Source organism: Phyllostomus hastatus, unplaced genomic scaffold (genome assembly GCF_019186645.2).
Source record: "Phyllostomus hastatus isolate PE091 unplaced genomic scaffold, TTU_PhHast_1.1 phas_scaffold_93, whole genome shotgun sequence".
Classification (NCBI taxonomy): Eukaryota; Metazoa; Chordata; class Mammalia; order Chiroptera; family Phyllostomidae; genus Phyllostomus; species Phyllostomus hastatus.
Window position 1 is genome coordinate 32,273,279 of NW_025334042.1, and position 288,358 is coordinate 32,561,636.

General features: G+C 41.1%; 3 protein-coding genes and 2 pseudogenes across 8 annotated transcripts; 3 read left to right on the forward strand and 2 right to left on the reverse strand.

The window, feature by feature from the left end:
* Positions 1-6,864: 6,864 nt before the first annotated feature.
* Positions 6,865-7,798, forward strand: LOC123812930 (transcription factor Spi-C-like). Its single transcript, XM_045829864.1, is given in 3 exon segments — positions 6,865-7,330; positions 7,332-7,385; positions 7,387-7,798. Coding segments are annotated over 3 exon segments (759 nt in total). The 5' UTR covers positions 6,865-6,880; the 3' UTR covers positions 7,642-7,798.
* Positions 7,799-12,548: 4,750 nt separating this feature from the next.
* Positions 12,549-180,148, forward strand: DENND5B (DENN domain containing 5B). 3 transcript variants are annotated; one of them, XM_045829098.1, is made up of 23 exons: positions 12,549-13,231; positions 83,756-83,821; positions 86,675-86,784; positions 95,879-96,545; positions 117,675-117,862; positions 122,733-123,269; positions 125,884-126,115; positions 129,950-130,100; positions 137,403-137,496; positions 138,298-138,408; positions 141,823-141,954; positions 143,187-143,339; positions 144,249-144,327; positions 153,348-153,429; positions 161,830-161,958; positions 162,542-162,663; positions 165,605-165,750; positions 167,237-167,355; positions 168,257-168,444; positions 171,393-171,475; positions 171,686-171,812; positions 173,687-173,861; positions 175,343-180,148. In XM_045829098.1, exons 1-23 carry the CDS (start codon positions 13,105-13,107, stop codon positions 175,524-175,526), a joined length of 4,002 nt encoding a protein of 1,333 aa, XP_045685054.1. In that variant the 5' UTR covers positions 12,549-13,104; the 3' UTR covers positions 175,527-180,148. The 3 variants fall into 3 exon arrangements, with proteins under 3 accessions (XP_045685054.1, XP_045685052.1, XP_045685053.1); XM_045829096.1 differs by lacking the exon at positions 138,298-138,408 and having other exon boundaries at positions 12,550-13,231; XM_045829097.1 differs by lacking the exons at positions 83,756-83,821; positions 138,298-138,408 and having other exon boundaries at positions 12,551-13,231.
* On the reverse strand, positions 35,415-35,679 carry LOC123812525 (annotated as a pseudogene).
* LOC123812526 lies at positions 104,801-105,750 on the reverse strand (annotated as a pseudogene).
* A 47,775-nt stretch (positions 180,149-227,923) lies between the features above and the next one.
* On the forward strand, positions 227,924-254,995 carry SINHCAF (SIN3-HDAC complex associated factor). 4 transcript variants are annotated; one of them, XM_045829973.1, is made up of 7 exons: positions 228,881-229,061; positions 239,848-239,904; positions 240,594-240,741; positions 241,987-242,086; positions 243,773-243,899; positions 249,096-249,246; positions 252,920-254,995. In XM_045829973.1, exons 3-7 carry the CDS (start codon positions 240,614-240,616, stop codon positions 253,077-253,079), a joined length of 666 nt encoding a protein of 221 aa, XP_045685929.1. In that variant the 5' UTR covers positions 228,881-229,061; positions 239,848-239,904; positions 240,594-240,613; the 3' UTR covers positions 253,080-254,995. The 4 variants fall into 4 exon arrangements, with proteins under 4 accessions (XP_045685928.1, XP_045685929.1, XP_045685930.1 ...); XM_045829974.1 differs by having other exon boundaries at positions 228,889-229,035; XM_045829972.1 differs by lacking the exons at positions 228,881-229,061; positions 239,848-239,904 and adding an exon at positions 227,924-228,110.
* The last annotated feature ends 33,363 nt before the right edge of the window (positions 254,996-288,358 follow it).

Below are 288,358 nucleotides of genomic sequence, written 5' to 3' on the forward strand. Positions count from 1 at the left end.
GGCGGGCTTCTTGTGAGACTTGATCCAGAGTCTATGATATAATCTGCTTTTTAGAGTTTTTCTTGGCTCGGCCCTGTTCCGCATATTGGCTTCATTCTTGACCTGGCTTTCCTGGTAGGGCTAAGGACAAGGATGTGTCCTTCCTCATTTACATCCAGTGTGGGAACGGGGCATTTCTTTCCCCCACTGTCACTCACAAGTCCCCGACCTCACACTAACCAACCATTTAGAGCAATTGTCCACCCTCACATCAGTAACTCTTACAAGGGACAAAGGTTCACAAAGCCGCACCCTGGAGCTAAGAGTAAGGCCAATGTCAAACAACTTGAATGCTTCACAATGAAGAAGGGGAACTGATTCTGTGTAAACCCCCACCTTTGGGGGAGGAACTTCCTATCTTCTTGCCTCAAGCTTCCACGTGGAGGGACTTCCATTGGTCTCGCACCCTGGACTCCTCCTTCACCTCCTGCGTACCTCTGCCTGATTGGCGGATAGCAAAGTCTGCCGTGCACGGTCCTCATTTTCTCACTGATGAAGCTAATCCCATTAAAGGTTACAAGCAGGGGAGATTCATCCGTCTTCTTTCAATGTGGAGCTTCTGTGGAACAGCGACACCAGGATAAATGTGAATGCTCTGCAGCCTGACATACATATTCCCCTCTGTGTGCTGCGCCAGGGCCTGATAGAAGAGGAGGTTGGAGGGACGTGGAGTATTACGGCAAATCATTTTTCCCCCAGAAATAATGTATTAGTAGAGTCTGTATTTTCTTCCTCATCTCTTGGTGCCCTATGTCTTCTGAACCCGTTCTCATCTTGGAATAGAGCGAAGTCATTTTTTAGTGGTCTTTTAAAACCCAATGCTGCACTGTTTCAGGTTCTGGCCTCTTTAGGGCTTTTCTTTCCCAGAGGTGGAAACACCTGCATATAATTTTTTGGGCCTCCCCTTACCCCATTTTCTGCTTCAAGTCTAGATCTTCTGTCAAATCTAGTCCCTGTGTTTTCTCCTTAGAATTTGTCATTGTGATTAGGTTATCAAAACTGGGTCCTATTTTACGTGCAAACATTACTCTCCTTTGATGAGCCCCGAGTCCCACGCATGGATCCAACTTTGGTAATCTACCTAGGCCTCCAGTTCCTTTTTCAGATTGGGCCCTTGGCCGTTCCCCTCTGTGTCAGTTTCCTAGAGCTAAGGCAACGTATTAACAGAAACTTGGTGGCTTAAGAAACCAAAAATTTATTTTCTCAGTTCTGGAGGCCAGAAGGTCAAAATCAAAGTGTCCCCAGGGTTGGTTCCTTGTGGAGCTGTGAGGGAGAGTCCATTCTATGGCTCTCTCCTAGTTTCTGGTGTCTGCAGGTGACTCTTGGCATTCCTTGGCTTGTAGGAGCATCACTCCAGTCTCCGCCTCTGTCCTCACATGACCTCCCCCTCTGTGTGTCTCAGCATTTCAGATCTTCCTTTCTCTTATCAGGACACCAGGATCGGATTTCGGGCCCCTCCTAAATCCAGAGGACCTCATCTTGAAATCTTTAACTTCATTATATCAGCAAAGACCCTATTTCCAAATAAGGTTACATTCACAAGTGCCAGGGATTAGGTCTTGGACAAATCTTTTTCGAGGACACAGTTCAATCAACTAACTTCACCTCTTAATCCAAAAGGACTACCATGTGACTCCTATGACCTCCTGAGGCTGACTGCTTGCCCAGACTTCTGAAGGTTACCTGCATTAGATCCTCTCTTCTGCCACCTTTTGCAAGAAATAAGTCTTATGACCCCTTTAGCTGACTGTCTAGATACCATCTAGATATCATGGCCTTCCTTGGATGCCAAATTTGGCTGTCAAAGCCATTGCATCCTCTGCCATTGGCACCAGGACAAATTCTGGGTTATTCCCAGCCCCACTCCCCAGTGTTTATCATGTTTTCTTGAGCCAGTTTGGGGCCAGGGTCAGATACCCTCACTTACCCTGTCTGATTATAACTGACCATGTCCTGCTGTGTTCTGAGGTGCTATCCAAGCAACACTAGACCTCTTGGAATTTTAAAAAATTGATTCCAGAGCTAGAGAGACACTGACACTGATTTGCTGTTCCGCTTATTCATGCATTCATTAGTTGCTTCTCGTACGTGCCCTGACTGGACATCAAACCTGCAACCTTGTTGTGTTGGGACGACATTCCAACCAAATGAGCTACCCAGCTGGGTGGATCTCTTGGAATTTTGATGAAGAACTTAAAATATTTATAGTAATACCCAAGCACTGGTTTTCCAATCCCATAACTTCTGCTAAAAGTCAAATCAAGAGATATTGTACGTTAAGCTATGTAGCTCAATGCTTGACTCATAAAAACAATACCTCACATGTACTCGAGGCTTTCTGTGTACCAGGCACTATGCTAACCATATATGTTTTATCTCCTCTAAACTTCACAATGACCCTTTTTTGGTCCCGACTGTACGAACAAGGAACGTAAAGCTTAGTAACATTAAGCAGGTTGTCTTAGAGGTGAGAAGTGAGGTTTGAAGCCTGGCCATGTGACCCTGAAGGCCATCCTCCTCACCAGCAGACCAAATGGCCTCAAAACAAGCCAGCTGACCAAATGAACATTGGACAAGATTTTTGTAAGAATTTGAATCAAGTCTTGTCAATCAACAAAGATGAGTAGTAGACTTTTAGAAACTGTAAAGTTTTGAAACATAAGATGCCATTAAAAATGGACATAATTTGCCCTGGCTAGTGTGGCTCAGCAGGTTGAGCACTGGCCTGCAAACCAAAAGGTCGCCAGTTTGATTCTCACTCAGGGCATGTACCTGGGTCATGGGCCAGATCAGGGCTTGCGATAAGCAACAGATCAATGTTTCTGTCACTCATAGATGTTTTTCTCCCTCTCTTTCTCCCTCCCTTTCTTTCTCTCTAAAAAATAAATTTAATTAAAAAATTTTAATGGACTTTTTTTTCTATTTTAAAAAATATTTTATTTATTTTTAGAGACAGAGGAAGGGAGGGAGGCAGAGAGAGAGAAAAACATCAATGTGTAGTCACCTCTTGCATGTCCCCTACTAGGGACCTGGCCTGCAACTCAGGCATGTGCCCTGACTGGAAATCAAACTGGTGACCCTTTGGTTCACAGGCTGACACTCAATCCAGGGCTGTTTTGTGTGAACACTTTGGTTTGCAGGGCTGTTTTTTTCTTTTTCAATACATTTCATTGAGGTATAATTTACATATATTTTAATGCATGCATTCTAAGAGCACAATTCAAAGCTTTTTGACAAATATATATATCTGTGAAATCACTACCACAATCAAGACATCCAATTTTTTTTATACTCTAGAAAGTTCACTTGTGCACTTTTGTAGTCAATTCTCTACACCTTGACCCCCACCCCGGCCCCAGGATGCCACTGATCTGCTTTCTGTCCTGGAACTTCTCATAAATAACACACTATGGACTTTTTTGCACCTAATATCTTCCTGCTCAGCATAATTTTTGACAGTCATCACCTGGTTGCATGTATCAGAAGTTCATTCTTTTTTAAAAAATTACTTTATTGTTGTTCAGTTACAGTTGTCTGCATTTTCTCCCTACCACTCCCTGCCACCCCAGCCAAACCCACCTCCCTCCCTTGCTTCCACCTTCCCCCTTGGTTTTGTCCATGTGTCCTTTATAGTAGTTCCTGAAAACCCTTCTCCCCACTGTCTCCTCCCCCCTCCCCTCTGGCTATTGTTAGATTGTTCTTAATTTTAATGTCTCTGGTTATTTCTTTTTTCTTTTTGTTGATTATGTTCCAGTTAAAGGTCAGATCATATGGTATTTGTCCCTCACCACCTGGCTTATTTCACTTAGCATAATTCTCTGTAGTTCCATCCATGCTATCGCAAAGGGTAAGAGCTCCTTTCTCTCTGCTGCATAGAATTCCATTGTGTAAATGTACCATAGTTTTTTGATCCATTCATTTACTGATGGGCACCTAGGTTGCTTCCAGCGCTTGGCTATTGTAAATTGTGCTGCTATGAACTTTGGGGTGCATAGGTTCTTTTGGATTGGTGTTTCAGGGCTCTTAGGGTATAATCCTGAGTCAAAAGGCAGTTCCATTTTTAGTTTTCTGACAAGTTCATTCTTCTTTACTGCTGAGTAGTATTCCAGGGTACATGTATGCCAATTTATTTATCCATTTACCTGGGGATGGACACCTAGGTTATATATCAGTCAGGAGACAGAAACCATTCACTTGAACAGGAAAATTTAATATACTTAGTAGCAAGTAAAAGGTGGTTAATGACATAAAAGAGTAAGTGAGGGTTTGGAAGTAGCAAGTGGGCTGAGGGAGAATGAGCTTTGAAGGATTCAAACACTTGGGAGAGTGTCCCCCGCCCCTCACAGACTTTGGCTCAGACTTCTTTGAAGGTGGCGACCACTGGAATGCATGATGTCCTTGTCTGTGATGAAGGAACTCACCAAAGGACACAAGCTAGAGCTGGCCCATAGGTGGCCTGCAGCCTCCAGACAGTTCAGGCAATTTGGAGCTGGCCTCCACTGGCAGCCTGAGGGTGGGAAGAACAAGGCCTGAGACTGGTTGGAACTGGCCAGAGAGGGCTGCAGAGGTGAGTGCTACCAGGTGTTAGTACCTGTGCTGGATAAAAACACGGGAGAAGGACCAGAACCCAGAAGGGCAATGCCTTCCTGCTGATACCACCTTGTAGTGTCCCACCAGTGCCCTCACTTTGACAAAGCCTGACATTGTGCCAGTAGGCAGGAGAGAAATGCTCGCAGGCTCCAGCTCCACTATCACAAAGCAGGGCAGGGAAGGTGGGTTCAAGTCTGAGAGACAATAAATCAATACCTGGCATAGGTTATTTCTACTTTGGGGTTGCTATGAACAAAGTGGCTATGAACATTTGTGGGAACAAATCTTTTGTGGTCATATGTCTCAATTTTTTTCATCCCCTGCCCCCATGAGCCTCATATGTTTCAATTTCTCTTGGGAGACATATACAAGTGGAATTTGCCTGGACATATGGTGGGCATATGCTTAACTTTACAAGAAGCTACCAAATTGTTTTTCAAATTGTGTCATTTTGCATTCCCACCAGCAATATATACATCTTCCCCAACACTTGGTATTGTCAGACTTTTAATTTTTAGCCAATGTAGAGCCTAGGAAGTGCTATCTGCTAGTGATTTAGTCATCCCTGATCTTTTCCATCTATTTCTTGAAACAGTGATGTTAGGTATCTTTTCCTATACTGCTTGGCCATTCATATATTTTCATGTGTGAAGTGTTTGTTCAGATATTTTGTCTATTTAAAAATGGGGTTGTCTAACTGAGTTGTAAGAGTTCTTTAGCCCTGACCAGGTGGCTCAGTTGAATGGAGTGTCATTCTCATACAGCAAAAGGGTTGTGGGTTTGATTCCTGGTCAAGCACATACCTGGTTGCAGGTTCAATCCCTTGTTGGGGTGTGTATGGGAGGCAACCCATTCATGTTTCTCTCTACTCTTCCTTCCTCTCTCTCGAAAATCAATAAAAACATGTCCTTGGGCCCTGACTGGTGTGGCTCAGTGGATTGGGTGTCATCCTGTCAACCAAAAGGTCACCAGTTTGATTCCCAGTCAGGGCACATGCCTGGGTTGCAGGCCAGGTCCATGATTTGGGGAGAAGCAACTGACCAATGTTTCTCTCCCTCTCCCTCCCTTTCCCTTTCTCTAAAAATAAAAATAAATAAAATTGTTTTAAAAAATACCCTCAGTCAAGAATTTTAAATATTCTATATAAAAGTCTTTTGTCAGATACATGTATTGCAAACAATGTAACATTAAGATTTTTGAACACAAAGTACAATCTACCAATAGGAGAAAAAAACTCCATTATATTTTTAATATAGGTTTGCTATTGTCTCAATAAGTAGAAAGATAAGTAAAGTTAGTTTTTACAGGTTTATGTATTTATTTATAACTATAGAGAGATCTTGAAAACATACACAGGATTACAACTTCTCTTTTAAGTTTTGAATGTGGTAGCAGGTAAGTGTTCAGAGTGGTCTTTATACCTTTAAGTCAGGGGAGTCCGCAGGTTTTCCCAATCTTCCTACTGCTATGCCCCGGGCCAAACTGCATTTACCAATCACACTTTGGTTGCAAGTGCCAGAACCCCAGTTTAAATTAGTTTAGGAACAAAAGTAAAATTCATGATAACAATGGAGAATGGTTGCTCCAATTGTCCTGTCTGTTCTGCGGCGTGTCAGCCTTATTCTCCTCTCTTTCCTCATATGGTAGAAAGGTGGACACTGATATTTCCTGGGCTTTTCAGCTAACAGAGCTGTCCACCTGCAGAGAGACCACCTGAACTCTTCGAGACCTAAGTCCAAGATCAATGGGAAATTGTTCACTGGCCCATCCTGGGCCATTAGCCTTCTTTTAGACCAGTCAACTGTGGTGTGTATGTATATGTGTGTGTGTGTGTGTGTGTGTGTGTGTGTGAAGTTGCAGCATATCATTGTAGCTCCTGAGAGAACAATTTGGGTGGGATGAAAGGAAGTGGGTTTTGGAAAGATGGAGGCAGTACTGAGAAAACCATGACATGCATGAATCTACTATAGATTATTGGAAAAAAGAGTGTGAAAGAATAGGGCTAGATGATGAATAGGAACTAATGTTGGACAGTTTATGTGCAGTAAAGAGAAAAGAGAGTCTGGAGATTTCATTGAGACAGTAAAAAAAATTCATGTGAAACTTTAGATAAGACAGAGGCATATTAAAATGTTGACAAATGTGAAGGGTAGTGCACACTTGGTTACGGAGGAGGAGGCCATTCCCACCTGGTCCCTGTGGAGGCTAGGTCGGACTCTAGTGAACAGGATTGTCAATTCATTAATGAAGTATGGCTTGTGTTGAACAAGATAAGCTGGGTCAAGCGTTTGAAGATGCTTTTGAGGTACTGAGGCAACATTCAGCTGGAGATCTGCAATACCCCACAGATTACAAAAATTACTTGAGTCTCATCAACCACTGTCCCCACGCCCATGCCAGAGGAAATTCCAGCTACTACAGTATGCTGCCTACAGAGGAACCTGTCTACAGCTGGAGAACAGTAATAAACAGTGCTTCGGACCTCTATTTTGAAGGAAATACCCATCAGTCTCTGCAGAACATCCCTGAAAACCAGCTGGTACAACCTCCTGTTCTCCAGCAAAAAGGAGTGAAAGGCAGGAAGAAGCTCCGACTGTTCGAATACCTTTACGAATCCCTGTGTAATCCCAAGATGGCATGTTGTATTCAGTGGGTAGATAAAAGTAAAGGCATCTTTCAGTTTATATCAAAAAACAAAGAAAAAACTCGCCCAACTTTGGGGGAAAAGAAAAGGCAACCGGAAGACCATGACGTACTCAGAAAATGGCCAGAGCACTGAGGAATTATGGAAGAACTGGGGAAATCACCAAAATCCGAAGAAAACTAACTTACCAGTTCAATGAGGCCATTCTCCAAAGACTCTCTCCACCTCATCTGTTGGAAAAAGAGATCTTTTACTCACAGTATGTTCAACCTGACCAAGAATATCTAAGTTTAAGTAACTGGAATGCAAATTATAATTATGCATATGCCAGTTATCATGAGCTAAGTTACCCTAATTGTGAAATGTAGTCTTACATATTATGACTTCCTGACATCAGAAATGCCTGAACAGGCAATACAGATGATGCATGATAGAATTGTACACTTGAAACCTAAATAATTTTATTATTCAATGTCATCTGAATAAAGTCAATAAAAGTAAAATTAAATTAAAAAGAAAAAAAAATGTTGACAAATGTTATGCCTTACTTATTTTCCAATACTTTAGTAAAAAACAAATAGGTGAAATGAAAATGGCAAGAGGTTGATATTAAAATTAGGTGATGTGTATATAGGCATTTATTATTTTAGTCTTTCTGTATATTTAAATTTTTTTCATTATAAAAAGAAAAAATAATCAAATTCTAAAGTGGATCTATGAAAAGAAGTTATAAGTAGCATATGGGGGAAAGGTTACTAAACTCAAGTAAAGAGATTTCGTAGGTTTATAGACATTAGAATTGAAAGGGACTTTAAGATATCCTATAATCTAGTCTTTTATGCTTTGCTTCTAGTTCACTAACAATGTATGTGTCTCAAAAATTCTGTAAGACTTAGATATTTATTTGATCTCAAATATTCTATGTTAAGCTCAAAGCTAGCTAAGACTAGCTTTCAGGTACCAGCAAGGTAGGTATAATAGTAAAAGAAAGTGCGTCAACCCTACTTGCCTGGCATTCAAGGCTGTTAATACTGGGGCTCCAACTGAACTGCTGTCTTCTACGCACCTTCCATACCCCACTTATTTCTTCTGTGCCTGGAATGTCTGCCTTCCCATCCGTACCTGATAAAATCTTATTCCTCTTATAAGGCCCTTTTCAAATATTAGCACTTTTGTAGTATCTAACTGGATTTCTTAACAAGATTTGATATCTCTGCTCACTAAATCCCATTATCACTTTCTGAACTTGCCACGTGGAATATACTACATTTTATTTTTATCATCTCTTTTTGGAATTTTAATTATATTTTTAAATATTTAATGTGAAAGATACTGGCCAGCAGTATCCATCTTGGCTGCGGATGGTCGTCGAAACATGCTAAAAACATACACAGAGATAACCAGGTCCTGTGGGGGAATAGGAACAGAAGGACCACTCCTCACGTGGGGAGCGCCTTTGGCCACCCTCTCTCTGATGGGGAGAGTGCCTCGTTCCCCCTCCGGAGAGACTTTTTATTGGTTTTGTTTGAATAAGAATTCAGGTAAAAGCTCATTACTCATTGCTAGGAAGTAAGGGTCAAACAATAGATAACAAGGAAATCTGAGGGCCTATTTTAGTCCTGTAAAACTTTAAGGAACAAACTTACTTCTTCCTTAGACCCTTATCATTCAACTGAGAGCATTCTAAACAAAGCAGGTTTCACAGGATTTTACATATTCTTTCTTAGGCCTGATCACCCGGGGAACCCGCCCTTTTCAGCACAGGGCTGTACCACCCTGTCATTGTTTCAGGCTTAGGTGGAGCAAGGGAAGTAAGGCAGCCAAGAGATACGGAGATTTTCTCACAGACGATGAGGACTCAGGCTATATCACAGCCGAGGAGCGAGGGTCCATTACCCCCTTTTGCTATAGCCCCCAAAGTCCTTTCTTGGGGGCTCCCACGTGTTTGTGCCTGTTTTAGGTCGTTCCCCCCTTGGGGAATCTTACCCGTCATTGGCTAACCGACCAAGCATTGGGGTTCAGTTATGAATGAAGCAGCAGAAGCAGTGTTCCTGCCAGGGAGATAAGCTTTTGTCTCCTAGCTGGCGTATGGTCCAAGGCCACTTCCTCAGCCTTAGCCTTGGCCGGGGTTACAGCTTCTGATACCAGGCAGGGCGGTCCCCAACAATTTAATTTATTTTTAGATAGAGGGGAAGGGAGAGGGAGAAGCATCAATGTGTGGTTGTCTCTTGCGCACCCCTCACTGGGAACCTGGCTCACAACCCAGGCATGTGCCCTGACTGGGAATCAAACTGGCAAACCTTTGGTTCGCAGACCAGCACTCAATCCACTGAGCCACACCAGCCAGGGCTATTTTAATTATATTTGAAAGATAGTTTCCTTCCTACTAGATTATACACTCCTGAAGAAGAGGGATCATGTCTTTTAGTTTCATGTGCTCAAAGCACAGCACAATGACTTATACAAAGGAGGTTTTAGGGGGATAATATGAGACTTATTGTGTAAGGCAGAAACAGATTTATGCAAAATTGTGAGTCATCTGTTTTGTACCAAATGCTTACTGGCATAAATTGACCCTTTCTCTGAAACTATAAGGGAGTATGATTATTGATTTTTCCAAATAACCTTTTGCTGCAGTAAGATTTTTCCGGAAACCTAAAACCCTGGCAGAAGAAAATGTCACTCAAGATTTCCTTTTTTCGGAATTGTGATTATTTGTCATGTTTTGTGCTATCTAGGAGTTAAAATTGGGATTAATGTCTCCACTCCAGTAAATTCTCCATTCAATTTTGGGCAGCAAATGCACAAGGAACAACAGCAGAATGGAAGACAATGCTCCAAGTATCTGAGTAGCTACCTGCTACCTTTGACAGACTGTGGTAAAACCTTAACCCAAGGGCGTGACTTAGAGTAGCTGAGCCCAGCCAGTGCTGCTGCCTGTGGGAGGCAGGGAGTGGAAATTGATAGCACTGCTAAGCTGGTGGCACGCAGTGAATGACCATGAGGAAAACGTGGCCCTCTCAATGTCTGGAGCTCTGAATAGCCATGCTTCTCTCTGGTTTGTGTGCACGTGTGGATGGCATGAGAGAGGTGAAGCATTTTTTTTTTTAAATTTATTGTTGCTCAATTACAGTTGTCCCCATTTTTCTCCTAAAGAACGGGTTTTGACAAAGGTTATATTTTAGCATGAGATGAGGATATGATCTCTTTCCTCCTCATCACAATTTAAATATTTTGAAAATTTATTTCACCTTATTCGTGGTCACTAAGCTAATTTATTTCTGTCTCTATGCAGGAGAAAGACATGTATGTAATGATGTATAGGTAATTCTTGATTATCTTTTCAACTGTTACATTGCAGCTTAATGCAGAATATATCTACACTGTCATTCTGAAGTGATAATTAGAAACATACCCTGATACTTTCAAATAACTGTGTAATCTTGTAATGTGTGACTCTTTTCTTGAAATCTTTAGGAAAGATTTTAGAGATTTTTGTCAATTTTAAAGAGATTTATATGTCATAATTCAATACATTCTGTTTGGGCTTTATTCTGTTTCACCACATTAAAAATATTAATGTGGAACTTTCAAGCTCATGAATCAGTTACTTTCAAATGAACGAAAAATGACATATCTCTTGGTTAGTGCAAACAGTAAATTAATTTCTTATTGTGCATTGTTTGATTAGTCTAGAATCTAACAAACATTCTGTAAGAAGCTACCAACAAAAATAGGAGAAACACATATATATCCAGTCACTCCCTCCCCTTTTTATTAGTGAAATTGTTTTACACATTTCAGTACCCTCTATATGAGGAAATGCAATAATTGAGTAAGAACAAATTAGCATATATTCATGTTACATATATCAAACTTTGTATATTTTCCCAGTAGCATGACAGCTTGTTACTACCTAGATAACCATCTTCTTTTATTCAGTCAATAAATATAAGTTGATCCCTGACTGGTGTGGCTAAGTGGGTTGGGGGTTATCCTGCAAACCGAAAGTTCGTCATTTGGATTCCCGCTCAGGGCACATGCCTGGGTTTTGGGGAAGGTCCTTGTTGGAGGAGTGCCAGAGGCAACTGTTGGATGTTTCTCTGCTTCTTTTCCTCCCTTCCTTCCCCTCTCTCTAAAGATAAATAAATAAAATCTTTAAAAAACATATAAGTTGAGGAGCAACGTGGGACCAGGGTTCTGCTGGATATTAGAGATATGATGAAGCACAGAGCATGACTCCTTAAACAAAACAAGTGATTTCGACTCACTAATACAGCTGAAGAAGACAGACACAGGAAAAGTCACTATAAGTGTTTTGAAGGAAAGGGGCAGAGTGCAGTAGAAGCTAAAGATCAATTATCCGGGCTGTGGCTCATCCCGATTTCTTGATTTTTCTTACATTTGAAAATTGAAGAGAGAGAAAGGAGGATAGAAACTACAGTAAATGATGGTATGCACGAATACATATCTTCCGGGAAGAACATTATTTGGTCAAAGAATTGAGGTTCGTTCTCTTCACTTCCCTGTAAGGTTTGCTTGTGTGTGTCTACAGTGGTGTTCATGACGCCCCCCATCCCAACCCATCCCATCTTATACCAAGATCCTGAAAGAAGAGAGGAGGGAGTGGTGTGGAAGAGACAACAATGTGGAGATGTAATGCATTCAGTTTTTCACCTTTCGAAGGACTAAGAATTTGGTGAGCTCCTTCTGAAGAATGGATAGAGGAAATAGCAGGTAAGAAAGCCTTGGCCTTCTGAGGAGCAGAGTTCAGGGTCTAATTCCTTTTGCCTTATCAGTCTCTGATCGAGAGCTGATAATATCAAACTAGTACAGAGCCAGGGAACTGGAGCGCCTAGGCTATTTTACACTGACCTGGAAAATGTCAGGATAAATTACGGAATTGGCGGGGGGTAGGGTAGCGGGGGAGTGAGGAGGAGAAGCTGGGTATGGTAGTCCTTTTAGAAGTCTCAATGCTTTGAGGATTTTGAGTTGTCCTCCCTCCCCCTCCCAGGTCCTCCTCTGAGTTGTCACCAATTCACTGAGAGGGATTGCTGGTGAATGGGACTGAAGGCCAGGGTAAGGAGTCAAGGACTAGGATCTTAAAATGAGACTGACAACTGCTCATGTCACAGTTTGAAAGATGTTGATGGTCCAGACCGTTGTGGGAAATAATCTCAGAGTGGCTGTTAACCGTGCCCAAAACTGAATAGGCAGCATCTATTTAGAAGATAGAATCCCGCTCTGCGGCTAATCCTTTAATTGGCCGGCACAGCGCAGGAGGCGACTGCGTGTGTGCCCGTGGCCAGCCCTAGCGCCGCAACCCGGTCTGACGGGCACGCATCCCGACCGCGCCTGGCGCTTCCCGCGAGCCCGCTGGGCGCGTGCGCGCACGGCCGAAACGCGTGCTGCTCGCGCGCGCCGCCTCCCCGGCGTCTCCGTTCTCCCGCCCCACGGCCGGTCTCGGGCGCCCCCTCCCTCCCTGCGCTCCCACAGCCCGAGCGCCGCTCAGCTGACCGGCGGGCGCCAGACGCCGGGCTCACGGCTCGCTGGCGCAGCTGCGGCGGGCGTGAGCCTCTTCCGCCGACACTCCCCCTCCGCGCCCTTCCCCCACCGGGACCTGGAGCCGGACTGACCCGGAGCGAGCTCGCGGCCGCTTCCCCGGCGCCGCGCGAGGAGCGAGGCTGCGGTGACGAGCGGCGGCAGTACGGCCATGGGCGCGCCGGTGTCGCCCTAGGACGGGCGCGCGGAGACCGCAGCCTGAGCGGCAGCCGCGGCACTGAGCCTTCCCGGGCGGCGGCGGCGGCAGCGGCAGGAGCAGCGGAGCCGGGATGAGCGGGAGCGGCGCGGCCCCCGGCCCGGGCTCGGGCTCCTCCCAGGCCGCCTGCCGCTTCGCGCACTACTTCGTGCTGTGCGGGATCGACGCGGACAGCGGGCTGGAGCCCGACGAGCTGGCTGGTAAGGCCGGGCTGCGGCGGCGCGGGGGTCCCCGCGGGGACGCGCGGGAGGCGGGGTGCAGGCTCCAGACAAAGTCAGCTCTCGGTGGCGCCCGCTCCTCGGCCGGATCGGCGCTAGGGCGCCTATTTAATGACATTGTTATTTATTCCTCGTGCTGGGTGCGCTTCCAAGCCGCGGATGCCGCGCCGTGCAGGACGCCCGCCGGGGGCTTTGCCTCCAGGCTCAGTGTTGTTAATAATGGGCGCGGGGGCAGGGACAGAAGTGGCCCTGAGGGCATGGCCCTGACCGGCACAGCAGCCCCTTTCCCGGTAGCTGCAGGGGGAGGCGGCTAGTGAGTCACTGGGCACGCTAACTCCTGGGCCTTGCTGCGACCCCGCGTATCCCACCCCCCACCCACCCTCAGCGCACCGGCCGCGAAGTTTCAGCCCCGGCACGTGACGCGACGCTCTGGTCCTCTTGGGGGAGGGGGCGTCGGAGACCGCCTGGCTGTGGGGGGAGCGCGGGGCGGAACGCTAGTCGGACTTCATCCCTGGCAGTTCCTAGCTTCTGCGATGATAGTCGAGTCGCCTTTTGGAATCCTATCGATTTGGCAGTGTCACGGAGCTAGCGAGGACCTTTGAACGCCTGGGACCGGCACCACACTTTGTTGATACTGTCTACTGTTCCCGAGTTTTAGTAGTTGGATATTTTCCTCTGTGTTGGGCGCTCCGTGTGTCACTGCCTGGGTTTTCCTGGAGGGGCTCTGGTCACTCATCTGGATTCATTTGATGGCGCAGTGCAGGGCTGAGCTGGGGAACCGACGCTAGGAAAAGGGACGTTAAAGGATTTGGGGGACTGGGGGGCGATTGCGCAGTGTTGAGGCAGAAACAACTGATTCATTTTCACGCCTGTTTCTTTCTGCTTGCCTTCTTGAATCTGAATCTTGATTTTTTTTTTTATGGATGAGACAAGTGACATCTACCGCCCGAACTTTATCTGTGTCAGTGTTAAACACTTAGGTCATAGCCTTTCAGAACAGCTTCCTTTGGACAGAGCATTCCTTACTGATTGCACCAATGTGTGTGTTTTGTTTTTTTTTTCCTTTTGGTTGGGTGGTTGGGGGCTGGGAATAATATATTAAGTAATAAAAAATAGTAAGCAAAACTGTTCAGCCTGAAGATATGGTACCCATCAACCCACGCCTTAGATGAGTATCTTTTCATTTAAGTCAGTTTCACAGCAAAACATTTCCACAAAAACTCTTTAAGTGTAGTATCAATTAATTTTTTTTGAAAAAGGATGAGTTGAGTACCCATTTTTCTGTATGTATAATTTTGTATCGTGTTTCTTCAACCTCGATTTCACTTACCTGTTAAGAAGGCCTTTGTTAAGGGATGTAAAGTTAGGAAAACAAATGTCTGCAGAGGCATTTGGAGAGATTCCTCTTTGGGGACTGTTAAAAGGATTATTTTATTTTCTAAAATCACTTTTCCCCTAAACATCCTAAACATTTGTGGCACCAGGTCCCTTGGAGGTCTTCTGTCAGTGGTGACTGATGAGAGGAAAAGCCTGTATTTTTTTTCCTCCCCCTTCATTTCAGGTCTATATTCCTAGTAAAGCTAAAACAAAAACCTGTAGGTATGGCTTGGGACTCCTTAGGCATAGTCCTAAGGCTTCAACAAAATTAAACAGTAAAGAATGAATTTAAATGCCTTTTTTAGGGCATGAACTGACTTTTCTGTGGGCAATACTATGTGTGAGTGTGGGCGATTGAGATTTCTGTTCCTCATAATACTTGGTGTTTTGAAGTAACAATTTTGCCTGGTAATATTTCAGTATCAACAAATAGTTGAATGAAAGGTTTCTGAAAGCCTTTAGGTGCTGATTTTTTTTTCTAGGTGTGTTCTAGGCACTGGGGACAGCTGTGAACAAAGCAGTCAAGAATCCCTGCCATTTTAGTGTTGACATTCTCGTGTAACCAAATAATGAAAATATGTGGTTTGCCAGATGTTAATGCTTGCTATGAGGAAAAATAAAGCAGGGAAATGAGACTAGGCCAGGTGCCAACAGAATAGGGGGGAGGTGGTTGGTTGCAATTTAAAATAAGATGGTAGGGAAGGCCTTGGGGATAAGTTGGCATTTGAACAGAGCTCTGAAGGATTTAAGGCAGCAAGCCACATGGACTGTCTTGGGGAACAGTGTTACAGGCAGAGTAAGAAGCACCTGCAAAGACCTGAGTTGCGATAGTGCCTAGTTTATGCAGGCAACAGCAAGGATGCCAGTGTGGTTGGAGCTGAGTGAGGGGGTTGGATAGTAGTGGATACGACCACAGAGAAAGAGTGGGAGAGATTGTGTAGGGCATCATAGACAATTCTTAGGGAAACCCCTGGAAGGTTTTGAGTAGTGTCATGAGATCTCAGTGTAAAAGGACCTCTGTGGCTTCTGTGTTGATTAGACTGTGTCAGGGGCAAGGATAGAGACAGACCAGGTAGGAGGCTCTTTTTCACTATTTGAGGTGAGAGGTGTTGATGGCTTGGAACAAGGCAGTAGCAATGAAATGGTGGTGAGCTGGGTATATTTTGAAGGTAGAGCCAGCAGGACTTGCTGATGAGCTGGGTATTGTGTTCATATTAAAAGAAAGTAATCAAAGATGACTCCAAGAGTTTCAGCCTAAATTATAAGCATCTCTATTTACAGAAATAGGAAGACAGATGGAGAAGCAGGCTAGGGAAGATTAGTTCAGTTTTGGACATATTAATTTGAGGTGCCCATTAGACATTTAGATGGAGATATCTGGTAGGCAGGACTTCTTACATGGGGTCTCAATTTTTGTTTAGTTGTAAGTCGAAAGTCATGAAATTGGGTAATATCACCCAGGGAATCAGTGTAGATAGACAGTAAAGAGAACAGGTTCAAGGATTCAGTCCTGGAGACATTCCAACATTCAGAGGTAGGGAGGATGAAGAGGAGACATTACTAAGGAGATTAACAAGTGTGGCCACCTGCCCTGGCTGAGTAGCTCAGTTGGTTAGAACATTGTCCCTATATACCAAGGTTGTAGGTTTTATCCTGGGTCAGGACACATATAAGAAGCAACCAGGGAATGCATAAATAAGTGGAACAGCAAATCAACATATGTCTGCTGTCCATCTCTTAGCTCCTGTCTGACCTTCTCCCCCACCCCCATTCTTCTTTCTCTCTCTAAAATCAATTAAGGACAAAAAAGTGTGGCCAGTGAGATGAGAGGAAAACAGGAGGACGTAGTATCATGTTCCCCATCAGCAATTTTTTGACTGTTCCACAGAGCTACATGTGGGGATGAAGAAAGAAGGCTAGTGAGGTAGACAAATTAGTCAGAAGGTTGTTTCTGTTTTGCTGCATTAATTTCAAAGGTAATGGCAGTTTCTATTTTACTTCTCTGGAACGGACCTATTTTTATCATACTGTATCTTAGCAAGTTGTCACCCTGCCTATAGAAGGTCTTAATTGACTGTTATCAAACAAATTCTACCAGTTGCTTTGTGGGCTTTTTCTTAATGTATGCATGTTCCTAGAATTTATACTCTGCAAGTGGTGGGACACTGAAATAAAATTAAGGACACAAACCATATGATGAAGTAATAAATAGACTAAGACCTTATGTTAAAGTTATCAGGACTTTAAGTTGTTATTCAGACATTACTCACAATAAAGCCCAGCATTACCAACAATGGAAAAGATTTCTTTCATCTCAAATAGATCTTTTAACAGCTAACAATAATTTGAATATGTAAGTAAAAATATTTTTTTATGGAGGACCTAGGAATTACTGGGAGAGACCCACAATAGACACATGTGTGTATGCATGTGTGTACACATACAGATACACTGGTGCTACCCATTGTTGTTTCTCTGGCACATCTTAGCTGTTGTGCTTCTTTTATTCATGGTATATTTTCAAGATACACTTAACCATAAACAAAAATGTCCTTTAAATGTTGATGCAGACATGTTTAAATTTCCTTAAAATGTTAAAGATACAAAAAAGTTTCAAACTGATTCTTTATTGCATAAAAAAGAGGAATAAATAGAAGTAAGTGGCTGGAATTAGTTGACGTGAAGGAAGGCAGACATCATTTTGAAATTTTCTTTTATGGCTCATTTCCTCCAAGGCCTAACTATAGGAATTTATGTGGCTTGATGTACAGCAAATCTTTTAGGCAATGGAAAAATGAAGGACATAAGTAGACCTTTAAGTAATATAAATATGCCGATCCCCATGAGGGGATTTGTCTTTGTCTGTCACAGTGTCTTATACCTAGCGTTTAATAAAGTGAATGAATGTAAAGTTTACATATGAGTCAACAAATTGTGTTGTGACCAGGAAATTCTTAAAGCATTCCCTTGGGAGTCTGGATTTGGCCTTAATAATACGAGTCGGATGGGTGGGATTCCTGCCACAGGCTTTTGTTTAGTTCTCTTCCTTGGTGCCTCTAGCTATTTATTTTTAGCTTTGGTTATCTTGGGTGTGGTTTCCAGAATTGCTCAGAGGCAGTGGAGACCAGGGTCTAAATTCAGATACAAAATTTGAGACTGACAGTATCATCATGCATGGAAGAAAGCAAGGCTGAGAGGGTAAGGACCCTCTCAGCTCATTGACTAGCAGCAGGCACTAGACTAGAGTCTGGGTTGTTCTAGTACACTAGGCTTTATAGGTGTTTTTTTTCCTCCAATTTTTATTGATTTTAGAGAGAGAGAAGTGGTGGGGGGAGACAGAGAGAGAAACATCAGTTGGTTGTACCAGTTATTTATGCACTCTTTGGTTGCTTCTTGTATATACCCTGACTAGAGACCAAACGCCACAACCTTGGCTTAATCAGGACAGCATTTTACCCATGTGATCTATCCGGCCAGGGCCATAGTTATTTTATTTCAGCTCAGGAAAAAGATGAGTTTGACTTGAGTTCAGCAAGCATTTCAGGCTTACTCTTGTTCCAGACTGAGTGTCATGGTCAAGACTTGTTTTTTAAAAGTAATGGCCAGGTGTACAGGCGTGGGTGCGGTGGGAGTGGCCCTGACCTGACTGCCGTTGGTATCGCCTCAGTTGTTAGCTTCATTGACATCTTTGGCCCCGAAAAGATTGTGTTTGAGAGCTTGGAAGGCCTGGCCTGGCAGCTGGGGCTGGGGAAGGAGTAATGCAAAGATCAGCCTCCATTCTAATGAGGCCAAAGAAAATTCAAGGTCTGGTTGCTGTGGCATAGTGATAACTTGATTTTTAACATCCACTGGGGCTACAGCTCCTTCCCCTGAAATTGGCCCTGTAGTGAGTGTAGTTACACCCCCTGCGAAAGCCTCGGGGCCCAGGCGCCTGCCCCACTTGTTAGCGAGCTAGCGGGAGGATGATGAGAAGAGAGGAAGGGGAAGTATGGGACGGGGGGAGGGGGGCATGCAGTGTTTTTGGAGGAGGAGAAAATAGAGATGGGAAAGAAAGGGGACAGGGAGAGATAAAGGAGGCTGGGTGAGTATAAGTAATACCTGCTGCTAAGGTGCAGTGACTAATTTCTGAGTGTATCCTGCTGCTTGTATTTCCACTGCTGGTCACAGACACTCTTGGAGCAATAAAAATAAATGTCTAGAATACAATCATTGTTAGTTATTTCTACGAAGCTTCATTCAGGCGAAAACATTTTCTTCTTTTGTAATTTGCTGGAGACAGTTCCTACTTGAGGTACTTGAGGAATCAAGTACCACACTTTCAGATCCTGAACATTTTTGATTGATAATGACCTACATTTTGTTTTGGTAAAGCCATAACTAACCCTTACACTTTGGACTATTTATTCAATATAAAATGTTTGAGCCACCATTCTGTAAGAATCTTCAATGAAATAGCAATAATAAAATGACTAACATTCAGTGCTTTCTACATGCTGGCAACTGTGATAAATGCATCATAGTTATTACCTCGTTTAATCCTGAAAACAATGGTAGGAGGTGGCACTATTTTCTTTGTTTTACAGAAGAGGAAACCAAGGCTAGGGAGTTTAACCCAGGCTCATACAATTAGTGAGAAACCTAGACTGCAGGGTCTGTCTGACGGGATCCATCCATGCCCGTAACCACTGCCTCTGCTGCCCCTGTACTGATGTCCATTGCGTTACGCAGGCTGTAAAGTCTGCCAATATGGGACCTGTGTGTGGATGACTTTGTAATCAAGCGAGGTTGTCTTTTAACTCCTCTGTATGGGAGAGAGAACTAAGAGGGAGACTGTGGCTTGACCTCACTTGTCTCGTCTTAGGGCCACACTTCATTTATTCATCAGAAAACTACTTTTGTTTTTATGAGTATTTATGAAAGTTAGATGTTACTATATAAATATAAGGCATTTATTACATTAACTACAAATACCACTTTAAATTTTTTTAACCTCTTTGCTTTCCTTACAGGGTTTTATCTTAAATTGTTACTCTCCTTAGATAAGCTTACAGTCTTTAAGGGGAATACATGATTGCTTGTGGAACCAGGGCTGGCAGGGCAGTGAGTTCAGCAGGTAGAGCGCACACGCAGTCCTGGCTCGTCCCTTAGGACAGCCGTGGGCCTCGGTGTTTCCATCTGTCCCGAAGGGGTTAAGTGAGATGGCTGAATTCCAGACATACCAGCCCTCCCCTCCACCGGCCTGACATCGTCTTTGAATAAATAAGTGAAATGTATCAGTTAAAAAAATTAATCCTAAATGACATAAAATATGAGGACTAATATACTCCACATATACTACATAAGGATGAATCTAGTGATTATAATTTCTGCCACAATGAAAGGAAAAAGAAATCATTTAGTTTGTGCAGTTCCCCTTACAGGAAAGGTATACCTTTTAATAAGCTTTTAAAAATATTAATATCAGTTCATGGACTCTCAATTATTACCTACATGCACTTTTAGGGACCCAGGGTCCCCTCTTTGGAATTACCACATTAGATAATCTCTAAATATTCCAGCAGTTCTCCACAAAATAGATGATGAGATCTTAGAATAATTTTTTTCTGTTTTAAATTTTTCGTTAACTTCTTTCATATTTGGATTAAGATTCAAGCTTTACCCTGTATCTTAGTTTGTTTGAGCTGCCTGCCACCCATAGACCCATGGCTTATAAACAACAGAAATTTATTTCTCACAGTACTGGAGGCTGGAAAGTTCAAGGTCAAGGTCCCTGCAAATCTGGTGTCTGGAGAGGCCCCTTTCCTGGTTCACAGATGGCCTTCTTCTGTGGAAGGAGTGAGGGTGTTCTCTGGAGTCTCTTTTATAAGGGCACAGATCCCATTCAGGAGGCCTATACCCTGAGCACCTTCTTCCCAAAGGCCCCTCCTCCCAATACCACCACCACCACACTGGGGATTAAATTCCAACATATGAATTGGGGGTGGGCACAAATATTTAGTCTGTGGTTTACAAAGCTCTTCATGGTCTCGCCTGCCTTTCCAACCTTTTCTGACCAGGTCACTTTTTCCAGCTATATTGGATTCTTTACAGGTTTATAAACACATCTGCCTCCTGCCTGGCTCATGGCCTGTGCATCTTCCATTCTCTCCCTGGAATCCTGTTTTTCTGGACCAGCATCATCCATAAAATATAAAGTGTGAGACAAATCTGTTACTTAACATTTTCTTGTAGCCACATTTAAAAAGGTAAAAAGAAACAGACATTGCTTTTAGTGATATGCTTTATTTATGCATCTAGGATATTTTAACATATCATCAACATAAAAAATATTACTATTTTTAAAGATTTTATTTATTTACTTTAGAGAGAGGTGAAGGGAGGGAGAAAGAAATGGAGAGAAACGTGATGTGAGAGAGAAACTTTCATTGGTTGCCTCTTTTACTGGGTCCAACCGGGGACCAAATCTGCAACCCAGGCACCTGCCCTGACATGGAATTGAACCCATGACCTTGCACTTAGCAGGACAACGCCCAACTAACTGAGGCACACTAGTCAGGGTTTTACTTTCCCTTTTTAATGCCAATCTTCCCCAGTAGATTGTTGGGTCCCGGAGGGCAGGACCTTTGTGATTGTGTACTCAGTGCCCGAAGTAGTGCCTGGCCCATGCTAGGGACTCAAATAGTACAGATTGACTAAGCGAATGAGATAATTGAAAATGGGCAAAAATATAACATTTCTTTTTGTTACTGACTGTAAAAGTTAATATGTTTATGTGTGGGTTTTTAAACTCCAAAACGGAAGCTAGAGAGGTTTTTTTGTTTTTTTTTTTAAATGAGAAGCTTATGAAATTGATGAAAAAGCAAAAGTGTGGATGAATGATTAATTTTTTAAATAAGTATTTTTCAGTTTTGTGGCGAGCTACTAAAATTTATTCTGTTTATAATATTTATTGACCTGTACTTTCCCTCTTGAAATAAGCTGTGATTAAATAAACTTAACAAACTTTTTTTTCTTTACCAACTTTATGCAAGCAGGCATGTAGGTATCAGCAAGGCTTTGATTTTTTTTTTAAATATATTGACTTTTAGAGAGAGGAAGGGAGAGAGATAGAAAGAAACATTGAGGTATTGTTACACTGATGTATGCAGTCATTGGTTGATTCTTGTGTGTGCCCTGACTGGGATCAAACTCGGCCAGGCCTCAGGCTTTGATTTTTTGAAAGCAAATGACATGTCTTATTTATTTATAAACTAGTGCCAAGTGATGAGCGCATAAATGGTGGGAAGTATTTATGGAATTTCAGAAAGTGGTTGTGTTAAAGAGCCCTTGTAGCTGCATTTGTGGTTTGGTAGGAGTATCTCAGGAAATTGCATTCAGTTTCCTTGTTCGTGGGCATCTATATCAGTTGGACGCATGGTCAGCCAGGATAGTTTTCTTTGTTTCTATAAAGTTTATTAACATGTTTTTCCATTTATGTTTTGTCTTTATTGTACCATACATAATGTTCTATTCCACCTAAGGCTTGGCTTTTTAAGATGGTATCAACTAATGACCTTTTAGCCAGAGATTCCAAAAGTTTTTAGTAGGAGACTGTCTTTTGCACATTACTTTTCTAACAGAATGCAGAAATGGTTGGCTGAGTATGAGGAGGTACGAAGTGAGAATTCTAGGAATAAACGTGGAAGGTTTGTATTTTATATGCTACTGGGACAGCACATCCTGAGGATAAAAAACATGGAACAGTTGCTTTCTAGACATTCCTGCATCTTTCCCAAGAATCCATGACATTTATTTACTGTTCTAAATTGATATTATAACTGTTTCTTGTGTAAACTTGTCTACATCACTGGTACAGAAATCCATTTTTGAAATAATGCTCCATGTAAATGACTTTCAAACTTACGTATTGGCACCGCTAAGTTAGAGGTAGCTCCAGGAAATGGCCCTCAAGCACATGGTGAACTGTGAAGGCAGCAAACACATGTTGGGGCAAGAATTGTGGTTGGCGACTTACAAATATCATCTTTAATCCTCAGAATAACTGGAAGGCAGTATTTTCTTCATTTTACAGACGAGGAGGCTCAGGTTCCATGGGGTGTTGCCCTAACTCACACAGACAGTAAAGGCCCAAGCTGGGACTGCGTCCCGCACTGACTCCAAAGTGGTCCTTAGCCGCTCCTTGTCCTTCAGGCCAGCTGTCCTCAGCTGCTGGGTGGTGGCACGTGAGTGGGCCTGCCATTTGTGAACGTGGTCACCGGTTAATTATTAACACTAGTCGAATACTGAGGTTGTAAATGATAAACATTTCCAAAATTTATTTACTGATTTGAGAGAGAAAAGCATTGACTTGTTTTTCCACTTATTATTTTTTTTAAGTTTATTGGTATTTTTTTAAAGATTTTATTTATTTATTTTTAGAGAGGGAAGGGAGGGAGATAGAGAGAGAGAGAAACATCAATGTGTGGTTGCTGGGGGTTATGGCCTGCAACCCAGGCATGTACCCTGGCTGGGAATCGAACCTGGGACACTTTGGTTCCCAGCCCGCGCTCAGTCCACTGAGCTACGCCAGACAGGTGTTTTTCCACTTATTTATGTATGCATTGGTTCTTATATGTGCCCCGACTAGCCTCAAACCCACAACCGTGGTGTATTGGGACAATGCTCCAAGCAGCCGAGTTACCTGGCCAGGGTTAAATGATACACATTTTTAAAATAAGTAGATTGGGTTCAAGATCTTCCCAAATGATGTCAGTCTCACTCAGTTCCATTCCTGTGTGCTTTTGTTGGCTGTAAGTGAAAAGGGTGGTGGCATTATATGCACCACACCAGCAATTGTGGAAAGCCCATACATGATGGGAAATTTATCTTGTTAAGGCTACTGTTGTGCTACTGTTACTGATGACCTATAAAATAGTTTTCACATGTTCGTGTTCTATTAGGAATACTCCTGCCTACAAAAGTAGTCTATATGCTCCCTTACCCTGTATGTTTTTTTAAAAAAAATATGTTCATAATTTGAGGATGTACATGGGAGTATGTTTTTCAGCACTAATGCTGATCTAGACTGTTCCTAGATACTTTTCCCAAGTGTAAAATGTGATGGTGTCTTGGAAAGAGCTGGTAAACTAGAGAGTGCCATAGAACTATGAGGTAGAATTTTGGTGATAGAACCTTTTAAGCTCAACCCTTCTGTGAGAACTAGCATGCCGAAACTTAGGTGCAGTGTGGACCTCTAGGTTTTAAACTGTGAAGCCCAGTTTAAAGATATTTTTAAGTAGTCTGTCTTCTAGATCCCAGAAGCCTTGTGTTGTAAATCTACTTGTTTTGCATAATTCTATTGTGCCCATGCCTGGAGGATCCCAGGTTTCTGCTTTGAAGACTGTGGGGCTTTTTTTGCCCCGCCCGGCTTCCTCTTTTCTAGTACAACACACTCTTACTGACATTTATGTCACACAGGGAATTATTCTATAGTTTGGAGAAACATTATTGTGGAAGTGATATGTAAATTAAGTTTCCAATTGTCTTCATTCCTCAGTATGGTTTGGCACAAGTTTGCTTAGACCAGGCTTTTGTACTTTTTTTCTCCTTATTTCTTTTTCAAAAATCACTCCTATTTTTTACCTTAGTCTCCATGAAGCCACCTCCCATTTGCCCTTTTGATTGTCTCTTTTCTCTATAAACTGTGGAAGAAGAAATAGTTTTTTGGCCAAAATTTCCAGTGCTGTTAAAACCTCATAGTGAAGAAATTGTAATGTCTAATTGAATCCTCTAGTTACTTTCATCCCCAGCAGAAACTGGGAAGAGTTTCTTATTGCCCATAGCTTTTCAGGTTTTATACTTTCTGTTTCTAATGTCCCTTCAGTTTCCTTCCTTATCTTTCCCTGATAGTCCTTTGAGAAAACAGGGGCATTCTGCTACATCAACAATATTCTTCCAGTATATTAAATTTATATCACTTCTTTTTCTTTTTTTTTCTGTAGATCAGGACTAAAATAGCAAGAAGGGATTGTCCCCTCTAGGCAGATGAGACATGAGTCGTTTTGAGGGGGAGTGAGCATCTCGTACTGAACGGCCTCCCTGTTATGAGAATCAGCTCCAGCAAATGCACTGGATTTCTGTAAGGATGAGATACGGACTTTCATAAGAATAGTGTGAGCAGTAGGAATTTAGAACAGATTATAGCTTCAGAGCTTATGGATGGTGCACTTTCAGGACCCCAGTGTTTTGTTTGATTTTCTAGCTTAATTTCTCTTCAGTTTAAGGAAATATAAATGGCTGGGGTAGAAAGATAACAGACTATTTAAAAACGTTTCCCATCTACTGTCTCAAGTGTATTCTTTTTTTTAAGCAAATAAACTTTTGTCTGGATTTCAAAATATTCTGGCTCAGCTCCAGGGAAGTGAGCTTTCGTACTTGACTTCATTGCTTTGTGCCATTGTTCATGAGAACAATGACTGTGATTTCACAGTTTATTAAAACACAAGCGTTGGTACCACTGAGGTGACTTTGCTAGAATAGGTTATTTTGTTTAGTTGTTCTCACTCCTGTCTGGCAGTGCTTATTTTTCCATTGGCAGCCCTAGTTACGGTCTGATTTTAAGTAAACACACAGAACCTGTGTGTACTTGAAGGTAAAACCTTGTGTCTTCCTCACAGTGAAGGACTGAGAGGTCTCATTTGCTAGGAACCACTTGTAAACCTCTCGTCCCTGGTGGAAGAGGCTGGTGGGGACAGCATTCAAGTGTGGCTGCACAGTGGGTGGAAGGTGGTGAAAAACAAAACATTAAAGCCGTACTGGTTACTCAGAAACCTCGTTTCCGATCTGTCCATCTCTCTCTCACCCTCTCTCTGCTTGGAAAACAACTCTTTGTGGTCAGAGTCGGAGAAATGGTACGGATAGCCAGACCAGTGCCCTAGACCCTGGAGTCCCTATGTGTTAAATTGCGTTCTAGAAGAGTCATCGTGGAGTCCTCTGCACAAATGTTGTACCTTCAGAGAGTTTATCAAATCGTGTTCACTCTTCCCTGAAATGAAATTTCTAAGCAGGAGTAAAAATTTAGCTTTTTAAAAAATGTGGCCATCAGGCCAAGAAGTAGACATAATTTGTCAAATCAGTAGGGGGCAGAGGCCTTGCTGTGAAATGTGTGTGGACACGTATGCGCACTTAGTGTTTATTTCTGTGCCCCTCTGAACTCCGCTGACCGGGTCGGTCCATTTTGTTGGAAGGCGGTCTTTGAGGAACAGCTGAAACATGGGTCTCTGAGCGAGAGACAGGGAGGTCAGTTTTTTGTTGTTTTGTTTTCAAATGTAAGGGAAAGAAAGAAGTAACTTCTTAAATACTTACTCTTAAAAAAAAGAAATTCTTATGTAAAATTGATGTTAGCCTTGGGACATAAGGGAGAGTGTAAGTGGTTATATTATTTTAGTAAACACAACTGAATAGTTTTTGAACGTCTACTGAAATAATGAGATATAGTCTCCTCTCAAGTGTGGGAACTATTTTGTACCCTGTTCCCTGACCTGTACCTTTTGACCCTGGTGCTTTGTGATGAGATTATAGGCCTTTGAGTTTTTCTCCAGTCTATCCAGGTTTCCTTACGCAGCAACATAAAGGTTTAATCTTCCTTAAAAGATGTTCTTAGAATTGAGGAGAACATTCAGATTTAATTGTGGGCATGAGTTTTGTAAATTTTTTTCTTTACATTGTTCTGTTTTTCTTAATACTGTCTAAAGTATCTATATTTTATAATAGGAACTTTCAAGTTTTGTGGGTGTGTGTATGATTAAGTATGTTTTTCCTTTGGAGTCAGACATTGTAAAGTCATGTTGCTCATTTAGGGAGAGGCTGAAAATTAGAGCTTTCCAGGATAAGGGAACTTAAGAGAGACCCAACTGTTTATTCCCCATTGTTGCCCCTTTAGGTATGAGAAGTTAAAATCTGGATTCAGAGTGTGTCATGGAAGAGCAACAAATGAAATATTTTCAGAGAGAATTAATACTTTAACTTGCTTATTTTATAACAGTCACTTTTTTAGACACCTTATCAGATGCCTGAAATGTAGTTGGAAAAGAACCAGGGACAGACAAGAGGAGATGAACTCATTTACTTTTGCTACTTGTTAGTAGTTCCTGTAAGAGTGGGGTTTTTTTGTTTTATTTTTGGGGTTTTGGTGTAATTTTTTTTGGAAACAGGTAGTATCAAAATAAGGGTTTGGGGATTATGTGATTGATTGATTGATTGATTGATTGATTTAGCATGCTGTCCTCAAGTTTACCTAGAAAACTAAGCATTTGTGTTGTTTCAGACATTTTAGTAGGATTCATTCATTAATTCATTCATTGATTCATTCATTCGGTCCTCACCAGAAGATACATTTATTGATTTTAGAGGTGGGGGGAGAGGGAGAGAGAACGAGTGCGTAGAAGAGAGAAACATCGATTTGAGAGAAGAAACATCCATTTGTTCCCTCCTGTACGCACCTCCACTGGCAGTTGGACTGGGGAACGAACTGCAACCTAGGTGTGTGCCCTGACCAGGAATCTAACCCACAACCTTTTGGTGCACAGGATGATGCTCCAGCCAACCAATAGGACTTTCTGAAGAATGTCTGTTTATGCACTGTTGGAGGATTTATAGTAATGAACCTTTAGGACTTTGGTTTCCATGGTACTTTCCTGCTACTGAATTTTCTGCCAGGAGTGAGGATAGATAAAATTTAAAAACTGTTTTTTGAAAAAATTGTGTTTAAATTAAAAAACTAATAATATACGGTTAGTTTAAAAAACTGGACAGTGCAGGATTGCAAAGAAAACAACAATCACCTATTATGCCAAAGGGAGGAATTTAAGTTTCAATTTTTGGTCACTGATCAGAAGCCAGGGTGACCATTTATCTTACTGAGGCATTGTGGTTAAATGAGCTGAGCAACAGCTCAGGAAACACAATAAGACTTTTTTGCAGGGGGTCCAAATCTTTGCCATGATTTAGTTAGTATACGACATCTGTAAAGACCTCTGTAATTGTTGACTGAAAGGCTGAATGAATAAAATAGAGTTGTCTACCTCATGTGTTTATTTTGAGGGATACAAATTAAATCCTTGGTACTTGGAACTTATTTTTTTAAACCAAAATCCTCTATACTATCAGTATTTAAAGTGAAATGGAAGAGAAAGAGTAGCTTTGAATCTCAGGAGTTTAAAGCTGAAATAACCTCTTAACATTTCTTTTTTCATTATGGAAAAGAAAGGGGAAAGCACTGGTGCCAAATGAGATGGGGAGGCAGAAAAGAGGTCGTAAGCAAAAGAGGCAGGCAGTTCAGTGACAAACACGAGAACCCTTGATGTTCGTCTTACTGGGAATCTGATTGGTTCATCTTCAGTAGCAGAAGGGAAATATGTTGAGGTGGTTTAAGAAACCTCTGATGGAAGATCTGGTTGTCTTCTTTCAGATTGCTGGGAGAGCATAATACTGGAGGGAGGCTGAATCTAGAAGCCAGAGCAGATCTGATGCTTGTCCCTCAAGGCTCCCTTCCTGTCTCCCTTGTAAGGGCTGTGTAAACATTTCATGGTGAGGGCTGGCACTGGCTGCAGAGAATGCAGAGAATGCCTGAAGTTTCCCTTTTCATGTAGCCGAATAATAGAACAGGCACAGTCTTTTAATTGTCTTGCACATTTTGGCTGTTGGTGCCTTTGGAATTCTTCTGTAAATTACTTTTCTCCTAAAACACGCTTATCATGAGCTTCATGTTTAAACCACCCAGCCAAAATAAAGACCTTAAGATGCCAAAGAAGGGATATTTGTCACAGTAATTGGAAAAACTATACAAGGACAGATGCGCTTCTCTCATTTTCTTTAAACCTATTAATGTACAAATAAGAATATGACTTTTGTGATGACAGTGCATTCTAAATTTTTTTGAGTAAACAAAGCAAAACTCGAGTTAATTCTTACCTGGAGAGGTATAATTTGCATTTTTGTTTCTGTTTGTTTATTTTTTAGTTGCTCTGGGCACTGTGAGTGGCACTGATTCTATAAAAAGTTGTTGGAGAACCTAGTCACAAAAAAGGTTGAGGGGCAAATCATTCATTATCTGTGTCCAGATCTCTGCTTCCACCCTTTTTGTTTTGGGGACCAGGTGCATATGTTACACATTTAAAAGAGAAAAGTAGACTCTCCTGCTTTAAGCATTTCATGGAGTGGGAGAGGAGTTGGGAAGCGAGGTTGAATTCAGCTTTACAAGGATTTTTTTGTCAGAATGCTTGTTACAGGTCAAAGAGGACCGAAGAAATAAAGGAATTGGGCTGGTTCCCATAGCAGGTGCTTTGGGGGGTGGAGGGCCATTGAGTTGCAACTGGAACAGACCTCGAGCTCCATTTCACTGCAGTTCTGTGTTTGTGCTCTGTCTGTCTCGTGTTGACTTCCTCTCGGGCCGCTTCCTTCACGGTGGTACAGGGGTAGCAGTAGCTGAGGCTTCCCATTTGCATAACACACCTTCCCCAGCAGAGATTTAACTCCTCATCCACTCCCCACTCAGGGCATGAAACAGAAATCTGGGTCATTGTTATGATTAGACCACTTTAGGGTCACCCTTCCCTGGGGCCCCATCCTCCAGCCATTAGTATGGCAAGGAAGATGGGATTAAAGCGACTGTTTAGAGACCAGTTTGTGATAAAAACTACAGGGCTGCTTCACAGTGGAAAAGGGAAGTGGCTACTGGGAAGGCTAGACTATGAAGAGGGCCCTTTGAAAGACAGAAAAGAGCCTCTCAAGGTTTTGAAAAGGGAATGGCATGCTCCCAGCTGTGGTTTAGGAATATCCCTCTGGATGAGGGGTATAGAATGGGGTTAAACTGGGAAGAGACTAGAAGCAGGGGAAACCAGTTAGGATATTCTGTAAAACAAACTAGAGAGAGGGCCTGAATTAGGGTAGTGTCAGAGGGAGTAAAGAAGAGGAGAGGGGGTGGATCTAAGAGAAGGATAGACATTAGATGAGTGGAACTTGATGGCCTTACTGTATGTGAAATTAAAGGGGAGATAGAGCACACAGGACTGAGATTATGGGCCCAGGCGACAGGCATCTGGTAGTGGCATTCATAGAAGGAAGCAACTCAGGAGCAAACAAGTGCCAGAAGATGGGTGGTTAGGTTAATCTTGAGTTTGTGGTAGTGATGGTGCTGGTGTGGCTTTATTTTCCATTATAGCAGGGAGGACTAAAACCATTTCTTCCATATCTTGTCATGACAGTAGTGATTAACTGTGTTACAGGATGCGTGTGCAAGCTAGCAGTGGAGCTGGAACTTGAATTCAAGGCTTCAGATGCACAGTTCTGTATTCTTTCCATAATATCACACTTACCTCTGGTTATAGACATAATTCATGTGTTCTTTCTCTTTGCTTTCCCCCTCCCTCCCTCTCTTCCTTTTTTAAAGGGTCCAAGAATATGTACATACTAGTTTATTCTTTGTGCCTATGAATTTAAATCTATTTTTTAGACATGATGTATAAAAATACCATAATTAAGAAAAATATAGAAACTGCCCAGGATACAAGCTGAGACTTATTTTTGAGTTATGATAATTTGTTGGGAATTAATCAGAAAGTAATTTTACCTTTTACTATGGTGCTTCAATTTGTGGTTAAAACACACAGTTGTTTTTGTGGCAGGCTTTACCAGTGCATTTAGAGTACATCTCTGTTCTTCAGCCAGGAGGCAGTGAACCATATGCTCTTTAGCATTTGGGAGTTTGTACAGCAGACAACTCTGACCAGTTTGTGCTGGTGCTTGCACTGGGTTCTAGGCATTCCTACCTAGAATGTTCAGGTCACCTGGTACCACTCTACAACTCTGTATTTGAGCTGGCTGATGGTAATATATCACAGCGCTGATAGTGGTGTTTCGGCCAGTAACCTGGCTACTAGCAGTGCACGGTAGTGCTTACTGTAGAGCCTGGCGGGATGTAATTGCTCAGTAAACATCAGCTACATGCTTGTTAAACACAGTTGATTTGATTCAGTCTCAGGCACTTTGATGGCATGTAATGTGTTGCTGTAAATCTCCTTTAGATACTCAAAGACAATCCTCTGGGGTTGGGGCCTTTTTAAAATTTTTTTCCTTTAACTGAAGGCTAATTCTGTCCATTATTTTTTAAATAGGTAATGCATTCATGTGGTATCATTTTCAGAAGATACAAAAATTTTTAAAAATATATTTTATTGATTATGCTATTACAGTTGTCCCATTACCCCCTTCATTCCCCTCTACCCTGCACACCCTCTCCCCCCCACATTCCCCCCCTTTAGGTCATGTCCTTGTGTCATAAGTTCTTTAGCTTCTACATTTCCCATAATACTCTTCCCCTCCCCCTGTCTATTTTCTACCTACCATCTATGCTACTTACTCTCTGTACCTTTCCCCCCTCTCCCCTCCTCCTACTCCCCTGTTGCTAACTCTCCAAGTGTTGTCCATTTCTGTGGGTCTGTTCCTGTTCTAGTTGTTTGCTTAGTTTGCTTTTGTTTTTGTTTTAGGTGTGGTTGTTAATATGTGTGAGTTTGCTGTCATTTTACTGTACGTGTTTTTTTATCTTCTTTTTCTTAGATAAGTCCCTTTAACATTTCAGTAAGGGCTTAAATAAAGGGTTAAATAAAATAAGGGCTTGGTGATGATGAACTCCTTTAACTTGACCTTATCTGAGAAGCACTTTATCTGCCCTTCCATTCTAAATGAAAGCTTGGCTGGATAGAGCAATCTTGGATGTAGGTCCTTGCCTTTCGTGACTTGGAATAGTTCTTTCCAGCCCCTTCTTGCCTGTAAGGTCTCTTTTGAGAAATCAGCTGACAGTCTGATGGGAACTCCTTTTTAGGTTACTGTCTCCTTATCTCTTGCTGCTTTTAGGATTCTCTCCTTCATTTTTACCTTGGCTAATGTAATTATGATGTGCCTTGGTGTATTCTTTCTTGGGTCCAACTTCTTTGGGACTCTCTGAGCTTCCTGGACTTCCTGGAAGTCTATTTCCTTTGCCAGAATGGAGAAGTTCTCCTTCATTATTTGTTCAAATAAGTTTTCCACTTGTTGCTCTTCCTCTTCTCCTTCTGGTACTCCTATAATTCGGATGTTGGAACATTTAAAGATGTCCTGGAGGTTCCTAAGCTTCTCCTCATTTTTTAAAATTCTTATTTCTTTATTCTTTTCTGTTTGGTTGTTTCTTTTTTCCTTCTGGTCCGCTCTATTGTTTTGAGTCCCAGTTTCCTTCCCATCACTGTTGGTTCCCTGTGCATTTTCCTTCATTTCTCTTATTGTAGCCTGCATTTGTTCATCTAATTTGCAACCAAAATGAACCAATTCTGTAAGCATCCTGATCACCAGTGCTTTGAACTGTGCATCTGATAGGTTGGCTATCTCTCAGTCTTGGTTGCTTAAAAGTACTGGTTCTGGGACTTTCAATTCTGTTTGAGCCATCTTTTTTTCCTCTCCTTTGGTCTGGTCACGCCTGTTGTGTATGAGGGGCGGAGCCTTAGGTGTTCACCAGGGCGGGGCACCCCAGTACCCACAACCTGGGTTGTGACACTGTATGTGGGGATAGGGTCTGAGGGGGAATAATGGGGTTTGCTCCGTTCTCATGGGACCTCAGTCCCTTCCACAGCTTCCCCCAGAGCAAACTGGGGCCCTCTGGTGCCGACTCTGTGTGGGTGGGCTTGTGCACCCTGTGGGACTTTACAAAGACCTCTCCTGTGAGGCTAGCAGTCTCCCCCTGCACCCCCACAGGTGTTTTCAATCAATGTCCTGAGGCTCTGTTTCCCAGCGCTGTGATCCTGGCTTGCTCACATTGCCTTGCTTCACAATTCCCGCCTCGCTGGTTTGCTGTTTGCCACCTCTCGGCCGGGGTCTGCCAGCTGCGGTCTTTTGCACCCTGGATGCCTTACTTGCCTGGTTCCAACTCTCTGCTCTTCTTACTCTCTGCTCTCCACGCAGGGACCTGCGCCTGGCTGCCCGACTCTGCCCCTCCTACCGGTTTGGATGAACGTGTCTATTTTAACTCCTTGGTTGTTTGACTTCCATGCAGTTCAATTTTCTGTCAGTTCTGGTTGTTATTCTGTTTCTGAATCGTTGTTGTCCCTATCTTGGTTGTGCGAGGAGGCACAGTGTGTCTACCTATGCCTCCATCTTGGCCAGAAGTCCTCAATACAAAAAAATTTTTAAAAATGTGCCTCATCTCTGTCCCCAGCCATCTAGTTCCTTTCCCCAGACAGAACCATAGTTGCCACTTTCTTGCTCAGACTTCCACAGACATTCTCTGTGTTCCACGGCATGTTTCTTATTACTCTTAGAGTACACTCTTACCTTTGAGCTTTGCTGTATTCCTTTATCCATGTTATTGCCTTTTCACTTTATTAACAGTAATTAAGGTATTCACATTATATTTCTTGTTTGTAGCAGGTCAGATACAACATCTAGTTTGCAGTTGACTGTCAGGTTCAAAGATGTAAATGAGTTGCTTCAGCTGGTAGAGTCAGAATTAGAACCAGAAGGAGAGTTCTTTGGGGTCCAGATCCAGGCCCCTTTCACTACAGAGGAATTAAATTGTTGTCATATGTAAAACAGCTCACCTCTTTGATGTGAAACAGGGCACTTATACTTTAAAAGAACAATAATAAACCCATTATACGTTAACCTAAATCACATTTTGAATGAAAATAGGACCAACTTTGGGCTTTTGTACACATTAGAATTACAGATTTTGTTGGTTGCCCAACTGTTTCAGAAATAGATTACCTGCCCTGGCTAATGTAGCTCAGTGGATTGAGCACGGGCCTGGGACCAAAGGGTCTCCAGTTCAATTCCCAGTCAAGGCATATGCCTGGGTTGCGGGCTGGCTCCCCAGTCAGTGGCACATGGGAGGCAACCACATGTTGATGCTTCTCCTCCTCTCTTTGTCACTCCCTTCCACTCTGTCTAGAAATAAAGAAAATCTTTTTTTTTTTTAAGAAAATTAAGAACAGATTAAAAAGAAAAAAAAGAAATAGATTACCTACGTGTAGTTAAACAAAGGCACTCGAGTAAGACATTAGGAGTTGTTCAAGAGGGCTCACCAACATTAATGTAAAAGGACTCAATAGATACAATCTTTTCTTTTAATAGCTGAAAATCAGCCACAAGGGCAACTACACATGTTACATTAATAGAAGTTTTACTTTAACAGAAATGGAGATCATGTGGAGGGTTAGCAACAGGGCAATGGGGTGGGGGGAAGGTACAGAGAATAAGTAGCATAGATGGTAGGTAGAAAATAGACAGGGGGAGGGGGAGAGTAGCATGGGAAATGTAGAAGCTAAAGAACTTATGACACAAGGACATGAACTAAAGGGGGGGAATGTGGGTTGGAGGGGGCAGGGTGGAGGGGAATGAAGGGGGGTAATGGGACAACTGTAATAGCATAATCAATGAAATATATTTAAAAAACAAGGTTTACTTTAAAAAAATGCTCTATTGGCCCTGGCCAGGTAGCTCAATTGGTAAGAGCATTGTCCCAATATGCCAAGGTTGTGGGTTTAATCCTCAGTCAGGGCACATACAAGAAGCGACCAATGAATGTACAAGTGGAACAACAAATCAGTCTCTCTCTCTCTCTCTCTCTCTCTCTCTATCTATCTATCTATCTATCTATCAAAAGAATGCTTTATTATCTAAAGAAATACAAAATATATGATTGGGTTTAATTAACTTTTTTCTTTGGGAAGGTACATTTTTATAAATTACGTGACATGACCTTGACTTTATGGAGTCTTGGTATGCTGAGTGGAAGTTTGGATGCAGTATAGTGGGACAGTAGGAAATTATCCAGTGTAGAGTATGTTTTGTTTTGTCTGCTTAGAAATTGAAGCAAAAAAACCCTTTCAGATGTGGAAAATTTCACACGTACACTAGAGAGAATAATATAGTGAACCCTCATGTGCCCATCAACTGATTTGCACTCACCGCCAATTCTCCTTACTCCATCCTCATGCCCACCTACCACAAAAGAATTATTATGAGACAAATTCCAGATTTCTTGTAATTTTATTCATAATGTTTTAGAATGTCTCTCTAAAAATAAGGGTTCTTTTATGTATGCTTTTTAAAAAATGAGTTTTGATTTTCTATTTAATCTTCAGATCCCTGTGGTAATCAGTTTATGTATTAATAAATAATATGACCATCTTAGTCTCTCATTAACCAAATGCAGTCATTAAATCAAAAGGTAGATCTTATGTGTGCTTTGTTTTTTAATTTTTAAAAATTTTTACTGATTTTTTTTAAAGAGAGAGAAACATTAGTTTGTTATTCTACTCACCTCTGCATCCGTTGGTTTATTCTTTTATGTGTCTTGACCGGGAGTCAAATTCCAACCTTGGTGGATCAGGATGATGCTCTAACCAACAAAGCTACCTGGCCAAGGCCTTATGTGTGCTTTTAACATTTTCAGAGTTATATCAACATAGATTTTGAGAAAGTAAGTAATTACTAAAAGCATGAATGTTAGTCCAACTTGGAAATTTAGAAATCTTAGAAGCCTTCCCCTCCCTCCCTCCCTCCCTCCCTCCCTTCCTTCCTTCCTTCTTTCCTTCCTTCCTTCCTTCCTTCCTTCCATTTTTTTAAGTAAAAACAATCCCACAGCCTTTATTGTCATCTGGTAACAACATAAGGGTAATCAAAGCAATATGAGTAAATATTTAATAACTACACTCTGAACAAAGGATACCTAAAAAGTACAAATTGTGTTCTTTTCAACAGTTTTTCACTTCATTACATATTTCTAGTTGGAGACACTTTGGAGCAGAGTAATATTATCTCCTTTTAGCATGATCTGACCTAGTTGTTTTCTTGGCTTTGTTTTAGAATGACTCTCTTCTGCACCACTGAATACAAGGTTCATATATTCACCAAACCCAGTAATACAGCCCTCTATCTGCATATGCACTTGCTCATAAAGCCACACCTGAATCTGAGGCCTGTTTTGCACAGATGAGGTTGATGAGCTGCACCCTCACCCTCCACACTTTTTGGCCATGGGACACCATAGTAGATGCTGACAAAGACCTCACTAAGCCTTGCTACTTCTAGAATCAGAAGGCTCTCTCTTTTAACACCATTAAACAGGCCTGCTTGATTGTATTAGTTTACTACTTCTGTGGAACAAATTATCTTAAAATACAGCACTCAAAACAAGCGTTTATCTTGCATACTTTCTGAGTGACAGGAATCCAGGAGCAGCTTAGCTGAGCAGTTCTGGCTCAGTCTCACTCTCATAAGGTTGCAGTTACCTGAGGGCCTGGCCCAACTGTGGCTGAAGAATCCACTTCCCAGCTCACTTGTGTGTTTGCTAATAGGCCTGTGTTCCTTAGCATTTGGGGCTCCTCATAAGTCACCCGTATGCCCTAATGACATAGCTGCTGGCTTCCCTCAGAGCAAGTGATTATGGTGGAGGTGTGGGTAGAGGAGGCACATAATGGAAACTGTATTTTTTTTAAATAACCTAATCTCAGAAGTGGCACACTGCCATATCTGCTTTATGCTAGTGGTTGGTTACATAGACCCGGGGCTGGTACACTGGGAGACGGAACCGCACAAGGCCGTGAGTACCAGGAGGCAGGGATCACTGAGGGCCATCTTGGAGGCTGGCTGCTACCCTGATTTTGGCATTGTTAAATGAAAGCTTCTAAACTTGTGATTTCACACTTAAAATCTTCAGCAAGGATTTGAAATAGAGTGTACCAAAACTGTAGTAGTGTGCAGGGTTTTGATGCAACCTGTCCTGGAATAAATAATACAGATCTGTTTTAGGGAGGCAGTGTTACAGAGTTTGTGTGCAGGCTCTGAAGCCAGATTGCTTTGGGCAGGTTACTTAAATTCTGTTTACCTAATAATAATAATAGTACTCTATCTCCTCTTGGGTTTTGCAGGTCAAATGCTTAGACCAGTGCCACATAGTAGGTAGTCGAGTGTTACGTGATGACAATGATGATGGTGATTATTTAAAGGTTTTATTTATTTATTTTTAGAGAGAGAGGAAGGGAGGGAGACAGGGAGAGAAACATGAATGTGTGGTTGCCTCTCATGCACCCTCCACTGGGGTTCTGGCCTACAACCCAGGCAGGTACCCTGACTGGGAATCGAACCAGTGACCCTTTGTTTGGTTCACAGGCCAGCACTCAATCCACTGAGCCACGCCAGCCAGGACTGTTATTTTTATTGTTAAAAGAACTTAAGAATACAAGTAAACTTAGCTGCTTTTGTATCTGGAATATAGGGTAGGATGTTGGCAGGTAGTAGAGAGGTGGGCAGAGACCTGTGTACTGTGGTAAGGATGAGTAGAGTTGATTTGTATTTATGCTGCTAACCTTTGGCAATTAGTGTTTATTTTAAACTACTTTGTTAAAAAAAAATGGTTAGGCATTTGTAGCACTGCCTTTCTCCATTTTTGCTTCAGTAATAACACCTTGATTCATGCTTCAGACTCAGCAATATGGGGCACACAGGTGTTCTTTTCTAAATTTTTTTTTATAAAAGTCCCTCTTTGAAAGAGAAGTTATGGTGGTATTGCTCTTTTAAAAAGGAAAATGAATAAAAGAATATTGAAAAGGGTGGTAGTGGAAGGAACTGAAAAGTGCTTCATAAATTATGTAAGGAAGCATTTGGCTTTGGTCAGAAATTTAGTTGTTAGCCAGCTGCAAGCGAACCCATCTGGCACACTTTTTCATTATTCTTCTGAAATATTCATGGGCTCCAACAGTCCCTGCCTTGTTTCCATTAGATCCTCACATATTTTCGTCTTCCGGTAGCTGATCTGGAGTTGCACTGGGTTGCCCCTTGTTTTTTGTTTCCTTGTTTCTGTGGATGTAATCAATAAAGAAAAGGCAGACAAGGAAAAGTTTGTGTATGTTCAAAAATTCTCTTGTAAAATAAGGTGTGGGGCAAATCAGTGTAGGATTTGAGAGCAATGAGTAAAAGTAATCCACTAAAGTTTATGCTTTAAAGTAGCTGTAATACTTTAGACATCTCTGAATTATGAATCTCCTCTGATCATTAAGCAGTACCCTTAATTTCCATTAAAGAAATTTTATTTTTGGTTTAGAGAGATAAGATTAGTAAACTTAAACATTTTTATTAATAAAAGGCATTTGCTAAGTTTCTTATTAATTTCTCAGAGGTTTCTTGAAATCATTTGGTATGTAGATCATAGGAAATCATAAGTAATCCTTTTATGTTTTAAAATTAACTTCTTTATTTCAGATTACTGATATTAGGATTATTATTTAGCACTCAGAACCAAGAGTTTTGAAAATTGATCTTATAAATTTCTCTTAGAGCTTGTGCTTTTTTACTGAATAGTAATTTGACATTCACCTAGTTATTTCTACTTTAGTTTTAAGAAGAAACTTCGCACTTTTAGTAATATCTTCAACATTCATATCTGATTTTCTTTCATTAGTTCCCTGTTTTACATGAGAAGAGAACCCTCCTATTTTTCTTTCTTAAAGGAGGTTGGCAGTGTGTGTTTATACCAACTACTGAGATTGTACCTTGTTGAGTGATAGATTAAGATTTCAAACACTGAGTGGGGTCAGTCTTTTCATTTTTGTAGGTTTACATTGTGACAGTAGTGTTGAACAATAGGGGCTGTTTGTGCCGTGGATTTTTATGATATGGGTTTTGGTTTTTTAAGCTTCTATTGAATCTATTGGGGTGACATTGGTTAATAAAATTATAAAGATTTCAGGTGTACCATTCCATAATACTTTATCTGTATATTGCATTGTGTGTTCACCACCCCAAGCCTGTGATGCGGATTTTAGTGTTGGAGTGTAATCTTCCTTTGGTTTCTCCTCTTTTAGCTTTGCCTCCTTTGTCTGCTCTGGTTTTACAAGATGAAGAAACAGAATGGCTTTATTGGGGTCAATGCTTCCAGGAAACCTGGCTGACTTTATTTGCCACCTTTTAAACAAAGGATTTGCAGGCTATGCAGGCTGCCCATCTGTCTTAGGAAGCTTTGTGTGGCTTAATGTGCAAAAAGTTGTTTTACTTGGAGATAGAAAGAAGCCTTTTCTACATACATATTCAGAAAACAGTTTCTAGGTAAACACTTGAAATGCTATTTAGTTTCGTGCTGTACTGAAAGTCACCTGACTGTCTCCATGTGTTAGGAAGTGAATGAACTAAACAGAAGTAGAAGTCTTGTCACTGAGGTAAGTAAACTGAAGGTATTACAGAGCAGCTTTTTTTAGAGTAGAAAGAAAGAAGCTGGGAATTGGTCAGTTAGTGGCTTTTATCTATTATTTTCATTTTCTTACAAAATTGCTATCATTAACTAAAGCACATACAACTACAGACCAGTTATTTATTTAAAATTAAATTTGTCCTTTAGGGAGTAATTCTGTAGTATAAAATGTTTGCACTTTTGCCCTGGCTGGAGAGGCTCAGTGGATTGAACACTAACCTGCAAACTGAAGGGTTTCTGGTTCAATTCCCAGTCAGGGCATATGCCTGGGTTGGGGGTCAGGGGTCAGGTCAGGTCCCCAGTAGAGGGTGTGTGAGAGGCAAGCACACATTGATGTTTCTCTCCCTTTCTCTCCCTTCTCCCCTGTCTAAAATAAGTAAAATCTTTTTAAAAATGTGTGTACTTTTTACCTGTAGGTACTTAATTTGCCATTTTTATTTATCAGGTAGACTTTTGGGCACTAAAGATGTGGGGCTGGCTGGCCATGTGTATTAACATTATTTCTAAGCCCCTCTTTCTGCTCTATAGACTTGAAGCTGCTTGAGAGAAACCATAATTTAATTTTAGACAGGGAAGGGAGGGAGAAAGAGTGGGAGAGAAACATCAGTGTGTGGCTGCCTCTTGTGAGTTCCCTACTGGGAACCTGACCTGCAACCCAGGCATATGCCCTGGCTAGGAATCGAACCAGTGACCCTTTGGTTTGCAGGCCAGTTACTCAGTCCACTGACCTGCATCAGCCAGGGCTCATTCCCATTTTAAATGACAAGTTTTTCTGTTTGTCTCTGTAGGTTTTCCTAAACATATTGGAGTTTTAGGTATCCTTTTAAAAAACTGAAACTATAAATTTAGGAAGTAGATGTTGGCTAATCAGATTTCAAAATGATGAGTTTTTCGTTCTTGTTTTTAAAGCTGAACATCAAATCTCAGGTAAGCCTCTTAGAGACAAACTGGCACAGGTATACGGAGCAGAAATTATTATTTATTTACATATACTTAGAATTGGCATATATTTCCTTGCTGTTTCTCTTTTGCTGTGCATGGGTAAGGAAATACTTTGCTATGCTTTAAATTTTGTCCTTTCCTCTGAGACTCTTACATAATGTGTAACAACTGTATATTTGTTACTCAAATAGGGCCTCTGAATATAGGTCCTTTTGGGTAACTGATCTCTTTTCTTTATCCTTTGCATATTGAGGTCTCTTTTCAAGTCCCTAAACATGACTGGGGTCTTAACAAAAGTTTTCAGCTAATCTCCTATTTCGTTTTCTCATGGGAATATATTTCCTCTAGTTCTACTACTTTCTTCCACAGTTTTTGCTAGGTGAGGTAAATTCACCAAAGGTAAACTCCTTTTTATTTTTTAAGTGGGGAAGGGGCTGGTTGCTATACTAAATAGGGTGGACAGAGAAAGTGACCTTTGAACAAAGGTTTAAAGGAAGTTAGAGAGTTAGGCAAGTAGATATTTGGGGTAAGTGCCTTCCAGGCTAAGAGAACGAACGAACGAACGGGCTGGGCAAAAGCCCTCAGTGGGGCCTCAGTAGTTGTCTGATGACTTAACCCTGAGGAGCCTAGGGGAGTGAACAGGGGAAAGATGGTGGGGGGGGGGGGGCGGGAAGAATATCTCAAGAGGCCAGAACATAAAAGGGCCCCATTGCACTGAAAGGGCTTTGGTTCTAACTCCAAAGGAGATGAGGAGCCATTTCAGGGTTTGAAGAGAGGTAAGACCTCTGACTTAGCTTTAAAGGATCATCTGGCAGCTGTGCGAAGATGAAACTGTAAGGGTACAAGGACAGAACCAGGGAAATCCATTAGGAAGCTTGCCGTAATCTAGGTCAGAGATCGTGGTAGCTCAGAATGGATGGTGAGATATGATCAGCGTCTGGATATACTGTATGTGGAAAATTGAAGCAATAGGATTTCATTACCAAATACGGAATGTAGAATAAAAGGGAGAAATTGAGCACGACTCCCAAAGTTTTGACTTGAGCAACCTGAAAAATGGAGTTGCCGTCAGTTTCTGTGGGGAAGACTGGGGGGTGCATGGGTTGGAGGTGGGGGTAGTGCAGAATTCATTTTTGGACATGCTGAGTTTGGGGTGCCTATTAGGTATCATAGTCAAGAAAGTGATTAGATGTATGACTTTGGGGTTAGGAGAAAAGATAGAGCTGGAATTATAAATTACTCATAGTTTAAATTCTTCAGGCTGGATAAGATCACCAAGGGGAGAGGATGTAGAGGGGGAACAGGAAAAGGGCCAAATATATAGCTCATAAACACTCTGACAGTAAGACTGGTCAATAGGACATTAAAACATTCTAGGGAAAACATTATGAGTACTTTGTAAAGAATAGGATAGTAAAGAAGGAAGGCAGCAGCATTCAGAATATCTCTTTTCTTCCCCCTTTCCTTCCTTTGTACAGTTCTTAAATTTTTTCATTTGGTAGTAAGCTCAAGGTCAGAGTGAACACATAGCTGACCCTTTTCGTGGTGGATTGACATCTTTGGATTTTGTTCTTTCACTATTTTATTGAAGTTTGTAAATCCCTCATTAAACCTCACGTGTCTGTTTGCTAAACAAATATTAATAAATGCTGTCAGGTTCTTACATTTCTGTTCTCTTTTTATTAACCTCAACATTGAAACAAAAATATAGGCAGAAAATATCCTTACTGCTAACAATATATTATTATAAATTTTGAAAATGACTAGATGTTGGACATACTAGGCTTTTAATTTTTTTCTTGTGTTTTGTCTCCTTACCTGAGATAATTTCAAAATATTTGTGTTTCAGCAACTTTATGTGCTTAAGCAGTGCATCATAGTGAATTGCAGAAGGTAGCTGATCTGGCTGATGGAAAACTCTTGTTGGTACTTTCAATTAGGTTAATGGAACTGATACTGAACTATAATGTGGCTTAGGAAACTGTGTCCTGCTTTCTTCTCTCTTTTTCCATGTTGTGTTCCCAATTCCTAGATTTGTCTTTAAAGTTGATATGTTGAGGGGAAGTAATTTACGGTGAGTAGCTTGATTTGCCATCACTTCATTTCCTCTACTAATGGAAGGGTTTGCTTAAAATAGGTTGGAGACTGATTCCCCCCCTTCCTTTAGTAATAAGGATTATCAGTATTGGGATGGTAGAAAGGTTGCTTTTTATTTTTTGCCTGTGGTTAAAACTTTTGTTTCAAGTGCCATATTTACCATTGCATTAAGGTGCATTTGGTGATTGAATGACTGATATTTGAAGGGACACTTTTTCTCTCCATACAGGTAATACTTCAATAATGCTGAGTAAATTGGCAGTCAGAAGAGTCTTAAATCATTCCTAATGAGGGATGAAATCGTGTTAGTTGCATTTGTTAGTAAAAAAGAAAAATCAATATCAGACTGTATTCATGAGGTGTCTGGTTTGAAGAACCACAGTTTTAAATACTAAAATAAACTTCCAGTTGCTAAGTGGATGCATAGTCAATTCCTAGTCCTTAGATTGATTTGTGTTTGGGTTTTACTGCTGTAATTAAACCAATTCTTCAGGGACAGAGAGTTGATTTAGAGTATTGTGCAAAATGTGTTTTCTCCATCAGTAAGTACAAGTATTTTTCTTGTTTTATTGATAGAATAATGGATTCAGAGAAATTTTAATGAAATCTCCAATTCTGTTTGTAAGGTCACAGTAAACCTTATAAAAAAAGTTGTGACACTTAGGCACAAACGAAAAGACTAGGAAAGGAAGTTTTTTGGGGGTCTCACATCTAAATTTTAGGAGATCCAGGGAAAATTTTCTTTAGACCCTGGAGGTCTGTCTTTTTAAAAAAATTATTTTATTGTTCAAGTTCAGTTGTCAGTATAGATCAGAAAGCTGGGGTTCAGTTTTCTTTTTGTGTTGTTCTTTCAGTTTCACTGCAGTAATCTTTGATGGGAAAATTGAGAGCTCACGTTACTGCGAAGTGTCACCCATGCAGTTGCCTTCTGCTCCAACCCTGGGGCGGGGGGAGAGGGGGGGAAGAGGCAGGGAAGCGCTGTCGATATTGGTGTATCGCATATAAGGAAATTTAGAACAGTCCTGTATGAGGAGTTACTGAAAAGAACAATAAAATGTTGTGGGCTGTGATATGCTTCAATATTACTTTAAGACGGGCTGTGTCTGAGTGTGGCTAGAGCTAGATGGTTATGACAGTGACTGCTCCTGAGTCCAGACTGTGTGGTTTGGCCTGGTTTGAGGGTTGGTAGACTTGGGATCAGCTTCCCCCTGCACTGCTTTTGATGTGGCAAAAGTGGGGAGCATCTCTCCAGTTACTGTCTGTCTGTTCTTTATTATATAACCAATGTCTCTGGTTATATTTTGCTTGCTTGTTTTGTTGATTAGGTTCCACTTATAGGTGAGATCGTATGGTATTTGTCTTTCACCACCTGCCTTGCTTCACTTAGCATAATGCTCTCCAGATCCATCCATGCTGTTGTGAAGGGTAGGAGTTCCTTCTTTGTTTCTGCTGCATAGTATTCCATTGTGTAAATGTACCACAGTTTTTTTGATTTACTCATTTACTGATGGGCACGTAGGCTGTTTCCAGCACTTGGCTATTGTAAAATAATGCTGCTGTGAACATTGGGGTGCATAGGTTCTTTTGAATTGGTGTTTCAGGATTCTTAGGATATAATCCCAGCAGTGAAATTGTGGGACAAAAGGCAGTATTTTCAGTGTTGTGTAGTTTTCTGAGTACAGGTCTTTTACCTCCTTTGTAAGGTTTATTCCTAGGTACTTTATTTTTCTTGTTGCTATAGCAAATGGAATTTTTTTCCTGATTTCTGATTCTGATATTTCATTGTTGGTATAAAAAAATGCCTTTGATTTCTGAATATTGACTTTGAATCCTGCTGTTTTGCCAGATTCACTTATTAGGTCGAGTAGTTTTTTGGTAGAGTCTGTAGGATTTTATATATACACTATCATGTCATCTGCAAACAGTGACAGTTTTACTTCCTCTTTTCCAATTTAGATGCCTTTTAATTTCTTTTTGTGTGTGTGTGTGTCTGATTGCTGTGACCAGGACTTCCAATACTACGTTGAATAGAAGTGGTGAAAGTGGACATCTTTGTCTTGTTCCTGATCATAGTGGGAAGGTTTTTAGTTTGTGCCTGTTGAGTATGCTGTTGGCTGTAGGTATCTCATATATGGCCTTTATTATGTTGAGGTATGCTCCCTCTACTCCTACTTTGCTGAGAGTTTTTTTTTGAAATAAATGGGTGCTATATATTAATTTTTTAGTACAACACCATGTACTTTATGGTATACCCTTATTTACATATTGTCTCCCTGTAGGATCTTAGGTTGTTTTGAAATTTTTATTGTAAACAGTATTGCACAGAACTTTCAACTAGGAAAGTCTTTGCTCACATGTGAAGTGATTTCTTTTCTTAGGTGACATTCCTAAGGGGGAACTACAGAGTCAAGCAGCATGCCTACTTTATTTTTAATGCATATTGCCAAACTTCCCTCCACAAAGGCTGTGCTGGTTTGTTTTTCTACCAGTATTCTTGAAGGAATATTACTGGTTTTGACATGTTTTTTTTTTAACCCTCCAGTGTGTATTTTGTTAAGAAAAGACACCCCACTGAAAGATTTAGAATCTCTTTATTCTGTAAACAATAGGTTTCTTACTAGTGTTCTGCAAAGTTTCTGGAATTCCCATATGTCATAGAGCTCTCTTCTGAAAATTAAGAATGGCCCTCTTATGGACTTCCATATGACCAAAGACATTCATTTTCTTAAAAAATAAGTATATATCATAAAATATTTTGTCTCTTAAAAGAAGTTTAATAATCTTAGGTTTCATATACGATTTTCCTTAAAAAATCATAGTTCTCTTCTTGAAATTAAGAAAAAAGGCAGTGCCTTTTTAATGTGACAGGGGGACGTGGTTTTCATTGCTGATAGGAGTGGACAGTATGTTTTAAATCATTTCTGAACTTTCTTAGTGAAGCCACAATTAGAAAATGAGCTTGGCTTTCAGGACAGTATTTATTGATTCTATGCTAAAAGGCCCAAGTTTTCAGCTGCACCCAATAATATATTCCATCCATATGGAGACTATCAAACTGACCTTTGAAAAAAATACATAGCATTTAATTAATTAAATTGGTCCTCTTGAAGGTACTCTTGCTGAAAAGGTCTATCCTTTTATACAAAGAAGGAAGGGGTTTGATTAATTTACGGGTCTGCCGAAGCATATAATATAGTATTTGGGAAAATGTCAGGCTCTCATGAATTAAAAAAAGTTATATGGGGAATTCACTTACCTTGTTAATTGAATTAGTTTCCAGAAAGATGTGGATGCCTAAGAGGGTCTTGTGATTGGAATCAGGTTTGTAGAGAGGCAGTGTATTATGTAAGGGAAAACCTGTTCTCAGAAGCAGATATTTGGGGTTTTACTGCTACTGAGAGAGCTGCTTAATCTTTCTAGGCTTCAGTTTTCTCAGCTTTGTTTTGCAGACTTTGATGAACATGCCCTGGCCTGGGTATCTTGTTAAAATGCAGAGTCTGCTTCAGTAGATCTGGGCTGGGCCTGAAATTCTGCATTTCTAACAGGCTCTTGGGTAGTGCCAGTGCTGTTGGCTGGGGTGTCACAATTAGAATCGCAAGGAAGTGTAGGTATCTGTGTTTCCTTCTAGTTCTAAAAGTCTATTCTGTGTTAAGCTATTCTAGACATTAAGTTTTAAATACTTTAACATTTAAAAATATTTTTTAAAAGTTTGCTAGTGAGAATTTTTTTGTCTGATAATGTCTAAGATTGGTCTTAAAATATTCCAGCACATCCTAACCATTGTGGCTCAGTTGGTTGGGTGTCATCCCACGAAGTGAAAGGTCAGTAGTTCAATTCCCAGTCAGGGCTCATGCCTGGGTTACAGGTCGGTCAGGGTATGTACAAGAGGCAGCCAATTGATGTTTTTTTCTCACATCGATGTTTCTCTCCTTCTCTTTCTCCTTCCCTTTCCCTCTCTCTAAAAATAAATAAATAAGATCATTATAAAAAAATAAATATTCCAGCATTCACTGTTTCCCTTTAAAAAATTGGGAGGGGAGTAGATAAAATGAGAATAACAAAGTATTGGTAGTTGTTGAAGCAGAGTGATGGGTACAGAAGGGTTCATTATACTTTTCCCTTATTTTCTATCTTTAAGTGTGTGTTTGAAAATGTATTTTAGAAAACTGAAACACACAAGACAAATAAATGTGAATCTGCCAGGGTCACAGACTGAGCTATTTATATATATGTATGTTTATTCCCCCTCTTCATCTCCCTCTCTCTGCTTCAGACACCGGTTTTTCAATGCTGACTTGTCAAATAGGGTGCAAGGTGGCAGTGACCTGGGAGAAACTCTTTGAAGGAAAAAAGCATGATGTCTAATGAAGCACATTTTGCTGCAAAGAGAGAAACTCAGCTGCCATTCTGTATGTGCGAGACTTCGGCTGTTTGTTTCTGTTAAACATTGCAGATGTGTCTATGCCAACTAAACTCAAATGTGTTAGTGATATTTTTGGAAATTCACTTTGCAAACTGTAACCTCAGAATAGATCGTGGTTGCTGTGTTGAATATATCAATCAAATATTACCATTTTTTTGAATAGGATGAAGCTACTTAAAATAGGGGACAGGAAGTGCATCTGTCACAAATATTTCCTGCTACTACAGGAGATTTTAGATGTGGGTTGTAGCGATGCTTTTAAATCCAGAGTGGTTTTACAGTCTATGAAACAAAAATTTGACTCTAACTAAATATGTATTTTTCAGGAAGGAATTGAAAACATGTAAAATGGAGAAAGTAGCGCAGAAAGCTTTGTTTTGGGAAGAATTTGGGAAAATGTTCAAAACAGTTATAGAATGACACTGTTCAGGAAATAGCATTTTTAAAAAGATTTTATTTATTTATTTTTAGAGAGAGGGGAAGGGAAGGGGGAGAAAGAGAGAAGTGAAACATCGACGTGAGACGGAAACATTGCCCATCGCACACATTGCCCACTGGGGGTGAACCCTCCACACAGGAGTGTGCCCTGATGGGGAATCAAACCTGAGACCTTCTGCTTTGCAGCGCAGTGTGCAGCTAAGCCACCCCAGTCAGGGCAGGAAATAATATTTTGATATGGGATAAATAAATACACTCTAACAAAAAGCTAACCTATGTAGATTAGCTATATCCAATTTACATATAGTTTATAGTTTGAGAATAATATTTTAAAAGCACAAATTAATGTCTGGTTATCAAAACTAGAAAATAAAGACAAAAGTAAAATATTTCAGAAGCATTATTCTCACCCACAACCATTATTATCATTTCACTATTTTTCCTTTCAGTGTTTAATGTGCTTTGATATACTTTTTCTTCTACCTTATATATCCTTTTAACCTGTTTATTCACTGAACATTATAAAATACTACTTTTCATTATTATACATTGTTTTGTAAATATTACCCAAGTAAAACAATTCCTTGTCAGGTCTAAGTGAAGATCTTCAGAGTCCCCAGATAGGGAGTCTAGAAGTAGTGTCCAACTTTGACGTTACTTTTAGGCCAGATCCAGGTTGTCTGTTACGGTGAGTAGAATGGAGATAGGGAGTCATTTTGAGCTGGGGAGACCAAGACGGCTGCAGGGTCCATCCAGTATTTGAGTACGTTTTGAGCTGAATAAGATTCTTGTATTTGCCCTGGAAAGAATGCAATCCGAGGTCGAACAGAGCCTCATACGACCTTTAGTCCAGACCTGCGTTAGCTCTGATGCCAGGACTCAGATCCTGGAAGGCTCTTGTGGAAGTCATACATCTGAATCAAACCCCAAAGTGAAATTTTGGGGAGAATGGGAGTATGATACTGGTAATTCTTGCCAGTCCAGGGAGTTTAAATCTCACAAAAATCACAGTACTTAAAGACAAGTTTAGGGTGGGTAGACGGGTATGGGAGTAAAGGACAGAAAACTGTACTTGAACAATGATTAAAACAAAATTAGAAACAAAACCCCCACAGTTCCCATTAAAAAAAGAGAGACAAGTTTACTATAGTCCTTAAGGACAAAACCAAACCGAAAATATGTATACACACACACACACAGGGATTAAGTGAACTAATGCAAATGAAGTGAGAAGAACAGTTCTTACCACATAATGATAATATTAGTGGCACTGTGGTGTAGAACTGAAGACTTTTGGGCAGCTTTTATGTCTGCTTTTAAATGTATCAGGATTTTTTTTTAATTCAGGAAAGCATGAATTTCTTTGAATACCAAATAAACTGAACCAAATAGAAAATAAGGATTAAACCTGCCTCTGCCTCTCCTTCCCTTTTGTGTCTTACCCATTGAACCAAGGACCTTTCTCAGTTTTACCCATTTTTAAAAATTTAAAAGCCTTAAAAAATGCCTGGAGTAAAATAGATGAATTTTGGCTGATTATTAGAAGCAGAAGGAATTAGTGAATAACCTCGTTGGTAACTGACAGTAGCAACTTAGATTTAAGGTCTGAGGCTTCTATTGCTCTAAGGTTTAAAGCTGTCAGAAGTAAATATACTTACTCTGTTTAGAGAATTCTTTTGAAGTATGTTCTCATTAAAGGCTTTTATCGTGTCTGGACTTAAAGCTTGAACCTGACCAATTTCCTCTCTTATCACCAATGTAATTGCTTTTAAAGGTGTGAACATGTATTCTGTTGCTTAAAAATTCATTTTTTCTCAAGTCTGACATAGTTTGTGGTTTGACTTTCAGATCTCTAGCAATGTTAATTTTTAAACTTGAAAGTTTCAACTATGTTGAAATCATAGATCCCGTTCAGAATGTAATAAAATGTTTGAACCTTCTTTAGAAAGAAAAATGTATGTGCATTCAAGATGGTGTGTACAATTTCAGACTTTTCACAAATATCCTGAAACTTACCCATTTATTGTTTGTAAGAACTGTTGCTTCTCCTTAGATATATTATTAGTCTATTTCCATTCAGGATAATGTGTCCCATTGTGTTCAGTTTCATTGAAATTGAACTGCAGTGCTATAGTGCTTTATTTGCATAACACCAAAGTTCTAGAGCCTCTGTTTGGAAGAAATAATAAAACAGGAGGGATAGTTATGCTAAGTGAATTTTTGAAGAAAAGAATTCAAAGCAATAGCTACTGATATGGCAAATATAGCTAGCTATACTTGTTTTTATTATTTTGTCTTTTTAAAATGTAACATGAGAGATTCTTTTTAAAAACTTCATAGTTTTTTGTTGGGCCTTTTTAAAAGTATATTTTCTTGAGTGATGGTTGTTTAATTCTTTTTGTGGGTCTTAAATGCTGTTGTGGAATGCTTAAGTGGAATCTTGGTCCAAAGCCACCCATTGCAGGGATTCTGGATCTGCCTTTGACTGGCTGTGTATATTTTAAAATGTGGGGGAACCAGAAAATCTTTGAAGACCTTTAAGTAGTCTGGGCCTCTTTAGGGGATGCAATGTTTTTAAATAAATGCTAGGTCCATTCATCCTTAGGATGACTGAGGTTATCAGGTTTTCTCTAGTTCTTCTCGGTCCTGATATCCATCACCTTGTGATTTCATACGTTGCTGACACCATCTTCTCTTGTGATCTACTCCGCTGCCCTGACGTTGATGTGCCCCACTAGCAACACTCCCCTGCTGAGTGCTAAGTTTCTATCTCTAGGCCGGACCTTTCTCCTGGAATTCAGACTTCATTATGTAACTAATTTCTTTGCATCTCCATTTTGAATTAGTGTCTCAAAATCAGTATGTTTAAAACTGGATTCCTATTATTTCTCCCTAGAAGTAATCTTCCCCTTTTTAGTTGATTGTCCATCTCTCAAAAGCCTTGGTGTTATTCCTGATTCCTTTCTTTCTGTCAGATTCCACATTTAGTCTATTAGTAATTGTTGCCTCAACCTTTTAAATATATCCAGAATCCAACTACATCTCACTAACTCCACTGCTTCTGTTACCAGCATTGGGGTTCTTGGGTTCCCCGAGATAGAAATCCAGAGGGAACCCCAGAGAAATCTCCAGACAGATTTTGTTAAGCTTATGCTCAAGCACCAGGGAGGCAGCACAGAGGATAGGAAGGTCTTCTGTACTGGTTTGGAGCTTGGCTGCTTTTGTAAGCTGGGGACGAAGTGGGCTGGCTTTCAGGGGCGAGCTTTTTGAAAAAGGTAGGCTGGCAGAATTTTCTGTTTCAGGGTTTGTTGACTTGCTTCTCCAGCTGCCGTGCCTGGTGACTGTGTGCCCACCTCCATGGTGGGGGCAAGATGGCAGACTGCTCATTACTGCCTCCCAAGCAAGGTCCTGTGGCGGTCAAACCTTGATCAACAGCACATGCCCGTCAGTAATTTAGGCAAGCAGTTAGAAGGGGGATAAAAGCAGCAACCTCTGCGTTTTGGAGTAGGGAGTGGAGGAGTGATGATGCTTTTGTGTTCTTTCTAGTCACCTGGTCTTCACTTGCCTTCCTGGGCACTTGATATTTTTCAGTTCCTGGGCCCAGGTTCCTGTACCCACCCTAGTCAGGGTCACTGTGATCTCTTGCCTAGATTGCAGCTTCCACCACTTTCTGCTTCTGCCTTTGCCCTGCTCCACTCCCTCAGTACATAGTTTTTTTAAATTGTTTTTTTTTTCCCCTTACAAATTCTTACTTTGAAAAACATCAAATCCACAGAAAAGTTGAAGGAGTGGTTAATAAACACCCGTAAACCACCCTGGCTGGTGTATGGCTCAGTGCATTGGGTGCTGGCCTGCGGACTAAAGGGTTTCCTGTTCAATTCCCAGTCAGGGCACATGCCTGGGTTGTGGGCTAGGTCCCCAGTTGGGGGCGTGTGAGAGGCAGCCCCACATTGATGTTTCTCTCCCTCTATTTCTCTTTCTTTCCCTCTTTCTCTAAATATAAATAAATAAAATCTTTTTAAAAACCCTGTAAACCCTTCCTGCTAGATTCACCTGTTGATAACATTTTGCAACATTAGAGTCTCTGCTTAAAAAAGAAAAAAAGCACTTTATTTAGAAATAACTTCAGATTTGCAGAAAAATTCCAAAGACAGTACAGAGTTCTTGTATACCCTTCACCCAGCTCTCCAGATGTTAACACTCCACGTATCTGGGGTACCTTTATCGAAACTAAGGAACTAATATTATTGGAATAATACTGCTGACTAAACTATACACTGTATTTGGATTTAACTGATTTTCTCACATCCATCCTTTTTCTGTGTCACTGGCCTCTCCAGGGTACCACATTACATTTGATTATGTCTCGTTAGTGTCCTGTAATCTGTGAAGAGACTGATTATTAAAAGACTAAATATTTCCTAAGAATACCAGCTTGTGTAAACACTTGTAACTTGTGCATTATTTAAGCAAGAGACTATTTCTGAAGGAAAGAAAGATAGTAAAACTCTGTAGCACTAGTATGTAGCCATAGGGCATGTGTTTGTTACTGGACCATGGGTCTGTTTGTCTGCGTGCAGCTAAGCCCAGTAAGACATGAATAGGATCTTCCAGCAAAGAAAGTAAGGGTTTATTTTCGGGAAGTGGCCCATGCCTGGAGTCACAGGTGAGCTAATGCTCAAAGACCTGGCTCCCTGATGGCTTTCACGGGACAGGTCATATGGAGGAAAAGCCATTAATCGTGGTGATCAAGGGAGTGAGGGTCATGGTCATCGTTGTAGTTTCTGCTGATTGGTCAGTGCTAGGGTGGGGGTAGTTATCAGTGCAGCTGGCCCTGATGTCAGCCCGTGGCAGCGCTTTGTCTGGTTTCCCTGCTTTTCTCGGCCTGGTGCTCAAACACAGCTGAGGCCTAGATGTTAGGTCTAGTTTGACCAAAACTCTGTCTCTGTGGTCAGTAGACCAGAGGCTTTGTTTCTTTGGTTATTTGATGCCAACCAGAACCTCATTGTCCTGAGGGCTTAATGATTGAGGGAGAGGTCACATAAGGGAGAATGGGGGCAGGTGAGTCAGGGTGCTGGATGAGGCCAGTTTGAATCAGAAGGAAAGAAGGAGAAAAGGTCATATTAGAGAAATGAAGTTTCTGCACGGTTACACATGGTTGAACTTTAGACAAGATTGTTATAGGATTTGACATATTTTCTGGGTTAGATGCTGAGTATGTCTAGTCCATTCTCTTCTGCCATCAGAACTTCCTGACCCTCTCCATGTTATCATTCAAAGAGGTGAATCCTAGAATAACTCTTAACTATTTGTATCTTTTTTCATAGGTAGATTTTACAAAATGAATTTGATTTCATTCATGTTACCTGTGTACATCAGTCTTTGAGGGTAACTAATTTTGTGTTACAGTACAGATATTTGAGTACCTACTGTGAGTATGCACTGTTAGGTCATGGCAATGTGGATGCAAATAAGAATAAGAGGTTTTTTATGGTTTAGTGGAGTGGGTTCTAATACAGATAATATGTAACTAACAGAGCATAGTACAATGGGCTTGATAGCATAGAGAGTATTTGTTTTGACTGGGGGAGGTGAGAAATGGGGGAGGATCATATTTGAACTTGCCCTTAAAGTATGTGCAGAACTTTTTAAAAACAGCTTAATTGATGCTCTGGCTGGTGTGGCTCAATGGATTGAGTAATGGCCTGCAAACTAAAGGTCACTGGTTCGATTCCCAGTCAGGGCACATGCCTGGGTTGCAGGACAGGTCCTCAGTTGGGGGTGTGTGAGAGGCAACCAATAGACGTTTCTCTTCCTCTCTTTCTCTCTCCCATCCCTTTTCTCTAAAAACAAATAAAAGCTTAATTGAGATACAGTACACATATCAAATGTACCATTTAAAGTGAACAAATTCAGTGGCTTTTAGTATATTTTCAGAGTGTATATTCACAATTTTGAAACCACCATAATCAACTTCAGAACACTTTCATCATCCCTCAGACGAAACCCTATACCTATGTTGACTCCCTATTCTCTCCTCCCCTCAGTCCTGGGCAACTGCAGCTCTGCTTTCTATCTCTATAGATTTGCCTCTTCTGGACATTCCATATAAATGGAATCATAAGCCCTGGCCAGGTGGCTCAGTTGATTGGAGCATCTTCCATATACCAAGAGGTTGTGGGTTCAATTCCTGGTCAAGGCACATACCTAGATTGTGGGTTTGATCCTCAGTCAGGGTGCGTGACTTGTGGGGAGCAGCCGACCCATGTTTCTTTCTCACATCAATGTTTTCTCTCTCCGTTTGTCTCTCCTTCCCTTCCTCTCTCGGTAGGATCAATGAATACATCCTCAGGTGAGATTAAAAAGAAATGGAATCATACAATAAGTGCCTGACTTCTTTCACTCAGCATGATATTTTAAAAGTTCATGCATGTTGTAGTACATACCATTCTTCATTCCATTTTATTGACAAATATAATTCCATTGTATGAAAATACTACATTTTGTTTTTCCGTTCATTACTTGATGGACATATGGGTGTTTCCAGTTTTTGGCTATTGGGAGTAATGCTACTGTGAATATTCATGTACAAGTTTTTGTCTGGACGTATTTTCAGTACTCTTGGGTTGAGGAGTTGTCTGACTATTTTCCAGGGCAGCTGTACCATTTGACATCCTCACCAGCAATGAATGTATGAGGGTTCCAGTTTCTTCACATACTACTAGTCAACATGATGAGTTACTGGGGTTTTTTTCCTTTCAGTTTAGTCTAATCCTAGTGAGCGTGAAGTGGCATCTCATTGTGGTTTCCATTCTCATTTCCCTGGTGACTAATGATGATAAGCATCTTTTCATGTGCTTGTTATCCATTTATATACCTTCTTTAGAGGCATAGAATTTTAATAGACAAAGAAAGGGAAAGGGAAGGGAGCACTGTGTCCTAAGAGAACAGGGACAGAGGCCTGAGAAGGATGAGACAGTAAAAGGAGAGAGTAGGGTCCCTAGAGGAAGGGCGTGAGAGAGAGGACCCTGGAAAACTGTTCGGGTCTCTAAGTTTATTTTTTGATGGGTCAACTCACACTGTCTTCTGCTTATCTTAGGCTTACATTGCTCAAATTTCAAGGATATTTCTTCTTTTGTAAATGTCAGATAGTGTTGTGGTTAGCTCATTTGATAGACTCATTCAACCTTACGTAAGAATTACTGAGGGCTTACTTCATTCCAGGCCTTCTAGGCCCCATTAGTGAGAGGAGTGGACCAGTGAGCAAAAACAGACAAGCTCCCTGCTTTTCATGGAGCTTATCTATTAGTGGGGATTATTTTGTACCAGTAAAAAAGTCTTGTTAGAGACTGTCTTTATCCCAGCATTTTAGGGGTCAGTAAACAAATCAGATCTACTTTGTTCGTGCTGTTGCTGATTTTATTGGCTTGGGTCATAGCCCCTTTCAGCTTTCACCTTTTCCAACTTAAATTTTAATCCTCAGTCTCCCTTAACACAGCAGCAGCCTGAAATCCTTCTTGGCCTCCTTGTTTCTCTTTTTAGGACTATTGTAGGTAAAGTTATTTTTTTCCATTGTAGTTGGTACCAGTTAATCAAAGTCTGATAAACTATAAAGAAAAGTTGCATGCATATTAGAAACATTTTCTCTGAAAACATACATACACACCTTTGTTTCATAAATCTTTTGTTTTAGCACCAAGACTTTTCCTTTGAATAGGGATCTGCTGACTGTAATTTTTTTGTGATGTTTCTTATGTAAACCCCACAGGTAATGAATCATCTATGATTTTTAGTTTCCATTTCTTTACAGTGGAGTGAGAATTTAAAGACATTTCAAAGGTATCTGATTGTAAAGTCCTTTGAGATTTTTATGATTTTTCTACCCTGATGTTTACTCTTTCTATATCTAATTGGACAGCTGTTTTATTTATTTATTTATTTATTTATTTATTTATTTATTTTAGCAACATGCCTATATATTGGGTTGACCAAAAAGCTGTTAGGTTTTTTTTCATATGATGACTCTAGTAGTGCTTAGTTGTCTTTAACTTCATTCAAAACAATTTTGTTAGATTACATTGTGACAGCTGTATTATCAGTATGCATTAAAAAAAACTTGGCAAAATTGGTGAATTTTTGTGCAGCCATTTTAGTTATGAAGATGGAAGAAAAGATGTGACATTTTAGCATATTATGCTTTATTATTTCAAGAAAGGTAAAAATGGAAGTGAAATGCAAAAAAAAGATTTGTGCAGTGTATGGAGAAGGTGCTATGACTGATTGAATGTGTCAAAAATGGTTTGTGAAGCTTCTTGGTACTATGATATTTTGACCAAATAATTCTTTGCTGTGGGGCTGCGTTATGCATTGGAAGATGCTTAGCAGCACCTCTGGCCTCTACCCACTAGAAGCCGATAGCAAGAGATAGCTGACATACTCAAAATATGCAAATCAATTAAGTTATTGGTGAAAAATGCAAAATGTATCTTTTACGGAAAAAAATGTAATGGACTTTTTGGCCAACCCAATCCATATTCAACTTCGTTTTCATAGAAATTATAGTTCTTTTCATAATTGTATTTCCTGGGTTTACCTAATAAATTAAATTATGAATTCAGCATCATGTACAACTGCATAATCAGATTGGGAATAGGTCTGTGGCAGGCAAATTCAGGTAGTGGAAGCAGAAGAGCTACTGGCCATCAGCATTTCCAGCCAACCGCAGATACCAGCCTTTGTGTTTTACAGGGGAAACAGGAAGGATTAGGTCATTTCAGGTTAGTAGTTAAAGAGATTGGTTAGGAAAGCTTCAACTGTATATGCCAAGTTAAGTACTCTTCCACTGTGTTCTTCAAGCACTAGGTAGATGCCTCTTTTATGACAGCTCACTGCTATGTAATTATCTACTCATTAGTCTTCCTTTTGGGGTCTTATACTCTTTGAGGTCAACACTATACTCCCTTGTTGTTATGCATAGTTCCTAGTATATACTTGGCATATAATTACATATTCCCTATAAAAAATGAATTGACTGCAAGGTAGGTTTTAAGATACACAACGATTAACTGTAGAACATCCCCTAAATGTTAATTCTGTGAGACAGAGACTATGTCTCACAGAACTTCTGTCTTTCATTCACTGCTGCCTCTCTAGTGCTTGTAATAAAGAATATTAATGCCAGACAGACAGTCGGTGATTGTTGCATTTTTAAAATTACTGAATCCAGGGAATATGGAATAAAATGGTGAAGGTTCTTTCCTGTTTCTTGAGAAATGTTAAAATGAACAGAGTATGCATCCTTAGAAGAAATTATGGAATATATTAGCCAATTTTGAAAATTTGAGGCCTGGTCATATAGAACAGAATGTGGACTTCTGTAGTTCTGGAGAGTTGAACTGGGACTAGACAGTATGTTATAGGAAAGTAGATTGCATCTTAAATTTTTTTAAATTATTAATACCATTTTAAAAATACAATGTATAATTTCATGAGTCACTGGAACAAAAGTTTAATGACTTATTTTAGGGATGTAAAAGTATAAAATTTTGTATGAGGTATGAGATCAGTCTGTTTAGACAAACTCTAAAATTAATCCTAATCCAGGTCCTGTGAATAGTAACCTCTTACTTCAGTCTTCCAGAGCATTAATATTCTTTATCAGTCATTTGTCATATAAGTTACGTAGGTATTATGACCTTAAGGAAAAATAAAAATTTCTTAATTCCCCATACAATTTTTAAGTTTGGTGGGAAACATATTTTATCTTATTATGGTAAAAAAAATTTTAATAGTATTCTGGTAGTCCAGAAATTTTGATGGACTGGTGTTTGATAAATCATAAAGATTTGAAAAGTTCTAATTGTCTGCTTCATTCACTAGTTGTACAGATGGTTGTGTGAATTAATCTGGCATCAGATTACTGATAGTACAGTAATGTTTGTTGAATTTGCCGAGTGAAGATGTCATTATACTCCTGCATATGATATGTAATCCATATTTATATTATAATAAATGAGTTCTGTGAGATATAACTAGGAGATAGTCCTATAGAAATATGGATTTTTGGGTCTTGACTGCTTCATATCTTCCATAGCACTTAGCAGGTATCTTATTTACATAAGCTGTTCAATAAATATTTGTTAAAGGGTGGAAAACCTCTTGAGTCCTTACAAAGCCAAGAACCTACTTGAGGAATTGTTTTTTGTTTTATAAAAATTTCATAAAACAAAAGTATTTCAGTTCAGATACCATGGTTATTAAACTACCTTATTAATTTATTATGTCACTAGGGCTTAATTAATGATGTTCTATTTATTTATCCTAAACCTATGATACATACCTATAAAAATAGTTTATCTCTTTGCCTAACTTCCAAAAAGCTTAGTTGCTCATGTACCTCTTCTGCTTTCTTCAGGTGGATTTCTTCCAGTTTTGCCATGGTAACATTTGTGGATATTCTTTTTTATGTGTATTTTATTGATTATGTTTTATTGATTATTTTTTTCTCCCCTTTATTCCCTTCCACCCTGCACCCTGCTCTCTCACCAGTATCTCCAACCCCCCTTAGTTCACATCTGTGGGTCATACATATAATTTCTTTGGCTTCTCCATTTCCTATACTATTCTTAACCTCCCCCTATCTGTTCTGTACCTACCATTTATGCTTCTTACTTACTGTATCTTTTCCCTCATTCTCCCTCCACCATGCTGATAACCCTCCATGTCATCTCCATTTCTGTGATTTTGTTCCTGTTCTAGTTGTTTGCTTAGTTTGTTTTTGTTTTTTAGGTTCAGTTGTTGATAGTTGTGAGTTTGTTGTCATTTTACTGTTCATATTTGATCATCTTCTTTTTCTTAAATAAGTCTCTTTAACATTTCATGTAATAAGGGCTTGGTGATGATGAACTCCTTTAACTTGACCTTATCTGGGGAGTACTTTGTCTGCCCTTCCATTCTAAATGATAGCTTTGCTGGATAGAGTAATCTTGGATGTAGGTTCTTGCCTTTCATGACTTTGAATACTTCTTGCCTGCAAGGTATCTTTTGAGAAATCAGCTGATAGTCTTATGGGAACTCCTTTGTAGGTAACTTGTGTCCTTTTCTCTTGCTGCTTTTAAGAGTTTCTCTTTGTCTTTAATCTTGGGTAATGCAATTATGTGCCTTGGTGTGTTCCTCCTTGAGTCCAACTTCTTTGGGACTCTCTGAGCTTCCTGGACTTCCTGGAAGTCTTATTTCCTTTGCCAAATTAGGGCAGTTCTCCTTCATTTTTTTTTCAAATAAGTTTTCCATTTCTTGCTCTTCCTCTTCTCTTTCTGGCGCCCCTAAGACTTGGATGTTGGAACGTTTAAAGTTGTCCTGGAGGTTCCTAAGCCTCCTCATTTTTTTGAATTCTGATTTCTTTATTCTGTTCTGGTTGAATGTTTATTTCTTCCTTCTGCCCCAAATCATTGATTTGGGGCCCGATTTCCTTCCATTTACTATTGGTTCCCTGTATATTTTTCTTTATTTCACTTTTCATAGCCTTCACTTTTTCCTCCATTTTGCAACCAGACTCAACAATTTCTGTGAGCATCCTAATTACCAGTGTTTTGAACTGTGCATCTGATAGGTTGGCTATCTCTTCATCGTGTAGTTCTGTTTTTGGAGTTTTGATCTGTTCTTTCATTTGACCCATATTTCTTTGTCTGGGTGTACCTGTTACATTGTAAGAAGCAGAGTCTTAGGTATTCACTAGGGTGGGGCAGCTGCACTGTGGTGCTGTATGTGGGGGAGGGGTCAGAGTGGGAACAGTGCCACTGCTCAGCTCTCTACTGGCTTTTGTCACTTCCTCTGCTACCCACAAACAAATTGGGCTCTTCTGGTGTCCATTCCCAGGTGAGTAGGTTTGTGTACATTCTAGGATCCTGTGGGCCTCTCCAATAGACTCACTTGTGAGGCTGAGAGTTTCTCCGTCTGCTGCAACTCCCACAGGTTTTTACAGCCAGAGATTTTTTGAGGCTTTAGTTTCCTGCACTGGAGCCCTGGGTTGTGCAGTCTGTCCCACTCCCCAGTTTTTCCTCCCGATTTATCTCCATGCAAATGTGGGACCACCTGGTCTGCCAGCTGCTGCCCTGCTATGTGTCCTCTCCACCCTGGCTGCTTGCCTCTGCTCTGCTACCTGTCTCTACCCCTCCTAGCAGTCTGAATGAATATTTCTTCTTTAATTCTTTGGTTGTTGGACTTCCATACAGCTCAATTTTTTGGCAGTTTTGGTTGGTTAATTTTTGTTTTTAAATTTGTTGTTTTCCTTCTTTAGGTTGTGTGAGGAGGCAAAGTATGTCTACCTATGCCTCCATATTGGCCAGAAGTTCATTTGTGGGATATTCTTTTTCAACACTACCCATTCCCTTGATGTCTATAATATCACCTTTTTTATAGATTCACACGTATGTGGCCAAAGGAACAACCCCATGTTTTCTAAAAGGCCTAGAGAGCACGGGTACCTCTCATGTTTCCCTGTGTTTGTCATACTGACAAATTACTGGGAGATGGTGGCTCCACCTGAAAGAACCATAGATTTGTTCTTGAACTTTATATGGAATCTTTTGTTTGCTCTTTTACTCAACAAAATGTTACTACAGTTCATCCATGTAGTTGTGTGCATCAGTAGTTTATTGCTTTGTATTACTCAGTTGTATTCCATTAAGTGAATGTACCACAATTTGTATATCCTTTTGCCTTTTGACAAATATTATTTGAGTTTCCAGTTTTTTTTTGCAGTCATGTGCAAAGCTGCCTTTCTTGTACAAATAGTTTTATGACTATGCTTTCTAAGGAAAATCGTAGGTGTTACTAGTTAGATATATGTTTAATTTTATAAGAAACTGCCTGACACTTGTCTAAATTGGTATTACCATTTTATACTCCTACCAGCGAAGTTTGAGAGTTTAGTTGGTCCAGAAGCTCACCAACACTTGTTATTGGAATCGTAAGCTTTCTTTTTAATTTTAATTCTTACCCAAGAATATGTTTACTGATTTTTTTTTAGAGAGAATGAGAAACATTGATGTGAGAGAAAAACATCAATCAGTTGCCTCCTGTACATGCCCCAACTGGGGATTGAACCTATAACCTAGGTATGTGCCCTGCCTGGGGATCAAACCTGCAACCTTTTGGTGATGGGACGATGCTCCAACCAACTGAGCACCTGGCCAGGGGGTTATTGTAAGCCTTTTTAAATTTTCATCAATCTAGTGGGTGCAAAGTGGTGTCTCAGGTGATTTTAATTTGTATTTTATCTGATGACTCAGGATGTTAAGTACTCTTTCATTTGCTTATTGGCTATTTGTATGTATCTTCTTTATTCTCTTGTTCAGATCTTTTAATCATTAAAATATGGGTTGTTTGCCATGGCCTAGTAGCTCAGTTGGTTAAAGCATTGTCACAATGCACCAAGGTTTCAGGTTTGATTCCCAGTCAGGGCACATACAAAAGTGAACCAACAGATGCATAAATGAGTAGAACCACAAATCAGCATTTCTCTCTCTCTTTCTGTGTCTCAAAATCAATAAAAAAAAAATGGGTTGTCTTTCTTGTTACTGATTTATAGGAATTCTTTATTCTGGTTACAAACTTTGTCAGATAAGGACTTTTGGTTTTGACAGTAAGAAAATACTCAATTTAGAGGTTTCAAGATCTTGGGGGTATCAGAGTGATGAGTCAATTTATTATTGACTAAAATTTAATTCCAATTTTAAATCTAGGGTTCTAGAAGAATATCAGTTAAGGGTTATGTGGGATTTATCAGTGACCACTGCTGTGTAACAAACTACTTCATGGTGGCTTAAGTCACCAGTGATTTATTATTTCTTGTAGTTCTCTGGGTGAGCCAGGCAGTTACTCTGCTTCACATAGTGTTCACGGCGGGGGTGGGGGTGGGGGGCAGCATGTCACCAGTGTGGCCCAATGTCCAGGATGGCTTCTCTCACTCGACTTGGGTGGCTGTCATGACCAGGGACAGGCTGGACTCTTCTTCTTTTCCATGTCATCTCATTGTTATTCAGTAGTTTAGCCCAAGCTTCTTTAAATGGTGATTATATTTTAAGAGAGAGAGAGAGAAAAAAAAAAAAAAAACAGGAGTTGCCCAGGCTCTTAAGGACTAAGCCTAGAACTGGCACAGTGACACTCCTGTCACACTCTACCAGCTAAAGCACAGTAGACTGGGCCAGCTCAGATTCAGGGCAGGAAAACAGACCCCTCCTCTTGGTGGAGGGGCGGCATGCCCACAGAGGGAAGGGAAGACATTTTGGTGGCCATTTCTTCTTGTAACATTTTACCACAGGGGAATAGATGCTTAGAATTTTCTAATAAAAGATAATTTCATTAAAAAATGTGTAATTTAAAAGTCAGTCTTTTGTGTATTGCTAAGCTTCTTTCCAATTCTTTTTTTATTCCATGCATTTGTTTATTCCTTACCTCATATATTCTGCCAGCAGTATTTCTAAGAAACAATACAAAATTGGAGATTTAAAAACTCACAGTAGTTTTCACTTAAAAGATAGCAAGAAGGCTTACTGAGTTATTACAGATGTTAATTAGGATTAATTTCTTTTAATATGCCAGAAAGAATGTTGTGATGCCACTTTAGTGACGAACAAGATGAGCTTCATCACACCCCAGGAGCTCAGTGCACGGACATGACGTGCTCTTCTCTCAGCCCATCTCAGCAGTCTGAGGGCTCCAGATCCAATCCTGGGCAGCACTGGGGGACCACGAGAGTCATGTGCTCACAGGGAAGGAAACTGTAATGGCCTTAGTGACCCTGTAGTATTTTTATTTATTTGTTTTTTAAATTGAGTTGCAAAAATTCACATAACAAAGGTAACCACAGACCATTTTAAAGTATACAATTTAGTGACATTACTACATTCACAATTTGCACAACTCTTCATACTTTTTGAAGGAAGAATTTACTTTCACAGGAATGAAGAGCAATAAAATTATTGCAAAGCAGACTAATAAGATGTCCAAGCATTATCTCAGAAGCAACGTACCTTTGGTGGAATGATGCTCTGGGGCCAGTTCATTCCCACTGAATTGCCAGTGCCCGGTCAGCAGCAGGATGGCCTAAGCTAAGAAGCCTCCTTCTTGCCTCCTGCCAGCTTCCTAAGTTCTCCAGAATTGCAGTAGATCACTTGTGGCTTACCTTCCCTCTTCTAGAGATGGTAAGCGTCCTCAGGGAATCCACCGTGTTGGTCCCCAAACCCCAAGTCCTAGGACTTCCACATACCCATTGCAGACCTGAGGACAGCCCTTTCCCTGGAAGTGGAGACTGTGGCCATCCATCAGCCTCTGCTGGTCCTTTTCCACATGTGCAGAGTGACTGATGCACAAGTTGTCCTAAGGGCTGAGGTCACCCTTACAAACTGGGTGTTGCAGGCTGCATGCAGCCCCTGCTCCCTTCTCCCTAAAAATGGGAAGGTGTTTGGGTATTTTTGTCACTGGTGCTTTACTGGGATCAAGTAAGAACTGGCCAGATAGAGTAAGTTTTTAGAGACTTAAAGAGGCTTTAAATTTTTTTTCTATATTCTCCCTCATGCACCTACAACAGTCTCAAGAATTAACTACCATTTCCCTTGACCTAAAAAGTGGTGGAGGGATGGGGGAGGAAGGAAAAAGAAACAGTCTGTCTAGAAGAATAGATCATTCCAGCACTATCTCAATGATAAGAATGAGAGAATGGAAACAAGAAGATTTAAGAGAAAAATAATCTCCCCCCCCCCTTTTAAACCTGATGTTGGAAAAGGAGTCCTGATGATAATGAGATACACTAAGGAAAATGTTAGCAACCTTACTGATTAAAATTTCATATAGTCATAACTTCATTGACATTTTCCTCATCTCTGAGGCGGTTATCTGCCCGATTCCCAGAGGAAGATGCATTTAGGACTGCAGAGTCAGCAGATTTTAGTTCCCAAGATGGCCTTGCTTTCCCAAGGCATTCCAAAGGGAATTGGCTGGTTTTAGCCTGACACGGTCACATTGGAGCCAAATCTGCATAAAAACTGACTCCTCTGCACAATGTCACAGGTGCTGTCAAAGGGAATTTGGAGGAATGCATCTAGCTTTCTTTTCTCTGGTGGGAAATAGGGAAACTTTCACAAACAATGTTAATACTGAAGTAGGAGTATATGTTTGTTAAATTGTCGAGGGTTGAAGGGAGGATGTCTTAAACTCTGAGAAAACACTTGTAAAGGCAGAAAGGGGTAAAAATATGACTGCAAGTAACTTAGTGAGGCCAACATGGGGGAGAAGAGGAAAAGTAGGATGTAGAACTGGAAAGGTAGTCACAGGCCAAATACAAGTTTTATGTTAAAAGCTAAGGAATTTGGATTTTTATTCAGCCATAAAGAACCAGTGAGGGATTTTATGCAGGGGAGTGTAATGACCATACTAGCACCTTAGCATATTACGAAAAGATGATTTGGGCGGCAGTAGTATAGAGGTTGGATTGGTAAGGAGACTGGTTAGGGGCCAGTGGAATACTCTGGGCAAGAGATGATGAGTACCTAACCTAAGGACATTCGTTATGATGCATTGAAAAAGAACCTTCAGTAATCTGAGACTGTCTCGCTTGATGTCACAGCCACTTAGCCACATGTGGCTGTTGAGCACTTGAAACTTGACCATTCCAGAATGCATTGTGCTGTAGGTGTAAAACACCACATTTTGAAAACTTGGTATCTCAGTACAATTTTTGTATATTGATGATACAAGGTGAAGCAATGTTTTGGATACGTTGAGTTAAATACAGTATATCATTACAATTAATTTTCCAGTTTCTTTTTACTATTTTAAAAATGTGTCTACTAGAAAATCTTAAATTACATATATAGCTCACATTGTAGTTCCCTGTTTTTCATTGCAGACTAAATTCATTTCAGTCACCTGCCTGCAAATGTAGTCACCTGCCTTTTATGCTACCCATTTGACTACACAGTGTTTCAGTTTCATTTATAATAGGTGTCTGCAATAATGCAAAATTGTTTTCATATCTTTGGGAAATGAGGTTGAACAGTTTGATGTAATCTTACAGCTAATTTTATTAATAAGAGCCTCAGTACAGAATATCTGCCAGAAAGTGGCTTTTGCAGATGAGGTCAAATATGCTTTGAAACCTGTAACTTGAATAGTGTTTATTCACTCTTCTGCAAATAAATTATTTTTGCAATGCAAGTTCCCAAGCTGCTTCATGGATAAGATTGAAAAACAGTTTTTGAGACTTTGTAGGCATAGTCTGAACACTCTATTTTGTGTGTGTGTGTGTGTGTGTGTTGTTCCAGTTGACAGAGGCCAAGAAATGCCTGTACAGGTAACAAAAAACTCCTAGCAAATAGAGGTGGCTTGCTGTATCAAAAGTTCTGTCTACTAGTGAGTACAGGGTTTCTTTTGGGGGATGAAATGTTCTGTAATTGGACAGAGGTGATGGCTGCACACTGAATATATGAAAAAGCACTGAGTTGTGTACTTTAAAAGGGTGAATGTTAGTTAGATAGAGATATGAACTCTATCTTAAGCTATTATATAAAGCTCAGTCTCTACATGTACATCTGTTATAGTTACTGACTTGCTAGTTATTTAATGAGAATTACGTGAGCAGATTCACAGAAAGCAGCCATATAGTCAAGAATTACTGTGATCAAAGTGGACTGCCCTTTTTTTGGCTTTCAGACCACCCCCACAGATCTGGCAGGGTTTAGGGAAGCCGAGTGGCCTTCTTTGGGGTGGACACTTGTGAAGTTATTAAACAGTGTTTATTTAGCTAACAGGATTGAAAGATGGAGTACACTTCAGTCTCATTCAAGTTCTATACAAAACAAATGGGACACACTAAAAATGTAGACTGAAACCAGCAGGTCAGTTCGACAAACAAACCCCTCTATTATTTGATGTTAAATAATTCATTCTTTAACAAAGTTTTTAGACAGGGTTAGAGTTGTTTATATCTACTCTGGGTCTTATTAAGCATATCTCCCATTTCTTGTACCTCAGGTTCATCCTGTAGGAAATCATGCCATTTAACTCAGTAGATACCCCAGGGAAAGCCATAGTTTTCAGCTACAGAGAGTGGCCAAGGATGCATTGATTTCTTTCCCATTTTGCTACCATCTGAAGTAAGTTTTTCTGGCTAGTCACCAAGCACCCATCATCTCAGTAGCAAATTTGGTGCATTTCTTTTCTTCCCAGTCCTCGTTCCAAGTCATTTCTAGAGAAGTGCCAAGGCCCAGAGGAGAAGCAGCACCCAGCTTCCAGGGCCTCACGAGCGCAGCGCCTCAGTTGGGGCGCAGCTGCTGCGTTTGTCCCAGTCCCTCTCCGGAACAGCCTTGCTGCCCGGCCTTGCTCTGTGCCTGCTCTCAGCAACCTTTCTGACACAGGTTTAATGCTTATTAGTCCCCAAACGATTCTAGGTTAGGGCTGCCTGCCAGGATAAAGAGTGCACGGAATTGGTTTGCCTGCAGAGCAGCTGCAGTTGCTGCAGCTAGGGTCTGTCAGATGCGGACCATTTTCTTGTTTATCAAGACAAGGTTAAATAAGCAAAGCACAGAGCAAAGCAGATAAAAAGAGAGAAATAGAAAACTAGCTCTGCTAGTTGAGTATGATGCTGTGAGTATGTAATTTGGGTGATTTTAAGTTAGTTTGAGAAGGGAAAGTAGTGTACTGTACTAAAAGCTCGATTAAAAGCCCCTTGAAAGATCTGCTTGTGGTAAGTGGGGAAGGAGGATGAATGGACTGCATAATCTTTTAAAGATTATTTGAGTCTAGTGTATTGTGAATTACTCATTAATGCAGGGTCATTTTCTAAAATATTTGAATCAGATTTTATGTGTTTATAGAGTCATCTCTGGTAGAGGGACCTCCAGTCTAGAATAGGAGGTAAGATAAATTATGTAATGGGGGAACCTGGAGCCTAAGACGTGTGACTCCCCAAGCTTCAGTAGCCAGCCTCCCTTTCCCTGCTCTCTTCTCAGTACTGCTCCCATGGCAGAGCCTGCCCACAGGTTCTCTTGGGAACCCAGGCTTCTCATCCCAACAGTGCAGGCAGAGCTGGATTGAGGGAAGGAGCTCTGCCCTTCCCTCCCCATGGCTCCCACAGCTCCACCAGCCTGCACAGGCAGAGTAAATTGCTGAGGCTAAGCAGGAGAGGTAGGGAAGAAAAAGGGGAAAGAAAAGCAAACACAGAGGAGACAGCCTAAGACAGAAAGGCACAGTGAAGGATGAGTTCCACAAGAAACAAAGAAAACTAAAATAATATACAAGTTGATAGCCAGCTCTTGAGTAGGCAGATATTAATGGCAATTGGTTATTTTACCAGACTCTCATTGAACACACAAATAGTATATTTTTTTGCAACCAAGGAACTGAAAAGTGACTCATCATCCATATGAAAGATCAAATTAATGAAGAAGTGGACAAAATAAAAAAGGCCAAAGCTTCTTCATGGCTTGTGCTGAACATCTTTTTTTAAAGATTTTGTGTATTTAATATATCTTATTGATTATGCTATTACAGTTGTACCATTACCCCCTTCATTCCCCTCTACCCTGCACACCCTCTCCCACCCACAACCCCCCCTTTAGGTCATGTCCTTGTGTCATAAGTTCTTTAGCTTCTACATTTCCCATAATACTCTTCCCCTCCCCCTGTCTATTTTCTACCTACCATCTGTGCTACTTATTCTCTGTACCTTTCCCCCCTCTCCCCTCCTCCTACTCCCCTGTTGCTAACTCTCCAAGTGTTGTCCATTTCTGTGGGTCTGTTCCTGTTCTAGTTGTTTGCTTAGTTTGCTTTTGTTTTTGTTTTAGGTGTGGTTGTTAATATGTGTGAGTTTGCTGTCATTTTACTGTACGTGTTTTTTTATCTTCTTTTTTCTTAGATAAGTCCCTTTAACATTTCAGTAAGGGCTTAAATAAAGGGTTAAATAAAATAAGGGCTTGGTGATGATGAACTCCTTTAACTTGACCTTATCTGAGAAGCACTTTATCTGCCCTTCCATTCTAAATGAAAGCTTGGCTGGATAGAGCAATCTTGGATGTAGGTCCTTGCCTTTCGTGACTTGGAATAGTTCTTTCCAGCCCCTTCTTGCCTGTAAGGTCTCTTTTGAGAAATCAGCTGACAGTCTGATGAGAACTCCTTTGTAGGTGACTGTCCCCTTATCTCTTGCTGCTTCTAGGATTCTCTCCTTCATTTCTACCTTGGCTAATGTAATTATGATGTGCCTTGGTGTATTCCTTCTTGGGTCCAACTTCTTTGGGACTCTCTGAGCTTCCTGGATTTCCTGAAAATCTATTTCCTTTGCCAGAATGGAGAAGTTCTCCTTCATTATTTGTTCAAATAAGTTTTCCACTTGTTGTTCTACCTCTTCTCCTTCTGGTACCCCTATAATTCGGATGTTGGAATGTTTAAAGGTGTCCTGGAGGTTCCTAAGCTTTTCCTCATTTTTTTGAATTCTTATTTCTCCATTCTTTTCTGTTTGGTTTTTCTTTCTTCCTTCTGGTCCACTCTATTGTTTTGAGTCCCAGTTTCCTTCCCATCACTATTGGTTCCCTGTGCATTTTCCTTCATTTCTCTTATCGTAGCCTGCATATTTGTTCATCTAATTTGTGGCCAAAATCAACCAATTCTGTGAGCATCCTGATCACCAGTGCTTTGAACTGTGTATCTGATAGGTTGGCTATCTCTCGGTCACTTGAAACTGCTGATTGAGGGGCTTTCAATTCTGTTTGAGCCATCCTCTCTCCCCCCCCCTTTGGTCTGGTCGCACCTGTTACGTATGAGGGATGGAGCCTTAGGTGTTCACCAGGGTGGGGCACTCCAGTTGCTGGGTTGTGACGCTGTATGTGGGGGCGGGGTCTAAGAGGGAACAATGGCATTTGCTCTACTCTCCATTAGACCTCAGTCCCTTCCGCTGCTCCCCCCAGAGCAAACTGGGCCCCTCTGGTGCCAATTCCCATGTGGGTGGGCTTGTGCACCCCGTGGATCTTTCCAGGGACCTCTCATGTGAGGCTGGGAGTCCCCCCTGCGCCTCAACCCCCACAGGTGTTTTCAGTCAGTATCCTGAGGCTCTACTCCCCAGCGCTGGGATCCTGGGTTGTGCACAGTGCCTTGCTTCACAATTCCCGCCTCACTGGGTCTGCTGCTTGCCACCCCTCAGCCTGAGTCTGCCAGCTGCTGCTTGCGAGCTCTGGGTCCACCCACTGCGGTCTTTCGTCCCCTGAATGCCTTATGTGCCCAGTCCCAACGCTCTCTGCTCTCCATGCCGGGCTGCCCGACTCTGCCCCTCGTACCGGTTTGGATGAACAGGTCTATTTTAACTTCTTGGTTGTCCAACTTCTGTACAGTTAAATTTTCTGTCAGTTCTGGTTGTTATTCTGTTTCTAAATTGTTGTTGTCCTTATCTTGGTTGTGCGAGGAGGCACAGTGTGTCTACACTATGCTTCCATCTTGGCTGGAAGTCCCTGTGTTTTTATTTTTAGAGAGAGGGGAAAGGGAGAAAAAGAGGGAGAAAAACATCGATGTATGAGAGATACATTGGATGGGCTGCTTCTCCCACGCCCTCAAATGGGGACCTGACCTGCAACCCAGGCATGTGCCCTGACTGGGAATCAAACCAGTGACTTTTTCGTTCGCAGGCTGGCACTCAATCCACTGAGCCACACCAGCCAGGGTCCTACATCTTTTAGATATGAGAAATACACAGAAATTGAAATTATGTTGTACATCATTAAAGGAAATGAATATAAATAAATGACGTATTTTAGTCACTTATCAAAAGACGTGAGTTGAGGAATACTGCACAATAAATAAGGCTAACTAACCTGTAAACATAGTTTTCACACTATTGTTTCTATGTGAAAAATAAGCATAATCTGTCCCGACCCAGTGGTTTGGTTGGTTGGAGGGTCATCCTTTACAGTGAAAGGTTGCAGGTTTGATCCCCAGTCAGGGCACATACCAAGGTTGCAGGTTTGATCCCCAGTCAGAGCACATACCAAGGTTGCAAGTTTGATCCCTGGTCAGAGCATATATGGGAGGCTACCAATTGAAGTTTCTCACATCAATATTTCTCTCTTCCCCACCCCCACTTTATACCTCCCCCTTCCTCTCTCTCTAAAATCAATGAATAGAGAAAAACATATCCTCAGGTGAAGATTAAAAAAAAAAGCATAAGCCTTGTTTTTCTGAAAGAGTGGCTTTAATACATATATTTAAATTCTTCAAAAAAAAATGTACTGTATGGCTTCTCTTTTGTGGTAAAATTGTTTCTGTTTGCCAGCTTGAATTATTACCTTCCCAAGAATTTTGTCTATAACCAGTGAGGGAAGACCATTACTAATAATTTTTCTATATTTCAAATATGCTTAAGCTCATAAAAAGAACTGATTGTATTTGTTTGTTAAGAATATAGAATTTTGAACAGTCTGTTCACTACCAGTAATATTCTGTTTTAGTGAATACATAAGTTTAATCTTAGTGCAAAAAGTATTTCTATGTAACATAGTCTTGTAGATCACAGTTTACTGCTTTTAAATATAATTGAACAAAGTCTGAATTTGTTGGATTTTTCTTCACTCATTTATACAAAATGGAAAAGCCTTTTAAACTCATCCTAAAAGCATCTCACACCCATTAACTAGGATGACTACTATTAATAGAATAGAAAACAACAGATGTTGATGAGAATGTGGGAAAATTGGAACCCCTGTGCACTGTTGGTTAGAATGTAAAATAGTGCAGCCACTGTGGAAAGCAGTCTGGAGTCCTCAAAAAATTAAAAGTAGAATTACCACATGACCCAGCAGTTCCAGTTCTGGGTATGTACCAAGAAAAACTGAGAGCAGAATCTTGAAGAGATACGTGTGTACCAGTGTTCACAGCAGCATTTCTCGTGATAGCTATAACACGGAAGCAACTCAGGTGTCCAGTAATGGGAGAATGGACAAGCAGAGGGTGGTTTATCCATACAGTGGGATATTATTCAGCTTTAAAAGAAATGACATTTTTCAGCATGCTGCGACATGAATAAGCTTTGAGAACATTATGCTAAGTGAAATAAACCCAGTCACAAAGAGACACTGTATTATGATTCTCCTATGAGGTACTCAAAATTAGAAAGACAGTAGAACAGTGGCTGCCAGAGGTTAGGGAGAGGAGGGAATGGGGAGTAACTGTTAGTGGGTGTGGGGTTTCAGTCTTACAAGATGAAAGTTATGGAGGTGGATGGTGATGATAGTTGCACATTATGAATGTGTATACTTTTACTGATTGTATACAGTAAGGTAGTAAAGGTAGTTAAGATGGTAAATTTTACGTTACATGTATTTTACCACAATAAAAATTTTGAAAAGTACTTATTCTAAAAGAATTTGAATCCTTGTATTTTCTCACAGAAGTACAGTTTAACATTTATTTTTAAAAGTATATTTTATTGATTGTGCTATTACAGTTGTCCCAATTTTTTCTCCTTTTTATCCCCCTCGTCCCTGCACCCTCCCACCCTCTAGCATTCCCCCTGTCCCTCGCCTTAGTTTCTGTCCATGGGTCGTACATATAAGTTCTTTGGCTTCTCTATTTCCTATACTATTCTTAACTTCCCCCTATTTTGTGCCTACCAATTATGCTTCTTATTCCCTGTACCTTTTCCCCCCATTTTCCCTCTCCCCCTCCCCACTGATATCCCTCCATATGATCTCCATTTCTGTGATTCTGTTCCCATTCTAGTTGTGTGCTTGGTTTTTTTTGTTTCTTTGTTTTTTAGGTTCAGTTGTTGATAGTTGTGAGTTCGTTGTCATTTTACTGTTCATAGTTTTAATCTTCTATTTCTTAGATAAGTCCCTTTAACATTTCATATAATAAGGACTTGGTGATGATGAACTCCTTTAACTTGACCTTACCTGGGGAGCACTTTGTCTGCCCTTCCATTCTACATGACTGCTTTGCTGGATAGAGTAATCTTGGATGTAGGTCCTTGCTTTTCATGACTTTGAATACTTCTTGCCTGTAAGGTATCTTTTGAGAAATCAGCTCATAGTCTTATGGGAACTCCTTTGTAGGTAACTGTGTCCTTTTCTCTTGTTGCTTTTAAGAGTCTCTCTTTATCTGTAATCTTGGGTAATGTAATTATGATTGGTGTGTTCCCCCTTGGGTCCAATTTCTTTGGGACTCTCTGAGCTTCCTGGAGTTCCTGAAAGTCTATTTCCTTTGCCAGATTGGGGAAGTTCTCTTTCATTATTTTTTCAAGTAAGTTTTCCATTTCTTGCTCTTCCTCTTCTCATTCTGGCACCCCTATGATTGTGATGTTAGAGTGCTTAAAATTGTCCCAGAGATTCCTAAGCCTCTCCTCATTTTTTTGGAATTCTTGTTTCTTCATTTCATTCCAGTTGGATGTTTATTTCTTCCTCTTGCTCCAAATCATTGATTTGAGTCCCAGTTTCCTTCCCTTCACTGTTGGTTCCCTGTACACTTTCCTTTATTTTGCTTTGTGTACCCTTCATTCTTCTTTCATTTTGTGACTGAACCCAGTCATTTCTGTGAGCATATTGATTACCAGTGTTTTGAATTCTCTATCTGATAGGTTGGCTATCTTTTTGTTGCTTAGTTCTTTTTCTGGAGCTTTGATCTGTTCTTTCATTTGGGCCATATTTCTCTGTCTCAGTGTACCTGTTACATGTAAGGGGCAGAGCCTTAGGTATTCACCAGGCCAGGAAACCCTCTTGGCTGTGTTGTGGCACTATCTGTGGGGGAGGGGTCAGAGAGGGAACATTGCTGCTTGTTTGGCTCTCGCCCCACTTTCTGTCACTTCCCTGGCTTCCCACAAGTGGATTGTGACCTTTCAGGTGCTGATTCCCAGGTGGGTGGGTTTGTGTATGTTCTAGGACCCTATGGGCCTCTCCAATGGACTGTCCTATGAGACTGGGGGTTTCTGCCACCTCACAGGTTTTTATAGCCGGAGGTTTTGAGTCTTCATTTTCCTGTCCTGAAACCCTGGATTGTGTGATCTCTCTCACTCCCCTGTTGTTCTTCCCGACTTATCTGTGTGGGAATGTTGGACCCTCTGGCCAGCCAGCTTACCCACATTACCCACCTTACCCCACCTTACCCACGTGGTCCACTGCCTTGCCATGTGTCCTCTCTGCCCCTGGTCTCTGCCCTCCTACCACTCTGGATGAATGTTTCTTTAACTCCTAGGTTGTTGGATGCAGTTTGATTTTCTGGCAGTTCTAGTTCATTTTCTTGTTTTTAACAACTAGAACCTTCTTTTGGTTGTGCAAGGAAACCAAGCGTTTCTACCTATGCCTCTGTCTTGGCCTGAAGTCTTTAACAAACATTTATTAAAATGTTATTTATTTATTTATAAGATCGATCCACTGTGTAAGTATATCTGCAGAATTACTGTAAGTATCTGGAATGGTCTTGCAGGAGAACAAAATCCATAATGCATCTTCCATTTTTATTTCTCAGCTATTTCTATATGATATTGTAAAAGAAACATTTTTACAATAATAGTAATGGTTATTTTAATTTAGAATTTTATTGTAATTATAATTGGAAATCATAAATGCTTATTAACTGACCTTCATACCACTATAGAAGTATTATCCTAGAATTTGTACACGCAAGATAAAAGTCTTTACACAGTCGGTAGTAATCCCGTGTTCATACTTATCTAGTTAATTAGTAAGTGGTTTCTGTGTAGGCTCTGGGGTTCATTGGTGAACAAGATGCCACTCTGACTCTCATAGAGCAGCAGACTTTTCCAGCAGAAATTCCTATAAACTTAGATTTGAAGGATGGCCAAGAATTTGCAGGTGGGATGGGGGGTGGTGTGGCAATGCTAGAAGAAATATTTATGGCAGAAAGAACAGCATATGTAAAAGTCAGCCAATTTGAGAGAGCATAGTACATATGGTGAACAGCTAGTGATTTCTGCATGGCTGGAGTGCAGAATACACAGGATATGGAAAATTCTACAAGAAGGGCTAAAGCATACGCTGTTAGATTGTGAAAAATTTTGAAGCTTTGTTAAGGAATTTGAGATTTGTCCTTAGAATACTGAGGCAGTGTGGAAGGGTTTTGAAGTGGAGTAACATCAGATTTGTATTTAGAAAGATTTCTTGGCTGCTTTATGGAGTAGAAATTGGCAGGAGTAAGCCTGGAGGCAGTTAAAAGGTGATGACATTTGTCATAATTCAGATGGGAGATGACATTGGACTAGACTAGCGCAGTGGCAGCAGGTATGGAGACAGTCGGATAGATTTAAGAAAAATACGGGTTTCAGTCAGTAGGATGAAGGTAGTGACTACATGTGGGGAGTAAAAAGGAAAGAGTGGTCAAGGATGACTCCAGCTACTTCACCTGAGCTGCTGGGTGAATGGTTGCACTACTCATTGAGCTAGACAGGTTACCAGGTGGGGTGTTGGAAGTGATTCCTTTTTGGTCTCTGAGAATTCTTCCTATTGTGAGTCCAAGAATTTGTGGTTCTTGATTGAGAAAACTCACTCTGACCCTGGCCTAGTAGCTCAGTTGATTAGAGCACCATTCCGATATGCAAGGGTTGCTGGTTCGATCCCCAGCCTGGGAACATACAAGAATCAACCAGTGAATACAAAAATGAGTGGAACAACAAATCAGTGTTTCTCTTTCTCTTAAAATCAATAAATAATATTTTAAAAAAGAAAACTCATTCTGTATCCTACAGATAAGACCATTTTTACTGCTATGTAGGTGAATATATAAATATTCATTCCTGAGATGTCTGTATCCCTGATTACTCAGACTTCAAAATAATAGTTAAGATTCATTGTTAGGACTCATTGAATATTTGTAAAAGTAGAGAGACCATTCTGCAGGCCTGCATGAGGTATATGTAGCCTCTGATAGTCAATATAGTCATGTGTTAGATGACTCAAATCACTGTAACGACGACAGCCACCGGTGTCGAAGCTGACAACATAGATATAATATCTGAGTAAATTAATAGTCATTAAAAGTAAACACTTAAGAACTCTCATTTATTGCCAGTGGGAAAGCAAAATGGTGCAGTGACTCTGGAAGACAGTGTGACAATTTCTTACAAAACTAAACATATTTCACCATACAGTCCATCAGTTGCTCTCCTTGATATTATCCAGAGGAGCTGAAACTTCTTTTTATCCTCACTTGACGATATGTTTATGGATCTTAGAGATTGAGGGAGGGGAGGAGAGAGAAAGAAAAGAGAGACAGACAGACATCGATATGAGGGAGAAACGTCATTTGGTTGCCTCTGGTATGCATCCATCTGAGACTCAAACCTGCAGCCCAGGCACGTGCCCTGGCTGGCTCAAACTTGCAACATTGTGGTGTACGGAACGAGGTTCCAACCCACTGAGCCACCTGGCTAGGGCCAGAGGAGTTGAAAACTTATATCCACACAAATACCTACACAGGGATGTTTCTAGCAGCTTTATTCATAACTGTCAAAATTTGGAAGCAACCAAGGCAACCTTCAGTAGGTGAATGGATAAACTGTGGTACATCTAGACAATGCAGTATTATTCAGTGCTAAACAGAAATGAGCTGTAAGCCATAAAGAGACATAGAGGAAGCCTAAATGCATATAACTAAATAAAAGAAGCCAACCTGAAAAGACTATACTGTATGATTCCAACCACATGCCTTTCTGGGGAAGGCAAAACTATGGAGACATTAAAAAGATAAGTGGTTGCCAGGGGTTAGAGAGGAAGGAGAGATGAATAGGCAGAGCACACACTATTTTTAGGTCAGCAAAACTATTCTGTACCGTACTACAGTGCAATTACACATTTGTCAACACCGTTAGCCTCTACATCACCGAGCACGAACCCTATTGTAACTGTGGACTTGGGGTGGTGATGATGTGTGGATCATCGTTTATTTAGGATCATCTTCTACTCAGACACACACCCACACATGTGCACAAATACTTTCTTCTGGCTTTTACAATATTTGTTGGAAATACCACTTCTGTTGACTTACATTGGTAGCAATAGGGTATTTCTTCCAACTACAAGTGAGTACCTAAAAATAGATTCGTGTTTCTGAATAGTTTGGTGGATGTTTTTTTAATGAAAAATTGATACAAGCAAATGGTGAACTGACCGTGAGTCAGGAATGCTGTTAAACATACTCGCTGTCATGCTCACTTTTCCTAACATTTGGAGGAGGATTTTGAAAAAGCCTTTCTAATATTTATGACATAAGTTTATGCATCATTGCCACTTCTCTTTCTGGAAAACACAGAAAGGTGTAGCTTACCCAAAGTCACTTATGACTTAGTCATACTGTATTAATGCTCCAGCAACAGAGAAGCTAAGGTTCATTCTCCACATTATGAGAATACTGAATCCTCCTTATTACAGAAAACACTTGGTGTGCTCGAAGGGATTTCTTTCATTCCATTTGACTTTCCTCAGTCTTTTTCAAGGGAAGGGTGAGTAAATTCCAGGTTTGGAGTTGGGTGGGTCTTCGTATTATTAATGGGCACAAGAAACAGAGGAAGAAGAGGTAGCCTGAGAGACATATAAGGAGTTTAGTTTAGGATACTCTGATTTTAACAGCATGTGGTAAAGATTTCCAGTAGGCACTTGGAAATGTTGATCTGGAGAGATGAGTGATCAGCCTAACGTGTATATTTGGAAGTCATTGATATAGGTGGTAGTGTAAGCTGCTGGAGAGTGCAGAGTAAGAGCCAATGAGCAGCCAGAGCCCAATGGCAGACAAGTATGTAGGAAACAGTAGAAAAAGAGAAACTCTCGGAGGTGAGTGCCAGCCAGCCCCCTTAATAACTGCTCAGTCCATAAGAATTAGTAGAAAAGAGAAAATACCAACTTGGATATGGGCAGCTGAACTTCCCAACTCCAAATCTTGTTCCCCCTTGGGGGTCTCAACAGTCATTGCTGCTACCACTGTACTGGTATTTCTGGTTTGGGGGAATGCATCTCTCTCTCGACTGTGCTGGCTCTTGTTTCTTACTGAGCTGAGAGTGTGAGACTACAGAATTTTGTAAAGGATACAAAGAATAACAAAAGGAAAGCATAAATGGAAAGTAGCATAACCAGTTTAGGAAAATATGTGTGTGGCTGCTTTTGTTGCTCATAGAATCAGATGGTCCTTTAGGGCCCTGTGCAGAGCCATGGTCTTTCCCAGGGGGAGGATTGCCTCCTTGCTGACACCAGGATCTGCCTCCACATGGCAGAGACTCTCTTCCTCCCACTGGCGAGGAGCGCCATCAGCCTCTCTGGGCTGCTGGGAGTGTGGGCTCAAGGGAGTCAGGTCTAGAGAGAGGAAAGACCACCTTCCTATTGGTCTAAGTTCCATCTTCCATATTTTCTTTTCATGTCATAAGATATATTTTCTCAAGGTGATTAACAATGGGAATGTCTGCTTTCTTCAAGAGAGACAGTACCCTTTACCCTCTAGGGTATGACCTTACTCATGGGTAACCATCTCAGAATACCTTCGTCTGACAGAGGAATAAGATAAACACTTACTATAGCAGAGACTCTTGCAGTGATCACTGAGGTACAAGAACTTGGAAAGACTGGTTTCACAGAACCACAAAGGAACCAGGAGATTGCAGTGTTAAGTGTTACAGAAAGGCCAAGTAGAGTGAAAACTGGAAAAAAAAATTTTTTTTTTTTTTTAAAGAAAGAAGCTCTTCTACTTTTATTATACAGGGTCTGGCAGAAGTAACACTTACGTGAGTGTGGTTGGTAGGGTAATAATATGGGTATAATCATTTATAGTTTTAATTCAAACATTTCACCTAAAATGTCACATGGTGTGCTTGAGTGTGATACTGTTATATTACAGAAGTACATGCATATGATTTGTAATAAAAAGGGGGGGGGCGCTTTATTTATGCTGGACCTGGTGCATGTCGGTTCTTAGCTTTATGCTTTCAAGCTATTTTTACTTTGAATTAGACCCTCCACTGCTCAGTGCTGGTGCTCCTGGAGAGGCTAATCCAGTTCTGGGAGTGGATGCGGAGGTGCCTGAGAGTTTGCCCTCACTCCTGCCAGTGGGAGAGGTTCCCCTGTGGCTGCTGTGCTGCGTCCTGTGGGCAGGTCCCCCGGGTGAGGAGACGGGGCTCCCAGGCGACTGGTCCTGGCTTCCTCACAGTTCTGCTGTTTCCCAGTGGCGAGGCTTTGGGGGAATTCCTCAGCCTCTCTTGAGTTTCATTCTCTCCGTCTGGACTTGGAATGGACTTGGAAGGCGTTGACCCCGACTTGGCAGGGTTGTGGGAGCTTGCGCAGACTGCAGTTCCCCTTGAGTGATAAGTCTTAAAGCCCTTACTTTTCTTTAGATTTTTACATTAAAATTAAAAGTCACACAAATGCAGAGAGACTTAGAGGCTGTTTTTGTCCTCTTTTGCTTGTGTTAGAATAACTACATAGACCATGAGGTAGGAGCGTTAGTGAAATAGATGTACCCCCTTCCCTACCTTGTAATTTATATCTTACTTTTAGAGAACTTTGTTGATTTCTGATGTTAGATTTTTTTTTTTTGAGAAGGGTAAGAAGAAACATACACAAGGAAGTGGTTTTCTTAAGTACATTAATTGGTATCCCTATGTAAACTCAACTGAATTGCTTGTGTTTCTGACTCCCTATATGCATATGTATATATATTTATAAATTTGGTGAGGGTATTGTCAGCAAAAAGTAATGAATGGAAATGGAGGAAAAGGTCTTTTATAGCAAATAACTGCTTCCTTGAGTTATGCAGCAAAAAAGTCTCAGTTTGAATCATCTTAGAACTCTAGCTCTATAGTACTCTAGCTCTTGTCAAATATAAATATTTTATTGGTAGGTGACTTTCTTTTGCTCCTGAAGGCAACAGATGGCTTAGCAGAGAATGAATTCTTTAGCAATAGGATATTTGTTTTATGTGTGATAAAAATACAGTATCAATAATAACATTAATATACTCTACTATAAGTAATTGGATAAATGAATGTCATAAAAGATAGATATCTAATAATATTACTAATACTTTTACTACTACTGTTATTACTTTATTACAGTAATAAAATAACTCATGTTATATATGCAGGAACCTTTGCTTAGAAGAAATTGTGATTTGTCCCAGGTTATTAGACCCCCAGGCCTTTCAGCCAGACCTAGAACCTTGTTTTCTTGGCTATAACTATTTTTTGAAAATTACTTATATATTCTTCAGAGTAATAAAAATCATTTTGTAAGCACCGATGAACACATGGTATTTATTTGATCATTAACCTAAAAAACTATGGAACCTTTCCTCTTAGAGAGAATTTTATGATACCAGTTATAATACTTCAATGACTTTTTAAAGTTTTTTTCTTGTTTCATGTTTTTACAAAAGGGATAGTATGACAAGCATGGATTAGGAGCAACATGCTTTGTTTATTTCTCATAATCAGAGGACTGTAGATGCTGGATTCATTATAAGGTAATATTTGCAAGTAAATAATCTGCTGTTGTGTTCTACCCTTGGTGGTAGGATGCACAGTGCCTAGTTAGAATTTGACTGGTCTTTGTCCTGAGTTCCTGGAAATTTACTTGGATCAGTCAGTATCTCCTATCTTTAAAAAAAACACACCCCCAACTCTTCCCTCCACTCCATATTTTTCTCCAGTATTATTCATTTCTCATCTTTCCAGAAAAACCTTTCAGAAGAGCTATTTACGCTCTCTGCCTCTCCTTCCTCTCTTGCATTCTGTCTTGGAACAGCCCCACACAGGTTTTCACCCCCGACATTCCACGGAAACCTCTTTGTCAAGGTCTCAGTGTTTTCCGTGCTATCCGCTCCCTCCTTGTTAAACTGTTTTCTTCACTTGCCTTCCATGATGGCCATGCTTCTGTTTTTTCCCTTCCTGGCTGCTCTTTCTCATTTACCGTTGTGCCAGCTCCGCATCCTCTTCTCAACCTCTTACTGTTATGTGAGTCTCCTTAGGACTCCGACCGGCCTTCCTGTCTTCATCTGTGTTCATTAACTAGGTGATCTTATCCCACCCTGTGATGTTAAATACCATCTACGTGATATTCACCCCTGAATTTCTGACTTTACCCCCGAATTTTAAACATCTTATTTATTTTTAGGGGGGGGAAGGACTGAAGAATGAGAGGGAGAAAAACATTCATGTGAGAAACATCAAATGTTTGCCTCTCATTTGTGCCCCGACTGGGAATCAGACCCATGACTTTTTGCTTTGAAGGACAATGCCCAACCAACTGAGCCGTACTGGTTAGGGCCCCTCTAAATTTTAAATTCATGTATCTAAATGCTTACTCAAAAATTTTACTCGGAGCCCTGGCTGGTGTAGCTCAGTGGATGGAGTGTGGGCTGTGAACCAAAGGGTTGCCGGTTCATTCTAGGTCAGGGCACAGGCCTGGGTTGTGGGTCACATCCCCAGTAGGGGCAATGTGAGAGGCAACCACACACTTATATTTCTCTCCCTCTCTTTAAAAAATTATTTTTTCACTTGGATATCTAATAGGCATCTCAGACTTAACATATTCAAAACTGAATTCCTATTCCAGCCCCTGACCTCCCACCCCTAAACCCCCTCCTCTTCCATTGTTCCTCTTTTCAGTGAATAGTTACACCGTTTATCCAATGCTCACACCAAAATTACATCCTTCTTGACAGCTTCTTTCTCTACACCTAAACTGTCAGCAAATCATCTCTTTTATGCCTTCAAAATGATTTAGAATCTTATTACTTCTCACCACCCTAACTCTGTTTCCCTAATCCATACTGCCATCATCTCTTGCCTAGATTATTGCAGAGGCTTCCTCATTGGTTTCTTTGATTTCACTCTTACCCACTACAGTCTGTTCTGTTTAAAATGCTCCAGTTACTTCCCATGACAACTTAGCATAAAGTCGAAAGTTCTTACCATTGCGTACAAGGCGACCTGTTTTATCTGGCCCCTGGTTACCTCTCCAGCCTCATCTTCTGCCACCTCACCCAGATACAGCAGTGTGCTGGCCTCCTTGCTGAATCTCAGCTGTGACAGGCTCTTTTCTGCCTCAGGGATTCTGCACTTGCTACTTCCTCTGCCTGAAATACTCTTTCCTGAGATAACCTCATACATAGAATTACGAGCACAAACTCTGGAATCAGGCTGCTTAGGTTTGAGTTTTCTAGTTGTCTAACCTTGGACAAGGTAGTTAACCTTATTGTGGTTCAGTTTCCATGTCCAAGAATAATAATAGTACCTAGTTCTAGAGTGATTATGAGGATGAAATGGGTTGATATATGTAAAGCACTCAGACTAACACCGCCGTATAGTAATTTCTGTGTGTTAGCTGTGATGATAATTATTACTTCGTCAGTTCTCTACTTATATGCCACCTGCTCAGAGATGATTTAAGTAGTGGTGGAGTCATCAGAATAAATGATAACTGTGCCTCTTAGGGGGATGTGCTTTGAAGAGGACAGCTCACTGTGATGGAAACACAGTCCCTGTGCACAGGCGAACATCACAGCCGTGCCCCTCCTTTTAGTTTCTAACCTATAGCTACACCCCCGGCCCACCGCTCTCTCTTTCCCTGTTCAGCCTGTTTTACAGGGCTGCCTGCTGCCCAGTAGTAGTTCCTCTCCCAGCTGCAGCTCCTGCCAGTTCAGGCTGAGTCTTTGGAGACAGAAACCTGTGGGGATGGACTTGGGAGAGAGAGGAGTTACTTCACCACCATGTGCATCCTTCCTTTTCCTTTTCCTCAGCGAGGACTTCATGGGCAACATCCAGAGTTCTCCATTTCCTCCCCTCACCTTTATCAAAGTGCTGAGGAAGACTTTTTTTCTCTGAATACTGTGTCCATTTAGTACCTGTGTGTGTGTGTGTGTGTGTGTGTGTGTGTGTGGTGTTGTATTGCGTGTTTTAACTTTCCTTTTAGAGAGAAAAGGAACAAAACGTAAAAGGGACAGAGCAGAAGAGATTAATTACCTTTTAAAACTTTCCATCTGTTTTCATTGTTCCTATCAGCAAACTTTCTTTAAAACACCTAGACTTCGGTGGTGTCTGTCAGCCACAGGAGATGGGGAAATACTGTGGACTTGGCTTGTTTTGCAGAGAAACACCCTGGTCAGAAGTAGTCTGTGGTGGAAGTGGATAGTGAGGGAGAGAACTCAGGTGGGTCCCTGGAGTGAAGAGGCTCAGAGAGGAGATCAGTGAAGAAATATTTAACAGGGCCTCCTAGGCTGAGAAATTGCTCCAAGGCTCACAAATCTCACCAATTCCCCTCTACCCGAAACCTCATGCACAGGCTGTAGAGATCCTTAACAGTGGCTTGGAGCTGGGGTGGGGTCCTTAGTCCCAGTGCCAATTGAGAGGAAGCATGGAGGAGGCACGAGGCCAGATCTCATGCTCCCAGCCACCGTGACCAGAGCTGTGTTCCCTGTGTTTTAGCACCATTGCTTATGTACAGTTCTCTGTGTAACTGGTCGGAGTAAATTGACCTGGAGTGACTTACATTTGCTTTCTTCTCTGATGAAATCAGAAACAAACACTCTTCGAAGTACTTGGAACTGTACTGGTAAATATTCCTAGGAATACCCTGAACACAGCCAAGAGTGTTCACCTTCGTCAGGACAGGGCAGACTTTAGATAAGAGCTCAGCAGAATTGTTAGACCAGTTAGTGGATTAGTTTCCCTACTTGTGTCTCATTTTTGTGAGAGTGATATTTAGCATCATTTGTAAAGTTGGTGCTTGCTTTTCCAGATGGGGACATTTCGGAGTCATGTTCTAATACTACTCCACTCTGCTGCTACTCTAGTGAGTAGTTGTTACTCATGCAAACTAGAAAGCGGAAATACTGTACTGTATATTTAATGAGTGTGGTCTCCTTCTTGAATTCTTTCATGCTAGTGCAAACTGTAACGATTGTTTGCCTCCCTGAAGTGTGCAGTGTCCTGGAGGTGCGTACTGACTCGTGTGCCCACTGGGGCAGCCCTAGCCAGGGACATTACACACTGCACGTGTGGGAGGCTGTTCAGAGGTCTGCTTTGGGCCTCTGTCTCTGATGATGGCCGTCAGTTCACAGTCCTGGCTGTCCCTAAAAATCCAAATAACTTACTTGGTGATTTCAAGGTGCTTTTAGTCATTTATAATGAATCAGTTTCTTTATTCCATCAGTTTAAGAGTTCTATAGGCAACTTTCCTTGGCCATTAGGACCCTGTATTATGGCTATTTGATTCTTTAAAGGAGACTCTGACATCTCACTCTCTCTCTCTCTCTCTGTTTTTGAAATATTTTTAAATTTGTTTTTAGAGAGAGGGGAAGGGAGTAAGGAAGAGAGGGAGAGAAACATGCAAGAGATACATCGATCAGTTGTTTCTCATACACCCCCAGCTGGGGTCGTGGCCTGCAGCCCAGGCATGTGCCCTGACTGGGAATGCAGTCAGCAAGCCTTTGATGTGCAGGCCAGCACTCTGTCCACTGAGCCACACTAGCCACGGCTGACATCTCTTTAAAGATGTGTGAAAGTTGTAGATATTTAGGAAACCCATAAAAGACATCCAGAAGTTTTAACACTAATCAGTGCCGCTAAGCTACAGAGCTCTTGTGTGAATTTTTTAGTAGCCTGGTCTTCACTATAATAAACTTTCCTCCAAACGCTGGCACTTGTTAGCTGACAATGCTTAAGTTGTTAGCCCTGGATGGTGTGTCTCAATGGGTTGAGCACCAGCCTGTGAACGAAAAGGTCACTGGTTCAATTCCCAGTCAGGACGCATGCCTGGGTTATAAATCAGGCTCCCAGTTGGGGACAGGCAAGAGGCAACCAACTTCTCTCCCACTTGTTCTCCCTCCCTTCCCCTCTCTCTAAAAAATTTTTAAAACATAATAATGCTTGAGGATAGTTGATTAAGTAGAGTCTTGATGTAGAGCAAACTTCAGCTTGTGCTTGCACAGTAATTTACAAAAGGTAGACTATTTATAATATTGGAATGTAATTTTTAGAGCAGTCTTAGATGAACAGAAACATGGAGAAGATAATACAGTGTTCCCATGATCACCCAGCACCATCCACACATATAGTTTTCCTTATCCATTAACATCTTCCAGCAGCCTGATACGTATTACAATTAATGGATGATTTTTGATACATTTTTGTTAACTAAAGTCTGTACTCTATTCAGATGTCCTTCATGGTTGCTTTATGTTCTTTCTCTGCTTATTTTATGTCCTTTGCTGATTGGAGGATCCCATCTGATACACCACTTACATGCGTTCGGTTGTCACGTCTCCTTTGGCTCCTCTTGGCTGTGACAGTTTCCCAGACTCCCCTTGTTGTTGATGACCATGACAATTTCGACAAGTATTCATGAGGTGCATTGTAGATTCCTCCTCTTGGAATCTGTCTGATGTTTTTCTCCAGATTGTACTGGGGCTGTAAAAATCATATGATGAGACTATGTTTAGCCTTGTAAGAAATTGCCAAACTGTCTTCCAAAGTGTTTATACCATTTTGCATTTCCACCAGCAATTGATGAGAGTTCTGTCACTTGCATACTTACCAGGGAGTTGGTTTTTCTGGACTTCAGACATTCTGATAGGTTGGGATATAATTGTTTAATTTAGTCTTACTATCATTGTGTTATATCCGACTATAGAAACTTTAGCTTTCTCCTGATATTTCTCTTCAAATTAGCATTAAGAATGTGTGTGCTTTGCCCCCATTAAATAACTGTTGCAATATTTGAATAACATTTCACTTACTACAGTAAAATACGTAACCCATTCTCTTGGCTTTCTTATTGCTCATAGCTTGTAAGCTGCCTGCTATTGGTGTTACATTCCAGTGATGGTAATGTCTCATGTTTAATTGCTTTTGTTTAACTTTTTATTCTCATTTTCCATTCTTCAAAGTCAATTTTTTGCTTTTTTGTTTGTTTATTTGTTCATAAAGCTTTTTTGTTTCTGTTACATTATGTAGTTTTGTACCAATGGCTAGAAGCAGATCGTCATGGCAAGAGCCAAGGTGCTGCAAATACGACCTCAGGTAACAACAAAAAGTCGAGGTGTTAGAAATCATTATTCTAATTCACCCACGCCCATCATAATTGTTTCTTTATTCAGCTTTGCTCAGGCAAAATATAGGTATTGTTTTGTGTTTCTGTTCTCTCATGTGCATTTTAATTTTCCTAAAGACAGCATTTGCTTCAAGCCTTGAAAAAAATTATTCATGAGCCTTTCTTTAAGCTCTCTTGGCAGATATGTCCTATTTTCTTAAAAGGCAAGACTTCATTGCAGCTTAGATTTAGTGGGAGGTTACTTGACAGTATTACTTGAAATTAACTCTAGTGTAGTTGTAGTGGGGGATATTAATATTTGCACAAATTTATAATCCTTGTTCTTTTCAGGATAGTGTTTGAAAGATGAATTTTAAGTTAAGTAAAGGATGCTTATATATAATTTCCAATTCCTGGGAATCCAGATTCTTAAACTGATTTAAATCACCTGCTAAGTCCTAGTCTGAGTGAGAGGTTTATGAAACATGGGCTCAAAATGAGAAAATAAGGTTGTTTGCCCATCTCGCATCTCCAGTTCTCTGGCATGTACCAGTCGGAGTAGCTGCATCCACTCATTTTTAAATCCCTAACAGTGTTACTGCAATCTCTACATGGTTGTTTCTTCCCCTAATTTCCTTCAAAATAATATTTGCCAAGACAGCTGTGTGTATAGCAATGATCTTTCCTGTTGCGGCTCGCCCTCTGCCCCCTTTTCAGCAGTCTAATCAGAAGCGGTGGTGGTTCTGTTTTCCTTTTGTTAGATTTGTGTTTCTGTGTCATGGGCTTTTTCGGGTGCTGTTTTTGTGAAATTTTTTTCTCTCTGAAGGTGGTTTTCTTTCTCTTCTGGTGACTAATTGGGCCTCAAGAGGGTGTGGTATTCCTTAGTTAAGAGAACAATTATATTGAAAATGGCACTGTCATGAATTTTCTGATTTATCTCCTGTCCCATTAATAACTTGATGTATGAATGAAGATACTGTTACTATTTTAACCGAACTCAGGCAGGAGTTCATTAAAAGGTAAGTGTATCCAGGAGTTTTATATCCTGTGTATGTGCTGTTTCTTCTGCCCCATGGTGTTTCATATTTTATTTACATTTCTGGATAATAAACGCACGCATTTTGGGTGTTTGAGGGTGGGTGAAGGGGTTTCTTGACGGCTGTGTGTTTTCTGAGGATGTCCTGTTGCCGTGTCCATAAAGGACAGCAGATGGACCTTTAGAACCAGGAGGGAGGTTTTTAAAATTTTTTTTCCTCTGGCTTGTAGTGAAGTAAAAAGTAAACATTTTCTTTTTAATGAAGATGTGACCAATCTAAAAATCTTAGTGTTTGCATGAGAACCCAGTATGAGCCTAAAGATGTCATTCACCCTTCTTGAAATGAACCATTCTGAACCCCAACTCTTTTCTTCAGACACATTAATTCACGGTCAGCTTCACGTTTTTCCACTGACTTTTTGATGTTTACACACCCTGGAAGCATTGTGCAAAAAGTGATGAACATTCTCTAGGGATGCCTTTGGCATTTTTCTTCTAGAAGTGAAAGCTCCCCATCTCTCAGAAGATGGAAGTCTGGGGTAGAAAGGTACAGAGATGAAATGCTTGCCGAAACAAGTAAGAGGAACCCAAAGGAAAGTGATCCTTAGCCAAGGGTTTAAATTAGAAACAGTAGGTTACTTACAGCAAATCTATTTAAATAATGTCCCTTTATTCAAAAAAGTTCCTGTGTATTTTATATTGCAGTCTCCAGCAAGACTTTAGAGTATGATTTTTTCCCTCCTTCTGTGATTTGTTAAGTTTTGTACTTAAAAGATGTTTTAATATTCATCTTTTTGTATTTTTACCAAAAAAATGGAAACTGAGTCTGACTATATGTCCAAATGTGACTCATAAATTGCTTTAAGATATTTTTACTTGTACAAATAAATACTGGTAAATGGCAGATATATCTTTTGATATAATAGGTCATGTTTGCCACTTAAAAAGTAAGCTTAAAAAATACAAAAAACACAGTAGACAGAATAATTTTGCTCCAAGGTCTTCTAATTCCTTAACCTCAACTTTCTGGCATTGAGAATTTAAGATCCATCCACATTAAAATATTTTATGAAACTAAAGCTTTTGTAGGTAACAGGTCTCATGACGGTTAATTTGGTCAAGGAGATAAAGAGCTGAGCTGACAGCTATTATTAAAATTTTCTTATATATAATAAAGTGTAGCCTACTCTCCTTTCCACATTTTGACAAGTTATGAATTTGGCTTGGAATACATGGTTTCTTTTCAGAGTTTCGTGTGTTTAATGTGTTTTGTTTACTAAACCAGACAGCTCAGTCATGATGTTTCCAATTCTGTTAATTCTGTTACTGGTAAAAGCTTGGAGGTGCAGTCACATTTATCAGGGAGTTCTGTGAAAATTTAAGCCCATTGCCTCCTTTGAGCATGGTACCATGTACAAAATTTTGGGATCACAAGAGGTGTGATCAGCTTAATTCAGGATGCTTCTTTAATGAAATAAATGTTCCCAAGTAGATATTTTTATCACCACATATCGGAGTGAGGACAATAAAATTAGGTTACAGCAAGGATTATTTTATCATATCTGATTTTTAGTATTGGTTCTCTTAGCCAGGTAAAGTTCAAATTCTAAATTCTTAAATGCAGACCTCTTAATAAACAGTTCTTTTTCTGTTGTCTGTTGAAAATTTTACAGTGTAGACTGTTAGAGGTAGAAGTCGAATTAGATTTCAACATTATCAACTAATGTAGCTACAAAATAAAAATAAAACTATGATGTGCTTTCGAAAAAAATCCAGATATTAACTAACTGTTAATTATTTGTTATAGGTGAAAACTTTGACCAGAGTCCTTTGAGAAGAACATTCAAATCCAAGGTTCTGGCCCACTATCCTCAGAATATAGAATGGAACCCTTTTGATCAAGATGCAGTGAACATGGTATGTGTTTTTCTTTTCCTCCTTAGTCTTCTTTCTATTTTCTTAAGATGATGATAATAGTGACTATTTTGAGTTTCCTGCATTATTTCATTTAATTTAATCCTTTATAGTTTTATACGAGTGTATCCTCATTTACAGATGTAAAAGCTGAAACTCAGAAAGTTTTAGTGACTTGCCTATGGCCCGCATGGCAAATAAGCATATACAACAGGCCCTCTAAGCTCATTTCTTTTCCTACTATTAAGCTGTGTTGTGAGTTTGTATTAATTAATACACAGATGGCTTTGATAAACAGTGATATTACTTTGTTTTCCTGGAAAGAATCCTGGTGGAAGGAGTATGATTATAGTTTTCATATTTCAAGGAATGTTGTATGATGGGTCTGTAATTTATCATAGTCACAAATAGGAAAAGGAAGTCAAGTATAGCATTTAGGCAGTAGGGATTTATTTATAAGAAATTTGAATTAATGTAATGAATTACCAGTAGTGATTGTAAGTCCTTTAGAGATTCTTGGGCATAAGTAGGTCATGTTTTCAGATCATTTAGGGAGGGTCCTGTTTAGAAGCCTGAATAATATTTTGGACCTAATGAACTCCATCATTATAAAAATAAGGGGCCCCAAAGTGAGCAAATTAGAGATCAGGAATGATCGGTACAGAAACAATTAAAGTTGGACTAAGACTGATCAGTATGGATGCCTGCTAGATACCTCATGGCTGTTCCATTCACATACATGCTCACATGTACCCAGTGAGTACTCTTAACTCATTTTATAGAGGGTAAGTTGCTTGTGCAGAGTTGTGCAGGGAGTCTCAGAGGTTAGATTCAGACCATTTTCCCCTCTAGCTCACTTTTTGGCCTACCGGCATGCTATCTCCCCCAAAGAAAAGTTTTGACTTGCACCAAAATGGTATGGATAACATTGTACCTTTTTGGTATTTCTTTTTTAAAAAATACATTTAATTGATTATGCTATTATAGTTGTCCCAATTTTTCCCCTTTTGCCCCCTCTCCACCCAGTACCCCCCTTCCCTCCAGCACTCCCCTCCATTAGTTCATATCTGTGGATCACGCATGTAAACTCTTTGGCTTCTCCATTTCTTGCACTGTTCTTAACATCCCCCTGCCTATTCTGTAACTACCCATTTGTACTTCTTAGTCCCCTGTACCTTTCCACCCATTCTCCCCTTCCCCCTCCCAACTGATAACCCTGCAAATGATCTCCATATCTATGATTCTGTTTCTCTTCTGCTTATTTGCTTAGTTTTTTAGATTCAATTGTTGATAATTATGAATTTATTGCCATTTTAATGCTCACCGTTTTGATCTTCTTTTTCTAAAGTAAATCCCTTTAACATTTCATATAATAAGGGCTTTGTGATGATGAACTCCTTTAGCTTTACCTTGTCTGGGAAGCACTTTACCTGTCCTTCCATTCCAAATGATAGCTTTGTTGGATACTGTAATCCAGGTTGTAGGTCCTTGTTTTTCATCTCTTTGAATACTCTTTGCCAGTCCCTTGTAGCCTGCAAAGTTTCTCTAGAGAAATCAGCTGACAGCCTTATGGGAACTCCTTTGTAGGTAACTCTGCTTTTCTCTTGCTGCTTTTAAGATTCTCTCTTTATCTTAACCTTTGGCATTTTAATTATGATGTGTCTTGGAATGGTCCTCTTTGTGTCTGTCTTATTTGGGACTCTGTGCTTCCTGGACTTGTATGTCTATTTCCTTCACCAAGATGGGGGTGTTTTCTGTCATTATTTTTTCAAATAGATTTCCAATCTCTTGGGCTTTCTCTTCTTCTGGCACCCCTATGATTAGAATGTTGATACATTTGAAGTTGGCCCAGAGGCTCCTTTGTCTGTCTTCTTTCTCTCTCTTTTGGATTTTTTTTTTCTTCTTGCTGTTCTGATTGAATGTTTTTTTCCTCCCTGTGTTCCAAATCATTGATTTGATTCTTGGCTTCATCCAGTTTACTGTTGATTCCCTTTGAATTTTTCTTTATTTCACTCAGTGTAACCTTCATTTCTGCCTGGGTCTTTTTATGCCATTGAATTAGTGAGTTCCTGGAGCATCCTAATAACCAGTATTTTGAACTCTGTGTCTAATAGACTCCTTATCTCTATTTTGGTTAGTTCTTTTTCTGGAGTTTTATTTGGGCCATATTTCTTTGTCTCCTCATTTTGGCAGCTTCCCTGTGTTTGTTTCTATGTGTTAGGTAGAGCAGCTTTGACTCCCTGTCTTAGTAGCATGGCCTATTGCAAAAAAGCACACCCCTTACTTGGATAGGGCAGAGCCTTAGATAATTCCTTAGGTGGGGCAACCTGTGTGAACCAGGTTGATGGAATCTCAGATATGGTGTTGCCATTCTGTGGCTCTGTGTCAGAGAGGGCTCAGAAAAGGGACAATGGCCGCTGCCTGGCTGCTGGAGTTTTGTCTGGGAGGAAGCTGTCCCCCAGCACTTGCCCTGGTGCCAGACACTTCAGTTTCTCCCCATGTGTCACTGGTGCCCTTCCAGCTACTGCACGGGTGCTAGATCCCCAAAGGAATTAGTCTGCAGAAGTCTTAAGTCCATTGTGGGCCCTTTAAGAGGAGACACCTAAGAATCCTGCATTTTCTTCTGCTGCCCCAACCACCACTGAATTTTACAGCCAGGAATTATGGGGACTTATCTTCCTGGCACTGGAACCCTGGGCTGGATCCCTTGCTCTCGAGGTGCCCCTCGTGATTTTTATCCACCACATGTGGGTGAGGGAGCACTCATTATGACTCCATGTCTCTGCCCTTCCTGCCCATCTTGATGAGTGTGAGTACTTTAATTCCTTGGTTGTTGGACTTCCATACAGATCGATTTCCTGATTATTGTGGGTGATAGTTGTTTTGTAGTTTAGCTGTAATTTTTGCTGTGGTTGTGCGAGCAGGTGAGCCATGTTTACCTACGCCTCCATCTTGATCCACTGGTATTCCTATACCACAGTAAACCTGTGCACCAGCGAGGAAATAGTGTGTTAACTTTTCTAAGGGGAGATGCCTAAGCCACTTGGCACCTTGACTTTGATCCAGTGCAGAGCACAGGGTAGTTACTTCTCTGAACCGCCTCCCAACACCAAAGTGATCAGAGATGCCGTTTTGCTGGAAGTTAATACTGTGGAGCCCCGCCTCACCTTCGAAGACAAAACCACAGGTAGTAAGTAGAACACAACTGTTATATTCATGAGATTTAGAGAAACACAGACAAGTTTCTGACTAAAATAGTCAACACACAGCAGTGATAAAAAAATAATTTATCAGCTGCTTAACACAGCAAATTAAAGGAAAACTATTAAAGAAAATAGTGTCAAAATGAAGCAGTGGGAAAATGGATGGGAATGCAAGTAGATTTTAACACTTAATCCTCTTAAATTAGTAAGATATTTTGAAGTATAAATCATTCTGTGAGGAATCAGAATGGTGTCCAAAATGAGGGTCTGAACAATAATGTGAACCCACTGACATTTGGAACCAAGTACCACACTCCATGTGTTTTCTTTCTTTTAACCATTTGAATGGCTTTAAAAAGTATGATATTTATGATAGCTTGTGCCTCCATCTGCAGAACATTCCTTTTTAAAGTTAGTTTCCATTTTCTTGCTCTGTCTTTGATATTTTCTTTACCCCTTGCCTCACATAGGCATGTGTTTTGATGGTGAAGCACGGCACAGCATTTCGTTTATTGCTGCAAATCTAAAAGGATTTTCTGGCAGTCCTTGAAAAATCTCTAAAAAGCATCCCATCAAATTAGTCTGCATTTGGGTCATAGATTTACTGCCCTTAATTTCCTCTTTGATTTATTGTAAGTGCATTTGTATGAAGCTATAATTTATTCCCACCTAAAGGTATAAAGCTTTGTTCTTGCTGTTAGCAAAACCCCATTCCAACAAGTCACCACCTTCTGTAATACCAGTCATTCCTCTAAAAAGCAACAGTGGGACTTTGAAATAAAAGTCATTAATTTCACACAGAAACAGTACCCCAAAGCAGTGAACTTTATGAAATAAAAAAATTCCATGTGTATGAGTGCAATGCAAATATAATAGAAAATAGATAAAAGTGACAGGTGAAATTATTTGTGAATTAATTGCTTTTTATATCTCTTGGTTACTGATTCAGAGTTTTTTATGGGAAAAAATCGTATTATAAAACAGAGAATAATACAACAAACAATCTTATACCCACCTAGAACTAACATATGTCACCATTGACAAATTGCTTCAGATCCATACCTTTCCTCTTAAAGGAAACAAAATATTGCAAATAGAGCTGAAGTTTCCCTGCTTTCGGCTCCATTTCAGATCTCTTTGAGAATGTACCTTGGCATCCACGGCTGTTTATGTAACGCTCTGATAGATAATCTTATTCTTAGGAATGTAGTAAACTTGGGAGTTGGCAGGAAGAAAATATGGCCACTACCTTTTAAGCAAGGTTTGTTTTGTATGTCTGTCCTAAATGAAATACCTGATATGTGGTGTTTCCAGGAATTAAAAGAGCAATAACTATTATACAGCTCTTTACAATCTATAAAGCTGTAAGTTTACAATTTACTTTTTACTTTGATCATGAAGAAGGGTGGAATGGAATGATAAGCAAAGAGTAAAGGGTAAAGCATTGGCTGGAGAATGCCTATTCAGAGGCCCATCTTGTAAGATTCAAAGGAAAAAGGTGCTATATGTACTTCACACATGGCAGGAATTTGAAATATTACATTCCTTAGTTACATTAATAGGCTTGACATTGAAATGAGAGTAAGCACTGATTTTTGACCCAAGTTTATGTCTCACTATAAAATCATAGGAATGGGATTCTAATCCAGTCATTACTGGGGAAGCCCACTTGTTTTCTGAACATTACAGCTAGACTATCACATTGGCATCTCAAACTCAGCATGTCCAAGCTGAGTTCACAATCTTTCCACCGACCGTGGTCAGTATAACCATCTTATGTGGTTGCCTGAGTCAGAACTGTAGTGTCTTCTATGAAAGCTCTCACTTTCTCACCCTTCCCTGACACAGTTAGTTATCTGTCTACTTCTCTCCCTTTCCACACACCCATCATAGTCCAGACACCATGCTCTCTCACCCGGGCTCTTGTACAGAAACTGTCCGGCTGGCCTCCTGCTCCTGTCCTTCCCACTCCTTACACTGCAGCTTCTGCCTGTGCTGTTGCTTCTCTTGGGAGGCTCTTCTTCACATAGTGAATTCTTCTTTCTGATCCTTCAGATTTCATTTTAAACATGCTTTCCTCAAAAAAGCCATTCCTGACTACCACCTTCTACCACCCTTTCAACGTTCAGTCAGGTTCCTTTAGGTTCTCTTACCACCTCGCACCTTTTGTAGCATTTATCACAAATGTAGTTAGTTAATTATGTATTTAGTTGTCCACTCTGTCTCTCCTACTATAATGTAGGCACCACCAGGGCAGGAGCTCACGGCTATGTCCCTGACTTTGCATATAGTAGAGGTTCAAATCATTGAATATGTGAAGGATCGTTTACCTGTTTGCAAGACCGCAGTGCTTTCCTTCCCCATCCTTGTCTAGTTAGGTGTTGCCTCCACTGCAAAGCCGTCTCTCCAGCAGCAGGTAGATGCTCTCTCTTCCCTATTTCTACAACGTCTTAAACACCCCGTAGCAGCATTGATCACATCATTCTGTCACCATTGGTTTTTACAGGGTGGGGCAAAAGCAGATTTACAGTTGTGAGTACATGAAACAGTTTATTCTTGTATTATTACTTATTGATTACTGTATTATTTTCCATACAGACAACTGTAAACCTACTTTTGTCCCACCCTGTATGTCTGTCTTTCCTATTAGACTGTGAGCTCTCTGAAGTAAGGATTATTTTCATATTTGTCTTTGCATTACCAAGATCTAATGCAATATGTGGTCTAAAACAAATGTCGATTAAAGGAAGAAAGGAGGGAAGAGAAGGAAGGAAGGCACACTGATCAACTCCTTGAGAGTTTTCTGAGTAATTTCTCTTTTATTTGTGTGATGAAAGGAGGGCATAGGAGTCATAGAATACTAGAAAAGTGGAAAAAGGAATTATTAAACTTCTGGTCAGGCTTCCTGAAAGAGTCCAGAGAGGCAGTAAAGGACATTTGCTCCCTCAGACCAGAAGACGTACGTCCACAGCATTCTGAGCCTCTTTGTCTGAAGTCACCTGCTTACCAGTGGCGACCTGGTCCACATTGATAACTCCTGAGTTTTCAGTTGTTTTGTTGTGAGAGAGAGGTGTGGGGAGGCGGGGGTGGGTGTTGTTAGTGAATGGCAGTAGTAGGGGCCACAAGAGATTGTTGAATGCCGTAGGTTTTCTAAAAAGTAAACCTGGCGATTAATTGAACAATTCTTACTTCTGAAAATGACAAAGCAATCTTCCAGTCCATGGTTCTCAGATTAGAAATACAAGTTTTACTATTTTTGACTGGTAGGAAGAGAATTTAAGAATTCTTATATCTGCTGTCTGTAGTCTAGAAAGTCATTCTTTACTTCGAACACAACTTTTGGCAAGACTTCCCTGTAAATGTTTGAGTGCATGCTCAAGAAAGCTACAAACCCTTAAGGGACTATTTGGCAGCTGTTCAAAAAGAGTTCAAGTTGTTATCTTGTGGTCTGTGGTGTCAGGAAAGCCTATCGATTAAATTTAATCTTTATGTTGACTTTGGAGTCATCGTTTCTTTATTGCCCACTGGATGTGAAAAGATAACTACAGGCTGAATCAAGAGATGAATTTAGTCTGCTCCTGTAACCCCCAGCTTTTATTTTTGTTTGTTTTCTTGTTCGTTCATTCGTTCATTCATTCATTCATTCATTCATTCAACAAATAGTATGTGTCGTGCACTATGCTCAACAAGTCTGAGTTTAGCGTAGAGCAAGAGTGATTTCAGCTTTTAGGGAGATGAGAGGCCATTGGAGGGTTTTGAGAAGGTGACAAGATCTATCTTATATTTTTTAAGGGTCCCTTTGGTACACAGGGGGACTAGATTAGGGGGAACAAAGGCAAAAGCAGGAGACTGGCTATCACGCTAGAGAGGAGTATGACTTAGATTAGAGAGGTAAGAATGAAGGTAGAATGAAGTCATTTGTTTCTGAATATACCTTTGAAGGTAGAACTGATGGGTTAGATAATGGGATGAGGGAGAAAAAGAGAAGCCAAAGCATTGGCTGGCGTAGCTCAGTGGATTGAGCGCAGGCTGTGAACCAAAGCATTGCAGGTTCGATTCCCAGTCAGGGCACATGCCTGGGTTGCAGGCCACGGCCCCCAGTAACCTCACATTGATGTTTCTCTCTCTCTCTCTCCCTCTCTCTCTCTTTCTCCCTCCCTTCCCTCTCTAAAATAAATAAATAAATAAAATATTAAAAAAGAGAGAGAGAAGTCAAAGAGGACTCCAAGGCCCTGAGGCATTTGTGATGCCTCCTTGGGACCCCTTCGAAGACCACTGTCCTTCAGTGCAGGAAGGTTGATAAAGCTGAATGGCGTGCCTGGTTCTGTCCCTCTCCTGCCAGAAACCCTCCCGAGGCTTCCCACCGTCCTCCTCTTTAGACTTCTGACATGACTCATCAAGGCCCTATGTGACCAAGCCCCTAATTATTTCTCCTGCATTCTCTCTCCCCTCCCTCCACCTTACATCCTGTTCCCCACCCGCGATGAGTTGCTCTTCCTCCGGCCCTCGTGTTCTGTCTCCTGGGCTTTGCACATGTCCTCTCTGCCTCTCCTCATCTAAGACCTGCACTTCTGCTCAGCTTGCTGCTTGGATTTTCTTCATTTTTTTTCCTGGTAGCTCGCCTTCTCTCATGAATGTTTTTACGCTATGTTTTTCTTATAACAGCCTGTATTTACCCTATTATAGTATTTCCAATATTTTATAGTTTATAATTTTTAATCATCTGTCATTCTTACTGGACTGGAAGCTCCAAAGGATCCAGGACCACGTCTGTCTGTCTCAGCTGCGTCGCCATCAAGGGCCTAGCTCATAAAAGCAATTAGTGTACAGTTTGATTAAAGTGTGTGTAACTTTTAAGGTAAATTGTAAAGTGTTTTCTTGGTAATGTGGGGATGGATTTGGGAGAACCTCTTAGTTTTACACCAGATCAGTGATCAACTCTGGGGGCGGGGGTGGGGGGGTGTAATGTAATAATGCATGGTAAAATTGTTACTGTGCAGAAAGCATATTGTAATATAAAATTAAAAAGGAATATATAAAAATAATGATCATGTTAGGGTAGTTGAATTATAAATTTTGTTTCTGTTAGTATATTTCAAATTTTCTGGAATTTGTTTTCTTTTAAACTATTTTTATAAAAGTCTCAAAGAATCAATTCTAATTTTTAATGCATTTTAAGTGTCTTAAATATAACATCTTTAACTCCTCAAGTAATTTTATTCCCAAACTTGACTGAATCCTAGCCAGTTCCCCAGATCTTGTGTGGGTGTCCAGCCTGCGGCCTGCAGGCCACGTGCAGCTCAGGATGGCAATGGATGCAGCCCAACGCAAAATCGTAAATTTACTTAAACCATTGAAATTTTTTTTGTGATTACTTGTCGCAGTGTTTTTAATGTGTGGCCCAAGATGACTCTTCTTTCCATGTAGCCCAGAGATGCCAAAAGGTTGAGCACCCCTGAGTCTACTGAAAATAATCTAAAATGTCTGGTTTCTACTCTTCTGCTTCAGTAAATCAAAAATCATTCCACTTTTGGTTTATTTTTCAAGGATGAAGAAGTATCATATTGCCCAAAATAGAGAAAATAACATATTATTTTGTATTTAACTTTTTTCTATTTATCAAATAAGCCCTTACCTATTTCCCTATTCTTTTGAAACATCACATAACTCCAAAAATAGTACTTAAATATTAAATATTTGTCAAGTGCCCTTGCATATGTTGTCGTCAAGTCACTGATGTAGCAAATACTGGAGATGAAGAAACTGGGGCTCAGAGAAGTTAGGTGACTTGCTGAAGATCACAAGCTTGGATAGAGGTTCACAAGCATTTTTTCTGGTTTGAAGTTATTCGTGGTAGACTGCATTCTGATGCTTTTCCCCCTCTTCCTCCACAGCTGTGCATGCCGAAAGGGCTGTCTTTCAGAACACAAACTGACAGTAGAGACCCTCAGTTCCACTCATTTATAATTACTCGGGAAGATGGTTCTCGTACCTACGGTTTTGTTCTCACTTTTTATGAAGAAGTTACAAGTAAGCAGATCTGCACGGCCATGCAGACGCTCTACCAGATGCACAATGCAGAGCATTACAGCAGCGTCTGTGCCTCCTCCTCCTGCAGCATGGACTCACTGGCGAGCAGCATCGACGAGGGAGACACAACTTCCCTTTTGAAACTCCAGCGATACAACTCCTATGACATCAGCAGGGATACCCTGTATGTTTCCAAAAGTATATGTTTGATCACACCACTGCCCTTCATGCAGGCCTGCAAGAAATTCCTTATCCAGCTTTACAAGGCAGTTACCTCACAGCAGCCACCGCCCTTGCCACTGGAGAGCTACATCCATAATATTCTCTATGAAGTGCCCCTTCCACCTCCAGGGAGATCACTGAAATTTTATGGTGTTTACGAACCCATCATCTGCCAGAGGCCTGGGCCCAGTGAACTCCCCCTCTCCGATTATCCTCTTCGAGAGGCCTTCGAGCTCCTGGGATTGGAGAACCTGGTGCAGGTGTTCACCTGTGTTCTTTTAGAGATGCAGATCCTTCTCTACTCACAAGGTAGGTCTGCCCTAGATTTTTAAGTCTCCTAGAAACAAGGACTTAAGCTCTACTGCTCTGTTTCCATGGGGTGTATTAGAGGTAAATTATTCATGGTCAGAAGTCTTTTCTGGTTTGGGTGAAAGGAGCAGGTGTAGGTGGGACCAGAGGCTGACACACTCCATCTCTCTAGGGTGGCGGTGACGGCAGAGAAAAACAGGAAAGAATACAGAAGCAGTAACTTGGCTTACTTGAGTCTATTTATTTTTAGTGGAAAAATCCCTCCCTTTCCTGATAATCCGTAATTACCCTAAAAGAAATGTTTGTTTTCATAATGAGAGTAAAGAGAATCCTGTTGCTACCAGGAACCTGTAGACTTCCCTTTTTTTACAGATTAGAAAAGGTTCACATCAAAATTCAGCTGACATCGAAAGGGAGAAGCGAAATTGTTAGAACCCTGCAGCTTCCTAAGGCAGTGATTTTCAACCCTTTTCACCTCATGGCACACACAAACTAATTCCTAAAATTCTGTGGCACACCAAAACATACGTATTTTTTGCTGATCTGACAAAACAAATAGGTATAATTTTGATTATTCACACCACATGGCTCCTTTTGTGTTGGCCTCCATCATCTTTTTATTTGACAGTCCAAGGGAAGCGGTCAGTGCCCTGACTAAATAGTCAGGAGTTGCGTCTTTTAGTCTTGTGACGCACCATTGAAGATCGCTGGCTGTCCTAGGGCACTCGACTCTGAGCCTTTGCCTGTGGGTGAGAGGAGGGATATAGCCATGACACAAATACAACTCCGCTAGTCTTAACAGTGCCACCAGGTTTGTGTGGGGTTTTTTCCCTTTTGTTTTTAACCCCAGAAGGAAGTTATCTTGATGTTATTTTTCATTTAGAGTTCTCCCGACACGTACTTAAGAAATTAACAAAACTTGGGTTTTATTTTACCAGTATGAATATGACTCTGCAGAGGAAATAAATGTTGTTTCTTAATGGATAATGAATTGAAGGAAAGTATAAAACAGTACCTGTGCATTGATGAGTCCTCCGAGAAATGAGGCACAAATATTTGGGTTAGCATTTTGCTAACTTAATTCAGGCTGGCAGAATCGTAGTGTGATCTCCTGACTGCTGCTCTTGGGCTTATTTTACCACTTTTCATTTTTTCTTTTCTATTTTAAGCTATAAGTGAGACTGAGCCAAGTAGGCTATATTTGTACTTACCCATCTTGTGTGTATGTTGACACTATTTGTGTGTTGACAGCCCTTCACGAGGCTGTATTTTCTTTGGTTTATCCTCCATAATGTTCTCGGATAATGAGTTCCAGTGTTTCAATGCTTATTGTCAGGAAATTCTTCTCTAATGGCCAGTCTAAGTTCTTTCCTTTCCTTGAGCTCTCACTTTCTTAGAGCTCATCATTATTTGCAGGTCACCCCTTTGTATCTGAAAGATTTAACTCTTCCCTCCTTTCTATTTCTTCCTTTCTTGCTTTATTCTCTGAAGCGAGTGGGTAGGCCTGGAGAGTTGCTGAAAGGGGCAGGGGCTTGGAGCTTAATACCCACAGCTGTATTCACCCACTAGGAAAGAATTTTAGATCCTAGATACACAAGGCATCTGTAGGGTCATTTAGTTCAGTGTCCTGATGTTCTGCCTGGAAAGAATATTGGTTTTTGAAGTCATAACAATTCTGGATTCAGATCTCTGCTCTGTCATTTACTGACCAGAACCATGGACAAGTTACATAATCTTCAGTTCATGTCTGTAGGGATAACAGGGTTTGTTTTTTTTTTAATTCCTCCTCATCATCACTGACTGTGAAGACTAAGAAAACATGTGCAGAAACATGCAGAAAACATGTACTTTGGGCATAATTGGCTGACTATAACATGATATCCAGTGTCATTGCAATTATTAGTTTTACTAGTCCTACCTAATCATCTATGAATTACGATATTTTGAATTATGAGGGTCAAATATATTACTGTGTTTAAAGTATAACTTTAACCCTTATTCAAGATTGAGATCCTAATAAGTGTTCTCTTTTACTGAATGTCATGTTTGTTTGTTTGTTTTTTAAGAAAAAACCTTCCATTATGGCATTTTCTGTTTTAAATAGTACTCACTGTATGTCTTATTGCTTGTGGTCTGTCCTGAGCACTCATCTTTCTGCTCTGTTTAATTACCTTGTCACATCTGGCTAATGGGAGCCTGTTGAAAGTTCATAGCTGATTAATATATATCTGTTTATTTCAGTTTCAAGTGAAAAATTATTTATGAGCATGTTTTTGTACTCAATTTCTTTTTTTTGGTAACATGTCAAGAACAACAGTGATTCCTGAGATAGAAATATATATGGGTGTGTGTGCATATTTGTGTTATACAAAAAAGTCTCAGAATAATTTTTTAATTATTTACTGTAATCACTCTATGTTAGGAATCATACTATAAAAATGCCTTGTATGCTTTGGTTATTTATCCCTACCTCTAATCCTCTCAACAGTGAGTTAGTGCTGGTATCAGTGTTTTATCCAGGAGGAAATTGAGGCTCAGGGAAGCTTAGTAATCTGTCCAAGATCACACAGCTATTACATAATGTGGTGGAGCTAAATATAGGACGCGGGTGAGTGTTTCCGCAGAGCACCTACCTGCTGTTTTAACTGTCTTGGGCACTGCACTTAACCTTTCCGTATCTGTCTCAATATTTTTATAAACTCACTCTGCACATCTATTGTAAAGGTACCATGCTAAGTAATTATAGAGTAAAAAAATGAAAGCTCTGTAAATGCAGGTTTTAACATTGACAGTGTCTCTCCCATTAGAGAAAGACATTTCATTTAAATGAATGAAATAAAAAAATCATTATGTTGATTTGTACTCTGGTGCCCTTCTTCATTCTCCCTGACTGTGTTAGGGGGTTTTAATAACATCTGATACTTCATTTCTTGTTCACTGATAAAGCTATGCCATAAAATTTTGAAATACTGCAGATGCTAAAAAATTACCGTGAAATCTGAAAGTGAATCAAGGTAGATGGATTTCAGTGAAGAAATTGTCTTTCTAGAGTGATTTGAAATTCTAGTCACAGCCCATTTAAACAGATTCAGTCTGTTATTTAGAGAGCATATACATCACAATCACTTTGCTGTGTTAACTAGCTAGAAATTTTAGCTAGAGAATGCACCCAGGAGGTAAAAGCTTTTTTTCTGGTACCCCAAATCAGAAAAGAGCACTTTCTTCTGCAGCCTGGAAATACCTGGACCACATGACAGGGAAGATTGGAGTGTGATCCTCTTTTCAAAGGAATAGTGGAGGAAAAAGAAGTAGGAGAATTTCAACACCAGTGTCTAACTTTTGATACCAATAATTAAAGTCTCAGGAACATCTCCGGTTGACTCTTCACTATGGAAATGAGCAGCTACCCACAGCTGGCACTGCACTGCCCGCCTCTGCCTTCCCCAGCCCTCCTCTCCCTTCCCCTCCCTCTGTGAGTTGTGTGTGGAATATAACCTTGCCAGAAAGTAGAAGCTGCTTGAGATTTTTTCTTCAAAAAGTTGGGAGTCTTCTGTTCACAAGTTGCTGATCATGCTCAACTGAACGTCATAGCTTATTGGTTGTGGAGTTTATAAATCGTAAAAGCATACTTGATATTTTGATGGCAGAAAGTAGGTTCCCATGATCTGTATCTTAAACACGGGAGAATATGATCAGCTTTGGCCAATATTTTTATGCTGTTAGCTTTATTTTGTGATAATGGAATCTCACTATTACGACATTTTCTAGATGATTTTTTTGTTATGTATTCAAGAAACTAATCCTTTGTCAGTTTATGTGTAACGTTTTTTCGAGTTTGTGGCTCTTTATTTTCTCTCAGGGATCATTTCATGGATTAAAATATTGTTAATATTCATGAATTTCAGTTTATCAGTTTTTAAAATTTGTGATTTTAACCTCATTTTATTTAAGAAATACTTCTCTATTCTGAGATCATAAAAATATTCTACATTTTTTCTAAATCTTTTAAAATTACCTTTAGTATTTAATGCCTTAATTTATACATCAGAAATTGATTTTTGTTTATGTTGTGAGGAAGAGATCAAATTTAATGTTTTAGAAGTATCTATAACTAGTTTTGTGAGTGCTAGTTAGTGAGTAGACCATCCTTCCTCCCTCTGATCTGCAGTGTCCCTTCGGGCTATGTTTAGGTTCCCGTATGTGAGGGCGTCTTTCTGTCTCAGCACTAAATCACACTGTGTTAATTACTGTAGCTTTACAGTAGGTCTTGGTATCTGATAGGACAATTCTCTTCACCATCATTTTATTGAATTCAATTTGGGGACAATTAACACTTAAAATATTGAGTCTCCTCTTCCATGAAAATAATATATGCCTCCATTTCTAAGGATCTCCTTTAATGTCTGTCAGTAAAGTTTTATCATAGTAAAGTAGATAATAATGTGCAAATAATGACAGTTTTGTTGCTTCTGTTCCAATCTTTGTCACATTTATTTCTCTGTCTTGCTTTGTAATGCTGGGCTCTGCAGTACAGTATAGAGTGAGATTCACAGTAGCAGACATTCTTGTCTTTTTCCTGACCTTAACAAGAATGCTTTTAGTGTTTCTGGGAAGTAGCCTCATACCAGGTTAAAGAAGTTCCTTTTATTTCTAGTTTCTTCAGAGTCTTAAAAAATCGTGTCTCTGTGTTGTATTTTATTGAATGCTCTGTGTATAAAGTAAGATGATCATATTTTTCTCTTTTTAATCATTTAGTAAGGTGAAAAATCCACATTTTATCCTTATAGTCATGCAATAATGTATTATTACCATATCAATATATGCTTGATTTCTAATATTTTTAATAGAATTTTTGCATCTGTGTTTTTTAATGATTCGGCTTGTAATTTTCATTGCTTGTAGTATCTTGTCTGGTTTTTGGTATTGAGGTCATTCTCGAGTCACAGAAAGAGTTAGAAGGTGCCCCGTTTTCCTCTGGAAGATAACATGGGGAACAGTGTGTTGAAGGTCGGACTGCTTTGTTCCGTGACTACATGAGAAAACCTGACTGGAAACGGGTCTGTGGGAAGATGTTGGTGACAGTTCAGGGTCCTTAATGGTTTGTTTGATTTTTCTATTTCTCTTCCTTCTCCATTCGTTTTCCATCACCACCACCATCATCATCGACTGAGGACAAAGACCAAATGTTTTTTATTATACCACAGGCTACCCCCTGGTCTTTGACTAGGGATCCTTGTAGCAAAAGAATCCTAACAGTTACAAGATGCTGGCATGTTACTAGTCTTATTCGGTCATTAATAATTAGTTCATTTCATCATCCTGTTGTATGAAAATGTCTTCCAGGGCGAGGCCCCTGAGGTTTGCAGGTTTCATTTTGACCTTGTCAGGTTCCAAGAGCAGGAATGGTCTCAGCAATATATGGCTTTGCCCTTTCAAGGCATCTGGTATATTGAGCTAAGAGTGTCATTTCTTGCTCTGAGCCTCTTTCAAGGTGTTAATGCAATGTGGGATTTACCTTATTATATAATACATTTGTTCATTCCTTTACCCTCAGCTACTGTCCTACCTTCTTTCCCTGTATACCCAAACAAACATTTTTACCTTTGGAAGGGTTATTAGGTTAGCCAGTTGGTTTAGATTGGAGGCAGCAATATTGGTCTAGCAAGTACCACACCTTCATTTCATCACCATTCATGTAGGGTGAGGTTACATGGGTACAGGACTAGTGGGCTGTTTTTACCACTTAGCAGTACAACTGCATTCACTGCTAAGTCCAATTTTGCCAGACAGGGTGAAGGCAGGTCAGCCAGGCCCTTAGGAATTCGGATGTAAAGGTTTAAAAGTAGAGTTGCCATTTCTTGCTTAGGAATCATCTCTGCTTTCTGGCAGTTGTAGTCCTGGTCCTGCATCAGGGTGGAAGAGAAGGTCGAGGTAGTACAGGGAGGAAAATAAAGACTCTGGTTGTCATACCAGCATCCGTCTCTACGCTGTCTCCCCAGATGCACCGGAAGAACAAAGGAATCTGTCTAGTGGGGAGCCGTCCTTAAGCACCTCCATGTTGACTTGTGAACATCACTCATGAAAGCATGTGGGTCAGCCCTTCATGCGTTTATCTCCACCCATTTTAGAGAGCAGATATTTCAACTGGCTGTTCAGTTCTCTGTTAAACCATTACTCTGAGGATGATGAGCAACATGATATGTCTACTTGGTGTGATACCTCTTTGCCCACTGTTGGATACTGTGTGCTGTGAAGTGCACAGTGCATCCCTTCCTCTGAAGAAATGTAAATCGCCTGCCCAGATTGGTAGAGTGTCTTCTGTTTCAGTCCCCTCATAGTATTTTGAGCAGTTGCATCTACCACCAAAGATGCACAGCTAAATGCAGAGTGAGTGTCTATTCCTGTTAGGACTCATTTATAGTGCCCCCTGCCCCCAGGGCTGCTGGCATTGATCCAGTATAAGACACTTGCCTGCTGAGGGTGGGGTGCTTTCCCCAGGGAATCTTCTTCACAACTCTCTGCAGCCTCTGTCTTTCTTGTTGGCAGACAAAAGAGTTGTTGGCATTTTGTGCCTAAGAGGATATAAGAGGAGTCTATCTGGACTACACTCATCTCTGCATGCTGCACATCCCCATGTCCCCTCATTTCATGGACCCAGGTGGCCCCTCCAACAGGTGCACTTGGACGTTGCACTCACCTCCAGAACCTGGAAGGGGGTTCTTGTGGTGGACAACAGCATGCCCTACTTCACTGTGCCCTGTACATTCCCAGAGTGCTTTCCATAGGGCTGAGCCTCCCTTATAAGGCTTCCTTTTAGAAGTCCAGTTTTCCATTGCCCGTGAGTCAGTAAAAAAAAACAAACATGTGCTTTTAACATTGTTCAGTTCTTCCATCACTGCTAGGAAAGCAGCCTGCTAATCAGCCCACAGAGCTGCTCTGTTTTGACCTTCCTTGATCAAGTGTGGACTGTCCAACCAGGATATTGTCCTTTTACCTCGGAACTGCCCTTCATAAACCAAACAGCTCTTTGTTGGCCATTTGAGAAGTGTGTATGGGGCACGGTCCAAGTGATGCTAGACTCTAGCAGCCCGTCACTCAGTTCCAGAGTCAGTCCTGTGGGAAAAGAGGCCCCTGGTTGTATCTCCTTGCACTCTCCTTGCAACAGGTTTCCAGTGTAAACCATTTCCATTAATTACATGACTCTTCTGAGCACTACCTTCTCTCATTAGAGTGTTTTTCTGATGTCATCCAAGACATCATGGGTATTTCAGGTTTCAAGATTATTTTATATCTTTCAGGCATAGGGGCAGTTTAGATTGAACATTTTCAATTGAACATTTGCGATTGCAAGCTAGTAATTGCCTCTCAAAGGGCAAATCTCTAGTTTAACACCCCAAAAATTATCACTGAGAGGCACTCACAGGCTTTTGCCATAAGCCCCAGACAGTGCTACCCATGGGGCTACTGAACAAAGTTAGTTTGGCTTCTTTTCTATACTGTGAGCCCAGGAGGTCTTATTTCCATGCAGCAAGTCCAGTTAATACTGCTTGAAGGGTGATGGACATGCCTTGTGTTTTACTTCTGGGGGAGGTGTTTCCCAATCCATTCCCATAACACATTCACACACAGTCTATTTAAACATACCAGTTTTCACCCAAACTTTCACCCTAATCCTACCAACCTTGACGATTTTCTATTCTGTCAATCTAATTGTAGCCTGCATTAAGACTTCACCCAAGGGTTTGGGGCACTGCAGTGTGTGAGGCTCCGTGATCAAGGGGTCCAGCATCTGTACCCCTGACTATTTTACCCACTTATGTGCATAAGGTTTTGGGTCCCCTGCAGGGGGTTGAGCCAAGAGACCCTGGCCCTTTTGTCTTTGAGTACTCTGCCAAGGCAACCCCAGGTAGTATTTCTCATTGTACTCTTTGCCTTGCCCATGTTTTAAATTTCTCCAAACTGGAGTAAATGGACCAAATTTGTTTAGGGACCTTTTACAGTACGGGGACCATCAGTGTCCCCTTTGGTTTACCTAATCTTACACAGAAGTGCTAGGTTAAGACCTTTGTTTCAACCACATTACTGTTTGTTTTATTCATCCCATTTCTTAATAACCATCTAAAGATACCCTGCTGGATCCAATATCTTGGCACTTACCTTTTCTTTTCCTATCAATATTTGGTTTATTCACCTGATTTCTTTTTTATTTATTTATTTTTAGGGAGGGGGAAGGGAGGGAGAAAGAGAGAGAAACATCAATGTGCAAGAGATACATCAACCCGTTCGTTGCATCTCCCACGCCCCCAGCTGGGGACCTGGCCCGAAACCCAGGACACCAGTCCTGCAGATGTCTGTACTTTGGAGAGCAGATCCAACTCTGTAGCACTCACCTTAACTAGGTTCTGAATTTCCTTGAATTTTGGATGGTGTTTATCAGCCCTCAGCTGTAGCAGAACAACCTTGCTAGTAGTCACTGTGATCCCGGTTTGAGCAAGATGCCGGAGAGCAAACGCCTTGTCTTGTCCACAGTGCTTCTGGATGAGGTGGATGGCAGCAACAGTATGAACCTCAATACCTTGGACTGCTAGCTCCAGAGTGTTTGTTGGGTGTTTCTCTTTCAAATAACACAACACCCCTGACTCAGGAATCTCTGCTAATGCCACTGCTACTTCTGGTAATACCACTGAAAATTTGGTCTTTGTTAGTACCAGTTTTACACCTGTCAAAACAATTTCTTGAATGGTGCTTCCAAGACCTTTAGGATACTGTTCCGTTACAATCACTGGAATTCCTAAAATCTGAGCCCCTTGTAACAATCTTTGTTTCACAATAATAATTTCCCCCGAATACTCGATGGTTGGTCTGAACCTTTCCTGCATGTCACAGCAGAGAAACACAGTGCTTGAAGATGTAAGATTTCCCAGGGGAGTGAGCCGGATCTGCAGCAGCAAGGTGCGCCTTGCCCTGCTTGCTCACTGTGAAACCCTTGGGCAGGCCCAAAGACTTGCCCCACTTTTCAGCAAGAGAGTAGCTGCCCCACGAATTTTCGGGCAGGTTGGCTGGTCCCCGTACAGGCCGAGGAACTTCTGGGTGAGCAGCTCCTAGCAGGTGCTGTGGGGCACCGACGAGGGCTGCAGGACAGGACGACCGGGAGAAGCTGAAGAGCACAGGGCTCTTAACTTACCTGTGGCTGTAGCTGCCGCATAGCACAGGGACTGGGACCCCACGCTGCCCTGTTCCCCCCAGCACCTGACAGCTCTGGGGCTGCCAAAGTGCAGACTTGTTTTATAAGTTTTAATTTATTTTTACTGAGGTATAATTGACATATAACATATTAGTGTCAGGTGTATAGCCTAAGATAATTTTATGCACTGCAAAATGATCGCAATAAGTTCCCCCCACACACCATATATAGGAACTTAAACTTTCAGTTTATTGACATAAAGTTTTAATATATCCTGATCTTCTTAATCTCTGCTATGTCTGTAGTTTAATCCCCCTTTTCATTCCTAATACTGCTTATTACTGCTTTCTTTTCCCCTTGATTTTTCTTACCTAAAGGGTGTCAGCCATGTTCTCTTTTTAAATAACTTTTACCTTTGATGGTACTTTCTATTGTACCTTTGTTTTCTGTTTATTAATTTCTGGTTTCGTTTCCTACTTCCTTTGGGCATATTACTTTACACATACACTGCCTAAACTTAGCATCTTAGTCATTTGAGTTTTTTGTTAGCTTCACTCCACAAGTCTTAGTACCTGATTTTCCACTACTCAGTTATAAAATTTTAATTTTGATTTATTTTAACTGTTTGTCCTGCTTTTCTCCTTTTTTCGTTTTCCTGTCTTTGAGATAATTGAAATGCTTTTTTTTTTTATCATTGCAGCTTTTAGTTAGTGTAGATGTTATGTGCTCAGTTTCTTTTCTTAGTGGTAAATTTTGAGATATTAACATATCATCTCATGTTAGTCTTATATTAACCAGAATCTGTAAAATACAGATACTATAGAAAGCTTATGTTCAGGATTTTGATAATCCCTCAACTTAGACATTTTATTTTATATACTTCATTTTGTTAAAATTCACCCATCATTGTAATTATTGGATAATTAACATTTCATATTGTAGGTATTTCTTCTGCGATCAGTCTTCTTTCTAAAGTTTATTCTTAGAAGTTCTTAAGTGAGATGGCATTCTCTATTAGATTTTGTTCATCTGAAATTGTGTTTATTTTGTCCGTATTTTTTAATTTTTTTAAAGATTTTATTTATTTTCAGAGAGGGGAAGGGAGGGAGAAAGAGAGAGAGAGAGAGAAATATCAATGTGTGGTTGCCTCTCATGTGCCTCCAGCTGGGTACCTGGCCCATGCAATCCAGGCATGTGCCCTGTCTGGGAATCGAACTGGCAGCCCTTTGGTTCTCAGGCCAGCACTTAGTCCACTGAGCCTACCAGCTGGGGCTCTGTCCTTATTTTTGAAAGATGGTTTTATTGTGTATTAAATTCTAGGTTAGTTTTTTCTCCTAGCACTTGGAGAATAATATTCTACAATCTTCCAGTTTTCAGTTTCGCTGCTGAGAAATCATCTATCACAATAACTCTATCTGTCATTCCTTAGCCAAATATTTGTCTTTTCACTCTGGTTGTATATATGATTTTCTGTTTGTCTTTGGTGTCCTGTATTTTGACTGTGATTTATCTAGACGAGGATTTCTTTATTTGTCCTGCTTGTGAGTCATTGCATTTTTAAAAATCTAACTCCTTTTACCAGTTTTGGAAAATACCCAACCATTTTTTTAAAATACTACTTCTATTCTTCTTTTTAAAAAAATCTTTCTGAAAGAGAAATTAAGCGTGTAAATCTTACTCAGTCTCCTGCTTCTCTCAGCCTGTTCTTCCGTCCCTGTCTCTGTGCTGCGTTTGGGGAGATTTCTCCGTATCTGTCTCCCATTCTCTTTGTTACCTGTGTCTAATTTGTAGCTAACCCTTCCTTCAACATTTTAATTTCAGTGGCCCTGTTAACAGTTTTGCTCCTTAATTTTTCCTTTAATTTCCTTAAACATAAAACATACATATTTTATATTCTGTCTCGGGTAATTTTCAGTATCTGGTTGGCTGTGTCTCAGGGATCTGTTCCGCCGTGAAGGCTTTATGTTTTCTTTCCCCAGGCAGCTGAGTTCACCGGCGACACGGCGTCACTTGAAGTCAGAATACTCGACTCAATGTTTCCTTGGGCCACACAGGTAGCATGAGTTTGGGCTCCAGACTTACTTGAAAGATAGCTGACCAAGGAATGACAGATCAAATCCCAGGAAACAGGAATTCTCAGAGAGGCTTTTTTTCCCTTTTCTTCCCACAGTTAGAGCAGGACAGACAGCTTTCCTTGGTGGTAAAGTTCTTTTTTTCCTTTCTTGATCTCTTTTCCTTGAGATTTTTACCCTCTTTGGGTTCTAGCTTTATACAAGAAGATCTCTATCTGTGGTGAAAGAAAAATAAGCCCTATGTATCAGCCTTTCAGTGTTGCAGTGTCTAGTAGGAGAAGGAAAAATTGACTTTTACTTCCCATGTGTAGGTTTTCCCTTGTCAAAGCAAGCAAATAGCCCAGGGTGCTAGTTTCCATTATTTAAGAATTTGTGTTTTCTATGAGATTGAATATTTTTTCCATCAACTGTAAATACGGTAGCTAAGCTGTTACAGGTTTGATCTGACTCTTAAAACCCTCTGCCTTTCAGCCTAGGTCCAGTCAGGAGACAGACTAAACTACACAATAATTTAAACAACGGAGTGTAGTATGAAGAGTTACTAAGCTACACTAGGAAAGTAATTGTAAAGACATGAAGGAAACTCTAAAGGATACCCTAGGAAGGACGAAGTTGGAGTGGGGGCCCCACTTCCCAAGACTGAGGGTCATTCCTCACTGAAGGAGGTGTGACTGCAGGTCACTGGATGGTGGAGACGGTCGGTGGGTTGCTGGGGCCTGAGCTAGTCCTCAGTCGCCAGGCCAGTAGAAGACAGACCTCGAAGGCACAGGGGAGCTGTGGGTGGTGAATAGATAGGCATACAGAAGTTGTCAGGGCACCAGTGTGAGTGTGAGAGCTGAGTGTGCAACAGTACCTGTGTTAGGAGAGTCATGTGAAGATGACCACTGGCCCATCACTGAGACTGCTTACCCCAGGCATGTGGCTGGGAAAGTGTACCACCAGATGTCTTCACATATCCGCACTACTGATCAACCGTGCAACACGAGCAAGAACAAACAAAGCACTGCACACCTGAAGTGAGAAGCCCATTCCTCCTGCACTCTCTCTCCAGTGCTCTCTACTGCTGAAGCTTGATGTTGTGCTCCCTGCAGAAGTGCTTATAGTCCAGTCCATTGTCCCACATCGTGTGCTGAGTATATTTGGAGCTGAGAGGCAATGAATAGATCACTGGCACAGGAGCTGACTGCTTCAAACCCCAAGCCTTTCACCTGTGTCTGACTTATAATCGAGAAAGAAATAAAAAAAAGCAGCCCCTGACAACCAGGAGCTGATTTAGCTCTCACAGCTACATCTCACTGTTACTGCAAACCGGTCACATGACAGCTACAGAATATAAACAGTCCCTCAAGCACATCCACTTCAAGCGTGGTTGGTCACTGTGCAGCACACAAAATACCAGACATCCTCCTCTCTCGCTAAGTTAGTAACTGCTGCTTCCCTTCCTTACCAGTCACAACTTTACCCCACTTCAGTCTGCCCTTCCTGCAGATAACCTTTATTGAGATACCCAGTGATAGAATTGCCTGGGTTTCTGACAGCATCCAGTTCAAAGCAGGTCTCTACTTCCTTATGCCTGGCCAAAATTATCCAACAAAGCCCAAATCCTGTAATAGAGTCTCTCTAAACCCTCTTACTAAGACATCTCATACTTCCTCAGGCTGTGCATTCTTCCTCTCTGCAATGAGTGATAAACCCAGCTATTCAAATACAGGTGTGTTCTTGGGATTTTTGACTGAAGAGCATTGACAGAATGAATGATTACTAAGTTTATCTTATTTTAAGTCATTTTTTATTTTTCAATTAGTTAACATACAATATTATATCAGTTTCAGAGGTACACCCATTGATGAAACATTATATAACTTACTAAGTGATCATCCCAATAAATCCTGCACCCATCTGACACCATACATAGTTATTAGAATGTTATTGATTATATTCCCTATGGTGTACTTTACACCCCCATAACTGTTCTGTTTTTATCAGTTTGTACTTCTTAATTCCGTCATCTTGTTCACCCATCCCTCCAAGCCCCCTCCCACCTGGCAACTGTCACCATGTTCTCTGTATCTATGAGACTGTTTATGTTCTGCTTGTTCATTTATTTCATTTTTCGGATTCAATTGTTGATAGATTTCTACTTGCCATTATTCATATTTTTTATTTTTTCTTTCTTTTCCTTAAATAAGACCCTTTAACATTTCATGTAATACTGGTTTGGTGTTGAACTACTTTAGCTTTTTCTTGTCTGGGACTCTCTTTATCTGTCCTTCAATTCTAAATGATACCTTTGCTGGGTATAGTAATCTAGGTTGTAGATCCTTGTGGGGGGAGCTCTGCGGGCACCACGAATGAGAATAAGTCCACTAAGACATGCTCTGCTTGGGAAGGAAAGGTGGCCGATCTCTCAAAGGAGAAGGGCCAGGAGCCTGTTCCTCATTGGGCTTTTATTGGGTTTAATTTGCATAGGAATACAAGTAAAGCTCATCAATCATTGTCAGGCAGTAAGGATCAAACAATAGATAACATTCAAAGAACTCTGAGGGCTTATTCTGAGTCAGGGTCCGATAGCTAAAGGGCCATAAAACTTTGGGGAAATAAACTCATTCTGTGCTTGCACCCTTATCATTTAAATTGAGGGTATTCTTAGCAAAATAGGTTTCAGAGGATTTTATGCATTCATTGTTAGGCCTGATGGCCCTGGGGAACCCACCCTTTCCAGCACAGGGCCACACCCACCTCCAGCATTGTTTCAGGCTTAAGTCAGGCAGGGGAAGAAAGGCAGCCAAGAGATTAGGAGACTTCTTACAGACAGAATGAGGACTCAAGCTTTGTCAAAGCTGAGGGGTGAGGGTCCACCACCTCCTTTTTCTATAGCCCCCCAAGTCCTTCCCTGAGGGCCCCTTCATGACCGTGCCTGTCTTAGGTCATCCATCCTTTTAGGAATCTTACCCATCATTGGCTAACCAGTCATCCACCCAGGGCCAAGCAGGGTGAAGTAAAATGGGGTAGGGGCCATGCCCCTGCCAGAGAGATAAGCTTTGTCTCCTTAGTGGCTTATGGTCCCAAGGTCCTTTTATTCAGCCTTACACAAGGGGTTACAGCTTCTGAAACCAGGGCAGTTCCCAACAGATACTTGCTCTTCATCTCTTCGACTGTCTTGCCAATCTCTTCTGGCCTGCAAAGTTTCTGTTGAAAGATCAGCTGATAGTCTTATTGGAACTCCCCTGTAGGTAACTACTTTTCTTTTGCTGCTTTTAAGATTCTCTCTTTGTAGCCCTGGCTGGCGTAGCTCAGTGGATTGAGCATGGGCTGCGAACGAAAGTGTTGCAGGTTTGATTCCCAGCCAGGGTACATGCCTGGGTTGCAGGCCATAACCCCCAGCAACCGCACATTGATGTTTCTCTCTCTCTATCTCCCTCCCTTCCCTCTCTAAAAATAAATAAATAAAACCTTTAAAAAAAAGATTCTCTCTTTGTCTTCAACCTTTTGAATTTTAATTGTGATGTGTCTTGGTGTGGGCCTCTTTGGGTTCATCTCATTTGGGACTCTGCATTTCCTGGATTCGTATGTCTGATTTCTTCACCAGGTTGGGGAAGTTTTCTGTAATTACTTTTTAAAATAGGTTTTCAGTTTCTTGCTTTCTTTCTTTTCTTCCCAGTACCCCCAAGGTGTTTGTATGTTTGTATACAAACATTTGTATGCAAATTTTTTGTTTGAAGTTGTCCCAGAGGCTTCTTGCATCATCCTCATATTTCTGGATTCTTTTTACTATTTTGATTGGGTGTTTCTTTTCCTTATCTTCCAAGTCACTGATTTGAGTCTAGGCTTCATCTTCACTGCTGTTGATTTCCTATAAATTACTCTTCATTTTAGGTAGTGTATCTTTCATTTCTGAATGATTCTTTTTTATAGTTTTCATATCTGCTTTAGTGCTCTTGAAATTCTAAGTTCTTGAGCGTCCTTATAACCATTGTTTTGAACTCTGTATCTCTTAATTTGTTTACCTTCATTTCATTTAGTTATTTTTCTTCTTTCACTGGAGACCTGTTCTCTCTTAATTTTTGCTTTTACCCTATGTGGTTTCTGTGTATTAGGTACCGTGGTTGTGTGACCCGGGCTTGGTAGAGTGGCCTACTGTAGTAGGTGTCCTATAGGGTCTGTTGGCACAGCCTCCCCATTTACCCAAACTGGGCAATCCAAGTGCAAACCAGCATCCACTCCGTGTGGACTGTGTACCTCCTCCTGTTGTAGTTGAGCTTTGATTGCTGTCAGCATGTCAATGGGAGTGATTTAACCCCCGTTCCATGGGCTTCAAGGACTGGGATCACTGTGGAGGATTGGCAGTGTAGGGGCTCACCAATGGAGGAGGACACTTCAGCAGGGCTCTGGTGCATGCTGAGCCTGCCCCTTGAGCATGTTGCTTGTGACGATGGTTGGGTGGTGCTTCAGTGTGGTCTGAAGCTGTCTGCCAGGTGCGCTGGCTCTGGGGAGTCCCAGGAGGTGTAGGCCAAGGTTATCCACTGCCTGTGTTTTGCTTGGGACTTCCAGACATGAGCTACAAAACAATCTGCAGGTGGCTGCTATGTGTGCTGAGCTTACAGGTGCCCAGGAGAGGCCAAGCTGTGAATCAAGGCCAGCTGCCACTAGTGCCAGGCTTGGGGCCACTTAGCAGGAGATATGGGGCAGACTGAACCAGATGCTGCTTATTTAAGAGATTTTAGGAAAGTCCGCAGCTTGAGCCAAGACAGGCCATTCATATGGAAAAGCCACTGGGAACAGCCTCGGTGGGCCTGAAAGTTGCGTAGGGTGGGGTCTTGGGGAATCAACAGGGCAGAACCTTGGCTAGATTGGTAGAGACTCAGATACTGTGCCCTCCTGCTGGCTCTGTGGGGCAAGGGCTCGGCAAAGGAACACTGGCCTCTGCCAGCAGTTCTTTCTGGGAGAAAGCTGCCCCTACAGCTCTTGCCCTGGGGTCAAACAATTCACTTACTCCCCAAATGTCCCTGGTGCTTTTCAAGCTGCTGCCCCAGCACTGGAGCTCAGAAAGAATGAGTCTGTAAGTCCGTGGATAGGCCTTTTATGAGGAACTGCCTGGGATTCCATGAGCCCTCCTTGCTCAGCTACAATCCCTGCTAGTTTTTACAACCAGAAGTTAGTTATAGGGACTTGGTGGCACTGGAATCTTGGGCTGGAAGGTGTAATGTGGGGCTTGGAACCCTCAGTCACCAGAGGGGACTTTCTGCAGCTGAGATATCCCTGCCGATTTTTATCCTCCACACATGGGTTTGGGACCATCCCATTCTGCATCTCCACCCCTTCTATCAGTCTCAGTGTGACTTCTTTAAATCCCTAGTTGGAGGACTTCCGTTCAGCCAGATTTCAGGCAGTTCTGAATGATGGTTATTCTGTAGCTTAGTTGTAATTTCGATGTGACTGTGAGAAAATGCAAGTACCGTATTTACCTGTGCTGCCATCTTGACCAGAAAACTAAGTATATCTTAACTAAATGAATATTCTCACTCCTTTTCCTTAAAAAAAAAAAAAAAAGGTATTTAGAAGTTTGAGATAGGTAAGGTAGAATATGACTGTTCCTCTACTTTAAATTACTTAAGGATTGTTAAGTAGTTTGTTCCTCCCATTTATTATTGTAAAAAATACAATTCTTTTACAAAACCTCGATTTTAGGTTTGTTTGTTTTTTAAGAAGCTAGCTGAGTCACACACACTAACCTTTTATTAAGGAAGTGATTGTCATAGAATACTAATTTTTAATTAACAGTACCTCCCAAAAAACTGATAATAGTTTATTTCTATAACTATGTTTATGACAACAAAACTCCGTAGAAGCCCAGAGTAATACTACTAATAATTTTTAAAAGTTAGCAAGTATAGATAAGAATGGTCAAGTTATTTTTATGGTAGTCCATCTATATAAGGACATACTGTACTTGCTGAATGCAGTCAACTCATAAAATACTTACATGGAGTGAATACAGTTACGTTTTCCTTTCTCTCACTCTCCAGTGAGTCTGTTCTCACACTTCAGGAGGGACACGTGAACTGCGTCTCCCTGATGGGGAGACAGTTGCGTTTTCATCCTCTCGTCACTTCCAAAAAGCTGTGGAAGCTTCCTGAGAGCCTTTCCCACTCTCTTCAGAGGCCTTAGGAAGCCTGCATTGTGTTTCACCTTTAAAATCTTTACAGTTTTAATATGCAGGAAGAAAAATGTTAAAATGTGTTCATTGTTTCTAAACAATAGTCCTGATCCCTATAAAATCTCCTTATACATAGTTAGAATGAATCACTTAGTAACAGTTCTCTGTATAATACACAGTATCTGCAGCTTAGTAAATGAATGTTTGAATTTCCTTTATATTGTGCCTGGGCCTGCACATAATTAACTGAATATATGAATATTCAGGAAAGGTGAATTTTGAGTGTATAGCCTCTTGTCTGAGGAGCTACCGTTTTCTCCTACTGAGAAATTAGTGCTTCTTTAATCTCATGTGGACAAAATCTAATCAAGTGTATTTGAGTTGTGTATTATCAAAAATACACAGTCTTAAGTGAATAAATAAGCCTATTTATTCAAAAATATTTTTGAGCATCTGTTATATGCCAGATAATAGTACACTGAGTGCTATGGTTACAAGGACTCCTGTCCTTGCCTAAAGTGGACATACACAGAGAGAATCCTAAGGACATTTCCCCAGATTTGGCCTTTTTATAGTTACTTATCTGTATACCTTTCTACTCGTGTGTGTGTGTGTGTGTGTGTGTGTGTGTGTGTGTGTGTGTGTGTTTTGTTAGGTCTCTCTTTTTGGGGGAGGGGAGAAAAATGTTACATTCAGAAATGTCAGTAAATTTTCATCAGCTGTAGCTGTGAACTAGGCTCTGTGCTTTGTGGGCAAAACAAGATTTAAAAAGTCCACTCTGCAAAATGCAAATCAACACTGCAGTGAGCTACCACCTCACACTTGTCAGAGTGGCCATAACAAAAAGTCAGCAAACAGTGTGGGCAAGCATGTGGAGAGAGGGAGCCCTCCTGCGCTGCTGGTGGGAACGTACACTGATTGGTGCAGCCACTGTGGAAAACAATGTGGAGATTCCTCAAAAAATTTACAAAACTACCATATCCAGCAGTCTCACTTCTGGATATTTATCTGAAGAAATTTGAAAATTTATATGCATCCCTATGTTTATTGCAGTTTTATTTACAATAGCCAAGATATGGAAGCAGCCCAAGTGTCCATCATTAGACAATTGGTAAAGAAGAAATGGTGTGTGTGTGTGTGTGTGTGTGTAATAGAATGTTTTTCAGCCATAAAAAATAATGAAGTCTTAACAATTTGTGACATCATGATGGACCTAGAGGGTATTATGCTAAGGAAATAAGTCAGACAGAATAAGACAATTAGCATATGATTTCACTTACCTGTGGAATGTAAAAAACAGAAACGAACAGACAAAACAAACCCATAGATACAGAAGTCAGACTGGGAAGGGGGTTGGGGAGGCTGGGTGGAAAGGGAAAGGGATTAAGAGGTACAAATTGACAGCTACAAAATAGTCACGAGATGTAAAGTACAGCACAGGAAATGTAGTAAATACTATTGTAATAACGGTGTGTGATGTCAGGTGGGTACTAGGCTTATTGAGGGGATCACTTCTTATGTTGTAGATGTGTCTAACCACTTTGCTGTACACCTGAAACTAATAGAATTTTGAATGTCAACTGGAACGGGAAAGGAACTTTTTAAAAAAGATTTTGTTTATTTATTTTTAGACAGAGGGGAAGGGAGGGAGAAAGAGAAGGAGAGAAACATCAATGTGTGGTTGTCTCTTGTGCTCCCCACACTGGGGAACCTGGCCTGCAACCCAGGCATGTGCCTTGACTGTAAATTGAACCAGCAACCCTCTGCTTTGTAGTCCAGCGCTCGTCTACTGAGCCACACCAGCCAGGGCAGAAAAGTAATTTTTAAAAAGTTTTTAGAAGATACTGTTCTGCCCATAGGGAGCCCACAGTGGAGGAGAGAGCCCGTGGGATGAGTGCCAAAAGGGACCTGCAGTTAGTTCTGACTACCACAGTTTCTAAACCTAGAACATTAAACAGCTTTCAGAGGTTTCACGCCAGCCCCCCAACCTTAACCCCACACCTGTGATGTAAAGCCCTTGTCTCCTAAGCTCAGACATCAGCCTAATTACTAGGAGGGTGATAGGTAGCTAATTGTCTGATTTCCTTTGACCACCCTTCTAACACCCCAGCTTCACAGGGTAGCGTGTCCATCTTTCTGTGTCTGTCTGTCTGTGTGTCTTTCTGCCTCCTGTGTTCCCGCATCACCACTTCAGGCAAGCGGGTCAGCTTCATGAGTTCACGTGACTGACCCACACCTCAGGCCATCTGATACTTGATTTTTAGAAGTATTCCTATAAACAGATTTTCATTTAAGATTTGTCTTAATAATGAGTCAAATAAGGAAGTGATCAGTAGCAAAATTGCAGCACATTTTTAACGGGAGAAGTATGAAGAGCAATTGTATTACTTCTTGCTTCCTGCACATTTAAAGGGAATGTAAATTCACATACCAGTGATTTCAGAAGCAGAGTATAATGATGTTTCCCACCTATCCACACCCTCTTAAAAGCATTCAAATGAACGCTTAACCTTTTTAAGAAGACTCTCCAAAGTGTTACTCCCCCAGATTTACTGTTTTTGTACACAATAAATTCCATGAGAGACTACTACAACTACAATATCCTGTCTCTTCAATTCTCAAATACAAAAAAAAAAAAAAAGCCTGAAAACCAAACATTCTTTTTTGTAACTCATGTATTGGCAAAACCACACCTGAACCAAAGTAAACCTATTTATTCTTCGGTTACCTGCCCTACTTGGGACACTCATGGTTTGCTGCAGAAATATTAATGTGTTAGATTGCACGGTGCTGCCCTAGATTCATGTGCATGCTATATGCACAATATGACCTTTCTAAATTAAAACCAGAAACGGTCTGAATTCTGTAACACGTCTCCCTCTAAGGAATTACAGACATATGTTTGTATAAGGCATCTGTGGTGGAGAGGTTTAAGAGGATAGTTCATTTGTAATTAGGTGAGGTGATAGATATTAACTAAACCTATTGGGGTAATCATTTTGCAATGTATACATGCACACATAAATCTAATCGTCATGTACACATAAAACTAATACAGTGTTACATTATCAACTGTATCTCAAAACTGAGGGGAAGGGTACTTTAATATTGTAGACAGTTTCTAGTTTTGATAAATCAGTTCATGTAAATAAAACAATAAAAAAAAACCCAACCTTTGTCTGGTAACTTTCACCTTGTCCCCAGGTTTGATAGTTCTGTAGTTGGGGGTTAATATAGAAAGAAAATGGGACTCTGAAAGCATGTATCTGCTGGTTTCTTACACCCGTAAAATGAAGGCTAACACAGATGTAATCAGGATAATCATATATACAGGGGGAAAAAAAGCCCCTGAATTTGGGAATTGTATAGATTGTACACCAAATATTCTGGTACATTTTTAATGGGAGAAGTGTGGAGAGCAATTTGATTACTTCTCGTTTCCTCCACATTCGAAGGGAATGTAAATTCACATACCCTTGATTTCAGAAGCAGAGTATGATGATGTTTCCCACCTGCCCACACCCTCTTAAAAGCATTCAAATGAAGCCATTGAACTCTTTCATTACGGTGGGATAAAAATGGCCCGTTTTCTGTATGGTCATAAAGATTTGATTGATTAGAACAAGAATTTTTTGGAAATTGGTATTTTCAAGCTCAATGCAGTGATTATGTTTTTACTTGGAATCTCCCCCTCCGTTTTTCCCTGTTCTGTGCAGATTACCAACGCCTGATGACTGTGGCGGAAGGCATCACCACCCTCTTGTTCCCATTTCAGTGGCAGCATGTTTATGTGCCCATCCTCCCTGCTTCTCTGCTACATTTTCTTGATGCTCCTGTCCCTTATCTGATGGGCCTTCAGTCAAAAGAAGGAACTGACCGTTCTAAACTAGAACTTCCTCAAGAGGTAAAAGTTGTAATGATGATGAAACATTTGCTGTGTGTTGATTTAGGTCAAGGGTATGTTCCTTAGATAGAACTGTCTTTGTCCACACTGGGTCTCTCTGTTCTGAATCTCCAAGGAGGTCCAGGGCAGCGCTGAGCCTTAGAATGCAGGCCCTGACTCCTGGTGGCGACTGTGACAGCCACTAATAGAACATGAATTCTTGAAGATGAGATAATATTGGTCTTACCTAGTTGCTTTATTATTCTAATAACATTTTATTTCTTTTTCCCCATTCACATTATAAATTTTGTTTCTTAAATGAGGCAGACCAATTTTAACATCCTTTAAAAGGATTGTATTATGATTTTACCTCCCTGTTATATCTCTTTTTGCTGTTATCCGAACACTCTTTGTTTTCTCTTTTATTAAATTAATCTAAGTTATCTTGTTGGTTCAGAGACATAGATCCTTTAATTAATTGAGGTGAATTTGATTTTTGACCTCCATCAAATGAAAAGTGACATCTTTCAGCAAGCTGGGGATATTTAATATTCTTTGTTTTCAGACATAAGGCTAGTTATCAACTTTTTCTAAATATCAACTTGTCTAGAAGGTAGAGATAAAAATTCTAACCCCTAACTTTTAGGTCATCTTCAGTTTACTATACCATCTGTGTATTGTATTTTCAAGTCTTGTTTAAGAAGAAAATAAACAGGAATCCTTGAAAGCATTTTGAATCTGGTTTCTAGCTGTTGTTCATGGTACTCAGAATTATAGTGTTAAGCCTTTCAAATGAAATATTGCTGAGACTGCCATGGCCTATTAAAAACATAAAATGGTTAATTACATTATATTATTAGCTGTTTAATTAACACATTTCTTAATAAAATCTTTATGTTGTGCTTCACTTCCCCCCATAGTCTAATTTTAATAAGTGAATTTAAAATAACACACTAAGCTGCAGCTATTATACCCAGTAATGATTCCTGTAACAATTTCTAATGAACATTTTCCTGCCAAAAGTAACATTTTTGTTCCGGGGAAAATAGCTTGATTCAGATCATATAAAATACACATACAGACTCTCTTGGTCTTTTTTGAGCTTGTGCATGTTCTCTGCTTTTGCCTCCCTGTTACATCTCTTTTTTTCTGTTACCTGAACACTTTCTGTTTTCTCTTGGAAGTTTTCTTGTTAGTGCAAAGACATGGGTCCTTTAAATTTTCAAGGAAAAAGAAATAAAGTAGCCAAATGCGTTTTGTTTTAAAGACTTAAATGGTGACATGTTTTAGTTTTTTTAGTACCTGGTCTATTTGTATGTTAATCAGATGATATGTTACAAGATTATTTATTTAGATATACAAATATCTTTCAATTTTGCATGAGTAGTAAGAGTTGAAGGTTTTAAAAATACCATCTTTCTGGAGTCAAGAAATTTTTCTGTTTCTATGCCTGTGTGCGTCCTCTGACTCTAAAGAAAACAAACTTTACAATTCCATAAGTTCTTACAGTAATGTCTGTGATTCTCTAATTTTTATTCATGAAGTCAATACTACTTAATAAATACACCTACCCATCTTCCTATTCATGAAGTAGAGTAATAGAAAGTTACTTGATCAGCTGTGAAAACAACAGCGCTTCTGCATAGGAAGTATAAATTGGTATATGACTTTTGGAAGAAGAGTGTATCACTTTGCTCTGGTATCATTTTGTAATGACATGAAGTAATCGACTTCATATAATTTGGAGGAAATAGGTATTAAAATAGCCATTTTAAAAAGTGACTTAAATACACTCAACTAGTAACCCCACCACCGCCACCACTACCACCACCCCTTTGTCTGAAAACTGTAAAATAAAATAATAGCTAAGGTAGTTACAGGGCTTCTTAGAATAGTTGTGAAAATGATGTTTATGAAATGATTATTTTAAGAAGGTATGATTTTAGTTGTTAGCTGACTAATGTAACTACGTAGACTCATAATTAACTGCCCACTCACTTTCCCCATGATTCCCAAAGGATTGACACAGGGAGCCATTTGTTGTGCTGTTTTCTCAGGGGGTGGAGTCAGTGATGTGGAAAGACACAGCCCTGAGGAGTAATTGCATACTGTGACACCTCACTTTTGACCATTCTTGCTCATCTTTAGAGTAAATGGTGGACAAAAAAAATCCAGAGAAAAATGAGGAATTGGTTTTGCCATATCTCGCCCTGAAATTCTGTGGGAATGTTTTAAATGTTCTCTTCTGGCTTACACTTATGCCCACTTCACGTCTGCCATGGAGAAGCCAGATCCCTCACCCAGCAGGGGAAGAGCTGCCCTGGCCTCACAGTCCTGTCTACTTCCACTCCTTCCTGCACTTCTGCGTTTCCTCACGATGGAAACGTCTCTTTGAGCCTTGTCCATTCTTTCAGCAAATAGTTGCCTCATACACTATGTGTGTAGGATACATTGGGAGACATCAAGATCAATTGGTGATTGATCTTGAGTGGTGATTTCTGCTTTTCAGAATAAATAATTTACCAGTTATCAATAACACAGGCTAAAAGTTAATGTTAGTAACTAGTGAATGAACTAACAATATATACAAAGGAAATCAGAGTGCCTCTGGGATAGGGGCATGGGAAGGCCTCTTGGCAGAAGAGATGATTAAGTTTCAAGTTTGTTCCCCTTGAGGGAATGTTTGTTCTTTTCATTGGAAGTAATTACATGTCATGAAAGTTTCTAGGCATTGTCGATCAGTAACAGTACAGAAATATTTAGTTTTAAAACAACCTTTGATTGAGATGTCAAGTATTTTTTCATACTTCTTGAGCTCTTCTCATAGATTTAAAATTTAAGTGTTAAGTGAGAAAGTGACTTATCAGAATACTCTGTTGCATGGAGTTCTTGTTTTAGAAAACAACTTTTTGGTTTTTCTTCCATAAATTTTTATACCACAAGTTCATATTTCCTGTTTCACCTTTGTGATAATCAAAGCCCCAAATTGGGCTCTTCTGGGCAGACATAGGGGGTGTGAGCTGGTGCTGGAACCCACCTCGCCACGCACTTTCAGCTCAGCAGTGATTACATAGCATAACGAGCTTTAACATTTCCCGATGCATCGTTTTATTCCATAGGAGAAAGCAAAGTATAGAAAAGGATGGCGGGAAGACGTTAATGAAGGAGACTGTACAAAATGTTAGTGGTGGGAAGTTGCCAATTACCATTTAGATTAGCGACTTAGTGGATTTTTTTTCTTTCATTTTTAAAGATATTGAACATCCATTTGAATTATGGTGACCTACTTTTGCCCCCTTAAGCTTTTAAATATGTGCTGCTTTCTAAAAGAGACTGTAGAAACATATATAAAGATGTGGATTTAAAGAAAGCTGTAGGCAGCACTATGTCTTCAACAAATTGTGACTTCAGCTTTTTATTTAAAGAAAACTATTGACATTGGAGAAGAGGAAAACTGCAGGGGAAAAATCCCTTGAGCCACCATGCTCTTTGAGGATGCATATCTGAGACAAGTGGCAGGGTGTCACCTACCTTCTTGGGCTTCACTTGCTTCATCTGCAGAAGTAATGGGTTGGAGTCAAAGGTTATACCAACCTTGAAGAAACCATTGTCGTTCTCTGTTTCTGGGTGGTGGAATGCCTGAGTTTTTATTGAAGTTAGTTTGGAACTTTGATATACCTCGTGTTCATCACTATCTAACATGAAAAGAAAAACGGAGATCCAGCTGTTTGCTTTCTTCTTTTCACCTTTCCTTGGCTTTCAGGATCAGAGAACATTGTGAATTCTCCACTTGCTCACCTGGAAGGTGGGGTGGGGTGTGGGCCCCGGAGTGGGGGGCGAGATGGGGAAACACAAGGGGAAGCTTCCTGTTCTGTTTGTTGACTTCCACGCCGTGCTGTGTGTTCAGTCCCTAAAGCAGCGCAGCCAGGGCCAGTTTTCCTGTGAAGGTTTCGCCTTTGTACACCCCACCCTCCAGTCTGGGAGCAGCCTTCCTTTATCCTGACAACCTTGTTCAGATTGAGAGGGTCTGAACAGTAAAAGTGAAATACTGTTTTGGAGTCTACTATAATCAGGTACCTGAGAGATAATCAGAATTTCATGCAGGTGCTTGGCCCCTTGAATTTTCCCTGTCTACTTCAAAAATACTTTAAAATCTTTTTTATTCAAAATCTACAATATAAGCAAAGTCAAAAAACCATGTCCTCTCATTTCTGTCTCCTCTTTCCCTCTACTCAGAAATCTCGCCTGAGTCACCTCCTAATTATCCTAGGGTTAGGCATTTATGGCTCTCTAAGCACCACCTCTCCCACCTCCCTCTGCCCGCTGCTCTGTGTCTAACGACATCTGCAGTGGTTGTGTTGTCCAAGAGGTTGAAGCAGATTTTGGATGAAGTGAAAATGTGTGGATTTTCTGTGAATCGGATTGTTCTTTGCCAGTTTCATCCCATTTCTGGGGGATTACTGTAGCTGCTAAATTTTAGCAGTTCTTTCTAAATTGCAAATGGTGTTAGAGCAGTGGAATGGAAAGTTCAAGTTCACCCAGTGCCTTTATTTGTAAGGTACGACCAGCCTGTGCACCTTTACTCATTTAGGAATGCCTAATGGCTGCCATAATTGATGTATGATATAACAGAAGCATGTCTCAATTATTATAAGTTAACGAAACCCAGAGAAAATTATTCGCTTACATTAAATATGGTGTAAAATACTTATGTGGGGAATACTGGTGGCAACAGAGGTTTATTTCTAAAGAATAAAAAATTCTTAACCTTGAGAAGATTAACATGAAATGCTGTGTAATTTGTGATTTTGTTTATGATAGGTGGCAAAAACATTTTAGAACTTAAAATTCCTTTATTTTAAAACCTTTGTATTTCTTTTTTCTCTTTCAGGCTAATTTGTGTTTTGTGGATATTGACAACCATTGTATCGAGTTGCCTGAGGAATTTCCACAGTTCCCCAATAAAGTGGATTTTATCCAGGAACTTTCTGAAGTTCTCCTTCAGTTTGGGATCCCTCCTGAGGGCAGCCTGCATTGCAGTGAGAGTGCCACCAAACTGAAGAATCTGGTCCTGAAAGACCTGGTCAATGACAAGAAGAATGGCAATGTCTCCGCTAATAACATCAGCATGTATGAGTTACTGAAGGGCAATGAGACCATAGCCCGCCTCCAGGCTCTGGCCAAGAGGACCGGTGTGACTGTGGAGAAAATGGACCTCTCTGCCTCTCTGGGTGAAAAAGAAAAGGATTTGAAACTGCAGTGTGAAGAGGCAGAACTGAGGGACTACCAGCTCAACGTGCAGCTCCGAGAGGTGTTTGCTAACCGCTTCACGCAGATGTTTGCAGACTATGAAGCGTTCGTGATTCAGAGCGCCCAGGACTTGGAGTCCTGGCTCACCAACCGAGAGCAGATGCAGAACTTTGACAAAGTAAAAAGAACCGTAGTTTCCCTTTTTGTGGCTCATAGTGGGCCATATCACTTGATTTTGTTAACCTTTTTAAAACATAGATTCCCCTCTTTCCCTTCCATTAAGACCTTTACCCGTATTTTACACGAGACAGAACAACCTCACAGGAAAGCAAACCAGCAAGCTCGTAAGCCAGCCATTGAATTGTGTATTAAATTGCCTATCATCTCATTTTTAAGTATCTATACTTTGAAAATTAGAGAAACTCAAATTTCACAGGTTTTTCAAATCTGTTAACACCATCTGACCTTGTAAAAGTTTCATTTACTCTTATTTTAGGATCAAGTCTAGTTAAATAAGGTCTATTTCTTTTTAATCCTATTTTTATATTTGTCTTCAATACAATAAAATCACAATTTGTTCATGTAAAGGTAACAAACAGTTTAGTTTTAGAAACCAGATTTTTATCTCATTCTAGGGTCAAAAGAGAGATGAATGAATTAGGTTTTATGACTATAAGCCTAAGGTTCTGTTCCAGTTTGGGGGAAAGGAAGACAGAAAATAGCACCAGCTTTTGATTGTCCTGTTGACGCTGAAGCTCCTAAGGGGTACTATAAAGTATTCTTCTACCAGTTTTTCTTGGCATGTCCATCACAGATTTCCCCTCTAGACAAAAGCACTTAGGGGATTGGGCGTTAACTCTTTCAAGTCACGAGGGTATAATTCAGTTCCCTGCCTCTGATGACTGAGGCATGACTATTGCTATCAGAATGAATTATGACTTCTCACTAAATGGTATCTTTGTGTTGTTAAAGACCCCTTAAAGGGGCTAATCCATTATAGGGGCCTAATCTGCAGTCTTGGAGCACCCGACAATAAATGTTAATTACAAAATTCTGTCCAGGTGGGAAGTATGAAAGATTATTTTCTGATTTCATCATATTTTTTTCAGGTTGAGGATATAAACTATGTTGAACGGTTAAATTCTGGTGCACATTATGTTTGAGAAAACTTCTTTAATACATTCAGAAACCTTCAGTTCTCCAAATGTACTCATGCTCTTAGGTTCCTTTCTCATTAAGCTTGACCATTTTTCCACATTATTTTCCTATTCAGCTTGGAACTACTGTGTACACTCATGATTTGTCCTGGGGGCAATTGAAATTCTTATCTAAATTGAGCACTGGCACTCTCTTCCTCTTTAATCTTTATGTAGCTTCAGACTGTAAATGGAAATCTTTCTATATAATCCCTTGAGAAATGAAAGTTTCATGTCGCATTCCAAAAGGCTTGTAATCTAATTTTTCACCAGGAAAATATACAGGTCTATCACATATTAGTCCTGCAAGCCAAGTTTTTGCTGACCTTAAACTTGTAGTCCCCAAGGGTCTGAATATCAAAAGCGAGGCATTTGGCCCATTTAGAAAAAAAAGATTTTTGCTCTATAAAAAGTAAGCTTCATGTGTATCTGTAAAATGCCCTTTAAAGAGGTGAACTGATTTCTAGAGACTACTGTGAACCTTTTCCTGGCTATTTGGATTTGTGTAAACACATCTGAACTATGGAAGCACTTAACTTGAGTAACTGGGTTTCTGTAAGGAAGTTTTTAAAAGGCTTCCTAAATTTCAGAGTGGAAGTCATGCTAGGAAGCAGCTGCTGAGTATTAAGGAGAGGAACCTTATGTTGGAAGTTACCCTTCCATCTTTCCCTTTCGTCTTCTGCATCTGCTCTAAAGAAGGAAAAGCCGAACCAGCTCAGTAGCTGAAATAGTAATTCACCTCTGAATTTCAGCCAGTACCAAATGGCAACTACAATTGCTAGACACATAGATCTGAAGAACCACACACACACACACAAGAACATTTTGAATTAAAAACATTACAATATACTAAATCATTGTCTGCAGCAGACCAACTGGTAATACGAAGGTGTTGTACACATTTTCCAAAGACTCGGTTTACCTCCGGTGAGTTTTCAGGCAATGCTTTTTATAGTGGTTAGGGCCCAGACTACTCTGTCCATAGAGGTCTGGAAGGAGTTTGATCTTGAATTAACACTCACCCATCAATCTCAGTGTTGGTGCCTGAAGAAACATCTTCTTGAAGAGTAAAAAGATTTTACCCATAAAGACAAACTCCGTGTTGTTTTTAAGGTTGATATATATATATATAGTATTGTATCCGTATCAGTATTGTATCAGTTAACCACCTCACTGCCTCAAGACTTAGAGGTATATCGCATAGGCCAAAAATAGAGCAGAAGAAATTACAGCTCACTGGGAAATGGGGTCAGATTTAATGGTTAAGTGGAGAGGGCTGACAATCCTGTAGCAACTGATCCACCAACTTTCATTAGTGATGCTCTCTGTTCTATGTAGTGGTCACGAGGATCAGACTGTAAATCAGTTGTAAAAGATAGGATCAGTGCTGAAGAACTAAGTGACCCAAATTCCACGAATTTAAAAGAAAGTAAGGAAAAGGGCATTTTTAAGGATTTTTGAATTTTCAGTGTCAGTCTTGTGTGTTATAAGATTAAAAAAAAGAAAGACCTTAGCAACAGATAATTTTCAGATACAACATTTAGTGTCGAGATGCGTCTCCTTGCACTAACAACTTTTTAATTAATCTCATTACAGGCTTCCTTTCTGTCTGACCAGCCTGAGCCATACCTGCCCTTTCTTTCACGCTTCATTGAAACACAGATGTTTGCCACCTTTATCGATAATAAAATTATGTCTCAGTGGGAGGAGAAAGAGCCTTTGCTTCGAGTCTTTGACTCTCGGATTGAGAAGATCAGACTGTACAATGTAAGGGCGCCCACCTTGAGGACGTCTATATATCAGAAGTGCAGCACTTTAAAAGAAGCAGGTACATTTGCCATGCGTTTTTCAATGAACTAAAATGCCATGGTTATTTTGTGCACATTGCTGACCTTACGAACCACGAAATGGTCACTTTATGGTTAATCCTGGTACTGTATAGCCAGAAATAGTGCTTTCTTTAGGTTTTTGTCCTTCTGTTTCTGTGAGTTCATGCCCATCCCATTCCTACTTGACATTCCTGTTCTCTTAGAAGAGGAAAAGCAATAACAAACTGAACGAGTGTAACTACAAGGTTGCTATGATTTTTGTCTTATTCTCTTTATTACCTTAATGGGGAATAAAAAGGTTCATTTCTGTCTTGCTGCTTATGTTGTCTTTTTACTTCTGGCCTCTTTTCTCTTTATCCAGGGAAAGGTAAGTATTGATTTAAATAGTAAATCTGAGATGCTGCCTAATTTAAATAACTGTGACAGTATATTTATTTGTTTAGTGGTACCATTAATTATAATAGCTTTATTTATTGGAATTACTTCTCTGGATTCTTGTATTCAAATTAGAGGTTTCCCAACCTGGACACCAGTTTCCCTCCGATAATTACGAGTTTTGGCCAGTCTCATCAGGCAGTGCGCTCTAGTAGTCCATTAACTAAACAGTCGTGTTAATAGTCAGTGTTCAACTGAGTATTTACTATGTGCTGCATGAGTGTACGAGATGTTTTACATGCCTTTTTGCATTTGCTCTTAATGATGAAGTGGGGTATAGGCACATTTACTTCTGTTTTGTAGCTGTCCTCATTTTACGGTTGAGAAAAACTGAGCAGTCCAGCCGCTTTCTTAGGATTGGGTAGCTAGTGAATGGTGGAGCCGTGATGTGAACCCGGTGTGACTGTTTCTGGCCCCCAAAGCCTGACTACGGTGTTAGCTGTGCATTCAGTAAACATGTAGAATGTACCAGTTCACACAATTTTATGCATTCATACCTGGTTCCCAACTCTTTCTTTGCCAGACAAACATATTTACCACCTGAGTGCCCTCCCCTCTGATTTCTTTCTGTTCAAATGTAGGGGCTATTTGAAAACAGTATTTCCTCTGGAGAAAAAGGAAGCAGCAAATGGCTCTGACTCTGTTACTTGCCTTTCTCACTTTATGTAAATAGATCAAAGTCACAGGTGTTGTGCTGCTGTAGTTGTAGTGTATTTAAGGAAAGAAGTATGTAACTAATGTCATTTATGTAGCCTTAGCGGTCTCTGGTCACTGGTTGGAACATCGTCCTGTTGTATGTCCTGAGGGTAGATCCTGGGAGCCTTTCAGGAAGTGGCAGTTACTGCTGTGTCTCTGGGGGAGTGAGAGAGGAGAATGGATGAAACTGTCTCTGCCTGTCACAGTGTGTACAGCACGGTGCTCAGTGCCCTGACAGCCACGTGAATAGTGCAGTGCCTTGTTGGGCCAATGTCATTCCTCCCTTCCTGACACATTTTTTAATGGAGTTCAGCACTGATTCCTGTGTGTGCTTCCAGAAAATTCTTACAATTAAAATAGAGTTTCTTTCAGCCTCTCAAGGAATTCAATATTCCCACTATCACGATAGAACTTACGTAATACTTTAGAAAGTGTGCCATTAGAGTTTTCACACATACGAGATTCAGCTAAAGCGGTAAGGAGTCTCCCAGGAACTTATCAGACTTTTTTAAAAAGTAAAAGGAGGCAGATGGCTGTAACTGTCTATCCCTCAAAGGGTGTAGTTATTTCTACTATCCAGTAAAATCGTCCCTACCCCCCAACAATAGCTATAGAGGTTGGGGTTCTGTTGTGAACGTTGGGTTTTTATTGTGTTATTGTTTTTGTCTTTGGTTGTTTTGCTTTTGGGCCCCCCCCAACTGAAAAGAATTTCGATTTACAGGTGACCTCCTTAGGCAGAGGCAATCTGCTGTTGACATTGCGGCACCAGAACCTCGTGATTTCTGTGCAGAAAGGCAACAAGTTGATAGTAATGCGGAGTTTTCTTTCCCCTCACCAATCACAGAAATGAACATGGGCACCAACCCTTAAAAGTGTAACAACAGCCCCATGACCTCTCAAAGCAGGCATTTAATAATCTCTGAATGTTCGGCATTCACTGGTGGCATATCACTGAAAAGTAACATTGTATTAAGTTCCCTAGGGCAGTTTTAACTGTAAACCCAAGAGTAAGTCACTGTGAATTATGTTTTTGTTTTCACAAAGCTTCCTAACTAAAGGAGAATAACTCAGTATCAGATGGATTTCTCTATCATTTTAAATCCAATGGAAAAACTGAAGCTGCTTTTCCTCTTTTCCCTTTGTGAGGACAAAGGCACTAATTGATAGAGATGGAATTTTGTAGTATTTCATGGAACATAAAATTGGCAGGAACTTCAGAAAATTCCATGCCATGAATCTAAGCATTATTTTGCCTAAACCATCTGTTAATTGTGCTTTATAAATATTAGGAAGCATTGAGAGCGTAGATAGGGCTTTGGAGAGCCATGGGGCATTGTTGAAAATGAAATCTCATTTCACATTAAAACATGGCATCCTTTTCCCCAGCATAGAACATAATGGATTATGTTTCAAGAGAAGATAACAAGTTACACATTAAAAATAAAATGAAATTCAAAAAGTTTTGGATCAATTCCTATGAAGAAAAATTAGAACAGTTTTGCACTCAGAAATTTAAGTCACAAAGGGTAATTACGACTTCCTCAAAGCTTCCCTAGCACTGTCAGCGTCAGACACAGGCAGCTGGTTTGGGTGGAGCACTGATCCCACATGAGGTGGTATCGAGCATGTTCTTTTGACAAGAGTAGGATGTGTCATAGACAGGCCCCTTCCCCCCCCAAAAAAAATTATTTTTAAACCATGTTTGGAGAATAACTAGCAGTACTCAATCTGCTGGTGTTCATAGAGGCAAAATAAACTGATTTGATGAAATATTTATAAAAATGCCTTTTTACTTCCCTTAACTCACGAGCTCAGCAGTTCCCACTGTGTGTTCTGTATCACACAACTGCAGTCACTGCTTGTTCTCCTGTTTTCAGTCTCAAGTATTCTCAGTTTCCTGTTGAAAATTCAGTTAATAGTAACATTCAACATCAGATTTTTTTTTACCAGAGACATAATTCACTATTTCTTGGGTTTTTGCCACATCCTCTAAATTTCAGTGGCTTAAAAATAGGGATGTTGAGTAATTCCTGTCTTTTAACTTTGTCCTATTTTATTCTTTAAAAGGTCAGTTTCTTATTCTCTAGACATTTTCTAAATGCCTGCTTATTTTATTTTTCTCTGCATTACCCCTCTTGATCTAATAAACACTCCTAAATAACTCCTACTAATCAGAATGTGATTGTCACTAAAAGTAATAAACTTCACACAATTTCTTATTTTACAAATTCTTTGTTTTTGCAAAAAGAACCACAGATATTTAAGGGGTCTTTGTACAAAGAAATAAAGTTAATACGTTTAAGGTTTCTGTGCTTGCTTTTCCCTTCTCCTCACCTGTCTTTCAGCTCACAGGAAGTATTTGCCGTCATATACTTTTCTGTTGTTCTTAGAAACACATTTTCATTAAGAATATTGAATTTCCCACTTATGGGAAACTGTTTTAATACTAAATTATAGATTTTTCAACCCCACTGCCCTTCTTTTGAGAAAGGCAGAAATATTGTGAAAAGTAATTATCTGGTATTTGCTTAAAATTAACCTTTTTGTACTTACATTATGCTGATCTCTGAAGAGCCTTAGTAAAAAATCCATTCAGAGTGTCAAAGATTGAATTCCTTGTTGGTGGAATGAGTAGAGGAAGCGTTATTTTTCAAGGCTTTGCCAATGAAATGTCTCTAATTTGTTATAAATTTAATTTATAGCCCAGTCAATTGAGCAGCGGCTGATGAAAATGGATCACACTGCAATCCACCCACATCTACTTGATATGAAAATTGGTCAAGGCAAATATGAGCAAGGGTTCTTTCCGAAGTTACAGTCTGACGTTCTGGCAACAGGACCAACAAATAACAAGTAAGCACATTCTTGACTTGAGAAGTTGGTTGAGGAATGAATGGGGGTGCAGTGCTCTGCAGCTCTAATGGAGTAGTGCTTGGCCATTAAACATCATACCTGTCTGATTACTTTTTCCGAAGACCAAATAATTCATTTGAGATACGGACTGACTCTCTATTTGACTTTTGAATTGATCATGTAAAAAAAATTCAAACATTAGAGATTTTTCTTTTTTAGGTACTGTGCACTTAGAAATAGCCTTACGTTCAATCACTGTGTTTAAATATAATACTGATACTGCCTAATGGAATTTAAAAAGTTGTACTTTCATTATCTGTTTTATTTCACCATCTGTATTAGTTTCCTAGGGCTACCATAAGAAAATACTGCAAACTTGATGACTTTAAAAACAGAAATTGCCCTGACCGAGGTGTGTGGCTCAGTTGGTTGGGTGTTGTCCCACAAAGGCAAAGTCTCCAGTTCTAATCCCGGTCAGGGCACGTGCCTGGGTTGCAGGTTGGTTCCCCAGTTGGGACACGCATGAGAGGCAACTAATAAGTGTTTCTCACATCGATGTTTCTCTCCCTCTCTCTCCCTCCTTTCCCCTCTCTCTCTAAAATAAGTAAAATCTTAAAAAAATATTTACACAATTCTGGAAGCTATAAATCAAAAATCAAAGTATTGGCAAGGTCATGCTCCCTTTGAAGCTTCTTGGGGAGGACCCTTCCTTGCCTCTTTCCCCTTCTGATAGCCCCAGGCGTTCCTTGGCTTGCAGTAGCATAACCCCAGTCTCTGTATTCCTGTTCATATGACTGTCATCTCTGTGGTATGTGTCCAGATTTTCCTCTTCTTATAAGGACACCAGTAATGTTGGAATAACTTGATCATATCTGCAAAGACCCTATTTTTAAATAAGCTCACATTCACAGTATTGGGGTTAAAACTATAACATATCTTTTTGGGGGACACAATTCAACTCACAATACCATCTTTATACTTTTTAAGTACCTAGTGTGAAAATTGCAAAAAAAAACCCACAAAAAAAACCCCTGAAAATAAACTCTATTATTCTTTATGGAAGATGATTCCATTCAGAAAATATCTGAATATAATTAGAAATGAAAACAGTTATTTGGGTTTAGGGGACTCCTTGATTTTAGGCCAATACAAGTGTTTTATTAACAAGTGTGTAATAAAGGGGTTTTACAAGAAAAGATGCCAAAAAAGGTTATTAATGGGGAAGACAGTAAGTTAGAAAGAGCTTTGTTTTGAATGGGAAATCAGCATTTCTGGAATTTAGTTCATCCTTAACTACTAACCAACTTAGGAACTTCGGACAAGTTGGAATCACCTTCCTCTCTTCTCATCTGAAAGTAACATTCTACATCCGTGGTCTTAAGAGAGTCAGAGAAGGAGGAGGAAAGAAGCCGTGCCGTGGCAAAGTAGTGGGCTCAGGAGACTGAAAGACAGACTGGACACACAGAATGGAAGTGGCACTGAGCCGCCAGAGTGCTCAGAAGGCAAGCGTAGAGTCTTTGACAGCAATGAAAAAAGGTGGAGTTACACCTTTTGACCTAAGTGGCCCAAACTAAATAACTAAATAACTAATATGAAGATTTTTGAAAGATGGCCTAAGAGTATGATGCTTTGATCTTTCAAATGATCTGCTGAACTACATGTTGCAGAATTTTTGGTACTTAACTCTTTATTTCCCAAAGTGCTTTTAATAAAACAGTGATGAAAATTTTCAATTTTTGTGACTTGAGATTGTGTGGAGTGGAGATTTATAATGATAAATACTAGACTTTGAAAGAAAACAAACAGTGATGCGTGTGGTTAATTGGCAAAGTTTTCCCCTCCACTGAGGAGCTGCTCCTACTTTGATAAACACTGAACTTATTATAAGAGATGTTGACTGTTGGGGTTCAGACTTCCCAGGTCAGATACTAGAAACAATGTGCTGTTTCTCAGAAGTGGATGAGAATTTTCCATCATCAACAGTTCATTCACTGTTTCTTATAATTGTAAACAATGACCCTGTTTGGATCACTGTGATACAGGTAGGCTATTAATTGTAATAGTGTTTAGTTTTTTATAGCATTAGATTGCTCATTCATTTATTTGGCAAATATTTATGGATCCCCTCCTAAATGTAAGACACGGTCTAGTTCACTGGAAGCCTAGTAATAAACAAAACAACAAAAATTCCTGCTTCTAAGTAGGAAGAAAAAACAAAGAAACTTAATGTGTAAAATAGGTAACCTATCAGACAGTGATAAGATTCGTGATGAAAAATAAAGCAAGGAGAGGTAAGTAGGGAATGCTCAGGAGCATTTAAATTTAATCTTAAATTTTAAGTCTTACTGCCATATGTTCTTGCCTTTAATCTTATATATAATCTCAAGGTTTTCCATTTGCATACAGAGCCTAAGCATTATATTTTCAGGTAGTTTGTAGTCAGAAAGAAAAAAGATCTCAGAAATAGTTGTAGGGTAAAAGGATTGATAACCATGCCCATATAAATGGTTGATTCACTGTTTGAGTTAATGTGCTTCTTACAAGGCAGAAGTGAATAAGCAGTCTTTAGTGATTCAGCAAACATGATTATCTTTGGTAAAACTATGCTTAGTAAATGAGGGTTAGCCCTGGCTGGTGTGGCTCTGTAGACTGATTACTGGCCTGAGAACCAAAAGGTCATCTATTCAATTCTCTGTCAGGGCACATGCCTGGGTTGTAGGCTGGGTCTCCAGTTGCGGGTGTGGGAGAGGCAACTGACTGATGTTTCTCTGTCTCTCCTTCTCCCTCCCCTCCCTTCTCTAAAAAAATTAAATCTTTTAAAAAAATTTTTTTAAAGACTTTTATTTATTTTTTAGAGAGGGAAGGGAGGGAGAAAGAGAGAGAGAGAGAAACATCAATGTGCAGTTGGTTGCTGGGAGTCATGGCCTACAACCCAAGCATGTACCCTGGCTGGGAATCGAACCTGCAACACTTTGGTTCTCAGCCCTCGCTCAATCCACTGAGCTACACCAGCCAGGGCTTAAAAAAATAAAATCTTTTTAAAAAATAAATGAGGCTTCATAATGCAAAGAATAAATTACTGGGTTGGCCAAAAAGTTCTTTTGGATTTTTTTCCTTAAGATGGCTATAATAGTGCTTAGCTGTCTTTAACTTCAATTGAAACAATTTTGTTATACTGTATTGTGACAGCTATCATATTGGTGTGCATTTTTAAAAGACATTAAAGTTGATTAATTTTTGTGTAGCCATTGTAATATTTAAGATGGAAGAAAATAAGCAACATTTTTGGCATATTTTCCTTTATTATTTCAAGAAGAGTAAAAATGCAACTGAAGCACAAAAAAAGATTTGTGCAGTATATGCAGAAGGTGCTGTGACTGATCAAACATGTCAGAAGTGGTTTGCAAAGTTTCATGCTGGAGATTTCTTGCTGGATGATGCTCCATGGCCAGGTAAACCAGTTGAAGTTGACAGCCATTAAATTGATACATTAATTGAGAACAATCAATGTTACATCACACAGGAGATAGCCGACACACTCAAAATATCCGGATCAATAAAGTTACTGATCAAAGTGAAAAATATGTCTTATTTTATGGAAAAAAACTAAACAGACTTTTTGGCCAACCCAGTAATTATTTAATCAGACCAGAAATGTATGCACTTCATAGTAATTTTTTAAGCAGGTGCTCATTTACCTGTTTTGTTTTTTTATTAAGTTTTTATGTAACATAGTTAGCATTCCATTTTATTTATTTTCTTAATCCTCACCTGAGGGCATGCCCACTGATTTTAGAGAGAGCTAAGGGAGGGGAGAGAGAAACACTGACCAGTCACCTCCCTTAACACACTCCGACCGGGGATCGAACCCACAGCGTTTTGACGTACAGGGTGATGCTCCAACCAAGGCACTCAACCAGGGCACTCATGTACCTGTTTTGACAATAAAATTAGGGCATTTTGTCCCACAGAGTGAATAGTAAGGTGCTAGTTATATTATCTAAGTTAGTATTTATCCTTTTCTTTACCTAAAGTCTTTTTCACTTTGTCTGCCCAGGCAAATGCTCTGCTGTATTCTTCTTTTTATTATATTAACTCTTTAGCTGGTGTTTATATTCTGTTTCAGGTTTTTGCTACTTATTTGAACCACTCTACCCATTAGCCCTAATTTTTTTAAAACCCTGAACAAATTTTACTATGTTAAAATTGCTCCTAGGCTATTTCCAAGGCCTCCAAGTCTTATACATTTTCTTTTGCTATTTATATTTTACACTTCCCCTTTAGTTAGTATGTAACTTTATCAGCTGATGTTGATATTCTGCTTCAGAGCTGTTAAGGAAAAAACATTTGTGACACTTGTTGAAGATGGTTCAACAGGCTGTGGTGATAGGGGGGTTCTGCAGTGGGGTTCTGCAGTGGGGAAGAGAGGTTGGACTCAACTCCAAATGTATGATGGTCAAGGAGGAACTTACAGCCGAGGAGCAGCGTGTGGGAGTCAGTGGATGAGAAACCACTAAGTGGAAATGCTAGGGCTTAGGGAGAACCTGACTAAACTGACCTAACAGGACTCTTGCTGAAGGCAGGCCAGAGTGGTTCGGCGTCCCCTGGGGCTGCAGAAGGACGAGGGACCAGATCAGATGGGAGAGCTCACGTATCCTGAGGGTGGGGGTTTCTTCTAAACTGACTTAGTAGGGTTCTTAACTAAAACTGAATTTTACAAGGATGTGTACAGGTGGGCCTAGGAGATGGTTCAGGAGGCTGATTGTAGATTGGCCAAGCAAAAAGTCTTTGTCAGTGTCTCACTGTGTTTTTTTTTGGGGGGGTCTTTTCTGTTTCCCCAATTTTCTTGATATCCTTTTTACAGTCTTACATTGACCCTCTCTTTGCTTTAGGGACATACCCCAGGATTTCACTTCAGAGATCTTTCAGTGGATCTCTCTTTGCATATTTTTCCCCTGATACAAACCTATCTATATCCTTTAAAACAAAACAAAACAAAAAACTATTTTAAAAGAGGCCACTGCTATTTTTCTTGCTACTATTGTTATAATTATTTGTGTTCCTCTAGCAGACAGAAATGAGATGATATAGAAGCTTCAGGCCAAAGGCATGTATAAATTATTTAATAAGAAACAAAAGAAGCAGCTTTCTCATTTTAATAGTCAAGACCTGGGGAATTTTTTAAAGCAGTTAAATATAAAACAAAACATGTTATTCAAAATGTTTAAATATTGGAAAATGAGAGGGTAAATTTTAAAACCACCCATGATGCCCAAATCATGAGATGTTAACATTTGGTAGGGTTTTTTTCCCATTGCATGGATCCTAGGGGTGGGGGTGGGAGGCGCATGTGTTCACACTTTTTTCTCTTTTATGAAATTAGAATATTGTTTATACAGCATTGTGTCTTGCTTTTTCATTCATTATTGTATCAGGAACACTCTCCTCTATTATTAATATTCCTAGAAATTTGATTTTTTTTAATGATTATGTGACAGTGTGTTGTATAGCACCCCCTGCTGTTGAACAGTTAGGTTTTTTCGAGCATGTTTACTTAATAACTGCTGGGTGTAAGATCTGCTATTTACTCAAGAGCTTTTTGGAAAAATTATGCATTCAGCATTTGGAGTTAAAGATCTGTCCGAATTTCAGGAACATTTATAAGCCAAAATGTGTCTTGGAATAAAGGAAACACAAAATCTGTTGCTGCGTATTTGCCATGATGAACATCTATAAACCTGAATGTCAGATTGCATCTGTGATTTTTGTTTAAGATTTTATTTTTTTATTTTTAGAGATAGGGAAGGAAAGGAAGAAGAGAGGAAGAGAAACATCAGTGTGAGAGAAACACTGATCAGTTGCTTCTTGCATGTGCCCCGACTGGGGACTGAACTCACAACCCAGGCATGTACCCTGACAGGGAATCAAACTGGTAACCTTTTGGTTTGCAGGATGACGCCCAACCAACTGAGCCACACAGGCCAGGGCAGCATCTGTGATTATTTTTTTAAGGTGTATTTATAGAAGAGTCAGGTGACATCATAGATTATGCCAATAAAGTATCTGACAGACATGTTACAAGCCTTTCAAGAGTTTATATTAGAGAGGAGTTTATAGAAGGTGGAGGTAAGAATAACTATGATAAGTAGCACTACAATTGAGAAGTATAAAACAGGTGGCTAATTTGGATTTGGAAGAATCACAGAACACCTTGTGTGTGCTGTCTAAGCTATCTGAAAGTGGAATAGAAGTTGGGAGAAGACTTCATGGAAAGGGCTCAACTGTGAGAGAGTTTATCTCATTGGAGACGCTGAGGCAGTTGACACTAGCTGGAGTTTCAAGGTAGAAGGAGTGATCAGCAGCGCTAAATGCAGCAGAGAGTTTGAGTAAGCCAAGAATTGAATGAATAATAGCTGTAGCATGTGGCAGGTAGGGGTGTCAGTGGCTTTATCAAGAGCATTTTCATGAGATGAACTGAAATCCAAAGGTAAATAAGTAGAGGCCTTACATCTACACTTTTCACTTTCAGAATTTTACATGAGAAGAATAAAGGAGTTTAGACATAACTATATAAAGTCAAGAGAGACACCAGCCTGCCTGTAAGATGAAAGGAAATACTTAGTTGGGAAAGAAGAATTGGAAAGACAGCAAAGGAGGTGACCAGTAGAGCAGGCTAAAGAAAGCAAGGGAGAACTGGTCAGGGATCCAGGTGGAATGAACAGTTTTGAGCCCTGGCCAGTGTGTTTCATACTTTGGGATTAGAAGAATGGTGAGGTGTCTGTGTGTGTACATCATTAAGGGCAAGAGGAAGGAGGCAAGGTAGGTCATCGTTTGAGTGGAGGTACTTGAAGTGAAAGATGCGGAATAGTCTTTGCGGGAATTGGGAGATTCGATAAAGGGCGGGTGAAGTGATTCATTGGCACTCGAGTGAAATCAAGAACTAACCCTCATGGGTATGAGGATGAGGAAGGCAGAGGGTCGTATCCATCCAGGGTTTTGGGCTCTGTTGGACGAGCAGGATAGGAAGGAGAGGATAATATGTGTTTTTTAACCTCAGTTTTTTAAAAAAAGTATTGATTGTGGTGATGATTATGTATTTCTGAATATACTAAACACTGTTGAATTACATGGTTTAAGTGGGTGATTGTAAATTACATCTCAGTAAAGCTGTTACGTATTTAATAAAGAAAAGGTAAGTATTGTCAGTCTTTTGTTTTGAACAGTTCCTTCATTCTATTTTAAAGGTAAGTGACTGCATTTTTTTGGTTGGTTTGTTTTCACCTACCTCTTCTATTTTTTCAGCCGCTGGGTAAGTCGGAGCGCTACCACACAGCGCAGGAAAGACCGCCTGCGCCAGCACCCGGACCACGTGGGCCTGGACAGCGACGTGAGAGAGGTACGTGCGGCCTGGCTGGGAAGCCCGCATGCGGGAGCCCTCACCTCGGCTCGCTCAGCCCGCAGGGGTCGTCGTCGTGTGGGCCCTTTCCCGTTCTTTTTAAAAAACCATCCCGTCATATTTTAAGAGTTGTCCTTTTGTACTGATCTACAGCAGAAAACACCTTTTTTTCCATTTTTGTAGTTTCGGTACATCTAAAACAAGTCTCCCTGTGTATCACGATTACAAGGCCAAGTTTAAGATAAATCTTTGGTCAATATGTCTCCTGTGGGGAAAAAAATTTATAAGAAGCATAGACATTATTTCAAGCATAATTTAAACTTAGTAAGTTGAGATGTACTTGCCTGTATTTTGTCTTTGTCTTGCTGAAACTACTTTAAAAGTTTCTTAAAGTTATTTTTAAATTAAGATCTCATTCTTTATATGTACTACTTGAAAATAAAATCATAATTATATATTGAATAATTTTAAATAAGTTGATTATTTCTTGTGATCAAAAATGAAAAATGCAATCAGAACCTCTGTTAACTATTTTCTAAACTCAAATCTGTAGAAATATGGCAGAGAGCATGATTCCAAATATATATTGCTTCTTGTTGGTGTGTTCATACCTATATGATTTTAAATATTTTCTTAAGAACCAAAGCATAACATATGTAGTTCTTTTTGCGCTACTGTATTTTCTTCTCTCCTTTTTCTTTTGCCGTGACTTTATCATATGCATGCTTGTTCTGCTTATCTCTTTTCCCCATATCCTTTTCTCTTTTGCTCTTCTGTCGTTGGCCTTCTCCGTCCTCTTAGCCTTCCGGGGAACTTTTGGTCTGTCAGAACTCCATGGCATTCTGGGAGTGGGATCAGGGTACACCTCCTCCCGCACGACTTCCCAAAAAGTCCTTCTCTGAGTGCTGCCTGGTATGTTCTTTGCCTGAAGGTGCTTTGCAGATGTTCCCGAATCTTGTCTTTGGTGTTCCTTGACTTATCCACACATGTGAGTGCACATAGCTCCAGAATGCCTCATACCACCCCGTGATGCAAACTCTCAGCCTCTCCCTTTTGCTGTTCACTTCCTCTTGTGTTTGGTATCTTTTTGTGGTGGTGTGTGCTGACACAATAATTCTGTACTGTTGGCAGGTAAAATAGATCATTCCAATCCCTGATCAGTGGGATTGGTAGGGGGATGGAGAACAGATTTAGCAAATTATTTTCCTTCCAAAGGGATATATATTAAATATTCAAGCTTACTTTTATGTAAGCATTTCACAGAAGTGATTTATTTTCAGTCAGCTTTTTGGTTAGGTTTTATCTCCACAGCATTTTAGTTTATTTACCCTTTCTAGTCTGTATTTTATCAGGTCATCAATACAGAATATTAGTGCTAAGAGGAACCTTTGAGATCATCTTGTGTAACTTGACATGATTTCACTGACTTGTGAAATCCCCAAGAGACTTGTCCAAAGATAGAGGGATACACAAAGGCAGAGCCAGGCCTGCAGCCCAGGACTCCTGACTTCCAGGCCTGTCCTCTTCCCAGTAACCCTGCATACCAGGTGGCTCTAAACTGCTTCTGAGGACAAGAGACTATTGGTTATATTTTGTTCCTATCATGATATTAGCATAAATGTACTTACTTTTGTAATGGTCTTCTCTTCACAACCTCAGTGCCAGTTAGAACAAAATGTTTAATAGAAAATTCAGAGAGAGCCTGTACTGAGGAATAGTTAGTTCAGTGATTGTTAATTAGTAGGATATATTTTCATAGGTGTTTCCTAGTGGTTTGTTGCTTTTGACTTTGACAGAAATGAAGAAGAGGAAATTAGCCCTGGCTGGTATAGCTCAGTAGATTAAGCGCCAGACTACAAAGCAGAGGGTTGGTGGTTCAATTCCCAGTCAGGGCACATGCCTGGGTTGTAGGCCTGGTCCCTAGTAATGGTGTGTTAGAGGCAACCACACATTGATGTTTCTCTCCCTCTCCTTCTCCCTCCCTTCCCCTCTCTTTGAAAGTAAATAAATCTTTAAAAAAAAGAAAAGGAAAGAAAAAATTGAAAACCTTTAAAAAGAAAAAGAAGAGCAAATTAGAAATCTCAGAACAAAGCTAAGGTGACTTCCCTCTGCAGTGAAATGGCTTTATTATAAAAACCTTTCTTGGGAAAGATTTTTTTTCTCCTCCATTTTCATTTAAAAATATACCTTTTCCCACAGCTGTCCTAAAGAAAATCGTATTTTTCTCCTCCCTTGGTTTTGCAGTGTACACAAGCAGCCTTACTTCTTGCTGTGAGGAAGGGCCTGTGTTGCCTTGCCTATCCTTTCTGTGCGTGTCCCTGGGATGCTGCTCATTCTGTGCTCCAGCAGAGCTGCTCAGAAGGAGACGTGACACATGGTCCCTGTGGAGTTCAGTCTTGGCTGCTGCCTCTCCGGGACGCATGGGTATAGGACTGGGTGCTCAATGTTTACGGCCACTCAAAGCACAGCCCATTCTAACTTGTTCTCGTTTATATAATAGGACATAAACTTTAAAGAGGGCTTAGTTGTTAGTGCAGTTAGTGAGTTGTCCTTCCTGCCCTCTTGCCTGACCTCACGCTTTTCCTTCCAGGCAGCATTTCTTCCTAAGCCAAGTTCGACACTTAACTCTTCTTGAGAATGAGTCTTGTAGTGGTTCTCTCTGTATTTGCAAAAGTCCTAGAGACAGAGGAACTGAGGGTGGGAAATAAAACCTTATTAGCACTCAGCAGTTAGCATTTGTTTTTTACCAACCTTTTGTCTCTGATTTGTAATATTCCAACTAACATTAGTACAACCTGAATAATAGAAGTCGCAGATATAATTCTCACATAGAGTCCCTGCCTCTGTCTCAGGTTAGTGTTGCTGACACTTCATTTCCTGCTTTTATTTATTTGAACACTAACCTTTGGGATATTTCAATGGGCCTGTTTTAGTTTTCCTCGTAGTGATAGTTTTCTCTCATTCTCAGTTTTCCCTCTTTGTTTGAGCCTCTAAAAAGGATTTGAAGCAGAAAGAGGCATGCGCAAGTTTATGGGCACTGAATGCTTTTGGAGTTTGTTTGGTTTGTAAATCTGTCCTTAAAATGATTACACTGGAATAGAAACAGATTATTTCATTAATTTGGCATTTTGTCAGGAGAGTTGGGGAGCAGCAGTAAACTAATTAGCTGAATCCCTAATCACTGGAGTTTTTAAAAAATTGTACCAGATTTGGCAGAGGGGAAATATATTAAATGTACGAATTCCCTTTTATTTAAAGAATGCAAAGAATTTTACACATCTTCACTTACAATTTCAAATTCTCCTCTTAAGATAGCAAGATGGATTTCACATATGTGTCTGTGGGAGGATGCGCTGGCTTGCAGTCTCTCCAACAAACTGCTAGTTTTACTATATAATTTAGAGTCGTTATTCTCTAAAAATTGTTCTGAGATACTTGGACTTCTGGGGGTTCTGTTCTGTGGTCCTGATGCAAACAGAAACTACCTGAATGAGCTTTTGCAGGTGGCATAGAAAGAGACAGCAGGTGTCCTGTGCAAATCACATGTAGTGCTATTTTTTCCCCCTGAACATTCACTAACCAAAGAGCTCGAGCACAGCGCACTGGGTTTCTGTGCTGCTGCCTGAGCCATCACGAGTAATGGGACGTTTTCACTTCCTCTTGATTGTGGAAGAAGGCAGAGAGGGGATGTAGCGAACATCACAGAGGCCTCCTGCATGTGCAGCACATGATACTTTGAGAGTGATCTCAGAGCCTTTCTTGTGAGGTGGCTGGGCATGTTTTATGTGCATTTTATGAAGAAGCAGATGCATCTGAGGTCATAAAATTAGTTGCGCCCAGATCCTAGAGCTCCTGATTTTACTGTTATGACATGATGAGAGGAAAGGATTGGGTTGGGTGCAGTGCCCAAGGGGCTAGAAGTGTGTTAAGTCTCTTAATCTGTGGGGAGAGGTGTGGTGGAAACCAGGGATCCGAGAATCACTGGGTTCCTGCGGAACCTTGGATTTGCAATCCAGGCACCAAATATTGTCATTCCAACCATGATCCTGACTAACCACAACTTTGGGTCTTCCCAGTAAAAAGACTAAACTTGTTGAAATGCTGTCTCATTTTGAATGAGTTTTAACCTGATGGGCTTTCTACATGCTTGTTTTCACAGCAGTTAACAGCTGGGGGGAGAAGGAACGTCCTGTCTTTCAGCACACTAAAACTTGAATTCCTGTTGCACGTGTACACTTACATCATTCCTGCACTTGTTTGTTTAAGGTTGAATCGGTCGGAAGAGTGTCTGATGTCTATGCATTAAAAATACTCTTTGATTTTTAGAAATACATGCAAGAAGCACGAAGTTTAGGAAAAAACCTGAGGCAACCGAAATTGTCAGACCTCTCTCCAGCAGTGATTGCACAGACCAACTGGAAATTTGTAGAAGGCTTATTAAAGGAATGTAGAATGAAGGTATGTATTGCTCACGGACGCAAGGGGGCAGTGTGCTTCATGTTCACTCCACGTGTAAGGCCAAGATGACTGGAGTCCACCCTCATTTGAGCCTGTAGCTTCCCTAGAAGCACAGGGTTTATTTGGGCCTAAACCCCGTGTGCTTTCTCCTGAGGTTGTAAACCTCCATGGGTTCTCCGTTGCCCACAGAATTAGTGACATGGGAGCCCTGCACAGTTTTGTCACCTTTTCAACAACTGCTATCTTCCCCTCCAACAGAAACAGATATTAAGCCAGTGAGAAGTTGTGTCAGGGATGTTGTCACCTTATGCAAAAGGCAGCACACTTTTTGTATCTGTCTGTGCATCTGTGTGGAATTTTATTCCTGCCCATACATGTGTGAGTGTACACATAAGGAAGAAGATTGCTGGCTCATGTATATTACACACTAGTCTCCCCTCTGATAGGCAGTGCAGATTGACAAACCCCAGAACATCATTTTAGCCAATAATTTTATTCATTTATTTGACAGTCATTTCTTTAGGACCTGTTCTGTGTACTCTATAAAAGCCCTATTTTTAGCATCCACAGATAGGGCTGAATCATAGACTAGGTCTCTGCCTAGGAACTAGATTCTCTGTCACTTTACATTTTACAAGAGCAGCTAAGACTACTGTAAATTAACCTACCTGAAACTTGATTTCCATTTCCTTTCCATTTTTTGGTGCATACTCATGAGCAGACAAGAAATAAAAAAGGAAAGCAGGAAGGAAAAAAATACCGGTTCACATGCAAATTAGAGAGTTCCAAAAAGAAATTAGAGCTGCTGGTTTGTACTGTTTTCTGCGGCAGTGCAGAGACTTGAGTACGCCAAGACGAGGGGCAGTGGGGCAAGCTTGGTGGCAAGATAGGGTTTTAAATTCTGACATCACCTTTTCTGGATCTGGTGTAATTTCTCAATATTACTCAAGTTAGTAATCTGAAAACTGTCATATGTAAATATTTATGTGAGGACACTTCAGTATCATAATGTCTCTTTAGTGACCCTCTTTTTCTCTGACAAAATAGTAAGCGTATACATTATGTCACTCCAGTTAGTTGACCACAGGGATTAAGACACTTTCTGAGGTGACTGGAGATCTGCAGTTAGAAATCTAGACTCGGGAACCCCAGTCCCCGGACCCAGTAATGGACTCGCTGAGTTTTGGCCTCACTGCTGAGGTAACACTTGTGGCCACACATAATGTTTTCAGACAAAACGCATGCTGGTGGAGAAGATGGGCCACGAAGCAGTGGAGCTGGGCCACGGGGAGGCGAACATAACGGGCTTGGAGGAGAACACCTTGATCGCCAGCCTCTGTGACCTCCTGGAAAGGATATGGAGCCATGGCCTGCAGGTCAAGCAGGTAACCGTCGCAGGAGCCCTCAGTGACATGGCCACTTAGGAGCCCTGTCGGGAAACATAGCAAGGAGAAAAGAATATCATAAAAATTAAAGGGTACGTTTCTTTGTCACAGGATGACTAGGAACGCACCACAGGCATTTTAATGCCAGAAAAAGAAAATACAACCCATGATTAGGAGGCGGTTTGGGGCTCTTTCCTGGTAAACAGGAAGGGGTGAAGCAGTACGTTCGCTGCAGAGACTGTGTCCCCTGTAGATTCCATTAAGTGCCTGCTTTTGTCACTGTCCAGCAAAAAAGCCTGTCAGCCAGAAAGTAACAGTTCTGTATCATTTTAAGTTGCATAGTCACTCAGGATGGAAAAATTCAAATGGCTTCTTTGCTTTTGTCTCTCTCGTCTCCCTCTCTGTTTTGTTTTGTTTTGTTTTTTCCCCAGTTGGGTGCATATTTCTTCTTTCCCTTTTCTCTTTCTCTTCTTGCCCCACTTTTCTTCCCTCTTTGCCATTCCATCTAATCAAACGTATTTTGCGTATGGATACACACAAATTCATCCTGTGCTGCTAGAGCCTTTTAATTCCATGGCTACTGGTGTCGGCTAATATAGACAGCCCTGAATATATGCAGCTAGGTAACAACCAAGCTGAAGTCAGAAATCTGTGTACCTCTGCTTCTGGCCGCTTGCTTAGTAGCTGCTGCTCCCCAGGCTGTTGCTAGTCTTCTCTGTGAAGCAGAGCGTGACCCTTGTTACACGGAGAGTCACTACGCGTTCAGGATGTCACACACCTGGACGTGGATGAGCTTGGTTCTTCAGCCTTCAAAATGGCCATTTCATCGTGAATGGTTTTGATGCAAAATTATTTTTTTGATGTATTATTTCTTATAAAATGAAAATTCTATATACCTTGTACTTTCAGGGGAAGTCGGCTTTGTGGTCACATTTAATTCAGTTTCAGGATAGAGAAGAGAAACAAGAGCACCTTGCAGAATCACCAGGTGAGTTCGTTGGTTTGATTGTTTCTACAGAATTGGCAGAATTGGACCACGTGAAGAATTAATACCATATAGCTTTGTCTCTACCTCTCTCTCAAGCTGAAACTTACCCCATCTCGTCAGTAGTGGAGTAAAGGACAAGGAGCACTATTGCTTACTAGCTGTGTGGTCAGGGAAAAATCACTTGACCTTTTTGATCTTCAGTCTCCCCATTCACAAGACAGGAGAGAGAAATAGTAGCTGTGCCAAGACTGTCATGTTGATCAAATGAAGGGAAAATCAGTTCCTCCCCACAGCCACTGTCTGTGTGGGGTTTTCTCCAGGAACCTCGGTTTCCCTCCACATCCCAAAGATGTGCCTGTGAGGCGAATTGGCCTGTCCGCACTGCCCCAGTGTGAGTGCATGTGGCTGTGCGTGCACCTGCGATGGACGAGTGTCCTGTCTGGTGTGGGTTCCCACCTTACTACCCCTTGAGCTGCCGGAAGAGGCTCCAGCCACCTGCGGCCCTGAACCAGAATAAGCAGATTGGAAAACCATCTTGTTTCTATTAATCTTCCTGAAATCACATATATTTCATTGTTTAACATTAGAAGTGTTTCGGGTCTTTGTTTAGAAGTTTGGTGATATTTTTGTGACCAGAAGTATGCTGTAAGTACTTAACTCTTTATAGCCCACGATGAAAGGGGTTTTGTCAGACATGATTTTGCTTGAAGTTGCAGTTTCTAAGAACTTGCCAATATTAAGTGAGGATTTTCTGTATATGCCTTACTCTCACCAGTATTGTGGTGAAGTATATACTGATTTTTTTCTGAAAGAAAAATTTTATAAACATCCTTAATCTTTCAGGGGGGAAAATGCATCTATGTCTCGAAAATCTTCAAGAGTCAGATTTCTTCTTCAACTTATAATAGGACACTTAAGTTGGAAGTGTTGACTTCTTTAGCTAGTTAGACTTATGTGAGGTCCCTAGTCACGCTACCTGCTGTGTATTTTCTCTTTTACAACAAGGAGCTTGATTTTCTGTATGTAAAACAGCCATCTGTTTCACAAAAAGTAGAAGTAACAGTGGAAAGCCTAGTAGAGATAGAATGTTTTATACTGATTTGGAAAACTCTTCTAAAATTGTGGATTTTTTAAAGACATTCAGAAATGTAAGGGAGGGAAAATAACTCATAAGCTGACCACCGGCTTAAGAAATGAAGCCTTGCAAACATGACGGACGCACTCCGTTTCCACCCGCCCTGCTGCTGCTAGAGCACAATACTGCCTACATAGGGCGCCTGTCATTGGAAACCTAGTTTTCAAATGTGTCCAGTGAAACAGCGAGGAATGTGAATTTGGTACTAAGTTGCCCTGGAGCCCCTCTAAACAGAGTATTATGGTTCTAATGTCTCAAAATGTACCTATATTTACAAAGACTGAGACCAAGACCTGTTGAGATCTCAGCTCTCAAACTCTCTGTAACATTGTGCTCATAGAAATGGAAGCTTTCAGCCCATAAGACCAAAGTAGCTTACCCTAATTAGAAGAAACAAATTCCTAGGGAAAAACTAGCCATCTTTAGGAGGAAAAGTTGGAAAGCCAAGCTCAGTTACGGCAGGGAGGCGGAAGCCTTTGCCGCAGGTGCCCATGAGGCGTGTGAGAGTGCCCAGCCAGGAGAGCCCACAGCGCCCGGCCACACCAGCAGCCTCAGGGCTTGGGCTGGCCAGCTGGCCTGCGGTCAGTCCCCTGGGGACCAGCGGAACTCCGAAGTCGAGGCTCAGAGACACGGTGTGTAAAGCCTGGCGCATCTGCACTCTCAAGTGCTGAAGGGCCAATGGGACAGAAATGAGTGGGAGCTCACTGTTTCACTGACCCTCGGCAGGGTACGTGTAAGCCCCGCAGCTTTTGAAATGAAATTATTGTCTGTTTGCAGAGAGAGGTTGTATAAATACTGCTCTAACACTTCTGATGATTCAGCCCACGAAATTAGGATTTAAAAATATAACTGTGAAATATGTGTAAAAACACATAAAAATAAAATATTTCATTATTGAGAAACAATGTGTTCTAATTATATAGAAATGAGCATTGACTGCTTTTAAATCAGGGTGGTTTGTTTTGTTTTGTTTTTCAAAAAGAAACACTTTTGTTTGCCAACTGTTAGGCTTCCTAATTAATGGCAGTAGACAGACTGCATTTTCACATTAAGGAGAGACCCTCTGAGTCCGTGGAGAGCCGCAGCGGGGGCGAGCACCCAGCCACTGACCGGAGCCGGGAGGAGACCAGGTGACACACCGGTCCCGTTCCTTCAGAAGCGGCGCTGTCAGGTGCCAGAGACTTTGTAATGATTGCTGAAAATTGGGATAGGCCTGTCTCAGCCAGAGGACCATGGCAGGGTAGCTTGTTTTAGTTTTTTAACAGACTTTATGTTTTAGAGTAGCTCTTCGTTCACAGTAATAATGAGCAGATGATACAGAGACTCCCTGTATATCCTCTGCCTCCAATGAGTTGCCTCCCCGATTATCCACATCTCCCACCAAAGTGGTACGTTTCTTCTCCTCCCCGCCCCCCCCCCCACCGCTGCCCCTTTTCTTGAGGGGGAATGATGTGGGCACCAGAAGGGTCTTGGCATTATGGATGAGACGAAATAAGTTCACACGGACCACCGAGTCCTGTGGAGGAAAAGGGACAGCATGACTTCTCTCTCCAGGGGAGAGCAAGCTTCGGAGCAACTCCGCCACCCTCTTCAAGAGGAGAGTGCCCCGACCCTTGCCTTGAGAGGCTTTTATTGGATTCAAGTTGCATAGGAACACAGGGTGTATACGTAAAGCTCATTAATCATTATCAGGCAGTGAGGATCAAACAATAGATAACATACAAAGAACTCTGAGGGCCTGTTTTGAGTCAGGGTCAGATAACTAAAGGGCCATAGAACTTTGGGGAACAAATTCACTTCATGGTGGGACCCTTATCATTTAGTTCAGAGCATTCTAAACAAAGCAGGTTTCACAGGATTTTACATATTCTTTCTTAGGCCTGATTGCCCTAGGGAACCTGCCCTTTCCAGCACAGGGTGGCACCCACCTCCAGCATTGTTTCAGACTTAAGTCAGGCAGGGGAAGTAAGGTAGCCAAGAGATTAGGAGACTTCTTGCAGACAGAAGGAGGACTCAGGCTGTGCCAAAGCCAAGGGGCAAGGGTCTATTACCCCTTTTCTGTAGCCTTCAAGTCCTTCCATGGGGGCCCCGTGATTGTGCCTGTCTTAGGTTGTCTCTCCCTTGAGGGATCTTACCCATCATCGGCTAACTGATCAAACATTGGGGGCCAGGCAGGGTGAAGTAAAAGAGGCAGAAGCAGCGCCCCTGCCAGGAAGATAAGTTTTGTCTCCTTAGTGGCTTATGGTCCGAAGGTCACTCACTCAGCCTTAGCCATGGCGGGGTTACAGCTCCTGAAAACAGGCAGGGTAGTTCCCAACAGGGGAGGGGAAGAGAGGGAGAAAGGGAGAGAAACATCAATTGGGTACCTTCTGTACATGCCCCTACCGAGGTCCAAACCCACAACTCAGCATGTGCCCTGACCAGGAATCAAACTGGCAACCTTTTGGTTTTCAGGATGATGCCCAAACCACTGAGCCACAAGTGCCAGTGCAAAGTAGTACATTTCTTACAGTTGATGAACCTGCACCAATACATCATCACCCCAAAATTCATGGTTTACATTAGGTTTCACTTTTGGTGTTGAACTGTGAGTTTAGACAAATCTATAATGACATGTAGCCACCATTATAGTTTCATTCAGAATAGTTTCACTGCCCTAAAAATCCTCTGCCTGTTCATCTCTTGCTCTCCCTTTGCCCCTGTCAACCACTGAGCTTTTCACTGTCTCCATAGTTTTGCCTTATCCAGAGTGTCATATAGTACACAGCCTTTTCAGATGGGCTTCTTGCACTTGGCAATATGCATTGAGGTTCCTCCATGTCTTTCAGACAGTCTGAATTGTGACCTAGTCAAGTTTTGACCAAGTCCCTGCACACTATAGTTTGAAGTCCTGCTGCAGAGACAGGATCTCAGGATGTAACTGATCCTAAGAAAGGGGACTGTTCCTGACATATCACCCAAAGTGTCTACTTTTAAAAATGCTGGCCAGCTTAGACATAGTTGTTCTTAAACCTAGAATCCTTAGCAAGATTCCACTAAACTTTAAATGGATTTTTAAGTCAGTTGGCAAGAGGTAGGGTAGGATGCCCAAAAGGGAAGAAATACCGCTTTTAAGTAGTTATTCTGGATCTAGCCTGAGAATTTTGAGTCATTCTTCAATCATCTGATCTTAACCCAAATTTTCTATTAATTGCTTACCTCCATCTAGACTGTAGATGATTCTGTAAAAATAATACACAGCCCCCGCCCTCTGCACACCTGCTGCTCTGCAGCAGTGTTGATGCACGCAGGTACACAGAAGGGTTCCTGTAGCGAAGTGGAAATCCACAAGGGTTTTACTGGAGGAGAAAGTGGCCTGTTGCATTTAAGTATATTGAATTAAGAACAGTAATAGGGGTACACATTTAAATAGTTTATAAATTTCTCTTCTGGAGTAGACTCCATGGAAACCTTGGATTTTACATCTGTAGATTAAAAGTATGGCTTTCCTTCTTAACTCTTACCTGCCTTCTGCTCACAGCCTTCTGAACTGCTCCCTCCAAAGTCCCTAATAAACTAGGGTGTTAGTTTCCTGCGGCTACTGTAATAAAGCACCACAAACCGGGTGGCTCAAACAACAGAAGTTTACTGTCCCACGGAAGTAAACAGAAGTTTACTTCCCACGGTTCTGGCAGCTAGAAGTCCAAAATCAAGGTGTCAGCAGGGGCGGTTCCTGCTGAGGGCTGTGAAGGAGAATCTGTCCCATGCCTCTCTCCTAGCTTCTGGTAGTCCCAAGAATTCCATGACCAGTAGATGGCATCCTCCCTGGGTCGTTACCTGCCCTTTTCTCTACACATGTCTGTCTGTCTGTCCAAATTTTCCCTTTTCATAAGGACACGAGTCATGTTGGACTAGGGCCCATCCCAATGACCTCATCGTAACTTCATTTACAAAGACCCTGTTTCCAAAAAGGTTAGATCTGCAGGTACTGGTGGTTAGGACTTCGGCATCCTCTTGGGGGACATAATTCAAACCGTAACAACCACTGTTGCCTGCTGCAGTGTCATCACCCAGTACCCCATTAGCAGATTCTCCACGAACCTCTGCATCCAGCCCTAGTCCCTACCCATCCATTCGGGTGGCCCATTGGGACCTCGGACCCAACTGGTCCTAAGTCAAAACTCATCATCTCAGCACATCCCCTCCTGTCCTTATTGGGCCTTCTCTGTCCACCTTATTTGAAGGCATCAGCCCCTGCTCTCCATCGAGTTTAGAAGCTAGAAAGTCATCTGTAATGTACCAGAAGCCCACTGGACATGCCATCCGGACACCCTGCCCCTTAACAACTTTGAGCCCCAGTTTCTTCATCTGCAAAATGAAGATTAAAAAATTCAGAGGACCGCCCTGGCTGGCATGGCTCAGTGGATTGGGCATGGCCTGCAAACCAGGGCATCATGGGTTCGATTCCCAGTCCAGGGTACATGCCTAGGTTGCAGGCCAAGGCCTCCAGCAACTTGACATTGATGTTTCTCTTTCTTTCTCCCTCCCTTTCCTCTCTGAAAATAAATAAATAAAATCTTTTTAAAAATTTAAAAAAATTCAGAGGATTGTTATAATTAGGGTAATATAGACATTTTTATATCCATAGTTAACACCGCTTTTGACTCTTGAGTCTTGCTTAGCCTTTACATCTGGCCGTTGTGAAGTCCTTTGTTTTCTGCTGCTGCGTGTGTGCCTCCTCATGGTGCTGGCTGGCTGCCACTGTCCGAGTTCACCCACTGGCCTTTGGAAGAACTTCTGGCTCATCTCTCGTCGTCTTTTACATCATTACACTGTCACTCTAGTTAATAACTGAAAACTACTCATGAGCATATCATTTTTTTTTTTCAAATCCCTCCCCTGTCTTTAGGATTCCTGTAAATGTCTAACTTCTTTTTTAAGATTCCACCATCTGGCCCTAAACAGACTCATCTTCCTCAGTGAGTATTTGCTGAGCATGTATGTTGTGTGGGGCCTCTGCTAGGCCCTGTGGGCATTCTAAAAACAGGGTATGACCGAGCGTCAAGAGGCATAGATAAGTAGGATCGTAGGAGTAACAGAAGGTTAAATTGTGGTAAGTTTACGATAGATGTTCAGTTTTACAGGTCCTGTTAGAGAGAATGACACCTAATAGTGTACTTAGGGCAGAGAGAATATTCAGGAAAGACTTCAGAGGCAAAATTAAAGCTAAAGTTTATTTATTGAGGACTTATTTTGTGCCAGACACTGTTCTAAGTGCTTTCCATCTATTTGAATAAAGTAGATACTGTTAATGTTCCCAATTTGCAGATGAGCAAACAGACCACAGAATTTAAATCACTCACTCAAAGTCAGTGAGCTGTTAAGTTCCCTCTGCAGGATCTGAAAAAGCCATTTTCTTAACCATTAAGCTGTACTGCTCTCAGTCTGAAGTGATAAAGAAGCTACAAACAAGGAGAAGTATGCAGAACGCTGAAGGGCCATCAGATTGCACCAAGACATGAAAGCACATCGTGTGTTGAAGGAGCGTCGATCAGAGAAGGGTGGCTGAATGTATCATCCTGAAACAGGATTCCCAGAACATGCACAGGCCTCTGGATGCTCTCACTGTGGATGCTTTTTTAAATGACAGGCTTCTCTCTTACTAAGCCTGTCACTTGTTCTCTGCTCCCAGAGACATGATTCCTTCTTGTTTCCATGTCTCCCTCTAGCCACCTTCCTGATTATGGCTTCATCTCCGTTCTCAGGCCTCATGGTCTTTAGTTTCCCCTCTTAACCTATTTCTTACCACTCATGCTTCCCTCTTTCATGCTGTCCAGTCATCGGGATTGTATTTTACTTTCTTTCAAAAAAAAGAGAGATGTGCTTTCCCTAATAACACACTCAAGTGCTAGTAGCTTCAGACAGGAAGACTAACACAACGCAGTCTTTGGAATAGTTTCCTCAGGTCTTTTACCTCCTGGGTATCAAGATGAACAGGTGTTTCCAGTAACCCATTGAAAACTCCCTCCCAAAGCTGCCCTAACAAATGGCCTATTGCCACCCACCTGGTAGAGAAGGCCTTGGAAGAACTGCCTTTAGGCTAGGCTGGCCCTACCAGTATTCATTTGTCCCTGCCAAGTGTCCGCCCAGCCTCTTCCGCCGAGTGCCAGAGCATGCAGATGCTGATACAGCACAGTGTTCCTGGCTGTCTGCCTTCGCCGCCAGTGTCAGGTAGATGGTGTTCCGATACTACATCCCAGCTCCCCGAAGTAGGGTGGGTCCAAAATCTGAGAAAATGCCATTCAACATAACAGCAAAACTCACATCCTAAATTGTGATGTTATCAATAAATGTACAGTGTTCCTGGCATAGCATGGGGGTTAGGGGGACCAGCCCCCCAGTGTAGTCTAAAATCTACACATAACTTGAGTCCCCCAAAACTCAACTACTAAAAAATTAATAGCCTAATGTTGACCGTAACAAAAAGAATCAGTTAATACATATTGGAGTGCTGTATGTATTAGATACACATTCTTATAATAAAGGATTCTAGAGAAAAGAAAATGTATTAAGAAAACAGTAAGGAAGTACATTAACAGTACTATATTGTATTGAGTACTACTTTAGTCTGTTACCTGTTCACAGGATGTACCATCTGTCTCTCAGTACCTACATCACTGTTGTCTTACATTATACAAAGCACTGTAGATGTTATACATGTTACTAATGCACCAGACATTAAACATGGAAAGATATTGCGAAAAGCAAATTCATACGTATGTACAAGTATAATGGTTCATGCATTGATAATGAAGCAACAATACGATTGCTTTATGGTAGCCTAATGTAATCAGTATGATTGCTTCACAATAGTAAGGAACTCCCCCAAAAATTCTTCCAGTATATTTATTGAAGAAAATCCATGTGTAAGTGGACCCATGCACTTCAAACCCATGTTATTCGCTGTATTTGTTAAGTGTGGCGTTGCAGCTTTGTTTCCACTTGCAGATGGGAAAACAGACACAAAGTATGGAACCCCCACAGCATCTCACTTACAGTGAGATTGGGCACCCCAGCTATAGCACAGTAGCAAATCATCGATTGCTCGAGCCATTGATATATGAGAATAATTTTTCCTTTTTTAATAAATATTAGCTATTCAGGTTTCATAAGAGACTCGTGGATGTTACGTATTTCCAAATGTTCATTTAGATTTTGCATGATAGACATATAGTTTGCCTATAGATATCCATATAGTTTGGATTCTGAACTTCAAAGTAGAAACTTAGACTAGAGAGCCCAAACTCTTAGATTTTCCTTTTTAAGCACTCTTTTAGAGTACAGTAAATCCTCACGTAATATTGTTGGTAGGTTCTAAGTCTCGAAGTGAAACGACATACAGTGAAACCAATGCTACCACAGGCTGATTGGTATAACCTGATGCCTATGGCATCTCATCAGTGTTGTAAAGAAATAACCCTATTTGAAGTCCTGCTATATAGGGAAATTGTGTGATTGCAATTCATGACACCAGAGATGATTCACATGCTCAGTGGCTTAATACATAGACATTGCTTTCATGTAATTACCCAGTTCAGTTAGAATGACTAACTTTAGAAAATGACTGGCCCTTATGGCCAAACTTGGCACACACTGCATTATTTGCTAAGTGGGCTATTACGATTTCGTTTCAAATTTACAAGCATAGCCCCAGAAGGAAAATAGCCAGTTTACAGTATTAATAAAGTAGCAACATTGAGGGAAAAGAATCTGAGCTTTCCTTTTGTCTTGAAAACTTGTTCTCATCAAAGTAATTTTAAAGTATTTATTGACAGAATGTGAACCACAAAGATGTTTATTTCTTACTATTATATTTCTAATACTTTGCTGATATTTTTCTACACAGTTGCCCTGGGACCAGAAAGGAGAAAATCTGACTCGGGAGTTATGTTGCCAACACTCAGGGTCTCCCTTATCCAGGACATGAGGTATTTGTTCTGTGTGCTAGCATATGTTGAAAACTTTGAAATAGTAATGGCTTTCACTTAAATTGCTCAAATCATTTTGTCTATGTGTATTTTTTGCTTATGTATTCTTAAAAACATTTTTTAAAACCTTGTTTATTTTACTTTCATACTATATTTTTCCTGACATTAAATCCAAAGGGAAAATGCAGCTGAGAAGAATTTTAAAGCATCCCTAAATTATTTTACAATTTTTTGTTAAGTTTTTTTTAAGGTTTTATTTATTTTTTATAGAGAAAAGGGGAGGGAGGAGGAAAGAGAGGAAGAGAAGCATCGATCAGCTGCCCCTCACATACCATCAACCAGAGACCTGGCCCGCAACCCAGGCATGTGCCCTGACAGGGTATCGAACCTGTGATTTTTCAGTTTGTGGCACAACACTCAACCCACTGAGCCATACCAGTTGAAGCTTTTTGTTCAATGTTTTAAAACCTCCTTAAGTACCTGCTACCCATTCACACAGTTCCAAAAAAAAGTAATCTGCAAATAATATTACTTGGCAGAAAAACTAATGTCAAGTAGATTTTATTTGAAGCAAATGCAAATATGAGAATTATCACTTGCAATTACTGGTATTAGAAATCATTAGAAGGCATCAGGATATCTAACAAGATTTATTGGCCCTGACTAATGTGGCTCAGTGGGTTGGGCGTCGTCCCTCAAACCAAAAGGTCACCTGTTTGATTCCCATCAGGGCACATACCTGGGTTGCAGGCCAGGTTCCCATTTGGGGTTGTGCAAGAGGCAGCCAACCAATTGATGTTTCTCCTCTCTTTCTCCCTCCCTTCCCCTCTCTAATAATAAATAAAATCTTAAAAAATAATTTATTGAATGAGGAAGGCAGAGGCTTTTTTCTTTTAAACATTTCAGGTACAATACTTAGCTCTTTAAATATGTGGATTTAAAGTGGATGTTGTAACACTTATAGTTTTTATGGTTTATTGCTTTATTAATATTGAGATACTAATTATCAATGTTTGATTTGTCTGCCATTGCAGCTGAGCAGCATAACTTGGATGAGTGGCAGGTAGTGTGGTGGTAGCACATCCTGGCTTCCCCACTGACCAGCTCTGTGCCCTTAGGCGGTTTTTGTCACTTCTCTTTGCCTCAGTTCCCCCTTTCTCAGACAGAGATTTAAAAAGTCACCTTATAGGATTGTCATGAGAATGAAGTGAACTAGCCTATTATTGTTATACGTTTCAAGAAGTATTTAACTCATAGTAAGAGTTCAGTAAATGTTGGTTTTTGTTGTCTGAGGCAGTTTATATATTTACATCTTAAAAGTCATTATTCCTTGGTAGATGCAATGTATTTGTCCTTATGTGGCTTATGATTCCTTTTTATGGTCAGCATAAAAGAAATAGTTATAACTCTGAGGGGAAAATAATCTCCAGCTTTTTCAACAGAAGCATAAAAAAACAGTTTGGTTATATAAGATGCTTACATTAGGGGAACCTGGGTTTACAGCACTCTATATTGCTTTTGCAACATTTTTATAAGTAAATTATTTCAAAATAAAACATGCTTAACCAGGCCTGGTACAAAGCAAATGTATAAGGGCTGTTATTACTATAGATATGCAAGGGTAGACAGCCTATTGTCACCTAGGGACAAGTAGGTACAAATCTCGGCACAGCTAGTGCTCACGTGCTCCATTGAATGTCAGATGAATGAGCTGTGACCTGTCTAGCCCAAGCCCCTACATTTTCTCACCTGTATTACATCATGGCCCCACATTTCTGTGCTTGCCTTCCTGTAATTTAACCTCCCCGTGGTAATATGGTGATCTTAGAATGAAGTCCAGATCACTTGCCCTGGCTGGCAGTAGTGTGTGGGTGCACATCAGCCTAAATACAGTTTAGTGTAATCGTGGATAATCTATATTGGTTCAGGACACACAATTAAACTATTGATGTCCTGTGATTTCTCATTTAAGGGTTACTTTGGCTTTTAATCTTCAGGCTCTGTTCTATAACTCCCTGAGAATTCTAAAGTGATGTTTTGGCCAAATGATAGATGCTTTTAATAAAAACTTGGTTAGTTGGTTACTTTCAAAAGATGTTCAGTAAGGTAGAAAGGCAATGCCCAGAAAAGATAAGCTGACTTCCCAGGGTTTTTTCCATAACATTTTATTATAGAAAAATCTAAAGACAGCGAAGTCAGCCCTGGCTGGTGTGGCTCAGTGGATTGAGTGCCAGCCTGCAGACTGAAAGGTTGCCGGTTCAATTCACAGTGAGGGCACATGCCGGGGTTGCGGGCCACGTCCCCAGCTGGGGACTTGAGAGGCAACTGATCTCTGTTCCTCTCCCTCTCTCCCTCCTTTCTCCTCTCTCTAAAAATAAATAAATAAAATCTTTTAAAAATATAAATAAAAAAATAAATACAGCAAAGTCAAAAGATTCTATTTTAAACACATCTATATACCCATCACCTAGGTTCTACCATTTATGTTTTTCTATGGCTTTTTAAAAAGTTGTGGTAAAAATACACAACACACCATAATATTTACCACTTTAATCATTTTTATGTGTATAGCCAGTGGCATTTGCACTGTTGTACAACCATCTCCTCTGTCCATCTCCAGAACTTTCTTGTCACCACAGACTGAAACTTTGTAGGCATTTAAGCAATAGCTCCCCATTCTCTCCCCCGCCACAAGCATCGGGTAACCACCACTCTATTTTCTGTCTCTGTGAATCTGACTGTTCTAGCTAGCTCATGTAGGAGGAATCATGCCTTCTGGGTCTGGTTTATTTTACTTAGAATAATGTTACTGAGGTTCACCCATGTTCTAGGATGTGTCAGAATTTCCTTCCTTTTTAAGGCTAAGGAGTCCCCCACTGTATGTATATACCACATTTCGTCCGTTTGTCTGTCAGTGGACAGTCGAGTCGTTTCCACCTTTTGGCTGTTGCAAAGAATGCTGCTGTGAATGTGAGTGTTTCAGTCTCTACCTCAGTTCTTTTCTGTATATACCCAGAAGCAGAATTGCTTGACCATACAGTAACTCTTTAATTTTTTGAGGAACCGTCATACTATTTCCTACAGTGGCTGTGCCATTTTACATTCCCACAAGCAATGCACAAGTGTTAAGTTTCTCCATGTCCTCACCAACACTTGTTGTCTTCTGGGTTTGGTTTGGTTTAATTTTATTTTGTTTTGTTTTGTTTTGTTTTGGATGATAGCCATCCTAATGGGTATGGCTTCCAGTTTCTCTTGGCATGCAAAGCTGTAGGTCTTTATGGACCCATGTAACTAGAGACTTGAGCTTTATAAGCTCAGAACCAATTCATTAGTAAACCAAAATGTAATTAGACTCTAAGGTACTGACTCTTACTAACCCAACAGACTTCCTTAAATACCTAAGAGATATGGGAAAATAATGGGCATCTACTCTTGTCTAGCTGCCGTGACCAGGTACAGGTGCGGTCACAGGAATCTGGTTAACCAATTTATTATTTCCTGACCCAGACAACTTGATATTCTTGTACTGATATGGGCAGGGCCTGCCTGGAAGCTAGATTAAAATCAGAAGGCTTCCTGTGCACAGCTGCAGAGATGTGGAAGCCGGGCCATCTGGCTCCGCACTGGTGATCTTAATGCTCATGGGACTGAGGTCGCCTCTGAAAAGCCCTGCAGAAAGGCTGCCTGTGGTTGTCGCTCTCTTTTCTTGGCTCCCTTCTGCGTTTTTAAGATGACTTTTTATACAGTACATTGTTTTTCTTATTCCTGATATGTTTACTTTAGAGTCTAACTCTCAGTGGACAGACTTATTTCCCTATTTCCAAATTCCTGGCTAATACTTCATTGTAATTCCCAGTTGCTACCTAGATAGTTTATGTAGTAGATTTTCCCTTGAAGAAAAACACCCAAGTAATATTCTAAACTCTGATTTCTTTAAATCTGGACAATTAAAGAAAAACTTATTTTCTAAAGCTTAGGTAGTATATCCCTCTGAGTCCATGCTGTCTTATGGGCACATGCCTCTATCGTTACCTCGTGTCTTCCCATGTTTATTTCTTGAGGCAAATACATGGGCAGTTTAGGGACTTTGAGTTCTCACAGTTGTCCAGGGTCTTAGCCCCGGATTGCTTAGCAGATGTAATGAGTCCAGGCAGACACATCTAAAGGCTATCAGCCTCTTTGTGCTAGTGTCTCAGGCTAATTCCCCAGACCTTCATTGTTGCCAAGTATCACCACACTGTCAGTTATAGAATGATTTTTTGTTCCAAAGAGAAAGGCTGGGGACAGTCAGTAACAACAGATTATCTACATATGGAAGAGGAATGTTATCATGGCATTACCATTATTGCCATTTGCTTCCCAAAGTAGCTACACACATATCATCTAGCTGTTGAAACTTTCATATATGTATTTTTTAATCCTCACCCAAGGACATGTTTATTGATTTTAGAGAGATAGGAAGGGAGGGAGAGAGAAAGAGAAACATTGATCAGTTGCTTTCTGTACGTGCCCCACCTAGGTATATGCCCCCGCACCTGGGATCGAACCCGCTGAGCCAACTGATGCTCCACCCAACTGAGCCATCTGGCCAGGACAGAGTCTTTTATTCTTAATGGCAAAATATATAATGATGCAGGGCATTGAAGAACACTGTGTGATCTAGGACATGGTGTGTACTACAGCCTAAGTACAGACAATCTGAATATGTAACAAATGAACAGGATGTGGGTAAATCATAGGAATATTCTATTTACATTTAAAGATGGGAATAAATTCCTTCAGAGTAAATGTGTAAATCACTTTATCTTTTTATAAATAATGTATACCTGTGTGCTTATGAGTAACTGGTTTTATTCTACACTAAAATTGAGTGGTCATAAGTGATTTTGTTAACCCTGGGAAGGAACATTCTGAGAAATTTATATGACTGTATAGAATATGAGCTTATAGTAAAATTGGTTAATTCTTTCATTCTCTACTAAATATTACTTATGTTTTGCTGGTGATACAGTAAAATAAGCACCAGATTTGGACTCCGAAAATGTAGATTCAAATTTATTTAGGTGCTGCCAATCTTACAAATCATTCAGTTTGGGAAAACAGAAGCTCATTCAAATTGGCTTCGGCAAAAACAGAGAGTTTTTGGAGCTGTGTGAGGGTATCTTCCAGAATCCGAGACCAAGAACTGTGGCTGGAATGGAAACAGTCTCTGTCTGTCTCACAGGAAGCACATCCCCTCGGCTCCTCCCTTCCCCACCCTTCCCTGTTCTGCTTTATTATGCACAGGCTTGCCCAGGCCCTGGCTGTAACAGCCTTTCTTATTTTAAGTACTCAATAGAAGCTAACTTGGTTTTCCAGTGTACTAATTCACAGTTTGGGGGGGGCGGGGAGACGACTCTGATTGCTCCACTTAGATGAGGCCTGTGCCTCTTACCCCATCAGTTGTAGCTGAGGGATTAGGAGCACTGGCCCTGGGACACCGTGGGGGCCTGCAGTTTGCTTCTCCAAGAACGCGAGCACCAGTAAGAGTGATGGGTAGAAAATGGGTGGCTCCTCTAGAATAATACTTACTATCTGTGGCCTTGGGGGATCACTGAGTCTGAAAGAGTCTCAGTGTTCTCATCTTTACAGTGAAACAATGATGATCTCCCTCTCACTAATTATTGTGGTGATCCAATTAGACAAGGTACATAAAAACTCTTCTAAATTAGAGAGCTTTGTATCAGGGTTAAAAAATAAACCAAGTAGATTTCTTTAAACCATACCATGTATGTTTTTCTGTGAATTAGCAGGCTTTATTTTAGAAGTCATACTCATGTAATATTATGCTGAATGCCATTATAATTACCTATAATAAATTATTCCAACTAAAAACAGATCAAAATGGTGTAACTACACAGCAAATGTAACACATATAAATTGTTTTAAAGCATAGAATTAGTCCTAGCTGGTGTGGCTCAGTGGATTGAGTGCCAGCCTGCAAACCAAAAGGCTGCTGGTTCAATTCCTGGTCAGGACAAATGCTTGGGTTGTAGTCCAGGTCCCTAGTTGGGGGCATGCGAGAGACAGTAGTGTATCTCTCACACACTGATGTCTATCCCTCTTTTTCTCTCTCCCTTCCTCTCTAAAAATAAATAAATAAAATCTTTTTTAAAAAAGCATAGAATTAAATATTGATATACAAAGCAACAGAGATTTTTTTGAGCTCGTAATAGGTGTGTGGTCTTACAGGGTACAAAGAAGGATGCAGGGCTGCTAAGAAGTATTGGGTCCTTGTTCTCAGGGAACCTGGTGGGCTGAGAAAAATGTATATCAAGAGAAAATGATAAAAGCACTAGGCAGTGCATGACAAATGTAAGTTAGACTATAGAATTTAATAAATTAGAGAGCTCATTGAAGGCTGTCATGGTCAAGGAAAGCTTTTCAGAAGAAAGTGGAATTCCAACATGAATAGACTTAAACTGGGAAGGTAGTGGAGAGGAAGTGTGTTAAGTAATGGAATACAGGCTTACAAGTCAACTGCCTAGAATGTACTGTTTTCAGTAGGAAGAAATACTGAGACTGAAGAGGAGTGAGCAGTTCAGCCTATATCCTGTGAGCTTTACAGGGCTCTGGAACAGAGGAATTTCATTAAGGAGGCAGTATTTTAGGCAGAGTAATTTTTCCGGTGACAGTCAACATGAAGGGCCTGAGGAGGAGAGTCTGGTGCCTTCCTCTCCCAAACCCCTGCCTCCTCCCGAAGAAAACTAGCACAAATGTTTTTATGGTGGGAAGGCTGGTCACCACCGAAATAAAATAGGTTTCAATTCGTGAACTCTAGGTCTTCCCATTTTCCTCAAACGTGATTGTTTTTCAAATTACAGTTGTTTTGTCATTCTTCACCTTCTACCACGTGTCCAGATACTTGTTTAAGATCAGCTGATAAAACTAGTTTCAGTATATTTTACTGTTTTAGAATAGGAAGGATACATAGGGAAAAATTATGCAACCTAAGTACTTAACCCTCATATAGATTTGTTTTCAGTGAATTCACTTTGAATCCACTTGGTGTTCCTGGATCACGTCAGCTCCGGCCTGGCAGTGCCGGACTGGCGGCAGGGTTAAGGGGCAGCCAGTGCTGTTCGATGGGCTCGCACTTGGGTTGCCAAGTGCCTCACCGCTGCCGCTGCCACCAGTGAGAACCAGGGTCTAAGGGGGGCTGCTTGTCACCAGCTTTCTCCATTCGTGACCATAGGTAATGGTATTGGCCCTTTAGAAGTGAAATCTAACAAGTCTGTTGTAAATCTCATTCTGACTTGTTTTTACGCCACCTCTTCAGTGTGTCTGTGTGATGTGATGTAATGCTTTACATCCTGTTTTTCAAGAGTGTTTGATTGTAAATCAGCACTGAGGAGTGATGGCCTAAATCTTCAGATCCAAAGACTGAGAGGGAGGGAGAGGGAGGAGGGGAAGGAGAAGGGGAGAGGGGAAGGATGAAAGGGAAAGAATCACGTGTGCCTTTTGCAGAATAAGGCTGCTCCTTATTCTGAATGCTTAGAATCATCAGACAGAAGGTTTTATTGCAATATTTATTACGGCTAGGATGAGTCATTTTAGACAACAAAAAAAAAAGTCAAAGAAGGAAAGGGTGGGTCACAGTTACAAAGACTTCAGTGACTCTCTGGAGTGGATTTACAGTTGCCCCTCCCTTAGGCTTGCCTCCTGCCAGTCCTTCTTCCCCTTTAGGGGGATGATGGACAAGGAAGATGAAGTCAGTCCTTCAGGGGATAGCATTAACCTCTGCACAGAATACTGATTTCTCCATCTATCTAACACTCCTTAGGGGTTTGGCCATACAGTATTTATTTGTAGCCACATAATTTTCCAAGTGTTTCAGATTTTTAAAATGTTGAATTTACCAGTGCAATACAGTTTATCTTCTGATGCCACAGAAAGGAAGACTTCATATTTTCCATGTGTTGTTAGGGCTGCTTGCAAATAATTCAGCAGATTAAAGTCGTAGCAGATACTTAATGAAACTGTAGAACAGATATTTTTAATAAAAACTTGAATATTCAGCCTGTTTATTTTATTTTCCTGAGAGTCAGGAATAACCAGGTGACAGTTTACAGGTATCTATGAGGCTGAAACAGGAACATAATAAAACCTGCAAGAACAAATGGGTGTAAAATGCTCTACCACAGGAGGCGCCTGCCTGCCTGCCTGTGCTGTAACGGTGATTCTGATGTGGGACTAAACGTGTGATTCAGGTGGAACCTGAACACGCGTAAATCGTGTGCGGCTTGTTGCTTCCTTAAGTATAAAAGAACCTACCTGTACAAAATGCTGTACCCCTGAGTTCTTTTCCGGTTCAAGGTCATTCTTAGGATTTACATCTTTTCTGTTGCTGCTATTCCTTAGGCATATTCAAAACATGAGCGAGATCAAGACTGACGTTGGGCGAGCCCGGGCATGGATAAGACTGTCGCTAGAAAAGAAGCTCTTGTCCCAGCACCTCAAGCAGTTGCTCTCCAACCAGCCCCTCACCAGGTAAGGGATCGCCTCTTGAGGCATTTCTGTTTCTGTGACCTGTGCACTTACAAAGCCAATTGCATAAGTTGACAAACTGTAGTTTAGTTTGTCTTACGTAACGAGAGGTCTCGAGATGGGCAGTCCACAGTGCCATTGTGGACGTGGGCTCTTTGTCCCTCCCTACTAGGTAGCCCGCGGTATGTGCTGACCACCTTGTGGTCGCAAGAAGGCTGTTCTTGTAAAGTCAGGGAGTCAGGGTTTGACTGGTTTAAAATAAGCATTACCAGCAAATTGCTTTCCAGAAATTTTCCGTCAGAATAGCTAGCCATTCATTGCCTCTCGCCCTTGTCAGCAGTGGGCGTCGCTTCCAAATCTCTGCTAGTGTGATAAACAGAATGGATCCACGGGTGTTTTTCCTTCGTTATGGACCAGGTTAAAAATGTCAGCTGTCCGTATGTTCATTTTTGTGAATTGTCTGTTCTTTCCAGATTAGAGTTTCTACCCAGCTTGTGTAAGTAGAGGCGTTTATTTTTAATGGAAGGCAAGGCGTAATGAAAAACATACTATACTGTTGTTTTGTGCTTGTCTTGCTCTTTCCTAGGAAGCTTTATAAGCGTTATGCTTTCCTACGTTGTGAAGAAGAAAGAGAACAGTTTCTTTACCATCTCCTTTCCCTCAATGCTGTGGACTACTTCTGCTTCACCAGTGTGTTCACCACTATCAGTAAGTCTGGAGAGTTGACTCTTAAGTGAAGAGTTGCTCAGTGACCGATGGAATGAGAGTTCATATTTTTAAAAGCGACACACCATAGTACAGAGAGCTAGGCACTGGGATGCCCCCTCTCCCACCCCATGTCCCTGAAAGAGTGAAGATTGGGCCCCTGGCTGCTGAAAGACAGCCCTGGGCCCCGGCCCTGTGGGGAGTGCCTCACCTGGGGAGGCCTCTGGGACTGATCAGAGGCTGGCGCAGAACTCATCCGGGGATCTGCTGAGCACTTCATTACAACAGCTTCACGGCTCAACTGCTGGTCAGCCAGGCCTGCTGGCTTCCTGTCAGGTTAATCCCAGAAGCAACATTCTGCATGCCAGTTTCTGGCTCAGCGTCTGCCTCCCGGTGCACTCAGTCTGCGGTGGGAGATGGGGTGGACATGAGAAGGAATGCTTTACTGAACAGTATACTCTTATATCTTATCCAAAGCACGTAAATTCAAAGATTCAGTATATGACACAAGTAAATGTCTAACTGAGCATCATTAAACTCTGATGATTCACAAAGACATTGGGATCTTGATGGACGGTGTAGGTCCACAGAGAGAGGAATGCTGTTTGGAGATGGGTTAATTAAATTAAAGGATTTATTCTCTTCCCCATTACTAATTCTTACTAGCAGTAGGTCCCCTTCCTTAGTTTAACTGAGAATTTTTACTTGTATCAGTTTGGAGTTGCGTCCAGCTGCAAGTTTCAGAAACTTGCAAAACATTGGTTTAAGCAAATTAGTAGTTTTATTTTTCTTACACAACAAGAAGTCTTGAGGTAGGCGGCCCGCAGTGCCATCACAGACGCAGGCTCTTTGTCCCTGTCCTCCTAGACAACCCTCGTGGTCACAAGGTCTCAGTCCACCCTCCATTGGGGAGAGGGAAGGAATGCCAAGGAAAAAGGTCAGAATCTGTGCTAGAAATAATAATTTCCAAGAAATAGCCGTGAACAGCACTAACATTTCACAGTCTCTGGCATAGGCAGTGTTTTCCAGTCTCCGGCACAGACAGACAGGGAAAACTGGAGTAGAAATGGTTATTGGGCCAACCCATAATATCTATCAAGCTACTGTTAGCTTATTAGTTTATTGCAGGTATGAGAAGCTAAAATGTCATATACAGTTTCCAAAGAGAAGAAATAGGACTCCTAAGATTCTCCTTATCAGTATGGATGGACCTGGGGAACATTATGCTAAGTGAAATAAGCCAGTCAGAGAAAGATGAATACCATATGATCTCACTCATGTGTGGAATCTAATGAACAAACTGAACTAACAAGCAAAACAAAGACAGACACATAGAGGGAGAGCAGATGACAGCTAGTGGGAGGGAGGTTGCGGGCTAGGGATTGCGAGAAAAGGAGAAAAGACTCGTGGACAGCAGTGTGGTGATTGCTGGGGGGAGTGGGATGTAGGGGTCTGAATGGTAATGGAAAAAATGTATAATAAAGATTGAATAAAATAAATAAATAAAAGGTCCTCCTTATATCTGCAGTTTCTCTTTGTGTAAGAAACTCAGTGTGAGGAATGGAGGTACTTCATAAAAGACATACTCTGAGTTTAAGTAGTATTACTTTCACACTTGAAGAAACCACTGTTGAGCCTCTGCAGGGGCCCTCTGCAGGCGCAGAACTGCCGGCCCCAGTAGGCCTCCTCTGCAGCTTTTCTAACCCTGTCCATGTCAGAAACTGCAGGGCCCCGTGGCCCCTAAAATACTCTTGCGCTAACTCTTCTGCTTTCAGTTTCAAAACCATTTGATTCTTGTGATTACTAAACCATGAGAGTATAGCATTAACTCTGATACCTTTCTTTCCTTCAGCAAAAAAGGCCGAAAAGGAGGTTATTCACTCAACGTAAAGACAGCGCCTGCATGAAATTAGGGAAATGAACCATTTCTCCCGTTCGTTTTCCTCATCTGAGAACGCACCGGACCACAGCCCCGTTGTGGGGCGGTGTCTGGGCGCCTTGTCCAGTGTATGTTTCCATCCTGCCTGCAGTGCTTCCGAGGAGAGCTCCTAATATGCCCTCTTGTAGCCGGGTCAGCAGAAATCACAATACCAACAAAAAATATTCCACTCTACTTCTTGAAAAAGAAAATATATGACCCCAAAGGATAAAAATGTGCTCCTGTGTTGGAGCCATCCCCACTTTTTGGAGGAAAATGGAGGGTTGTAGTATCTAACTGCACCGTGTTTCCACATTTGAGTAAATGACGGTGGAAGCACAGTGACATCTAGTGGCGTGCCTTTGAAGAGCCTCAGGAGAACCCATTTCACGCAGCTCTCTTCCCAAGTCTTGCTTCTTTTCCCGGGGCCCCTCCGTGAGTCACCTTAACAGCTTTCCAAGTTGTGCCCAGAATGGAGCGCCCGCCGTTGTTATTCTTGGCTTTACAAGAGCTATAAAATTGGGATGGGAAAGTTCAGAAGTACAGTGCTTTGGAGCATTGCCCAAGATAGTCAGCCACAAGGAGTAGTTCATCCACTCCTTTTTCACATGAAACTACCCAGGAACGTTGCTCATTTGTACTCAGTCTTGTAAAAAATTAATAAAAATGTTGAAACAACAAAAATGCTATATAGCACGGTTAGTGTTCGTGCCCTCAGGTATTCTGGGGCTGAGGCCTGGATTGTTTACAGCTGCAGTGGTGATGGACATCACCGTGCTGGCATGCATGCCATGCACACCGATGATGTATATGCCGGGAAACCACCACAAGTGTCGGGACTTAGGCTTACAAATGGGGCCTCATTTTCTAGACGGGGAGAGGTTGTGATCTCATCTTTTTGTCTAAGTCCATCTTGATGGGTCATAAAAAGTGAATTATCTGTGAAAGCAGAGTTCTTAATACTGATTTGTTTTGTCAAGAGAATTTTATTGTATTTTTTTACTAAGTTCAGCATTTTTCTTCCAGTGATTCCGTATAGGTCAGTGATCATCCCCATCAAAAAGCTGAGCAATGCCATCATCACATCGAACCCCTGGATCTGTGTGTCAGGAGAGCTAGGAGACACAGGAGTAATGCAGATTCCAAAAAACCTCCTTGAAATGACTTTTGAGGTAGGTTCAGCTTATACCCTTCTTAGCAGAAAGTGTCATGTGTAATTCTGCACAAGGATTCCAGTTGCACGTTTTCGTTTTTCTTTAAGTTAGATAATATAAAGAAACATGCAGGCATGCCGGATCATTTTTGTGATCATATTCCTAAAGTTTGTCATAAACACGCAAGTTTATTTTGTATTTTTGTTACTATTTTCATTGTTTTAAGCTGTGTTTTTCTACTTCTAATGGTGCACAGTGGGCCTTTTCCAGGTCCTGTTCCAAGATTCCCGTGCCTCAGCACTAAATGTTTCCCCCACAGTGGTTCTCTTCCTTACTGCAAAGTGTCCAACAGGACAGGACAGGAGAGCTGACATCCATGCTTACAGCATTTAGACCACATGGTGACATTTCTGAAGTATTTTGTAAAAGTGCCTTTCAGTGTTGTAATTCTGAGCTCACTTGGTGAAGCATTCCCGTGTGTTTGAGCTGGCGTGCAGGTTGACCCTGGCCCGCTGGAGGAAGACAGTACCTGCTCCTGCTCCAGGAAGGCAGTGGTCTAACCAGATGTCCCGTTCGCGTGCCCCGTGCTGTCTAGGAACAGCACTTTCCACTCAGAACCTCATTGGGGCCCTGTCTGTCCAGTGACCTCTCAGCCATCTGTATATAAAAGATAAAAACCCTTAGCCTTTTTTGGACTTCCAAGTAGGGAACATAAACTGCCTCATAAGTCCCATCATTGTTGTTTCCAAACTCTGTGTCACATCCGCCTGCTTCTTTCCATCTCCGAGGTCCCCACTAGTTTAAGGTGCCTCCTCCCTCACCTGAGTCGCTGAGGCACCCTCTCACTGAAATACGGAGAAGTCAGGGGCCTTAAGCACTCATGGCCCTGACCTTCCCAGCCTTCCGTAGGTGCTTGGGGTCTGTGATCTTTTATCAGAATTTAATCGGCATTTATTTTTGCTATTCGTATTATCACTTTTTTGCCAGGAAAGACGTTGATAACTATGCTTTTTTTAAAACAGCTTCAAAGACCTCTAGTAGATGAAGTTTGAGGTCAGTTTCACCTGAGTATTTTATTAGAAGCAGAAAAACAGCTGTGTCAGTGATTTTTAATATCTGCAGTTGTTTTTCTGATTTCTCTGTAACTGAATCTAAATAGTATCCTTTTTCTGCTTCTTGGAATTCTTCTCATGCTTTAAGGCACAAGTCGCTGTCTGTGCGATGTTTCTGGGTTCCCCAGTTAGAAATCGTCGTTCCTCCCCAGTGTTCTTCTACCACCTGTTCACATCGCTCGTCTAGCACCTGCGCGGTCCCCTCGTTAGGTAGCTAAGGTCCACCTGTCTCCTCGCCCATCAGATGGGATGCACTAGATGCATATACGCTTCTCCGGGGCATAGCAGGGCGCACGTCATGCAGCATGCATCCTCTGCAGGTAGGTTCGGTGGAGCTTCGAGGCAGGGGGATGGGATCGGGTGCTGAGTAGCCTGTGGTCCTGTCCCTGCAGTGCCAGAACTTGGGGAAGCTGACCACTGTGCAGATCGGGCACGATAACTCGGGGCTGTTAGCCAAGTGGCTGGTGGATTGCGTCATGGTCAGAAATGAAATCACAGGACATACATACAGGTAAGTAAATGTCCTCAGGAGTTCAGAATTCTTGTTTTGAGACTCTTCAAACAAGAAAAGGTTAAGAATTGTTTTCCTTCTAAAGCCTTCCCACTGCCTTCTGTATCTTAGTTTCGTTTTGGGAGCGGTTTTATTTAATGGTTTGGTTTGTATGATACAAAATTGCCCCCAAAACACTTTACAAAAACAAATTGTGTTTACTGCTAATCCTTAGATCACAGGTGTTTCTTATTATATTGAAAAAGATTGTTGTAACTCGGATAAAAAAAGAAAGAAAAAAGAGAAGCTTAAAACAAGTTCAGTAAGAGGAAGGGTTCTTTCGAACTGTGCTGGTTAGAGCTAACACTGCTCTCTGGGGACCTTCTCCTCTTCTGCAACTTTTAAGTTTGACCTTAGTTTATAGCCTCTTGAGAGTATTCTTTCTAGAACAAAGCACAAAACTTTAATATAAGTTAGGTATGAGATAAAAATAATTAAATTATTTAATTTAATTATTGTAGCTATTGTAGCTACAATTTAATTATTGTAATTAATGTAGCTACGTAAAGGATGTATAAGAGAGAATACCTTCATTATTTATACTGAAGTGTTTTAAGTAAAATGAAGTATTTGTAGTAAAATGTCCTAGTGTGTGTAACTTTAAAGTATTTCAACAAAAAAATGAAGCATATAGCAAAATGTTACATCTAGGTGATAAGAATACAGGTGTTTGTTATACTATTCTTTCTACTTTTCTGTGCTTGAAATTTTTCATGATTAAAAGAAGTAACCCACAGGCACTAAAATAATGGACTTTACCCCTGGTGCCATTTTTAAAATTTTTTATTAAAACTAGTAAACCAGTGGTGATTCAGAAGAGTGTGTTTGTTTATTTGTTTGTTTTTGTTTTTTGTCCTGCTAGGTTCCCCTGCGGGCGGTGGCTGGGGAAGGGCATCGACGACGGAAGCCTGGAGAGAATCCTTATTGGAGAGCTGATGGCATCGGCAGCAGATGAGGATCTGGTGAAGCAGTGCCGGACGCCCCCCCAGCAGAAGTCCCCCACCACGGCCAGGAGACTTAGCATCACTTCACTAACAGGAAAAGTCACCAGTAAGTAGTTGGGTTTTTAATTTTTCAACACGTCTCAAATGTTGCAGGTGTCATATGGTCATTTCACAGAAAACTGTCACATTTATGAATTATAATGGGGAGGTTAAAAAGAAGAAAGCTGCCCTGGCTGAGGTGGCTCAGTGGATTGAGTGCCGGCCTATGAACCAAAGGGTCACCAGTTCAATTCCCAGTCACAGCACATGCCTGGGTTGCAGGCCAGGTTCCCAGTGGGGGGTATGCAAGAGGCAACCACACATTGATGTTTCTCTCCCTCTTTTTTTTCCCCTTCCCTTCTGTCTAAAAATAAATAATTAAAAAAAATAAAAAAGAAGATCACAGGTTCAATTCCCAGCCAAGGTACGTACATGCCTGGGTTGCAGGCCACGGCCCCTAGCAACCGCACATTGATGTTTCTCTCTTTCTCCCTCCCTTCCCTCTCTAAAAATAAATAAATAAATCTTTTTAAAAAATAAAAAAGAAGAAAGCTGAACAAAATTAATTTGGGAGAAGGGACTTTAGAAAGGGAGGGAGAAGGAGAAAAAAATAAGGCAAGACATTACAAATAATTAAAAGCCTAAAGAATTTAGATGTTAAAATTCAATACAAATGCAAGCTTTGTTTCAATTATGAATAAATATTTTGCCTGAAACCTAAAAGAGGAATAAGGACAGTTTTGTACTACAGTGCTCTCAGATAGCCACATTTAGCTATCTAGAGCCCCTTATTCTAAGAGAGATTCTAAAAATTCCTCTCCCCCTGCAGCTTCATATAGAAGTGATGACACAAGATATACTATATATAAAGGAGTTCTATGGGCAGGATACTGTGTTCACGTGCCATTTTTACTAATACAGTAAACTCCTAATTCTAAGTTGGGCTTTAGTAGGCTGAATAATGTCTCCCCAGGATATCAGACCCTAATCCCTAGAATCTGTAAATATTACTTTATTTGGGAAAAGGTGTGATTAAGTTAAGGGTTTTGAGATACAGAGATTATCCTGGATTATCCAGGTGGGCCCTAAGTGCCATCACACGTATTCTTATAAGAGGGAGGCAGCGGGAAATCAGACACAGAGGAGACAGGCGTACAGACAGAAGCAGAAATTGGAGTGACGCAGCCACAGCACGCCGGCAGCCACCCGAAGTTTGGAGAGGCAAGGAGCATGTTCCTCCATTGAGCCCCTGGCGGGAGCATGGCCATGCTCATGCCGACTTCTGTCCTGCAGAACTATGACAGAATAAATTTCCAGTGTTTTAAGCCACCAAGGTTGTGGCATTCTGTCACAGGAGCCACAGAAAACTAATGCAGAGGCAGTGTGATTTAGTAGAAACTTACAAAAGTTTATCAGTGAAGTGGTTTTGTTTCAGCTATGGACAATAACTGTAAGTAAAATAACAAAATCACCTAAGAGGTTTTTAGTTTATTAACAAAGCAATTTCCTTAGTTTTAGTCCCAGTCCATTTGTTAACACATGGCAATATATTTAGTAGTAAAATTATATTATCTAAAAATCCCCCTATTCTTTCTTAAATTATTCCCCTGATTCGTAAATCCTTTCTGAAGTCAGAAGTAAAACGTACAGCATGCACCTACCAGAACAGATGAGATGTGAGAGACTGGGAAAGTGGTTGTGGCTGAGGATGGAGGGCAGGGGAGTGCTCACACACGGCCAGTGGGAACGTAGAAGAGAATATGGTTTGGCAGTTTCTTACAAAGGTATACATGCATTTACCATATACTTGACCCAACGGTCCTATTCTTAGATATTTACCCAAGAGGAACGAATACAGATATCTACACTGAGACATCTGTACTACACTCAGATGTTCGTAGCAGCTTTATTCACATAGTCAGAATGGAAACAGCCCACCCTGGCTGGTGTGGCTCAGTGGATTGAGTGCTGCCTGCAAAACAAAGGTTCACCAGTTTGATTCCCAGTCAGGGCACATGCCTGGGTTGCAGGCCAGGTCCCTAGTAGGGGGGCGCGCCAAAGGCAACCACACACTGATGTTTAAAAAAAATAAGAATGAAAACAGCCCCACTGTCCACAGCTAGGTGAATGGATAAACAAATTGTGGTATGCCTGTTCAAGGGGATACTTCCCAGCTGTGGGTAAAAGTGCACAAACTATTGGCGCATCTAAGAGCATGGGTGAATCACAAAACATGCTGCTGAGTGAGAGAAACCAGATGCAGAAGACTAGGTACTATAGGTATAGGATTCCTTCTATATTAAGTTCTAAAAAAGGCAATGTAATAGTGCTAGAAGGCAGATCCGCAGCTGCCAGGGTGGAGAACTGGGGAACAGGACTGGCTGACTCGGGGCACAGGGAGCTTTTTGGGGTGGTGGGAGTTTTCCGTGTTAGGATTATGGTGGTGGTAGTTACATGGCTGCATCACTATCCAAGCTCACCAAATCGCACACTTAAAGTTGTTGAATTTGTTTTATGCAATACCTTAAGTGTGCTGATTTAAAACTTAAAAATAGGTTCCACCTCATCCTATCCAATTATACAACTTCTGAATCAGTCCAGTTTCGTGTGGTAGTGCTGTTTTGAGAAAGCTTACCCTAGCACTTTTGACAGGCACCATGCCAGGAGATTTACACCTAATATCTCATTCAGTTTTCCCAGTGACCCATGCATGAGGGGTGTGTTTTCCCTGTTTAGATTGAGGAAAGTCAAACTTGGAGTGAGACATTTGACCAGGGCTATAGATTACTGGGGTAAGGCTGGGGTTTAAATCTGGGGGTCTCTTGGATTCTTTTTCATTGTGCCAAGATGCTTCTTGCTTGGCCAAACTGACCCAAGGCAAGTTTTTGGAGCCCCTGGCAAGGCCAGCCTGCACTGGTGGGGTGTTGCCTGCGTAGGTGGACACAGTTGATAACCCATCGTTCTTTGGTTTATCTCCCTGGCATGAGAATTCAACCAGTGTTTACTATTTTTCAGAACCCAATGCTGGACAGATCCAAGAAGGGATCGGAGAAGCCGTGAACAATATTGTGAAACATTTTCACAAACCTGAAAAAGAGGTACGATGCGCTGTAAAACTTAGCACAGCAGGGTTTTGAAACCACCTTTAATCATGATACACAAGGCAATACAGGGTGTTTTAGTTCTCATTTGTAAGCTAATAGCTGCAGAAACGTGCTTGACAGCTGCCCTCAGCACTTGGTTTTCTAGCGGGTTTCTGAAACGCGGGCACGGCAGATGACTCTTGGCCCGTGTGTTGTGTCCCACAGAGAGGAAGCCTCACGGTGCTGCTGTGTGGGGAGAACGGCCTGGTGGCAGCACTCGAACAAGTTTTCCACCACGGGTTCAAATCTGCCCGCATCTTCCACAAGAACGTCTTCATCTGGGACTTCATAGGTAAGTTTCAGCAGATGGATGTTGTTATAAGGTCATGGAGATGCTTCTTAAAAACTCAAAAATCCAGGAATTGAGCAAACAAGGGTTAGTGATAAGGGACTGTGTTGGTTTTTTTTTTTGTTTGTTTTGTTTTGTTTTAAATAAATGTCAAATAAGTACCATCCTTGCTTTTCATTTAGTTAAGAAATTTTATAGTGTCCACCATATTCCAGACACTAGTCTAGATGCTCAAGATACTTATCAAGATGTAACAAAACAAGCCCTGCCTGGTGAGGCTGAGTGGATTGAGTGCCAGCCTGCGAACAGAAAGGTCACCGGTTTGATCCCCAGTCAGGGCACATGCCTGGGTTGTGGGCCAGGTCCCCAGATGGGGCAAACAAGAGACAACTGATTGATGTACCTCTCGAGTGTCAGTGTTTGTCTCCCTTTCTCCCTCCCTTCCCCTCCCTCTAAAAATAAATTAAATCTTTTTTAAAAAAAGGTAAAACACAAAAATTCCTATGGTCGATCAGGGGGGACAAATAATACACAAAAACATAACAAACATGCAGTTCATCTAGTATGGTGGAAGGTGATCGCTGATATCTTGAAAAAATAGAACATGGTGAGAGGAAATGGAGTGGCAAGAGCTCTTTTTACTGGGGTGGTTAGAGGCTTAAGGTTGACAAGGCGACACTGAACAAAGACGGTGAGGAAGTGAAAAGTGAGCCATGGGAACGTGTGGGAGGACAGCACACAGGCTGTGGGGAGGGCCAGGGCAGTGCCCCAGGTAGGAGTGCACCTGGCCTCTTCATGGAGGAGCAGGGGCATCAGGGGACTGAGCAGAGTGAGGGCGAGAGATAGGATATTCGGGGAGAGGGGTGTTTACTGCCCAACGGGTTAGGTGGGGCCCTCTAGTCCTCCACTGGGAGGGCCTGGATCATTACCCTGAATGAGATAGGAAGCTGTTTTAGGACGGTTCGCGTGTAACATGTTTTGGAAGCACGACTCTAGCTCTGTGCTGTCCGATGCGGTAACCACTGGCCACATGTGGCTGTTTAAACTTACACCGATTTCATTTAAATGTAAAGTTCACTCCCTTCGTCACCCAGCCCTACTGTAGCTACCAGTTGGACCTTACAGATGGAGACATTTCCATCATCACAGAAAGTTCCACAGGAGTGTGCTGCTCAAGCTTGCTAAACTGTCTCTTTACTTTGGTATGCAGTTCTTCTAGAATTTCCAGTTTCTTTAAAGGGGTGATTAATCACTGTGTTTTGTAAATAAGGCCTAGATGAAGTAGTTGATTTCATCTAATTTAGAGTTTTTGTATGAAAGAAGGAAAATGGACAGATTAGGACCCTGGAAATGATATTTTTTTTCCTTCGGGAATGCGTAGGATATCGCTCCTGCTTCTGATATGTGTGCACCCCTCTTTCTCAGGTGTACTGATTCAGTTTCACTTCAGAGATGTTGCTGCAGTGTTAGCCTGCCATTCGGTAGCTGGGACAGGGGCATCGTCTCTGTGGCCACCACGGTGTCGCTGCTTTACTCCTACGAGGGTCCAGCCTTAACAGAGGAGTCTATTTTTATTTTCCTTCTTTTCTGCCAATTTTCATTTCTTAAAGCTATTCTAAAGAGAAATAAACTTTTTCCAGCCTTCTAAAATTCAGTCTAGATTAGAAACTAAACTCCCGGGAGCATATTACTCCACAGTGAACTAGGGACCTCTGGAATTCATTGTGAAACCAATGATAAAGTAATGATTTTGGTTTCAGCACTGGCTGTGATACAAAGAAAACATCATTAGTGTCTCAAGAATAAACCTAGTGATTAATCTTTCTATTATGAAGTGTTGATGTATATTGTGATGTGATTCTGACTTCCTTCCCCAGAGAAAGCGGTTGCTTATTTTGAAACCACTGACCAGATCCTAGACAGCGAAGATGATGTCCTTATTCAGAAATCGTCCTGCAAAACCTTCTGCCACTATGTGAACGCTATTAATACTGCACCCAGGAACATTGGGAAGGATGGCAAATTCCAGATTTTAGTTTGCCTTGGAACACGGTATAAAACCAGTTCTTGACTTTCACTGTCTTTGTTTACATGTTGAACAAGAGTCCAGAAAGCATTAAACCAGACCATGCCCTTCACAAAGCTCTCCCCAGGGTTTCTTTCATTCCAAGTTTCATTACCAGACTGCTGTTTATTGGGTACTTGCTATGTATTGGGTAAAGACTGTGCTAAGTACTTCATATACATTATTTCATTGAACCTCTTACTGTTCACCATCACCACTAGTTGAAGTAGCAACCAGTATAGAGGAGAAAATAGAAAACGGATGAAGCACATGTAAGTTAACAAATTTCCCCGAGGCCACACAGCTAGAAAGAGGTGAAACCAAGATTTGCCCCGAGCCTCACTCCAGAGCCCAGGCTCTCAACCAGTGCAGTCTCCTGGTTCCAATGATAGGTGGCGGGTAGGTTGGTGGATAGTTGTACACACATGTGTGTTTACTGTGTAGAGCTTGTGTGGTGTATATACACCACCATAGTGAATTTAATAACATTGCAGAATTCTTACCGTATCGTTTTCTCTTGAAGACAATTTCCTACCCCTTTATTTCTTGAAAATGACAAATATGAGCTATATAAACTTAAAATGGCTCTTAGAATTGTAAGAAATGAAGCACACAAACCTTTAGATGTTGTGTGTGTGTGTGTGCAGTTTGTTTTCTTCTAAACCGTAGAGCCCCGAGGAGAGGTGCAGGATGGTCCTCTTACGGTTGTCTTTGTTCTGGAAGGCATGTTGAAAGTTGCTCAGTAAGGACATCTTAGGTACTTAGTGACAGTTAATGTCAGGGTTTAATCAAGAAACACGGAAGACTGAGATTTTGTCCTCCTCCTGAAACAGCTGGTGTATAGAACTGAGTTCTGAGTTTCTTCTTGACGAAAGGGGCCCAGGTTCAGCTGTGCTCTCAGAGTCCCTTCAGAGCCCCATCCCCATCGTCTTTCATGTCTCCACTGTTCTGGTTTCCTAGGCCAGTGCAGCCCCTCTTTTGGTCTACAAAATCTGCTTAATGTTCTGCTTTGATTTTGTTCTTTACCTTGTTATTTTTGTAAGTTATTTAAAAAAAAGAAGAAGCTAATCCCTACTATTTAATGTAGTATTTCTTCCCAGAAGGTCAGTGTAGTTTGCATGCCTGCCACAGACGTCCAGGTAACACCCCAGAAGAAAGGAAGTACAAAATTTCACTCTGCCTCTTTTTAAAAGTGGTAAAACGAGAACAGAGAATTTCCTTGGTGTGCAGGAATCCTCGTGGCCAGTTTGCCCAGGCCTGCTTTTAGAATGTGATGGGTATTCCCACTGGCTCACGCTGTCTTGCTACTGCACCTTTCTGACCGGTGAATACCCAGTTTCCTGACTCGGGTTTCCTCTCTGCTGAGGAAGCCAGCACCTCCCCGTGGAAACTCCAGTGTATGTGCCGTGTTCCGCAGCAGGGCCAGCCGCCAGCCGCGCTCAGGACTTGTTTCTGTTTGGGCCCGCAGGGACCGCCTGCTCCCGCAGTGGATTCCGCTGTTAGCCGAGTGTCCTGCCATCACCCGAATGTACGAAGAGAGTGCCCTCCTGCGGGACCGCATGACCGTCAACTCCCTCATCCGCATTCTGCAGACCATTCAGGACTTCACCATAGTCTTAGAAGGATCCCTCATCAAAGGAGTGGACGTGTAGGCCAGCTGGCTAGACACTCAGTCCAGACCCCTGCTCCTGACCTCTCTGTCTGGGACCCATTCGGACTTGTCTGACAGGTAGTGGGCCACTGCACGGGGGCGGCACACCCTGCCCCCCCCCACACACACACACATGAGCAGTCCTCACGCCACAGACAAGGCAAAATGCTGTATAGTAGTTCGTTTGAACCAGGAATTTAGTATCAAATAGAGTATTTTCATGTGTTAGATGTGTGTAAATATGCTATCTTCTTTAAGAAATTATATTACTCTAATAAGATACTTTTCTTAGATTGAATATTCCTGTGATTTAAAATAAGTAGCTTAAAAGCGTTGGGAGTTGAGGGGAAGAGTGGTGCTAGTCAGGAAGAAGCCAGTAAATGTGTAAATAGAGGGCAGCCCAGCCGGGCTTTTCTCCCTCCAGGTATCACAAAGGAACCCAGGATGCACTGCTGTGCCGCAGCCATCCACCCTGGTGGCGGCCCTTTGCATCGTGAATGTAAACAGCCCTACCTACTGTACGGGGCGGTCCTCACTTGTACCTTTTAAGTTGCAAATAGTTTCATTCATATGAGTTGAGTCACTTTTCCAGTCTTTTGGGGGAAAAAAATTTTATCGGCACAAGATGAAGATATAATTCAAATACTTTAAATACTGAACCCCGGGAGCTTGGCTTAACTGGAAAGAGAACACACAAAGCCCTGAGAAGTGTGTTAAATTGTGGGATTATAACTTCTTTACAGTTCGGAAAGATTAGCCTAGACTAACTTCATTCTTGGCATTTTTATTCTTGGAATTTGAGGTACTTTGGGCAGATGTGAATTTCAAAGCGTTGGCCTCATAGTCATAACAACTGCAAACAGCAGTGTGATCCTCTACTTTTTATTTGGCCATCTAAACCCTGCAGTGGCCCCTTACCTCTGAAGGGTAACCATAAACCCTGCCTTTGTTTGGTTCCCAACACCCCCTCCCCTCTCCAGCGCCCATCCCCCTCTCAGGAAATGGAAGGAATTTCAGAGAAGGAGGAGGGCTCTGTGTGGCTTGGAATGTTTTTGTGAAAGTATTTGTTGACCAAGATAATGCAAATAACAGAAGGGGAGAGAAAGAACAGCCCTTTCTGGGTGTTTGGGGCAAGCACTACGTTCCTTTCTGAGAAGGGGTGGTGATGTCAGACGAGCGGCCCACGGGAGGGGAGAGCCAGGACGGCAGGCACAGACGGCGAAAGGCAAGCGAAACAAGACGCACAGTTTTCAAAGACCAAATGTTAGGGGGAACTTTGCAGTCTGGTGTTATATGAGAAAGTTAAATAAATGTGGTGTTAGCTAGTTACCTTATGTCTTCATCATACAGGAGGTCCTGTAATTAGGCTTTTGCACATCCCTAGCAGTGAAATTCCCTGAGCAGAGCTTTGGGTTTTGTTCCCAGTTGTGGCCGAGATGCAAAGCCATGGCCTGTCAGGACCCTTGTGCCACCTGAGGACCCTGGGCTGTAGTCAGCAGCCATGTTTCCTTGACTTCCTGCAGGAAGAAACTCATGAAACAAGGACCTCACTCTCTTTATCTCACTCTTCAGCCAGGGCAGCCAAGGCACACCTCCTTCTAGTGTGTGACTTCGTTCTTGAGGGGGGAAGGGGTTGAAGAATTTACAAACCCTGGAAAGGGTTTAAGATGGTGGTTTCGGGTGACTTGGGAGACCAGAGGTTGGTTTGCTTGAGGCTAAAGCATGTCTGTGGTGGTGTGGCTGTTCAGGGACACAGAAATTCTTACAATGGGAGGCCTTGAGAGCCTGTTTTACACCAGGCCCTTACTGCATTTCAGTGATCAGGAACCAGAGAAGGATCCAATCCAGGGATTTGTTCTTACTGCCCTTTCCATGAGGCCATGCTTCTGACACACTCCGGGCAACCAGGGGGACCGCTTAGATAGATTGAGCCGTCTAGTCCAGCCTTCTCATTTTATAGGTGGGAACACTTAACGGATGAAGAGATTCAGTACTCCCACAGCCGGTCAGGGACAACACAGAGTCTAGAATCCCGTTCCTTTGTTACACGAGGCTGCACGAGACTGACCTGCAGAGCACTCATCCGAGTAGCCTTTCTGCCCTGGGCTCTTCAGACATTCACCTATACAGACAGGAGATAAGGGTTAATATTCGTGTCTAATAATCACTTACGAGGATTAATATTTACTTTAACAAATTGTTCACAAGTAGTAAAAACTGGGAGAAAATTCAATGTGGGGGTCTGTGAATAAAAGCATGACCTTACAGAGAGTTACTATCCCTAAAGTTTTATCCCACTTTGTGTAGTAAAACTACACTGTAACCGTGACATGACCGATTTCAAGAGAAAGAGACACACCCTCTACCACGCCAGATCCTTTGAAACGGGTCGCCTTGGGAACCCGTTTATCTCAGTGCGGTGATAACAGCCCTCGTGCTTAGCATGGGAGGACCTCTTCGTGAGCTGCTTGAAAGGCCTGCAGCCCCTGGGATCCAAGCCGATGAATAAAAAAGACACTCAAGCAGAGTTTGAGTCACACAAGAAACACAATTCTAAAGAAATGAGATTTAGTTCTTACATGGTTCCTCCCTGTCTCTGAGCCAACACCCAGTGATTCTGAGCAGGGCAACAGCAGAATCCTCAGAAAAATGTGCACAGCCTTCCACGCACGCTGACCCTGGGAAGGGCCACATCCATTTAAGAGGTATCCTTTCTGTTATATTTATTTTTAAAGTTAGTACAGGGCTTTATAATCACACCTCAAAGTTAAATAAAAATCAGTTTTGTAATTGACATTTTTTCCCTCAAAATAAATTAGAAGTAATGCCTGGAACTATAATTAGTATTTTTGCATAATAATGGCTTAAAAAGAAATTGTTTTTAAAATTATATTGCCAAAAATAGTACTTCTTGAAACCTTTTTTAGGTGTTTTTCAAGTGGCCTGAAGCTCCTAGTCTGACCCTTTGTGGCACAGCAGCTTCACCCCCGTGTTGATGTTGGTGTTGCACGTGAGACCCCACAGCTGCGCCCTGTCGGGGCTCATTAGCACCTTGACATTGACGGGCACAGGGTCCGGTTGGTCGTACTGGTCTTATAGAAAAGTGGGGCTCCAGGTGGTGGAAAACAGGCTACCGGGGGAAAAAAGTATGGCCTCCCCACCCTCCCCATCCTCTTTCCCACTGGGGGCAAGAATTTGGTGTAAGGAACCTAAAACCTGCAAAAGTTTACGATTTCCCTCTAAAATTCATTTTAAGTGTTTCACACATTTTTGTACCTTTTGTAACCCTGTGGTATTTACTTTAACATGGCTTTTTAAAAAAATTATTTTCATGAACTTCTGTCCCACTCTATGAATGATATGGGGGAAATACTGAATTCTTTATATTTCCTTTTTTGGCAATAAATCACCATTGTATGTAAATGTAAGTGAAAGGGGTAGAGGCGACACATAACAGTTTATGTGTAGTATATGTTGACACCTCTAGATGTTTCAAAACTTGAGGCAACAGATGAGGACCTCAGATCCCCAGGGAAATAGTTATTTGATAGCAGTGGGAGTGTAACTCTTAATAATGAACATCTCTCTGCTAAGAATTGTGATTTTTCAGAAGATTTTTATTTTGAGAACTGTGAGTGTTTTCTCTGTGAGGTTTACAGAAACGAGTCCATCCTTTTCACCGTGCTGAAAGGACAATCTGAACCTTCGCTATTTATGTTTCAGTATTAAGACACCTTCACGGTTTGAGAATGTAGTCTTCCGCTCCTCTTTACTTCATTAAAGTGAATCCTGTTTCGGGGTCATCTTTGTCTTTTGAAGTTCCTGTTTCTTATGTTAAGTATTCATCACATTACCATTTAGCTTAATAGGAGACAGAAACAAACAATAAACTATGAGGCCCCTTATTCCTATTAAAATACATTTCTAAATCTCTTCGTGCAAACCTATTTCCAAGCTTTTTGAAGAGAGTGTCAGTGGAGTGTGCTCAAAACAACTCAAGGAGAACCTCATCCTTTCACATCTTTCTAGAACTGATTCACCGTCCTCCAAGGACAAAGTAAAGATCGACTCCAGAAAGGTGTGACACTGAGCAATGAACACCAGAGTGAAAAATAACAAAACCTCTCTCTTTCTTTGAAAAAGTAATCCGCCTCATTTGCAGGAATCCAGGGTATCCTTGGGTTACGTGGGACGGGATCGTGCTTGGTTCAGTCACCTGAATGTGTTCTGTGTGGCTCCGTGCTTTACTCCAGACACCGAGTCTTCTTGACGCAGAGGTGTGGCAAGGAGTGCCTGCTGTCGATCAACCGAAGGTGTTAGACATACAGAAAAAATCCTCTATGTTATACTTGAACCATGTATAAATGTACCCTGTGTATCTTTTTAACAAATGAGCATTTCTGCATTTAAATTATATTGTTTTTCTGTGTATTATTAACAAAATGCATCAGAACTGGATTTTTGTTCCTCATCTGAACATAATATGAAACTTAAAGAGTATTGTGATATCAAGCACTTTAGCATACATACGAGAGAAACTGACGTGGGGTTTTCAGGTTTTAGAGTACATTTAAATATGACTTTTCATGCTTTGTTCTTTACAATAAAACTGTGGGGTTGATACTTTGTTTTGCTTCATTATTGTAGAATCATAGTACTGACTGTTTGACAGAGCAAGTGAAGTCAGAGAGTACAGGGAGAACACCAAGACCATTAAGCAGTCAAAGCACAGCCTGCTGGGCAGCTGGTTGGTTATGCAGAAGGGCTGAGAAGTAGGTATGGGTACAGACGTGGGTCTCCAACTCACATCATACCAAAACCCAGTTCTTAGTGGCTTAACCTCCACCTAAAAGGCAAAAACAAAAATTTTGTGAGAAAATATAGAATATTTATAAACTTGGGAAAGTGAAGGATTTTTTTAAACGAGACACTCAAAGAATAACTAGCATTATAGTCTGTGGTGAAAATAGAAGGCAAAGATTCATTGATTATCACTATGTGTTAAGCATTGCTTTAGATTATGGGCATACATCAGTTTAAACATACAACTACATCAAATGCCTGCTGTCATGGAGTTTATATTCTAATGGAGGAGTTACACAATAAACATGGTAAATAAGTAGTACATATAGTAATGTCATAATATAACAAGCAAAGAAGAGGAATTGAAGGTATGCTTGGGGCTGCTTGGAGCTGGACTGCAGTTATAAGTGTGTTAGATAGGGGAAGTCTCACTAAAAATGAAGTTGTCTTGCCCTGACCAGGTAGTTCAGGTGGTTGGAGCATCGTCCCGTTACACCAAGGCTGCAGGTTCTACCCTGGTCGGGCCACATACAAGAAGCAACCAATGCATGCATGGGTGAGCGGAGCAGTGGGTTGATGTTTCTCCCTCTCCTCCCACCTAAAATTAATAAAATAAAAATGAAGTTGCCTTTAGCTGAGATTGGAAAAAATATAGGAGAAATAAGTTTGGAGGAGGACTATGAAGAGCTTTTAGACGTAAGCTTGGAATGACTGTTACACATCCAAGTAGAGAGGCTGAGTAGCGAGTTGCACGCATAAATTGGTAGTTCAGGCAAGAACAGTGGTGCATTGGTTAGGGTCCAATCGAGACAGAAACCAAAGCATTTTGAACAGGAGTACTCTAATGAACTTTTCAGAGAAACAGAACCAATAGCATATGTATACAAATATAGAGAAATTCATTTTAAGTAATTGGCTCAAGTGATTGTGGAAGCTTAGTGATCCAAAATCCACATGGTGGGCAGGTTGGAGACCCAGGGAAGAGATGCAGTTCAAGTCCAAAGGCAATCTGCTAGCAGAATTTCTTGCTCAGAGAAATTCAGTCTTTGCTTTATTAAGACCTTCAACTGATTGGATGAGGCCCCCCACATTATGGAGGGTAATCTGCTTTATGTTCACTGGCATAAATGTTAATTTCATTTAAAAAGAAAAAGAAATATCTTTACAACAACATCCAGAATAATGTTTTACCAAATATCTGGACACCGTGGTCCACCAAGTGGACACATAAAATTAACCATTACATCCCTGGCTGGTGTGGTTGAGTGCTTTTGAGCGCTGGTCTGTGAACCGAAAGGTTGCTGACTTGACTCCCAGTCAGGGCACATGCCTTGGTTGCAGGCCAGGTCCCCAGCTGGGGACATGCGAGAGGCAACTGATGGATATAGCTCTTGCACATCAATGTATTTCTCCCTCTCTTTCTCCCTTACCCTCTTCTCTAAAAATAAATAAAATCTTTTTTAATTAACCATCACAAACTATAAAAAAATTGTAATAATGGAGGATTTGCCGATAAGTGATAAAAAGAACACTGGAAGAGTACAAGAATAGCATATTTGGGAAGCAGCCACTGACCCTAGGGCTGAGGCACGACAAACCAGAGTTCGCTCCTCCTGAGGCTGAGAGCCAGGCTTTATTCAAGTGGTTACAATTGCCCACTGGATGGCAAGGAAGTTACGGAGATGCTGCACTCCTGGCCTGTGTTTGGGCTCTGCCCTCAGGTCCTAGAGAGGCATCTTGGGGAGGTGCCGTACCCCAGAACTTGCTGGAAAGCCACTGGAGGGGGTGCTGGGGAAGAAGTCCATGGAGAGGTGCTGTATACCAGGAGAGCAGCAGGGTGCAGCGTGAGGTTAGCTGCCGAGCAGCGCAGGAATGAGGCACTGCACTTTGCAGGACCCTGCAGAGGGGAGCAAAGCTGAACCAGGAAAAGAAACCCTCCTCCCATGTCTCTTAACTGCACCCGACTGACAGTTGTGCCAGCTGGCAAAGGAGAAACATTTACGAGAGGGTCTAGCTCCATGTTGCAGAGCAGGCGATCAAGGGTAGATCTGGAGCTGAGAGGCCGTAAATTGATAACCGCCCAACAGTTTAGTTCCTTATGTTCCGTTAAGGAGGAAACGGAGGAGAGGAGTAGGGAAGTGCAGGAGGAAGAGATAAGGTGGAGCAAATTTGTCTGAACTTCATGAGGCGGTGGCTGAGGGCAGACATTGTCATGTTCATTTGAACTCAGTCCAGACGTATACCATTTTCATCACTGCCTTTTAAAATACTGGCTTTAATTTAAAATATTGATTAAGTGCAGTTGCTAAAGGTTAGGAGGCTTTTGCCATCTGGGAGACGACCACAGTGCTAGCAGTGAAGGGGTTGATGACTTGGGTTCTGGTATATGTTGAAGCAAAAGCCAGAGAATTTCCTGCTGGAGTGACTATGAGAGATGAGGGAAAGAAGAATCAAGAGTGACTCCAAGGATCTGGACCCCAACGACTGGAAGACTGAAACTAGAACTTCCGTGAACTGAGGTGAGTGATGATGGGAGAACAGGCTTTGGAGATAGATCAGTGGTTCCGTTTGGGTGTGTTAAATTTCATATGTTGATTGGATATCCGGATGGAAATGGTGCGAACACAACTGAATGTATCTGGATTTTGTGAGCAATTGGACTTTAGATATAAATTGGGAAGTTGCAAGCATTTACAGATGGAATTGATTGTCCTATAACTGGATGAGGACACAAAGGGAATGAGTTACTGAATAATCTCCCAAAACAATTTAAATTTCACAACATGTCAAGTGTGATTGTTTGACATTTAGATTTTGTCACTGTTCTGAACAATGCTGTGATAAAAAAGACCTGGTTAGCTCCCAGGGTCTCACTACTCCAGACAATACTGTAAAGAACAGACATCCTTGCTTTGTGAGAAATTACCATTTCTGTCGGTCGAACAAAGGCTAATATCAACAGCTCCATATGATTCAACCTAATATATTTGATAATTCTTTTGATCCTTTATCATGACTGTACTATAATTAAAATAGATTCCATAACTTATCAGGGGTGTCCAACCTTTTGGCATCTCCGCTCCACTCTGCAAGAAGAAGAGTTGTCTTGGGCCACACATTAAATACATTGTGACACATAATCAAAAACATCTCATAGTTTTAAGTAAATTTGCAATTTTGTGTTGGGCTGAGTTCACAGCCATCCTGGGCTGCATGTGGCCCAAGGGCCACAGGTTGGACACCCAGATGGAGCAGTCAGTCTCCGGGCTGCAGCACCTGAGAATAAATCACTAGTCAGAGCGTGCACACCGGCCAAATGCTCCCTGTACTCCAGTATGATGTAATCCCGAGGTCCACGATATCCGTAACTTGGGTTCTTAAATACCCCCAAACTTCCCCTGTTTCTCACATCCTATTTAAAAATAGCCGAGCTTCAAAATACATGGAACAAAAATTGATGGAATAAATGAGAAACAGACAAATCCTTAATTGTAGTAGGATATTTCGGCACCCCTTTCTCAGCAATTGATAAAGAGGAAATCAGCAGACACAGGGGACTTGAAAAACACAACCAGTTTGACCTCATCGATATTTATAGAATATCCAACAATGGCAGAATACAATTCTTTCCAAGTACACAAAGAACATATACCAAGAATAATTATATTTGTGTCCATAAAACAAGTCTCCAGAGATTCAAATAATACACAATATGTTTTCTGGCCACAGTGGAATTAAATTAGAAATCAATGAAAATGTATCTGAAAAATCTCCAATATTTGGAAATTATTAATACACATAGGTCCAAAAATGAATCAAAGGTGAAAGCAGAAAATATTTTTGAGTGTAAACAAAGCATGTCAAAATTTGTGGAATGAATATAAAACAGCTCTTAAAGAGATACAGCACTAAACACCTATGTTAGAAAAAAGTCTCGAGCCCCACTACCCAGGTAACTCAGTTCATTAGAGTGTTGTCCCAACATGCCAAGGTTGCGGGTTTGATCTCCAGTTGGGGTACACACAAGAATCAACCAATGAATGCCTAAATAAGGAAGACAAATCAATGTTTCTCTCTCTCTCAACTAATAACATTTTAAAAATTATTGTTAGAAAAAGTTTCAAATCAATGACCTGTATTTCTACCTTAAGAACTAAAAGAAAGGAGACAGAAAAGAATAAAGATTAGAGCAGAAATCAATGAAATAGAAAACAAAAAAAAATGAATGAAACCAGGTTCTCTGAGAAAGCAATAAAACAGATGAAACTGTAGTTAGATTGATTAGAGAAAAAAAAGACAAGGCACAAATTGTCCACATCAGGAATGAAACGTGATACAAATACAGACCCTACAAATATTAAAGGATAGTATGAGAATATCATGAACAATTCGTTGGCAGTAAATGTTACAACTTAGATGAAATAGATGTTTCTTAAAGACCTAAACTACCAAAGCTCAATTAAGAAGAAATACAGCCCTGGATGGGCGGCTCACTTGGTTGGAGCGTTGTCCTGTACACCAAAGGGTTGGTTGCCCGTTCAGTCCCCTGTTGGAGCATGTATGAGAGGCAAATGATCAATGTTTCTCTCATACTGATGTCTCTCTCTCCCTTCCTCCCTGCCCCCTAAAATCAATAAACATAGCTCTGACTGGTGTGGCTCATTGGGTTGGGCATCATCTGGCAAACCCCAAGGTCATTGATTCGATTCCCAGTCAAGGCACCTGGCTGGGTTGCAGACCAGGTCCCCAGGTTGGGGCGTGCAGGAGGCAACCAATCCCTCTAAAAACAAACAAAATATTTTAAAAAATAAAATCAATGAACATATCCTTGGGTGAGGATTTAAAAAGAAGAAACATAACCTGAATAGCCTGTGTCTATTAAATTAAATTGTAATTAACCTCACAGTCAAATCAATCCATCCATCCATCCATCCTCCAGGCCCAGGTATCTTTACTGGTGAGTCCTATCAAAAATTAAGGAAGAAATAATAATTCTATACAAACTCAAAAAGTTGATGAAGTACATGCTAGTTTTCTGGGGTGTCACAACAGCACCACAGACTTAGAGCTTAAGCAACAGAAACTTATTTTCTCACAATTTTAGAGCCTAGATGTCTGAGACGAAGGTGCCAGCAGGGCTGGTTTCTCTGCGGTCTCTCCCCTTGGCTTGTACGTGGCCACCTGCTCTCTGCCTGCCTGTGATCTTCCCCGTGTACCTGTCTGTGTCCTGATCTCCTCCTCTTATATGGACCCCAGTCATCCTGGATTAGGGCCCACCCTGATGACCTCACATTACCGTAATTATTTCTTTAAAGACTCTATCTTCAGATACAGTTACATTCTAAAGTATTGGAGGATTAGGACTTCAACATACAACTTTTAAGGGGACACAATTCAGCCCATACATAACAAGGCAATACTTCCCAACTCATTCCATGAGCCAGCATTACCCGGTTGCCAGTACCAAACAAATAACAAGAAAAATACAGACCAATAATTCTTGTGAACCTAGATACAAAACTTCTTTTTGAAAAAAAATTTTAAAGAATTTATTTATTTTCAGAGAGATGGGGAGGGAGAGAAACATCAATGTGTGAGAAACATCGACCGGTTGCCTCTCGCGTGTCCGCAGCTGGGGACCTGGCCCCCAACCCAGGCATGTGCCCTGACTGGTAATCGAACTGGTGGCCATTGGGTTTGCAGGCCGGCAACTCAATCCACTGAGCCACACCAGCCAGGGCAATACAAAAATTCTTAACAAAATGTTATCAATTCAAATCCAGTGATAAAAATATGCCATGATTAATTGGGGTTTATCAAGGAATGCAAAACTGGTTTAACATTCAAAAAAATCAAGCAATATAATTCACCACATCTCCAGACTAAAAAAATGAAAGCAAATTAGGTGCTCATTTCAACAGATACAAAAAGCTTGACAAATTCTAACATTTAATAATGTCTTAGGGATGGGTTGGGATGGGAGTAAAAGATAGAAAATTGTACTGCAACAACAATTTAAAATTTAAAAAAATTTAAAAATGATAAAAAAAAATAATGTCTTAGGAAGAAAAAAACTCAGTAAACTTCCTTACATCACATATACAGTGTTCAGGGGTCAGTGACGAAATGTCTAGTATGAAGAAACTGTTAGGGAGAAAAAAATGTCTTTCTTTGCCTGGTTTAATAATCAAATTAACATAAAACAAATTAACAAGAGAAAAACAAATTTAATTGTGTATGCACAAGAACCTCATAAGAATATGAGATCCACTGTCAGTCTGGCAAAATTAAAAAAAAAATAGTTTATATGCCATTCTGGCTGAGAAGAGAGTGGGTATCCAGGGCTTCAAAGCACAGGAAGGCAGTTTGCAGGAAGATGGGAAGAGCAAATGTTTGCTAAACAAACGTTTGCCATGCTAAGCAGAGAGACCAGGGGGCCAGGGAGATGGGGCGGGGAGAGGGTTTGGACCTGCAGGTCCCACCTCTTTGTGGCCAGCCCACCCTCCACACCCAGCCCTCACTCTCGTAGTTATCCCCGGAGGTAGCTTCCTTCCTGGGCTAGGCCAACTATCTGCACATTCTTTTAGGTAGTTAAAGGGGAGGTAATAATCTCTTCCTCGGTCTTTTTGACCTTTGTTTGTCTTTTTAGCTCAAAATAGCCCGCATGCCAAAGTGGCATTTCCGGGGAGACTTGTTCTGAACCCCTGCAACACACACCCTGTGGTCCGCAGCGATGCCCTCCTCCAGAGAAAGCCAACTTCTGTTTGAGCTTCTGGGTTTCCCTGTAGCATGCTGTTGTGACTCTTTCAGCTCCTCCCCTTAAAAGCCTGTCCTGGCTGTGTCTATGAATCCTGAACTATTACATCATGATCCCACACAATCCTACCCAAACTCCCCTTTCCCACTGGAAAACTTACCTTCGGCCTGTCTTCAAACCTCGGAAAATATCCAGACTTTGCCCTTTGTCTTCCGATAAGGTAATGCTCCTTCTTACTGGGTAACTAAACAGATTCTTTTACTTATTGATTTGAGAGAGAGAGACATTGATCTGTCCCACCGATGTATGCATTTGTTCATCGGTTGACTTGTCTGTGCTCTGACAGGCTTATCAGGATGACTCTCTAACCAATGAGGTACCTGGCCAGGGCCCACAGGCTGTTTTGATGCTAATTCTGGAAGCCAGCATCAACAGCATTGATCATTTATATTTCCTCTTCTTAATCATTTTAGTAATCTTTGCCCATTTCTTCATTTTAATATGCATCTTTGGATTTATATTTTGAAAACATTTTTAAGCTATTCCATCTGCTCTATACAATTATAAATATTTTCTCATTTTCTTTGTAATTTTTTGTGTTTTTGTTGCGGTTGCACAGATATTTTTAGTTTTCAGTTGTTTAAACTCTTTATCCAGTCCTTTCAAAAAAGAAAAACAGCTTCTGGTGCTACACTGCCTGGTTTCAAATCTCTGCTGCTTACCAGCTGAGGGCCCTTGTCTATCACTTAACTAACTCCTCTGTGAACCCAGGATGGAAGCTCCATGAAAGGACGAGTTTTTTATTTTGGTAACTGCTGTATCCCCAGCTCTGGAAACAGTGCTTGATACATAATGACAAGCATCAATACATATTTACTAAATGAGTGAATCTGCAAAGCCAGAATGATAATCTTATTATTTACCTTATTGGGCTGTTATAAGAATTAAAGAATGCGCATACATTTTAGTCTGGAACAAGGCTGGCACACAGTAAGAGCGCAAGATACCTTAGCTCCCTCTCATCACCCCTTCAAAACCCGGCCCCTTGGTGAAGTCTTCCTTGTGCGTCTTCCCTCCCACCACCCCCACCTCCCGGTTAGTTAAGTCATTTCTTCTTCCCTCCTCCCTCTTCCCCTTCCACAGGATTTGCACCATTGTTCCCCCTTAGTCACACGAGTCACTTGAAGGTCTTAACCTCTGAGCAGCGGAAAGCCCCTTGGAGAATCCAGGAAAAGCCATGACCATGCTCCCGGAGAGAACGCACCTGTGTGCACACACAGAGGCTCCAGTGTGCCGCTCCAGTGTGCCGTTCCAGGGAGCCCACACAGCCCTGGCACTAAACTGGCTTTTGAGATTCCTGGAGTAAGTGGACATTAACGTCAAAGCCTCCTCATTGTTTCGGGTCAGCAGACCTCAACAGGTCACAGGAAACTCCTCAAGCAGTTCTTTAAGGCAAGGGTCAGAGTCCAAACTGGGCTCCTCAGAGAAGCAAATGGCTCCCTCCCTTTTGCTGAGAGGACCCATATTGTTCTTCTCGGCTGCATTTTCAGAACCAACCCCCGGGGGAAGGGCACCGTGGGGTACGAGGCCCGAGGGGAGGGGGCTTCTAGATGGAAGCAGGGGGCTCCAGTAGATTCTAAAGCCATTTGTAAACTCCCACAGGCCTGCTAACCTACGTGCACGTGAGCTCCTGCTCTCGGCCTCCCAGCTGGCAGCCAGCAAACCCGGGCTACCTGGAGGACTCAGGTTCCTGCCTTCCGCTGCAGGAGGAGGGTGCAGTGAGAGACTGTCCCCCAGCCCTTTCTGGGAAAGAGGGGGACGGCCCAGGATAAAGGTGGGGAGCCCTGGGCCTGGCAACTAGCTGTGTGGCGTCCCATAAACTCCGTGGTCTCCGTTTTGCCTTAAGAACGAGAACAGCAGAATGGACCTTGTAGTTTTGTGAGAAAACAAGGAAAGTGTACATTGCTTCCACAGTGTTTTGCGCCTAGAAGCACCCACTGACTGCTAGCTGTTCTTTATTAATATTAAATAACTCGAAGAAGGATATTGCCTGCTTACCAAAGCCAGCAGGGGGCCTGGGGTCTGCAAAGGGGAAAGAAAAGCAGGGTGCAGGGAGCTGGCCTGGGGCTGAGCCTGCAGGGCTCCCCACCTCCCCACCACCCACGGGCCTGCCTGTCTCTGGATGCTTTCACCCGCTCCCGTGTGGAAGGCCCCTTGCCCTTTTTCTGCTCTGGGACTCCCTGTAACAGAAATGCTCAGACGCTCCAGGGGCTCACAGTTGCTCCCTCCCTGTAGCCACGGGTTATGACCCCGTCATCTATGGATGGTCCTGTCAGGCAGCCAAAAATTACTGGACTGAGAAAACCGGAAAGATCGGTCCAGCCCCTTCTTTCATTATTCTGATTAGAAACAGTCCCAGAGGTGACGTGATTTGCCCAAAGTCGTGCAACTTCCTGGAACCAGAAACCAATCGGAAGATTTCCATGTTGCTGTTCTTTCCGCTGTTATCAGGTTACCTCGGAGCCCCAGGCTCTGCTTTTGAAAAGGAAAGAAGAGGTCGGCCTCGGAGAGCCAGTGAAGGGAAATTGACACGGATTTGGTGACTGCTTCATGCAGGGGATGAGAGAAAGGGGTGGTGCTGTGTGCAACCTGCTTCCCCCACCACCACCCCCGAGAAAAAAAACATCATGTGTACAATTTTTAAATGGCTTTACAAGGTCATGAATTTCAGTGAGTACATCTCCGGGGGTGCTGTGGACGTACCTGTTCTGTTTACACGGCCAAGTGCCTAATGCTGAGTGGGTACTTAATGAATTTGTGCCACCTGGAGGCCCGAGTGGCTGGCTGCACCCGCTTCCTCACAGAGATGGAGCCTGGGAGAGACACCTGGGAGGCGCGTTAAGTCCCTTCCAGTGTTTCTCAATTATGGCTTTGCCATGAATATCCTTTGTTCGTAAATCCTTGACTGCATCTCTTGATTACTTCCTTAGGATATTTTCCTAGAAGTGGGATTACTGGGTTGAAGGCTATACACACATTTAAGGGTCTCGATTGAGAAAACCTCCAGCAGCTGAAAAATGAGTCAGCACACTGGCCCCAGCTGGGTATTATCAAGCTTCATTTTTATTTTGTTTTTTTTACCACCTGGACAGAATAAAAATGATATTTTCTTTGCCTACCTTTGTAGTAGGTGGAGAATGAACTCATTTTAAAGAAACACTGTGGAATCCAGAGAGCCTCTGTGGGGCAGGCCTGTGAAACTAAGCACCTTCTGCCCAGTGTGGGGAAACCAAAGAGCACCTGTTTGGGGCGATTGGACCTGAAGACCGAAACACCTGAGCCTCACCAGAGAGGGCCCCCTAACCTCCACCCCAGCCAGGGAGGAGAGCTGTGGCTTACTTGCTTCTCCTGTGTTTGTTTTCATTTCCTGATGACAACTAAATGTTATCGACCAAGTGAAAACCCTTCATACGTGTCTTTAAGGACAGCAAGAAAAGGCAGATGTGGGATAATGATTTCAACTGAAAGTCCTGGAGAAGCAGGAGGGGGAGTGGTGGACTTGGGAGGATACTGGCAGAAGATGAGAGGTGAGTCCCTGGGGGCCTGCTCCCAGCTCGGCAGACCAGGATGGGGGGAGGCTGCTGTTCTTGCGGAGCATAGGAGGCAGCGGCCCCTGAGGACCCTGGAGGAGCTCTTAGTGGACTTTTGAGGATCAAAGTGACACTGCCAGAGACAAAGGAAAGTCGTGAGGAAGCTGAGGCCTCAGTGCAGCTCAGGCGGGGCTCCAGGAGTGGCGGGGAGGTGGATCTGGCGGTTTCCCAGAGGAGAGGTGTGACGCAGGCCTCTTCTGGGCTATGAAACGGTGGGGACTTCTCGCCTGGCCAGAGCCAGGAACTGTCCCCTGGCATCATCGCAAGTAGCCACTGGGGTCATCTACAAACCATACCCAGGGAAATGTTTACAGACAGTTTCATTTATGCATCTAGCTCTCATTTACTCTGAACCAAACGTATGGGCCTCCTCACAGTCATCAGCACTTTCTGGATAATAAACAGACAGGATGTGTTTTATAGTTGTTGTTTTTAGACTTTGCAGGGGAGTGTATTTTATTGACTGTTAAATTTCCTATTAAAGTCTAAAATTTAACAATCTGAATTTTCTGCTACTTTAATTCTTCTTTTAAAAAAGCTTAAGTCAAATATGAAACAGTAGTTCTTAGAGGCTTACATGAACGATTTCAAAACCTCATCACACTTGAAAATCACTTGGTGACTTTTGAAAAATCAGTTTCCCTGACTCCCTCTGGGGAGACTAACTCCATGGGGGCCGAGACACACACCCTGGAACTGGTGTTTTTCAAAAGCCTCCCAGGTGATTCCTATGTTGCTGCTACACTTTGGGGCACTGATGTCTAAATGCGTGTGTTTTTGTTTGTTTTTCAATGGAGTTTGGAAGTGGCGGTTGTGACTTCCAACATATTAAATGATGTTTTGCATTTCCGGAAGCCATCCCCACCCCCACCCCCACACCCCCCGGTTCCCTGGGCTCGCGGTCCCTGCTGAACACTCCGTGCCGCTGCTCCCGCTCCCCAGGGTTCGCTCCGGTTCCCGTGATTCCTGGTTTTCCTCTCCGGCAGGGCAGCGTGTCTCAGGCTTCCTTTTGCGAATGACAGTTGGTCTTTCTCCTTGTATTGTCTTTCACAGCACTGCCGCTGCTCGGGGTGTCGGGACACTCGGGGACACTGACTCTGGGCCATGTCATCCACCCCCACAATTGGCATCTGGGTGCTTAAGCCTCTCAGACCTGCGTTACTCACTGTTTCTCTGGGAAGCTGTCCCGATCCTCACATTTTAACGGCCTGCTAACATTTACTCTTGGGTGTCCTACAAGGCACCTCAAAGTCAATATTTCTCAAATCTTAAGTTTCTCATCTGGGGGCTAAAAAATAATGCTTTCCTCCCACTTTCTAAGTTCTGGCTGGGCTAACAAACAAGTTAACGGAGACAGATTGGCAGGAGAAAAATCAAAGTTTAACACGTGCTAGTGGGGAATTCGGGTAGGCACGAAAATTCCACAGATGGGTGGGCAACATAGGGTATGCAAAACATTTTTTGGACAAAGAAGAAAAAGGCAGGGGCTGGGAGTGGGGGCTGTGGTGTTAGGTTTCAGAAGTGATAATGGGCAATTTACAGGTAGTAGAGGAAGGGCCCAACAGACTGGGCAGAAAAATTTTTGCTGGGTGGCTCAGAAACCATGGGACACAGCCAGTACCTCACCAACAGGCACCTGCCTGAAGCCTTCTTGTTTACCTTACTTAGTTCAAATTAGGCTAAGGCCACATCCTAAAATTTCTTTCCTGAAGCATTTTTCTCTGTCTGAATCTCTTGGGCAGGAAGGGGGAGGGTCAACGGCTCCCTCTGAGTCTTGTTTCATAATAAACAGCTTAAAATCAATATCCCAAAAGTAGCTGCAGGGTGGCAAAACTTGGGTTCCCCTCACTGCCATGTTTGTCCTTTGCCTTACCTCAGAGAATGGCCAGGCAATCTGGGGGTAACACATTTGTTCTTTTAAAGCCAGCATTCTAGCCACTGGGGATCCCAGAGGCTACTGGGATCCCAGACTGATCCCATCAGTCCTTAAATCTAATGGATCCTAGTCTTTAATTTTGCCACACTTCATTTTGCCTCTTTAGTCTCTGCTGTAGTTTAAAATGCACCCCCCACCCCCACCCCCCTGCCATGGCCTTCCTCTTCCTCTCTCTTTGACTTCCTCCAGTCCACAGCAGCATAATCTAAGTCCAAATCCTAAAGTTTATCTTCCAGCTTTAGCTCTCCATCCCTCCCAGATGAAGTCCACCTTCACAAATCCAGGCTGGAAGGTTTTACACCTCTGGGCCCTGCTGGCCCTTCCACCCACAGGAGCCACGCTCTGCTCAGGGACACTGAGTTAGGGCTGCAGTCCCTGCACCTGCCCTCCCCGCCTCCCCGCCCCCTCCTGCCCGGCTGACTCTGGTTCTCTCTTCCGGTCAGCCTCCAAGATGGCTCCATTGATTTCTGCCTCCTAGTGTCCCTGTCCTTGTGTGTGAGCTGGTTTTCCCGATGGGATTCTGAAGGACAGATTGTGGCAGAGTGAGGGGATGTCCCTTCTGACATCAGGTTCCTTAAAGACTGTGGCTTCTTTTCTCGGGGCTCTCTCTCGCTTGCTTGCTCTGTGGTAAGCCAGCTGCCACATGGTGAGCTGCCCTGTGATAAGGGCCATGTGACAAGGGACAGAGGGAGGCCTGCAGCCCACAGCTGGGAGGAACTGAATCCCTACTAGCTCCCTACTAGCTCCCGTGTGAGGGAGCTTGGAACCGGCTCCCGCACCGGTTGAGCCTGCAGCTGAGATGGAAAGCCTTCAGGCAAGGAGGAGCCCGCTACGCCAACACCTGGATTCCTGACTGCAAAGAAACTGTGAGATGGGAAGCATATGTTGTTTTAAGCAGCTATGTTTTCTTTAATTTGTTACATGGAAATGGACAAACAATACCACCTCTGGACCCCTACCCATCCTCCACACCAAATTCGGTGCACTTCTGAGTTCTAGAGCCAATGGTCTCCCCACCTGTCATGCCCAGGACTTTGCCCTGAGCACTATAATTAGGGATTCGTCCATATCTCTGCACCCCAGATTGTAGGCTCTGTAGGGAAAGGAAGTCACTGTTTGCCCTCTTAAGACTGAATCCCTGCTCTGCTACTGGCCTCACCTTACTCCTCCCACAGTGTCCACAGGCCAGCTCCAGCCAAGTCTCCCGGCCCCCACCTCTCCAGACACACACACACACACCCTGCACACACATGCACACAAGGCGTACACACACTCAGACACTTCGGGCCCCCTGCCCTTTCCTCGGGAGGAGAGTGGGTAGAGCCACTCCTTGCCCCTTTCACACACACCCCTGCCCTACACTTGCATGACTTTTTCGTATGAAGGATGGGGAGGCAGAACCATCCCAAGTACTGAGCCTTCCACCTTTGAATGGCCCGGTTCCTCTACCCTTATTTCCAGCCAACAGAGCTGTTCAAGGAGTTCCTGAAAAAGAAAAAGAAAAAAGCACTAGTACTCTAGTACTTGTTGCTGCTTTCATTTTCTGATGACTCAACCTATAGGCCACTCACCGTCTCTGACCTAATCCTGAGATCTGAGTAAGGTGCCGCCTGGGGCTCCTGGAGTATCTGGTGGCACCTCCCTCTGGACAGGTCAGCAGCACTATCCTGCAGCCCTGCTTCACTGTCCTGGGCGTTGCTAGGGGGAGGGCCGCTGTGTCCTCCTGGTGGCCCTTCTGTTCCCCTGTGCCGGCCGTACACTACAACTGTGACAACCTCCCCAGTGTCCCCCCAACCCACTACCAATCCCCCACCCCCATGGCCACAACCTGCCAGCATGTCTATTGTGCCCAAGTAGGATGAATGAATGTTTGAGAGACATGCCTGGGTACGAACACACCTCTGTCTCTGAGAAAAAAGCCTCCAGATCACATTGCACCCTATGGTGCGTGCTCCTGTCCTCTCCGCCCTGCTCCGGCACTCTCAGCAGCTTTCCTCTTGGTCCTTCCTCCCGCAATTGCTTTCTGCTCGGCAGCTCCCTGTTGCTGGGAAGGTTATGCCCATCAACTGTGCTCTAGACAGGTGAAGGCCAGAGGTCTGCTTTCAAATTTGAGTTCTGCCATTTATGGCTTTTGACCCTGGTTGTGTTGCCTGGCCATGCTAGGCCCCACTCTGGACTGGGTCTGCTGATGCGCTCTTTCCCCAAGGGTCCCGAGATTAAAACAAACCACAAATATGACAGTGCATGGCATGTAGTAGTGAGTGTTCAATAAATATTTCTTGTCATGTGTTTTGTATTATTTTTAAATTGATTAAATTGATTATTTTAACAGACAGAAACATTGATTTGTTGTTCCACTTATTGATGCATTCATCGGTTGATTCTTGTATGTGCCCTGACTGGGGATCAAACCCACAAGGTGTATCAGGATGACACTCTGACCAACTCAGCTATCTGGCCAGGGCCTTGCTGTGTGTTTGTTTTAAAAGTTCCTGAGCAATCCTTGTAATTTTTCCCTTGGAAATATATAAAGGCTGGAGAAGCTGGAGCAAAAGAAGATTTCATGTCTAAAATGTTGACAAAGTGCCACATTAGGTTTCTTGTTTGGCAGGGGACGGAGGAGGAGAAGGTTGAGGGTGACGTTAGGGGACCACTGTCTTATCGGTTTTTCATCTGGCTCTCTTGCCTCTGCCGTTCGGGGCAATGCTCTGGGAACCAGCTGCTCGCATGCCTGAGGAATGGATGTGTCTGAACCTGCACGGACTCCCAGGTGGTAAGGTGTTTTTCACATTTGCGTTCAGGTCTCTGCGCCTCTGCTTCGGCCCTGTGACAGAGGGAGGGGAAGTGCTCACGTCACGGAGAGCACACTGAATGCAATGGCTGACATGCTGCACATGCCCTGCCATTAGCAGCAGGTAGAGGGGCCCACACGGATTGCTCAACTTCCAGTTCAACAAACACTTATCTTTAAGAATTACATGTACCCAGCTCTCTTCTCATTGCCCAGAGGAGACACAGTGGGTAGGATAGCAAGTCATGGATTTCAGTGGTCCTTTCCAATCAGTCAAGTTTACGGTCTAGTGTGTGTTAGTGCCTGACTTGAAGCGTAACCAGGAGAGGACACGGACACATTTTGTTGGCACTCTTAGATATTAGAATCAATGAGAGAAGTTTCTATACCTGCAGAAAACCCATTGTAGCAACATTTCAACTTTTTCTCAGCAGTGCAAAAAAATTTACCATAGTTCTATAAACTGCAGTTTAATCAAGAGCCCATCAAAATTTGAGTTCTGAGGTCTACACACTCCCCCCCAATAGCACAAACAGGAAGGGGAAGCATAAAAAACATTTTGACAGTGGGAGAGGTAACTTGGCATTTTGTAAAACTAAAGTCAGCCTTTCAAATAATACTCCAAAGGGGCACCTATTTTCAGCCAGTCTCCATCGTGATGTCTGAACTTGCCCTCCGCTAGAGCCACTTAGAACTGTTTGCCATTTAAACCAGTAAATACCAGTCATCATGTATAATAATTGGTGAGGCACTTGAAGAAAGCAAAATAAAGATGTCAGGGAAGGAGACTGACAGTGTTTGCTTGCTCACACACAACTCTGTTTAATTTATTTAGGTCACAAATAAAGGTTCTTTATTTGTTCACAAATAAAAGGTTCACAAATCCAAGGTTCTTTGCTGTAAAGATCCCCAAGTCCCTTATTTTGCTGTCTTGGAAGTGATCCCTGAGGTTCACCGTGGGAGCTAACAGTAACCAAACGCCTAAGGGACTGATGTGCAAGCCAGCTGCCAGTCTGGAGTCTCCCGGCAAGACGTGCGCTGCTGAGAAGACCAGATGGTCAGCACAGTCTCCCTGTAGCCTGGGCGTCAGGCACCAGGAAGGCACTGGATATACTGGGGCAATAGAAGTCAGAGGCCAGAGTTCAAGACCAGGATCTTAGAGGTCAAGAGACCCTTTGTTATTTTCATACATGAAAATTCAAGTTATAGAACAGCATGCACAGTGTAAGCCCAACTTTATTTAAAGGTAAACATAAACCTGGAAAACATGTAACAATAACAACAGTTATAATCTGGATAATAGCATCACGAGCAATTTTTCTTTATTTTTTTCTTATCTCCACTTTAAATTTTTTCCTCAAAATAATTATGAGTTCCTTTTGAGCAAAGAAAATAAAGGACAAGTGAAATGTCCAACAAACATTAGAGACTATAAGTCATGAAAATCTATGTGAAATTCTATGCAGTCATTTCAAATGTTAGAGAAAAGTTTTGAATGCTCAGGAAAGTAACAGTTAATAACTGTTAGCAGATATTAACAGTTAATATCTGAGGTGCCAGAATGTGTTAGGCACCGTTCGATGGCTTTATGTGTATCTGAACTCATTTAATTCTGTAACAAGACTACAAAGTAGAGGAGAAAACGAAGGCAGAGAAATGTCAAGAAACTTCCCCAAGGCCACACAGCTGACTCCAAGGTCAGTGTCCTTTTTCACAACACGAGTTCCCTTCCTGACATTAGCTCGTCGGGTTGATATGCGAACTTAGGGAGATAGTGAATGTGAAGGAAATTGTCCAGTGTCCGGCACGGGGGATCAGCCGACTTCAGCTCACAGGCCACGTTCACCCCTCCCCCCTGGTTTTTATGGCCCATGAGCTCAGAATTGTTTTCACAGTTTTAAATAGTTGAAAAAATCAAATGGGGAATAATATTTCGTGACACGTGAAAACTATATGAAATTCAAATGCCAGTGTCCAAACAGAAAGTGTTATCAGGATCCCCCCACTCATTTACGTGTTGTCTGGGGATGCTTCTCTGGGATGAGCAGGGCGACAGCGTATGAACTTCAGAATTCAAAATATGTACTCTCTGACCCTTGACATAAAAAGTCTGCCAGAGCCCCAGTTGAGGTCCAGCAGTGATTATAATGGTTATATGAAGACAGGATTTTATTAACCAATTAATGTAGCAGTTTCCAACTTTGGCCACACTCTACAACCTTCCCTCCATGCTCCACTGCCCTCCCCAAACTGTCTGCTTCGCCATTGCAGCTTATCCTGCAGAAAATGTGTGTAGGAAGTGTGTATATATATATTTAGAGAGAGGAGAAGGGAGGGGGAAGGAGAGGGAGGGACTGAACCTACAACCCAGGCAGGCACCCTGACCGGAAATCAAACCAGTGACCTTTTGCTTTGCAGGATGACTTCCAACCAACTGAGCCACACCTGTCAGGACAGAAGTTTATATTTTGAAATGCATACTGTGTCTCATATGTTTGTGTTTACACGAATGGATTATTTAATTAATACAACAATCTTGTGATATTTCTATTATGACCCTAGTTTTACAAATGAGGAAACTAGGGCCCACAAAACTTAACGTGTTGAACAATTACACAGTTTAGCAAGTGGCAGGAATAGCAGTGTTCTGGGGTGGGTCCAGTAAGTATTCTCAGACAGACACACACACACACACACACACACACACACACACACTGCCTCCCCGCGCGGGCCTCCCCGCTCTGTTTATTCTGCTCTGTATGACCGTTGGCCACTTCCTGTTTGGGGTGGGCACCCCGCTCCCACGCAGAAATCAAACATCAGCCCCACATCTGCCTAGGTAGGGAGCTGATTCTCTGGTCAACTGCAGTTGACTAATGGGTGAAAGCTAACCTCAGTTACTCCTTTCTCCCCTAGGTAACCACTTAATGTCAGTGCATTTCAACTCCATTCTTTAATCTCAGTGTGTTTTTACCCCATTTAGCCTACCTTGCTCTCTTTGTCGAAGGACTGTGTTGGCGGGCATTCTCAGTGGGAAGAGAGCACAAGGGCAGGTCGATGGGAATTTCTATTCGGAAACGCACGGCTCTATTACAATCACACAATGAAGGGTAGTTGTTTTTACAAAGTAAAAAATGCTTTTTCCTTTGTACTTTTGCATTTGGGTGTCTGATGCTGACTGGTAGTGCCCACTTGTAGCAAATGAGAGACCCACAGATAATGCCCAAGTCAGTAACACAGTGTTTATTTACATCAAGCTTAGAAGTAAACCTTGTTACGATATTCTTCTTCCATGTAGAATCTGGACTTATTTTGCTCTGTTCTCATAGGTCTTCTTCTTCTTCTTCTTCTTTTTTTTTTAAGACTGTTACTTCAAGTCAGTCTTTTCTCTTCTGAGCACATATAATTGCCCTCCCCACATGGCCACTCGGGAGCCAGGGCGGACCAAGGGGAGAGGGTGCTGGCCCTGTTTGCTAGCACTGGCTTCGAAGACGCACTGTCCAGTGGCTATGCTTGTAGCAAGCTTGCACAGTGCCTCTGGGCACCCAGACCCTGGCAGAGGGCCTTAGGGACCCAGTTGCAGGTGTCTTACAGAGTTGCTGTTCCCCTGGAATAGCAAGTTTTCAACAGTAAATGATTGTAAAGACATTCATTAAGAAAGGCATTATTTTACCTCCTTTTCTGTCATCTTTATAATAGAGGATTCAATCAAGTTTAATGTATTCAGCCAGGTGCCTGTAGAAGCAGCCTCGTTTGTTTGGCTCTGTTTTCATGAAATCCCTCGTCAACTGTGTTCCCAGTGTCAGTGAGCTAATCCTGCCCCTCCATCAGGCCCACAGTAGACAAAGGCCGCCAACGTGGTCTCCACAATGAGCACGGCAGAGGATCTATTAATGTGTCAGTTGCCTGTGAATTATGGCCAAGATATTTGCCCAACATATGGCATAAGGTTATCACGTCGTAAAAGCAGCTCATTTGGAGCCGAGCACCCATGCACGCAGACAGACACTCACAACTACTTAGTGGTGTGGGCACATCTGCCCAAGGACAAGTATTCTTGGGAATGTGAAATGACCGCCGAATTACAGTAGAGTTCATTTGTTGGGAGTATTTTACTTTCTATAGGATAAAAATTAATTAGAGATCAAATAAAATCAGAGCAGCTTTTAGAAATAAAGTAGAACAACAGCCACATTTAGCTCTTGCTCCCCAATGGGACGTGGGGTCCATGGGCAGGAAGAGTGCTGTGACCAAAGTCCATTTCATCCACGGAGACAGGTCAGTGGACGGGAGCAATGTGGTGTCGTGGAGCCAGGTGTCACCTGGCCCCCTGACAGCCCCTCCAGACAGTCCCAAGAGGTTTGGCTTTTACCTTCGCAGATTCAGAATCTTAAATTAATTAGCAGCCCACAGTTGGCGGGACTCAGATACTAACTCACTAGCAAAGCGCAAAGATGGGAATGCATAAAATAGAATGCCACATTCTTTATTTTCAGTGAGAAACATACCTGCCCAACTTAACGGGTATTGAGTCAGGGTAGTCAGAGAATTCTCTCCCTGTCAGCAAGAGAGGCCCACAGCAACATGTTCCTGCGTGGGCCAAAGCTCTCCCAGGGTCATGTGCCCTGGGGGTCATGTGGTTGCTGGGTAGAGGGGAACCTGCACAGTGGAGTGGATCCGATGGCATCACTTTCTCCTTCCAGATGCAGGGACTAGGTTTTGAACCCCCACAGAGTGAGGTATATAGCCAGAAGCTGGTCAGAAGACACAGGGAGGTTTCATGAGAAAGTAGATATGATTCTGAGCCCAGGAGATAAACGGCCATTTAGAGTTAGGAAAGGGGCCATATTTTAGTTTTCTAGGGCTACTATAACAAACTTCCACAAACTGGGTGGCTTAAAACAATAGAATTTCTCTTCTCACAATTCTGGAGGCTAGAAGTCTGCAGTCGAAGTGTTAGAAGGATGGTCACTTCTGAGAGCATGGAGGGAGAGTCTGTCTGTGCTTCTCTTCTGGCTTCCGACGACAGCTAGGAATCCGTGGCATCCCTTGGCTTGTAGATGTTATCACCGCCGCCTCTGCCTCCACCTTCACGTGGTGTTCTTCCTGACAAAGAGTCTGTCCTTGACCTACTCCAGCCAGGTTCCTCTGAACTCTGCGCTCAAAGGTGGCCTTGACTTTTGGAGTTCTGTGTCCTTTGTCTTACCCAGTTTCAGCCAGAATCCCTTACCCTCAGTATCTGATTACCTTCAGAATCCTATTGGGCTCCTCAACCACCACCATCCCTCAGATAATGTCTGGTCACCCCGCCCTGCCTTCAACAAGAAGCCTGTTAAGGGAGTTTCCCAATAAATCCCTCCTTACCCTGCTGTTTCCTTTTAGGAGTTTCCCATGCACTGACCCCACCCTGTTCTTTGGATATAAATTCCCACTTTTCCTGGCTGTGTTTAAAGTGAAGGCCAGTCCTTCCCTTCTACTGCAAAACCCCACTGCAGGGGCCCCTACCCTAACCTGTCTCCGTAGTACCCCTGAATAAAACCCACCTTACCACTGTTTAACAAGGGCTGTGAACATTTTTTTAAAGATTTTATTTTATTTTTAGAGACAGGAAAGGAAGGAGAAAGAGTGGGAGAGAAACATCAGTGCAAGAGAGAAACACTGATCAGCTGCCTTTTGTGTGTGCCCTGACCTGGCACCAAACCCACCACCCAGACGTGTGCCCTGACCAGGAGTCGAGCAGGTGACCTCTCTCTGCGGGGTGACACCCAACCAGCTGAGCCACACCGGTCAGGTTGAGTATTTCCTTTCTGTAAGGATACCTGTTATATTAGATTAATGGTTCACCCTGCTCCCGTGTGACCCAATCTCACCTAGTGACATCTGCATTCTTCTGCATTACAAGGTACTGGGGGTCAGGGCTTCAGTGTATGTTTTGGGGGGATGCAATTCAACCCATGGCAGGCAGCCTCGCTATTTCTGCATAAAACGTAGGATAGTGGACATTCTAATGTGGCCTCATACACTTTTATCCCGTCTTTCAGTAGTGCACCACCCTCTTCCTGGCCCGTGGGAGGTTGTAGTCGTATATCTCAATGTTCTGGTCAGCAATGAACAGCACCTAGGGTGGCGGTCCTGTAAGACTATAGTGGAGCCGAAAAACCCCTATCGCCTGGTGATGTAGGAGCCCTTGTGACTTTGAAACCCAGCCCGTTGCCCATATGTTTGCTGGCATGCTGGTGTAAACAAACCTACTCACTGCCAGTCGTATAAAAGTATAACCCACAATTATATGCAGTACATAATACTTGATAATGATAATAAATGACTATGTTACTGGTTTATGTATTTACTGTACTACACTTTATATGGTTATTTTTAAAGGGCCCTCTTTCTACCTATAAAAAAAAATTTGCCATGTGCTGTGTTATGCTGCAGTCAGCAGCCTCATACATTTCATATTTACTGCATCTCTTGATTGCATCATTTTCTCTCATGCCTGATTTAATCTCGTGTTGTTTTGTGCAGTAACATGCTGTGCAGGCTTGTAGCCTGGGACCGACAGGCTGTACCAGAGAGCCCAGGTGTGTAGGGGGTATAACACCTAGGTTTGTGTGAGGGCACTCTTTGATGTTTGCACAACAACAAAATCACCTAATGATGCATTTTTTCATTGCTGTTAAGTGGCACGTGACTGTGTTCCCTACCTCTCCAAATCTGGGAATCCACACTCCGGCCACACAGGACTGAATGTCACCCAAGCACGGCATGTGGCTGACTGGCTGACCAACACTCTCCCCTTGGATTTTTCAGAGTACAAAGCTCTTTCTCTCTGGGAGGCGGAACTCAGGCTTGAAATCTTGGACCTGCTGCAGCAGGTCCCAATACATGGACCCAAGTGGAAAGAACTTGTCTGTTGTTACAGACAATGAATGTTACGGCACAGGAGGAGAGGAGCTGAGATGAGCAGTGAGTGAGAAGGAGCGCCAGCGAGCTGGGAGAGCCTGCTCCTAGATTTACCCCCGAGGCTCGGTTCTGGCCCTTCCAGGATCACAAGAACCAATCAGGCCTCCTTTGTGCTCAAACTAGTTTGAGGTGGTGTTGTGAGAGAGTGTTTTGCAATATAGTCTTTCCTATAAGTCAGCCCTCAGTCTAGGCTCAGGTCAGCTGACCGGGGCCTTACAAAGCAAAAGCACCAGGCCGCCTATATGACCACCAGCCCTACAGATGACACTGGCACCGAGGGACGACAGTGAGTCAATACAGGTGACTGTGCTATTGACCCAGCTTTTATCAATGCAGATTCAATCCAAATCCACGCTAACCTAATAACAATAATAATCACTCAGAAACAATCAGCAATAACACTGCACAAGAGAGTTGGGGGATAATGAACCTGAGTCCCAAGAGTTCAGACCGGTCCAGGTCAGGTCAGGGTCCCGGAGGCAACAGCAAGCAGTCAGCATCTTGCAAGGCAGAGTCAGAAGGGCGGTCTGAAGTTCTCTGCTTTTCTGCTCATTTGGTCACCAAGTCATGTTGATTTTCCACAATTTCTCGTGCACATGGTTTTCTGATTTTGGATAAGCACATGCTGTCTTCCTCCGTCCCAACAGGCACACACTGTGCATATGTCAACTCCGAGGGGCCTGTTTTGGTTTCCATCGGCTCTGACGGGCACTGGTCGCTCTCTGAGACGGGGGTGTTACCCCCTCCAGATAAGCACGTGCTGTTTGCCACGCTGGACTGTGCATGCGGAGGGGCCGCATCATCCCCCCGAGTCATTGCTCTACTGCCCATGCCCTAAACATGGCCTTGGGCCTGCTCCCCACACTCAGGTTCTATCACTTGGAACAAAAATAGTGAAGGCAAAAGAGACAGAGCTTTAAGTGGATCCTGGAAGGCTTTACCACTTGGGAAAGCCCTGAGGAAGGCCCCTTGGGAAGGATAACATCTGCCCAGGGGAGCAGAGGAACTGGGTGGAGAAGTGGACTGTGACACGCACTTGAAGGCACTCTGGAGGCTGAGGCGTGAGACTCTTCAAGGGAGCCACCAAGTTACGAATTTTGGTGTTAAAGCTCAGCCGGACTTGATTATGCCTTTATGGGACCCGAAGATACTTGAATTTTTAAAAATTGATTTGTATGATTTTTTTATGATTGATAAAATTGTAAGTTTTTTTTTATTATTTAAAATATATTTTATGGATTATGTTATTACAGTTGTCCCAATTTTTCCCCCTTTGTCCCCCTCCATTGAGTACCCTCATTCCCTCCAGCAATCCCCCCTTAGTTCATGTCCATGGGTCGCACATATAAGTTCTTTGACTTCTCCATTTCCTATGCTGTTCTTAACATCCCCCTATCTATTCTGTAACTACCAATCTGTACTTCTTAATTCTTGCACTTTTCCCCCATTTCTCCCCCTCCTCCCTTCCAACTGATAACTCTCTAAAAGATCTCTATATCTGATTCTGTTTCTGTTTTGCTTGTTTACTTAGTTTGTTTTTTAGATTCAGTGGTTGGTAGTTGTGAATTTATTGCCATTTTATTTTAGTTATTTTAGAGGGAGAGCAACATCAATGTGTGGTTGCCTCTCACGCGCCCCCTACTGGGAACCTCTCCCGCAACCCAGGCTTGTGCCCTAGACTGAGAATTGAACCAGCGACCCTTTGATTCACAGGCCAGCACTCAATCCACTGAGCCACACCAGCCAGGGGTATTGTCATTTTAATGTTCATAGTTTTGATCCATTTTTTAAAAAAATAAGTATCTTTAACATTTCATATAATAATGGCTTGATGATGGTGAACTCCTTTAGCTTTACCTTGTCTGGGAAACTCGATTTTAGACAGAGAGGAAGAGAAAGAGAGAGGTCGATTTGTTGTTCCACTTATTTATGCATTCATTGGTTGATTATTCTATGTGCCCTGACCATGGATCAAACCCGCAACCCTGGCATATGGGGATGAGACTCTAACCAACTGAGCTACCTGGCTAGGGCTGAAGCTATTTGAGTGAGAAATAAGAAGGCAATTATTGAAAGAGTAGTTGGTGAGCCTAGGATCCTAGCAAGGGGAATCTACATAATGTACACTGAAATATTTACTGGCATGAAGCTCTAATGTTTGTTTCTACAATAGAGTATGCCTATCAGGAGGACATTAATTTATTTATCATTCAACATATTTATTTTTTTAATTAAGATTTTATTTATTTATTTTTAGAGAGGGAAGGGAAGGAGAAAGAGAGAGAGAGAGAGAAACATTAATGTGCAGTTGCTGGGGGCCATGGCCTGCAACCCAGGCATGTGCCCTGACTGGGAAACGAACCTGCGATGCTTTGGTTTGCAGCCCGTGCTCAATCCACTGAGCTACGCCAGCCAGGGCTCAACAAATATTTATTAAGCCTATTAAGTCTCAGGCACTTTAGTAAGGATGAGTACAGTGATACAAAAAAGACAGGTAACTTCTGCTCCAGTGGAACTTTTCAGTCTGTGGTAAAAAAGGTATTTAACAAATATACTGGTAGATGTATGGTTACAAATTGTTGTAAATAGTACAAAGGAAAGGTTATTAGAAGTAATTATGAAGGGCCTACTTTATTAATTTACTTTTTTTACATTCTTTGTTAACTTTTTTTCATTATAGTTTACATTCAATATTATTTTATATTAGTTTCAGGTATAATGAGGGACCTACTTTATTTTAATTTTTATTGGTTTTAGAGAGGAAGTGGAGGGAGAGAAAGAAACATTGATTTGTTGTCCCACCGATGTATACATTCATTGGTTGACTCTGGTATGTGCCCTGATCAGGGATTGAACCCACAACCTTGGTGGGTCTGGACAGTGCTCTAACCAACTGAGCTACCTGGCCAGGGCAAGGGATCTATTTTAGATTGGGAGGTTAAGTGAGGCTTCTTCGAGGAAAGAATATTGAGACCTGAAGGTGGATATAAGTCTGCCAGGCAACAAGTGCATGGGGGAAAGGAATGATAAGACAAGAGAAGGAAAGAGAACTCCACGCAAAGAAAACAGTGTATGCGAAGGGCCTGCAGCCACAAAGCTTGCCTAGAAATGAAAGAGAGGCAGCTGGAGTGTAATTAGGGAGGGAAGAGAGTGGCTTGAAAAGAGCGCAGAGAGCTAGGCAAAGGCCCTATGTCAGGGTTCCAGATGCTATCCTAACTGCAGTGGAAAGCCACTGAAGAATTTTAATTAATGCTCCAAATTACCTTTTTGAAAAAGAATTAATTGCAGAAGGACAAGAGAGATAAGAGAGACCAGTTAGGAGACTGTTTGCACTCGTTCAGAGAAGACGATAGCTTGGCCTAGGCGATAATGGAGACTCTGGATGTGAGACACGCATTGCAGGTAGAACTGATGGCACTAGGCCTGGTGTTGACATGGGAGGTGACAGAGAGGGAGGCATCTAGAATGACTTCTGGGTTATTGGCTTGAGCTGCTGCTAGTTGGTGGTACCATTAACTAAAGTGAGGATAGTGAGGAAAGATGTTGCAGGAAAGGTAAGGAAGACCAAAGGGTGATACTGGCTTTCACACGCTAGGTGTCAGATGCCTGTAGGACTTCCAAGTGGAGATATTAAATACTAGTCGGATATGTGAGTCTCACAGGACACGTGAAAGAAGCGGGCTGGCAGTGTAAGTCTGTGAATCACTGGAAGGAACAATAGGATGGATGATGCTGCCTGAGAAGAGGGCCTAGGGGCTCTGATGGGAGGAACTCCTTACTCTTAGTTGTTGGGCACAAGCCAATGTGTCACCAAAGGAAACTGAAAAGGTACAACCAGCAGTGGCAGAAAAACCGAGAAAGTATAGTGCCACAGACCCCAGAGACGGAGTTCTAACCGGTTGCGTGTATCAGCTGCCGAGAAGTCCAATGGGATGGAAATCGAACGTGTTTGCTGGAGCTGGCAAACAGAAAGGCTTTTGATGACCTCATCAAGAGTTTTCTCAGGGGAGCTGGACGGGGATGGGTTGAAGAGTGAACGGGAGGAGGGCAGTGCAATCAGGAAGTGTAGATGTGCTTTCAAAACCTCTCCCTATCATAGGGAGCGAAGAAATGAGATGGCAGCTGGAAAGAGAATGTGAGGTCAAGAGAGGTAGGACTTAATGATGGGAGATACCAGAGCGTATCTGAATGCAAACGGGAATGATGCCAACCAAGCAGGGGATGTAAGTGCACGGCGTACCAGGCAGGATCCAGAAAAGGCTCGAGAAGACAGAACCGAGGTGGGTGACGCCTGGCTCTCTCCTCCCCTTGCTGTTGTTACTGCTGACCAACAAGCTTCCCTCCTCATCCTCCTGCTCTGACAGGAACATGCTTCATTTACATTCATGTTTTTCACTTCATTTAAACTGTGGGCCAGAATCTTTAAAGGTGCAGAACATCTTTCTGTTTGTTCAATCACATTTTGATTTTTTAGTTCAGTCTTTTGGGAAGTACTGCTCTCTTTCTCAGGTACTATACTGATGAGAAATTTTCTCTCTCAATGTGCCAACTCTATTTGGTAGGTAATGGCCTAAGAGGTGTGATTGGGACAACCCAGTAAAACTTATCCTTGCCCCACAGTATCATTTAGTGAAAACTAATAATAATCACCTTCAGTATAGGAGTTACCTTTAATAAGCATCTTAATTTCACAGATATTACCTCATGTAATCTTCATAAGAAGAGGTAGGTTTTGTGAGGTAGGTTTTGTTATTGTCTCCATGTAGAAGTGAAGTAACTGTGACCGGGTGATGTTAAAGTATTTGCAAGGTTCCACAGCCAAGAAATGGCAGATCCTGGGTCGTCTAAACCCCAAATTTCAAGAGAGGCTCTAGCTGGATATTTACACATGTGGTTTCATGGCCCTGAGATTGATGCAGAAGGTGACATAATCGCAGAGATTCTGAGCATACTCCTTAGCCATGAGGAGCCTTTAGGAACGGGGGTGGGGAGGAGGAATGGAAGCAGACTGCTTCTGAGCACAAATGTCGAGCTACCTCTGAAAGACACTAGTGAGTGCCTTGAGTTCATCATTTGGGAATCTCTCACAGATCAACTGTCATTCCACAAATTTCTGCTCATGTTCTTACAAGTTAAAATGAGACTGAGAAGCAATCTGGTTCCTGTGGACAATCAGATGGGAATTACGCATTTATTACCTGCAATTAACCAGGAACAGGCTTATATCATTACTCTCCTGGTTCCAGCTCACAGAGTAAGGCGTAGAATAAAAGTTTCCCACAACTCAGTTTGCTGAGGATGGTGTTTGAAGATGGCATGAGATAATGGATATGAAATCCCTTTGAAAGTGGCACGGCCATGCTGCTGTGGGATGCTCTTTTGGCGGTGTTGGAAGGGAACCAAACACTCATTGCATTATCCCAGAGCTCAGGACCTTGTCCTGAGACTGAGGTGGTATAGGCTGCTGTGGCTCCCTGGGCCCTCAGCTGCAGTGTTCCATCCATTGCATGGCCCGGCCCCCAGCCCCCTCCCTCACGGCAGCAGGGAGATTAAAATGGAAGAAACAGTGTGCTTTGGAAGCTGCAAGGACAGCTCAGCAGCCATGTTGATTCCCCCGTGTTTGTACTAAGTAAGCAAATGTTTTGAGAAATGTCCACTGTGCAGGTAAGCCGTCGCACTCCTCCACACACACATCGTGACAGACAAACTGAGAAGAGGCATCCCTGTCTCAGAAAATTATCCTGTGTAAACTGAGTAGGTAAAATGATAATTAATTAGTAATGCAGCTTCATTAAAGGTGCAATACTCGGATTCAAAAAGGAGCAGGGTACAGTCCCATTTCCATCACTTACTGTGAGACTTTAACTCATTTCTCTCAAGCTCCTTTTGCTCGGGGATAAAATGGCTCTGATGAAAATAATGCTTAGCTCACAGGGGTAGTGGGAAGTGAAGAGATAAAGTAGATAAAATGCCTGGTGGTTTGTGTTTTAGGGACCAATATCCAATATTAATTCCCTTCCCCCACAACCTCTACCTGAGGCATGGTCCCGCAGCAGAAATATAGGAAGATGGAACCATAGACACTCTGAGGACATTATGAGGAATCGAGTGAGGTTTGGAAGCGGGTTCTTCAGAGTGGACAAAGCGCTGATCTAGACCACGGGGTGGCTGTAGATATGCCGGAGGCTCAGTGCCTCAGGGGCTGTGCAAAGTGGTGTGCTTGATGAGTGAGACTGGACTGGAGGCCAAAAAGCTTGTGTCCCCAGTCATTTCGGACACAGTAAACAAAGTCTGTCATACTGGCTTCCAAGTTCAAAGTTCTAATTCACGTTGGAGGGGCCAAAGCATTTTGCAGCTAGTTTCACTGCCTGAGGGTCGTCTTTGCAGAATCACGTGCTTTTCATTTCTCAGAACCAGTTTGTCAAGACGAAAGACTAATGCCTGTGCTGTTAGCTTGTCTGGAGAAAACAAAGCCATTAATGATAGTTAATGTATTAATTGCAGAGAGTGCTTCTTTAAGTTTCTGTTGGCAACAAGTTAGCAGTCTAACAAAGTAAGTGAAGTACATCCAGACTCAATTTTAAACCTGGCCAAGCAGGGTTTTTAATCTTCAAGCTTCAGGTTTTCGTTATTACAGTTGCCAAAACGCCAAGCTTATAATTTACAAGTACTACACATGTGTCACTTAAAAAGAAAACCAAACCTAAAAATAGGAATGAAACTCAGGAAAACACCAACCTAGATAAAGAAAGCTTATGTCAAAGGTAGGAGGCCTGTGAGCCGGTGCTCAAGGTCGCACCAGCTGCTTACATTTCAATTGATTGAAGCAAGTGCATTAGCCAGTCAGCGTGTCACTGCCTGGAGGAAAGTGACAATTCTCTCGTGTTTCAGAACATTTCCTCGCTCTTTTGCTCTTGCTCTTTTTTGCTCCTCCTGTCTAAGGTGATTATTCAATTCTTAGGGAAGAGACTGCTCTTTCTATAATAGCCAGGGTACTATTTCCAGTGGGATTACTTTTTCCTAAGCATTTTACCTGCAGGGCCAAGGTCGTTGTTGATGATTCCTTTGCAGACCTTTGTTACATTGCCCCACCATTGCATCTGTAAACACAGTCAGTTGTTAGAAACATGTTTGCCATTGTGAAGGGTAGGACATGGGTGAGATGGATAATTGCAAACCATTACCTCCAATCCTCCTTTTCTTTTTCTCCATACCCGAGTTATGGACAAAAAAGGAACTCCACAGAAAGTAACCTCACAGGGTGAGCTGATCATAAATTCCTAACTGGACAGGTCACAGTGGTTAGTTAAGCCCCAGGCCTAAAACTTTTTTTAGTAAAAGTTTTCATTTTGCCTTAAGCAAGCCCTGTCCATTGTTTTTGTTCATCCAGGTAAGCACACCCTTGAAATACCCACCCTCCAGAGAGCACAGACCTTGTTAACTCTCCTGCAATCCAATCCCTGCCTTACTTTCTCCCACCTTGGTCCTATGTTCCTTCCTTAATTTCAAATGCATAAAAGAAACTGCAAACTGTCATTCTCTGGAGCATTTGAGATCTTGCTTCTCAGGAATTGTTATCAGTTGGGCTCAAATAAAATATTATAAAAATTCTAGCCCTGGCTGGTGTGGCTCAGTGGATTGAGTACTGGCCTGCGAATCAAAGGGTCGTTGGTTTGATTCTCAGTCAGTGCACATGCCTGGGTTGCAGGCCAGGTCCCCAGTAGGTGGCGCAAAAGAAGCAACCACACATTGATGTTTCTCTCCCTCTCGTTCTCCATCCTTTCCCCTCTCTAAAAAAATTAATTAAATTAAAAAAAAATTTTTTTACAGGCTGTGTGCCCTGGATGGTGTGGCTCAGTGGATTGAGCACCAGACTGCAAGGCAAAGTGTCATAGGTTCGATTCCCAGCCAGGGCACATGCCTGGGTTGCAGACTGTTACTCCCAGCAACCTCACATTGCTGTTTCTCTCTCTCTCTATCTCCCTCCCTTCCCTCTCTAAAAATACATAAAATTTAAAAAAAATAAAATTTTATTTAAAAAATTCTTTACAGGTTTTGATGTTTTTACATCAACACAATCACCAAATCCTTATGTTTTCTTAATTATTCTTGATGTTACCCATTTTTTTTTACACTTGCTTGAGAGTTTTATGTATCAACTTCTCTAGGCTTTAGTACCCAGTTATTTACTAATCAAAACATGTGTTGTTGTGAAAGTGTTTTGTAGATGTGGTTAACACCTGTAACTAATTGAGTAAAGGAGACTATCTTTGATCACGTGGGTGGACCTCATTCAATCCGTTGAAAGTGCAGGGGAGGAAAAACCTTTCTGTACGCTTTCAAGTCGTGTGAATGAGAGCTGCAAAGTAAACTGACAGAGACAGATGAAAAGGAGGGAGAAAATTTGTTTGCCCACACAACTGGCTTATAGCAGGAGAACTCAGGCATGAGTAACTCAAAGGCGTGGTTAGAATTTAGGGTTTATATACCATCTTAATAGCTTGTGGGGGTTGGGGGAGAAAGGTACTTATGGGAAAACAAATGACCTTTGGGAAAGATAAATGGGTTTTTCAGGAGAATAAACAGGAGATAAGAATGTTTGTGATAATACTAATCTATACAAGTATGAGTAGTTTTCCATTCTCCCTCAGGGCCAGAAAGAACCTTCCTCTGTAAAATGGATTTTATGTATTTGTGTCATCTGTATGGAAAAAGTCCAGCCACTATTAATATAACAAGAACAGTTTGTGCAATATTGATGTAACCTGGCAGCCAGTGGACTGAAATGTGCATGTGTGAACAATGATGACTTCACTGTACTAGTCAGTATTAGTCAGTACAGGGAATGGTAGATGCCATTGAATGAGCATGTGTACTATGTGGCTGCAGCATTCAAAATGACTGAGTGAGTAGAGCAAAGAATCTGTATCAGATGTTGTGTTAAACTTGTCCATTCCTCCACAGAAACTATTCAGATGATTCAGAAGTCTACAGCTATGGGCAACTGGTGATTGGCAGCTTCATCACAACAATGTGCCTGCTCAGGCATCATGTCTTGTGCAAAGTTTTTTTGTGAAACATCAGATGACTTAGGCGACTTGACCATCCTACAGCCCATATTTGGTGCCCTGTGACCTCCTGGCTTTTTCCAAAACTAAAAGCATCCTTGAAAGGAAAGAGATTTCAGACCCTCAATGAGATTCAGGAAAATATGACAGGGCAGCTGATGGCGATTGGGAGAACTGTGTGAGGTCCCAAGGTGCCTACTTTGAAGGGGACTGAGGTGTCATTGTCCTATGTACAGTATTTCTTGTATCTTGTATCTTCTTCAATAAATGTCTCTATTTTTTATATTACATGGCTGCATACCTTCTGGATGGATCATATATATATTCTCCAATTGTTTCTGTTTCTCTAGAGAACCCTTAAACACACACACATAGCCACTATCCTCAATCAAGGATCTTATCATCTAATATTTGTACTATTGGAAACAGCTAGTATTTGAAGTGTTTTTCTGCTCCAAAATCTTATAAGTTCAACTTTAAGTTCATCTTCCTTGGGTTGCTTCCTAAAGCCTGTAGGACACAGCCCACCTCAATAACAAGGCATCCAGGCCCTCAGCACTTTGGCCCACCCCACTAGTTTGGCCTCACACTTCAGCATTATCTTTTTTCCTAGCAAACCAGTCTGCTGGTTCCTCAGTATGCTGTGTATGTCGTTTTCTTCCTATCTGCATTTTTTATCACTTATTTCCCTGTCTCCTCATCTTGCTTGTATATAGCCTGGTGTTCTTCCAAGACCCAGCTTTTCTGACATCTTCTTTCACTGCTTGCATTAGTTTTCTATTGCTGTTTTAACGAATGGCCACAAATTTCACTTAAACCAACACAGATTTATTCTCTTACAGTTCTGGAGGTCAGAAGTAAAAAATCAGTTTCACTGGGCTAAGGTCAAGATGTGAGCAGGGCTGGTTCCTTCTGTAGGCTCTGAGGGAGAACCTCGTAACTTGCCTTTTTCAGTTCCTAGTGGCCACCTGTATTCCTGGGCTTGTGGATCCTTTCCCACCTTCCAAGTGCATCACTCCAGTCTCTGCTTCTGTTCTTGTCGTGTGGTCTCTTCTCTCTCTCTCTCTCTCCTGTGGTAAAATCTCTCTGCCTCCCTCTGATAAGAGCACTTGTGATGACATTTAGGGTCCGCCCAGATAATCCAGGATAATCTCTCCATCTCAAAACCCTTAATTTAATATCATCCACAAAGTCCCCTGTGCCGATACAGTAACCTCACAGGTTCTGTGGACTGGGATATCTTTAAGGGTCATTATTCAGCCTACCACATCGCCCCATCTTTGTGGTTTCCTTGCCTCCAACCAAGCATGATTAATCGTTTAAACCACTCTCTCTCCAACATCCTCTCTTTGCATTTACATCTTCTTTCTTTAAAAAAAGATTTTATTTACTTTTAGAGAGGGAGGAAGGGAGGGATAAAGACAGGGATAGAAACATTGATGAGAGAGACAAACTTTAATTTGTTGCCTCGTGGTTGTGCCCTGACCAGAAACCAAACCTGCAACCTGGGCATGGGCCCTAAGTGGGAATCAAACCAGTGACCATTCACTTTGTCGGAATATACCCAACCGACTGAGCCGCACAGGTCAGGGCCAGAAAGCTTTCTTCTTTCCTCCCTCTCTAGCTTCTACTTTTTCTCCTTTCCCTTCTTCAAATCAGATCGGATCATCTTCCTCTCTAAACTTGTTCCTTTCCCAGTTCTCTTAATCTCAGTTCATGTGATCACCATCCAAATTAGAAAAATGGGACTTACCTAGACTTTGTGCTCTCCTTCTCATCATGCAGTCAATAACCAAGCACTTGTTGTTTTCTTTCCTTGAAATCTCCCAAATCTGTCCTCTTCTGTTCATTCTTATCTAGTTACAGCCCTTAAGGACATTTTGCCCACACTATATAGCATTATAATCTTAGGTGACTGATCATCAGTCTGCCTCCAGTCTTACTTCCTTTCCATCCATACTGCACCTAGAATTAGATACCTAAAAATATGAATTTAATCATGTCACTCCACTGCGTACATGCTTTTTACGATTCCCATAGTCTCTCACCTAAGTCCAAGCTCTTCATTAACATGGCTCATAGGCTTCCATGCCCTGACCAGACTGGTGCCCTGTAAGTCTCAGCCACGCACTTACTACTGTAGTGATTCTGTGTGTTGCTTCAACGTGGTGTGCTTCTCCCCATTGATGGGCTTTTGCTTCTGCTGTTCGTGCAGCCTGGAAAGCCCTGCCCCTGTATGTTTGCCTGTCAACCTCATATCTGTCCTTCCAGATCCACTCAAGCAGCATTTTCTCCAAGCTTTCTCTGAACACCCAGCTGCTAAATAATCCAGCTTTGTGCTCCCATAGTACCTTGTGCATACTTTGTCATATTACACTGAAATTATCTATTTACTTGTCGGATCCCCTTACAAGCTCCTTAAGAGCACAGAGCATCTGAACTCCCACAGCAATAGTGGTGAGTATATTTCATTTAATACAGATCTCATTACTGTATTTTGAATATTTGGGTACTTAATTTTTATGTAACTGTTGTGTCTCCCTCACGGAGCTGGAACCCCATTAAGGGTAAGGAAGTATATTTTGTAACACTGTCTATCCTTATCATATAGCAGATTATGTGCATAAAGATATTTATTATTAATTATTCTCAACTTTATGAAAAACTACTCAAGTATATACTCTAATAACTTTGGGCCAGCTTTATCATCTCTGTGCAATAAAGTAGCCCATTTTAGGGCAAACTTAATTACAACAAATTCCAACAAGGTTTCTAAATTCTTATGCTGATAGTTAATGTAAACGATTGAGAAAAATGAGGCATCAGTTAATCATACACACATACATATAGACAGACAGATTTCTTTTTGTTGTTATTGTAAAAGTATCTGGCTAACACGCAGAGATATTGACAGAATGGGCTCCCTTAAAAGTTTATTCCTCGGGTAAGAAACACCATATTTTATGGTGCATATGTCGTCAGTCCTGTCCAACCACATTCCTAGTGAGGTGTCCTGAAGTCCCTTCCTCATTTTAGACAAATTCTTCCTTTTTCAGAGCATTGCCAGCATGATCTAGTCTTCTTTTGCAGCCTTACAGGTTTGGGGGAACTGGGGAGAGCCAAGGCAGACTCTTTATTCTTCCAGCATAGCATAAACACTTTTGTGCACGGGTTGTCTGGATAGAATAAGGACAGGTTTCTTTCTTTTATTTTTTAAAGATTTTATTTATTTATTTTTAGAGAGGGAGAAAGAGGCAGAGAAACATCAATGTGTAGTTGCCTCCTGTGCACCCCCTCACTGGGGACCTGACCCACAACCCAGGCACGTGCCCTGATTGGGGATCAAACCAATGACCCCTTGATTCACAGGCCAGTGTTCAGCCCACTGAGCAACACCAACCAGGGCTCTTTCTTTCTTTCTTTTTTTTTTAAATATTTAATTAATTTATTTATTTTTAGAGAGGGAAGGGAGGGAGAGAGAAACATCCATGTGTGGTTGCTGGGGGCCGTGGTCTGCAACCCAGCCATGTGCCCTGACTGGGAATCGAACCTGTGATGTTTTGGTTCGCAGCCCGCGCTCGATCCACTGAGCTATGCCAGCCAGGGCTCTTTCTTTCTTTTAAAGTTGTTCTTTTCTTTCTTTCTTTTTTTAATTAAAGAGAGAGAGAATGAGAGAGAGAGAAACAATGATCAGTTGCCTTCTCATAACATGGGTATATGTCCTGAGCAGGACTCAAACCAGCAACTTTTTGGTCTGCAGGACAATGGTCCAAACAACTGAGCCCCACCAGCTAGGACAAGGGTGTCTTTCAAAGGGAGAGAAAGAGCAGAACCATCATAAAAGGACAATGTATAGCCTGAGGAAATGACCTAATAAGCCGGTTCTCATTTTTTAAAACAGATTTTATTTATATATATTTTTAGAGAGAGGGGAAGGAAGAGAGAGAGAGAGGGAGCAGAACATTGATGTACGAGAGGAACATTGATTGGTTGCCTCTCATATGTGCCCTAACTGGGGACCGAACCTGCAATTTAGGCATGCACCCCAACGAGGAATTGAACTGGTGATCTTTTGCTTTGCTGGATGACACCCAACCAACTGAGACACACAGGTCAGTGCATACTCTTCTCATTTCTTATAGCTGTTTCTAGGTCAACATCAAAGGGGTGCTCAATCACACCTTCATGTCTCAGTTGTTTCACCCATCACTCTAATTGTCCGCTATACCCTTGGGGCTTATGCCACCTGACCGTCACAGTGTCCCTATCACCCTATCACTTGAACTTTCTTTTCTTTAGAATGAGAGGCCACTTTTATTCTAAATTTAGATTTGCAAAAATTATTAATGATGAATGATTCCATGGTTCATGGAAAAATTGTCTTCCATAAAACCAGTCCCTGGTGTCAAAAGGTTTGGGAACCACTGCCCTACAGGGTACCTACTACATTAGGCCACTCTACCAAGCTTGAGAGATGTAGCATAATACATAGATGCAAACCCAGGAAGGCTGCCAAACTGAGTGGGGGAAAAGAAACATGGCCCAAATGTAAGAGGATAACACTTCAGAAAAAGGACTAAACAAAATGGAGACAAGCGATCTACTAGATGCAGAGTTCAAAACAGTGGTTATAAGGATGCTCAGTTAACTTAGTGAGGACTTCAACAGCATAAAAAAGATTCAGTCAGAAACAAAGGAAACACTAAGTGAAATAAAGAACAATTTGCGGGGAATCAAGAGTAGAGTAGATGAAGCTGAGAGTCAGATCAGTGGTTTGGAACATAAGGAAGAAAAAAAACAACCAATGAAAACAGAAAGAAAAAAATAAAAAAATAAAAAAATAAGGATAGTATAAGGAGCCTTTGGGACAATTTCAGGCACTCCAATATTCACATCATGGGGGTGCCAGAAGAAGAAGAGAGAGAACAAGAAATTATAAACCTATTTGAAAAAATAATGGCAGAAAACTTCCCTAATGTAGAGAAGGAAATACACATACAAGTTCAGGAAGCACAGAGAGTCCCAAACAAGATGAAGCCAAAGAGGCCCACTCCAAGATGCCAAAGGTTAAATACAAAGACTCTTAAAAGCAGCAAGAGAAAAGCAGGTAGTTATCTACAAAGGAGCACCCATAAGACTGTCAGCTGATTTCTCAAAAGAAACTTTGCAGGCTAGAAGGGATTGGCAAGAAACATTCAAAGTGATGAAAAGCAGGGACCTACAACCAAGGTTACTCTACCCAGCAAAGCTTTCATTTAGAATCCAAGGGTAGATGAAGAGCTTCCCAGACAAGAAAAAGCTAAAAGAGTTCACCACTACCAAATCAGTATTATATGAAATGTTAAAGCCTCTTCTTCTTTAAACGTTAAAGCCTCTGTTGTTCATATGTTATGAACAATATGCCCTGGGTTGTGTGGCTCGGTGGGTTGAGTGCTGTCCTACAAATAGAAGGGTCACCAATTTGATTCCCAGTCAGGGTATGTGCCTGGGCAGTGGGCCAGTTCCCTGGTTAGGGGCACGCGAGAGGTAATGGATGGATGCTTCTCTCGCACATCAATATTTCTCCCTTAAACTTCCCCATCTCTAAAAAAAAATAATAAAATCTTTTTAAAAATATGAACAATAAAATGACAATACATACATATATACCAACAAATTAGCCCTGGCTGGTGTGGCTCAGTGGATTGAGTCCTGGCCCGTGAATTAAAAGTTTGCCAGTTTGATTTCTGGTCAGGGCACATGCCTGGGTTGCAGTCCAGGTCCCCGGGAGGGTGTGCAAGAGGCAATCACACATTGATGTTTCTCTCCCTCTCTTTCTCCCTCCCTCCTTCCCTCTCTAAAAATAAATAAATAAAATCTAAAAAAAACCACAATTGAATCTAAAAAACAAACAAGCAAAACAGAAACAGAATCATAGACACAGAGAATGTTTTGATGGTTACAGATGGGAGGGGGGTTAAGGGAATGGGCAAAAAAAAGGTAAAGGAATTACGAAGTACAAATTGGTAGTTAGAAAATAATCATGGATGTAAAGCATTAGAATAGAGTAGCCAAAGAAAATAAATGCATGACCCATGGACATGGACAATGGTGGGGGGATTACCTGAGGGAGTGGGGATGGGGGCTGGGTGGAGGGAGGCAAAGGGGGTAAAACTGGGACAACTGTAATAGCATAAACAATAAAATATAATTTAAAAATAAATTTAAAAAAACCCCACAGTACTGGAAGTTTTAGCTAGACAAAATAGGCAAGAAAAGGAAATAAAATAAATCCAAATTGGAGATGAAGAAGTAAAATTACCTCCATTCACAGATTAGGGGAGGAAAAGATTTCCCTCAACCCTCTTAGAGTCCCTGGCTACATCTGAAAATTAAATAGACAAAATAGATTAACAGGAGAAAAGCAAAGAGATTTACTTAAGTTTTACAAACATCAGAGCTTTCATAAGGCAATGAAGACCCAAAGAAACAGTTAAACCTGAGTATTTTTATGCCAGGTTTGATGAAGAGTGAAAAATTGTGAAGAAATTTGATAGGTCAAAGAATATGAAGCATAATAAATGGAATGAAAATCATCAAGTTCTCTTTGTTTGGATTCTTCTTGGCATCACTTTATCCCTATCTTGGACATAAGTTTGCTCCTTTCCTATGAGTATAGGGAGGACATCATTCACATGAGAATTTTATGACCTGTTTCAGGAGAGAAGGGTATGCGGAGAAAATAAGAATAATCTTCTGGTTTCTGCAATTTTCTTAAACTCTTTAGTTTAAAATTTCAATAAGCCACAGTGGCATATTTTGGGGTAGCATGTCTTGAACCTCATCACAGATGGTATGATCCAATATGTAGAAAACCCTAAAGATTCCACAGAAAGAACTATTCAAACTAATAAAATCATCAAGGTAACAAGATATAAAAATGAAACCACAAAACCAGTTACATTTCTACACACCAACAATAAACAGACTGAAAAGGAAATGATGAAAATAATTCCACATAAAATAGCATCAAAAAGAATAAAATACATAGGAATTAAGTTAACCAGTGAAGTGAAGGACTCGTACGATAAAAACTGTAAGACATTGCTGAAAGAAATTAAAGGGGTCATAAATAAATGGAAATCTGTCCTATATTCATGAATTGGAAGACAATATTGTTAACATGTCAATACTACCCAAAGTGGTCTACAAATTCAATTCAATCTATATCAAAATCCCAATAACTTGTTTTCTCAGAAATAGAAAAACCCATCCTAAAATTCATATGGAATCATAAAGGACCCCAAATAGCCAAAAGACTCCTGAAAAAGAACAAAGCTGGAGGACTTACCCTTCCTGATTTCAAAACTTACTACAGAGCCACAGTAATCAAAACAGTGTGGTATGGGAATAAAAACAGTCACCAATGAAAAAGAATTGAGAACCCAGATATAAAGCTTAGCATGTATGGTCAAATGATTTTTGACAAGAGTACCAAGACCATTTAATGGGGAAAGGACAATCTTTGCAACAAATGGTGTTGGGAAAACAGGATATCCACATGCAAAAGAATGATGTTAGACCCTTATCAAATACCATATACAACATGTAACTCAAAATGGATCAAAGACTTACATGTATGACCTAAAACTATGAAACTCTTAGAAGAAAACAGGGCAAAAGCTTCATGCCATTGAATGTAGCAATGATCATGGATACAACATTAAGGCACAAGCAACAAAAGAAAAATAGGCAAAATGGACTTCATAAAAATGAAAACATCCTGCATCAAAAGACAATATTACATGAATAAAAAGGCATCCCAAAGAATGGGAGAAAATATTTGTAAATCATATATCTGACTATGGATTAAAATCCACGATATATATATATAGAACTCCTAAAACTCAACTACTAAATAAATAAATAAATAAATAAATAAGTAAACAATCTGATTCAAAAATGGGCAAAAGACTTGAGTAGACATTTTTCCAAAGAAAATATACAAATGGCCAGTAAGCACATGAAAAGATGCTCAGCTTCACTAATCTTCAGCAAAAAAGCAAATCACAACTACATTGAGATATCACCTCACAACCATTAGTAAGGCTAATAGCAAAAATATGGAAAGTAACAAATATTGGTGAGGATGTAGAGAGACTGGAACCCTGTATACCATTGGTAGGAATGCAAAATGGTATAGTTCCTGTGGAAAACAGCATTCAAAAAATTAAAAAGAGAATATCATATGATTAATCAATTCTACTTCTGGGTACATGCCCAAAAGAATAGAAAAAAGGGCCTTATAGAGATATTTGTATACTCATGTTCATAGCAGCATTATTCACAGTTGTAAAAATGTGAAAGCAATCTTAGTGTTATCAATGGATGAAGCAATATGTGACATATATACAATGCAATATTATTCAGCCTTAAAAAGAAAAAAATTCTAACATATGCTACAATGTGCATGAACCTTGAGGACATTACACTAAGTAAAATAAGCCAATCACAAAATGACAAATACTGTATGATTCCACTTATATGAGGTTCTTAAAGTAGTAGACATTATAAAGACAGAAAGTAGAAGGCTGATTGCTAGGGGGAGGGGAGAATGGGAGCTATTGTTTAATGGGTATAGAGTTTCAGTTTTTTAATATGGAAAGAGTTGTAGAAGTGAGTGGTGGTAAGGGGTACACAACCTTATGAATATATTTAATACCACTGAACTGTACCCTTAAAATTATTAAGGTAATAAACTTTGTGTTTTACCACAATAAAAGAAAATTGGGGAAAAATTCATGGGTGATATTCATGCCCTCCAAGCCTTAAAACTATTCGATTTAGGTCTCCTCATCACTCAGAGACAGAAGGCTGTGCATGAGTAACTTAAACATAAAGCATAAACTGATGTGCACCTTACGATGCACTGACAAAGTGTTGGTAGAGTGGAGAGGAGGAAAATATTACTTTCTGTTTGAGAAGTCAGGGGAAAACCCTTGGAGGAATAAAGTGGAATGAATTTGGAATTTGGACTCAAGAGACCTGCGAGGTGAAGAAATTCTCTCACCTCCACTACCTACCCTGACACCCATGACACCGAATAAGCCTCATAACTGCTAAGGCCTATTTTTTCACATGCAAATGAGAAAGACTCACTCCTATGTCACAGGATTATTGTGAAGATTTTAAACAATGAAGGGAGATAAAGCATGTAGAAGCACATGGAGTAATGCTACCTAGATCCAGAGCTGGCAATCAATAAATGATTGTTATGTCTGAACCTAAGCTGGCATTTGAATCATGACTTGAAAGATAGGTAGGGTTTAAACATTCAGAGATGAGGGGGATGGGAATTCCAGGCAGAAGAAATTAGAGCTTTTATGAACTGCATGGTTTTATAGCCATTTATATGCATATACCATAGAAAATATTTTGGAAGCTTTAAAGCCAAACCATGCATAGATTTTGAGTCGTAGAAGCTGTTACTTCAGTAATTCGTTTGTTAAACTTATACTAACACATTTTCTTTTAGTAATGTTGCTTGTATTCCTAATGTGCTTCATGTGTTTTAATAGGTGTTTTTCTACTTTAATATATTTTGTATTATTATATAAAGGTAATTGATGCTCATAAAACTTTAATGAAAAACATTATATAAAAATTATACAATATAAAAATCACTCCTCCCACTTTCTCACTTTTATCCTTAGAAGTAATGGTGATTAACACCAGAGTACGTCTTGCAACCACATTTTATGCATGTACAAATTCACTTCCTTTTTGCCCCTCAGATAAAATCATACTTTACTTACTGTTCTGGTAATTGCTTTTTAGCCACTAATTAGAGTGTTAATATCCTTCCATGTCAGTATATATAAAGCAACTCAATTCTTGTTCAGTATAGAATTCCACTTTATGGAAGCTCCATTTATTTAACCAGTTCCCTATTGATGGATCCTTGGGTTATTTCCATTGCATATAATGCCAAAATGAATATCCGCATACACATACCTCATGTGCCCTGTGTGAATGTACAATATCTTAGGGGAAATCCTCAGAGTGGAACCAAACAAAAAGTTTTACATTTCAGTAGATAATGCCAAACTGGTATCTTAATGGAATGAATAATTTATACTCCCAATAATAGAGTGTGAGAGTTTCTCTTTTCCTACATGGTGACCAACTCTAGATATTATCAAATAAATTTATTTACAATCAAATCTAGATAAAAAGTGGTTGCTTCTATTTAAATTAAAATTATTAATAAAGTTATAAAATTTATAAATAAGCAATCTTAGTATAGCATCTTTCTATATGCTTATCCATTTACATTTTGGTGAATTAACTTTTCATGTTTTTACTCATATTAAGAAATTATCTTTATATTCTGCAAGATTTTTTCAGTTCAACTTTCTATCTTTGACTATGTGATATTTTTCCCTATGAATAAATTTTTAAATTTATGTAGTTAAATTTATTAATTTTTTTAGTCTTTTGAGTTGCCTCACTCCAGGACTAAAACATTATTTATATACATTTTTAATTTCATGTTTTAATTACCATATCCTTTTAAACTAATATTCATGACATGCTTAAAATAGGAAAAAGTTGATACATTTTTTTCTTTTGACAATATAACATGTGTTACCATAAATGTTAACAGGAATGTGTTTGGTTTATTTCAGTTCCCCAAATCAAGAATTTGGACAAAACAATTATTTAATATATGAAATTCATTCTAGCAAAAATGGCATTCTTTGTTCTGATTTAAAAAACTGATGGGAGGTAAAGTTTTGAAGAATGCATATTTTTTCAGAAATAGTTTCTGAAAATAGTTGGAGTCCTGTATTCTCTTCCACAAAATCTTATTTTGAAAATTATTAGTTCAAGTATAGATTATATTATTGGCATTACAGTAGCATTTTAATTTTCAGCATCTTTTCCTAATTTCAACAAACCTGAGGATATGTTTCTTAGTTCTATTCCTACAAAGACATTTGAATTATGTTCAGATACCAAACCTTACCTGTTAGATAGTATGCAATATGTTATACTCTCTGATAATACCATCTTCTCTAACAATTGCCACAAATGTAGTATGGTACATTGATTACTTCTGTTTTGTCTGCTTTTCTTTATATTTCCATTTCTGGAAACTAAAGCAATGCTATATTAACAATATACCTAGATAAACTATTAATGGCTGTATCATGTGAAATATTGAAACCAATACCTCTTCTTTGCTGATCTAAGCTGTGAGAATTCATTTTACTTTTAAAAATTCATGTAAAGTATTCAAATTCTGCCCTGGCTGGTGTGGCTCAGTGGGTGGAGTGCCAGCCTGCAAACTGAGAGGTTGCCGGTTGAATTCCCATTTAGGGCACATGCCTGGGTTGCAGTCCAGGTCCCTAGTTGGGGGTGTGAGACACGCAACCGATCACACATGGACACTTCTCTCTCCCTACCTCTCTCTCTAAAAATAGATAAATAATATCTTTTAAAAAATTCAAATTCTTAAAAAGTACATATTAAAAAGTTTTTAAATTAACTGTAAGCAAAATACTAAATTTCTTCTAGATTCCTGGGTATTTTGTATTCAAAGTTCTTAGAAATGGCAACCCAGCAGTATTCTTTGACTTTCTGCATTATGTGTCTGCTTGTTCACTGATTCAGGTGTTGATGATATGGCATGCTTGCCTTCAGTAATGATTTGAATAATTAGAACAGGGGTTCTTCCAGGAAGTGGATTCTATGGCTGTGGATCAATTTCTTATTAACATTTAGAAAAACAAATTTTCATGGAAGAAACACACATTGATTAAATCAATTATAATCCAACCATGGGTTTTGCTTCTGGAGTATTTTTGGTGTGCAGCTACTTTTAACTCATTGTAGGTACTTCCAAAATCAGAGGGCTTAAATCCTGTTTTATGTTGGTACCCAACACCTGACACCATTTTTTTTTACCTCAATCGGGATTCATGTATGACTTTTATTCAACCAAAAACCTTTTTCTTTCTTAGTTATATCCTTTCCCACCACCCCCAAGTACTTGGCTGTTACAAAGAACTTGTTTCTGAAGTTACCACTTGTTCAATGCTCTCTCCACCCTCCAAATCTCCATCTAATCGATAACTTAACTTCCTTTCCTCAGAGATGCTTTTTCTTACCTCCAGATTAGATCAGATCCCTCTGCCATACATGGACAGGTTCACACTACGTTTTTTTCTTTTATTTCTCACAGTCCGTAATTATATTTGTATGGTTCTTTGGAATGCCAGCCTCCCACATTGAGTGAGAAACTGTTTCTGCATTGCTTATTATTTTATTATCAGAATCTGGCAACTAGTAGATACTAAGTATTTGTTGAGTGAGCGAATGAATTCATGTCCAAGCTTAAATTCTATCCTTTTTAAAAAGATAGTTCTAACCTCTCCAGCCACAGGTATAAATCCTTCTTCTGAATTTGAGACATTTGTTATTTACCATCCATTTATCCCTTGGAATCACAGATTCGTAGCATTCAATGGGAATTTAGAGGTACAAGCTTTATATTGTAAATGATGTAATTCATTAAAATAAAATTCTTGGGTTTAGTTTTGTGAATATCATCATTAGTGATGTGAAGTTGCCTTCTGAAGTATCCTGAATCATCCTTGGACTGTTTGTAATTTTTAGACATTTTTCTGGTGTTTAGCAAGAATCTACATTCTCGTGATTTTCAAGACTAATTTGGCTTCTTAGCATAAAAAAGAACAAGCCCATTCATTCTCCTAATGATGGTCCTTCAGATAGTCAAAGACTGCTCTCTTGCTCAATCAAAACACAGCCCCTTCTTTAATTATTGCTTTTATGTTGTGGTTTCTAGCTTCTTTCATCATTCTGATTTACTCTCCTGTGAACTCATTCTAGTTTGTCAATGTCCTTCTTAAAATAAAATTACTTTTGTTATCAGTAATTTTACTTTTTCTAAGTATCCTATTCAAATGTCATAAGATAGTAGTAAAAAGCTTATTTCTTAAAAAACCAGAGTTTACTTTTTCTGAGAATAAGTTCGTGACCATTCTTTATGTCTTTAAATTCAGAAATTTTAAAAGATAATTCTGATGAAGTAATAGATACCATTTTCTGGCAGCTGTCAACGGTTGTTGGAGGATTGCTTTAGATCACATAACCAGTTCTATACCTTATAGCTTAAAATTATCTCACTCTCTCTGACCACTTGCTAAGTGAACTTCAGAAGGATTTAAACAAATAAGTAATAAAATACTGTGCTTGTTTCGGTGTGAGGAAAGGGTTTAGTTTTATAACTGTTCCCTGCTAAGGAACCAAACCCAATGTTTAATAATAATAATCAGATCTTTCCTGGGCTCAAAAAAAATGTTTTGATGTGGTTGGTGCTAGCCTCTGATGAGGGTATCAGCCTTCATTTATAAAACAACTATTAGTTTGAGTTGTTATTGCAAATATTTCTAAATTGCTGATAATAACCTTCATTACCAAGCAAAAATTGTCCTTTTCAGTACCTTATGTATAATTTATTCCCAATTTCAAAAATATTATAGTATGTTGTAAAGTTGCTGACAGTAGTCAAGTCTCAAAAGAAAGCAATAAATGCTACAGAAGAAAAGTAGCAAATAAAATAAAATTATATACAAATAAATTAGAAAAGGTGGGGGCATCTTGGCAGGGCTTGAACCTCTTCTGAAATGGTTTTACTATCTGGTCATAGTTATGATCATTAACTGTTTGCTAAGTGAATGAAAACATTCAAGTATTAGGGATAATTCTACAGCAAGGACAACATGTTATAAACAAAGTAGTTGGCTTAACCACTGTATGTGGCAACTTATATTCAATTTCAATTTCAATTTTTACTATATTTTCTATTTCAATATTTTGAGAACGCAGTGAGTAAAACTATAGTCACTAAAAATACTCAAATACTTTTCCAACATGGTATAATTCGATCTCCTATAATCCAAATTATATTATAAATTCCTTCCTTCCTCCCTCCCCTCCTTTCCAATGAAAAAATCACTTGGGCTCTTTAGGTAATGATATTTTCAAGTAGCCTATAAATGAGCTATTGGCCCTGTATAGAGCCAGCCATAACAATGTGTTCAAGCAACAAAATGAGCAGAAGAAACTTTGGAACCCATCTGGCTGTTCAAAAACTAGCAGGTGGTTAAAAAAAAAAAAAGACTGAGGAACTCAAATTTCTCCTTAAGGATTTTGTTGCTACGTTTTCTACAAAAATTACCCAGATTACTTCTTGATCTCTACTTTGAGAGCAGAGGAAGTCTTGCTGTGTGATGTGTTAACTCAGTAGTTCTGAAGTTTCCAGGTACTTTCTTATCTGAACAGTATATCCTAAGTACTGTAATCCCTGCACCTCTCACACATTTGAACCTATTCCATCCCTGAATTACCATTCTTTACATAAACTTTACATAAATATTTATATTCTTTACATAAACTTTCAAGGGAAAAGGCTTTCAAGGTACATTTTAATATTTATATAAATATATAATTTTTATATTTATATAAAATATATAGGTATATCCTATAAGCAACAATTATAGTTTAAAAATACTTGCAATTTTCATACTTTCAAAAGTACATACTAATTTGAAATTACTTTTGGAGGATCTGTCATAAACCAAATAAGTACTTGAGACAATCCAAGACAACTGTTTAAAATTCTCTTAAAAAAGAAGTTAGGAGTTTATGCTCAGGGTCCAGTTTGCCACCAATGAAAGCCCAGAAAGTTATTACATTTATTCTGTTTTATTAATTATTATAAGGCATCATATCAATTGAGGTGAGTACTATAACTTCCAAACTCATTTTAGGTTAAGTACAAAAATTCTAAACTAAATTTGCTTTGGACTGAGATAAACTTGTATAGTAAATTTGAAAATGTCCATTTTATAAGCAATTCTTCAGAGTTTATTATCTGATGTGCACCATGTAAGCACTAGAATACAAAAAAAAAAATGAATACAATATAAAAGTTTTGCCCTTCAGGAGCTTGCATTTTAGTGAGAGGTGTCAGATTTTTCTCCTTCACAGGTATTTAATATAGAGTTTTCACATACAGTTATAGAAATAGTATGTTACAGAACCTAAAGAGAAGAAGCATTAGCTGAAGACTTCAGAAGTGGGTTTGTCTTGTCTATACTAGGTATTGGCTGTTGAATTGAAGTAGCGTTTTCAGAAATATCTATTTAAATCCATATTGTTGACACTACCGTGAAAGCAGTGAAACTTGTCAGCAGATGATTAAGTTTTATGGTTGATGTCCACACTTTTGTAGCTTGGGACCAATATCAAGTTTCTTTGGAAAACATCCTTCCTCTCACCCCACCCTCCCTGTATCATTAAATCAGCCTCTCAGCCTGTTGGTGTTAGGTGTGTTCTTGTAATAAAGGTGTATCACAGTCATTCTGTTTTTCATTTTTCACTTACCAATCTGAGAAAAATTGCTACAGTTTTTCATTTTTTTCCCCTCCCAGGGCAAGAAGCGTTTAGATAGTTGGTTTATTTATATATTCCATAAGGGAAAGTCTGCACTTCACTGGCTGCTTTTTCGATTCCCAAGACCACCAGTTAGTGGTATTATTTCTGGATGAGTGAAACACCCTTTACAAGCATCTGGAGGAGGTATGCACAGCCCTAGATCACTGGCTTTCCACTGATTAGTCTTTCAGGAAAGTGACACTGGTCCCACGGAAATTAACAACGCTTCAACTCAAACAGGCTACAATCCTAAGGCCGAAGTGGAGATAAAAAAATTGGATTCTTATGGGTTGTGTTACCATTTGAGGAGGGCAGGCGGGAGTTAGTGAATGGATAGAATGTCATATGGGACTTTATTAAACGACTCATTAAAACTGCTAGAAAAATAAATCTCTGCTGACTCCAGAGGATTAAAAAAAAAGCTTCAAAAATCTAAGTTCAAACACAATTTAGTAAACGTAGGAGACGTGTAAATTCAGTCTGGGTGCTTGCAAGACCACCTCCTCTGTCACCTCGGGCCAGAAACTGGGCACAGGTGTGAAAATATTGCAAATACAGCTTTGAAGACAATTTTCAACGCGAAACATTTTTGCGCCCTAAGAACTTCAGGATGAAAAGCACGTCACACAGCCTAGTGTTCTCGCTGGATGGCTAACCTTTCCGCCTTTCCCATCCCGCAACGCCCCCTTCGCCGCCGCCTCCATCCAGGAGGCGTTTGTTTATGTGACGTAAGCCGTAGTAAGCAATCCCCGCCCCTGTTTCCCTCTGGCCGCCGCGTTTCCCGCGTCGCGGCGCTTCTCCCCTTAAAAGGACAATAGAGGCCCCGGGAGCGCGCGCGGCCTCTGGGCCTTCTCTCCACTCCGCCCTCGACGCGCGCGCGCCCGTATGCAAATGAGTTCGATTCAGGAGAATTTTGTACCGGGAGCCGCGCGTGCGCAGAGAGAAAGCGGAATCTACACCTTCCCGGCCAGCGGTAGCAACTGCAGAACTGCAGGAGACAATCTTTCTAGACAAGGCAGTTGAGAAGGAGGGAGCGATTGGAGGGGGGGTTCGCCTGGTGTGCACTCCTCACCTCGGGAACGTTATTGCGCGTGGAACGGCTGTGTTTGGAAGGTGAGTGACTAACCATTACTCTGGTGCAAAACTGTCTCACTAAGCTTTGATTTCAGAGTCGCTTTTTCCCCCCCCTCATTTCACCTTACCCACCTCCCCCAGCCCTTCCGTGCACACACACCCACACACACTGGAAGTTTTGTCTTGGAGATGGCATTGCGGGGAGCGCTGTTTTCGTGATCTTCAGACCCAGATTCTTTTGTATGCACAGGTTTAGTGTGTCTTTTTTAATTGGGGAGGGGGTTTTAGGCAAACCGAAAGTCTTGGGGTGGGGAAAGTGAGTGGAGCCTGGAAATGAGTGCGGAGTCACTGGAGTTGAGGGATCCACGTTGAAGGTGACAATGACTTTTGTCAGCCGCAGCGTTCTCGGGCGAAAAGGAGCCCAGGGCTGAAAGGCCCGAGAGGAAAACGACTCCCTGGCAGTTGCGGAGGGGCCCCGGGTCGGTGCATCGTGTGAGCGCGCGCCCGGGAGTGGTCGGGAGCCCAGGTCGAACCTCGTGGCTTAGTTCACCGCAGCCCCTTGCGCGTGTTTTGAGAAAGGTGCACCGTAAACGCCATTCGCTGCAAAACTAAGTTGCCTTGTAGTTGAGAACTGGCGGGCGCGAGGGGTTTTAAATCGGCCTTTGGGTCGGCGCCGGGGTTGCAGAGTGCACGCGGCGCGGCGTTGTTTGCCGAACTCCTGAGGGATGCGGACGCGACAATGAGCAACACGCGGCCGCTGGGAAGCAGCCCTGGCTCCCACATGCCTCTTCCCCTCCGGACCGCGCCCAAGCAGCGCCGGTGTCGGAGGTGTCTGTGGAGTCTCAACTTTAGTTCGCAGTCTCTTCACCTGTAGCGTAGCTGTAGGCTCCACGGCGAGGGCTTTCTGGGGCGGCCGTGCGTGGCTTAAGATGGCCAGTCGGAGCCTATTGACTTGAGGATGGAGGTAGCCGCGTTGTCTGCGCCCAGGGGGTGAGAGAACTCCGGAGGGCACTGCTTTTTGTGCCGAGCATGACAGACCACGTGCTTGGGGCTGCGACCTGGTTTTCGCCGGAGTGTCCAGCCCCAGGTCCGCAGCGAGATGCGGCCGCTGTCGTGGCCGGCCGCCCGGCAGGACAATGTGATTTGCCGATGATGGCGTCTTGCCAGTTTAAAAAGCAGAGTGAAAGTAGCCAACTCTCGGCCGGTGCGGGGCGGGGGATCCGGGCGTTTCTCTTCAAGGACAGGACAAAACTTTCGTGAAATGGGCCTGCAGCCGAGGGGAGGGCGGGGGGACGGGGCTCCGTACTCGGGGGCGCGGGGTCCGGAGGCTCCCCGGGGTGGTCGTCCAGTGTCTGGCCGCAGGGAAACAGCCGACATCCTGATGCTGCGCGTAGGCAGCGCCCGGCTGGACAGAAAACAAAGAGCTCCATGTGCCCGTGCGGGCCCCGCTGGCGCTCGGGGCGGCCGCGGGCGGAGGCCCGCGCGGGGCGGCCCCCCGAAGTTCGGGCGAGCTTCAGGAGGGGCTTTTGTCCGTCAGCCCCTCGCGGGGAAACTTTGGCGGAGCGACTTGTGTGAGGTGCCGTGCTGGTGCGCGGGGAGGCGGCGGGCTTCCGCGCTGCGGGCGGGCGAGGGAGGCAGCATCTCGGGGGCCCGGTGCCTTAGCCCCAGCGTCCGGTGCTGCGCCGGCCGAGGGGCCGGGCGAGCGTGGCCCCGAGCTCGCGGCCCGTTCCCCGCGGCCCGGAGCCTGCGTCTGGGAGGTCTGTGCCTTCGCCTTTGAAGTCGAACTGTTGCCATGTTTGAATTACGTCAGGGCAAAGCCATGAGGAGGAACAAGCCCCAGCAGCGCAGCTTGCGGGAGGCGCGGCCTGCGGGAGGCGCCGGGCTGGGCGGGCGCGGGGCCCGTTGTTCCGGCGCAGGTGAGGGAGGAGGGACGCCGTTCACCTCCCGCTGCCCTCGCCCCAGCCCGCAGCTCTCCGCGGGAACTTTCTTCCCGGCCCCGGTGGTTTTATTTACCAACAGACCCACCGGAGAGCATCTCCGTTTGCTGCCTTGGTGCCTCTTTCTTGGTGGTCACTGGATGCCCAAGGGGGAGGCGCAGTTTGGGGACACGCGGGGGCCTGGGGGGGGCACCCGATTACCGTGGGAGGGCGGGGGAGGCATTTTGCTGCTTTCGGAGAAATCGGAGAGTGCGGCGAGCTCCGCCACACCTCGGCTGAGCCTTGGCCCGCACGTTCGGGGGACCCAGCCCCGACGACGGGCAAAAAAGCACCGTGGGGAAGTTTAGGGGTTCCCGGTCGTCCTACAAAGGGAAGTGAGGGCTGTGTCCGAACTGTGCGAGCGCCTGTTTTCTTTGTGTGTTTGCGTGTGGCAGGGGGAACCGGGAGGGGCGCGGTTTGTTTTGGTTGCGTGGCGTGGGGGCTGGTTTCTTTGGGTGGTAGGCTGTGCAGAGTTCTGGTAACTATGGCCCACGTAGGTTTCTTTGTTTTTATTTTTTTCTCTAACCTGCTATTGCTAGATTAGGAATTACTATTTAGCCAAACATGGACCCTGTGCAAGACAGTTTTACCCCAGCGATCCTTCCCACCCAACGCCTCAGGTCCTAAGGAAGATTAAGAAAACTTTTCTCCCCCTTTTCTTTTAATAATTAAAGGAAAATGAATTTGACCTTGTCAACAAGCACCTGTTTTTGAACTGGAATTCACCAGACTTGAAAAGCCTTTTAATAATTTATGTTGCAAAACCAAACACGTTTATTTATTAGTTGCTCAGTCTAAATGAAATTATGGAAATTTGTTTCTGGTGAAGTTGGAGAAAGCCTAATGGCATTTAAAATATTGATGTAGTGATTTGGGGAGGAGGGATATTTCTTGGCCCTAAAGGTATGCTTGGCTCAATGTTTGGTGATTGCTCACTGCGTTATCTTAGGATGACCTTGAAGAAGCATGCAAACGAGGAGCTGGGCCTTGGAGATTTTCTATGGGGGCTGGGGAGGAAGCTGCTCAGTGGAATGACTGCAAAGTAATGGCTAGCTATGTTCTCTCCTTGCTTGCGCCTTCCTAGTTCCTGTGAATTGGGGTTGACCTTCTTGTTACCCCTTTTAGGTTTTCTTTTCAAGCTGACTTTTTTGGTATGTGGCCCCAGGCATAGCTCAAAATTATGCTGGTTTGACACATGGATGCTTCTTTGGTATTTGGGGTTTGCCTGCAGTCTAGACATGTGATAAGCAGTACATGTCTGTTGCCTCTTTACTGATTTCTGCATTTAGGTCACGTTTAAGTGTTAGAATCTAAAGGTGGTCATTACCCAGAAATATCCTGACATGCCACGCCCACGCACAAAAAATGTACAAATTGAAATCCATTCTCTGTTTTTCATTGTTTTGTTATTAAATACACACATTTCCCCCAAGTTTTGGTTAACTAAATTACAAATATGTAAAGACAAACAATATCAGTAACAGTACATTTCTGAAGGGCATGTCAAGAAAATGAAAAACTTCGTATTTAATAACTCAGTGGCTTCCTTTGGGCAGTTATTTCTTTCGGTCGTGTGTCTAAAATTAATATGAAGTGCTTTGCAAACAGTGAAATTCTTTGTTTATTTTTTCTTAATTAGTATTTTATAGCCAAGCTCTGGCTAGAATTTCAATATCCTGAGATTTCAAATACAATATACAGACCATAATAAAACTAGTAAATAGCAGGTGTTTTGAATATTAGATGATAATGCCCAATGGAGATTTGGTGTATCAAGGTGAGTGAGTTGAGTGGGAAAGTCACACAGACAAGGTCTCTGCTGCCCTCCCTCTTTGCCTTAATTTTGCAGGAGGTTGGAGATAAAAAGTTCAATTGGTGGTATATTCTAGAACCTCAAGGCTGCTGTTGCACAGTTGTTGTTTTTTTAGGACTTTATTTTATTTATTTCTTTTTAGAGAGGGGAAGGGAGGGAGAGAAAAATCACGTGAGAGACAAACGTCTCACCTGTGGTCCGACAGGTGCCCAGCAACCCAGGCATGTGGCCTGACTGGGAACGGAACCAGTGATCTCGCTTTGCTGGAGGACGCCCAACCACTAAGCCACACTGTTCAGGACTGTTGTACAGTCCCCTTGATTCTACAGATCTGGAGCCTGGATGGTCATTTTTCCTCTAAAGTTGGAATCAGACCCCTAGAAAACCTGGCTCATGGGGCTTAAACTCAGGCAGTTTTGTGTCAGAAAAGCAATTTGAGAATGATTTTTTTTAAAATGTAAAATAAACTTTTCACTGGGGACAGCTTAAACTTTTCTGAAATCTAAACGAACTTAAGCTGTTGTGAGGACACTAATTTACTGTGCCACACACCTAGTAGGTTGCTTTAAAAATACATTTTTTCCCCTTAAGCTAGGAATATAATTGGTTGAGAAGGAAGGGAACACGTTTGTTGAGTTACTAGGTTAGTTGTTCAGAAGACTGGGGTTAAAAATGCCTAAATTCCAAAGCCCCAATTGCCCTAAATATGTCACTTTGTGGTGGTGTTTATCTCATCTGCAAAGTAGCAGTAATGCCTAGTTCATAGGGTTGTAAATAATTAAGCAAGTTATGTGCTTGGTGATTATTGGCTGTTGTTGCCGTTACAACTATGGGAAGTAGAATTTTACAGAAGACAAGACTGAGGGTGCAGATAGTTACCTTGCTGGGCTCAGAACATTGGGTGGAAAGGAGTGTCTTTGGCCCCTCCCCCACCTTTAGTAACTGGTTCTGTGAAGACACTGCAGTCAGCTCTGGGTTCCCTAGCCAGTTCTGATTCCACCATTTTACATCAAAAAGTCTTGTGGGAATCTAGAAAATGCCATTTTAGTTCTTCCTGATTTCCCTTATCCACAAGAGTGTCCTGGATTTCCCACACTTTGTTTTGACTTAGGGATTATAAATTGAGAACATTTTGTTGTCTTTTGGTTCTGTAGTTTTTCCTCTAATTCAAACTGCAGCTAAGGTTTTCTGTATTATGGAAATAATCTGGAGTCTAGTCCAAAAGAAGGGAGTTTGTTTTCTAGGGAGCGAGGTGGCTTTTTTTTTTTTTTTTACCAGAAACAGAAGTCACAAGCACATTTACTGTTACACATTCAAGTAGAAAAGTTGCAGTTGAACTAAAAGTTTATTGCTAACTTGTATTCACTTGTTAAGTTTGATGTGGCTTAATGTTGTTTTAATTTGGTTGGTGCTGATGTATGCTGACTTTAAATAGCTCTCATTTTGAGATTCATTTCTCCCACTATCCTCTTAACCTCCCCTTCCTCCCCATATGCCTGTTTGAAATAAGCAAAAAATATTTTTGTACCAGTTGTTATGAAAGCATTGCCTTGTTTAATATTCATCTTCTGTAAGTAAAGTAATTGATTCAGTTTACATTTCCTAGAAATCTGTAAGCCTCAAAAATTTTTTTCCCTACAAAAAGTCTGTAGACTAAATGTTGAAGAAAAATGACTATTCAAGACATCAGTTTTTAAACACACATCTTTATTGTGGACACATTTTCTTCCATGTTCTTAAATATATTGTTCAGATCTGTTTTGGCTATGCCACTCTAGGGGTAATTAGCAAATTTCACCTGTTTCTGCATACTATATGCAGTCAGCAACTGGCTGTAACATAAGACTGAGTTCCTGCCCTGCAACAGTTTGCCCCTGAGTAGAGGAGATAATACAGTTAAATAAATATGTGAAATCCTGTGTTGGGTGCTGTGATAAAGGAATGGAAAGGTTTTGTAAAAAGAAATAATTCTAAGAAGTTCCCTGGTTTAAGGGGAGTGGAGGAGAAACCATCTTAGACAGAAGTAACAGCCTGAGATGTGTTACCAGTTATTAAAGTTGGTTTGAGGCTCTTGGAATATCAGAATTCCAGGTTGGGAGCAGCTGGAAGGCAGGACCAGATCCTGCAAAGCTTTGAATTTCTTGCCAAGGATTTTAGATATTATCTTGAAGCCAGTGTTGGTACCTTGGAAGAGATAATTAATATTTGAACTTGAAGATACCACCTGTTTGAAGGATGCAGAGAAGTCAGTTATGAGACCCTAGTGGGAGTTCAAGCACCATGGGGAGGGACAGACAGGCAGGGATGGAAGGGACATGAAACCAGAGAAGTGCAGGAAGAAGCAGAATCTCCAAGGACTTCATAGTGGATATGGTGGGGGCCCTGCTCAGGATGAGAAGGGAAAGTCCATTTGACTTCCAGATTTTTTATGCAACTGTATGGATGATAACATGGGTGGACACAGGAAGAGCATGCCTGGAAGAGAAGATGATGTAATCAATTCAGGGCATTTAAAGGACAGGACCACCAGTCCTTGTGTTGGTGCTTTACAAATACTATTCAGAAGGGTATGGGAATGGAAAGATCAGAGAGCTTAAGGAACTTCCCTGAGGTTTGGGTTAGACTAGGTGTATGCTACCATACCCCCTTTCTTTACATTTTTGTCAATCTTAATAATGGGAGACCAGCTTCACAGGAAGGAGTATGGTCCAGTTTCATAACCTTGAGTCTCCCTGAAAAGGCTAAGTTCCTTTTTTCCTGTAGACCTTGGCTTAAAAGAAAACCTTTGGAAATCATGATTCTACCCTCAGCTTAATTTGTTGTACATGTCCTGGGATAGCATTTATATTTCTGTAATGTGCAAGTCTCAAATTCAAGAAAATAAATGGTACACATAGAACTGATATTTCCATACTCTTGCTTCACAGCATCCCTGGAAAGTAGAAGTGAGACTTCACCTTACTATTACAGAGGGGCGAATAAAATTAGAAGTGACTTCCTATTCAGTTATAAAGACAAAAGCAGAAATAGACTCCAACTTAAGTAATTACAGTGTTCTTTTCACCAGATTCACAATAGTTACATTTCCTAACTGTTAGGATGAGTTCTGGGCTTTTCTGCAAAGTGTGAATTCCATAGGCAGCCACAGTTATAAATACTGTACCATAGAATTTCTCAAAGACCCAGTATATGTTTGGAGAAGCTATTGGAAACAAGTGGGGTCTACCACCTCCTTCTCAGTTTTCCTCCAGGCAAGCTTAAATTTGTCCCTCAAAAGTGATTTAAAAAATCCAGAACCTTTGATGCTGGGATGTGGACTGGTATCTAGAAGCCGGTGAAAAGGAACGAAGTGTTTGATTGCTCTATGGCTTTCCTTATGTGCTGATGAACCAGCCGCATCTCGTTGTTGAGGAATACCGCAACCAAGTGGCCTAGCAGCCAGAGAACACAAAACACTTAGTCCTATTTGATTCTTTGTGAAGAGTGTTGCTCTAGTTACACTGTTAGCGTTTACTGGATCTTGTACTTATATGTGATTAAAGATAGCATACCATTGACTAAAATGGTGTGTGTGGAGGAGGGTAGCATTGGCAATTACAGCAGCTAAAGGTTGTTCATAGCTTTACATCAGACTTTTTTCATGTTTATTTCTCTTCCTTTCCCATCCTTATGATTTAAAGGAATGAATCAGCTCTAAAGAAATGAATCTCCTTCACTTCAAAGTTGTCTTTGGTTGCTTGGTTCCTTTTGTCTTTTTTTTTTCTCCACTACTGTTTCCTTCTCACTTTACAAAACTTTTGCTTGTCTCTTCTCAGCAGTTTCCTTTCCATTCTGCTCTATGTTTATTCTGACCTTACTAGTGTATTCTGTACTCTTGTCCTGTGGAATATATTTCCTAATGTGTTTCTCCATCTGTATGTCTCTGAGAAACTTTGTTTAAGCTTTTTCAGATTCATCTTTAGTTAGGTCAAGGTTGTATGATGTTAACTTAAGGTTTGGGAGCATGATACTCTTGAATTAAAAAAAAAACAATATAGAAGGAGTAAAGTGAAAGTAATCTTCCTTCATTCTTGCACCCCTCGGAGGCAACCACTAGTTACTAGTTTTTAAAAATCTATTTCAAAATGCCAGTTTGAGATCTCATTCTAAAAACATGCTATGAAATTGTACTATATAACTATTATTCAACTTGCTTATTGCACCAGACAAAATATCTTGGCTAGTTCCCTGCAAATGTCATAGATATACTGCATCCTTTTAAAGGGCTGAAAACTTACAAGAGATCATCTTAAAGCTTAGAATTATTTATCATAAGACATTTCCTTGAGTACAATCTCTTCAGTATTAGCTATTGAGTGAAGATTCCTTTTCTTTCCCATGTATGCTATATTGTAGTCAGTAAACTGACATTATGTGTGTTGAATTAAATGTAAAATACGACACTGACCCTGATCTTTGGCTTCATAATCTCATTAGATTAGTTTCAAATAGACTGTTTTGTGTCTTTGATATACAGTGGTTATCTCACCTTTTCCTTGTCCCAACACTAAGGTTGCATTCCCCCTTGTTTCATTAGATTTATATGAAATTACAGCGTTAAAGTAGAAGAAGCCGTAACAAATCAATCAAAATGTTTCAAATTAATTGTTACATTTTAAAAATTCACTTTCTGTTGTCTGTATAATACTTTGTTCATATAATCAGTTAATTTCTTTTAGGATTTTTGCTGACTCAGCTATTTAATCTTTTTAATTTTGGAAGATTGAAATAAATTAGACAGAACAGTAATTTTAGTGTGGCTGATTTGTCTTTAACTATTACAGTATTATAAACTTTTGTGACTGTTTGACTGACAGTAGCCAAAGAAATGTCAGTGAAACATGAAGTGCTCTGCAAATGACAGCTTCTCGAAAAAGTTTATGGAGTATATCTACTAAGTGACTGGCACTATTATAAATGTTGAGGTTACAAAGATGAATAAAGACAGAAGAATTCCTAGCCCACTCTACTTTTATTTTTTAATTTTTGTTGAATTTATTAGAGTGACACTAGTTATAAAATTCCACAGGTCCACATCATCCGTACCACTGTATTCTGTGTTCACCCAAGTCAAGTCTCTCCATCATGGTTAATTCCTCCTCTGTCCTCCTTCATCTGTCCCTGCTCTCCCCTATTTTTATTTTTGAAAACAAGCTTATTGAGATATACTTAACATACTATAAAATTTACTCTAAAATAGTACAATTCAGTGGCTGCTAGTACATTTAGAGTTTTACAACCATCACCACTATCTTAAGTTTAGAAGACAAATGACAGTTTTTAATCAGCATTTTAAGTCTTTTGTTGTTTTTGGCTTTGTCTCAAAGCTTAATTTTTCTTCCGTTCTCATGCGTAACTAACTGTTCATCAGGTAGGAAGTAGGCAGTGTTGGCTTCCTTCTATTAAAAAACACGATGGTGCTGAGTGATGGGATGGGATGAAAGATGCAAAAGCCACAAATACTCTTAATAGCTGACAGTGTCATTTGAACAAATAAAGTAGATTGTGCTGGAGAAATCATTTAATATTGTACAAATGCAGGACTAGGAAAGGAGTCTTCTCAAGAATCACAAGGTTTGTTGAAATAACAGAAATACCAAGTTTGTGACCAAGTTGTGCCACGCCCACCTTTTTGCTCACTCTTTAAATATACAAAGTAACTAGGTTTCACAGCCGTTTTGTGTCCTTAGTTTCCTTCCAAGATCAGGTAGGTTTTTTTAGATTTTTTTTGTTGTTGTTGTTGTTTGTTTTAAAGCCATAGTGCATCTGTAGATTTTGTGAAAATTCTTTCAGTTCATCTCTGGGCTCTCCAAAGCTCAAAATGGTTAAACAGCAACCTCCGCTTAATGGGGTTGCTGTAAACAAAGCCCAGAGTGAAACCCCTGTGTATTCCTGCAGATTCCCAGGGGCCTCTCAAGTACAGAAATAAGCGCAGAAAAGGTTTACTAGGTTTATTATGTGACCATCCTTTAGGAGGCTCATGTGCTGCTTGTGTGTTGCATTAGGACAAGTGTATGACACTACTGTGTTTAGTACGTCCTAGAAGGGGATGAACCCTAGGATTTGGATCCCTCTCAGATGTTCGGGCAGAAGAATTTTGTCAGGACAGACACAAGCTCCCAGAGCTGCAAAAAGGATTGTCAATCAAAAGACATCAAGCCATTTTTTGTTTCCCTGATGTCTTAAGAAAAATATTCTTCAAACGGAAGAATGAACTATCTTACAGGGGGAGCTATTGGGTAAGTTTTGTGGAGATCCCCACCCACCCACCCCCAAAATTGGAAATGAACACTTGATTCACAGGAGCAGCTGATGAAAAGGAAAGCCTCAGTGTGTCCTCAGTCCAGAGTGCTGGGTAGCCCTTGCATTCCTTAACAACAGCTTGCAGGCCTGATAACTGGCCCAGACTATGGTTTCTTGGTCCAGTCCAGCCTCAGTGAAGGAAATTCATATCTTGGAGATGATCTGAATGCCGGGCAGTTTTGACGGCATGTTTACTTGTGGGAGGAGTGGGGATTATGAGGGTATCGATAGGAATCTGTCTTTTGTAATAGGATTTGGTCTGTGTGTTAATGGAATGAACTGGCCTTTCTGCTGTACTTCCTTTGTCCTTGCTGAGAAAGGAGGCTGAAGTTTCCTAGGGCTATTGATGAAACTGGCAACTGTAAGAGGAATTGTGGACTTTTGACCTCCTTGATGGTAACAGAGGGTGTTCAGGGACTTTGGAGAGCCCACAGGTTGGTGTGAGGACTAAGAGGTATATTACGTTTTTGCTTCAAAAACAGGAATATAAAACACAAAGTAAAGCAATAACTTATACTTTCTGAGCACTTCTTTTAAAGAAGTTTCTATAATCCTGTGTCATTTGACATTGTTTCAAAGCAACCAACACAGAATGGTTTTCTTTAGGAGGCCATTTTCTTTTCATTTGTCATGAAGGTTTGTTGTTAGTTTGAAGAAAAATATCCACCTTGTTTCACAGGCCTCACTGTATACCTTTTTCTACTATAGATACAGCACCTTCCTTGTTTGTTTTTTTTCCCCTCAAAAATATCAAATTCCCAAGTATTTAACTTAAGAAGAATAATTAAGAATATTTTGTTTTCTTGTTTTAACAATTCTTAAATTGAAGTAACTGAAGACTTAATTGAAGTGACTCCCTGGCCTTCTGCCCCGTCCCGTCCCCCTCCTCTGCCTGCATCCCTCATCAACAAACCCTTGAGTGAACATGTGGTGACATGAGAGACAGTAGTCTCTGTGTAGAAGGAAAACTTCAGTGTTTATCTAATTAATTGCTAATAAAATACCTTCTTAAAAATAAATTGTATATCCTCTATATTTCAGAACTCCTCAATTTCACACATGTGCAAACAAAAAGTCTGGATATTTGGTTATTTCTCTGAGTCACTTTCATAAGTATTTGGTCTGGTACATGAACCAGAATTAATGGAATGGGGTTAGGCAGGAGATTATTCAAAGACAAACACCGAAGATTTTGTTTTATGCGTCTATTCCAGGGTATTTCTGAAAGAACTTGAAAAGGAGGATGGTGTTCTGTGGTTATAAGCCCTAAAACTATGGGCACAGATCTAATTCATATTAATACTTTTCTCTCACTGGTGCTTTATGTGATGCTTTTGTGATCATTTGTAATTGGTCTCATCCACACACCCACACCCTCTGGACTTGTCCGTGGGGTTTAGTTTCTATATTCACTGCCTTTCATCACCTCTCGTAGTCCAGGTGTTCTGGTAAAGCTGGTCCTTGGTTTGTATATTTTAAGGTATTCTAGGTGCATACTTACTGCTAGCCACACGTTTTGCTGCATCTAGCTCCAGAGCTGTTTCTTCCTTTGTTGTGTGATGTTAAGATTTTCTGATCATCTGAGTCACAATTTACCTTGCTGTACATTTCGTGAATATCTGCCTCCTACTACTACTGTTCTCAGGCGCAGCATCTCATCAAAGAGCTCCCCAAACCTCTGTAACAGCTGAGAGGCCGACCAGTAAGTAGTCTGACAACCTGAGCTTGTGACATTAAAATTCTTCAGTTCTAACCCTGGATTTTTGTGAATTTTACATCCTCCTTTCAGTAGTTTCAATTCAGGGCCTACTTGCCAGCTTAGAACTTCCCATATATCACAGAAGAAATCCCCTCTCATTTCCCATAGGGCAAAAGTAGTGTGGGTGGTGCATTACTTGTATGCTTAATATCAAGTAGTGATCATGGTAAGTGCTCAAAACTTCCCCACAGGGGAATCACATGAATGCAAAGGTGCAGAATAAAGGATGGTGCATTAGCTTAAATTTTAAGGCCTGTTGTTCATTGTGCATGATTCCATCACTTTGTAAGATTTGTGGAGAGAGTTTGTTCTATTTTCTACTTAAGACTTAATTTTTAAAAATTGCCTCCCATCCCCTATTTTTAGAATGAGTGTTTGCCAGGTAGGTAGAAGGAGATAGTAGAGGCCTTGTTAAATAACTGAGCTATTCAGTGTGTTTTGTACACTTGTTATGCTAGTGCCAAGAATGGAGGAAGATCCTGGAGGGTCTTCTCCCAGAGCCACCCTCTCTGGCTTGGCCATGTAATACCAAGTTGCTGGGGGCGGGGTGTAGCAGAGAGCTCATTCTCTCTTTTAATGGTTTCTTGTTAATAGCCCTCAACAAAGCTGTGTCAATTCCCTTGGCTTTACAGACTACTGCCCAGAAGAAAAGATGTTTGGTTTTCACAAGCCAAAGATGTACCGAAGTATAGAAGGCTGCTGTATTTGCAGAGCTAAGTCCTCCAGCTCTCGATTCACTGACAGTAAACGCTATGAAAAGGACTTCCAGAGCTGTTTTGGGTAAGGGCATCTGATGTTTGTGCCATTCTTAGAGTGGAAAAGGTCCCATTGTGTGGGAATATTCCCAAATAAGGTGATTGGAGCAGTGTGGTAATATTTAAAATATCACTTACATTCCAATCTAGGCTCTTTTAAGGCTCTTGCTCTTAAAGCCAATCAAAGATACTGACATCCCACCTTTTTTCAGATAAGAAACCCACCAAATTAATTGTGAAACCCTTTGAAGTTATAACCAAACAAATCCTTTTACTGTTAACTTCAGTATGTATAAAGATTTTTAAAAATTACCCTTATTCTCTCTTATAATAGTTATCCTCCAGTAGTTTTCTGGGGGGTTTTTGTGTGTTTTTCTAAATTATAGAAATATATTTTAACCCAACCTTCTCAGGAGAGTAATAAGATTGTGTTTTTCCCTGAAACCTGTCAGGGTATGTTAGCATTTATTTTATACTTTTGTTCTTTATGTTTTGACAACATTCCTTTGCTGAATGAGGTAGAATTTCCTTTCCAACAAATCCTTAGGTAAAATAAAACACTTAATGTTCAACTAGTTCCCATGTTAGAAATTAATTTTACCACTTTGTTTTCTTTATCAAAATATTTGTTGATTATTTATTGTTAATCCTGGACTTTGTATTTATAAGTGACGTTTTCCTCTTAATGCCTTCATTACTAATTGTGTACATAATAAATATTATTAGTATTTTCTGATGTATTTAGTACAGGACAAATGTAGTAAATGTAAGTTTCTCAGATGGGATTTAAAAACAGCTTAGTGGCTACTCTTAAAGGTTTTTTCCCCTTATGCAGATAAAATCACTTCTTAAAAAAGTATAGTGCCTCTGGTTTCGTTTGTTGTGAAACTAGAATACCACTGCACATTATTTTTAAGGGTGGCACTTGGTTGCTTGTGAAATTCAAGAAAGATTAATTGCACAGTATTGTTTAAAACCATGGTGACCAGGATCTCCTCTAGGTCTAAAGTTTACTATTTGTTAAATTTCAAAAAAAACATTATTTTAAAATGACCAAATTGCAGTCTATAAAATTTTGGTTTCATTGGATCTAGAAGTTAATTGTATTTCTGAAATATACTACAGAAGCAGTGGAGCTGCCTCATCCAGAATGATTAGAAATAGCGTCTATAAACTATAAATGGATATAATTTTTTTCTAAAAGGAGTGTACTTGCTGGAATTCTTTAATGTAAAGGAGACCAATAAAGGCTTGATTGTTTTCTTACTAGGTTGCACGAGACTCGTTCGGGAGACATCTGTAATGCCTGTGTTCTGCTTGTGAAAAGATGGAAGAAATTGCCAGCGGGATCAAAAAAAAACTGGAATCATGTTAGTGCATCTGTCATCTTTCTCAGTTATACCTCTGCTCTATTTACAGTAACAGTAGTTTCCTCCCTAATTTAGGAAGTAATATGTCCCTAGGATGGAAAAGTAGGAAAAAAAAATAAAGGAAAACAGTTGCTGCTCAGATATCATCACTTTACATTTTGTCCTGTTTGGAAAAACATAACTTGGTGTATGGCGTCTCCCTGAGGCTGTATCCAACATCCCCATTTCAGAGATTGACAACATACATTTCACACATCTTTAGGTTTAACCCAGAAATTCCTAAAGTTAATCAGACATGGATCCCTTTTTCATCTCTCAGATGACATTTACCCTAACTCATGTTGGTACTAATGAACACGTAGGTTTCTGAATCAGAACTGGATTTGAATCCTGCCTTCATCACCTACTTTGGGCAAGTTACAATTATTTATAAAGCGTAAAGATAATGCTGTCTCAGAGGTGTTGTGAGAACTGAACGAGACAAAGTATAATATAGTAATGATGCAATTAAATGAAAGGTATCATTATTCTCTACGTTTAATTCTAGTTGGGGTCAAACTGGTATATAAATGTGTTCTTACCTTTCACTTTATAGTGTCACTAGACTTCTTTATAAAATATTTTTGACTACCCAAACAACACTGTCTTATTTAATTCTTCTGTTTGCTAGCTTTTAGAAGATTTTGACATTTACATATTTGTTTTTAAGCTGGCAGTCATTTATTCTTTACCTTTTTTCTCATACTTTATACTACCTTTTGGTGACTTACATTATTATGATACCTATGTTTCTGAGGGTCTGTTAACTTATGAAATAAATAATTAGTTTTGTATACCTTATCTAGAGAAGATACAAATTGTGATTTCGAAGGTAATGGCAACCTTTCTATGTAAGGGTAGAAACCTGCAACTAGTGATTATGAATTAATGCGTGAGAAACTGGACTGCACGGGGCCAAGGCAGTGCGCATGCTGGGCTGGGGGAGCATGCCGTTGCCGTCCTGCACGTGGCCTTGGAGACGAGGGGTGTGTGGTGAACAGAGCTTAAAGCATAGGTCTGCACACCTTGATCTGTGTCTTGTCCTCCTCCCCGCTCACCCTTGCCCATTTCACCAGCTTAGTGACATAAGGCAAAGTAAATAATTTAATTTCTTTTGTTTTCCTTTGCCCTAAAGTTGGAGTAACAAAAATAGCCCCCTTACTGCTTTGCGGTGAAGGTAAAATCAAAAGTATATGAAAGCTTTTTGTAAAGTAACTGCAAAACGTTCTGTAAAAGTGTTAGTTGTTAGATTTGATTTTCCTTAACCTACTTGGGTCATTCTCACCATATACAAATCTCCATAATGTTTTTGTCCAGCAGACTTCTGCTGTTACCTACTTCAAAAACAACAACAACAACAACAAAAATCCTACAGAAGACAAAAATAAAACCCTGCTATATAAATTATTCTTTTGTTTTTCAATTACTTTTCATTCAGTATTGTGTTAGTTTCAGGTGTGCAGTGTAGTAGTTAGAGATACACTGTATATTCCACATAATGATCACAAAGTACATGTGGCCTTTCAGATACTCTCGTAGAAAACTGGTTCTCCAACTGGGCTACTTCAAATAGGCATTTGTGTGAACCAAAGAAATACAGAGGTGTCATTTTTTAAACGGTATTAAATATTTAGTGTTTTCTCCCAGGTGGTAGATGCAAGGGCAGGACCCAGTCTGAAAACTACGCTGAAACCAAAGAAAGTGAAAACTCTATCTGGAAACAGGATAAAAAGCAACCAGATCAGCAAACTGCAGAAGGAATTTAAACGTCACAGTAAGTTTGATACTGAAACCTGAATGCTTAAGAATGGTTGTTTTGTTTTCATTTTTGCCTGAGGGTGGCATATGCGATGTATGAATCATTTTTTCTTTTATTACAAAAGAGTGTTGGGGCAGAAAAGTGTTGGGGAGGGATCATTGACTTGGCAGAGATACCATTTCTATGAAATTGTGGAACTTTGTCCCTGGTTTTGATATCATAAAAGTTCTTCAAACTTAGTAAGCTGCATCTTCAAATTGTGCCGAGACCACTTTGATCTCTTTATTGACATTTTAATTTTCTAGAAGATACATTTTTCCATCTTGTTTACTTGATATTTTATACATACGGGTATTGAGGCCTGGAGATGTGCAGAAAGGTACATAAATAATTAGTGGACAGTCTGAGCCAGAGCCCAGGATAGTAACTTTAGAAATCATAACTCACACATTGCAGTAAAGCCAGCCTCGAGACTTTGACGTTTAGGGGGCAGTGTGTGTGGTGTGGGGTGATGGAATGGCAAAGGAATGACAAATCAATACCTGGTTCATAAACCCTTATAGGAAGTTGTTGCGGGTAGTGCACCTGTAATGATACTTTTGTATTTGAGAATTTAGATTTAAGATTTTGAAAAGGAAATGCAGTACATATAATGCTATTATGTAGCATTTGTATCACCTCTCCCCCACCCCCAGATGGGGAAGTCTGAGGGAGTGCTATTTAATCAAACACAAGTGTATTTCTGCAGTGAAAATGTACTCACATAGGTGGAATAAATATTCACATAGTGTTCCTATAAGTGGAATAAACTAAATGGGCTAGTCTGGTTTGGCTCCCTAATTATAGTTCAGATCAAGCCAGATATTGTGGCCACATGGGTTAGGAATAAACTTTCTGTTGTCAGAGCTTTTCCAGAATTGTAGCTATGGGTTATGACCTGTACTGTATAATTTTCAGGATTTAAAAAAATCTGTAGGACCCTGTTAGACAAAATATTAATCAATGCTTGTTTTGGAGCAATGGAAAAAGACAGTTAAATTTACTGGTCCAGGTAGACTGAGGAAGGAATGATAACTACCATCCCGTGAGCACTATGGTACATTTACCCAGTACTTCACGTACATGATTATCTCAATGATTTCTGTTGTAGAGATTAGCCTTGCAACTACAGTGTGGTGATTTAACCTTGACCCAGGTCACTTAGTAAGTGGTAGAGATGAACTTGGCCTCCTGTTAGTCTCACTTTCAAGCCTTGCGCTCCTTCTGTACCATCTTGTTGTCTGCTACTGTGTAGCCAAACTCTCAGAGCGCCCAAGTGTTTCCAGACCTGCTACTGACTTTGTGCTCTGGAGTAGGTGGGTGTTATCAGTCCCCAGTTACTCTGCTGATGTGCAGGGTGGGGAAGAAGTAGGTGTACAGGTATGAGTACATGAAATAGTTTATTCTTCTTGTACTATTATTTATTGATTATTGTATTGTTTTCCATATGAGCAACTGTAAACCTACTTTTGCCCCACCCTGTACTTAATCTTTGACTAAAATATTTTAATACATTTATAGTAAAGTATTTTGGTAATATCAGATATGTGTGTTTTAATGATACATATTCCTTTATTTACCATATATCTGTAAGGGAAAAAAGAAAGACTGCTTTACTCTCCATTCTCACTAGATGATTTAATAAACATTTGGGAAACAGTAGTTTTCTTACATCACTTAAAGGTTAGAGGAATTAACTATTCATACATATATTCTAAGGTCCTCCCTTTAATTACAGGGATAGTCATAAGTGACTAACTTTTTCCTTACTTAGGGAATATGTCCAGTGTAATTTTAGATTTTTATGATAAAGCTGTGTTGTGGAGGGGTTGGAGACTGAAAAATAAGTCCCTTTGAAAAGGTAAGGTGTGTGTATTTTGGAGGTTAAGACTTAAACAGGGTTTTCCCAGGTGCATTGTGAATTGCTAGCACCTGTGTGCAATTTACCAAACAGTTTTGAGATATTTGAATTTTTATCCGTCACCCTCTAAATAGTTTCCTTGCCTCTGGTTATATATTTGCTTCCGTGCATCCTGCCTGTACCTGACCTGCATTCCTCTTCCTGAGACATTCTTTCCAAAGGATTGGATGTAGAGCTTGAAAATCTGGATTTGAGTTACAGTTCTTGACACAAATATGTGACCCTGGTGTCACCTAACATTGATTTAGCAACAATTTCCTAATCAGAGAAATGGGGGGTAACAAGTAGAAGGAGGTTTTTGTTTTTTTTTTAACAAAATGAAATAAAGTCCTATATAAATGTTAGCTATTTTTTTCTTATCCTTCTTCCTAAAATCTGCAATGATTTCTGGGTGCCGTAGAATAAAGTTGAAAATTCCTAACAAGTCTTTGTAGGTTTTACTTTATTTTATTTTTTATTTACTGATTTTTTGAGAGAGAAAGAGAAACATCAATTTGCTGTTCCACTTATTTATGCATTCACTGGCTGACCCTTGTATGTGCCCCGACACAGGGCTGAACCTGGAATTTTGGTGTATCAGGATGACACTGTAACCAACTGAGCCACCCAACCAGGGTCTGGCGGTCCTGTCTTAGAAGAATATTTGGGGCTGTTAGTTGCCTTTGTGTGCATAGTGTGTTCTGCTTCCACAATTTTGTTCATTGTACCTGCCTACTCCATGCCATGCTGTCTTAATTATTCCTTTGTGCCTTCCCAAATCCTGTTTGCGTTTTAAAATTGCAGTTCTTTGAAGAATTTCCAGACTAACATTCTAGAAGAGAGTTTTTCTTACTGTGTTTGTATATAATTAAGTTGTATCCTAGTATCTCAGATATCAGATTAAACCTTATGAAATTATCATTTGTGTAGGTAGAAACTGGTCAAATAACTGTAATCTCAAGTGGTTCATAGATACGAAGTACTTCCCAGGAAAGTGAGTTTGTTTCTGCAGCAGAGAGCTAAGTGCTGCTTTTAACTATTTGAGAGCAGTTCATCAGACTTTTTAATTTAAAGCTTGATGTTCTTGAGGTTTTGTTTTATTATGAAGGTAAGCTATTCATATGTTAGAAATGAATGACAGTTAGAACACTAATGGCACTTTTCTTTGTTTTAGATACTTTATGCTATTTTATGCAAACTTTTGTTAATACAAAACACTTGTGAGCCCTGTTAAGGATGATTTTTTTAGTCTGTGTCTTTCCATGCAGGGTACGACACAGACTTTGGTGTCTAGTGGATAGTTACTAAATACTCTATTAGTTCTCTGAATTGGAGGACTGCTCTCCCCAGTTGTGGGAGGGCTATCATCTTTAGCTAAAGGTAAGGCTTGTGGTTGGCTCAGCCCCTGACTGTGTGGTGTGGCTCTTGCTGTGGAATAGCAGCAGCAGAACGCCTTACAGCACAGTGACTGTCAGCCGAAAGAGTTGCTTTCTGCCTTGGGGATTTAGATGAAGTCTTCTGAGGGCAAGAACACTAACTAAATCATATTTCACTTATATCTGATTAATTGCCTTTACTCATTATTAAATTGGGGTCTGTTGTAAGCTGTCATTTTTCTTTGTCTTTCATTTTCAGAAGGTCAGTTATGTGTCTTGGCTTTGATTTCTTTGGGTATATCCTGTTTGGGGTGTGTGCTCAGCTTCTTGAATCTATAGGTTTATGTCTGTTGCCAAATTTAGCAAGTTCTCAGTCATTATATTTCTTTGAGTGCTTTTTCACCTCCGCCCTCTGTCCTTTCCTTCCAGGATGGCACTGACGTGAATGTAGGTCTTTGGTTTGAGTCCCACAGGTCTCTGGGGCTCTGTTCGTTTGTTTTCTCTGTGTTGTTCAGGTTGGGTAATTTTTGTTGTTTGTTCTTCCACTTCACTGATTGCTTCCTCTGTCCTCCCCATTCTGCCTTTGAGCATATCCACTGAGCTTTTTATTTCATTTATTGTATATTTTCAGTTTCACTTGGTTTTTCTTTATAGCTTCTTCTCCTTTTTTTAACTCTGAGACCTCGTATCTGCTGAGGTTTTGTTTTGGTTTATTTCCAGTATGTTCCCAATGGCTTGTTGAAGCATCTTTGTAAACAATTTTCATCAGATACTTTTGTCATCTCTGTCATTTGGTGTTAATATCTCCTTACTTCTTCATTCAGTTTGAGATCTTCTAGGCATTGGATATGATACGATGTTTTGATTGAAACCTGGACATTTAAAAATTATGTTTTGAGACTCTTGATCTTATCTAAATCCTTCTGTTTTAACTGGTTTTTCTGAACACACCTCCAGCATAAGATGTGGGGGAGGGGCACCACCTTGTCCCTGCCAGGTGGTGTTCCAAGTCAAGCTCTCCACCACTTTTGACACCTGAGGTGGGAGGAGCTCTGCATTGATGCTAGGTGGCGTGGGAGTTAAGGCTCCCACATGGTCGCGTGACTCTATTCCTGGATGGGCCATAGTGGAAGTCCTGACTCTTCAACAGGGTTCCCCTGACACCACCCTGGTGGAGGTGTTGAATGCTTCATAACACTCTCATGAGGATGCAACCCTAGACCCTTCCCCCACTTGGCCTTTGCTGAGGTGGGTGAAGCTGGGTCTGTTTTTTCTGTGGTGTGCCAGAGTAGAGTGGTTATTGTCTAATAAAAGTTTCCTGCCTTGCTAGGCTGCCCCTTTCCTGGGCCTTTGACTCTAGAGAGCAGGCTTTTTTGTTTTGTTTTGTTTTTAATATCTGCATCCATGAGTGTTTCTGGGTTGGCTATTCATGAGGTAAAAAAGAAAGCTCATAAGAATTAGGGAACTCACTACCATGATCTTCCTTGGGTTTTAAGCTTTCTAATTGTTGCTTACTTCCAGAGTCTTAGGTTTGTTTTATATGTAATAGTGAGGGCTTTTAGTTGTAATTCTTAAAACAGAAGGAATGGGGGAAAATATGTCTGCTCTTATCTTCTTGGAAGCTTACATCTTCATTTTCTTTTAGAAACACTTTACTATAAATATCTTCAAGTATCAGTAGTGAATAGAAAATAAATTCTTTTTTTTGCTAATTCTTTTTTATTTTTTTATTTTAATTGTTCAAATACAGTTTTCTGCCTTTTACTCCCAGCCCTCCCCACCTCCCTCTCATTTCCACCCCCTTTTTTTGCTAATTCATTCACAGTATTTTATGCAGAGGCTTAGTTGCAATTACGTATAGTGAAATTATAATTTTTTTCTCTTATCTTTCTGCAGATTCTGATGCTCACAGTACCACCTCAAGTGCCTCCCCCGCTCAGTCTCCTTGTTATAGTAACCAGTCAGATGATGGCTCTGACACAGAGATGGCTTCAGGCTCTAACAGAACGCCTGTTTTCTCCTTTTTAGATCTCACGTACTGGAAAAGGTAAAAGCAATAGAAAAAACCTTTCTAACCAACCAACCTTCTTAATTACAGGCAACAGTTTCCCGCTTCTTCAGCAATTAAAGGGCGTTTGGCAGGACGACTGTTAGCACACACATGGTTGCAGGTGGACTAAGCAGGAATTGAGCTGAGGGTTGGAATTTTCTGTTTCCTATTTCCTATTTAAACTGGTTTAAAATGAAAATCTTGTGCCCTGGCTGGAGTGGCTTAGTGCGTTGAGCACAGGCCTGTGAACCAAAAAGTCGCTGGTTCGATTCCCAGTCAGGGCACATGCTTGGGTTGTGGGCCAGGTCCCCAGGGGGGTGCTCGAGAGGCAACCACACATTGATGTTTCTCTCCCTCTTTTTCTCCTTCCCTTCTCCTCTCTCTAAACATAAATAAATAAAATCTTTAAAAAAGTAAAAATAAAAACCTTGTTAGGGAACCGAAATTTCCTATAATTGATGAATAGACTTAGGTATTTATTCTGACTAACTCACTCCCTGAAAAAAGTAAAATGGCTACAAATACATATTTTCAATTCATTAAAAATGACATTGCTGAGTGGGCAAGTTAATAAGGAATAAAAAGAGGTCAATACTAAGGAATAGTATGTGGGACTCTAGGCCAGAAAGAGAAAAATATTCGAAAAGAAAGTGGTTAAGGATTTTCTAGTTCACAAATTCAGGAAGACTAACAAAAGTAAATAACCTATTGTCTTACGAGAAAAGAAAATTTACCTATAGACATAGTGAAACTACAGAACATGGAAGACAAAATAGACCTTTAAACTGTGAGCAAATAAAGACATTATTTTCAAAGGAACAACAAATACACAGTGAGTTCTTTGCATGAATAAAGGAAGCCAGAAAACAATAGTTTATTTTCTTCAATGGGCCAAGAGATAATAACTCTCACACTAGCATTATATATATCTCTCTCAAAAATATCTTTTTTTTATTGTTGTTTAATTACAGTTGTCCTAATTCTTCCCCCTATTGCTCTCTCCTGCCCTACCTACCCGTCAAAAATATCTTTTGTGAATGAGGACCTAAGATGTTTATTTTTATTTTTAGTTGGTTTTAAAAAGAAAAGAAAGAAGGTGGGGGTGGAGAGAAAGAGAGGAACATTAATTTGTTGTTCTACTCACTTATGCATTCATTGGTTGATTCTTGTATGTATGTGTCCTGACCAGGGATTGAACTCACAAACTTGCCATATTGGGACAATGCTCTAACCAGCTGAGCCACCCAGCCGGGGCCTTGACATAAGACTTTTTGACTACAGAAAAAATTGGGAGTGGCTGCCACATTGACCCTCGAACATTTTGCAGCAGAGCAAGCAGAAAAAAGAGATCCCAGATTGAGATTCTAGGGAGTAAAAATAAAGTAGCAAATATTTAGGTAAATTTATACAGACACTAATTGCTTAAAATGACAAAAGCTGTGGGATTTTTTAAAAAAAGGAATTACATGACAGCGATAGCATATAAGTTAAGGTAACAGAAATGGTGGAAGTTAAGGTGTATAAATGTCCTTCACATTGTTCAGAATAAACACACTGAAAAACTTTAGAACTTGTTTAACTATGTAACCACTAAAAAAGAATGGATAAAAATCAGTACAAAACCTCCAGAGCAGAAGGGAAGGGCAGATAATTTCATAATTGTAAAATAGAATAATAAAAAACCTACATATAGTTGAAATTTTAAAAAACCATGGTTCCAAGAAAAAAGTATAATATAAATTAGAAAATCTTCATAACTAAAGAAATAACTGAAAAATACAAATCAAAACAAGTGGTAGGACATTAATGAGGTAAAAAGAGGAAAAGTGATCACTAATGCTTATAAATGAAAGACTAAAAGTAAATGAAGTGATGTATATCCAATTTAAAGGTTAATGAAGCTCAATATAAGGAAAAATAAAGGCAAGAAAATTCTAAAGATAACAAGTAGAAATAAATAGAGTAGAAAACCAATATGCAGTGGATAGGATCAGTAAAGCTAAGTATTGGTTCTTTAAAAAAAAAACCCCGACTAGAAAAATTACTAGAGATAAAGCAGACCAAGAATAAGAGATGGTACACACAGTTTAGGTAGGAAAAGGGAGAGTTAGCTATATAGCTAAAACTGAAACTTAAAAGATAATAGGATATCATAAACAACTTCATGCCAATGAATTGGAACATTTATGTGAAGTGCATACATTAATAGAAAAAGACAGTTTACTAAAACTGTATCAAGAACAAACAGAAAACCTGACTAATCTCATAAGAAAGAAGTTAATTCAGTGGTTAAAAGCCTCCCCTCAAAAACTTCCAGGCCCAGATAGACAAGTTCTACCAAACACTTCGGGAGCAAATGGTTCTAATCTTACACCGGCTTTTCCAGACTGCAGATTGAAGATGGCACAGGCCCCAAGCACCCTGAGACGCTGACTTAACTGTGACATCAAAACAGTATACCCTGACTAGATGAAATTATTCTAGGGATAGAAGATTGGTTTAAACATTAGAAAATCAACTAACATAATTTGCCACATCAACAGTTTCTAAAAGAGGAGAAAACATGCCTGTCATCTTCGTGGTATGTTGAAGATGTTTGATAAATGTGGACATTCCTTCAAGGTTTAAAATAAAACCTATAGCATAATAAGAATAGAAGGGCGTTCACATCGATAAATTATTGGCATTTTGGGTTTTCATCGAACATGTTCCCATTCCTGTATCCCAACAACATAACCTAGAAAAAACCTTTAGATACATGCGCTGACATGCACAGCATGTTTGTAAGACCCCAAATTGTCCCATCAACAGAGGATGCACAAATTGTGGCATGTTCCCACGGTGGAATATGTACTTAAGTTACAATGAAATAAAGCTTTATCAACATGTATGAATCTCAGTTAATGCTGAGCAAAAAATGGCAGCATACTGTGTGATTTCCTGTTTCTACATTCCATAATATTGTGCAAAAAATCTGATCTGCTAGATAGGGTGAGGAAAAAGTGGGTTTCCAGTTGTGGGTATGCAAAACAATGTACTCTTGTGTTATTATTTATGAATTATTGTATCTAAGCAATGTGTTTAGAGATGCACACGTGGTAAAACCATGAAGTCTAAAAAGAGTGCTAGAACCAAAGCTGAGGAGGAAAGAGTGGGGTGGGCTGGGACTGGGGGCGGCATATAGGGGGACTTGACAGGAAGTGGTCATTTTCCTTCGAGTATGTGACCTACGGGTGTTTTGTGTTGTCATTTTTGTGTGCTTTTGTGTTACATAATTTATGTCTACTAAGTGATTATAATAAAACTGCCACTTCTGTCAGCCTGTTCATGGTGGCTATTTTTCTTCAAGAGCTAGTGATTTTTGGAGGAAACACTTTACAATGTTGGCAGCAGCTTCTGAAGCTGACTGCTGTCTCTCAGGATGCCTTCTTTCCCCTTAATGTTTGATAAGATTTCAGTCTGGGATCTAAGAGACCTGTCTCGTCCTCTTAACCTGGCTGGCTGGGGTTTGTTCTGGGAACCTTTTTCATTTGGAATGTGATGAGACTGGAAGTAAACCTTTCGATCAAGTTGTACTAGCTGTTATGTTGACTAGATTTCTTTTTCTTTTTGTATTCCTGTTTTTCTGCCTTACTAATATATTTTGTTCTCTCCATTTTTTTTCTTTTAGGCAGAAAATATGTTGCGGGATTATCTATAAAGGCCGTTTTGGGGAAGTCCTCATCGACACACATCTATTCAAGCCTTGCTGCAGCAATAAGAAGGCGGCTGCTGAGAAGCCAGAGGAGCAGGGGCCAGAGCCTCTGCCCATCTCCACTCAGGAGTGGTGACTGAGGTTTACGTAGAAGGGGAACAAAAAACGATTTACCTTTTAGGGGGGAACCCCCACAGCAACAAAATGGCCCTCCTATTTTTAACTTGGATACCCGCTATTCTGCCAAAAGACAATTTCTAGAATAGTTCTGAATGGGTTATTTTTTCTTCATCTTTACAAGTTCCACAAACTATGAAGCCAGTATCTATCTAACTAAGAGGAAAAAACGACATGTACATAATATTTAAGATGCTGAGTATTTCATAGGAAAGCTGAATGCTGCTGTAAAGTGCTCTTTAAGTCTTTTTCTTTTAAATCCCCTTCTAATGAAACTAGGGGAATTTCAGGGGACTGAGGTGGGATTTTGGTGTATAATAAACGTCTGTAGGTTTAGTCTTTCTGTATTGAGAAGCGGTGGTTGGGGCATTTTTAAAGATGGCTGACTACACTTAGTTTCCTTCATGATAATAAATTTGTCATAACTCAGTAACCTGGACTTGCCCCTAGAGATAGTTGTTAATAATTTTGAAATATTAAGGTCTGGCCAAGGTTCTGATGATTCAAACCTATACTACTGAATATTAAGCAGGACAGACTAGCTCTCTGCACATACCTTGAAGGAGTAATTTTCTAAGTATACAAAGAGGAAACTGGACTATATATGTTGTATCCTGTGTCACCTCCCTCATGTGGATATTCGATGAAGATTTTAACTTACATGAAACCTTTGCAGCAGAATCAGAGCTCCTCGTGGGGAGATGGCAAGCCTTCAGGGTGAGCGGTCCCACATGAGTAGTACCAAAGCTTTGCCCCACGACAGAGCACACACTCTCTTAGAAATGTCAAATTGTCTGAGAAATAAGATGTGTACGTCTTTAGGATGGCATCACAGTAACAAAGGTTAATGCTTCTTGGGGCACATCTCTTAGAGGGCTCACTGAGTGTGTAAATAACTGACTTTAGTTTGTGCTCCATGACTGGTGACTTCACTGAAAATCTACCCGATTCAGTTTTAGCTCTGGATTACTTCAGTTGACCTTTGTGAAGGTTTTTTCTGTGTAGAGTGTTTGACTTGTTCTAATCTATTAGGGCTTGGGTTTGTTTTTTTTTCACTGTGTTAAAGTAGAATTCTAATACAAGAAAGAGGTGTGTTAGTGCTAAGTGGGTTGGTTTTGGTTTGGCTTCTAATCAAGCTTTCTCAACACCGCGATGTTAGACGTACATTCTGAACGCGAGGTCCTTCAGTTCTAAAATCTTTATCAAAAGCCTGCTACTGGAACCCAAACCAAAGTGCTCTCATTGCCTCTTGTCTCAGAGTTCATGGAAAATATTAGCAGTTCACACTTTTCCTGACAAGGGAGGATCAGTTGCCTGCCTTCTAATGAAATGACTCAGTGCTTATTTTTAAAGCTGGATTTAAAAAAATTGGGTAGTATAAATAACAATAAAGGAGTGAGCCACTTTTTATGGGCACCCTGTAGTTTTATAGTTTTTAATCTAAACTTAAATTTTTATATTCCTTTTGGAAGAAACGACAAGCTACCGTATGCACAGACGGCACAGTGAGTTGGGGCGGCTCTCCCACAGCCTTTTAGGTGTATTGCAAGAGTCTCAGCCATTATCATCATCTTCTGAGTTATTTTGAAATGGTTCTCTTTTTTTTTTTTTGTACATTTTGGCTACAGTGCTGGTGGTAGAATATACTATAATATGGATCATCTCTACTTCTGTATTTATTTATTTATTACTAGACCTCAACCACAGTCTTCTTTCCCCTTCCACCTCTCTTTGCCTGTAGGATGTACTGTATGTAGTCATGCACTTTGTATTAATATATTAGAAATCTACAAGTCTGTTTTGTACTTTTTATACTGTTATAATCAAAACTTTTACTAGGTTATTGAATAAATTTAGTCTTATTAGAAAATAAAAGAAGTTGTTTTGTGGCTTTGTTCAAAAGGTGTTCTTAGGTAAGAATAAGTAACATTTTTGGTCTTCACAGGTAGGAGTTTAAGGTCTTAGTATAACAAGCCATGAAGGAAAAAAGTCCTTTTTACTGAAAAATAAAGACTTTAAAACACATTGTAACTGTTGTACATAATTGTTAACCTAGCAGATAAGATTATTTTAACAATTAAGAGCAAAATGTTTCCAGCGGTTTTTTGTTTTTGTTTAAGTGTAGTTGACATATAATACTACATTAGTTGTATTAGTTCCAGGTATACAGTGTAATGTACATTTTTACAATGTGTGGTTGTTGGGGGCCATGGCTTGCAACCCAGGCATGTGCCCTGACTGGGAATCGAACCTGCAATGCCTTGGTTCACAGCCCGCGCTCAATCCACTGAGCTACACCAGCCAGGGCCCATCCATTTTTACAATGTTTTTGATATGAATTTATTTTCTGTGAACATAGGGGAAAACATCGAGAATAGAGAAACTATAAAAATTGGTTACAGGGAAAGATGGATTTTGGCATTGGGGTCAGAACTGAGTTCTCTAATTCCTGGCCCTGCCCCTTATTAAGTATTTGAGTCACTTGGCCTTTGTGAGCCTCCAAACTTATGAAAAATAATTTATAGAATTCACAGAATTATGAAGAATCCAATTAGGTACAACCCATATCAAAGTTTCAAAAACAGAATGTTTTGGTTTAAATTTTTTTAAATTTATTGATATTAGAGAGATGGTGGGGGGGAGAGAGAAACATTGATATATTGTTCCACTGTTTTATGCACTCTGGTTGATTCTTATGTGTGCCCTGATTGGGGACTGAACCTACAACCTTGGCATATTGGGCTGATGCTCTAACCAACAGAGCTGCCCAGCCAGGGCAAAAATGTTGATTAGCTGGGAAATGTGGATCCTATGGGCTGAACTTTTTATGCTACTGTTAGGGGTTTAAATTTGCTTTAGGGTAATTAGGTAATTTTGCTAGCTATTGGTTTAGTTTCTGTGACATTACCAAATTAACCTAGAATAGTGGAAAGGTGACTACCTACATTATGTTGCTGTGTAATAAATTACCACAAATTTAGTGGATCGAAGGATATTTGTCTCAGTTTCTTTCTAGGCCCAGCATAGCTGGGACCTTTGCTTAGTGTCTCTCAGGCTGCAACATGGTGTCAGCTGGGTTGCATTCTCACCAGGTGCCTTGAGAGAAATCCACTTCCATACTCAGGTTGTTTGTGGAATTAATTTCCTGTAGATTTAGGGTGGAGATCTCAGACTTTTTAATTATTTTTTTTGTTTTATTATTTATGTTTAAAGATTTAATTTTTTTAGAGAGAGGGGAAGGGAGGGAGAAAGGGGGAGCACAAAACATCAAAGTGACAGAGAAACTTAGCCTATTGCATGCCCCCAGCTGGGGACCTGGCTCACAACCCAGGCATGTGCCCTGACGGGGGAACCAGGGAATGGAACTGGTGACCTTTCAGTTCACAGGCCAGCACCTGACCCGCAGAGACACACTAGCCAGGGTGAGTGCAGACTTCTCAGTGGGTGGAGGACCCCCTCAGTTCCTTGACTCTGGCTGTCTTCCAACATGGCCCTGTACTGGGTCAAGCTGGCAGGTCTCCAGAGCTAGTCTGCTGGTAGGACCATCTCCTGAGGTACAGACCACATTCAAGTGGGAAGAATTACACAATGAACACAGAGGTGGAGTATGGGTATCACATGGAACACCTTAGAGCAGGGGTGTCAAACCCATTTTCACCGGCGGTCATACCAGCTTCACAGTTGCCTTCAAAGGGCCGAAATAATTTTAGGACTATACATGTGACTACTCCTTAACTGTTAAGGAATTGAAATTACATTCAGCCCTTTGAAGGCAACCATGAGGTTGATGTGGCCCCCAGTGAAAAAGTTCGACACCCTTGCCTTAGAGTTTTGTCTGCCACAGTGCCTCAGTTTTTTCCTAATAATTTGAAACCGGGCCTTTTAAACCTCTAGCACAAGTGCTTTGTGTAGCAAGTAAAAAGAAAAAGCGTCCCCATTATCAAACACCTACTATGGGTCAGGCATGTTTAAACAGTGTTTAAACAACCTTTGCAGAGGTGGAAAAAAAGAAAGCAACCTGTTCATGAGTGAGTGGATGTGCAAGGAGATCATGTAAGCAGATTTCCCGATTCCAAAGCCTTGCTCTCTAGACTGAGCCTGTTCCTGCTGTAGCAGTAGGTGGTGGGTGCCTTCTCGCCCTGCACTGGGAGGTGGTAACCGGGGTCTCTTCTGAAGGCTGAAAATGAGGGGCAAGCTTCACCCTTGTAGAGAGGATGAACTTTGTCTAAATCAGTTAACCAAATTCTATTTCTTAATTTTGCTGTTGAAAGTCCATAATGTACACTGTGTTTTTGTGGAGAAAACAGTCTCCAGGAGGTTTAGTGAAACAACTGGGTAGTTTAGAAATAAATGAAGGTAGCCAGAACTAACTGCTCGCTCTGTAGTGGAGAATGGAAGATACCTGGGAGCCTCTGGATCCAGTGTCCCCAGTACAGTTTCCTGATGCCTCAGACTTAGCATTGTTCTCTGGCAGTCATTCCTGTGTGATGTTCAGTGAACTGGGGAGGGAGGGGAAAGCTGAATTGGATCAAAGATAGATAATTTCACAGGCTCATGTTCTCAAAGAAAGGGATCTAAGGGTTCTAACAATTTCTCCAGTGGTGGAGTTTGGTTACTCATTGTGATCGTGAAAATGCCTTAGGTTTCAAATATCTTGCATCCTAGTTAGAAACTGCTTATTGTACCATGCATGGGGGGTCTTGGATATACTTAGTTGCAGGCTTCAGTGTAAAAGAGCTTAATCTTTCACTTTAGGGAGATGAAAGATTTTGGCAAAGCCTGCCCTTGTTCTCAGTGTCTGAAAGGGGGTGGGGTGGGTGGGAGTACAATGTACTGTTTTAGAACTTACATGCTCCACCCTTCTGTAACTTACATTAGCTTTAACACTGCAGGTATTGTTTTTTTTGTAAGTGCAGAGAAGAGTGGCTGTTTAAGTTTATATTTAACCCTCAAAAATTAAAGGCTCAAAAAATCTTAAGATTTTGTAACAAGTCACTGGTAGAGTTAAAATAGGAACTTGAACAATTACGTCTTTTTCTTTCATTTTGAAGGTTAACAGGTGTTTTTGTTTTTGTCTTTCTTTTGCCTCCAACCACCTTTACCCTCCATTCCAATGTTGATTCTGCCCCCACCGGTCCAAGGACCACTCATGGCTTTCTTATGGGGAAATCCTATAGCACTTGATCCCATTGATAGTTTCTTGAAATATTCTTGGCTAGTAACATTGCTGTTTCCTGGTTTTCCTACTTTAGATGCCCACTGACCCAGGGTTCATCTGTAGCCCTCTTCCCGGACCATTTCCATGCCCGCTGTCCCAGTACCATCTACAATATGCCGGTGTCTCCCAAGTCTCTCCGGAGCTTGCTTTCTAGCTGGGTGCCGGCAGAAATAGGTGGCTTACTAAAACTGGATAATTTGAGAGAAGTTTAATAAGGGGACTTTACAAGGCTGTGCACAGGGCGCAGGGAAACCCTAAGTTCGAGTGTAGTTTCCAGACTGGAAACACTGGACTAGTAATGTTTACGTACATGTTATTACTACCCCTAGGTCTGAAGACTTGAGGGGAGGGAGTGTTAATGGAACCAGGAGAAAGGCTACATGTGGGAAAGGGTGGGAGATTGGGAGAAACACCAGAAGTATTCCTATTACTCTCCAGATTGACCGAGTGCCTTCACACCTCTGACCCATTTCTCTATCCTCTTGCAGCTTTGCGGCACCTACTTCTTTTTTGAGGTTTCAGTTTAGGGTTAGGGTTAGGGAAGGCTTCCAGAGCAACCGCTGCCCCACCCAGCAGATAATTATATGCTAGGTAGTTTCCATGAAAGCAGGGCCATTTCTTTTTTCACCATTATAGCTCCTGGAATCCAGCCCAATGGTTATTCGTATGTAAGTAAGAGCATAGTAAATATTAATTCACGGGTTGATTACAATTTTGTGTTTTCAGATGTCATGTTTATAAAAGAGATGGACATATGCAAATGGCTTGTTGAATTTTAAGAATTTAAAAGTCTTTATATTTGAACATTTTTTTACATACACAGAAAAAGTGAAAGGGTGGCACAGTAGCATAACCTTTCCCTGGATCACCAAGTGTAAACATTTTGCAGCATGCACTTTTTCTATGTAATTGGTTTGACTGGAGTTGTGACTGCTATCCCTGAGTACTTAAGTATTCATCTTCTTGGAATAAGGATATTCTACATAAAACCACAATGTCATTGCCACACCTGATGATGATTGACAATAACTCAGTAATAGCTAATATGATCATCTGTATGGAATAAGTTGTGCCTATTATTCCAAAATGCTTTAAAACTTTTCTCATCCAGGACATAATCAAGGTTCATGCATACATTTGGTTATGCCTCTTTGCCTCTTAATCTGGAATAGTCACTGTTGGGAACTGCCCTGCCTGGTTTCAGGAGCTGTAACCCCCCCCCCCTGCCGTGCCCCCCCGCCATGGCTAAGGCTGAGTGAGTGACCTTCAGACCATAAGCCACTAAGAAGACAAAGCTTATCTCCCTGGTAGGGGTGCCGCCTCTGCCTCTTTTATTTCACCCTGCCTGGCCCCCAATGCTTGATCGTTTAGCCAATGATGGGTAAGATTCCACAAGGGAGGGTTGACCTAAGACAGGCACGATCATGGGGGTCCCCCAGGTAAGGACTTAGGGGGCTATAGAAAAAGGGGGTGACAGACCCTCATCCCTTGGCTTTGACACAGCCTGAGTCCTCCTGTCTTCGAAAAGTCTCCTAATTTGGTTGCTTACTTCCCCTGCATGACTTAAGCCTGAAACAATGCCTTAAGCCTGAAATAATGCTGGAGGTGGGTGCTGCCCTGTGCTGGAAAGGGCAGGTTCCCTAGGGCAATCAGGCCTAAGAAAGAATAGGTAAAATCCTGTGAAACCTGCTTTGTTTAGAATGCTCTCAACTAAATAATAAGGGTCCAAGCAGGAAGTGAGTTTGTTCCCCAAAGTTTTATGGCCCTTTAGCTATCTGACCCTGACTCAGAATAAGCCCTCAGAGTTCTTACTGCCTGATACTGATCAATGAGCTTTATGTATACAACCTGAATTCCTATGCAAATTGAATCCAATAAAAGCCTCTCAAGGCAAGGGTCGGGGTGGGGCGCTCTCCTCTTGAAGAGGGTGGCTGAGGTGCTCCAAGGCTTGCTCTCCCCTTTAGAGAGAAGTCGTGCTGTCCCTTTTCCTCCACAGGACTCGGTGGTGCGTGTGAACTTATTTCGTCTCACCCATAACACCGTGGATGCCGAGGGCTGTTGTCCACGTCAGTCACTTCATTCCCCACCCCCTTTTTATGACATTGAACTTTTTGAAGGAGCCAAGCCAGTTATGTAATGCCCCATATTCTGGATTTTTATGGTGGTTTTCTTAGATTCGGATTACATTTTTTGGCAAGAATGTAAAACGGGCCATGTGGGCATCTCTTGCTTCACATCGAAAGGCTCACAATGCTGTTGTCCCACTGCCAGTCGGTGATGCTGAGATTGGTCATTTGCTTAAGAGACTGACTGCCAGATTTTTTATTCCAAAATACTATTTTTTTTTGTAAATGAATAATCTGTGGAGTGATACTGTGAGACATCTAAAATAACCTTTTTTCAAGTATTATTGTTTTTTTAATATTTTATTTATTTATTTTTAGAGAGGGGAAGGGAGGGAGAAAGAGAGGGAGAGAGGCATCAATGTGTGGTTGCCTCTCATATGGCCCCACTGGGGACCTGGCCTGCAACCCAGGCACGTACCTGACTGGGATTCAAACCAGTGACCTTTTGGTTTGCAGGCCTGCACTCAGATCCACTGAGTTCCCCAGCCAGGGCTTATTCAAGTATTCTTTAAGCACCTATGTCCAAGACCCTACTAAGTGATCTAAATAGTCCCTGTCACTTGAGAAATCATGTAATCCTTAAGTCCTTTGAGAATCCTAGCTCGCTAAGGTAGTTGTGCTTATTCTTGATATTTAATTGCATTTGACTTTCATTTTCTTGATTTCTTTGTGGTTCTGTTCCCATCAAGAAGTGAAGATGTGGCGAACAGGGGGTCAGGGGTTATGTTTGGCACATGAACTTATATCACCAGGGCACGGATGGAAAACACAACACAACAAAACAAAAACCAATGAGTTTGAACCAGAAGACATGAATTCACATCTTGGCTTTGCTCCTTCTTGGCTTCATGACCTCTGATAAATTTTCTCGGAGCTCATTTCCTCCCCTGTAAACTGGGGGAAATAATAGACTGGGAGCAAGACTAAAATGAGAGAATGTATCATAAAGGACCTGGCCTATGATAGGTGCACAGTGATACCTTTGTGTTATCATTTCTTCTCTTAATCTAGCACTGAGGCCTAATTGGTACAGAGGAAATGGAGACTTTTTGTTATTTACAGTTATGGTGAGCACAGGAGAGGTCTTACACAGTTCACAACAAGACACCTAACCCCTGCCAAAAAAAAAAAAAATTCCCTAAAGCTTTCTTAAGTTTTGTTTTTAAAGGAGAAAATGTATTCACTACAAGATTATTATGCTTTGGCAGCACGTGCATCCCAGGAATGGGAAATTGTATAGCGGGCATGAAGCCATGAAGGTATAATTCAGCGACACAAAAGTATTGAAATCCAGGGAGTGGCTGGGACAGGCTCTCAGGATGATCTTTGAAGGGTAAAATTCGGCTGTGCTGCAGCAGTACTGTGGAACTAACTCATAAAACGTGCTGAAATGGCACAACATACCTCTAGCGTCAAAGCCCAAATCTCCAGTTAGTGAGTTTAGACCTGGCCAGCCTAGCCTCTTGGAACAACCCCAAAGAGCACCATTCACACTGTCACGGACATGCTGCCCCTTCCTCCACTTATGCTGGCACCCAAGATGATGCCACTGGAGTGCACAATGTCAGGGGTGCTTTTGGCTCCAGTAGTTGAGACTCTGCTTTTTAAATTCTCCATTAGACAGACTTCAGGTCTCTAGCATTTCCTTTCTCCGATAAGCCACTGATGAGGGATGCAGTAGGAATATCTGGCTGTTACAGGAATATCAGACTGACTGGGGATGTCAGTCTGTCAACTATTAAAGGGAAGAAATCTGTTATAAATAAACATAATTTTCATTTTCTTCTGAAGAACTGAGACCATTTCATATATTCCCAGTGAAATGAATTATTGAGGAGGCTGCCATACAGAAGTGTCAAAAGAGCTAAGCCCTTTGCTACTACGTAACCATCAACTTTTCTATCCTGGCCATGCAGCTTCCCTTCTCACACACATATTATTACACAAACGTCCACGAGGTGGTGCTACTCACACGTGAGACTCCGAGAATGAGGACCATCCAGTTTAGCACCATCGTTTTACCTGCCTACTTAATTGTGGAGCTAAAACCTGGGGCTAATCCATTGCTTTATTCCCAGTCAGCTAAATAATTATTATCACTTAAATATAGTCTTAAAAGCACTTAAAACATTTGGAGACTCTGTTTTAATTTCCCTTTCACTAAGATTATTTTAATCTTTTTCTTTTTTAATTGATGGGTTACCGCCCACACACGCCCCAGCTGGGGATCAGACCGGCAACCTAGGCATGTGCTCTGACCAGGAATCAAACCTGCAACCTTGTGGTGCACGGGATGATGCTCCAACCAACTGAGCCACCTGGCCAGCGCAATAATTTTAATCTTTAATAAGAACTAAAAGCCAACGCTTAGTGCTTTCTGCAGTTAAACTTAAATTATCACAAAGGAGAAAGAAAATACTCATGTAGTCCTCCAAATGCCCTTATCCCAGAAGACTGCCATTGTGGATAATTACATGCTACTGTAAGTCTCAGTTCTTGGGTATCACACTTGCTGTGGCCATAGTCCTAAAGGCTGAGGACAGCCTGGATGTCTCTCCAGTATATTTTTGGAGATCACGCTGATGCCATACAACTGAGGCCGGAAGACACCAAGCGCCCCCAGAGCCTCTGATTGGTCTGGTTGTGACTCTGGCATGTTGCTACTGCCGGTCCAGCCGTGGTTTCCCGAGGAATAAGCAAGGCTGGTCTTTTGAGGAATACAAAGTAAAAATTAGAACTTCTCTTTCTGTTTATTTTTCTCCTATTTTAAAAATTGAGATAGAATCATTATATAATGTTATATTCGTTTTAGGTGTACAACATAATAATTTGACATTTGGATACATTGCGAAGTGATCACAATAAGTCTTGTTAACATTCGTCACCACATACAGTTACAAAAAAGATTTTTCTTATTATGAGAACTTTTAAGGTTGATTTTCTTCTATTTTTAATGTTTTATAGTACCAGCACAGTGCTACAAGTGTACAATATATTTAAGAATTAGGGGCACACACTCAGTTTTGACTGGTTGGAGAGCCTTGTGTGCTTCTCTGTATAAGTCGATAAGTATATTTTAAAAATATTTGAGGGTCACGTCTCTAGAGATCGTGGTGATGGAGGGTTGGTAGTGGAGGCTGGTTTTTTTTTTAAGATTTTATTTATTTATTTTCAGAGAGGGAAGGGAGGGAGACAGAGAGAGAGAAACATCAATGTGCGGTTGCTGGGGGTCATGGCCTGCAACCCAGGTATGTACTCTGACTGGGAATCGAACCTGCGACACTTTGGTTCACAGTCCGTGCTCAATCCACTGAGCTACGCCAGCCAGGGCTGAGGCTGTTTTTTTTTTTGTTGTTTGTTTGTTGTTGTTTTTTTTTTTTTTTGCAAGTCCAAGACATCATTTTTTGTGAAATGTTAGAGAATGTGGGTCTACGGGCTGGCCTTTCCTGGGTTTTGCCGGGGGAGGGAGGATGACAGTTGCTGGAACTGTGTTGTTTTACATGCTCATCAAACGGCTGTTTCCTCTCCCTCAGTGTAATGTCTCTTCTCTGCCTCTGTCTCGGACAGTGGTGTGGTTTTCGGAATGGGATGGCCTCCCTTGAGAGTGCAGTCATGAAGCATGCCTTGTTATTGATGGGGGGAGAAGAATCCCTGGTTTTACCTGGGGGCTTCTAGTTTCTCCCGTTGTCTCCCATGCAGATGAATACCCATGGTTCTTAGCTCTGAATTGTATATTTTTAAATCATGTTGAAACTCCACAGAAAACAGCAGGGATGCCCAAACTGGCCAAACTATTGAGGGTGCTGAAATGGGCCGGGGCGGACGAAATTACTTGCAAGGCTTTTTAAGGAAAGTTATAAGGGTAGAGGATAGGAAACCAGTTATTTAGATTTGGCGGTGGAAAAAAGGAAGCTACACATCTGCTTTAACAGGACAGGTAATAAAGAATATGAGGAAATAGTAGAAAGAGATTCTTTTGGAAAACAATCAAGTCAGAATGTTTTGGAAAAAATATTATTGGGTGGTAGAAACCAAGAAAACTAGTTTCAGAGAAAAAGAATGTGATTCCATAATATGGCAATAAAATGACAGATGTTGCAAAGTGTCAGAGATACATTTATTTATTCAATCATCTACTTAATAAATATTGAATTCTTATTCCACACCAGGTGGCCTACGTACTATCCCTGTTCTCAAGTGCCCTACAGTCTTGGAAAACAGAGAGTGAGGAATGCTAAGAGTGGGTAAGTACAGGGGGCTACCTTGGCACACGGAAAGGGTCTCTAAACAAGTCCCCCCTGGTGCAGGGGGAAGTACCAGGTTGCCATTTATCGAGCATTTTGTTCCAGGCTCTTTGCTAAGCACCTGAAAAATAGCTTTGGCTTTTAAAAACTACTCTATTTGAAAACTAAAGCTTTCAATAAACTATTATTGTCTTCATTTCAAAGATGAGGAAACAGAGGCACAGAAAGGCTAAATAGTAAGAAACAATTTTGATGCCAATACTCAAAAAGTCTGTAAGTAGAAATCTGAGAAACTAAAAACTTACTTAAAAAGTATTTATAGATAAAAGAAATAATTTAGCCACTGAAAAATGTAAGCTTCCCTGGGGACATTTATTTTCAGACATTTTATCAAAGTGTGTAACACAGAAAAAGAAAGGCACTGCCACATATGACCAGCTGTTACTAACTGAGCATACCCGCCTACCTACCTCCGTTTTAAGAACTGGAACACCACCAATTTTCCAGTACGCTCACTCTGTTCCTTCCCCCGACTTTTACAAATGTAGACTCATTTTGCCTCTTTTCGTACTTTACGTATATGGAATTGCATGCATGTCGTCTTTTCTGTCTGGCTTTTTTATTTCCGCTAAATCTTGTCTGTGAGATTCATCTGTATTGCGGCATGTAGTTTTAGATCATTCTCCTAACAGTATAATATTTTATTATGTGAAGTTCCACATACTTTTTTTCACAGAAATCTGGGTATCTTCGGTGAACACTGTAGCATGCATCTTTTGGTAACCATATGGATGCATTTTTGTTTTGTGTCTCCTAGAAGTGGAATGATTGCATCATAGCACATGCATACGTTCCGTGTTAGGACTTACTGGCAGATGACTTTCCTAGGTGTCCGCCCCATTCCGCCCTCCGCCAGCAGTGGACGTGAGCTGCAGTTGTCCCACACACTTGCCGACACTCGTTATTGGCTGTGACTAGAACTGTCACAACCAACGTTAAGAGGACAAACAGCCCAATTAAAAAAAATGGGCAAAGGATTTGAATACACATTTCTTTGAAGAAGATATACGGATGGCCAGTAAGCACATGAAAAGACATTCAGTTTTACCTCAAAAATTTACAAAAAAGTGGCTACAAAGTTCGTTCACTCAATTACCACTTTTAATATAAAAAAATAAAAATAAAAATGTAAAAGTTCAACAATGTGTATTCTTTGAATCGGGATAGAGCCATATGTACAAATTTGTAGAAATTAATATATTGATCTAAAAAGATGTTTCATGATATTGAGTAAAGAAAAACCAATTAAAAATAGTATTTATGGAATGATCATATATTTTGAAAAAAAATAACAAAACTAAAGCAAAACACACTAGAGAGTGAGAGGCCAGGAGGGCATCCACTAAAATGTAGGTAAGCTCTGGGGAGCAGTTTCTATTTTCTTTTTGCCTCCTAGTGTTCTGATTTTTCCACAATAAACTTATGTTATATATTTTTTAAGTTATGTTAAAAACAAAGCTCAAGAGCCAGAAGGTTTTCCATGACACAGGTGATTGCAATTCTAGCTCTAAAATTTGCCTCCTTAGGTTTCCTCTCCCCTTTCTCTTTCCCATAACTAAATTATGGGGCCAAAATTGGCTAAAATGGGTGAATCTAGAAATTTGGAAAGCCTGTGTCACTTGGATTGTTTGACTTGCCAAAGCAGTGCTTTCTTCAGAGTCAGAGTCTTGGAAAATTGAAGGGAAAAGAGAAGGGTCTCTAGGTGATAAAGGAGTCGATTTAGAAACTATTGCTGGGCAAGTGCTAGCTGGAACTGACAGACTGCCTGCTGCTGTTTCCCGGGCCCTTGGCACCTGCCCGGCGAAGGAGTCGGAAAGACTGGTGTGGCGGCAGTAAAACTGTCCCGGCAGCCCCTGGGAGTGCTGCCGCAGTTACGGGTCTCTGAGCACTTCCTTGCACTTTGTTGAAATTCTAGTTTTCAGATGTTTAAACTAGGTTGTAAACTCTCCTTCCGTATTGAAACTTAGCACCTTTGACTGCAACCCAGAGATTTAATAGTTAAAAAGTGCCTTTTGATTAGGGAGAAAAGGAAAATAAGGCTAAACATATTATCCCACAGTATGCTTTCAAATGGAAACTTTTGTATACTTAGCAGGCTTAAAAACAGCATGCAACAATATTCTATAAAGTATTTTTAAATTACTTATTGATGAAAGTCAAACATTTCTAAAAACCCCAATACGTTATAAAATAATTTTTACTGTCAGCCACAAGGAAAATAGGAGACAGTTATTAGCTCTTGACTAGCTGTGTAGCTTTGGAAAATTTACATAACCTCTGTGCTTTGTTTTTCTTTATGAAAAACGGATATCATAATAAAGCCCGACTTCAAGAAGCTCAACTTGTTGTTTTGGCAGTAAGGAGCACTTTCGCTGGTGGCACTTTTAGCAGCCACCTCCCGTTTTAAGGCAAGATCATGATCTTCTGGGATAGCTACAGCTCGCCACTGAGCTCTGTGGGGCCCCGGGCATGACTGAGAATCAAACCAGGGACCTCTGGCTCTCTGGGACAACCTGGCCAACTGAGCCACACCAGTCAGAGATTTGTTAAGCAGACATTTTCTAAGGTATTAGAGCGCTGCCAAAATGTTGCCTTCGCCAACAAATGTGGTCAAAGAAGGCACAGTTTGCTTTGCAGAGAAGTGAGCACCCGTTCTCTGGGGCTGCTAAGAGGCTCATTAGCTATATGACAGTAGAAATAGATGATCTCTCATTAAACTCTACTCTAAGGAACACATTCCCTAATCCCTGCAGCATTTAAGCCAAAACTAATTGACCATTTATTAGAATCCTGAAGAAGTGATTTGTGTATGAAAATAGGGTTGGAGGAGAAGACTGTTAAGATTCCTCTTATATTGCCCTGGCTGGTGTGGCTCAGTGGATTGAGCGCTGGCCTGCGAACCAAAGGGTAGCTGGGTTCTGGGGCAGAACCCCAACAGGGAGGGGGGCGCATGAGAGGCAATCACACATTGATGTTTCACTCCCTCTCTTTCTCCTTCCCTTCCCCTTTCTCTAAAAATAAATACATAAAAATCTTTAAAAAAAAGACTACTCTTGTATTAAAAGAGAACTGTATTTGTGAATTAGATTCATAGCATTAATAATGTTTAATGCTTCATCAAGGACATTCTTAAATGCAACTGGCTTTTCTGGGCGGGTGCCTGTCAGTGAAGAGTACAGTGGCTACCGGCACAGCCTGGTGCCACACCGGGACTAGGGCGAAGGGGCCAGCTGTTTCCCCCACCATTGCCAAGGTCAACAGAGTGAAAAAGGCAGATGACATCTCACTTTTATCGTGAAAACAGAATCATGTTTAATCCATTCTGACAATCATTCTCTTTTAATTAGAGTAGTCTGTTTACAATGAAAGTAATCTCTAATATATTTGGATTTAAATCTATCATGTTACTACTTGTCTTCTATTTTATTCTGTGTGTTCTGTGTTCTTTTTTTCCGAGTTTTTCTTGCTTTCTTTCAGATTACTTCTTATTATTCCATTGTTCCTCACCCAGCCCTTAGCTTTTTAGTTATTCTTATACTACTTTTTTAGAGGTCACCCGAGTTAAAACATGAATCCTTGATTAATTAAAATTTTAATGTAAATAAGTACTTTTACCACTTCCTCGATGATGTTAGGACTTTGAACACTTTTACTTCATTCAACTTACTCCTGACTCTAAATTGTTTTTTTCATTTTGAAAAATATTTTACACCTTTAGGAAGTTGTAGCAAATAGTGCAATAAGCTTCTATATACCCTTCACATTGATTCAATCATTGACATTTCTTTCTTGGTTTTGCTCTTAAAGCCTTTAACAGATTGGATGAGGCTCACCCAGATCCTCAAGGATAATCTCCTTTACTTAAAGTCAGCTCACTGTCACTGTTAACCATATCTAAAAAATACTTTCACCTAGATCAGTGTTTCACTGAATGAGTGGGTACTATGGCCTGGCCAATTTGACACATAAAACTAACCCAACACAAAGCACATTAAGTTTCTAGTTGTAGGTCAGAGAATATAACAGCTATTTATACAATTCATTCATTTATTCTTTAATTCATTCAAGAGCCATTTTTTATGCATGGATACATATTCTGTGATCCAGACAGTCGTAACAGTTACAAATAACTGTCACAATGCAAGCTACTTGTTTACCCTGTTGTATATTTTTAAGGCTATTGCCTTATTTATTTTTGCCTTACTTTATTTTCCTCCAGAACATAGACAGGAATGTGTTCATTGTCATGGCTTTCACACATCTCCTTGAGTAGTTCTTTGTCAAGTGAATGTAACTGTCTTCTATCAAAAATAACATTTTACTTAACCAGTTGTTTGACCAGAGCGATGGCGCTCAGTGGAAGGGAAACCTCAGTACCGAGAGAGGACCCACGGCACAAATGCTTGCCCAGCTTCTGCTTGCTTCACGTTTGCTCACGTCCCATCGTCCAAAGCAAGTCGCAAGGCCAGCCGAGGTTCAAGCGGTGGGAAACAGACTCCATGTGTTGACGGAAGTTGCAGCAAAGCATCTGTGGCCTTTCCCCACTCTGTTCTACAATAGTTTGAATGTCATGTGAGACACATGGCAGTTCGTTTGCAGCTACTCCCAGGGTCGCACCGTGGAGCTCAACTGACACACGCTGGGCCATGTGTGGCTTTCCCCACCACGCTGTGACACTGGGTTGATTTTTAACATAAAGGGGAAAGCTGGTGATTATATAGTTAAATCAGACAGTCCAGATAATTCAAGCATTAAAAAAATTCCTTTGAACCTGAATTATTGTTTTTTTCCATTATATTAACCAGACACCTCCTGAACTTGTGTCCTTTGTTCTGAAGACATTGGATCTGCAATTTAAAGTACTGCCTCTTTCCTTTATCCCTATGCACATAACCACTTCTTCAATCCTTAGAAAAATACCAAATTTCCTTCCTTTTCTTCATTATATACCCTCTGCAAGATTACTTTGTCATGTAGACTCAAAATAAAACATTCTACTCACCGGGCAGTATCTTTTCATCTTTCCTTCAACAAGTAAAGTGGAAGGTATACTGGTATAATAGGTGCTGTGGTAGTTGTCCCCCCACCCCTGGGAAAATTACTTACTTTTTGCAATACAACATGCCATACTTTAAATTTTGGCAAGAAATAATGAAAATATACTCTTGAACAAAGGTCCGCCGAGGACAGCTGAGTAGCTGCAATACTTAGCTAGGCAAATTCAACCATAAACTTTCTAATTCTCCTTTGCACAAACCTCAGGATCTTGCAATGTGACCCTACTGACCTGGAAGCTGAATGCTTGCTTAAAGAACTAGCAGATTACTTGCTTCCCACCAGCAGACTTAAGTTCGGTATGTTCATGGCTGTGTGACAAAGCTTGAAAAGAACACAGTTCACATGATAACCACTTGCCAGAGAAAAGATTCAACTCTAACATTTCAATTTAGTTAAACACACTCTGCCGGGGGTGCACACGCAGACGGCTGGTCGCTTTCCTCACGCCCTGGAAGAAACTGTCTGTGTTCAGTTCCAGCGAACAAAGGGCGTTTTTCAAAACTCTTGGGAGCAACATAAAAAGCTGGGGAGGGTGTTAATTGCAGAAATACGTCAGCTTATTACGTGAATAACTATGTGAATGAGCTTTGTAAATTCTACAAAACACTAAAAATACTTGTTGTCATTCTTTTTATACTGTGTGCATAATGCATGCACCAGACTAATATATTCCACCTCCCACAAAATGATTTTGCAGTGTGTTTAGACTGAAAAGAAATAATTCTGGCAATGTTCTTCCAAGATTAGTGAGTTCTTACAATATGTTTTGCTTTCTTGCCACTAGAATCTAAGCATGTCCCAATAGCCTTTTTAGTTCCTTGAAAGGATTATTTCTGATGTATTTATTACACATTAATACATACCCATTTTAGAAATTTTGAAGATGGAGAAAAGTATGAAAAACAAGGTAAGTTGTTACTCATCATTCCATCATCTACACATAAACAGCCATTAAAGTTTTGTTCTCATTTTTTATACATATACATACATTGATACATCATTAACACCCCAAGTCCATAGTTTACATTAGGGTTCACTCTGTGTGTTGTGCAAAGTTAATGTTTTCATGTATTTTTTTCCATTTGTATTTGCACTTCTGGGAAACTTCTTTATATATAATTTGTTAATTTTCCTATTGGGATCTTAGTGCTTTTCTTAGCAAGTTGTATGAATTCTTTACATATATAAAGGGTATTAACCATTTGTTATATTTTTCAACTGGTTATTACTTTTTGGTGTTATGTTTAATGATATATAGATGTCTATATTTTTATATAGTCAAATGGACAGTTTTATGTTTTGTGTTTTAGCTTAGAAAGTCCTATTCAAAAAGAAGATAAATGTTCATGTTATAGGGTTTTTTTTGGGGGGGAGGGTTGTTTTATATTTGGATCTTTAATTCTTCTGGGAGTTATCTTTTTTTTTGTATCAGCAAATAGTTTATTTTATAACACTTTCATGTATCAGGGCTTTTTACTTGTCAGGCACTATGTTGAGTGCTCTACACGCTTACATGCGTGAAGAGCAGCAAGAATCTCATGCTGCCTCCATTTTCGAGATGAGGAAGGGGAAGCTTCCCGAGGTTACGGAGTTCATCCTGATCCCACACCTAATAACCACTGTCACTGAGTTCAGACCCTGGTTGACCTGACCTTAGAGCCTGGGGCTTCTACTTGTACCACATTGTAACAAACTCTTCTTATTTCCTGTTGATTATTTTGTTCCAGTTTTTATCAAGTGGAGAAATTAAAGAGAGAGTAGAAAACATTCAGATTTTTAGACATCAATGCAGTCTTTAAAAAAAAATGAAAAGGAGCAACAGATACAATTTGGTTTGGGATAGGTCAGAAAAACAGCAATAGCACAAATTCACACACAGCAAAATTCGGGAACTAGTTTTTTTCCCCACTCTAGCCCCTCACCCTGGTTTCCTTCTGAAAACAAGGGCCTTCTGTAGCGAATGTCAGGATAGAGGGTGCTGAATCAGTGTGGTAAATCAGCCCCTGCGGGTTTACCTCAGTGGGCCGAGGGCCGGTCTGCCCACCAAAGGGTTGCTGGGTTTGGCCCCCAGTTGGGGGCATGGGAGAGGCAACCCATTGATGTCTCTCTCCTTCCCTTCCCCTCTCTCTATAAATAAAACAAAATAAAGGATAAACCGTGTTTAAACACAGTGTTGGTAGCCCATCTTTGATTCTCACGTTGTTGTCTTGTTTTAATAAACGAAACCAAATCAAGATATGCTAAATTTTTTACAATTCATCATATTGTGGCTCCATTCATTACAAAAGCATTTTTTGGGGGGGGGGTGCTGGTTCTAGGGACTTTTGCAGTTTAAGCAGAGTCTCCCCATTCCAGCATTTATCTCAGGTTGGATTTTCATGACTAAGGAAGGAAGATTTCGAACAATTCAGAGTGGGTTTAGTTGGCCTGGTGAGTTTCCTCTGGTGAGTTTCTTCATTTTGTTTTTAAGAGCAAACCATTTTCCCCTCCTTAAATTGAAACCAGATTTGAGAGGTGAATATCAGGAGGGTGGATCCTTTACAAAAGCATTTTAAAGTAACTGTAAACTAATGTATTTCTAATTATTTTTTATTTCATATAAGAATTTGATAATTTCATGTGAGAATCTGATCATTGGTAGGTCATAGATTAAAGTTGGAGTGGGAATTATAGATTGTAGAGCTGAGTTTCTCTTCCTAAATAGGAAAAGTGACATCATATCTGTGAATGCTCTAGCATCCCTCCACACACATTTGTTTCAGTGTTTGGAAACAGCTAAGAGAGGGATTCTGAAGCTCACTTTAGGATTTTGTCTGTCTAATCTATCTTCGATTGAAAGTATCTCTTCAGTTTAAAAAATATGCTCATATCGACCAATCAGATTTAGATACACAATATACACAGTATCTGAAGAATATTTAAGTTCAGAAATTGAGTCTGTATAAAAGTATTTATTTGTAACTAGCTCCCTCTAGTGAGAATTATTTAAAATCACAGAACGCATTTTGAAATCTCCTTTGAACCGGTAAAATTTTTTGAGAGCAATTTTCAATTTTTAAAACCACAAATCTGTGAATTTTATTTCTTACAGAGTCCCAGATTAGACACGAATGGATTTTTTTATTATTATAGGACCTATTTTAGAAATTAATTTATGATTAAAAACAATACAAAGACACAAATTAGACATATCTTAACATCATGATTATACTTTTTGCAGAAACCATAAAATGGGGTTTAAAGATAGATTTTGGTAGGAAAGTAAAATAGTGACTGCTCCGGGGTTGAGAAGTGGGGGGCGGGGCGTAACAGAAAGACGGTGGTGCGCTTGCTCCAGAATTCAGGCTGAAAGAAATAACCTTGTTCAAGTTCACAAACTGTTTGCACTTTTTTTTTTTAAAATTTGCTCTTTTGGATATCCTGTGAGGTAGGTGTCATTCCCTTACTTTGCAGGTCAGGAAACGGTGTCAGTGCGGTAGGTGGCGTGCCCAGGCTTGCAGAGCACTGCGGACACTGCGGGGTGCCGCCCAGGTCGCTTTCAGGACTGAGAAGTTCCTTATTCCTGCAGTTCCCAGGGGAGCTGTCGGCTGATGCTTGTCGGCTGAGCTGCTCCCCAGAATTGACCTGCACCGAAGAAAGACACCTTGCCCAAGGTTATGTGCCCTCTCCCGGCGCAGTGCTTATCCGATCACTTTCATCTGGGGGTGGGGGCAAAGACTCACTTTGGGGTACATCAGAAGGGCCATCCCAACTCCAGAGCTCCCCCTGCGGTCCCCTGAGACCTCCCTCATCTGCACTGAAGTTCACCTGTTCTCTCTGCCCGGTCTTTCTGCCTTCCGCGCGCACAGGTTCTGTTTGTGCCAGGGTTCTCCAATAACCTGTTCACAGAAACCTCAGTGTGTCAGAGTCTGTTTCCCCGGACTGCGGCTGCGGACAGCTGGTCCCGGCTGACTGTACACAGACCCTCTTGATGGTGGCAGGGGAACACTAATAGCCCCCGGCGTGCAGTTCCAGTGCCTGTTGTCAAAATTCTCGCAGGTGGTAAACTGGGATGGGGGACTGATGGAAGGCAACGCTTTGGCGGGTACAGCATCTCAGGGGGTTGAGAGTTGGGGGAGAAATCAACAAATGCAAACATTTTGGAATTAGACGGTTGATGCTTGGGGCCATCGATGCTTTGGAGAGAGGCAATAAAAGCCTGAGGATGATTACTCACCAATATTATGTGGAATATGAAGCCAGAGTGCTTCCTGGGCTGTGTATAAATAGATTCCCATCTCCTAGAGCCTGGTCGTGACAAAGCTGACGATTTATAAATCAGAAGAGTAGCAGAGTTCCAGAGAATGTCGAATTATGAACTCTAGCTGGTCTGCTGTATCCAGGTCAGGGTCCTAAATTGGAAGGAGTGACAGGGACATCTGGGTCGATGCGCTAAAAGCCTTGCCTGCACCGATTCCCTTGGGCCCTGTGGGCCTGCAGAAGAGAGCCACGCTCCCTGTTAGAGGCTAGGGCCTCCTGTTTGTTTGCAGCTGACACAGAGGATCCTGCTTTGCAAGAAAACTGTGCCCTGCTCTCCAGGCCCTCACTCCCATGAGTAGGTAAAGTCACGACATAACCCGGCCAGAGGCGCGCTGGGCGGGCTGAGGGAGGAAGGGACTACACCAAGAAGTGGTTGGAGCACCCGTTTGGTGTGTTCCATCGGGAACTGGGAGGGTGTGTATGACCGAGGTGCTGAATCAAGGGGCACAGAATGGAACATTGGAAAAGGGAGTTTGTCTGTATGAGAGCATTCTCTCGTGGTACAGGATTTACACCTTGGCAAGGAGCCCAGGAGATGACGCCAATACACTGGTAGGCTGCCTCTTAGACGCTTGAGAGAAGTGTCAGCTCACCTTAAAGTGAGGTGAACTGGAAACGCCGCCATGGCAAATGGTGAAGGTAGGAATCCAAATGTCCAGAGAAGTGGGCATGCTAGGCCGAATATACTCCGTAGGCCAGAAAACTAAGCCGCGTGGGAACAGAGAGGACGCTCCCTGGTTTACCCTGGTGAGGAGGTAGCAGGACCACTGAGAAGCTCTGGGGGCTTCTGTCGGAGCGCTGAAGGCCAGGCTCGCTGGGGGCGGATGCTGCTATGGACCCGCTCACTGAAGAGGCGTGGGACGCTGGAATAATAGAGGCCGGACGGCTGAGCTCAGCTCCCATAAACACGGTGGGTGTAACTACCCTAAGGAGTGGCTGCGAGCCCGTTGGCTGTAAACACAGAGCTGCAGGACGCCAGGGCCAGGACCGGCTTTCCCTCCACACTCCAAAGCCACACCACATTGGCTCTGCAATGCCCCTGCGTGTGCACTGTTAGGCTCCAATTCCCGTTTTCTGTTGTCCCTGTGTTCCTTTCAAACACATGCCTTCATCTGTCAAAGGCCTTTCTCAGGTGGGATTCCAAGGGTGCTTAGGCCCCAGGGCCCTACTGCTGGGAGCTCATTAACTTCTCCCCTACACCCAGAGCAGGACTGTCCATCTGGAGTCTAGATTTACTCTTGTGGGAATGCAGACGCAGTCACTCAAATCACGTGATGCGTTCTGAAGTTCAGGGGAGAAACTCCAGTTGAGAAAAGCTGCAGTCTACCTATATCTTGGACTTTTTCTTCGACTTTCCAAACAATGATTAATTAATTCACCTTGTTTCTTCTGAAGACCCAATTTTTCTCCAAACCTCCACAAACTGGTGGGGTAGGAAGTTGGCCATTCTCACATACCTTCTGTTTCCCCAGCTTTGAATTGGGCTGTTATCCCTTCAGTAGCTTTCCTCTCTCTGTTCTCACCCTTCAGCACAAATTTTTCTTTCCTTGGGGATCACTAGAAGGCACTTTGAACTCCGTCCCTTTGCAAACGCTTCCCCCGAAGGCCCGTCTCAGGGCAGCCCCTTCTCATGCTCTTTTCTAGTCTTTTCTTTGCCTGCAGAACACTCACTATTTAGTAATATTTAAATATAAACATCTATTACCAACAGCAATTAGGGTCCCGCTGCCACCCTCTAGGCAAAATCCCAGAGGCAAAGGTTTGGCAATAAAGGAAAGGAGTCTTTATTTAGAAGCTTCATGATTTTGGAACAACAGCTTTCCACATGCAATAGTCACTTAAACCTGCCAAATTAAGGCTAAATTCTTTAACACTTGAGTTTTCCTATCATTCCCCCAGTTAGTTTTTAATTACTTCTCTAGGGTTTACAAACTAAAACAACATAAGATACAAAAGCTACACTATTTGGGAAGAACGGCAGACCTCAGAGTCCATCCCCTCTAGAACACCCCAAGAAGAAGAACGACCCCGCCACCCTCCGCCAAGCCAACCTGATCCCAGGCTGTGCCCAGAACTCCTTCCCATCCAAAATACCATTGGTTTGGAAACTCGGGCAGCTGCAGCATGATCATCCAGGCATCCCGGAGGAAGAGAGAGCCTGCAAGCCAGAGAGCCAGCCCTGTTTTTATTTCCAGGTGCTCTGGAGACATTCAGCTGCTCAGCCTATCCTGTCGTAGACGGTTCCGCCTCAGCAGTCTCTTCCTGTGACCCCTCCCTGCTTCTCCCGACTGATCTGATCAAGCCTCTCTGCATCACACCTATAAATAATTTGGTGCATTTTGTAAATATGAAACTGTATGTAATTATTTTATTGTGAATATATAGCTCACTCCGCAAACTCAGATATTTAAGAAAAGGTAAAAAAAAAGTTCTGTAACAGGAAAATTCTTGATTCTAAGCCCTCATTCAGCCAAAGTATGAAGCTTAATTTCAGCCATCTTCAGGGTTCTCTACTGCTCCTTCCTGCGTGGGGGTTTGCTCAAGTTCAGTTTCCAGGGTGGAGGTTACTCATCTGGTTTCTCTGGCCGTTGCTTCCCAGCCTCCTTTGCTGGGCCTGCCCCTATGCTAGACCCCTACAGTTTCGGGTAGCCTAGGGCTCAGGGATGTGCTCTCTTCCCCAAGCACACTGTCTCCTGAGATAATCTTTTACAGTTCTTGGATGCTGAAGGAAACCAGAATATGTCACCCCAAATATACCTCTTTGTCATAAGAATCATTTCAAACTAAAGGCAGTTAAGAACTGACACATGCAGGACAAACTCTATCCTCCCTCTTTCTGCCTGAAGGTGTATATAAGCTTTCCTTTACTGGAGGTGAATAGTCTAGACTTAGCAGCCCACAGACAGGAGCAGAGGAATCTGCAAACAAATCCTATTCCCTTAGTTTCCTTCTATATTTTTACTCTTCCACAAGTTAACACTCGTAGAAGCCTAAAATTATTTTCTTCGTCTTCTCATTTCTCTGTAAATTTTTTGTTCTTTGTTGAAGATGCCCTGTAAGTCAGAGTTCTAAGCTACCTCTTTGAGTTCCTTTTATCTGTGTCTCTCATGAGATATATGAGATATACATGTTTTTTTTTTGGTGTCTGTGTTTTTTTTTAATATATGTTATTGATTATGCTATTAAAGTTGTCCCATTTCCGCCCTTCACTCCCCTCCACCCTGTACATCCTCTCCCACTCACTTCCTCACTTTATGTCCATGTGTCATACTTATGAGTTCTTTAGCTTCTACATATCCTGTACTTACCCTCTCCCTGTCTATTTTCAACCTACAATCTATGCTACTTATTCTCTGTACCTTTTCCCCCTCTCTCCTCCTTCCACCCCCCTGCTGCTAACCCTCCATGTGATCTCCATTTCTGTGGTTCTGTTCCTGTTCTAGTTGCTTGCTTAGTTTCTTTTGGTTTTGCTTTAGGTGTGGTTGTTAATAATTGTGAGTTTGCTGTCCTTTTACTATACATGTTTTTTTTTAATCTTCTTTCCTTAGATAAGTCTCTTTAACATTTCATAAAATAAGGGCTTGGTGATGATGAACTCCTTTAACTTGACCTTATCTGAGAAGCACTTTATTTGCCCTTCCATTCTAAATGAAAGATTTGCTGGGTAGAGTAATCTGGGATATAGGTCCTTGTCTTTCATGACTTGGAATAGTTCTTTCCAGTCCCTTCTTGCCTGTAAGGTCTCTTTTGAGAAATCAGCTGACAGTCTGATGGGAACTCCTTTGTAGGTGACTGTCCCCTTATGTCTTGTTGCTTCTAGGATTCTCTCCTTCATTTTTACGTTGGCTAATGTAATTATGATGTGCCTTGGCATGTTTCTTCTTGGGTCCAACTTCTTTGGGACTCTCTGAGCTTCCTGGACTTCCTGGAAGTCTATTTCCTTTGCCAGAATGGGGAAGTTCTCCTTTATTATTTGTTCAAATACGTTTCAATCTGTTGCTCTACCTCTTCCCCTTTTGGTGCCCCTATAATTCGGATGTTGGAATGTCTAAAGATGTCCTAGAGGTTCCTAAGCTTTTCCTCATTTTTTTGAATTCTTATTTCTCCATTCTCTCCTGTTTGGTTGTTTCTTTCTTCCTTCTGGTCCACTCTATTGTTTTGAGTCCCAGTTTCCTTCCCATCACTATTGGTTCCCTGTGCATTTTCCTTCATTTCTTTTATGGTAACCTGCATTTGTTCATCTAATTTGTGCCCCAAATCAACCAATTCTGTGAGCTTCCTGATCACCAGTGTTTTGAACTATGCATCTGATAGGTTAGCTATCTCTTAGTTACTCAAAAGGATGAGTTCTAGGGCACTGATTTGTGCTTCTGTTTGAGCCATCTCTCTCTCTCTCTCTCTCTCTTTTTTTGATCTGGTCGCTCCTGTTATGATGAGGAGTGGAGCCTTAGGTGTTCACCAGGGCTGGGCACCCCAGTCGCTAGATTGTATGTAGGGGACAATGTAGGGACATTGTATGTAGGGGCGGGGGCAGGAGGGAACAATGGCGGTAGCTCCATTCTCCGTGGGACCTCAGTCCCTTCCCTGGGATCCTGGGTTGCGCGCTCTACCCTGGTCCACAATCGCTGCCTCACTGGGTCTGCCAGCTGCCACTTTTGTACTCAGGGTCCACCCACTGCGATCTTGCATGCCCCAGAGGACTTACGCGCTCCCGGTTGCCTTATGTGCCCAATTCTCCCTGTTCACCACACTGCGACGCACACCCAGCTGCTTATCTCCGCCCCTCCTACCTATCTGGAAGAATGGGTCTATTTCAACTTCTTGGCTCTCTGACTTCCATCTAGATCAATTTTCTGTCAGTTCTGGGTGTTATTCTGCCTCTAAATTGTTGTTGTTCTAATCTTGGTTGTGCGTGGCAGTACAGTGCATCCACCTATGCCTCCATCTTGACCAGAAGTTGAGACATACATGTTAATAAACTTCTGTTAATCTGCCTTTTGTTACCAAGGCTGTAGCTGAGAACTTGGGAAGAATGAAAAAGACTTCTTCCTCCTCTACAAATCTAAGTATTATCTTTAGGTTGATTTTCCCCCAATCTCCAGGGAAAACTTCTTCCCAGAACTCCAGTTGGGGATATCTTGACATTTCCACGTGGATGTCTAATTTCCTCTCAGGCTTACATATTCGAAAGCGAAATCTTGTTTTCTAACCTTAGACATTTTCCTACCCTGTGTTTCTCTCTGACTCAAGCTAACTAAATAGTTGTGAGGCATCCTGGGTAGCTCTCTTTTCTTCATCCAATTATCCAGTAAATTCTATTGGCCCTACCTCCAAAATATATCCTTGTTCATTTATGTCTCTTGTGGTCATCAGTGGTCTCACAACCTTGCCTGAAGTTTTAGCATCCCTCACCTAGATGTTAGAGTATTTCCCTAATTCGTCTTTGTGTTTCACTCTTGCCTCCTTAAAACATTATTCCACACAGCTGCCAAAGGGTTTCACTGAGACTGAGGCTAGGACTTAAATGATGAGACTCTATCGTAGGTCTGCTTAACACCCCCTATTTGCTTCCAATTACACCAGAAGGAAAAGCCCAAGCTCCTTTCGGCCTTCAGCTCCCTGAGTGATGTAGCCCCTTGCTTTACTCTCTACTTGTACTTTATTATATCGTTCTCTTGCTTGGTGGTGGCTCCAGCCACACAGGTTTTCTCATCTCCCTGCTCCCTTGTTTTAAAATAGTATAAGATTCTTTTTGCCCTAAGACCCTTGAACTTTCTATTCCTAGAATACTCTTACTCAGATATTCATAAAGCTAGTTTATTTAGGGGAGGAGGAGTTGAGAGAAAGATAAGAATTAAGATGATTTTGGGGGTGCGTTTTGGTTTGATCGGCATGGGTGGGTGGTGGTCCCGTGTACTGAGATGGGAACCCTGGGGGAGGAGGGCTGAGGTCTGAGATGTCTGTGATCAGCGTGCATTTACAGAGTGCTTGAGGACTGCATTATCCACTGCTGCATAACAAGTTATCTCCAGACATAGTGGCTTAAAACAATATTTGTTTTCTCACAGTGTCTGTAGATCAGGAATCTGGTTATGGGTTAGCTGAGTTCTCTAGCTCTGGGGTGATGCGGACTCTGGCCAGCAATGTCCGTGGTATTGTGGATGCAACAAAGTCACATGGACTGCAGAAGTCCTGTGGAGAAAAGGGACAGCATGGCCACTCTCTGAGTGAGAGAGCTCCTTGACCCTTGCCTGGACAGGCTTTTATTGCTTTCTGGGAGCATTACATCATCAAGGAAGGTCCTCTTTCATTATGCTCAGGTTTGCTTTAAGTGATTACTTCTTACAGATAACAAAGAAAAGAATATTGCAAATACAAGGGAACGATAAAAGTGATTGATCTGGTTACATTCTATCCTTGGAACATCTTAGCACAGACTTTAAGGAGTTACTTCAAAGATATACATTAGCTAAAAAGCCATAAAACTTTGGGAAACAATCTCATTTCATGCTTGGAACCTTATCAGAAAGTTGAGGACATTCTTAGCAAAGCAGGTTTCACAGGATTTTGTGCATTCTTATTTAGGTCTGAACACCGTGGGGAACCCCGTTCCTGCCCAGGGCTGCACCCACCTCCAGCATTGTTTCAGACTTAAGTCAGGCAAGGGAAGTAAGGCAGCCAAGAGATTAGGAGACTTCTTACAGACAGAATGAGGACTCAGGCTCTCTGGGTCAAAGCCAAGGGGCAGGGTCCATCACCCCCTTTTTCTATAGCCCCCCAAGTCCTTCCCTGAGGGCCTCTACATGACTATGCCTGTCTTAGGTCATCCCTCCCTTGAGGAATTTTACTTGTCATTGACTAACCAGTCATCTGCCCCGGGCCAAGCAAGGTGAAGTAAAATGGGGTGGAGGCTGGGCCTTGCCAGGGAGATAAGCTTTGTCTCCTTAGTGGTTTATGGCCCCAAGGTTTCTCACTCAGCCTTAGCCATGGGGAGTTACAGCTTCTGAAACCAGGCAGGGTGGTTCCCAACACTGGGGCTCTCACACCACTATAGGACTGAACTGGGAAGCATCCTCCTCCCAGTGGACTCTGCTGGCTGGCAAAATTCCTGTTCTTGCAGTTGTTTTACTGGGGCTTTGTTCTTACAAACTCTTAGTCAGAGGCCTCTCTGACTTCCCTGCCTCTGGGCCTCTTCACCGAGCATCTCACAACCCAGGAGCTGACTGAATCAGAGAGAGTGCCGGGAGAGGGAGCGTGCTGGCTAGGGGACTCAATCTTGTGTAACTAACCTCATCCCAGGAGGTATATTCAACCACCCTGGCCATATTTTATTTGTTTTAAGAAACAAGTCTTTAGGTGCAGCCTACACTCAAGGGGAAGGAGTTACCATGAGAGCTGACTACTAAGAGGTGGGGATCATTGGGAGCTATGTCAGAAGCTGCCCACTGCAGGCATGTAGCACTATTCTGAAGGCTTTACACATTTTAACTAATTTATTCCTTAAGCATACCTGGAGATGTGTCTGCTGTTATTGTTTCCACTTCATAGATGAGGTGCCAGTTGGTAAAGCAACTTGCCTGAGGTCGTAGAGCTAAAGTCAGTGAGGTACAGAGATTTGAACCGAGGCTGTCTGATTTCAGCATCTGAATTAACCAGGTGGCTTCACTGACTGACGTGGAGGTGTTGTAAGTGTAGACTGCTGGGGAGAGGACTGGGCTGTTAGAAGAGATTGAAGGATGAATGAACTAATCCTAAAATGAGAATCACATCTGTTTTCCAGTTTGTTTCTCTCTAGTACCCAGACTCTGCCAGTGTCGAAGGGATAAGAGGAAATAGATTTAAAGCTTTTTTTCTGGTATCCCTTCTTCCCTCCCTCCTTCCCTTCTTTCCTTCCTTCCTCCTAGTACTGGGGAAAGTACTAGATCCTGAGGAATGTATTTCTAGCTCTCTGGGTACAAAAGATGTACCATTTTGAGATGTTTTTGAAACAACTAGTTTTCCCTGAAATCATCGATTTAACTGATATCTATTTCCACTCGAACGGTCTTCCTATTAAATGTACCACTATTGAGTGTTGTGACAGTAATAGAAAATGAGCAATTTGTAAAGCATTTGCACAAATTCTGAGCTTACTACTCCGGCTTTCTTTATTAACTATTTAGCAATCAAAGGGACTCCTTAATTTAACGTATGATGTCAAAAGCAATTCTACAATATTTCCAATTAAGTTAATTCCCACATTGCCTCTGGGCTTTCATCGTCATCACGTGTGGAATGATAAAATTCCATCTTACATATTATTAATGAATACGGGGTGTGTTTTTCCATTGGGGCCACTAATAGCTCACTATTATCTAATGTCAGAAATGAGTTCAATACTCAATCTACAAATTATAAAGTAACCACCTTCTCCAAATGAACTGTAGGTCAGAGTAAAGCTCACAAGCCAATTTTTCTACATCTGTGTCGATCTGAAACAAGGCAACACTTGATGATCTGTTTCAACTAAATAGGTTGGACAGAATTTAGAGGTTCATAAGCAAGAAGCTTGACCTAGAAGTAAGACAGGCCATGGCAGAAATGCAGAAGAGAAGAAACTGCACAGTTTAGACCAATATTATCTAATCTCTAATTTATGATTGGAGACGATCGTTGAAGTGGCAACCTTCCCTTTTATTTAATAAAAGACTTAAAAGCGATGAGGATAGTAATTGTACTGCTTTCAAGTTCTGCTGAATATTTTAACTATTGGCAAGAAAAACATGGTATAGAAAGCAGCCTATGGTGAGTTATCAGGAAAGAAAGTAGAGCTGCCTGGGAAAATCTAACCTATCACAATTTTGATTACTATATGAGCTACCAATCTGGTATACTGCTAGGATAGTCTGATGAAAAACCAATGATTTCTAAGGGATAAATCTGAGAGAATCTCACAATCACTCCATTTGGCTGTTTTAAAAAAATGCCATCCTGTCGTTGCCATGGAATTCTGGGGATTTACATGGCTGTGCCAGAGCTTAAAAAAAAAATTGCCTATTAGAATTGTAAGAAATTTCCTTTACAAAAGTGCTCATTTTTATTTGTCTAAGAGGCCAAAACAGATATTCTCCAAAGAATATCATCATCACCAGTTGAATAAAATTAGCATATAAAGGATTCACTTTTAACTGACGATGTTGCTCTCTGGGTCTAAATCAGTCTACCAGTGAAGGCCTTTTTAAACCTTGGCTGCTGGGCTGCGGAATGGCACAACTGCTGGACACCAAGATCCAATGGAGAGTTCTTTCAAATAAAGCAACAGATATCTTTGGTTCCTTTTCTGAAGATTCTCATTGGCAGGTTCTGGCTTGAGGCTGCTAGGAATCTTTGTTTGTTTGTTTATATTTTTGTTTATTTTGTTTTGTTTAACTTCCCAGGTGATTCTGGTGATTAGTTGGGATGAGGAACCAGTGGATGTCAAAGTCTGGTCTCTGGTCCACATTATCAGCACAACCTGGGAACTTGTTAGAAATGCAAATTCTCAGTCTCCACTCCCACCCCCACCCAGCCCTATTATTGTAAATAGAGATAATCTGTCTTTTAAAATCTCCCCAGGTGATTGTGATGACTGATAAATTTAGAGAATCATGACCTATTCTTCAGGCCGAGATGAAAGCCAAGTTCTTTCTTTCTTCACTGAGGGGCTAGGACTTCCTTTTTCTCCTTAGCATGCCTGAACTTCCTCAAGTTCCCACTTCCTTGCTGCCCAGGAAGACACAATGTAGAGAGAGGCTCCTTTGTTTTCCAGAAAAACAGGAAAAGGATGACCAAGAATAACCAGTATGGGGAAATGGCGGAAGTTCTGAAGTCTAACAAACCCTGTCCTGATCCCTGGTCTTTTGTCTTCCGGCTTATTCCTCAGCATGGAGCTCACACTCCCCCATTTTCTCACTGCAAAGCAGAATGACTCTCCATGGAGACTCAAGGCCTAGAATGTAGCCAAGCAACAGATGTCTCCTTTCAGATAAAGTTTTCTTTTTACTTTTTAATGGAAATCTGCCAAACACAAATTTTGTTTAGCACATCCTGGATTTTTCTTGATCATCCAGTGTTATTATCATGCACATTAACTGTTATCTCTTACAGAAAACAACAGGACTATTGAAAACTGAAGACGTGCTTGCCAATTACGCAACTGAAGATCTCTGGGATTTTTCCTGCGTTCCTTTAGTTTTGTTTTCCCTCACTCGAGCCATCAACAAATATCTTTTAAAATATTCTCTACCTTGCTTCTAATATTTTGTTTTTAATTTGAGAGGGCTGGAAAACCAGGAAACAAGTTTATTAGAAACACATTTAGAACAAGTACAACAAATTTGCATATTTAAATTTTTACTGATAATCTTGATGTTAGTGAGGTGGTATTAAAGTTAATATTTCCTGAGATTGCTCATGCAAGTGTTAATTAGTGTAATTCTTTGGGAAAGCAATTTGGCAATATTACTGTATGTACCAAGATCCTTAAAATACCCAGACTCTTTAATATACTATTTGTAATTCTAGAACTAATATAAGAAAATAATTTATTATAAAAATGCTCTACAATGAAGTTTGTTGTTTTATCTTTTATGTTAAGAAAGAACTGAAAACTATATAAATTTTAATAGAAGACTTTTTAGATAATTTATAGAACTTTGAGCCCTGGCTGGTGTAGCTCAGTGGATGGAGTGCAGGCTGGGAACCAAAGTGTCCCAGGTTCGATTCCCAGCCAGGGTACATTCCTGGGTTGCAGGCCATAACCCCCAGCAACCGCACATTGATGTTTCTATCTCTCTCTCTCTCTCTCTCTCTCTCCCCTTCCCTCTCTAAAAATAAATAAAATCTTTAAAAAAAAGATAATTTATAGAACTTTATCAATAAAATTACAGCCATTAAAAGTTGATACAAAGATTTTGAAGTAATGTCATCATACATGCATATGATATAACATTAAATAAAGAAGACAATCCATTGCAGAGGTTACAAATCATATAACAGTAAGTGTTTTATGTAAGTTAACTCATTTAAACCTCATAAAACACCTGAAAAGTAAATACTATTATAATCTCCATTTAATAGGTGAAGAAGCTATTACTAAGTAATGAAAATAATTGTCAGAGCTGGTTTTCAAATCTAAGTGAGGTGAAACCAGTGCTTCTAACCACTGGGGCTTTAAATAGGGACATCCCAGTTTGTGCTTGCTTGCTGTGCCAACACAATTATTTATGGTGCCCCCTTTCATTCTCAGGCCCCAGTTTAGATGAGAAATCCCATGGTTACACCAGCTCTAGGTGAACACAGCCATGTCAGAAAGAAAGAAAGAGAAAAAGAAAGAACAAATTCTCAATGGATCAGAAACTGAGGATTTTCTGGAAATGAATACATGTGGAGTCAGATGGGAAAGGAAACTAGTAACCCAGAACGTGACCTATGTAAGGAAGAGTGTGATCACAAAAAATCAGTGACCAAGATGGCCTCATGCCTGGGTGCTGGCAAAGGCAGGAGGCGGGCCCAGAGCAACCAGTATGAGGAGTAGTGGGTGACTATAGCAGGAATAGAGACTTCAGTTGTCATAGGTTGCAAAAATAGTTATACATCTCCCACCAGAGAGGTGGTATCTATTTCCTTACCCTTTGAATCAAGGCTGGTCTTACAAGTTTCTTTTACAAAAAGGATGTGATGGAAGTGAGGCTGTGTGAGTTCTGAACAAGCCTGGGTTAGCCTGGTGGAAGATGAGAGAGCATTTGGAGAAGGACCAAGGTGACAGCCACCTATCAGACAAGCAAGTAAGGCCACTTGGGACCAGCCAAACCCCAGCAGACCAGCTAACTGATTGCATATCCAGCAGCTGACTACAAATGTATGAATGGGGCCATAGAAGAACTGACCACTGAGCCCAGATTGCTGATCCACAGATTGTGAGCTGGGTAACTAGGTGTTATTTTTAGCCACTGAGCTTTGGGTTGGTTTGGGACACAGCAAGAGCTAATATACCAGGAAACCCTTGTAAATATCTCCAACTGCCACTCCTCAAAAATCCAGGCAGCGGTTCTTTGGGGGTGTCTGTGCCAGACAGCAATAATGCTTGGGACAGAAGATCAGTGACTGTGTGTCTAGTCACTTGAAAAAGAAAATAAAGATCACTGAGTCCAGAAAATCAGTCATGACATATCTTACCCAATAGGATGTGTGTGGCCTATTCTGGAAGATAAGTCATGCATATTAGGATATGCAGAATGAGATAAGAACAACATAAATTTTGCCAAACATCTAAGAGAAATCTTTATTCATCCAGAAATTATTCTCTTTTGTTGCTGTCAAAGAAAAGTCTGCCCATTAGGCCTATTCCTCTGTGTAACTCAAGTACTAGAATTACAACTGAATGTTACCACAGCCCATAATTGTTGCCCCAAGAGAGGTCATAAAAGGAGAACACATTTCCCTTTTGAAGCAGACACTTGATTGTGCCACAAGTTTGGCTGGAAATTGCACACAAACCCCTGTTTCATTGCTAAGATAAGTAAATAAGGTCAGAACTACTTACAAGTTTGCAAAAAGTAATTCATCTCACAAGCAGAAGACAATACTTAGCATTGTTTTATGTATTTATTTTTTACTGAGGTGAAAGTCACATACGACAGAATTAATCACAGAGTATACAATTCAGTGGCACTTGGTATATTCAGGGTGTCTAACTGCCACTTCTCTCCAGCTCCAATACTTTTTCATCACCTCAGAAAAACACCCTCATTAGGTAGTCGGTGTCTCCTCCCTCATTTCCTGATAACCACTACGGTGCTCTTTGTCTCTGTGGATTTGCCTATTTTGGATATGTCATACAAAAGGAATCATTCATTCCACATGTGACCTTCTGTGTCTGCTGTTTTCTTGTTCTTCTTTTTAATAATTAATTTTTATTGCATTTTTCCTTTGCCATTCTTCCTCCCTATACCCTTTTCCACTGCCACTCATCCCACTTCCCCCTGCAATCACTACACTGTTTTCTGTTTCCATGAGTTCTTTTTCTTTTTGCTATATTCTTCCACCCCAATGTCCTCCCTCCCCTCAGGGCTGTCAGCCTGCTCACTATGAGTCTGTCTTTTTTTGCTTTTTTTTGCTTATTAATTCAGTTTGTTGATTAGATTCCACATATGAGTGAAATCATATGGTATTTGCCTTTCTCTGACTGGCTTCTTTCACTTAACACAATGTTCTCCAGGTCCATCCATACTGTCACAAAGGGTAAACTTTTCTTCTTCTTCTCCTTCTTCTCCTCCTCCCCCTCCTCCTCCTTCTCCTCCTCCTCCCCCCTCCTCCTCCCCCTCCTCCTCCTTCTTCTCCTTCTTCTCCTCCTCCCCCTCTTCCTCCTCCTCCTCCTCCTCCTTCTTCTTCTTCCTTCTTCTTCTTCGGGCACAGTAGTGTTCCACTGTGTAAATGCACCACAGCTTTTTATCCACTCATCTACCAATGGGCACTTGGGCTGCTTCCAAATCTTGGTGATTGTAAATAATGCTGCAATGAATGTAGAGATGCTTATTGTCTTTCTAACAAGTGTTTTGGACTTCTTTGGATACATTATCAGAAGTGTAACTACTGGTTCTCAGGCAGTTCCATTTTAACTTTTTGAGGTAACTCCATTCTGCTTTCCACAGTGGCTGCACCAGTCTGCATTTCCACCAACAGTGCAAATGGGTTCCCTTTCTCCACATGCTCACCGGCACTTTGTTTGTTTACTTATAGATGACAGCCATTCTGACAGGTGTGAGATGGTATCTCATTGTGGCTTTAATTTGCATTTCTCTGATGATTAGTGACATTGAGCATCTTTTCATATGTCTATTAGCCATCTGTGTGTCCTCTTTGGAGAAGTGGCTATTCAGGTCCTTTGCCCATTTTTAAAAATTGGATTGTTTGTGTTTTTGGTGTTGAGTTTTGTAAATTCTTTATAAATTTTGGACATTAACCTCTTATTAGATGTAGCATAATGTTTCCAATTTTTGTCCAAGTTGTAGTGTGCATCAGTACTCCCTTACTTTGTATGACTAAATTATATTCCATCATACACACACACACACACACACACACACATACCACAATATATTTAAGCATATTTTCATTGTGGGTATCTGGGTTGTTTCTGCCTGCCATAAATTCAGTTCCATATAGGATATTCTTTGTGTAATATCTGTTAGAATCAGTTTTGCTACTGAAAATG

Excerpts from the sequence above, each read along its gene's own strand:
- DENND5B (XM_045829098.1), top strand. The coding sequence starts at position 13,105 with ATGAGCGGGAGCGGCGCGGCCCCCGGCCCGGGCTCGGGCTCCTCCCAG. Across the intron at positions 123,270-125,883 it reads AGATGCAGAACTTTGACAAA|GCTTCCTTTCTGTCTGACCA; the intron begins GTAAAAAGAACC and ends ATCTCATTACAG. Across the intron at positions 162,664-165,604 it reads CAGTGTGTTCACCACTATCA|TGATTCCGTATAGGTCAGTG; the intron begins GTAAGTCTGGAG and ends TTTTTCTTCCAG.
- SINHCAF (XM_045829972.1), top strand. The coding sequence starts at position 240,614 with ATGTTTGGTTTTCACAAGCCAAAGATGTACCGAAGTATAGAAGGCTGC. Across the intron at positions 243,900-249,095 it reads GAAGGAATTTAAACGTCACA|ATTCTGATGCTCACAGTACC; the intron begins GTAAGTTTGATA and ends ATCTTTCTGCAG. Across the intron at positions 249,247-252,919 it reads GATCTCACGTACTGGAAAAG|GCAGAAAATATGTTGCGGGA; the intron begins GTAAAAGCAATA and ends TTTTTCTTTTAG.